The sequence below is a fragment of the Amaranthus tricolor genome, chromosome 13 (assembly GCF_026212465.1).
Source record: "Amaranthus tricolor cultivar Red isolate AtriRed21 chromosome 13, ASM2621246v1, whole genome shotgun sequence".
Classification (NCBI taxonomy): domain Eukaryota; kingdom Viridiplantae; phylum Streptophyta; class Magnoliopsida; order Caryophyllales; family Amaranthaceae; genus Amaranthus; species Amaranthus tricolor.
In genome coordinates this window covers 4,790,450-5,026,216 of record NC_080059.1, presented here as the reverse complement: position 1 = coordinate 5,026,216, position 235,767 = coordinate 4,790,450, and the positions used below count along the sequence as shown (strand labels likewise).

The window sequence follows — 235,767 nt, the reverse complement described above, 5'->3', positions numbered from 1 at the left end:
AGATTGCTATTGATAGTGGTACGTATATACATTGCGTAAAGAAATATCACTTTTACTAACAATCTTAATAGAATGGAAGAGTATCTCTCTAGTTTCTACTCAACTCTTTCCCCCTCTCCATATTTTCTCCTTCCATCACCAAGAAATTATCCCAGATGTATATCGTGACAGATTTAGTGTGATGTCACTAAAGTCACTTGACATCATTTAAATTCAAAATTAAATGAAATATTTTATATATATATATATATGAGTTGATTAGTATGTTGCCTCCTACATATGTACAACAAGGGATGAAAAAAGTTGATATCACTTTTTTTTCTAGATTTGCCACTAATTGTAAATTGTATAAAGATTAAAAAATGATGAGATTATTTGAATTATGTTGATGATATTAGGTGGGAGTTGAAATGTATAGATGAGAATAAAATAAAAGAATGATAATATTTCCATAAAAGGAAATTATAGTAAAGTAAAAGAGGTGACCTAAAAAGAAAATATGACAATTTCTTAGGAATATAATGAGTAAGGGGTTTTTGGTTTTTAGGTTTAAAGGACCAGTTTTAGCTTTTATAACCATATTTAGTTTTTGATAAATAGCTTTTGGATAAATCTTGGAATCAATTTTTTAGAAACTACATAATACCAGCATTTCCAAGAATTAGTTTTTCATATTTTAATATGGATTTACCCTTATCAAAATATAAATATGACTTCAATTATCAACCTTAATCCTTATAAAAAACATTTGAAATTTTATTATATATATTTATACTTCAACAACTAATTTCATTAGTTGATTCCTTCAAACACCTTTAGCAAGAAACTAATTTATAAATTAGTCAATACTCAATAGTTAATTTTGAAGCTTATTTCTTAAGGTAAAAGTTATAAGCCAATTAACTAAGTTAAAAACTAAAATTATACGCTAATTATTAAGCATGGTCTATCTTCAGTTTCTTTTTAATAGTTACAATTTTTGTTTTCATGCTATTCGATATGATATTTTAACATTAAATATTTTTATGTACATAATAAGAATTATTAAAAGATAATATAATGAAAAATATACATTAAGACAAACTAAAAATGTTAATTATATCACCTAATATAACATAAAGTTGAAACTTATTATGCATCAAAATATATTATTATGTTGTTTGATTTTTTAATATCTTTTAATTTACCATATTAAATATATTATTATTTTAATTAATAACGAAAGCCTTTGGAGCATTTGTTTGCTAGCTTTTGTCTTCTTATATTTCATTTAAAATAATTAAAATAATTGATTTTCTTTCCTAGAAAGGAAATAGAAACATACACTATAATTTCAAAATGAAACAAAAATGAGACTAAAAAGCATATCCCATATAGTTGGGAAACCCAACTGCTTTTTATATGCTTGTGTTTTTGCTTTGTCTTGGTGCTAAGGAAGCTCATCACTGTTAACAATTTCCAACTGCATTTATTGCACACAAAAGAAAATTAAATTACATTTTCATTTGCATTAATTTCTGCAATAACAACATATTTTTTTATTTTTACAAAATAGTACTTACTCTTTTTTGGTTAAAGATTTATAATTTCGATTAGAATTATATCGAAACGATTTATTATATCATGTTTATTTTTTATTTTATACGAAGTGTACATAATATTTATTATCAAGCATCAATCGAAAATAACATTTTTGTTTGTGTTATCATAAATAAAATTAATTTTGCATACATCTGACCCTTACAAATTTTATTTTAGATGGAAGTCACTTAATGACATAAAAATCATAAAACGTTTGGTCTTAATTTTGTAAGCATTTTATATATATGACCATTGTTGAGTAATTTGGTCACAATGTAAAGGATATGATCCATTTATTTAGTTCCCTCTAAAATATTACTGTCACTTTTTTGACATTTTTAGGAAGGCTAAAATTTATAATTGTGATTTTATATTATATAATGAATTGTATGGAGTATTGAAATAGCTCACTAAGTACTAATAATATGCACTTCTTATTAATGTGAAATTATAATAATATCAACTTATTTATTATCATCTTCAAAGGAACGATTGTGTATTTATCGGACCCATCCGAACCCCGTTTAGCCAGCGAAAACGATTTAATAACATAAGATACATTTGTAATTTTCTTGTTAATATATGTCAAAAATGGTATATTGGTCCAACTTTGATAAAAATTATTTTAGACCATCAAGAAAATTGTAATGATAAGATATAATTTAAAACTTATCTAACCTTGTCATGCACCGATGAATCAACTATAAAATGACCCGACTTGAAAATAGTCTAATACTACTATAAATTAAACCTGACATAAAAATAATCAAATTGAAAATAAACTCATTTGAAACTCAATCAACCAGCAACTATTTCGATTTGTCTTAAGGTATTAGGTAACTATTTGATGTTTAAAGTGTTTGATGAATGGTTGTTGATATTTTAGCTGTTTATAAATATGTTTGGTAAAATTATATATTGTGGCTATGAATTGTTTTATATTAAAAAAAAGTGATTAAAAAAAAACTAAAGTAGCTTATTAAATGATATAATTGTATAATTAATTTAATTGATATTTTTTTTTAGACTAGTTATTAGTTAATGTTTAGTTTGATTGAGGAATACCAAAATTGACAAGGACTATTAATCAAGCACACAATCGTAGCACAAATTGCGCCTTAAGGTCTTCCCTTTAAGCTCTTTATACTCAACTTGTTAATTTGTTCTAGCTTTCCTACCCAAGAGGGGCACGAACAACTTACCTGTTTATTGATCAAAATATAATATTTAAAGCCTATGTATAAGGAGTTAGATATGCAAATATAAATGAGAAATGATATTTATTGTTTATACGGAACACGTGTTTGAAGCAGATTTAACTATTCGATATTCATCTGATTTTACAATCGAACCCGATTTAACCCAATTTTAAAAATAGATTTATTGTCACGTAAAAAACCAACATAGAAGCAAGACCCGATTTTGAACCGACCAGAAATACATTACTCGAAATCTACCTGACGACCCAAATGAACACTTCACTCTTGCTTAAAGGGTTGTTTAGGTTTTTATGATTAGGTGTGGCTAAACTGATTTGGAAGAGGATGATTAGGTAAGATTCAATCACGGAACCTTATCTGAAAAAGACGATACTTGTTTCAACTAGAACATAACTCGATTTTCCTTGAAATAGTTAAATTAAAAAAGCTACAAGCTAATTAAGCTGTCTAAGTATTGTAAATTAAGATGCTAATTATTAATAAAATGAAAGCATAAAGTATAAACTAAGATATGCATGTTATTGTTAGCTCATTGTCAGTGTAAAACTTGTGATGCATCCTTGTCCGCCGAACATACCCCATTCCCAACCTATTGTCTATTCATCTTTAACTCACTTCTCTGGGCCACTCTCACTGCCTTTGTGAAACGTAACTGACCTGCTTGTTGGCTTAATTATCGATCACATTGTTGAAAATACTTCAACGCTCTTGACCCGTGGGTTTGTAGGCCCAAGCCCATGGGTGTTCCGTGTCCACACGAATGGATCACGATGAGATTATGTGACGAATTGTCATGGCATAGTACACATCATTTTAGCAACAATAAATAATATCATCATTAGGTTGGATTATAGTAGCGTTTGAGGGTTGAATGTACGCAACATTATTCTTGTTATACGCATCATTAGGTTCTGATTGATTTTTTGTAGTAAACATTATCTGCAACTTCTCGAAAATGAGAAGTATACAGATTTAATGAGTCATTTTAGTATAATCCATTCTAATCTAAAATCAAAGAAATAAATTTTTATATGGATTGTGTGATGCATTATTCTTTAAATTAGTATAGTTGATAATGTGAATTTGGTTGCATTTTAGCTTGATGATTTGGATTTGGTATTTGTTCGAGGTCAATAAGTCAAAAACTAATAAAAAAAAAGTTATGTGAGCAATATTTTCTTAACAAAAATCAATTTTTAAACTAACATTCAAATCATTTACAAATAACTTTTTATTGGTTAAATACCAAACGGATTGCTAAGTTTAAAAAGCACCACTTAAAATTTCAGATACTTCTTTTCAGTATCTCTTACTTTAATTTATTGCACTTAACTTATACAAATTAGTCTTATATAAGCTTACTTTTCTTTGATTAAATAAAAGTGAAATTGTGAGGTGGATTTGTCTAAATTAGGCATGTTGTCTAACAATATCTAACTTTGTTCAAAATAACTTCACTTTCAATCCCCTTTACTCTTAAATATATATATATATATATATATATATATATATATATATATATATATATATATATATATATATATATATATATTAATAATCTTTTATCTAAACTTTTATATTTTTAAATTAAAATTAAATAGAAAATTTAAAAAAAGATTAAATGAGAATCAAATCTATAATATTTATTTAAGAATACGATATAATTTACTTCAACTAAAACAAAACCAAATTCCTAATTTTTTATGTAAACTTATCTCCCAGTCCTAACAAACAAAACCATTAAATTGTCTTTCGTAAGTAATAGTCATCACTTAAGGAAACATACATCAAAAGAAATAACTAAAAAGTCCACCGGCTGGCATAGTTGTAGATAACTAAGATGAAAAGGAACATGAAGCTCTACAAGGAAACATAACATTAATGAAACGATTGACACATTTTTCTTTTTAATTTGTTTTTTTTATTTTGTTATAACTTTCTTTTATGAAAATGTTGTTAGTAATTTTTTTATTTAAATCCATGTATTTTGGCTCTTATTTATACATAAATTAAATGCTTTTATTATTTTTTAATTTTTATTTATTAATATAATAATGTGACAATTTTTAGGAATGGAAAGAGTAGTATTAAAAAAAAATTAAGAAAATAAAATGAAATAAAAGTTGATTAAAGGCCAACATGTAATTAAACTACATGTGCAATTGTGCATTTATGTCTAAGCTAAGCTTCAAGCCGGTGAATAACCGTCCATTATCCAAACTTGAAGTTACATTTAAATTGGATTATATTTCTATCTATGATTACACGATATAATATTATTAACAATAACACGATTTAACGATAGTATTAACAATTTGTCTTATTAGATTTTTTTTTATTTTCCTATTCATATTAAGACAAATAAAATAAAATTTTATAATCTTTAAAATAAACTTATTAATTAATAATAAAATATAAAAAAAATAAGACAACTAATTAAGTTGAAAAGGGTATCTTTTTTTACTAAATTTCTATATTTGGGAGTTATTTCACATTTTTTTTATAATCTTATACATACTAGCATTTTCTTTCTTTGTCTCATTGTAATTTTTTTTCAAACATTAATATTTTTTCAAACATTAAAATTATTAAAGTAGCTTATAACACCTTATTAGCATGTAATATATTTTTGTGAAAGTCCCATATTATTTTTTTTCTTTTGGATCTATATATGAATACTGTCACTGCTTACTGTCACTGCTGATCACTGCTTAGTAACATGGTAAAGTTACTAGATTGGGCAGTGTAGCAGAAATAGATACTTCACTTCTCAGTAAAGGTTTGTTGTAGGTCGTTACGTCGTAACCGCAAAATGTGCACTAATAATTTAAGAGTGTGGAGTAAAGATTAGGCTAGATATCAACATTCAGATCATCAGATTGATATCGGGTTATGTGTTTTTTGTTAGGTTAAAATTATGTCTTATGGTAATATTGATTTTTACATTATAGTATATCTGATTCAATTTTGAACTGGGTCAAAGTCAAATTGATTATGTATGACCGGATGAATATCGATTGGGTCTATTTAATTTTGAGTACCTTTAGATTTGACCAACAATTTTGTTTACAACATTGAAGTTTTTTATGTGAGCTTTTTGAAAGATATGTAGCAAATTTAATGAGATATAAGAAATATAAATTAATGAGTGAATATATAAAAGTGTCTTCAATAATTAGTGTGGATTAAGTTCATATTAAACTTATTGTTGTTTTAATGGTTGGATAATTGGTGACAACAGAAGCTAGTACAAATAGATTTATGATAATAATAGATTGCTATGTCTATTAGATAACAATAGACCAATAGTAAGTAATCAAATGAAATTGATTAGTATTATAGAGAAATTGTGGAGGATATTGGATTAATGACTCTGACTCTGACAGAGAATTAATAATTAACTTCAAATGTGAAAAGCAAATGATTGTAAATTGTGTTAATGAATTAGCTTAATCAAAATTTTAAGTTGATGATTGTACTTCTAAAATATATATGTTATACTCCTTTTGTCCGTTTGAGTTTACACTATAAAACTCAAATATATAAGAGTTTTTTGACTCTCATTTCACGATGCAAATTCAAAGGAACACATGGAGTGTCTTCAACTAATATTTCATGTGATTCACTTATTTTTGATATATTGTGATTAATGAGAATGTACTTTTTCAGTTCGTTTGGTAGGTCGTATTAAACGGTGGTAATGGGAATGAAAATTAGTGTAATTTTGGTTGAAAGACCTTTTGCTACCTTGATGGCCATGCTTGTCCAACTTCAATCATCTCATTTTCTTCATAAATATCATTCCAATGCATTATATATCATTGGGAGATGTGATATTAGGTGGCAATGGAAATTTGTGAACAAAAAAAATTTTATGATCAAAGTTTAATTACCATGTGAAAGACAAAAAACTTTTGATGAAATTTTATACTATAAATCATTTTTATTACCATCATTTAATACCACTAATCAAACGGACTATTCGATATAATTATAGCAAAATATGTGAAACTAAGGATTAAAATATAATATTTCCTCATTTCATTATATATGCCATATTTGACTTTTCTTGCAATTATATGCATTATCTTGATCATTTGTATATTGAGTTACACATAACTAAAAAAAATTTAAAAACTAATATTATAAAAGTACGTGATTAGCCGATTCAAATAAGATCTCATATATGACTATATTTATTTTTTTTTTGTTAATTTTAAACCTGATTATTGGTTGGTTAGGTTTGAGGAAGCAAGTAACAAGGATTAAAGTCAAATGATTAATTAGTGATCTGCATTAATAATTAAGATTTAAGCATACTCCAGCACGATGGACTTGGATATTTTAGCTAGCTATCTGTGCTGGTTGGACTACATCTTTTTATTGATATTTTTTGATACTAAAAGTTCGTAAAGTAGTGGTGTTTATTTTTTTTATTAGATGATAATATTACAACTGTGTGAACCAAGCCTGTATACTACCTAAAATATGATTTAGATTCAAAATTCGGCTTACCAAACCTGATCATTAACCGTCCGAGATTGATCCGAACCCAACTCGATTGTATGTTGGTCGACCCACGTATAAACTAAACCCTAGCTCTAGATTTTGATCATATCACAATATACGTTAGAAATTGTAACATGCATGTGTTAAATAACCTTGTAAATTATTTCATAATTATTCAATAATTCTGTTAAAAAATACGACACTCAATGTTAATTTACTATATTTTTAACAAAATATTTATTTAAGTTATAAAAACAAGTTAACATATTGTAACATGTTAAATAACCTTGTAAATAAATTCATAATTATTGATTAATTTGTTAAATTATAAGATTTATTATACCACACTATAAATAGTCGGTAAATCTCTTCTGCTTAGTTGAGGTCCACTAGGTGGAAAACATACAAAATTTACCCGTAATCCCTTGAAAGAGAAGGCATGAGAAAAGTAGTAAAAAAACACTCAATGTGAATTTAATATATTTCATTTAAAAGTTTTTATTTAAGTATTAAAATAAGTTAAAATATTATGAAATACTCATATGTTATATATAATTTTGAAAAAAATAAAAGGATTTAAGAAGAAAGAAAATAGATGAATAAAATAGATAAATAGCGAGAAAAGAAAATCATACCAGAAAAAAAGAAGAGAAAGAAACGAGCCGCAGCTAGGACGCCTGAATTTGATTCCCGACTTGGGCCCTTGCTTTGACTCTCGCGGTGCAATCTTTGGAAGCCCAAACAACCCCAAGTGCCTGATCCAAACCTCCATTAATGTCCACACGGAACAACATTCTCTTTACACAACTTTTCAAATGTTTCATAGTGAGATCATCTTCACTAAATCGACTCAATGTATACTAATAATTTTAAGATGGTTAATTTTAATCTTAAAATGATCACTTATAATTTTAAAGAGATTATTTTTAATAATTTTAAAATGACCACTTACTATATTAAAGATTAGTAATTTTAATGAGAGACGACTCTCAGGAGGCCCAACTCATAAAAAATAATTGATTAAAAATTGCTAATTATTTATTGTTTAAATATTATTATGGTAGGTATTTAAGGTACGCCAAGTAGAGATTTAGGGTATACCAAGTAGGAATTATATATATATATATATATATATATATATATATATATATATATATATATATATATATATATATATATATATGGTATTTGAGGTATATCAGTAGGAATTGGGGGTCTACTAGTAGGTATTTGGGGTTGAGGTATATCAAGTAAGGGTTTGGGATATACCAAACAGGTATTTGGGTTGTCAAATAGGTGTATAAGGTATACCAAATAGATATTTGGGAAATACCAATTAGGTATTTAGGGTATACTCAATAGCCGTTTGAGGAATGCCAGGTAAGAATTTGAGATATACCAAGTAGGTATTTAGAGTAACCAAACAGGTATTTGGTTGTCAAGTATGTGTTTAAATTAAGTATAGGTTTGAGTATGAAAATTAAGTATTTGAGGTATATCAAGTAGTTGTATGAATTATGTTAGATAGATTTTTTAAGGTATATTAAGTAGGTGTTTGAGGTTTACAAGAATTAGATGATTAAAATCACCTAGTTGACAACTTCAACACGCTTAAAACACCTATTTGATATAATGTGAACCCTTACTTGACGTATTCTAAATGCCTACTTGAGGTTTCCTAAAATCCAGCCGAGTAAGCATGCAATTAGTGAAAAGAGATTAGCTCATCTAGTATGAGACTATCTCATCATGAAAATTTGTTGATTATAGACACATGATTTCTACATGGGCTAATAGCCCCAACAAAAACAAGTTATGTGAATATAAACTATTTGTTTTGATATTATCTCACTGAAAGACATCTTTTTCGCCTTATATGAGCCTAGTCTGTATCTATATTATATATGTACCTAATGTTATTGTCATTCCTTATACTTTTATTTTATTTTGAATTTTATATGAACCCTAAATGCTAATAAGACAAAAATAAAAATTTTGGTAAACAACTCAAATCACATTATTCATCTATAAACTAATATTTTAATTTTACATTTTAGAAATTTTTTCCTATAGCTAATACCTTTATCTAAGCTATTTTAGACAATTCATTATATGTATACTTTAGTTAATTTAATAATAAATAATATTTAAAATTATTGTAAAATAATATATTGTGAATATAAGATTAACAAATATGGAGGCAGTGCAGAGCGAGTAGTATATATAAGACGATCGACAGGTAAGACCTCTTCCTTACCACCTACCTCCAATTCATGGTGGCCAAGAATTTTATACCCATATTCATTCATTTAGTCATTAGTCATTGCCAACAAGTTTGAGCCATGATTTTCTCTATTACTCCTTCTGATCCTGTTTGTTTGTCCACTTTACTTTTTGCACGCATTTTTAAGTAAATTTTAAGCCTTAATATCTCTAAGTATGCATCATAAAAAATTATAAAAATAATATATTAAAAACTTTACATCAAGACAAATCTAACAAGATCTCAAATGAATATATTTTATCTTTAATACATACTTCAAAAATCTAATTTAAATTTCTCAGTTAAAGTGAACAAACTTAAATTGGAAAAAAAAAGGAGTAACTTAAAAATGGAGAGTTAATTCTAAAGTGTAGCATAATAATTACCTAATTTAATGTTTGAAATTACCTAGTGGGAAAAAAATCGGAGAAATTTTTTTAATTCTAAAATTTGATATTAATAATCCAACATTTTACATATTTAATGTAAATAATCCAAATTTTAAATTATTTTTTAATAAATTAACTTTAGACTTTAATTTGCTGTCAACATAAACTAAGGCTAAAGATTAAATCATTATAAAATAAAAGTCAAGCTAATAGTAAATTAGGAGTAAAAGTTAAATTATTTAAAATTAATTCAATAATGGGATCATTTATAACAAATTGGTACAAAATTAAATTGTTTAATATTAATTTTTCCCCTAAAATACGTTTCATAATCTTAACATAGGTGATATGGAGAAAGAAATGGATAGAATCCTACTACCTAATTAAAAAGTCAACAGGGGAGAAGCAAAAGGGGGTGTTTCTTAATCTTTCACAAAAGCACAATTGAGGTTCACCTTGAAGAAGAAACCCTAATTTGTTCTTCAGATTGAAAAAATGTATGAGACCCGTGAACAAACTCCACAAAATCAGATTTCTGATGCATCATACCCATATTTGCCTTCTACATTCCCAAATTATTATGCTCCTCCTCCACCTCCTCCTCATCACCATCCTCATCCTCATTTCTTCGATTCAAATCCTAACTATGGGGTTTACCCATCTAATTGTACAGTCATTGCTGCTCAACCCATCAATTATTCGGACTCTAATGTTGATTCATCCAATTGGGTAGTAAAGGAATCTGAACCTGTTAAGTATACTCCTGTAAGTTTTCTCTGTTTTTCTTTGATTAATTGGGGAAGTTTCAAATTTTCTTATTTTTTTTCTTCGGGGGAATTTTTTTTATGTATCATTGTAGCAATATATCGCTAGAAAATTAAGTTTGATTTTTTTTTTTTGTTGAGTTTTTAGTTTTTGATTGATGATTATGTATGATTGATGTTGTAAGTTGAGTTATAACTTGCTTTTGAGGTGAACTTATTGATATGTTCTTAATGAACGCTCAAGATATTACTTTCAGTTGTATCTAATGTCTTGTATTAAGGAAAACTTTGAAGAGATTACAATTCTTTGACAACCTACTACAAATAACTAGGAAATTAAACTTACTAATGAAATAAAGAACATGCAATAAATTACTTTAAGCGAAGATCTTTTAGATAATATTGTCTTCGGAAATCTAGTTTTCCTAACTACATTGTGCTTAGGCTTTAACCTGAAATACACTTTTGAGATACAACGGTTTGCATCTAACTATAAGCATTATATGTTTAGACAATGTGAAGAACAAGAGATTATAGTGATTAATCTAAGAAATAAAGTGAGAAGAATTAGCCCAGTTTTTTCACTTCTTTAAACTTGTAGAGAAAATATGTGGAGCAAAATGATCAGAAATTTCACTAAGAAAGAATGGAATTGTGTACGAAACCCTAATCCCTTGATCTCTTTATATAGGAGTTAGACCATAACTCCTATGATTCCCATGATTCCATGCATTCCACCACTCTCCCATGTCAAGTAGTGACATGTTAGTGTTGTAATTATGGTTAATTAAACCCTAACGCTAAATATTCAAAGAAAAACGCGCAAACAGAAACCAAGAGCACAGGCTACGAGTCGCTGCTCTGAAGTGACAACTCGTCGCTTTTAAGCTGACTTGGCTTTTCTAAAAACACTGGCTCAGCATTTTCTTGTGTTCCAATTTGTATCTTTCCAGAAAGTAAGCGGCGAGTCTGTGCTAAAAGCGACTACTCATTGCTTACATTCTGACTTACGCAATTTGATTGTGTCTGTTTTTCTTTCTTGGACATAAGTTTTTACACTTTTTGTCACCGCTATTTTCATAGTCTTTTGGCCCACTATTTTCATAGTACTTTGCCATGGGCATAAAATGTTATTACACTTATTATATTCTGAATGCCCAACACTTTCCCTATTGATGTTGATCATTTCTAAGTTTAGGATTTATAAGTTTGATTTGGCACTTATTGCATGTTTTAGTAGATAATCTAATTATTTGTGAATTTTACAAAATTTTGTGGTTATCAATTGTCTCCCACACACGAGGGGTTTAGGGGTTCAAATGTACGCAATTTGTCACTTATGTTAGAAAAAAAGTTCTTTTGATTGACCCTTGATACTAAACATCATATGGTACTTCACACAAAACATGATTTATTGTTTCATTTTGCCATAGTGCTTATAATCGGAAACCAAAGAACTATAAATCTTTGGCAATGTTGAGAATGGACATATCTTTGCCAATGTCAAACTTTTGATGAGTGTTCATGCACTTATATCTAGAAAGCAAAGTAATAATGCTACAAGATTTGTATTCCTGTTATTACAATGGGTGTGATTATTGGAAAATTTACTTTTGGTTACTATTAAGTTGCAGGCTATCCAACCATTGAAGAAGGAAGCAAATGCGTCAACAAGCTATGAAGTCCCACAGTGGTATAACTCGACAAATAGAAAAATGGTTAATAAAATATGCAAGAAGAAAGGTAAAAGTCTTAAAGTGAACCCAAACAAGCTATCTGTGAACCAAAACATACGGTGTGAGCTTTGTAAAATTGAGTGCTGCGATGTCCAGATGTATGCGAAGCACTTATCTGGGAAGAAGCATGCAAAATCTCTGCAACAACACTATGGTTCAACAATACCGTCGACTCCTACGGTTAGTGTTGGTGGACAAGGAATACCAGGAGCATCACATAATCCCACTGATTTGGAGGTCAAGAAAAAGAAGCTATTGGAAAGTGGCGTCGCAATTCAATCTATGAAGACATGCGCAATATGCAATGTTGCATGTAATGGGGAAGTTGTTTTTGCTAAACATGTAGCTGGGAAGAAGCATCTTGCTAAGGTGATTTTCTTTAAAGTTGTTTCTTTTCCACCTGCTTGTTTAGGGTTTTATAGTAATTAGCTGACTTATCATGTGCTTGTTTGCCTCTGTTAAGTTTATTCTTGAGTAAGGCATTTTTATCTTCTATGTGATGCTTAAATTGACTTCACTTTTTAATCGAATATTTACCGTATGTTTGTGTTGGATTTTGGATTCTAGTGGTTTTCTTTTATACTGTTATTATGTGAGGCAATGCTGGTCTGTTCTGGCCAAGCTGCTAGAAGACGAGTGCAGCATATTTGGGGAGTTATATCCTCAGAGATGATTTTATCTCGAGTTTTGGCGATGGATGAACGAGAAGCTATGAGAATAATCAGATTCGAAATGTACAATAGCATAAAGAAATTTTCAGAGAACTACATCGAGTTTCTAAAATTAATTAGGTAGTTTTTTAGACTTCACAACTTTAGGATTATTTCTTTTTAGGATTCAGTAAATGTCGTGATTATTTCTTTTTAGGATTCAGTAAGTGTAAGAGTTTCTTGAAGTTTAGAAGCTGGGTCAGAGTGTACCCTTTCACAAGACCAGTCTCATATTGTCTTCTCTCGAGCATTCCCTTTTGGCTTGTACTTATCTCTTTTAAGCTGTTGATTTCCTTCCTAATTCTAATTGGAACTGAATATTATGTTATATATTTTTTGGAATTCGAGTTTCTGTCTTCGGTTGGTTAGTCAAATTGGTCCATAGTGCTCAATCATACCGTAAACAACTCTACTACCATGTGTAACTCGTGGGATCATCAGTATTGCATACCATGTCTGTGTATGCATATGGTTTGCTAACCTGTAATTTCAGATTTGGTTTCTTGCTTCTACTATCCTCTTTATGTTCTCCTTTCTACTTGCTTCTGCTGTCTTTGTTCCTTGCTATCTGTGTCATCGACTGTTCCCAATACCCGTAAACGTCAAATGAAATATTGTTCTTCGATGACTTTTTTAAAATTCTTTGTTAATGTGTTCTTTCTTTTCATTTTGATCAAATTTTGGGTGCTAATTTATGTACTTCCTCCGATCTCTGTTTCAGGAACGTGCTATAAGCACTGCTGGGAATCCAATCTCTGTTTCGATAAAAAGTACCCAAGATACCACCAATGCACAGGTAAACCAAACCAAGAAAAGGAAAAACGAGGAACCCGAAATGCAATGGTGTGATGTTTGCAAAATCAGCTGCACAAGCATTGATGGTCTAAATGCTCATTTAGTGGGAAAGAAACACCAAAAGAACTTTCAGAAGCTTCAATCTTCGAACTCCCAAACCGTTAACCCTCCTTCAAACATCAACGCTGCTACCCCTGCCCCAACCGCTACTCCTTTACCCTCGACTGATCTGTCGATAAAAGTTGAAGGAAACACAATTGCTGCAGAAACATCTCAACCCGAAACACAACAGACGAAAAAGAAATCTAAGGTGGCCAAGGATGTGGAAACCAAGAAACAAAACATTCTACAATGTGGGGCGGCTGCAAATGCTTTGAGGACGTGTACTACATGCAACGTGGTTTGTAACAGCGATGTCGTCTTCAAAACTCATCTTGCTGGTCAAAAACATGCTGCTATGATGAAAAAAACCAAAGCTGAAGAGGAAGCTGCAAGCAAAGGTCTCCAAGTTGTCTACCCTGACACATGAATGTATGTAGGAAAGTGTTTCTTTGTTTTGTTTGGGTGGGTATCTATGGAAGGAAGTGTTTCTATATTTTTCCTTATTCCGTTCTCGGAATCCTCTAATCTAACAAGAGTAGAAAGCTTGTTTTGGATTTGTATCGTAATAATTACAAAGGGACCCATCAGTAGCAATCAGAACGGCACAAACATTCTCCAAACAAATAGTCATCTCTATGACTGTTAGTTTTTAAAAGTGACTTTTGACATTGTGGTAGTGGTGGTGGACTGGTGGTAGCTTGAATCCAAAAGATAACTATTGTAGTTTATTATGAATCAAAATTATTACTTTGGAATTATTTAATACTAGAAATTGTTTTCTTCTGTATTTTACATTAGAAAAATCGTTTTTCATGCAAAATTATTTTTTTAAGAAAAATGCAACAATTCATGAATAGTTGGATTTTTAGTTGATTCCATGGAAGTCATGACTCAGACAGTCAGCATCCAGGCATTTTTTACTTACTTACTTGTCAGTGTATTAGACCACCAGTGGTCTTGAGGTGCTCCATTGCTCATCGTGTCTTACATATACGATATACCTGTAGAAGATAATTCTTCTATTCTGAAATACTTGCATCACATAGTATGTATCACTATTTTTAAAAAAATATAATTTAATTTTTTATTATGCCTTTTCTATCCTCGGTGTGGTCCATATAAAAAAAGCTATATAAATACTACTGATTAGTATCTGTAAATTTGCATCATTTGCAAATAAAAAGTCTAAAAAATTCTTTTAATTCAAGCGAGAATTTGATAACATATGAAAATGATACAAAATTGTGTGAATGATAGAAGGATTGAATGAGAATTAAAATGAATGAATAGATTTAAAAGAATATTATATATTGTTAGGATTATTGGTGACTTGATTCACCAAGTAATCAAAACATCCACTTAAACTTCATATTTTGATCCTTGAGTGAGGTCTTTGCCTTCCCTTTCATATATGATCTATTTCCAAATAAATAAATGATGAATATGATTGTGTTTCTAAACAAAAAAATAATGTGTAATGATTGCTTATAATTAGAGGTGTTTAAAAAAATTTGACGATTTAACTTTTATTCAATAATGTAACCCAATTTAATTTAATGACTTTAAAAATATATTTACAATCATTAAAAAGATTAACATTAATCCAAAATTTGATTTTAAACTAATTTGAAATCGACCTCATGACCCAATTTAAACATGGGGTTAAAACAATGTAGCAATTCGACAAGACTAGGTGATTGCCCGTGCTAAGCACGGGTTATTAATACTTAATTATATTTAACATATACTTTTATAAATAAATGAAGAAATTATCAAAAAAAGAATAAAATAAAAAAATAATTATTGGTATTTGCCTAATTTTGACCCTATATATATATATATATATATATATATATATATATATATTATATACATACATACATACATACATACATACATACATACATACATACATATATATATATATATATATATATATATATATATATATATATATATATATATATATATGTACATATATAATACATATATATATATATATATATATATATATATATTAGTGAAAATGGACATATTAATTTATATATATCAACTATAAATATTTAACCACCTTTTTAATTTGTATACAACATTGTATGTTGAAGTATAAATATTATTATCATCATCACATATTAAAATCTTTAGTATTTGTCTAATTTTAACCAATAAAATCACTACATATGATTGATCATGACTTAATTAGTAAAATTTTAAAATTTATATTAGGTAATAATCAAATGATTGAATTCTAATTTTTATATCTTTTTCTTTATTTACTTATCGATCAGGACATTCTTAATGTCAAGTCTTTAGTTGTTGATCACTAAATAAAGGAAAATAAAATTTTAGATTTTAGTATTAGGAAACAATATCATGATTGTTATTGTCAATTGTTCTTAAGTTTTTATTACTACTCCATAAATATCGTCTATATCTAAACGCCATTTACATCGCCTCAATTTAAATAGAAAGTCAATTTTTAACTACTAAACAAAGAAACCAACTAAATAAACCATCAGTAAAAAAATATATACATCAATCAATACTCCAATAAATTAACTCCAAACAATTCAATCCAAATCTAAATCTAATTATCTAATTAACAATTAATAAAATTCAAACTTTAATATAAAAATCAAACAAAAATATCAATTTAATATATTTAGTGTTGTTACTTGAAATTTAGTGTCTAAAATATCCTTACTTCATTGTTATTTTACTTGCATTAGAAAAAATTTCACTTTTTAAGAAAATGTATAAAATTTAGATTTTTATTAGAAATGATAAAAATTCAATATTTACAAAGAATGTAACTTATGGTATATTTTATATTCCTTATACGCATATATTATTAATCAATGCAAATAAGATAAAAATATATTTATCATATAATGCCTGTATAAATCAATAAAATAATGGTAACATAGTAACAATCAAATTCCCAAAAATAAATTAAGAAAATTATGATGAACAAAGAAACTCAATTTAAATATAGAAAATCATGATAAACAAAGGAACTCATTTTATATCATAATAATTGCATCACTTAGCATTTTAGTCGATTCAAATATAATAGTAGCCTTCTTTCAAAAAAAAAAATATAATAGTAGTAGTTTCATTTATTTACTTTCACAAAACTTTTGCTAAAAACACAAAAACTTGTATTGTAAGAAAAAAAAAGTTGTTCGAAATATATTTTCTTTTTGTAACTAATGTATGAGATATGGCCCATTCATCTCGATTGATTACATGCTTTACTTCTCTTTTTGATTCGAATCAACTAACTCAAAAAATCTATAGAGATAATTAAAAAACAAAAAACCCAATTTTTAGATATGAGAACAAAAAAAATAGGGATTTTTTTATGAGAATAAGATAGAATTAATCTTCCTTCACAAGCTGCAAACATGTGAAACTTAGATTAATGAGATAGAAAGGATAAGTCACTAATTCGATGAATGAAAACAAAAAAAGGGTGAAAAGAGAAAATATGAAGAAAACAACGAAATTTGTAAAAGATATATACTTTCTCCGTTTTAAATCACTTGCAACATTAGCAATATTTGCATTATTCACTTATCATCCTTAATTTATAATTAATTTTTAATCTATAAGTTAAACATATTTAAGTGAGATCTTGTTTGATTTGTCTCAATGCAAAGATTATTAATATCAAATTTTTATAATTTTTTATTATATATAATTAGAGATATTAAAGATTGAATTAGTGCATACTTGAAAAGGTATATATTACAAGTAATTTAAAACCAAATATAATTAATATTATTTTATTGCCAATAACCCACTATTATTCTATTGCAATTACTATAAAGTGTCTCATCCCCTTTATTAAGACAAGAATAAGAATTTGGTATATTAAAAGTATTTTGAATTATGAAAATGACTATATGATATATAAAATATAGAATTTAGAATAATGTTAATACATATAGTAATAAAAATATGCAATAGTCGATTATATTGTATTGTTATATGTAATTTAGAATAATTGATACAAAAATATACAATAGTTGATTATAATTAAGAATAAAACGATTGTATAACACATAATTATTTCTTTGAGCTTTAATTAAAAGGGGTTATTAAAGACAATAGAATACCACTAATAATTAGGCTAATGAATTAATTATTATATCTTTGCAAATTCTACTTTTTTGGTCAAATTTGTTTCTAAAAAATATTCGTAGAGTAGTAATTAATAATTAATTAAGGAAAGAATTGTTTCCAAAAGAATTGTATAACACTTGTTATTAGATGGTGTCCGTTTTAATATTAGATATACAAGGATTGTATAATACATAATTATTTCTTCGACCATTAATTAAAAGGGGTTATTAATGACAATAGAAAATCACTAATAATTAGGCTAATTAATTAATTATTATATCTTTGCAAATTCTATTTTTTGTCAAATTTGTTTCTAAAACATGTTCGTTAGAGTAGTAATTAATAATTAATTAAGAAAAAAATTGTTTTCAAAAGAAGATGCACTTAGAATAATATTTAGGCCCAAAAAAAAAAAAGTTTTAAGAGCTTGACACTTCTGGCTAGATAGTGTATCTTTTAGTATTAGATATAGATAAGTGATAGAGCAAACCAGATCTTCATATATTTTCACTGACATTTGTAGTAAATTTAGAAGGTCTAAGAATTGTGATTAAACTTCACACAAGAGCGGAATCCCAGATATGGGAACATCAATCTCTCCTACAAAATCAATCTTATCCCCATTATTAACGACCTCAAAGAAATCATTAATCACGCCTCCATTGAAATGGAACCCAACTCCAAATCACCCTCACAAATTTTCTGCTCCCAAGATGGTTTTTGGAGGTGGAATTTTTGATAGAGGAAGCAACTTCATACCCAATTTATCCTCTCCTTTTCAAAGTGTTGATAAGAAAAATGGGAAAATTATGGTGGATACTTGCTTAGTGATTCCTCCTCCGAATTTCAGGAAGCCCCGTGCCATTATTAAGTTTCTTGGAGGTGCTTTTATCGGGAAGGTTTCTCATGTCACTTACAGGTTTGTCTTTTCTAGTAAGCTCCTTTCCTTTTAGTTTCTGCTGAAGGGTTTCATTATTTTTCAATCTATTGAGATTTGGGTTTAATAATTTGTAAAAAATCTTTTAAGCCTTAATGGGTTTGTCAATGAATCCAATTTAAACAAATGGGTACATAAGTGTTATTGCAATCAGAAAATTCAAATTATGGTAAAATCTTTGGTTATTTTTGAGACATTTCAAATGAATCTCAATCTCAAAGAGCGAATTTATTTTCGAATCATGTTACATTGGCTTAAACTTATGGTCGAAAACCTAAATTTATAATCTATACAAGAGCCTGTGGATGTGGATTAGATATGTGTATATAACATAAGACCTTTTCATAGTGTGTATTTGATTCAAATTTGTGATCTTTTGTCCCGCTAATTGCTTGTCAAAAAGACTAATTCAACTAAAAGTTTAAGCTGATTAGAGTGTCCAAGATATGTTATACACACTAGGTTCCTTAATTGATGATGTTCTATTGTGATTTTTGATTGGGATTTGTTTTGTGTGTGTGTTTACAAAAGTGTCCAAGATATGTTATACACACTAGCGATTTGAGATGGAGTGGATTTGTAGTTTGATTGTGTTAATAACTTACTATGTTGGTTTATCAAAGATTATGAAACTTTGATTCATTGATACATGTGTGTAAAGTTTTGCACATAGAAATTGAGTCATAGACTAATGTTAAATTTGAGCAATATGGTCTTTTATTCTTATATGGGAAAATTGCTGCTGATTTGGATCAACAAAATTGATACTGATGATCGATGTTCTTTGTGATTTTTTGTTTATTTCAGTTATCTAATTGAGCAATTGGCAAAGGAAGGATATCTCGTGGTGTTGGTTCCTTATAATGTGACATTCAATCATGAAGATACTGCTAGGCAGGTTTATGAGAGGTTTAACACTTGCTTGGATACCCTTCTCACTACTGGATTGTCTGAGGCAAAACTTGATGCCTCCGAGCTTGTTGACCTTCCCGTTTTCTCTGTTGGTCATAGGTAATTTAGCGTTGTCCTTGCTTCAATTGTGTTCATATCGTGGTCATATTTTGCTGTTTGGAAAGGTATGTATCTGTCTTAGCATGATTGAAACATGTCACTGGTCTTGTGCCAAATTGAATTGCTTTAGTCATTGGCTTTGATAGAGATTATGCTTGTGTAGGATAAATAGATTTATAAAATGTTTGTCATGCTATGTTCTCACAACATCGTTGAAGATGTCTAGTAGAGGTGTTCAAAACTGATCCGATTATCCGAAATTTACCCGACCTTGTAACCAAATCTTACAAGTATGCAAAAAACGTGGACACAAAACCCGATTTCAAACTGAGCCGAAACATTTAATCCGAAATTTACCCGATGACCCGAATGAACACCTCTAATGTTTAGTATATATTGTTAAATTTGTTGTTTTCTTGTGATTAATAGCGAAGTCCGTTTTAAACCTCTTATTAGTTGCTTTCTTTGACTTGTATGCAGTAATGGAGCCCTATTGCAGGTGCTGACAGCGAGCTACTTCTTTGACAGATTGCCGAAGGTATGTTTCCCCTTTTTTCTTTACTCTTTACTACAAAAGTTGGCAATTTTACGTAGGAATATGCCATCACAGACTTGTAGCATATGATAGAATGAAGTTTATAAAGTATTAGCTATATTAACTTCAGCAATTTGCTCAATGTGACAAAGACTATATCTCTTGTGGAAGGCTAATGCAGTAGTTTCATTCAACAACCGGCCAGCAACAGAGGCAGTGCCATACTTTGAACAGGTAATAAAATTGCTTAATTCATTGTTTGGTGTCAGTCATCTGAGTCATAAGATTCTCGAAACAATAGACTATTATTAGATTCATTTTGCTGTGTTAAATGGAGTTATTACTTTCTGAGTAAAGATGATAGTGTCTAGTCTGAGTTGTAATACAAAAAAAAACTAATTTGAAGGAATTATTAGCTGCTTCGAAAGGCTCTTATGGATGTATATGTCACATCTTCAGTTCATATACGGATATAGCTACGTGCTGTTCTCTGGTTTGGTGCCTGATTAATCTATTTATTATTAGTCCTTACTGCGTTTTTCCGGATTGTGGACCTTTGTGGGCTCATTCATTTATGTATCTATGTAACTGGTTAATTTTCCAATGAGATCTAGTGGGTTAAAGTGTTCAGCTAATGTATGGTTTTTTTTTTTAGTGTAACCTAATTCCCTAATCCTGTAAATTGTGAATCAAAAGATGTGGATTAGTAACCAGTAAGTGCACGTGGAACAATTTCGGGCTAGAAGCTAGGCAGCAACATGCGAATTCATACTATTGTTTGATGTGTTGAAGCATGAAGGTCTTTGCTGCCAATAGCCCCTCACCTTTAGTTTCGCTGGACATCGTATTAGTGGAAAAAACGAGAGGTAGGTTTAATACCAAGTTAGAGATGTGGAGACAAGCATTATAATCAAAAGGGTTTAAACTAAGTCAAAATAATGCAAAGTGTATGGAATGTCGTTTATGCACGAACTACAAAGAATCATAATAGAGGTATTTTAAATCTAGATACGAGGAAGCTCATTCTAAGTGAGTGTTTCAAGTACCTGGCTTAATTTTTCACAAGGAGATGGTGATCAAGATGTTAAGCATATGATTCAATGTGGGTGCCTCAAATAAAGAGCTACAATTGGAATGTTATGCAATCAAGGTGTGCCTCTAAGATTGAAGAGAACATTCTTCTCTAGTGCCATTAGACCAACACTACCTTATGGGAAAAATGTTGGTCTTGAGAGGAGATCAATGTATGAAGTTAATGGGAAAAATGTTGGTCTTGAGAGGAGATCAATGTATGAAGTTAGGGATAACAAGTTGTGCACGTTAAGGTGGATTAATGGACATACCCTCAAAGATATTATTTAGAATGAAGCCTTAAAAATAGTCTTAGATGGACATGTTCTCGTTAGATGGACGTGTTGATTCCTGGCATCTGATTGCACTTTATGCTTGGTTTATTCTTTCTTGCATGGATTACATGGGGAAAATTTGTAATAACCCCATGCAAAACGCGCTTTCCATATTCTGTATATGACAATTTCAAATATTCCGTAGATGGTAACTATGCCCTGGTTTTTGCAGTTGGGCCCTTTACTTAGTCAGGTTATGCCAATGGTGGAAACAACACCAGTGTATTCAATGGCTACCAGTGCAACAGGTAGTGTTCTAGTATTTTTTGGTTTCACTGTAATACTTCTATCGTAGATTCCCTGTTCAGTATCAAGTTAGGTTTCTGTTTCAAAGCCTTGAAGGTTTATAAACATGTTAGTTCAACTTTTTTGTTCTTTTATACTCACGATTTCTCGCTTAGGCTCTGGCCATCTATGGCAGCAAATGAAAAGTATGTTATAGAAATTATGGAGGGTTCTACTTACTACAGCGTATTTGGATTCCTTGGCATGTAATCTTTTATTTGTTCAATGTTATATCTTCTCATTATTGTGATGGCCTAGGTTCCATGTTAGTGTATCTGTACTGAAAAATATCATCCACATCACACCACAAAACCATCACAAACCGTTATGCAACTGTTACCGCGGGCGTGACCGAAATCGTTTTTTTTGTTCTATGGTTGCATCTTGTATCTCCTGGTATATGTGACTACTCCCAGGTCTTGCAGAGTTGCAACACATATTAGCAGTAGCTTAGAACTTGTGAATGAATGAGCCCTCTTGCTCTGTGAACCCTTGTCTCTCACGTGACTTACGCAGTTGTACGTTTGTGATTTACTCTGTGAATCCTTGTGATAGGGCCAAATTTACTTTTTTTGTTCAAATTTTGGTGCTAGACGTGTTTATATATTTTGTCGCCCCCTTGTATTAATCCTCACAAATCTTCACTCCAAAGTTTTTTCTTCTCTGGTGATTAGTTCTTACCCTTTGGAATTGTTCTGTTTCTCTAGGTTTGTTGAACATACGACTGCATAATATCATAATTTTGACTGTACATCTTGAAATTACTGGAGGGCTTTACTTACTACAGCATATATGAATTTCTTAGGATATGATCTTTTATTGTTCAATGTTACTGCTATTTGATGGGCTTAGGGGTGGAGCAAAGATTTTGGAGGCCTATTTAATTTTAGGGTGTCTTTCAATATAGGGCCCATATCAAAAGATAAAATTTTTCCACTTCAAAGAAATATAATTCAAGAACAAAATGTATTGTAACAATATATTTTAAAATTACTTCAAATATAAAAAAAATTCACAAATGAATCACTTAAAAAGTGTCAGAACTGAGCCTGAATAGCACCATTTAAAATTTGAGGCCCCTTATTTTTGGGGGCCTAGGCGGTCGGCTACCCGGAATGGGCTAAGAACCAGCCATGGTAATGGGCTAGGTTCTTTATAGTGCCTGAGCCACTCCGCTTGCTTGTGATAAAAAGTTTCTTGAATCTTCTGAATGCCCTTTTTGTCGATACTGCATAATATAGGAGATGCATGGAAGGCGCTAGTAGATGGAGCTGAAGCTGTGATGTCACAAAATGACCCCGAGTTGTATTCGTCTGTTACTCAATTTGTTGATCAATTGCCTTCGGTGCTGAATGAGGTATTATAATCTACGTATGCTAAATTTTAATCTTTTTGTATGTATACAAAAGACGTTTCCACAACGATTAGGTTTCATATTTTAGTAATCTTAACCTTAAAATATGATACGTGAATACTAAGTAAAAGTTTCTCATCAGGTTAGACAAGGAGTGTCTGAGTTCAGGCCAACGCCTGCAGAAAATCGTGAACGCTGCAAATGCTCATACAATGTTCCTCACACACTTCTGGTAAAATTCAGCTTTGATGCAATTGATGAAACAGATCTCCTTGATGAGACGCTGAGACCCCGTATTAGCTCCATCGGTGGAACACTTGAAAAGGTCCAATTAAGTGGTAACCACCTTACACCATGCATACAGGTAATTTCCGCGGCCAAAGTATTTCATTTCACATTTTAAGTGACATTAGGAATGTCCTTATTTCAAAGGGGCTAAAGATTTGTAGTTCTTTGATTTCTAATTATAATGGACTATATTAAAAGACTCGTTAAATCATGTGCACGTCAAAGATCAATCTGGAACGACGTCTTTATTTTCACTAACCTGGTAAGGTTGCGTACACCCAACCTCTCAAACCCCACTTAGGTGGCAGCCATTTTATGAAATTGGGGTAATTGAATGTTGATCTTGAGTGAAATTATGAAGATAAGGTTGCTTACACCCGACTCCCCAAACCCAACTTAGGTGGAAGCCATTTTAAGGCATTGGGGTAATGGAATGTTGATTTTAAGTGACATTAGAAAGATTGGACGCACAATTTCTTGTATTTATTGGAAGTATTTTTATCTTGAGCTTCTTTAACTTTCAACTTTGAAGTAAGCACAAGAAAAACAGTAAAATTAAACAGACAATAAAAACAAATTTTCTTTCTCTGTAACTTATGCTGATGTTACATCAGAGTGCCTACTGAGTATTATGAACATCTATCTATTGGGATCAATTGAACCAAATCACTTCCGAGTAGCCATTGTAGTCTGAAAACATGTTTTATTGCGTAATTCATGCTCAGGATCCAAAATGGCAAGTGGGTGAGCTTTACACGCCGGTGGATGCTATTGCTCAAGGCCTGAAAACTGCTTCATTGAATGACACCAAAGTTCTCGCTCAGACCATCAGCAATTGGTTCAGACGTTTCGAAGAATAAGTTGTTTTTTCCAGGCTTGAAGTGGTTGATACCATGCATTGTTTAACTGTCACTTATATGAAGGTAAAACATGTCTTTTAGCAGTATGATATCGACTTAAATGGCTGAGTGTCATTGATGGACTTTGTTGCATTTGATATACTAATGCTGTATATATTGGAAGAATAGAGAACCTTGCTTGTAATCTAGTATGCTTAATTATAATGGTAAATATGTAAGTGCAAGTGCTTACCGAGCAGCCTTTCTCGACTAGTTCGAGTGTTGTTCTCGATTAAGTTGATCGCATGTCTTTGTTTTGTAATATTGGAAAAAGATGTAGCTACATGCTTGACTTGGTCAAGCGGGCTATAGGGCTAACTATTGGTTGCTACGGGATCGATCAAGTAGGCTTACATACGTTATTTTCGTGCTTAAATGCTTTTGTTTGATGAAATGAGATGTAGAACACAAAAATACATATGAAATGGGAAGAGACACCGAAAGTACGAATTAAATTAGGAGGAAAAATACATACTTTTCAATTTAGTCATTTCTACTAATTTTGTATTTTTTGACATTGGCCCCACTCTCTTTTTTTATTCTCATCTACAAACTTAAATTTATTCTTTCATCTTAACCGCTCATTAGTTATTTTTATCATTCACTTACGTTTTATCTTATTTTTCAACTTAATTCTTCTTTTATTTAATTTTCAGCCAAAATTAAGAATGCGAAAATGATTATATAATAATATAACAAAACCAAAACATAAAAAAAGTTGGTGAATTCAAAGTAGAGGTTGGAAGCAAGTGGCATATGCAAGTGCAAGGTTGAGGATTCATATGTGGTATCATTTCAATTGTCTACTATTGAATTGGTCATTTCAATTACAATTAACTACAAGTATATAAAATAAAATGCTTCATATTTTTATTTTTCTTAGAAATATAATTTTAATAAGATTTGTTTAAACCCAAATAATCATGTTCCATGCTCATTCCATCTTGAAGAGGACGTTTACTTGTATATCCATGGTCACTAATTATTTCAAGGTCACGTATGGATAATGATAGAGTTTTATGATGGAATATGTAATATTAAATTTTTTTAACTAAAAGTTTAAGTTAATAGTTTTTTAAGATAAAATGAAATAAACTAATAATTTACCTCATATTATATTATATACTCTAACAAATAATGATAATAATTTGAGTGAATATATCATAATTATATAATAACAGATAATGTTCATGTATAGAACTAATAAGGGATGGCAAAATGAATGAACAGGTGTGGTATTCCACCCCATACCCATACAGGCGATATCCATTTAAAATTTTCATATATCTAACACCTATTGCTGAGTAAACTTTTATACTCACATATGTCCATGGCTGAATATGTAATCAAATTTATCATCATCCACTATGACAAACTGAATATATTCGTTATGATTATATCCTATTTATACTTGTCTCATATTTGCTCCTCGTCATCTAATAATCGTCATCTCAATTACAAATTAATTTTATTTCTAATTTTGTTTAAACTATCATATTATTTATACGTAAATTTATAGTTAAATTTATATTTTATAAGATTTTACTGTAGCTAAACTTAAAAGTTTTAATCATATGTGGGACTTATAAAAAAATGTAATATCTTTAAAATATTTAATAAAATATATAAAATTGTTATTCATCCTAATAGTTACATGATGATTCTATAATTCATATGTCTAATTATGCATAATAAAAAATTATAAAAAGTTGATATTAATGATTTTTATATTAATACGAATCAAATAAAACCCACTAAACTATGTTATAATTTATGAATTAAGAATAAAATACAAGTTAAGAGTAATTGATGAATAACGTCATTAGCAGTGTATAAATTATTAGTCCCTTCGTTTCTTTTCATTTGTCTAATTTAAGTTTTTCCACTTTAGGAGAGAGATAGGAATTTGATTTTTGAGATATATATTAAAAATAAAATATATTAATAAGGAATCTTATTAAACTTGTCTTGATATAAAGAATTTTAATATATAATTTTTATAATTAAAAGATATTGAAATTCAAAAGTTACTTTAAAATGCGTAGATAAATTAAAGTGGATAAACAACAAAGGAAAAGAGTGGTAGAGTCGTTGTCATTCGTCATCGTCACGCACGCTCCAAATTGAAATGTCAATAAAAAAAAAAAAGAAAAAAGAAAAGGGTTAAGTCCGCCTAAGCCCTCCATCTTAAAAACTTCAAACATTTGATTTGTTCAACAAATTTACTCTCAAAAATCAAAATCAAACCCAATTCTAGAAAGGAGAAGCCGTGTACCTGAATTCGGCAATTTCTTCCTTCTTTCCTCCGTTGATTCTACGCTCCTTTTCTAACTTGTTTCTTAAATCTTAACAAATCCATTATCCTTGTTCTTCATTTTCTCTTTCTCATTTCTTAATTGCTTATCAATTACTTGCAGTTATTATCTTGCCTTATTAATCCTTTCAGTTTCTTGCAAATTTTAGGTAAGTACTACTATGTATTTTTACGTTTTTTTTTTCTTATTTGAGTTCATGGATGGAGTAATTTAAGTATTATAATAAGTATTTTCTTGCTGGGTTATTGCTATTTTGGATTTGAGTAATTTTGACTTTCTGCAGCATAGATATGAGTTTATGACCTAAATTAGTGAAATTGTATGCTTTATTTTGATTTTACTGTTGATTAATGGTACTATTTTGTAGTTCAAATTTAAACCCACTTTTCCGTTTTCCTGTTCACGATTTAATTTTCCATAAAAAATTCCGATTGTATGATTCTTGCTTTAGAAGATCAACATAGTATTGCTGATTGCTTGTAGTTTTTGGAATTAAACTCTAAAGTGAACTCATTTGACACTTTGTAGTTTTTATTTTCAACAAAGATCTTGCCTTGAATCAATTTGAAAGATTCTTGCTGATTCTTCTTTTTCTTTAAATCTTTTGTTAAGTTTTTGATGTTTATTACTCCTTCCATCTCCACCTATGTGTCGCATTGCTTTTTAGTAGTTCATCCATTTTTTGATTGATTCGTCTGAATGCATTGATTATCAATATAAATTTTTATAATTTTTAATTACGTTAAATTAGAAATATTAAAATTTGAATAAGTAATTGACAATTATTGCTACGTTGTTGACTTGTTATGATTTGATCATGTAATTACTTCAAATGCTTGGGTTGTCTCATTTAGCCATCCAAGATTAGTGATTGATGGTATTTCATTGTTGGCCTTTTCCATCTAATGCAGTTTGTTGGTGCTGTTTCATTTCTGTATTGGGTAATTTGCAAAGATATTCTACAATCATTTTACATTGTGAATCTAGAATTTATCCATTCAGTGCTTTTCTGGGTAGCATACAATTTTGACAATGATTGGTATCAAGAACTCACCATTGCATAGGTTTGCTAAGCCTAGTTCTGCTGGTCCAAAGGTTTCTAATAAGGCGAGCAATAACCCATTTGATTCTGATGATGAGTCTGATAAGAAGCCTACTCGAGGATCCCCTGCAAAAGCTTCTTCTGCACCATTGAAGAATTTGCCTACTTCTAGTGTGACTAACCCTTTTGATGATGATTTTGATAATAGAGAGAGAGAAGAGACTTCTAACACCTCTAAGTATACCTTTTCTTATGCTCAAAGGAACAAATACAAAAATGATTTCTATGACTCAGGAGGTGTAGACAATCAAAGTGTGGAGGAATTAGAAAATTATGCGGCGTACAAAGCTGAAGAGACGACAAAGACTGTTGATAACTGTTTGAGGATTGCTGAAGGTATAAGAGAGGATGCTACCAAGACATTAGTCACCCTCCATCAGCAAGGTGAGCAAATTAGAAGAACCCATGAGGAGGCTGTAAATATGGATTACGATTTAAGTCGGGTATGATTCTTTCTTCCTCATTACAATTCAGAATATTTTATGGTGTTGGAAGGTATTGTCATTTTGAAGTACTTGCCATCCTTTTTGAAGCTAAAATCTTTGATTCGTTACAAAGGCTTCTGGTCATGTAGTGTCATATGTTTTCGAAGTTGCGTAAACTATCTTTCAAGAATCAACAGATGTTGTCACATAATTCTTTTGTATCACCCTAATTATGAACCACTAATACATGGATCTTGATCAAGCTTTTGGTTTACCTTTAATGTTCCAAACTATTGTTAGCTATTTTACTGATCTCCCATGAATTGTAATGCTAAACATGTGAATCTGTAAGTGCAAATATTATACATCTAGTTTAATATTGGAAAATAGTGAGCCGTGCTGATCAAGAACCCTAGATGGGAAAAGTTGAGATTAGAAGCCTAGTTGGCTTACATGAAACCCTAGCCTCATACACATCTTACCTTAGATATCTCCCCCTATTAGACTTTTTTTCTTTATGGAGCTCTTCGATTTAAGAACTTCTAGATTCAATTATCAATCAATTAATAAATGGATGCCAAGGAGGACGTAGCTCAAGTTGGGTGAACCTCGTTAAATCTTGCTTTTCTTTTATTGCTGTCATATAGTTACTTGTTCATGCTTCCATATTTTATGTTGAAATGTTTATAATCTCATAAAGTGTTTTACCATCAATCTTGTCTTTATTATTCGTTTCCACATTATTGTTCTTTATTGAGGAAATGACGTTATGGTCATCCACTTCATATAGCACTCATTTGGATCAGAGTTTTTTGCAGAAGTAAATTGATGGGTCATGCAGGAATGCATAACTAATCAATTCATCCACCCTTTTCTTTGGTTTGGTATAAGATTTATCTTAACATATATTGTGTTTCAAAGGTGGCTTCTATGAACTTGTTTAGGTTAAGGGAAAGGGAGGGCTAGGCGAGAATTTGACCTAGGACCTTACTCGGAAAAAGTGGTACTTGCTATTGGTTTATGTACATAGTACATTATATGCTATTGCTTATCGGTCGTTATATATCCCAGTGATTAGTCATTTTAACACATTACGTGCTAGTCCATTTCTCTTTGTTTATTGGAATTGTTCCTTTATTTTCATGCACTTTTCTTTATTTTACCCATATTTTTTTTACTTATTGATTTTTGATCCCACATACTTCTGTGACATTATTTTTCTCCTTTCCCCCACATGCCCTTAAATCATCATTTCAACATCCTCAGTCATAACTGTAGGTATAGTAACATGGGAAAACAAAGAGAAACAGAGCTAGTACTTTACAATGATATCAATTTATCCATGTTGGTTTTTCTCAAAGCATGTGAATGATGCTCATGTACTCATTTTTGAAAAATCTGCACTAATACTGTCATATTTATGCGTTGAGATTCTGGTATCTTTTAATGTCTGATTTCCTGGAAAGTTATATTTCCATAAAGGATCAATGAGTAAATTTATGGTCCATGATTGTAGGGGGAGAAGCTTTTAGGAAGTCTTGGGGGGCTGTTTTCTAAGACGTGGAAGCCAAAGAAGACTGCTCCAGTCAAAGGTCCTATCATGTTAAGAGGTTTGTATCATTATTATCTTGGAACATTATATCTGTAGACATAAATTTGTCATTTACAGATTTTATTCTCAACAGATGATCCTGTTTGGAGCAAGGGTAACCACTTAGAACAGAGGGAGAGGCTAGGATTGTCATCTGTGCCAAATGGGCGTTCAAAGTCTAGGACTCCACCACCTGAACCCACAAATGCTACGCAAAAAGTTCAGGTATACCTTATATCATGTATAAAACTTACTATCGTCTTAAAAAATCATGATCCAGGAGCTTCATGTTATCAGAAAAATTCCATGCTGACAAATAATCTCGTTCATGTGTCATTGTAATTACGTCTATACTGTTAATCATGTATCAAGTTCTTGACTAGCATGTTTGGGTTTTTTTCGAGCTGCATACACGCAAATATGATATATGTTCACGGGTTTGCTTATGATATTGCCATCCTTGGTGTGACAGGTGGAAAAACTGAAGCAAGATGATGCCCTATCCGACTTGAGTGATCTTCTAGGCGAGCTGAAGGTTATGGCTCAGGACATGGGTTCTGAAATCGAACGGTTAGTTTCGCTTTCTTCCAACCTTGAATTTTCTTGTGTTGTTATACATGCACATGTATTTTTCTACTAATCCTGATTCCTCGCCCTTTAGTAGGCCGGGGAAGCGAGGTTTAGCACCATTTGTTGCTACGTCTTCAAACTAATACTATTTGTCAAGCATTCTAATATGAGCTTTACTCTTCCCTTTCAGGCAAAACAAATCACTGAACCATTTAGATGATGATGTGGTAGTCTTGAATGATAGAGTTAAATATGCCAACCAACGCGGCCGGAAGTTAATCGGGAAATGATGATTTAGAGCGGCTAACTGCGGTATGGTAATCACTAACCTATATCCAAGAATGCCCTTTTGTTTCAATGGCGTTGCTGGATATATGTTACTTTTGTGATTGTTGTTCGGGTAATTGTATTGTAAAAATATTGCGAAACGGGGAGGAGAACGAAGAGGATTTGATAGACATTTTTGTATTTGCGTCTGTCTGTATTTCATGTTATAGTAGGCTGCAAATAATTGTATTACATACAAGTACTTGAACAATGATTCTCTTGTGGAAATGTGGTAGACCTATTACAGTTTTTACATCTCTTGGTACAATTTTCATGTATAAATTTACTGTACATATAAGATTTCCATGTAGTAGATTTAGCGATATGATGATCAGTATCCACAACTCACAAGTATTGTTCACATAAATAATTGCTCATATCTTGGGCTCTTATCCTTCATTTTTACATTTCTTTTTTTCAGCGCCATAAAATGACTCATGTACATGGGTTTAAAGGGATTAGATGTATACAATTGTACCCTTAGAGTTTGGGCCTTGTTAGTTGAATGATCCTTGGTAGCAAATTAAAGTATGATATTTAATATTATGATTTAATGAGTTATTTTATAGCTAGAAGTATTTTTAGTGTTATTTTGTTATGTGAGAACTGGAAACTAATAGAAACAAGGTTGTAAGTGAAACACTTTGAAAGCAAAAAGCAGAAGAATTAATCTTTTATGATGTTTAGCTATATATAATTTATGATATAAAGAATTTAAAATATGTATTGAATTGCGTGAAAAATAAAACATAGTCAGTAGAGAAAGAAGTAAGCAAGGCATTGAGGGGCCTCGCCCACATTTACTCACTCACTAGTAACTCCTACTAAATTATTGAGTCCCTAACTAACCCTTCCACATATAAACAAATCAAAAATCATTTTATAGTCGAGTGAGTTTTTTTTCGATTTATATTAGTATGTACATTTATTATATAAATTTCTTAGAAATGAAAATTTTTCATTGATAATATGATATCTTAAAAATTAAGTTATATTTGGATAAAAATGAAATTCATACACCATATAAAATAGATTTTCAACCATGGAATAGATTTGACATGATTTTTTATTTAGGACATAATTATAGTAGGATCACAAGATACATAATTTTTTATTTAACCTAGAAGTAGTAGTAGGACAATAGTAGTAATAGGTTTATGTGAATAATAGACTGACATATTATTATTATTGATATTATTATTATTACTTCTTGGCGTTCTTATGAGCTTCTTGGAAATAGGCTTGTGGATTCTTCTCAAATTCATCCCTAGAAATAGTAGATGCACCACCACTTCCTGGCGCCACCATCATGCCCGGTGTGTTGCCGCCTTTCGAGCCTTTGTCGTGCTTATTAACATTTGCGGTTGTTCCGGCGGTACCAGCATTGCCACCTTTGCCGTTGTCCATATTAGCTACTAAAAAAGTGAATTAGAATTGAAATTGTATTAGAAAGAAGTAATTGGGACGTAGTTCGTTTTATGAGAAAATGTAGGCAATGAGAGTCATGTATTTATAGATGGAAAGTTCATGCATTTTCAAAAGTAGGTAGGAATAATTAAATGAGTAAGATAAATTTTTTAAAATATTTTTTTTAATATTTTTTTGATATTTTATTTAATTTATCTTTTTTTTAAAAAAAACTTGCTATAGCAAGTTATCCGGTTACTGGATTTACTCTCCGAAAATACTCCTCAAAGCTAGAATTATTCATGGTTAATCAATAGATAAGTTTATTATAAGAAAATCATAAATAAGTGGATTATTAAAAATACTTTTTCCAATACAAAATTGGGTGCCCAAAATATGGAATTCTAATGTTTGGAAAAACACATTCCACTTAAGTCTATTTATTATTACAATTTACAAGAGTATAGTTTTGCCATGCATGCATATAGCTAGGTTTGAATTGTTGATACATGCAACTTCAATTTTACTCCTTGGAATTTGGAATCACCGTATTATGATTTAATAGAAAACAAATTCCTAAGAGGTTAATTAACTTTGAATCAGCTCTTTCAAAATAAATAAATAAACTTTGGATCATCATTTTGTTAGGAACCACTAGATTTAATCTTTTTTTACTGTTTTCCCAAAATACCAATTCAGTCAAATATTAATAAATATCTCGATTTTCATATGTTCTTACTTCTTATAATCGAATAAAGTATTCGAAATTAGATGTCAAACTTACTTAATACTAAAAAATATAAATGTATGTATATCATTCTCTATGTCTCATAGCATTTGTAAAAACATAAAATTTGAGCAAACGAAAAAAATAAAGAAAAGTGGATTTTAAATATGTATATGAAAATTAAAGAAAAAGTGTAAGTCATGATAAAAAAATATAGTAGTAAATTTTGTAGAACAGACCAAAATGAAAATAATGAATTTTCAAAAATAATGAAAAGTTGAGTTTTAAAAAATATGGGTAATGATATTAATAGTTCTAAATACAAATCAACAAATTCTCTTCATTATTAATTTCGGAGAGTAAATCCAATAACCGAATAACTTGGTATAGCAGGTTTTTTAAAGAAAAGATAAATTAAAATAAAATATCGAAAAAAATATTAAAAAAAATATTTTAAAAAATTTATCTTACTCATTTAATTATTCCTACCTACTTTTGTAAATGCATGGACCCTTCCATCTATAAATACATGACTCTCATTGCCTACATTTTCTCATAAAACGAACTACGTCCCAATTACTTCTTTCTAATACAATTTCAATTCTAATTCACTTTTTTAGTAGCTAATATGGACAACGGCAAAGGTGGCAATGCTGGTACCGCCGGAACAACCGCAAATGTTAATAAGCACGACAAAGGCTCGAAAGGCGGCAACACACCGGGCATGATGGTGGCGCCAGGAAGTGGTGGTGCATCTACTATTTCTAGGGATGAATTTGAGAAGAATCCACAAGCCTATTTCCAAGAAGCTCATAAGAACGCCAAGAAGTAATAATAATAATAATAATAATAATAATAATATTATTATTATTATTATTATTATTATTATTATTATTATTATTGTTATGTCACTCTATTATTCACATAAACCTACTACTACTTGATCTTCTTAGATTGTGAACTACTATTATGTATGTATGTACTATTTTATGTCCTAAATAAAAAATCATGTCAAACTTATTTCATGGTTAAAAAATCTATTTTATTTGGCGTACGAATTTCTTTTTTATCCAAAGATAACATAATTTTTAAGATATTATATTATCAATGAAAAATTTTCATTTCTATGAAATTTATATAATAAATGTACATACTAATATAAATCGAATAAAAACTCACTAAATAATTTTCGAAGTTACTATTGAGTGAGTGAATGTGGGCGAGTCCCCTCAATGCCTTGCTTACTACTTCCTCTATACCATTGCATATATATATATATATATATATATATATATATATATATATATATATATATATATATTATAAGTTGGCATTAATACCAAATTTTCATGATATAATTCCAATTTTGAACAACTTAATCCCAATTTATCATTATATATTCAATTTACATTATCATAAATGTCATTTACATTGGTCTTGATATCTACTTACAGTAACAAAACGTCAACTTAGAGCAGAATAAATATCAATTTAGAATATATGTCCAACTTAATCCCAACTTATCATTATATATCCAATTTGCATTATTATAAATGTCATTTATATTGGTCCAAATATCTAATTATAATAACAAAATTGTCAACTTATAACAGCTTATATATCCATATAGAATAATTATTTGTTCAACTTGCCTTCATATAACAGCTATTTCATTATAAACAACTTTTTTTTTTTTTTTTTTTTTTTTTTTTTTTCCAATTTTACTACTTTCTTCTCCTCCGTGACAAATACTTCGATTCTATCTCCTCCGTGATTACTAGTCCTCTGAGTCTGCGATTCTCTCATACTGCACAACTATTTCAATTCGCTCTCCACTATTTAATCTGTAAGTGCTTTGCATTTTACAGTTGAGTTTTTATCATTTCTGGTTATTATTTTTGATTAATTTAACTATTTTTCATTTCATTTTTTTCGCGGTTCAATGTTGTTTTTTTGCTTAATTAATAAGAATTCATGAATTATTAATGATGTGTAATTTATAAGCATGATCAATGAATCGCTTAGAAGCTCAATTCTTCATAAATTTGATTATAATTCGATTCTGTTCATTGTGAATTGTTTCTGGCTCATCTTCATTTTGCTGTGTACTTTGAATTTTGCATTTTGCTGTTTTATAGATGAATTAGGGGACGAAAGGAGTATTGATAATCATACTAGATAGAGTGGCTAAAAGTAAAAACTACTGGAAAGGCCGAATAACTAGTTTAGAGTAATAATAGTGCCTGGTAAACATCGATTTCACTTAAGGCCTCGTTCGGTACTCAGATTATAAAATGGTGGTAATAAGAGCTAATTTTGTCTTAATTTTCATGAAATCTGATGTTATTGCTATGGTATTGAAGTTCGTAATTACATCATATTTTTATTTTCATTTCCCACAATTTAATAACAATTGCCAAACAAAACTCTAAATCTAATAAAATTCTTGGAGGGGAGGGGGGCAAGGCTACCCTTGATCCCCTCTTAGCATTGCCCATGGATAAATTACAAAGATAGGGGTATTGGACTTTACAAGGTTGTCTTTTGTCTATTGACAACAAAATAAGCTGTATTGATGTAATATGGCATGCCCTGTTGTTCTTTGCAATTAGAAATAGATATGTAATGTCAGACAGATTTTGATCTACTTTAGTAATGCTTATAAAATAAGACAACCAACCTTAAATGCTTCACAAATCCAAGTCATTCCATTACCGTAATGCCTAATGCCATTAATTGACTTCTGCTTTGGCAAAATTTGGAGGATCGGATGTACCAACATATTGCTTGTAATCTTAATGACAAAGATGTTTCCGATCGACCCTTAATAGAAAATATCATCTACAATTTCACATAAATAAGTGCACATGATTTGATCATCGATTTTACCATAGATTCATGTCAAAATTTCTTGCAACAAAATTATGAAATACTCTCAATTGAACTACTATTGAAAATCTTATTTTCACTGCAACTATGGCTCCAATATTCCAATATGAGACTATATTCAAGTCACAAAATTGTTGGAATTCAACTAATAATCATGGGTGTGAAAGATGATAGAGACTGTGACAGTGGAGAAAATCATAAGGGGATAAAGATGAAAGGTAGAAATGAAGAGGATCAGTAGCTTTTGCTTTTAATTAAGCCCATGAAATTAGATTAAGGAAGGAACTTTTGTGGGCAGGATAATTGTAATACGACGGGTTTAATATCCTGTTGCCGATTCCCTTACATTCACGACAGGTTTGTTGACCCGTCTTTAATGTCATAGTTTCTACTCCGTTGTGAAAGTTTTCAATCTTTTTATCCAAACATGTTCAATGTTGCAAGTATATAAATGGAGTAAGAAGATAAGCTTTATAACATATTAATATTTGTGTAACATACTGTTTCCTCTAATTTAGTATTTTGCTCTTTTATTCCAGTTAAAGTAGTTAGTCATCTATGGAAGATCAAATCAATGGGGTAGCAACTTCAATACGGAACAAGATGGGGTATATACCCTCTTATCGTACCCATAACCATAATCACTGCATTTATAAGGTACCTCAATATATCCGCAAGGAAAATGAAGAATCTTATCGACCTTCCCTTATTGCAATTGGCCCTATTTACCACGGAGATCCAACCTTGCAAGCTATGGAAGAGCTAAAATTGCAGCATCTTCATTGGTTCCTGCAAGAAGGTAACAATGCAGATAACATGGAGCATTACATTAATGTTGTATGCGAATGGGAGGAGGAAGCGCGTTCCTATTATGCACACAAGATAAGTGTTTCAAGCAATGACTTTGTTGAGATGTTACTCATTGATGCTGTGTTCATGATTGTCTTGTTTATGTGGTCGAATTCTCAGTTGTTACTTGAATCCCATCCTATGGAAAATAAAGCACAATTTTTGCTTATCCTTGAATCCGACTTATTTTGTGAAGAAAATCAACTCCCTTTCTTCGTTCTAGAGCGTCTGTATGACATAGCATTCGGTAGAACTATTTTCCCTAATTCGACATTCTCTCTTGTCACTGCAGTTTTCTTAAGCAAAAGTTGGTATCGTGAGAGTGGCCCATCAGAAACTGAAATCGAACAGCAATTATCATTATCTCGGGCATCAAAAATCAATCATTTACTTGATTTTGTAAGGATCGCCTATTTACCTACAAAGCTTCGAGAACAATTTCCCTGCAATAGAAGCAAAGTAGACCCACAGTTTCCTTTGACTGCCACAGAGTTAAAAGCAGCTGGAATCAAATTCATGGAAGGGAAAGGTAGAATGCTTGATATCAGCTTCGACAATGGAGTCCTAAAGATACCGAAACTAATATTTCGTGATAGCACTGAATCCGTCTTACGGAACATGGCTTTCTATGAGCAATGCCATCATTTTCATGATACATACTTTGTTGATTATTTTCGATTTCTTGGTAAGTTGGTAAAAACTGCAGGAGATGTTCAAATTCTTGTTCAGAGTGGAGTACTCCTCAATTGGCTTGGAAGTGATGAAGAGGTGGCTAATGTCCTCCATAAAAGTTCCAAGAATATAATTTTGAATCATCAAAACTTCTATTATTTTGATGTTTCAAGAGAATTGAATGCTCATGCTAATACCTCATGGAATCGATGGAAGACGATATTGCGAAGGGACTATTTTAGTCATCCATGAGCATTTATATCTGTTTTCTATGCTGTCATACTTCTTATTCTTACATTTTTGCAGACGATATACAAGTAGTTGCAGTTTTAGATCAAAAACCTGTATTCATTAAAGTTTTCATTGGTGTATTCTATGTTACTATAATGCCAATGTCTTGAATAGATTTTTGATTATGGTATCCATTCTAGTAATTTATTATGATCTTTTAATTTCGTCCAAGCAATTTTTATATGCACCTTATGCATGCTACTTGCTCCATTGCTCGGACGAGCTCTTCACTTGCTCACCAAGTAATCAAAATAAGATTAAGATAATTAATCTAGCTTGTTAGTGTAAACAAGAAGAGGACAAAGTATAATTTTTGTGATTGGTTGATTGGGTATCAAGTACCATTAGTACATTGTACTAATAGGTAGTGGAGGCTTGGAGTAGCAAAAACCTGGCTTTGTAAAGCAAGCATTTAGAGAAGGACAAAGTGTAAGAGCTTTCGGGACCAAGGGATAAGTGGCAACACAAGAAACAGAGGCTGCTTTGGCCCACTGTAGGCCACTTAACCTGCACCTGGTCGAGCCAAGCTTCTGCTGCATCTGTGAGGGGCTTGCTGGCTGCTGTCCTGTTGTTTACCTGCTTCCCCATTTGTTGCCTTATATTTTTCCCTATATATACTCCCTTATGCCATGTTATTCGTGTGCTCCGAGTCTCATTGTTTAGAGATATTCTACCTTGCTTAGTTTCTTGCTAATTAGCTCCTCTCTTACACTAATCCTCCACTTATAATTTCTATCAAGTTTGTTATTTGTCCTTTAAACACATAATATAATCATGGGTTAGATGGTGGATGTAAACCATTGATTGGTGAACCACCTTAAATTCTTGTCTTGATTATTTACTTGATTTTTTCCATTCTTCACAAACTTGTATTATTTGTTTTCAACACTTAAAAGACACATCATAAACATCAACTTAACTTCATATTTTTGATCTTTGAGTGAGGTATTTGCCTCCCCTTTCATTAGGCATATACATCACATTTTAAAGCTTCCTCTTGACACGATCATGTCATTTCCACTACCTCTCCAATGCCTTTAATTCATAGTGCAAAAACAAGTCCGCATTGCATTGGCCGTATTATAATAATTGTCGAAAAAGCGAACTAATATTTCTCGCCTTATAAAAATACATAATAAAAAACATATTTTTAGAATTTTAAGGTTACAAATAATATTTTTCGGCTAAAATACAATATTATAATAATCAAATTACTCTCATTACTACATCAGCATCATGAGTTATTACATGTTTGCTCTATGCCTCAACCTTTACCAATACAATTCTCTGACTACCTCTTTTAAGTCAAGTCAATTCAAACTCATATTGACGAGACGGTGAGCTCATTAAGTTAATTTGACTTAATTAGTGCATGAACCAACTCAAAACTACGAAGGACCATAATTCATGCATGCTTAATTTATATTGTAAATTGTACGTAATATAGTATAAATTAGTCTCCTACAATTAAGAACTCTATTCCAAATCCCAATAATAAAAATTTATTTACCCCTTAACCACTTTTAATTATCAATACAACAACTAAACATACCAATTATCTCACAAATTATATTATAATTAGTTTTAAGTATAATTAATCAGAACAAAAAAATCATCAACCTCAACTTAAGATTACAAGCAATATGTTGGTACTAGAAAAGTTAACATTAAAACAAATTAAATAAGATTTAGCTATATTATATTTTAACTTATAGATTATAGATTAAAAATAAAATAAATATTACATCGATTGAAAAATAATGTAAACAAAAAAGAAATTTAGTTTTGTGAAATAAATAAATGGAAAATATTTTAAATTATGCATAAAAAAAATTTATAAAAAGTTAAGAATTGCTATTTATAATGTAAACCCTAGATTTGAAATGTGAGGCAATAACTTTTAGAATAAATTTTTTCCCAACTGAATCCAGCTATGTCTTATCTTTACATGTTGAATTTTAGTTAAATTGTATGGAGTAACCTAATATTGGCTATGTTGATGATATTGAATGCAAACAAAAAGGATTATTTATTAATGATACTATCCTTAAATTTAATAATGATTATAGAACCGCAACATTACACTTATTAGTGTTTGAGGTAAAAAATACAATATAAAAAGCCAACAAAATCACAACATATAAGGTTTTTCCAATTAGTATTCAATGAATTTACAACGCTATAAATGATACACATATTAAGAAATTGATAGAGATTAAAATTATACAGACTATATTACAAGTGAGAATTTTTTCATAAAAGGAAATATTACAAAGTTAACTTTTTTAAAAAAAAAAAATGGAGTAATATTATTTTTTAAAAAAGACGAAAAAAATTAACATAATTGTAATCCAATCGATAAGCTCCACGTAGACAACCCCAGTATTTTTAAGGTGGAATTCAGCACAGCGTATCATTTGGGTCTTCAGCTATTATCTATCCCTTAAAACTGCTGAGCCAAAGGTTGAAGCTAGTCTTCCCCCCTTCCCTTATCCAAATTTGATTTACTCTTCAGCTCTCTTCTACACTACCCCAAAAACGTGGTAAATCCCATCTTATTTCTCAGATGTTCTTTCATAATTTGATTTCTTGTTGCTATTTCTTCAATTGTTACATTAATTAATCGTCAAATGATGATTATTGGTACAAAGAATTATCCCCATTTTGAATATTTATTGCAATTCTCTAAAATATTTTTTCATGCTTGTTATCTGTTTGAAGAAATGCGTTATATGAATTTTGCTCTTTGTTATCTGTTTGAATAAATGGTTTAAAGTTTTTGTCTTTTGGTGGGTTTATAGTCTTCTTGTGTTGCATTACTGTACTTTGTGTTTCTTTTTGGAATTCCTTTTTTTTTTCTTGCAAATTACGTGTGAATATTTTCTGTGATTTTTTTTTAATTTGGGTCAAGCATTTTATGGAATTTCTGATGATAATTGATATCAGCTGTTAGTTTTCCTCTTAGTTTTGAAGTATATTTTTGTGGAATTTGGGATTAATTTTTACTTTTAGTATTATTATTTTCATGTGCTAATTCATGTAATTTTTGTGTTTTTTAGTTTAACTTCAAAAGTGTAGGTAGATGGCTTGTTCATCTTCAACAGCATGGAGCATGGCAACTCTAAAATCAGCCCTGCCTTTAGTTCCTTCTGTTCCTGTGTTGAACAAGTTGCCCATTTCGGCTACCTGTAGTAATTCTTCTTCCAAGACGCGTAGAATGAGACTATCATTGCGCAATTCTAAGCCTCTCCTACCACAATACAGTGGCCTCAGTGCTCTTTGCCCTCTTGTCTCACCAGTTCCTTCTGGTTTAGGTATATCTCTATTCCTGAATTGGAATGTAATTTAGTGATGTTCCCTGGTGGGAAATTTACAATGTTGTTCTCTGATATTTTAGTATATTTCATACAATACAACTGGTTGCGACTATGATACATAATGTGAGCTTCTTTGTATTGATGTTGAGGTAGGCAATATAGAAACTTAAAGGCTTTCAATGGTTGGTTCCCCCTATGATGTAAGGTTCTTTTGTGATGTTGTGTTCTTATTCCTTATTTGTGAATAATTTATGGTGAAATGAAGCGAAATGGGTGTAATTTACAGGGTTCTTTCCTCCTGGTTGATTAACCTGCATTTGGGGCTAAAAAGATAGTGTTTTATGACTACTGTGCATCCTTTGATGACCTATCCTTGTTAAAACCCATCGTAACTATCTGTTTAAGTGGTGATTGAATGTAATATCAAGTCAGTTGATGAACGATTTAGATTGCTCGTGACAGGGACTTTAGGGAAGTGGCATAGTAATGGTAATTGGAATTTCCTTTTAAGAAATCTATTTGAAGTTTTCTTCTTGTTACCTTTATATGACAACCTGCTTTTAGAAGAAGACTAGGATTGGACTGTATGCTAGGATCTCACTCTTTTAGCCAGAGCTTTTGTGGTAACAGTTATGTGAATTCTGTCTAAAAGTTTCTAGAAGTATCCCTTTTCAACTTGTTTTTAACAACAGTCCAGGAACATTTTTGACCTTTTGGCCAATCCACACTCAAAGCTATGTCCTGATGTTTCTTATGATTTTATTTATAATATTATCATGTTTTTGAAGTTAGGATTTGTCGGCACTAACATTATGTTTGGATAGGGAGAAATGGAGAGAAAAGAAGGGGAGGGAATTGGAGGGGTTATATTTCCCTCATTTGACGAATAAAGGAAGGGAATTGGAAAGAAGAACTCCTTCACATTTTAAACATAACAAATCCTTCTAACATTGGATTAATTTGGAAAGCATAAACACTTCATTTTTCTCTCCCCTCTCTTTACTTTCTCTCCCTTCCTCTCCCTTTCTCTTCCTTTCCTTCCAAAAATGTTATCCAATTTCAAACGTAGAGTAAACATTAGCGGCTAGGTTGACCTTGCTGTCTGGTCCTATGTCATTTCTAAATTCTTCGCTGTCAAATGGCTACTCATACAATTACACATAGTGTTTGAAACGGCACGTCATGATTTAGACTTTTTTTGTTAGTTCTTACATAAACGCCCCATTAATGGGATCTTAGACTCCCCCTCCCTTGCAAAGATTCTGCAGGAAGCTGAATATAATTTCAACTTTCAAAAGTAGAATGAGATTGGTCTTCATGAGGTGAAAATGCCTATAAACATGAGCAATTGATTATGAGAGATAAAGCGATACTTGTTTCCGGTTTTATCTCAATAGGAAGCGACCATTACTCGTACTTGATAGGAGTCATATGTTCTGTTTTTCGGTTCTACCTTTAGGTGCTGCTTGTGCACTTACTTCAGCTTTCCCCTTTACAGAAAATTCTGGCTTCGATAGTCTTCTAAGAATTGTTGATAATGGGGGTCGAATCTATGCTATGAGGCACGGAAGGCGAGTGCCTAAACTCAGCAGACCCCCAGATCAGCGACGTGCACTTCTCCGTGCACTGACAACTCAGCTTCTTAAGCATGGACGTATTAAGACTACAAGAGCCAGAGCAAGTGCTGTGAGAAAGTATGTCGACAAAATGATTACCTTGGCTAAGGACGGCTCACTTCACAAAAGAAGGCAAGCACTTGGATTTATATACGAGAAGCAGATCGTACATGCCTTATTTGCCGAGGTGCCAGATAGGTATGGTGATAGAAATGGAGGATACACTAGAATCATCAGGACTCTACCAAGGCGAGGGGACAATGCCCCCATGGCGTACATTGAGCTTGTTTAGGTACTCATATATAGTTTGTTATCCTCTTAGTTGCGGTTTTGATGTTGAAGAATGCTTTTAGTCATAATCATTGTCCTTTAGGTGGGGTTGGTGTTATGGGTTATACTTATTCCGTGATTTCAGTCAAATGATTGGTCACTTGATTTTTCCGTTTATTACCTTTAAGTTTGTAGCATGAGACATCTTTGATTTTAATGTATGTTAAAATTTAATACAATTGCATATGTTCGGTTTTCGGGATTTCAGCATACATCTCTTTTGTTAATCATATTGTGATGTCAACTGTCCCGTTCCTTAGATTTTAATCATCAAATTTATATTTGGAGAACGTATGTAACTTTTCTAGGAGATTCTAGCTTTGTGGTTCATCAGGACTCATAGTGTTGATTTTCTATGTCTGTCCTTTTTGTCATTTACTGTAGATTCTAGCTTTTGGTTGTCATTTACAAAGTTGCTTCATTACTCATTAGAGCTTTGTCCATTAATCGTCCAATGTTTGCATATATATATATATATATATATATATATATATATATATATATATATATATATATATATATACACTCGTTTCTCATATTTTCAGTATTGTCCGTTATCATACAAGTTCATGAAAAATGGCTCTCAATACGACAATGCTAAAACATTATGCTTTGAAATTATACGTAACCAGTTGTAGTCATACATATAAGTGAGAAATCTTTTGCTCGGTTTGCATAGAAAGTTCTACATATCGCCTGCTGGTGTACACATTGACTGATATCTGGTGCAGTGGATACCTTTCTGTGTGCCCAATATATGGTTTCTGTGATTGAACAGCTTCCGTTAAGTTATTTAAAAACGTGTTTTCGTGTTGCTCAGGTGGGAGGAATAGAATCTCGCTATTGACGAGGGTCAAATCGGATCAAACATTCTGTGATTACATGTTTCAGATGAGAAACTTTAGTGTCCATTGCAGTGGTTGATTGTCACAATAGGAAACTTTTATTTTAAGTTGACATGGGAATTGTGAAATGTTGTATGTTTTGTTCATGATATGAAAAAGATAGTTTACTTGGAGCTACCAAACTCATGGTTTCTTTAGACCATATCTTTGTTTATTGGTTTTCATGGTTTTGTAGTCCATGAGTTTGCAACGTTGCGGGTCCGTCCGCCACTCACCATGCGCCGCGTGTTAAGTTGCTCGGTAAATTAAAAACTATTCAAAGTCAAATAATTATTAACTTTTGGTCGTTTATAACAAGCTAAAATCAATTCGAAATGTCCAAATTATTTTTTTGATTTAACCGATTAAGAAACCAAAATCCAAAGAGCCAACCAACAAAATGACTACGTAAGCTAAATTATAACAAAGTAAAATCTTGATTTTTATAATTTTTTATTATGCATAGTTAAAAATATTAAATACTAAATTAGTACATTGACAAATATACGAAATTAAATGAAAAATTTAATTAGAATAAGAGAAAGTATTAATTTTATAAACATATTTAATACATTTTTTCATGTCATTTATATATTCATATTTTATCAAATTTTTTATTAGACCAAACAACAATTTATTTTCATTAGACCAAAACAACAAATTTAAAAGCAATATATTGATTTAGTTATAGCCGTATTTTGATTCGTTATGAACTAAAGGTTCATAGTCGTGTTTATGTCGATATCAAATGGTGTTTTTAAAAGAGTTTGGATTTGGATATAATAATGTTTTAGGGAGTTACCAATTAAGGAAAGAATTTGATTGGAGATTTTGTTAATGACTTGTATATAAATGTGATAGTTTGCCGGATTACTCAACAATTCGATTGTTGACAGTCTTTGATGGGGCATATCCCTTATGGGGGATAGATCCATTTTCAGGTTAGCTCTGATGTGGAGACGATGCCTACTTGTATTGTGTGTTACGTGCGAGGCAAGGACTTCTTCTTGAAATACAAATGTAAATTAGATATTTGTAAATTAAATTGTAATAATTTTATAATGTTTTGTAAATAATATTCACTTAATTATGTAAAAAGTTTTAAATACTTTGATATTGGTTTGCTGCGGCTATCGAGCCACAAGTTGGATTCAACCCATATTTCTATTAGTCTTCTGCTATGCTTTGTAGACAATATTATTATATTGTTTACGCGGGTTTGGGCTGTTTCAGTAAGCATTAGGAAAATCACAATTATTGTGAGAGGGGGTCTCTTTGATGTAAGTAGGCATTAAGAATGAGTAAATAGACATTTAAGATATTGAAGTAAACATTGAGGATACGGTAAGTAAGCATTAAGGATAATGTAAGTACGCATTAAGAATACGGTAAGTAGACATTAATCTTTAATGGGCTGGGCTTAAGATACGTCTCTTAAAGAGACGGTCTCTCAAGAGACTACCTGTAGTAAAATACTTCTATTAAACTAAGAACAAACAAAATTAATTTTGTCCAAAATTTGTGATATAAATAAAAAGATTCTTAATAGAAACAATAAATAAAACAACCCAAAGTAACAAATAAAAACAACTTAAAAAAACGGAGAAAATATATTCTAACATATACTTTCTTCTTTTTTTTACTTGTATCATTTACTTTTCACACTTTTAAAGAATTCAATCATTAATATCTCTAATTATATATATAAAAAAATTATGTAAACTAAGAAGTAAAAAGCTTTAAAACGAAATGATTCAAATAAAATTTAATACGACTATACTTCGTTTATAGATTATCGATAGTATAAGAATCAATGCAGTGCCGAAGTCAATTATAATACACGTAAAAACGGAAAAAAATAAAAGAAAAAAAATTTTTGTAATTTATAGTGGCTTGGTGCAAACAATTTTAGTTTGCTCAAAGTTCATGCAAGATCTGCTGCACGAAGGGTATGGTAAGCACCATCTCCGGCTCTGGTAAGCCTTTGCCTCTAATTCCCTATTTCCAGTACTTTGTTGTTTGTTCTTCTAACTCTTGTAAATTCTCCACAATTAGGATTTACTTTCTGTTTCTCTCTAATTAAATCTATTCTTTTCAAAAATATTGTACATGATATGATATACTTCGTGTTTCCTTTTATGAAATTTAATCTTTTGCGTTCATTTCTAGGGTTTCACTGAATTTCTTATTCAGATTGTTATTCTGTTATGTTTCTTGCTTGTTATTGTTCCCTCTCAATTTAGAATCGAGATATGGAAAAATATTAAATATTGAAATGCAATTAAGTACTTAGATTCTGTGATCGAAGTCTATCGTTTGAAAATAAATGTATGTTATCGAACATAAGTTGAGGTCTTTTGTTGACTTCTTTTTTTGGAGAGTGAAATTTTTTTGGCTTGAAATGTTGTAAATTAGTGTAATTGTATATTCACATCGATATAATTGATTAGTACCATATATTGGATAATGCTTACGCAACAACACCTACACAACAATGTCAAAAACTTAAAACCAACACTGTTGGGTATTGCTTACCATGTATGAAATGGAAAATAAAAATTGATGGTACTATTTTTTTTTTTTTTTTTTTTTTTTTTGTAATGGTGAACAATACCCAATATGTTGTACTCTATTGTTGATGTTTAAATGTGTGCTCACAAGCTAACTGCGTATTGTTCAAGTATATTGTGATTTTTAGGGGAATTTTTAATTTATTTTGGTTTGTCTGCAGCAGGAAGGATGTATTGTTGCATAGTAGAAATGAGTTTAAAATTCTTAAAATGTTGGTATTAAGGATAAAGTAAAGAAGAAATCTTCTAAGTACAGGAATAAAGAGGATGAGGAGTCTTCCTTTTTGGAAGGCAGGGAGGGTTCTTTGGCGAAGGAAGTTAATGCTGTACCTACAAGAAGAGAAAGAAGTAGGAATATTGTGTAGGTAAAACTGATGTTAATTGAGGAAGAAATGGATGTGCACAAGTTTGGGAGCTTCTTGTTCGGCTCTTTGCATTCTCCGGTGAATTTGGAAAGGATTATGATGACAAAGGGAAAGGTGATGTGGATGTGGGTATGGATGACTCTCCATTGTTTATAATGGGCTGCTCCGGTAATGATGTTGTGTCAGTTTTTGAAAATGATAAAGGATATTGAGTAGGTATTGTTGATATAAGAAAGGGAACTCTGCTTGGTGGATAACAAGGAAGAAGAGACATCTGTTAATATTTTAACGGTTAATAGGTTGAGGAAGCTAAGGAAGGGTGATGATGAGACTGTTATATCAGGGTTTGCTTATGTGTCGAGGTTTAGGGTTCACCATGAGAAGCTGGACTGCAGTACAGATGTCTTGACTCGAATTTCAACAATTATATTCTGAGGTAGAAAACGAGTTAATTGACTGGTTCTTGCCTTTGGGGTATAAAAATGTTGTTGATATTCTAGAAAAGAAATCAAAAGCTTGTTGTCAAGAGAAGAGTGAGGCTTTTACTTGGAATTATTGAGTACTCAAGATTAGTAGATGCAAATGGTGAAGATCAGATTCTTCTAATAGTCCAATAACTCTGTCTAGTTTTACAGAAATCATCAGTTGATCCATACTGTTGGATTAACCGAAAGATGAGGGTTTTACTGATTGATGGCAAGTTGAATAAAATGAGGGATGCCATCGTCATTAAAGATTGCCCTATTAAAAACGCTTCTTTCTTACCTTATGGGTCGCAAGTTATTGTTGCTGGGAGAAGAAAGTTTTTTTTAATAGTGTTAACATATCTAAGGGAAATGTTGATAAAATTGAGCCACTGACTGGACAAGAGGAATAAAATTTAGAAGTTTTTGGGGTTTCCCTGATTCTAGTACTGTAGCCTTTTACGGAAACTTATTGTTCTTAATTTAAGTATAATTTGGTTGAAGCTTAAAGCAGAGAACAGAATTATTGCTTTGGTTATGAGAATATGAAATTATATACTGCCATCTCCCTTTTTTTTATTGTTAGAGTAGCAATTTAATTTTTCAGATTACTGTAAAATGCTTTTAGACAGAACAGAAGCATACACTTAGGTATCCAGTTTCCGCAGAACGTGTGTTGCATCAACCTTATGGAAATTTTTTCTACTACTTGGTCCATACATTCTTGAATGTGGTATGTGTTTATCAGCATATATTCTTCTAATAGCACATGGTCACGTTATGCAAGGTAGAACAGAAAGCTGAGGGTTGAGCCTGGCCAACAGCATGAAGAGATACTGAGAAGTCAGAAAGGCAGAAATCTTGCATTTTGTTTTCAGTTCTCTTTTTTCACTGTGGTTATATTTATATACGCAATGTAACGCTTAATTGTGCTAACATGGATTTGATTTTATTTTTCCATGAATTAGGTGCTTGTTTTCCTTTGCCAAATAGCACGAGGTGCAACATCAAACATTGTTATTGGATATTTCAGCTTCAACTCGGCTGACACAATACAATATAGCCTTGATTTTGCACTATTATGTCATGGTCAGGTCTGGTAGATGTCAGACATACACTATCCACAAGGTGCAAGTAAGATTTTTATCACTATTCTAATCCTAAAACGATCAAATTTGTTTGCTGCTTTCTTATTGCTGAAATTCGTTTCCTTTCATTCCATCTCTGGTGGGATTTTAGTCTCTTCTTCTTCTATTAGTTTCTCAATATCCTTACTTTTTCATCACACCCTTGAAAATTCAAAACCATAAATTCTGTTTTCAGAAATTTGAAAAAAATACAAATTGATAAGATTTTCTGAAGATTCACTTTATTCACTGAATATAACTATTTATGAAATTTATTGTTACCTAGCTATTGAGTTTCTTCGTTATACTTTGTCCTTTTAAGGTGTTTGGGTAAATCCATGGGTATGGTTTTTAGAAATTAGGCGTTCAGATCTGAACTTTTCTATAGAATCTGTAAATGAATTCTCTCATCACTCGCTTATAGTTCTCTAACGAATCATGTTCTACTAGTTAAAACTTCCAGAAAGATCATACTTCACGGCTCTGTGAAATTATTACTCTAGTCTTTTTATTAGCTATATGAGCTAACAAGCAGTAATGCTTTGCCTCTTTGGTGTATGCAGAGGAAAAAGCTCGATATGAATTTATAGGAAGTATATGATGTACCCAATGGGTAGTCAATCTGTGTCTTCTCCAGCGGTTCTCACTTTGTGCTTTGTTTGATCATTTGATGTGTTAGTATGTTTGCACTAGACCTGGTTATTGGACTGGGCTCCCAGTGGGCAATGGGTTAAGCTTCTATTATATGGATTTATTGGTTTAGATTTGCTGTATAGGTGAAGCTCTATCCAATAAGATAAATAATATCAACCAGTGACTGAACACGGTAGTTTACAAACCAAACTTCTTGGTCTATCCATCGTCCTTAGCACTTTATGCTGTGTACTTTAGCTCAACCAGAAAACACAAATGAACAATAAAGGAAAAGGAAGAGCAATTACTCTAAAAAAATAAACGTCTAGATATAATAAAATTGGAAGGGTGAATTTTTAATAGAAAATGAAAATTTAAGGTTGCTAAGTGCAAAGAAGGGTAGACATGACAGAGTAAACTTCATTAATGGGTTACCAATAAAAAAAAGGAGGTGATCCATTTTTACCCGCCCAAGTCCTTCCCTATCCATTAATGAATTTAGCAAACCCACTATTGACCCGCCAATTTAATGACTCAAACATATCCATCCCAACTCTCCTAATAACTAGGTCAACATGCAACTTGCAAGTTAACACTCTTGTTTTTTTCATGATTGGATACCTCCAGACTCCAGTCATGATCATAGACTTTTCTAATGCTTTGCATCAAGCCATGAACTATTCTTCTCGTTTTGCTTTACTTGTTCTCCTCTAGAAGCATGTTTGTCAGTTTTTTTCTTTCATCTGTACTGATTTTTTTGTGATAATACATATTCATATGGACTACTTCCCAACCTTTCTTTGTGCTTCGTTTTAACGTGTTAGTATGGTTACAATTTGCAAGTCAATATCCATTTCATAATTAATACCTTAAGGAGAATAATTATACCATTTCTCATCCTCCTATGATTCTTCTTCTATCTTTTCTTCCAGTTCTATGTTTCCCTTTTACCACTGAAATTTCCTTGGAAAATACATGTGGTTTTTCCTTTGATAGAAACAATATATGGTTCAACCTCATTCCCAATTGAATGCTCGAGAAGCAACGGGGAGTTTTCTAGTCGCTCAGCTCCATATCTACTTTTTTTTACCATTACTCTTATCTTTCCATATATACTTTTTAAGTGTATTTGTTGTTAGACAAGTTCTCAAACTGCTTCTCCTCGTCCAAAGTTAGGGAGAAAATATAGAGAGAAAATGGGCGTAATATTAGAAAACGGAGTGGGAGGACTTATTGGAAATGCAGCTTTTGCAGTAGTTACCCTGGTGCTCTCACGCATCAAACACGAAATTGAACTTGCTAGGCATCATAAGCAAGATTTGGAGGAGCTTGGAAAACAGCTCAATGAGCTAAATGAGCTGTTGAAAGGTTCTGCTAAATCCTTACAACCAAAAAACAAGCTGCTGATTGCTTGGCTCAACAAGGTGAATAATGCAGCCTATGATGCGGACAATTTACTAGATGATTGTTCATATGAATCTTTCAAGCATGGAAGTAGAACAAGAAAGAGGGATAAAAGCAAAAGTGTTTTTTCTAAGCCTTTCCACTCCCATGTTAACTCTCATAGAGTAAAGAACTTAACAAATATAATTAAAACCATCTATGCGGATGCTAAGAACCTAGGCGTTGTACTCATCGATGTAGCTGCTGGCCACAGTTATGATAGTGGATCAAGTTCCGAGATTCAAGGTAAGACGTTGCAGGATCGCCGAGAATGGGTGGATAACCAAGGCCTTGTTGGGCGGAATCAAGACATTACTCGGCTTGCTGAGTTGTTATGTGATTCGAACAACAATTGTAAAGATCCAACTGTTATTGGAATTGTTGGCTTGCCAGGTACTCAAACTATAAACCTTTTAGTAGACAGAACTCATGAAAGTACAACAATCTTTGGTAAATGTGAAATACTCCTTCAATTTACTTAATACAAATTTATTTTTCATCCCTCCCGTTAAAAATTTTATACATTTTTTGCTCTTTCAGATGACTCTATGTTCTTTTACTAATTCTCATTCACATATCTAATTTTTCTTTTAATCTCATCCACACGTTTTTATTTCTTTTTAAATCTTATTTATATTTTTCAAACATATTTTGCTGTTCTACATAACTCAAACAACAAACTTAATAAAGTATAATTTTGAACTTGTAGCAAGTTCTATGGGACATATGATATGATCAATGAACTTGTGTAATTTTTATCAAATGATATTTTATACTTCTTTAATTTCTTGAGATTTCTATTTATGTTATTTTGAATTGTTTCCTTAATTTCTCTACACTTTTTCTTCCTCCTAATCTCATTTATATATTTATTTATTCTCTTTTACCTCATTCATATATTTTTTTTTATCTAGTTATTTTTGTCTTATTTTTATCATTGTTAATTATGTACCAAAGATTAAAACTAAATTACACCTTTTGCAGCATTTGCAAGTAATAATATATATATATATATATATATATATATATATATATATATATATATATATATATATATATATATATATATATATATATATATGTGGGTAGGATCAAGTGAAAACGCTTTTAAGTGGTGAAAACTAAAAACCAGACAGTGGTATACATATTGTAGCAAAAGGGTACATATTATCTTATAGGGTGTACATATTTTTTGTGAAGAAAAAAGTTCAGATTATTTACAAAAATGCCATCTGAATATGTACCCCTTTTAAGCATATATGTACACTATTTAGCAAATGTCTAATTATTTACAAAAATATCATCTGAATATGTATCCCTTTTAAGCATATATGTACCCTTGTTTTCAGTTTTCACCATATTAATTGGTTTTCACATGATCCAAATCATATATATATATATATATATATATATATATATATAGTCAAGTTTCAGTGAGAACCAAGTTTATATGAGAACCGTGAGAACCAATCTCTCCGATAAAAATGTGTTATTTTTTTACAGAAAAGGTCTTACTTTTGTCCAAAAAAAAATGTTACTTTTGTTTGAAAAAAAAGCTTGTACTTTTTAGCAAAAATGTATTACTTTAAAAAAAATATATATTTTTTTCAAAAAACAATAACACGTTTTTCCGAAAAATAACACCTTTTTTTTGTAAAAAGTAACACCTTTTATGAATTTTTTCCAGAATTTTTTTCTTAAAGTAACACTTTTTTTGTGAAAGCAGTACCTTTTTAGTAAAAAGTAACACTTTTATTTAAGGCAGATTGGTTCTCACGGTTTTCATATAAGGATGGTTCTCACTGGAACTTCTTCCTATAAATGTATATATATTTATATAATCAAGTTCCTGTGTGAACTAAGCTTATATGAGAACCGTAAGAACAAATCTATCCAACAAAAAAGTGTTACTTTTTAATTAAAAAGGTGTTACTTTTGGGCAAAATAGTGTTATTTTTATTTTAAAAAAATAGTATTTTTTAGCAAAAAAGTGTTACTTTCAGGAAATATATACATTTTTTTCAAAAAAAAGAAATATAAAGTAATATTTTGTGTAAAAGTAACACATTTTTAATTAATCTTTAAAAGTAGCACATTATATTCGAAAAGTAACAGGTTTTAATGTAAAAAATACCTGTTTTCAGGTTTTAATGTAAAAAAAATACCAAATATAACAACAAGACCAAACTACCCTTACCCAATAGCCCTTTTGTCCTTTTAGTCCTGTTATTATGGGTATAACTCATATCATATAACTGCATACACATGTGTGCAGTGTGCTACTAATCTATCACCATACTATCTAAAATAACACTTATACTCCCTTCATCCCTTTGAGATTGTTAGACAAGATCTTCCAATTTGAACTTTTGAGCAATAAGGAGTAGCTTCGTAATCTTAGTGGGACGTAGGGAGTATGTACCATGGTCGTTATGTACAACGCCAAGTTTGGAACTAGAAGTGATCGAATGAAAAAATCGAATCAATGTTTGTATTAGTTGAATTGAAGTTATATTCTATGTTTTCATCTAGGTCTTGGGAAGACAGCGTTGGGAAAACGAGTTGTTAAAGCAAAAGAAGTGAAAAGCCACTTCAAGTCTATATTTTGGCTTGTAGCCTCACATAGCTATGATTTAACGGATATTCTGAGAAAAATGGCTGAACAGCTTGATGAAAATGTCTCAAACATGTCAAGTCATGCAATTGTAAAAAAGCTTGGCGACAAGCTGAAAGGAAAGAGGTACTTAATTGTGCTAGATGATGTATGGGCTACATTTGACTGGGAAACCTTTAAATGCACATTAGAAGACATTGGTGGATCCAAGGGTACTACCGTTTTGATGACTTCGCGAGACAAAAATGTGTTGGCGAATATGGACATAAAGTGTCATGCAAGTAACGACCAGTACGTTCACAAGGCCATTATGCATCAATTAAAGGAGCTGAATGAAGATGACAGCTGGTGTCTCTTCGAGAAAAGACTCGGTAGTGACAATCTTGCTTCGAACAGTGAAAAACTACATCTTGGAAAGAGGATGGTAAACAAATGTGGTGGCATTCCTCTTGCCATAAGAGAACTAGGAGACAAGCTGTGTAACAAAAATGTAGAGGAATGGAGAGACATCGTGAAGAATGAAGAATGGAACAAAGAAGAGTATGGAATTCTACCATCCTTAAAATTAAGTTACATTTACTTGCCAAACATGGCTTTGAAAAAATGCTTTTCATACTGTGCCGTATTTGGAGAAGACGAGGAGATCCAGAAGGAGAAATTGATTCAGTTGTGGATGGGGCAGGGGTTCTTGCAACCATATGACAACATGGAGCGTGTTGGGGATGAGTATGTTAATATTCTGTTAAATACCTCCCTTTTCCAGGAGCCAAAATTGGATCTTCTTGGGAATGTGATAAGCTTTAAGATACATGATCTTGTATTATCTCTTGTGCGTGTTGTTTCAGGAGAGTGCTGCAATTTGAAAGAGAAGACGGAGGTCAATGTGTCTTCATCGACTGATTTTCGACACCTTTCATGTTCTTTCTCATTGACTACAAAGCTCTCCACTGCCAAGTTTTGTGAGAATTTGCGAACTTATTACAACTACTGCCCTCATTTCCTTAAGCAGGAGTTTGCAAGTTTAAAGTTATTTCTGAAGCATTCTAAATGTTTAAGGGTGTTGTCTTTGCAACGTCTTGGCCTCGAAGACTTACCCAAATCTGTTGGTGATTTGAAACATTTGAGATACCTTGACATCTCTCAGAATTGCTTCCAGTCACTTCCAGTTGTGATCACTAAACTGTACCATTTGCAGGTATTGAGGATTGATTACAATGCTAATTGTCAATTATACTGTTCTCTTCGTCAGTTTGAAGTTCGATTCTTAAAAAATCTTAGGCACATTAGTGCTAAAGCTGTTGACATTGGTATATTAGAAGGCATGAGGCATTTGACTGCACTACAAACTTTATCTACTATTAATCTGCAATTGGGGTGGGGGGGGAAGGTGATCGAGCTACGTGAGTTGAAGAACTTGAGAGGCACATTGGGAATAAAAGGACTCGAGAGTATGATCACTGAAGAAGAAGCCATAAGCCTAAATTTGGGAAATAAGTTAAATGTTGATAGATTATTCTTAGAATGGTCTGACAAATTGAACGCAAATAGCCACCACAATCAAATCTTACAACACTTGAAACCCCATGAGAATTTGTCAATGCTTGATGTAGCTCATTATAATGGCACAAAATTTCCCGAATGGCTCATGAAAATGACAATCGCTGGAGGTTCTCATCGACTTTCCAAACTAGTCTCCCTCACATTACGACACTGTCTCCATGCTGAGGGAGAACTCAACCTGGAAAACCTCAGTTCTGTTCGTTTCTTGTCGTTAAACTCCTGTTCCCGCCTGACTATTTCATTGCCAAGTAATGGGTTCCGTTGCTGCAGTTTACTTGAATCTCTGAAGCTGACCTCTTGTTGTAAAATTGGAGAACTTGGGGATATGTCGCCATTAATTCGGCTTCAATACCTGGAAATTAGAGACTGTGACAGGGCTTCATATGAACTAAAGGGATTAGCCAGTCTTCCTTGTTTAAAGGAAGTTATTACTGACAGATTGTTACCTCAAGGCTTGGGAAGACGCAGTCCACTTTGCAAGGCACTTCAGACATTATACTTGTCGACACAGGCAGCAGGAAACCGTCTTCCCATTCAGCTTCAATATTTAGTGGCACTGAAAGAACTGCATATCAATGATTTTCAAAGTCTGGAGATATTACCTGATTGGCTTGGGAAGTTGACATCTCTTTCTTCACTCACCCTTGTTTGCTTGCCAAAGTTGAAGCAAATGCCTTCGCCACGTGCAATCCAATGTCTCTCCAATTTGCAAGTTTTACGTTTCTGGAAATGCCCTCTTTTAGAGGAACAAATTAACCTAAAACATGGAGAATGGTTCAAAATTAAGCATATCCCTTTATCCTCTTTTGAGTCCAACTAACAATAAAAGGTATGTTTTTTCCCCATCTTCCCTTTACTTCTTGCAATGGTGCTTGCAATAAATTTGTGACAGAAAATTTGTTCTTGAAGTCAACTTACAGTTACTTTTCAATTCACTTTTAGATATTTTTAAAGATCATTATGTTCCCCATCAATTTGAGGGGGTTTACTGCAACATTTAACATTCCGTTCCCTCACCGACAATGCCATTAAGTGGCTCTCTGTCACCTTGGGTGGGGTTTTAAAGAGGTTGCTTCCGATTGACCCTTGATAGTAAACTTTATGTGCAACTTCACATAAATAAGAAGTGCACAGATTTAATGAGTCATTTGGTTTAGTCCATTATAATCAAACCAAAGAACAATAACAAGGGTATGAGTATAATATGGAAATACTTCTCTTTAATTGTTTTATTTCTATGTGGTTTTATTTCTAAGATAAATTCATGAGAAAGGTCTGAGTATAATATGGAAATACTTCTTGTTTAATTGCTACAAGTTTGTGAAAAATGACATGCACAAACATTTTACACCATCCTAATTGAGTTTTGCGTTGCACATTATGCAAGTTTTACATGGTGAAATACAAAGCGCACTAGGGTCAAACTTTATCCCTAAGAATCACCCAAGACCAATGGTAAGGGTGTTCAATGCAATGAAATAAACACTTTAATAATTAGCAATAAGAAACAAAGCAAAAACAAAGACACAAGATTTACGAGGTTCACGCCAATGTGGGCTACATCCTCGGTGGTGGTTAGCTTGTATTATGTGAAGAAACAATGGAGTTCTCAAGAACTCTTATAAAGAGGTATTACACTTTGAGAAGAGAAAAAGAAAGATAAAGGATTTGTGTTTGACTAGGGTTGAGAATCATCTCACAAGTGAGTGTTGGGACTTCTATTTATACTTATATGTATATGGGAGTAAAGGAGGAAAGGGTCCAGCCCTAAAGATTGGCCGCGGCCTTTTATCGCGAAACAGAATAGTCCCATGCTGCTCTTCGCTCAACTGGTCGAGCCATATGAAGGCTGGTTGAGCGGCAGATCAGGAGGCTACTGGACTGGTCGAGCTGGTTCACTCGATCGAGCAACATCGTATTCCATTCGAGCAGCCCTATAAACACCTCTCTATCATCATCATACACACACATACTTTTCCACACACCATCAACCTCATCATAAACCATTGGTGCACTCAAAGTCACACCAAAAACTCCAACACATGGTTTTAGGTTTTTAGTTGATGTATGTATTCTATTTGGTTTCAACATATTCGTCTTGAATGTTTGCTAGGGTCCATGTTTCCATGCACGGCCTTAAACATGGACCCTGTTGAACTATAAAAAAATTCCACTATCCTATATTTTCTATATCTAATTTTTTAATTTTAGTAATGGTTGGAAAAATAATTTTACTTTTTTGAATACTCTAGTACTATTATTGTTTTTCATTTTTTGTAACAAGGAGATTTCAATATAAAAAATATTCCAAAAATAAGGCTGGCTCATTAAAATTGGGGGTTCAAGCGGTTTGTTGTGTTTTGTTAGTTTCTTTGAAGTTTGAACTACATTAGTGTTGAAGTGTGCTTTAAGTCTTCCCAAGGTGGTGATATTTGAGGCAAACTTTGTCTCCATTGGCTTGGAGTTTATTTCATGTGATTGTGTGGCTTGGATAGATTAGACTTGGTGGGAAGAGCGTGGTGAGAAGTTATCATTTTGTGCTAGCTTATGGGAAGTTGGCATGGCTTGATAGAATGTGCAAGCGATTCAAACTCTAGAAAATTGTTGCTCTATATATATAGAGATCATGTTAAGCCTTAGTTAAATCATTCTAACCCTTCAGACCAAACACATTAGCGTCTAATTGTAATTCTTCACGAGTTCATAGTTTAAACTCCAGGAACTCTCCCTATAATCAATCAAAGTAATTCATCGTCAAAGTGGACGTAGTTACATTGGTTGAACCTCGTAAATCTTGTGTCTTTTTTTTGTATTGTTTTACTTTAATTTCTCAATTAGTTGTTAGTTTTCAACATTCTTCAAGAAGACTCCTACCATTGTTCTCGGGTTTATTTCTTGCTTCCTAAGTTAGGGAGAACCTAGTTCATTTCAACTAGGGTGTCATAGCTTTCACAAAATTTAAAATATATTGTAGATGTCATGCTTGTTTCTTTATTGTATCACCTTTTAAAAATATCGCTTTCTATTACCATTACGCCCTTATGGTGGGACCCTTCCCTTAACCGTGCCTTGTGAGGACGCTTTGTTCATTGGGCTGCCCTCTTTTACTCTTCATTATTCTCCCAAATGATTTATTTACACTGTTTTGGTTGCAGATGGGCTCAATTATGCGAATCAGAAAAGGGTCAACGAAATATATGGTATTAGCTGCGAACTAAAGGAATCTATTTCATCTTTTTCCATGCATATTTATCGAGTGCATTGTTGTGTTGTATTTATCGAGTGCATCTTGTCGTCTGCACTGAAAATCGAACCAGCCAAGCAAAGGTAGTTGAAAAGAAAGCAAGATCGACTTCATATTGTTTGAAGACTGCATCTTGATGTCACTTAGTCTTATTTTACGACAGCATTTCTTTGTCTTCATATGTTAAGTGGCTCTCACCTAGGATGAATTTTATGGGTTCAGATGTACGTAATATTACCCTTGTTATATATTTGTTTGTGATAATAAAGAGATTGTTTTCGATTGACTTTTGGTATTAAACATTATCTGCAACTAGATGCTGGTAATTACAATGGTTTGTAATCTAAATTTCAATAAATTTATTATCTCATTTTCATAATAATGAAATTTTGATCATGAAAAAGATTTTCGTACACAAATTTTCATTACCATTTGATACTAGCATTTTAAATGGTAATATATTAGAATGAATTTTGTGAAGAAAATATGATAATTGAATCTATACCCATAAACTCCAAAAAAAGTTCTAACACGGAATATTTCAAAAAAATTAGAAACATATACATGTCATAAGAATTCTCAAATAACTTTAATCAAAATTTTCGTACATAATAGTTCTCACTTTACTCTTAGGTAAGAATTGATTCCATAAATTTTAGTAACATATGCTCTCATAATATGCTACAGAAAATGGCATTTACCTTAATAACATGCAACTTAGTGAGCTTTATTTAAAAATGCATGGTTTTACTTGTATGCTTCTTCTGAAATAATTGTTATATTTGTTTATTGATTTGTTCAAGCTATTTTATATATTATGGCTAATATGTAAGTAAAAGTATAGTTAAATGGGGTCTTATTTGAATCTTCTAATTGCATATTTTCATAACATTAAGTTTTTGTAATTTTTAAATGTGTATAATTCAATATATAAATAAACAAAATAACACATTGAATTGCGTAAAAAGTCAAATAAAATAAGTATAATAAAACGGAGGAATTAGATCATTAGATGTTTTTGTAACGTGGTTTTCTTGAGTTTGAGAAATATCTTCAATTAGCAAAGGATGATGATTGTTATTACCTTATCTAAAAGGAGCTACGTTGACATGAGTTTTAATTTTCTGCCCTAGTAAATATTCTCTTAGAAAATGTTCCATTTGACATTAATACAAATATTAAGGCAAAATGAATATAATAATAAAAAGATGTCTATATCTACAATTCAGAAGGAACCACAATAAAACAAATTAGAAGGGGACCACAATAAAATAAGTGTCCACAGGTTCAAATTAAGAAGAGAACTACCACAAGAGGTATCCACATGTACAAATTAAGTAGACGCTAATTATGTGTCCACATATGTCAAAAATCATTACTTAAAATAGAAAAAGGACAACCGAGCAAAACTGTAAAAAGACAATTGGACATTTGCTCTAAATTAAAAGGAGTATTATTAGATTTCATTTCAATATTACAATCAAAAATGATACATTCCTTCAATGATTAGTTGAGTTGATTACAAATGATCACTGATTTCTAAAACTAAAAACTATTACAACACAACTATTACACCCAAATTTCCTCCTTTCTTCTACGGTTTTAGTTTCGTATAAGGGGTTGCTAAATTTCCGACCCCCCTATAAGTTTCCCACAATAACTCATTCTAAGTTGCTGTTCTGGAAACCTCAACTATGTTCATATTCAATTCCCCAAAATTAATTTGCTTTCTGTAAAATACTCGGTAGTCAGTAGTAATACTCACAAACTCAAAAGATGGCTATGGAGTTCAGAAAAATATACTCTTTAAGATTCAGAATTGTAGTTCAGTTGTCAATTCTCAGAGGAGCTTTTGGGATGTTTGATTCTTGTATCATCTTCCTACTGTTCAACTGTTTCAGAATACTTGCTGCCAGGTACATGTATCAGTAACTCGCCGTCATCATCTTCGTTTTCTGCAATCCTAGAAGTTTGATTCTGTACAAAGGTTTAATGCACTATTGTTATAAATAGAATGTATGGATGTTGCAGTTTGAAAGCACAGCTAACAATATTTCATCTATAAGTAGTTGGCTATAATAGAGAACAAGAAAATAATAGTTGCCAATTGCAAAACTCAAGTTTCAACTAGAGGTGTTCAAATCAGACCCGATGACCTGATATTCAGCCGACCTTATAATCAAACCCGATTGACGCGACTTAAAAACCAATGTGGACAGAAGACTTGATTTTGACCGATCCGAAACACCTGACCCGAAATCGACCCGATAACCCAAATGAACACCACTAGTTTCAAAAGTTATTGACAAATAAGTCTCTTTCGGATTTCACCCTCTTGTAACCCCAATGTCATTAAGTGGCTCCTACTTATGCTGGGTTTGGAAGGATCAGACATACAGAACTTTATCTTTGTTAGTGATATCAAACCATGTACGCGGGGTTAGTATCTTTCTATTTCAGATTGTAGCACTACTAATGACACCCTTTTATCTGTTGAAATTCCATAGTTGCAATACAGATTAAATTTCAATCCAGCTCTTAGCATGTCTACATTCCTGACCCAATCCTTGAACTAAAGAATTATAGGTAGAAAATAAACTACCTGTTTAGCGTTTCTTCTTAAGCTGGTTAAGGCCTTTCTAAGTAGCTTTCTGGCCATACAACGTTCAGTGCGTTGTGCGGCAGTAACATCAGCATGACAGGCAACACATAGTGTCCTCATGTTTTCTAGAGTGCACTCACCTGCAAAGTTGTGAATAAACCTTGTGTAAAGTAGCTTGTACATGCAAATAGATGATCTGACCCTTGATTCTTTTAACTTATTACAAATTTACAATTAACAAATTAGAGAAAGAGGTGGTTAATATTGAAAAAAGGAGGAAGATCATTCCTCCATTCCAAAATAATAGGTCAACTTTTTGGAAATAAACAAGGATTAACATTTTTAACAATGGGGAAAATCAAAATACTTTTAAATATCTAATAATGAGCTCCATTTCAGAAGAGGGCAGATTGAACATTTTGAAAAGGTGATACTAAAACTATACTTTACCCATATAAAGTAAGCATTGATAGTTGATGTAGATCATTAAGAACATGAATTCTCTCAGGCAAGAAAACATGTATACTAAAAGAAATGTGATGTACCTCCTCCCAGGTACACGGCAATTTTGTGGTCTGCATGCCAGGCGTTGCCATCACTTGGATCACGAACAAGGTTCTCCAGCCTGAGAAGGTAATATTTCAAATTATTGTGATTCGGAAAAGGCAAAAAAGTGAAAAGGTTGCAGCAGCAACACCCAGATTGAATTTGATATTTTTCTGACGATGTATTTGGATATTCAGGACTCAGGAGTCACAACAGTACAGAGCAACAATATGATGTATGGAAACCTACAGTTTTTTGTGCTTTGTCAATTGTGGTGCCTCTCTTTGAATATACTTCTCACGATCTTCGGTCGTCAATGGCTTCATGTCCTGGACAAGCTTGTGGCAGTCCAGTTGACAGTTCGTACATATACCACGTTCGACTTGAAAAAGTTCCTGAATAACAATGTGTAGTGCTCAAAGGCAAAGAAAAATTGAAAGGCACTCAAATAGCATCGGTATTTGAGTTTAAGTTGCAAACCTGACGAAGGAATCTGCCACTAGTTCTTGAGCGATAGACTTCATAACAAGGAATCGAACAGAAAAGATCTAAAAAATCCTTCGGATTCTTGGCATTGATACCCCTGAAAACAAAAGGTTAATGTCTATAACTTGACATTTAGTAGAAGACTAAAGATGCTTTAAAAAGCATACTCACTGGCAAGGATTTTGGCAGAGCTTGCATAGGGGTTCATCCATAAGTGTCCACCACTGTAAATACTGTTTCTTCTTCCTGATACTATCACGAAGACAAACTTCCTTCAACACTGCATTAGATTGTAAAGGGTAACTTATTTGAGACAGTGATGTATGCCTTCTCTTGCTCCCTCCTTTGAGAAGTCCCTGTTAAGCACTCATAATATTAGAGAAGGGAACGATTCTTAAAACTAGAATGATATGTGAATAAATTTATGGCCACTGAGCGTACATTACTATCATGGCTGTCACTTCCACAGAGACGCAATAGTTCAATGGCTAGTGGAAGCTGCAAAGGCTTGTTTGACAACTTTTTCTTTTCAATGGGTTTCAGGTTCTTCCATTCGTTTATGAATCTCAGAATAGCAGTCTGGCAAGCTGGATTCCTCTTGATGAAGACAGGTGCCCATGCAGTAGAATCAGTAGATATATCCTCTAACCGAAAATTTTCCAATAAAGATATTGGTGTTGAATCTTCTCCAGGGGGATAAGTGCACAAGTGAACTCTTCCAGTATATTGGCTCACCTAAAACTCAGATAAATTATTCTCGTTTTTTTCGAAGAAATTAAAATTGCAAATAGCAAAGGTCACAACAGAACTAATGAACCAGTTATGAGAAAAAAGAGCAGGAAGTAACAAGAGTTTCATCTAGCATGATCAAAGTAAAACTATTAAAGTACTATAAGAAATTAAGAACTATACAGAATAAAAGCACCTATGACGTCATTGTTTATAGAGTATAAACACAGAAGAGCAATTGATAGATCATTACACAATCACTTACAGCATTGGCAGCTAATTGATAGAGCTATACAGTATTATTATGTGAGCTAACCAGAGGCCCAGAGTACAACGAAACCCAAGGAAAAAATAATACAGGAAAAGGATAACGATTTGCCAGCAGTCCATTCACCCAATAAGCCGCATCAGACTAGAGTTTCACCAAAGGGACCATGATAGGACACTTCAAATGTGTTAAATCACTGAAGTTTAGCATTTAACTATCATGTGCTAGCCATCCCAGCCCATTAATTTTCTTCCTAGAAGAACTAGAATACAATTCTAAAAATTTACTGCAAAAAGGAAAAAAGGCCAAATACACCAACATCCATACATTAGCAAATGCCAGATTATTTAGTTTGACTCAATTTCAGATCAACAAGCATATTAGACGGAAACACCAATTACTTCTTCAATACAAACTTTGAATTTCTTGCTTATATAGATAACTTAGGGTCTCTTCAACTTCAATTGCTGAAATTCTTGCTTGAATCAAATTAAAAAGAAAAGAATAGGGGCATATTGGTCATTTAGCTGGTTGAATGCACCTAGGCCATAGTGCAAAACATCGCCCATTTTGTAGTGAAAAATCTCGTATAAATTATGATCCTGTTGATAAAGAATAACAGCAGGCTTAAGCTTGTACATCTTCATGTACAGAATCTAATGGTATACATGAAAGATAGTGAGATAAGATAATTAGTTAGGAAAGAACTAATGAGTGGATTTGCTCAAGGAGCATAATGCATAAACAAAGCACGCTATAAGGGTAAATGTTTACCACAAATCGTAATGAATCCACATTCACTTTGACAGAGCTCTGAGGAAGAGTCAAACAATCAGGGTTATCCTTAGTTAAATCATCCATCTTATCACTGTTTTCATCAGCCTGCATAGCACACCAAAGTTGAGACTTGTCACGTATAAATGGACAGGAATAATCAAAAAAAGGAATCCCATTTGTAAATTGCAACATGAATAATGAAGATTTTAGGATATTTTTATTTGATCATGATTATACATTGTAAATTACGAACAATCTTATTTTCTAACATAATAATATGTTGATTGCTTGCATGTTAAGATCTAGTTTTAAAAAGCGCACCACGAGTGGAAGCTCTAGAAAAATCGCATTTCTTGGTTGGGTTCAACAATATATAGAAGGTGTGTGCTCTTGTGCGCACTTTGCTCTTTTTTGCACCTTGCGCTTTTGGTTATTTATTAGAAGAGGCTTTTTTAGATACTTTGTAATATAACAATTAGACAACAAAATTGTCTTCTTTTAGATTCTTGATCTTTTTTCTTCTTTTCCTATGGCTTCTTCAAAATATGTCTTCTTTTGTCATCTAGTTTTTTTTTTTTTTTTTTTTTTTTTGTGAGATTAACCATAGCTTCATCAAAGTAAAATCAAGAGAAGTCAAGGTGATAAGACCTTGAGGGAGAGGATCCCTACAAACGTTTTCATGAGCACCCCATGTATACCATCTTGAAACCATATGGGTAAAAATATTTCCAGCCCTACTAACATTATTACAAGGCAATTTCCATAGTTCTCTTATCTCTCATATTGGGAAGTTGCTTAGCATGACATAGACCTTCGATTAATATATGTCATGATCAAATTCACATAGGTGACGATAGGTGATCGGTATTTAAAATTTTTAAGGGTAATAAAGAACTCAAAAAAGTGGTAGATATATGCCAAAAATGGAAGTGAATGAATATCAGTTCGAAGGGTTGACGTACATGATTTAGAAATAGGTTTTGGTCAGTACAAGAAATTTTTTCGAAGTTGTCATCTTGATATTTGTTAGTTTGACTTCCTTTCAGTTCAGTTTCTAGAAACAAATGAAAGAAAATTTCAAAAAATGGATGGGATGTGGTCTACTATTCTTGCTTTTGGGATTTCCTATTGAGCAATACGGTATCAATTCAGAATAATGAACAATGTTGCTCCTGTCTAGGTGGGGTAAGCCGTAGGAGTGGTACACTGGTACCTTAATTTAAGTTAAATCAAGAAGAAAAAATAAAATCAAGACAAATATAACCATATTCAGAGCTTGTTGTCTATGTACAAAGTCAAAATAGTAATTCAGTTCTAAGCACATATAATTATTCAAGAAACGGATTTAATGCTGTAAAACATGCTTAGACAAGTTGCAAGTATTGATCACCATTGCAAATCTAGTTCACTAACCTTAACATCAACAGCATAATGAGCTTCACTATGCTGTACACTATCATCAGTTTGATGCTCTCCAAGTGAGGAAGCCACATAGTTTGACTCATCACGTTGGTACAAATTCTTGTGTCCAATGTTGGATACATTTTCGACCTGTCATTTAGTTGTTAGAAATGTATTTCAATTCAGAAGTCTATGTAGAATATGGACACTATACATTGATGGAACCCATTAACTTTCCGGAAAAAAGTGCAGAACACCAAGGAAGCTCAAGCCTGGTTTCAGCAAAGTTTCCACTAAACTTCCCATTGAAAATCATGTTCTGGACACTGAAAGATCTTTTTCAATGCTTTAATATCATTTCCCCTCTTTGTACACTATCCACAAAGTTCCGTTATATTCAGTCTACGTTTTAGCCCTATATTTCAGAGCTCACCGGTCCAAATCTCTCTTGCTAGGCACATACAGCAGTGTAGCAATGATTCTTAATTTAATTGAAAAGTGACAAATCCGTGTTCTATTTTCCTTCTTCAAATTCTTGATGAACAATGTCATCATCCTTTTTTGTTAGTGGTGCGCTTTACTTTCTGACTTTACAATAAAGGTTTAGAAGTTCGAGAGGAAGAAAGAACGAATACCAAAATCTCTCTTTTTGCATCGTACTTCCCATCAATTGTAGATGAAACGCATTGCATGCTTCTATTCAGCCTTCGCCAGCGAGATTCATCTGATGTATCCTAGAATATCATATAGCCTCAACAAAGTTAAACATGAAGGTCAAGCAATCTCATACAAGGGTGAGACAAGTGACAACCAAAACAAAAGACAAAAGCAGACCTTTGCACAGAATATATAAATGTTAACTGCATTGGTCTGCCCTCGTCTATGTGCTCTGTCCTCAGCCTAAACATGCAAACCCAAGTGTTAGAAAATTTAGGCTTGAAAAAAACTTCACTATGATTTAGCCATGCAGTTATACATATAGCAACTATGCGTGGTAAGTGGTATGGAATACTAATTTCAGCCAAGTGCCAACATATTTCAAATGCTATTAGAAAAAACTATTTTCTCTTTTCTTGATTGCAATCTTTTCTCCAACACAGAACCAAACAGCCATTGAATCTCAAACCCTATAATGTTCCCTAGAAAACGGCATTCAGCCCTCTATTGATTACCATTACCAGGGCAGCCATACCTCTACTGCAAGGAAGTTTTCACAGTAAATTACAAGAGGGTACTCTATTCTCAAGAGTGAATACTAACGCGTCGAGAGAAATGAAAAGTGTAAGCAAGAACCTGCTGCAAGGACGTTGGGTCCTTGGGGAGCTCCAAGAAGACCACATTCTGAGCCACTGAAAGATCAAGTCCGGCATAGCCAACCTGAATTCCGATAATTGCAATTTTGACCTACATGACATTATAGTTGAGCATGAATACAAGCCAACCAATGATAATGCCTGTAAAAAAATTTTGTTAAATTCCAAGATCTATAGTAAACCCTTTCAATGTCAAGCATTATCCAAATTAGACAAGAACAATTAGACAACTTAGAAGTACAAGTGTACAACTGCTATGAATTACAAAGAATGTAGCGTGTCGAGGGAACACTAGCCTCCATTAATTTTATTCTGCAAGGGGAAATCACCCAAAAGGCAATAGGATGACTACATTGGAATATGAAAGGGGATTGATAAGATATCTACAAGCAAACTCATATAGATGGAAAGTTAATTTTCAACACTGACTGACAGGGTAAAGAAAAAAAGGACCTCTTTTGATGACTGGAATGATTTGACAGCTGTTTGTCTGACACCATCTTGTACATTACCATCAATGCGTACAAAGGCAATGCCTCTGTTAATAAAAAAGGCCTGAAAATAGAAAGACCATCATAAGAGAAATAATAGAGATACATATGTATAGCATTTCCCGAAACCAAATCACAATCTAATATTTTCAAATTCTTTTCCATGCTTACCTGTGATGTCTAATATCTAACTGTTAAGTATTTAACACCATTTCAACTTTGAAAATCATTTTGGATTGTTTGCTTAGTTGCAGGAGTATATGTGACGATCAATTCCATGAAAATGATCAAGTTTTAATGGCTATTTGATCAATTCCCAAGGAAATGGAAGTCACCAATGTGTCTAACATACAAAGAAGTTTCTTAGCTTGGACTAAATAAGTGGGCCCCCATGTTCTCACCTAACATTGGCAATTGTCCACAAAGAGTTGGCACTATCACGAAAGAATAAATCTTATTTTGGGATTTCACAATTACTTGTTTGCTGTAAATTTCATCCACCAATTAACATAACCACCACATGTTACCAAAATTCCAAAGTGCAACTGTACTTTTCGTGCCCTTTTTCAAGTGATCTCATTGAATCAAACAGAGCCTAAATTGACAACATCTGAGCAAGAAGAAAATAAGAGCTCACCTGCAATCCATCTAGGACCTTGAGATGGTGTGCAAATATTATCATTTTATGAGAACTTTCATTTCCATCAGCATTATTCAAGTCATCTGCTTCAGCCACAATAGGGTGAAGGGAAAGCCACTCAATAAATCCAGAGACCTTAGAAAGACCAACTACTTGATCAGAGAGTGGTCGAGCATGCCCTCCATTGTCTGCGGTCAAAAGGAAAAGACATCAGCTAGAAGTGAGAAACATTTTTATCCTATTTCTTTTTGAAACCTGAACCACCTTCTAGCACATTATCTTATTTCTTTTGCTGCTTTATCACATTTACCATATCAACATATACTAGTCGAAGCATGCAGGAATCATTCTAACATTATTTGCCAAAACAATCATGATAGGCTAATGGCATTCATTTAAGTGATGAAAAGTATCAAGCCTAATCAAGAGCCTAAATTTGACACTTAAACCATCTATAGAATCCAAAACAAGGTATATACAAGAAAACACAAAGCAGACTTTACTGCAATTAGAAGAACATGCAGAAATGACGGTAAACTGTAACAAAACAGTCACGCTAACAAGTTACAACTAAATCCAACATTTTCATTTAAAAAAAAGAAACAATGTACAAGAAAGAACAATGGTCTTGCTATTATGTAATATAATTTAAAATCCTGTGCATCTCAAAATCGGAGCTTTTCATGTGCGAATACAAATTTTGTATATAAAAGAAACAATGAACAGGAAAAGGAAACCAACCAAACCCCAAATCAGAAAGAATTTACAAAGACTACAAGACAGCATTAAACACCTATGTCTATTAATTTGGAAATCCAGAAGCCTAGCAGAACCAAGATTAATGAATATAAGAAAATTAAAAGCCACAAGAGGACTCATTAGATGCAGATACTCATAAAAACTCTACACAGAATCCAAGGGAGTCTCTAAGACTCCGGACAGTATTTGCATCTACGAAAAATCACGTATGAACCTCAACTTGGGTCTTGGAAGCAAAGACAACAAATAAACATGTCATTAGAGCTTGCATTGATGCCAGCATGAAGAAATGTCTAAAACTGCTTGCTTGCTTGCTCTAGTTGAATCATGCAAATAATTAAGAATAACATAAAGCCGTACTCAATTGAAACATTCTCTTCTATATAGTGAGGTCATATTCACAAGAACAGAGAGCTCAATTTCAAAAGAAAAAAAAAACTCCAAAATAGATGCAAGGACAATATGTAGAGAAAACATGACAGATTCATATGGCTAGTTTAGCAGTATCCGAGTCTGAACCAGCTGCTTTAGCAGTAACATTTGTACATTCATGAACTAATACAAATTTATAACAATCAGATCATGTGTCTAAAGGCAAATTAACTACATAGTACATACAAAAAGGACTTAATTTAGACATACATGTTTAGAAGCATACTAATGGATGGAACATTACATCTAAAAGTTCAAAAGTAGTTCATAAGGGTTTCTGTAATGATTTCAAAATTTATTAAGGCAAAGCTGAACACGAAAATGAACACACAAAAACAAATACCAATAGCAAACAAGAAAAAGGAAGACAATAGGACGAAAAAATTGGTATTGCAAAGAAACTTAAATCTCATATCACACAGTTCATCATTTTTACCAGCATCAATGGTATTTCGTGACTCTTCCAGTTCTCCAACAGCATTTTTAGCAAAAGCAATGTCTGACTTTTTCAGAGATAACCTTATTATCTGTCGACGTTTAGGAGGTAACTGCACCAGCAAATGCTCCTTCAAGCGACGTATCTAGAAAAATTTCAGCACACACAAGTAAATCGGAAATTCCACTGATACAATTACTAAGCTGTCATATCACATATGAAAGAAGTTACCACATTGGCAAGGCACCAGGCGGATACTAGTTGAATTTCCAGAATCTATTCCTAAAATTTAGGAATGTCAGCAAGAGTTAACTTTAAAACCCTACGAAACCCTCCAATAGCCTTCTTCAGGAAGACATGATCACATAACCCCAATTTCTGACAACAATCCTCTCCTAGCAAAAAAATGAGCTGAAATCTTAATTTACTACCTTGACCAACCTTTATACTCCCTCTGTTCCTTTTGTTTGTCTTTACTAGAAAACTTCCCCTAATTGGTATATACTTTTCTCTATCATACCCCTATTGTTCCATCTTTAGGTCCCACTAACTCTGACTAATTACCTCACCAACCTTTCTTTATTATATTTCTCTCTTTATCCTTAAGGCCTTAACCCACCAAATGAAAATTATACACCACAAATACCCCATCCTCCTTTATATATGAGGCTGAAGGAACAGGAAATAGAAAAAAGGAAGGTAGTAAAGTCTACTAGACAAGTTTCATATGGACATGATTAAATAGTCTTATCAAAACACCAACAGCCAACCCTACCCTAGCCCAAATTTACTTTTATTGATATGACAAGGAGACGGGTTAGAACATGAGTATAGATCATGCACTATGCAATGTAAGAAACCGCATCCCAAATAACCAGGGCAAAGGAAACCCTCCTCTAAGAAAATTTGAAAGATGGTTGAAGCCCTTGAATATCAATTGCTTGGCTAGAAGTTTCCAAGGACCCTGATGTCAATGAGTGATGACTAATTTACAAAGATATTACAATGTACTGAGTCAGTTATTGCCCTTTTTGAGATTATTAGTGCTCTACCAATGCCCCATGGATTTCACAAAAGGATAAGAAAAAAAAGAAAAAAAATAAAAGCCTTCCTCTGTTGTCAAATGAGCTTTCCATATTATTTTAAATCATGTTCTCTGCCTTATTCCCCTACCACTTCACAGCTATGCTTCCTCTATTGTCTTTCTTATTGGTATAATAAATATCTCTATAAATCTTGTAACAACTTGGTTTAACATATTTTCCTAATTGCTTGTGATTCGAGACTAATTACTTTATAGGAATCAATGTAGTAAGTTTCACTATCAATGTAAGATACATCCCAATCCATGTGACTGATACTTCCCAATGAAGTCGTATTTTGTATTTCCCAATTTACCTAATTGTTTTTCATCGAACAAAGATTGAAAAAACTCTCCTTAGAAGATATAACTTCCAGAGGATAGTAGTTTGAACCCGACAAGCACCAAGAAAAGGAACGCAGAGCTAGAACAATGTAAAATTGTTTGCAGATTCATGACCCTGGCAAAGATGTTGACATGTTGTCAATCACCATGGGGAGAGGAAGGGTTACATAAAGAAATGGTAAGAAAGTGATAAATTCTCCATGGATATTTAGAGTAAGATCATCAATATTTAAAATCTAAAACTAAAGCATGAAAAATAATTCAAACTTTAAAGCAATTGAAGTTGCTGAGCAATTCCAAAAGACTTCAGTCATATCATAACTATTTTCTCTCTCCCTACTATCCTTTATTTGTTGGGTCGCTAATTTCTATTTTCAACTAATTTATGCATGCTCACATAAGCCCACTAACCGAATTATATTTCTTTCTGCGTCACCCCCTAATCCTGTAACTGAATGCCTGGATCAACACAGCAGTGTTCAACATTAACTACAAAAATACAAGCATCTACATGAAACAATCGTCAAAAGACTTAAAAGTTCCTCACAACCTAAAACCACGGTCAAATATATATATGAAATGGGTATTGATCCCAGAAAGAAATCTCCAAAATTAGCCACTGAAGAATTTAGAACACTAGAAAGCTCCAAAATGCAGGTAAAAAGGTACATGACAACAGATCTCAAAATGCAGGTAAAATGAAAACAGCTATAATAAAAACCATCATCAAATTGAGAAAAGAGATAGACCATGACAGTTTGTTTGAGTAAAACATTCAGCTCCTCCAAGCGAGTACCCTTCGACACATCCTACATCATTTGGAAGAAGATTGGGTTATATAAGAAAATCAAATACCATACATCAGAGGATCTTGCTAAATTTCAATTACATACTCAAAACAAAAGGACATGAAGTGATGGCGAAATTAACTAAAGCTTAATAGCATTAAAAACATAAGTGAAAAAAGAATGGATCACTGGTTCTCTATAGCGAGACAAGGCAACCAATACACTAGTTAGATAGATTGAAGCCCCATGGCAGCAATAAGGCTCTATGCATGCGAGCTTCGTCATGGAATATCAAGATCAGATATTTTCTTAAGAAGGATTTTGTTTTCAAATCTTCATGGGTCAAGCCCAACTTAACTTTTAAAATGGTGTGAGGTCAGAGACATAATAATAACTCTTGGAAAGAGCTCAATGCCTCAGAGACATAATAATAACTCTTGGAAAGAGCTCAATGCCTCAATCTACTATAGGTGTCATTCAATAACCGGGGAAGTAGGAAACACACCATTCCCAAAAGAAAGGATTACTTGCACTGGGATCCTAGAAACCTCTACTAATTACGTAAAGTTAGACGTGGCAATTATTTGGGTTTGACTACATAAAGACACTTCTGCCATACGACCCAAAGAAGTCCTTAGAATTAAATGAGATTTTGTAGATAATACAAGCTCTTTGATCATTAGGTGAAACTAGCACGATAGGAATCAGGTCATATCATGGAAAAAGATCGCGGTCGCGGATGTGTTTGCTGAAACGGTTGCGGTGTTGCGGAAAACGCTATAACGGAGAAATAACGCGAATCGCAGCCGATGCGGTGTGATTTTCGGAAAAAAAAATCACATAAGGACTTTTGCACTTATAATTGCATTTTAGTTGTTGAACTACTATTATTATGCAATAATATGCAACTTGCTATTATAATTGCAATATTTGATTCTTTTAGTGTATAATTAATTAACTTATTAGTTATTAGTTAATTATTTTGTTTATCAACTAAAATTATGAGTAACTATAAATTAATTAATCGTAATAATTAAAGTTAATGGGTATTAATAAAAATTTAACGGGAAGACAAATAACGTTGTAATGGTGAAATATTGTTATAACGGTAAAATAACGAGCATTACACGTTATATAACGGTCAACGCGGCGTTTTGACTATGAAATTTTGTGAACCGTTAATATAACGGGATTTAACGTCGTGGAAACTTTCAAACAGGTTCTATAACGGGCGTTTCATAACGTAAGGGGATAGTTTTCAAACCATGGGTCATATCTCTCTATATATTGTATACAAGGAAAACTAAGGGCAAAAGCTAATCATCAATATCACACTATGGAGAATAGTTTGACCATTTGCATCCTAATTTGATAATTTAAAATAGCATGCGTTTCCAGAACAATTGACATAAATCCTACATTTGAGAGGTAACAAGATAGTCAAAATTCAACGAAAGGACATTAACTTTACCATGAATGTATGCCCTTGAAAATCTTTGACAAACTTTGCAGAGCAATAAGTTTTTGCAAACTCAAACTTGTCCTTACCTAGCAGACCAGGCCTAAATGAAAACAAAATCACCATTATCAACTGACATGACCTATAACAGCAGGTTTGTTCTCCAAGAGATAATTTTATCGAAGGCTCACCATAACATATTTACTTGATGATAGATATCAAACGGTCTATGATCACCTAGCAAGAATTTGATTGTTAATATATTTATTGCAATTGAAAAAGTTAAGTACACATAAAACAACATGATCAGATATGGATGTAACCTTGACAAAGATGGAGTTCCAGACAGAAGAATTAAGCGTTCAGCTAGCGATGCCACACCAATAACAGCTCTTATCTGCTCACAAGAAAATTATTAGCCCAAGTTGTATCATTAAACAAACGGCAATAGAAGAAATAACATGATAAATGATGTACATGTAGATCATTAATAAATAGTCAATCGCCTATAGCCTATAGCCAAGTTTCTAATCAATAAAAGGTTAGCAAAATTGAAATGAAAATCTTGTCTTAACATGCCTTGCTCTCTCTACAGACTAGCTATGTATTCTACTCTTATCCTATTCTTTGTTGCCACTCTACCATTCTCTAACAGAATTTCACCCTTTAACTCCTCTTTAGGTACTAACTTGGGCTTTCTTGTTCCTCCTTGTCTAGGTGACTGCAAGTGTCTAGGGGTGGACAGGTGCTGCTGAATGACGCAAGTCTGTCCGTTGGGTCAAGGAATAAGCATAAGTTATATTAATTGGATTATTAGTGGGGCGGGCTATTAACGGAGCAGGTCATAATTGGACCTTTTTAAAGTGCCAATAACGGATTGTATTATGTATAGGTCAACAATTGGTTTGTAAAAAATAGAGGGTCAAAGTACATTTTGAATTATTCTCTTGCTTCTCTTTTCAAAATCTCCATTTGTAGTATGTTTTCCCTCTTCCGTTTAACCTTTGGGCTTTGGGTACCAATACATTTGAGAGACAGCTTCATGTTTTGAGGTTGTCAAAGCTACTTCTTTCAATGAGAATAACGATAATGGTGATATTGATCATCCTCGCCCTTATGATCTCAATCGTGCCTTTTTCTTCTCTACCGACTACCGAGATTTTCGTTTGATCTAGTCTAAATTTTTGGTCTTCTGTTTTTGTGCTTCTCATTCCATATAGTATAAATTCATTTAACAGCATAATGTACAGTTCATTCATTCTTCCACAATAGTCATCCAAGCTCACCAGCTAAAGCTTTAAGGTATTCTAATCCTACCAGATATATTACTAGAATCAAGTACAATTCAAGAGTACTTGATCATGCTATCATAGCAAGATCAGAATCATAACTTCACTGATAAAAAAAATTCAAATATGCAATCTACAAATACTACAATCCTAAATCTGGCCAGCCAAAGACCCCTTTAAAAATACTTGGCCCACAACCCGCCCCACACCTGACAGCACATTTTGTTGTCATGCTTTCGACAAGGCCCAACACTCCCACATCCTACCATTAAACGGCCACATTCACACACTAATAGCATGACAAAATAACAACCATTGGATGATTGAGATTTTATTAAATCTCTAAACCTACAACATATTTAATATTGGATTTCCAGAAAGCAATTGTCTATACAATGGCTTTGACTTGAACAAAAACCTAATTCTTTGAAAAGAAAGTGAAAAAAACATTGCGAGTGAACCGTGTAGTTGTTACTTGTTTGTAGAAGTGAATTGGAAAGATATGTACGAAACACATTACCATTTACCATTGACATGCTTTTAATCTAAAAAAGATAAAGGGCTCTTGATCAATATCATAAATTCTAAAGAACTTCAATTCTACTTCTACTATACCAATTCTTTTCCTATTATGTACTTAAAACAATGGCATTGAATTCCTATTTAATTTAGATACAAAACAGCACCATCTTTATAGTAAGGTTATCAACACACTTAATGCCCCTCTGATAACAAAGGCAACAAAACCAAGATAATTGAGAAGCCTAAGTGAGTGATAATTGATTTGAAAGAGTAAATCCAGAGGAGCTTACTATTCAGATAAACATAGGAGCTGAAATCAACTCAACAGTTTTTTAAATTCAACTTGTTCAGATAACGCATCCTTCTTCACAAAAGTTGAGGGCTTAATGACTTATAAAATTATCACGTTGATAATTAAACAATGAAAATACAAAACTCTTTACAAAAAAATAAGGGATATTGAAACACCCAAACAGAATCACAATCAATTTTTTTAAATAGGGTTAATTCCAAATAAAAATCGGAGAAATGGTTCACCTCTCTAGGCTCTAATTTCTTCTTAGAACACCGTATATGATGTGATTCATCAATTATGACAATTTCCCATCGCAACTGCATTATACTTTCTTTCAAGCGACTCAGCATTGTATATGAAATGACCACAATTTTCGGACGTCTCTTCAAATGCACAGGATTGTCTTTACGACCAAACACTGAAGGGAAATGTTCAAGTGTGAAATTAAAGATGATTAGATAAATATGCTTGTTAATTGTCTTTATAGTGCAAATTGTTAACAAAATCTTCCCTAAAATTCATACGAAAACGGCTACAACAAAAATTGATGAAAATAATTCACGGAAAAAATTTACAGCAAGGGTAAAAGGGAAGGTCGAACAAAGTTAAAGTCCATAATTTTCCAAAAGAATCCTGATAATTCTCACCATCAACACTATATAAAATCAACAGAAGACATTTTATAAGTTATTCTAAGCTTCTCTCCTTCTCTCCAAATATATTGATCAAAGCTTTTCCAAAATAAGTTAACTCTTTTCTAATCTTAAATAAACAAAAATATCAATACCTATATAGAGAAAAAAAATAAATAGTTATTAGTAACCCTTGTGTTCCCTAGTGATGTTTATATAGTTTCTATTCCTTTTATTCTATAATATTATTTAAACTTAAGACTTTGTGTCTTCCTAATTTGTGTCTTCCTACAAAATGTTTTTACACCTCTCCTTGTGCAAATACCCAACATTGCTACATTAGCTATAAATATTATAAGGGGGTCAAAGGGAATAACTAAGAGATAAAAAATGGTATCATATCGACACATGTTCTGCTTGAAAAACGTGTTTGCTAGTTGCTACACAAGTTCTGCAAACATTTTTTGTTGTGTGAACCTAACATTGTACCTAAGGGAAGTGATAAGAAAGAAATTTGCTACAAAATTAAATCGGACTACGATAAATCTTGGTTCTACGAAGAACATATTTGCTTTTGGGAAACTCCTAGCGGAAACTTATAGAATGTCTTTTTAAAAAGAACAGTTAGTTTGTCCACCTAGATCTATGACTATAAAAATAAATACATGAAAAAAAAAAACAATCTTTTCAATAACTCAAAAGTAATTGTGGGCCTTTTTAATTAATTTATATTTATATATTAATGTATTTATAAATATATATATATATATATATATATATATATATATGAAGATGTAGGATTAAATAAGAAGGCTACTTATAATAAGGACAATGATTTTTTTGTCACTATGTATGAAAAAAGGTTATTATGCTATAAAATAGGAACATTTCTCAAAATTACCCCTTTATATAATTAATTGTGAATTACAACCTTCAAGTTTAGAGCTTTTGCAAATTACAACCTTGATGTTTTCTTTTTACGAATTACAGCCTCGAAAGTATCAAAGTGTACATCATTCAAGCCAAGTGACCGTTGACCAACCCACATGATCTTTGACCAGCCTAAATGACCGTTGACCGTTACTAATCACCTTTGACTTTTGTTGACCACCCCTAATCACCTTTGACTTTCTTAATTACCAATTGTACCCATCTGTTTTAGCACTTTAACGTCGTTTTTACCGATCATAAAGATATTTTTTTCAAAAAACGGACATCCCGATCATTCTTATGGGATAATTTTTTTGAAAAACAAGTCAAAACAAGTATTTATTCGCCTATTTCCTTACACGTAAACCGAAAAAGATATTAAACGTCATTTTTACCCATCATAACGATATTTTTTCAAAAAAAGAACGTCACGATTACCCTTATGGGTTCACTCTTTCGAAAATCCGTTCGAAACAAGTACTTATTCACATATTTCTCAATACATAAACTGAAAAAGATAGTTAACGTCATTGTTACCATCATAACAATTTTTTTTCAAGAAACGGCCGTCGCGATTACCTTTATTGGGTAACTCTTTCGAAAATAAGTACTTGTTTCAACCGCATTTTGACATAGTTACCCCAAAAGAATAATTGCAACGTCCGTTTTTTTTTTAAAATAGCGTTATGATGGGTAAAAATGACGTTAACTATCTTTTTCGGTTTACGTGTCGGGAAATAGGCGAATAAGTACTTGTTTGACCGGATTTTCAAAAAAGTTACCCCATAAGGATAATCAGGACATCTATTTTTTGAAAAAAATATTGTTATGACAGGTAAAAACGGCGTCTAAGTGCTAAAACACAAAGGTGCAATTGGTAATTAGGAAAGTCAAAGGTGATTAGGGGTGGTCAACAAAAGTCAAAAGTGATTAGTAATGGTCAACGATCATTTACGCTGGTCAACGGTCATGAGGGTTGGTTAACGGTCACTTGGCTTGAATGGTGTACACTTTGATGCTTTTAAGGTTGTAATTCGCAAAAAAACATCACGGCAATTAATTTGCAAAGGCCCTAAACTTGAAGGTTGTAATTTGCAAAAAAAAAAACAGGTCACTTGGCTTGAACGGTGTACACTTATGTGCAAGAAAAAACATTTCTCTAAGCATTGTACGGACACCAAAGGCACAAAATTCAATAAAATCAAAAAACCGAATACATAACATATTAGCATTTGTTTTTCACAAAAGCACACCAAAGCATGTAAAGCCCCGTGTGACTTAGTGCACCTCGTGATTTTTATTGCAAAGAGACAAAAAGGCAACAGCATAGTGCAGAAATGCTATTTTGATTGCAATTGTAGTAACGTGTATGATGCGATAATCATACTACAAAATATTGACCAAAACCATGACTTTTTGCACCTAGAATTAAAAACCTTTACGACTCGACCAATACGATACGGCCTGGTTTTCCTCTACAAACAAGATTGCACAAACACATGCTTGCAATACAGCATAATCAAGCCAATGCAAAACATTAACCATAGCACACCTTATAAGCTTGCCACCCAAAAAAAAAGGGTAAATGAGATGGTTTAAAAAAAGTAATAAGACAAAGATAGGTAGCATTTAATGCTCAAGAAACTAAAGTATGGATCTTCCGAAAAAAATTACCAAGGTGAATATCTTGTGGCAAATAACATGGAAGCCAATGTTCCAATTCTTCCGCCCAAGAATATCGCAAGATAGCAGGGCAAACCACTAGTATTGAGCCTTCATCGGCAAAGCAGCTTGCAATAGCAATTGCCTAAAATCCATGTCAAATTGTGAGAATAATGTCGATTAAATTCCAAAAAAACAACAAACAATAGGATACATCTTTGCACTAGCATTGAACTTAATAAGTAAAATATTTCAAAAATAAATCACACTTGCACTAAATAGTTCTTATACATTACAACTATCGCAAATCCTATAAAAAAGCAACTGGAAAAGGAAAAGAAGCAAGCCTTTAATTGTGATATACTCAAGAATGTTAAAGACAAAAGCCCTCAAGTCTCACATTATTCTGTCATTGTTGTTCTTTATAAGCTTTGAAAGTAGGTTTGCATATTACTAAATACATTAGCCTCTTCTGCACTAATCATGATGCACGTCGGCAAAAGTTCCAATAGCAATTTTGCAAAGGTACACCTTAAGAATACAAAAGAAGCACTCCCCCTGCCCTTCCAATTGTCTTGAACCTTTCACAAAAAAGCATTCATTAAATGTAAACAAACGGACAAAGACGACACTAATGGGAATGGATATTGTATAAGTCAATATAACACAACTGGGCATACTTCCGCCATATTAAAAAAATTTAGATGAATTGTATTTTAACTTTTTTAAGTAGTGATAGTTCTAATGATGAAAAAGTCCCTCTTGATTTAAAAAGAAGGTACTAAAAGTTGTCAATTTCAAAACTATGTCGGCAAATAATACTCAACAGTATATACAAGTAATGTGTTGTTACGATTCTTTGTGCCACCATTAATGTTTAAATATTCATTCAATCAACTCGGCATAGATAACTCCAAACTAGGCAAGTATAGGAAGTGAAAAATCAAAGTTAGAGCTACCTGAAGGGTCTTTCCAAGCCCCATCTCATCAGCAATAAGACACCGACCCCCCCTTTGCAATCCAAATTTAAGTCCGTCAATCTGAAAAGGTAAAAGAGTATCTAACAATTTTCTTGGTAGTTTCTTTATCAGTTCCTCAACCTTCTCATCGGACAAATGCTCGGGCCAACATGGTATCCATTGTCCTGAAACATAGGGATGAGAAAGATTTTGCATCACATTATAAGTTGTCCATGGTATTTCTTCAACTACAATGTCCTTGTAGTTCTTTAAGCATTTAACAACTGCATCATAATCTCTAAGTTTATAAACAGATGCCTCCCCACCACCATGAATTTGCGTATAATGCTCCAACATAACCTGGTGAAAAGGATATCATTAAATGACATAAGTTAGTGAAATCTTTCAAAGTCAGTCAATTACACTACTGAATGCTCATAGGAATCTCAACCACTAGTTATGAACATAATTTGAGGTAAGAACAGAACTAGACTCATAGCTTTGCATTGTTGGTCATCACACAACTACCAAAGGGCATCAAGCACCAAATAATAGATGAACTCTCAAAGAAAACATAACACAGTTAATAATAATTATTGCATTTCTAATAAAATTGTTCAAGTTCTTTTTAATCTCAGACTCCACAAAAACTATATTTATAAAGCAAAACAGGATAAATTATCAAAATGTATGCCACAGAATACATCAAATTTTACCATAAACTCAACCAGGATAAAGTACCCCTATGTCAATATTCAATGGGGCTAAAGTTTTGTAATTCATAGGTTTCAAATCAGGATAGACTATAGTAAAATGATTACTAAACCATGTACAATTCTTACTTTACATGAGTTGCATTGCATATGATATTGCTAGGAGAGTCAATCCTAAACAATCTCTTAGTTATCACTAAAGAAGGTAATAAGGTAAGGTTGCATGCATTTCAACCCAACTCTCACTTTAGTAAGGCATTGGTCGGGGTAATGGAATTAAATTGAATTGATGCCACAGAATACATCAATTTTGCCATGAACTTCTAATTTACACCACCACCACCACCACCACCTACCCTCGATTTCTTATAAAATGAAATCCACCAATCACTCAAACAAAAAGCAAAACCCAATTAAATTAAAACCCAACAAATAAATAAACTTCCAAGAAACCCCAAGTCCTTACATTTGAAAGGCAACCCTCTAAAACATTGAAACACTTAGCTTGACCCGGAAAAGGAAACCCTTGAAGAGAATCAGGAGTAATGGAGAATGAATCAGAAGAGCATATTTCAAGTCGAGCCAGAAACCTTAAAGGAGAAGAATGGGGTTCTAATTTGGGGAAAACAGGCGTAATCGTAGATGGGTTACTTAGTTTTCGAGATTTGAATAATTTCCAGCAATCATTTGATGCTTTTGGGTTTAGAGGATTTGAAGAAGAATAATTTTGTTGGGACAAAAAGTTTTTGCGTTTGGCTAATGCACGCAAACGATTAGCTTCGATCCTTTGTTTATCTTTTTCTGTAAGTTCTGGTGATGGAGGAGATGTGTTTTCTTCTTCCATGCCCGTCGCAGGAAAAAGAGCAAAAGGCTTCCTACTGGTATGTTCTAAGGCGGGCAGTGTCGTTTGAACTTTTTAATTTCAACTTTGAAGACAGTAAACTTGCAATTCGAGTTCATCAAATGGTTTATAATGAAGAGTATAGTGATCTGAACACACGTGTCAAAACGGTCTGGCCCGCAAATTTTCGGCCGGGTCATTTTGATCTCGTTAATTATGAATGAAAATTTGAAATAGATACGTAAAATTATCAAAAAAAAAAAAAAAAGAAAAAACACATTGAGCTATGTTTCAACTTATTTCTAAATATAAATGCCTAATTCTTAAACATGAGGTATGAATTCTGTTCGTATTTACTAACCGCAAACAAAGAGTTTTATTCAAAAAAAAAGCCAAATGAGGAACAGAGTTGTTGGCTTTTTTTTGACCAAATATCCTGAACTGCGAATAGCTTGGTTGATTTTTTTTATCAGTTTGCTTCTATTTGCAGTTATTACCGAACCTGAGCTCTAAGCTGGAGGCACTTACATTTGAAAATAAGTTCAAATATATCTTAATGTATGCTTTTTTTGATAATTTTACTTATCTATTTCAATAATTCATTATGAATCATATTGATTTTGGATCGGGTTAAATACGAATTGGATCAATCCAATGGACTGCTAACTTTTAGTTTCTTTCCTTATCATTACTTTTAAAATATTTATGCTTATAATATTTGTTTTAAAGTAGTCACAACTAAAAGATATTGACATGAAATAAAAAATATAGGCGTAGAATTGAAAATGTTGATGTGGAATTGAAAATGTGTCAAAATGATGGGGTTTCGGGTTCGGGTTTTTGATCAAGTATGACCCAATTGTTTAGATTATTTTTTGGTTTGGTAATTTTTTGACATGAAAATTTCGAGTTGTAACCTGCTAATTTTTATCGAATTTCAGGTCATATTTGGATGATGAATGGTAAATTAAACATTGTTTATCCTTGGAATTTGGATATTCTATTCGATCATATTTGGATTATGAATAGTAAAAAACACAATTTGATTTCGATATAAATAAACTGAATATCCAGTTTAAAAATTGGATATTTTATTCAAAATATTTGATTTTCCATAATCAATTTAATATCACGTTTTTATACACACCCCTTGTAATGCTACTAGTTGTTACTGGTGAACCAACAAAGATTAATAGTCAATTGTTCAATAAAAAGATATAGTACGTGTTCGACATAACGGTTTAAATAGTTGTTAGAAATAGTAATTATTTCATAAAGTAATTTGTTCCACATTTTAGTTTTTAAACTTTTCACAATATTAATTAAGTTGTAAAATCACATCTTAATTAGAGGAAGCATAATTTTCATTAGATAAAGTCTTAAGTTTAATTTTCACCAAATTCCTCTCATTCTCAACCTACCTATAATTAAAAAAGTTGGATATTTCAAAACAAAAGAATACTTTGCTAAAAAAACTATAACCTTAATGTTTCATATTTGCAAACTACAATCTTCATGATTAGATCAATTGTTATTTCGTTGTAGATGTCGTATAATATTTTTATCGATGAATTTTTAGGTTCCTTTCAAAAAAAAATATTCATGATTTGAAAAGTGACAATGATACAACCATTTCACTACAATTAGGAAGAAATAAAATCTTGATTCAATTGGTTGTTGCTATGAAAAGACAGGTCGAAGAAGAATATAGAGCGAGAAAAATGAAGAAGGGGAAAGGGAGTTATGGTGAAGACTGAAGAGTAAGGGTGGGGTGATGGTGGTAGTATAGATAGAGGCGGAAAGGTTGTGAAGAGGTATGATTAAGGATATAAGTTAGTTGTAATTGAATTGGATCAAGGGCAAAGGTGGTAAAATAAGGTAAAAGGGTATTTAAACATAAGTTGTCGGATTCTGATGACTTGATGTATCATTGTCTCTTTTCGACATATTGAGATTGTAATTTGCAAAATATAGCATTAAGGATGTAATTTTTAAATCATGAAATCATAAATTGTTCGTACAATATTCAAAACAAAATCAAGTAGTCATTTTATTATTATTACTATTACGGGTGTGTTTGGTATATATATTAATAGCGGTTGGTAACGGAATCAATTAAGGTTTCATATTCTATTTGTTTGGTTAACTTATAATTAATCTGTTTCCATTACCTAAGGGTATTTGATTTAGCTGATTTGTTATAGTACTCCTATCACTAGTAACAAAATCCTTTCGAGAGCAGAAATAAAAATGCTCACATTTGTTCCTTTTCAAACCGTATCAACTCCATCTCCCAGTATGAATCCCTAAATTCCATCTTTCCTTTCAAATTTTTTTGAATTCATTCGGCTTTGCAATTCTCTTTTGAAAATATCTTCAGTTTATCTTTCAAATTTTCTACAAAATTTAAAGTTTATAAACACTATCTTCATGAATAACTTCCATAATAAAGAAAAAGACTTGGTTTAGAATCTATCCACAACCTCTTTGATGCCATCAAAATTATTATCGTTATTTTACACCATCATTCACCGAGTAGTCACATATGATAGAGATATTAACCACATCAAATGTACCATTACCATAAATTATACGAAAATAAGCGGGAAAATCATTTAGAAAATTAAAATATAGAATTTTGTAGTTGGATTCAAGAGAAAGAAATTGTGAATTTCAATAGAAAATGGAAAAATCAAGAAAGAACATAGAATAAAGGAAAGAAAAAAAAGTTAGTTATAAAAGTTAAGACAAAACCGAGAAAATGATAAAGGTGAAATGATCAATCATTTCACACTTGCATTTTTTAATTTCATTAAGAATAAATAATTTTGGGCCAACCTGTACAAACGATTTTACAATGAGATCGTCTTTAACAAATTTTTATATTCATTTAAAATCTAATTTTTATTCCGACCTTATATGTTTTATTTTTTTTGTTGAATCATACCATGATACCAAACACACCCTAAATGACTAAATGATGGTTGGGTGGAGTCTTTGGTTGTAGACTTGTAGTTGTAGGCTTGTGTAGCAAACACTTTAATTATACAAGTTGGCCATCTCAAAAACCCTGCAATTTCACATATTCGAAATCAACAAAGACGAACCCTACTCTCTCTCTCTGCCATAACCATGCGAATCCACCACCACCTCCGTCGTCTCCTCCTTCTCCACCGCACTTTCTCTACACTTCCTCCACCATCTCTCACAAAACCCCATTTCTCAGACCCCTCTAAAACCCTCTACAATCCCCCTTTTTTCTCTTCCCCATCTTTTCTTCGATCGTTTTCTTCGCAAACCCAACAACAAAACGAACAAATTGCTCTCTCTCTTTCCTCTGAACTCCTCAAACCACTCTCTGAACACCCTGATGACAATCCCATTTCCGTCCATCAACGCCTTGACCTTTCTTTCTCTCACATCACTCTTTCCCCTTCACTGATTCTTCACACTCTCAACATTTCTCCTGATGCAGGACGTTCTGCTTTCGATTTCTTCAATTGGGTATCTTCCAAATCTCCCGAATTTCAGCTTAATGATGAGGTACTTTCGTTTTTTGTTGATTTTTTCGGTCGTAGGAAGGATTTTAAGATCATTCATGATGTTCTTGTTGCTGGAAAAGGTGTTATTGGGTTTAAAACTATCTCTGCATTCATTGATCGCCTTATTCGTGCTGGCCGCACCACGCAGGCGGTGCAACTTTTTGATAGGATGGAGAGTGATTATGGGATTGTAAGGAATAGGGAGATATTGAATTGTATTGTTAGTAAGCTTTGTGAACATGGTTATGCTAATTATGCCGAGAAAATGGTTAAGAATCTTGCTAATGAATTTTTCCCTGATGAGTATGTATGTGATATGTTGATTAAGGGGTGGTGTGTTGATGAGAAGCTTGACGAGGCAAGGAGGTTAGCTAGGGAGATGTATCGAGGTGGTTTCGAGATTAGTACTGTTGCTTATAATGCTATTCTTGATTGTGTTTGTAAGCTTTGTAGGAAGAAGGATGTTTCCAGGCTTCAATTTGAGGCTGAGAGAATTTTGGTTGATATGGATGCGGCTGGTGTGCCGCGTAATAGTGAGACTTTTAATGTGCTGATATCGAATTTGTGTAAGATTCGTAAGGTGGAGGATTCTATGAAGTTGTTTTATAGGATGGGTGAATGGGGATGTTCTCCCGATGCAAGGACGTTTCTTGTCCTAACGAGGGGTTTGTATCAGGCTGCGAGGGCTGGGGAGGGAGACGAGATGATTGATAGAATGAGATCCGCTGGGTTTGGTGATGCACTTGATAAGAAGGCTTACTATGGTTTTTTGAAGATCCTTTGTGGGATTGAGAGGATTGATCATGCTTTGAGTGTCTTTGCTAAAATGAAGGCAGATGGCTGTAAGCCAGGGATTAAAACTTATGATTTGTTGATGAGGAAGTTGTATGCTCATGGTCGCGTTGAGAAAGCAAATGTTCTTTTCAATGAAGCTGTTCGAAATGGAGTACCGGTTGAGCGCAAGGATTACAAGTTGGATCCTAGATTAGTGAAGCAGCCAAAGGTTGTTAAGAAAGGGAAAAAGAGGCTCACATTGCCTGAAAAGACAGCCTTAAAAAGGAAAAGGCTCAGAAAGATCAATTTGAGTTTTGTAAAAAAGCCAAAAAAAATGATGCAGAGGATGTATTGATTGAGTTCTCATGCAATGGCTCTGTTCCTGAACTACATCTGGTTTATTTCTTCCCTTGGTTTACTCATTTCATTTTGCTTATAGTTGTGACACTTCAAAAATGAGGAAAATACATATGTTAGAGCTTAGTGCTGAAATATGCACATGGTGCATTTTACTTTTTCTGCTTGTTAGTCCGACTTGTGCTCTTTCATTTAGTAGCTCATTAGATTAATTGATTTGACCAACTGATTTTGAATTCGCTGCTACGAACAACTTGTTTAAAAATAACTTATTCATAAAAATTAATAAAAATTAATAAGTTGTTTCAACAAGCTAATTTACAAAACACAACAATTAGATGGTTTGGAAACATAACCATCTATTTCATCAAACCTCTCCTTTAATTTGTTCATTTTACTAATTAATGACTTACTTTTTCTCTTTAAGTTTGCATAATAAGACTCAATTATGTGAAATCTTTTTAAGTTCTATGGTGCAAATTCAAAAAGTCGGATGCTGTATTAAATATTATTATTCGTACGTATGTTTGAAAATGCATGAACACATCCATCTATAAATACATGTCATTGCGTACATTTTCTAATAAAATAACTTTTTAGAATTTTTAAAAACTCACAATTAATATTATTTGACTTTTAAGCTTGCATTGGGATCTATGTCGTATATCATAGTATCAAACTATCAATGCATATATAAGCAAAAATGGCAAGAGGATAGAAGTCATTGGCCTTTTACTCTCTTTTGTTGTCTTGTGTTTGGCCTATTTGTTAAATCTCCCAAATTTTGCAGCTCTATGTATCATCAACATCTTTTTTGTCATTGATTTTTTAAAAATATTTTCAGGATCTCAGTTATAGTTGTTCACCTCTTAAGCTTTGTTTGGTGTGGCTTACTTGTACTTATCTGAAATTTTCTGAACTTATTTGTTCATGTTAATCCTTGTATAACTTATCTGTGCATATCTTTTCTTATTGGCCCTTTACAAAACTTACTGCTTTGAATTGAGCTTGGGCATTCCTTACGTGTACTTATCTGAATTATTTTGCACTTGTTGGTCTTTACTACTCCCTGGAACCGATTGTAGTTGTGAATTGAACTTGGGAAACCCTTGTGTGTCCTTATCTGAACTTGACCTACATTTGTATCCCTCATTAACCATTAAATGAACTTAGTGGAGTTGAAATAATACATGTAGAATAAGGGTTTAGTCTTGTTTAGTTGTATGTGTATTCTTCTTTGTGCCACTTTGAAATCTTCATATCTTCATTTAGGGTTTACTCAGAATGAATTATGATTTAAGCGAGTGAAATTGGCAATAGGAAACCAGATTGATTAGACTAAATGCCCCATTTCTGAAAATAGGAAAATGTAGCATTTTAAAGAACTGTTTAAAGAGTTTGACGAGCTTGTTAAATTTATCCTGTCACCTAGGCCAATGATCCATATGTTTCCTTCTTTTGCCACAGGCTTTGATGTATTTTTCTGTTAGTAAATTATGCGATTTTAGATATTTTATTGAACTATAGGCTAGGTATATTGACTTGATCAGTGTAACCGATTTGATGATGAAAATACTGGGATTGAATGAAGGGATCAACCATTTATGAATAAAAAATGTATGTTTGTTCATTGAAGCTACTACAAGTTTTATTCTTCTACAGCCCGTTTAATTCCATATTATTCTGTTTGTGTCATTGAACAGTTTTTCCTGTAGTTCTAGGAAATATTATCTTTCTGCACTAATGTTTCTGGAAATGCATTTGGCGTATCTTATGTGCAGGAGTTCTTGCTATGGTACCACCATATATCTAGGCCATAATTTTTTCCCAGTTGAAAGCATGATGTTTCATTTCATCTCTAAGATATTTCACGTACGTCCTTTCACATATCTCTTGCTCATGCCTTGTGAACTCCCTTAAGTGTTCAGATGGTCAAACTTATGCATTGACTAAATTCATCAAAGATCTCCGTAATTGTGGATGATTCTGTATGTTATGTAAACCTATGACTACTTATGTTGTGTATTGTATCAACGCCTTTGGCTCTAGTGAATAGATGGACTAACTTTAGTCTCTGATATCGTTGATTTTCTGTTTATTGATTGTTCTTTACCCTTTTGAACGATGTGCAGGTTCGTTGTATTCGTTGGCTTTTGTCTTCCAGCATTATATTCTTTGATGGAGTAGTCACTTAAGAGACAGCTTAATAAGGATTCTGTAAACTTGCTGATGTTTTCATTTATTTCTTCGTCAATGACTACACTACTGACCCATACAGCAAGTAGGAGAGGTGATCAGTCGTCAATGCCATCGACATTTCTTTGAAAAGGTATCCGATCAATGTTAAAGATTGATAAAGCATGTTTAGTTTTCTTAGAGCATCTTTGTTTAGATGATATGAATTAATTCCTCGTTTTTATGAGGTAAAAATTTTGCTGGGTTAGTTACGATGTGTCAAATGCTTTTACATAATGAAAAATGTTTAGGCTCTCATGAAATAAAATGGATTGTTTTGTTTGATGAAGTTAGTACCCTCTTACATATTGGGCAGGCGAATCTGTTCATATAAATTATGTAGTATGATCTTGTGCAGGGTAAGAGAAACTACTGCTCTATTTCCTTTTATTTGTTACTGCATTTATAGTTTATAGATGCCTAGATGGGTATAGATTAGAGAACAAGCTAGACTTCTCTGCTAGAGCTATTCATAAGATGCATTTCAATTAAAGGTGTCCATTCGGGTCATCGGGTCGGTTTTGGAGGGGTGTCATTCGGTTGGATCAGATTTCAAATCGGTTAAATTTTTGGTTGTATGCCGCAGTGTGTCATGCTCGGGTTAGATTAGTTAGTTACTGGTCGGTTTAACACTAGGTATTTGCGTTATCGAGTTCATTACCAGTTGAAATTTGAGTCACTTGTCAATCGAGAATATTTATAGCGGTGTGACTTTGAGCTCGTACCAAGAATTATTGGATTTGGAGTGATCTATATACTCGTGAGCCGAGACAACGACTAGGGTGGTATTTGTTTTGCATATAAGTTTACTTTATCTCATGTCACGTATTTTGCTGCATATCCATATAGTGCAACCTTATGCTGTATAACACAGTGTGCAGTTAGTATGTCGCAAGTTACCCTATATCAATTGATAGGCTGAACTCGACTTGAGCTTATATAAGTCGTGAGTGCTCGCCAATGAATGGCACACCACTCTGATCTTTATCACGAGCTATGCTAACCAGGAAAGAATGCGGCTCTGCATTGCTGCATAACACAAGAATTCATGTCAAGACTGACGAAAATCCTTCAATAATCTCTTTGCCATTTAAAATTATCTGAAACGGAGCAGAGTAATACTCGAACTTCAATGCTCCTAATCTCCTACACTATGACAGCTTACACGGAGCTTATCGACCAAGTTGATCATGATTCATGAACGTACCTAACTACCTATGTATGAGTGGTTAAGGTATCATAAGTTTATCAAGATTTAAATTCTCTTGATTGAACTAACCAATTCATACCTAAAGGTTGCAACGCTTTATATTTTCTTATGGATATCAATAAGCTAAAACATATTATGTGTAATTTTGTTAGATTTCTCTCGATTTATAGAATTTTAATATTTATTTTTTGATAAATTTTCATAAAGTGTACTTGAAAATGTGTAAAAAAAAGTCAAATATAACCAAACATTGCAAAATGGTGAGACTATCAAATCAAGTAAGCGATCAGATTATCTCCTTTTCGACATAGGCCAATCAAATTAGTTACGACCAATATTAAGGATGTAAAATGACCTTTCAAATTTTTTCCAATCCAAAATAGATCCAAAATTCGATTGGAAATTAGCGGGTCTCATAACCCAAAATTTTGACTCGTGACCCGAAATGATTAAAAAAAACTAGATCAAACCCAATTAAAGTCCAAACCCGATTATTTTGACACGTTTTTAGTTCTATGTCATTATTTTGGTCAGGATTCACAACATTTGAATTCAATTCTTAATTTTTTTATTCATTTTTTAAATGTACTCCTAAAATCTGTATACTAGTCCTTTTTAACGAAAAATTATTTTCAATAAAAGCAAAAATAAATTAATAATTTTTTTTTAAAAATATAAAAATAGTCGACTCGATTAAAAATGACATGACCTATAACACGTTTGATCAATCGTTTTGATAGGTCCAATGTAGATGCATAATCAAACATAAGAGTATATTATTATAGCCTTTAATGTTCTTCATTGTTTTGTGTATGTATGTGGTGTTACTTAGGTCTTAGGGAGAGATGCTTTACTTGTTAAGATGTTATCCCAATCCATCACTCAAAGATATTATACTTCATACTAAGGATTGTATAACAAACCAAGTTGTAGTCTGCAAAGCATATTTATTACACGTTACTAATTGCTTGCCCCCACGGCCATACTCATTCTCATCAATCCCTTTCTGATTAATAAATAGTATGTACTATTGACTATTGTTGCATCCTCTAACGATGAACAACCCGACTTGACTCAATTCAATTCAATTCAATTCAAACTAGTCAACTTGATAGATTATTAGTTTAGGTAATATATATCGTCTACGTCTGTCGTCTAAGCTAGATTGCTCTAAGGTACGTGCACCAAAGAACAATGGACCAACACAAGAAGAACCCACGACGAAGGTACCTCATCATTTAATTAATTTTCATGCATTTTATTTGACCTTAGCTTGTTTTCTATTTTCAACTTATGGCATTGTATGGGTGATTTCCTTGGTATTATCAATATCTTAGAAATTTTATGTCATAAATTATCGTTTATCAAAACGTGTTTAAAATTGTTGTTGTCACCAATAATTTAAACTTATCATTTTTTTCATAATACGTTTGATTGTTGATACTAAAAGGTAATAATAGAAATGACTAGTGTAAATTTTCAAGAAATATATCAAATCATTCCTATGATACTAGAACTTTGATCATAAAAAAAATTTTATTCACAATTTTCAATTATCACCTAATATTACCTATAAACATAACTTAAAATTGTCCAAAAAATTTCAAATTAAAATTACTCTTACTTTTCAATATCATTTCCACGAACACCATCTAATATCCACTATTATATATATATATATATATATATATATATAATAATTGATTATAATAGGTTTCCCCAAATGCTCATGTGACAAAAAGTTAATTTTATTGTAGTTAAGGAACAAAAAATTAAGAATAAATAGTAGATACAATAAATTAGCATATTGGGTGTGTGTTTCAAATAAATTTTTTGTTTAGTTTTTGATTTTTTTTTTGGTTAAACAATTCAGAAAAAATTTGAAAAATAATTTTTAAGTTAAAAGTAAAAAGCAACTATTTTATTAGGTTTTTTTTTTTTTAATCTTTTGATTCTTTTTTTTTAAAAAAAAGCAAACAAACAATAACTAATTTTAAGTAAATATTTTCATAACTACCGACTTAAATAGCTAGAAATCCAACCAATAATTCTGGCAAATCAAATCAATAAACAGGTCTGACAAATTATTATTTGTCAAATTCATCTTTATGTTGAGCAAACAATAACATAGCATATATATTTTCAGATCTGTGAGTTTTTCTGATGTGAAGCTCGATAGATCAGAAAAGTTATTTCCAAAAAGAAGAGACAACATAAAATCTCAATCCTTCAGAAGAGGTATTTTTACTGGTTTTCTTAACAATCACCATCCTTTTAGTAGATGGTACTATTAGTGGTAATAAAACTTGAATCCCAACAAATATTTTTATTAACAATTTTTCAATATTACTTTATACCACGTGTTTAAATGACAATGTATTATAATGAATTTTATAAAGAAAATAAAATAGTTAAAGTAGAGAGTTTTTTACTAAATTAACACAAATTTTTTCAAACCATTCCCGTCATTTAATACCTATAACGACCAAATGGACATCAAGGTACTAGCATACGTGTGTTAGAGTATAGAATATATTTTGAGGCTTCAACCAAAAGTTTAAGCTAATGGAGAAGTCATCGTGATAAGAGGTTACGGGTTTGAATCTCAACTATCCGTATTACGTCCACACTTCTACCCAAAATATCCTCATATGAGAGGGTATATAGCTTATTCTTTTGATTGAGCTGATTTCTTGACAATATGAACTAAAAATGGTGATGTATGATCAAATGAAGAGATTGAAATAATGGAGAACAAGAGCAAGGAAAGTGAATTTGCAGCAAGTATAGCAGCTGCAGCATATGCAATATACTCACTTGAAGAAACAAGAGCTGAATTTGAGAGAAGAATGGTGGAAAGTTTTAGAGAAGATCCTGCAGCTCTTACAATCAAGACCAGGAAAGATAGTCAAGATACTAATACTTTTGAATTTCCTGATTTAGAAACTTTAATGAAGAGAACTTCACTTTTGGAAAGAAGAGATAATAATGAAGGTAATATTTAAATATAAATTTATTCTTTTAAGATTATAATTGAATTATTCTAAAATGATTGTATGTTCCGAACGAAGAGAGTAATAAGTAATCATAAAGAAACTGTTACCAATTTATTGTTATTAATTGCTAACATCATCTTAATTTTATAAATTACAAATTCATTTATAAGACGGTGTCACCGTGATATATGACTCATACTTAGATTAAAATAGGCAAATAATATAAATTTTTAGCTTTGCTTGTTTTGAGGTCATCTCACCGTGATACCGTTTCATACAAGATGAGGTATTTATAAATAAATAAGAAATACAAAGTATGTAAATGATTTATTTTGTTTTTTTAGTATAGGCAATCATAATATGAAACCAAAAATGTTAATTTTTTGAAAATTATGAAAAATAAAATGTGGTAGGTAATCAAAGTTCAATAATGAAGACTTCAACCAGAGGTATTGAGATATCAGGGGTAGAACAAGAACAGAGGAGCAGAAGGAAGGAAATGACAAAAGCAGAAGCATGGGAGCAAGCAAGATTAGCCAAGATTCATAAATGGTTTCTGTCATTGACTCTCCGTCCGTTTGAAATCGCTACATTTTTCGTTCGTCTTTTTTATATAGGAAATATCTTTGTTTCTATCAGAATTTTTATCCACGCATTTTCTTTTTCTTTTAATATCATCCATATAATTTAAATGATCCTAGTTATTATAAACATTATGGCGAACCCTATTGTCACAATCTCCTGGAGACAAATGATCATTTAGCTATTACCAGGTATGAAAAGATTAAAGATAAGATCACAGAGTGGGAGACTGAAAAGAAGAAGAAAGCTGCTATTGACATGGAAAAAAGAAAGGTATTTCTAATTCCTAAAGTTGGTTAAAATTTTCCCAGCACAAACATGAAAAAACAGAGGCCTTGTATACTTTTTGTGGCCCGTTTGATAGGTGGTACTAAACGATGATAATGCGAATGAAAAATTAGTGTAATTTTAATTGAAAAACTCTTGGCTATCTTGATGGACATGCTTGTCCAACTTCAATCATGTCATTTTCTTCATAAAATTCATTCCAATGCATTACCATTGGGAGAGTTGGTATTAAGTGGTAATGGAAATTTGTAAACAAAAAAACTTTTTTATGATTAAAGTTTCGTTACTTTGGAAATGATATAAACTTTTGATGAAATTTACAATATAAATCATTTCCATTACCACAATTTAGTATCACAAATCAAATAGACTGTTAGAAGTTTTGGCTTTGGCAAATGACTATTAAATGATTTAACTGGCTGAAAATATTAATCGATTTGCTAAATGTAAAACCATGCCTTATAAAGATATTTGATAAACAAAATTTGTTGGTTGTCGGCTTTCATTAAAGAAACAATATGTCACAAAGCAAAAAGTCTATGAAAACCTTACTTGTAGTAAATTCTTTTGTTCTCTCTTGAAAGACCGTCTCTCTGAGAGATGTCTTTTAAGCCCAACCCATTAAAATTTAATGCTTACTTTTACTTTACATTTTCCTTTATGGATTGATCCAATTAGAAGCGATCTTTCAAAGAAACCGTCTTTCATCAGAATTTGTGTTTTTTGTTTTAGCTTAAAAGACAATTTCAGTGCTGACTTAAAAGTCATATACCAAACGTTTATTTTGGTCGTTTAACCAAAAAGCTAAAAAACAAGCAAAATATCAACTAAAAATTCATTTGTCAAACAAGCTTTTTATATAATATGGGACATAAATAACTCCTAATATACAAACATTGTAGAACACATGCTAAGTCACTTGTTCACCAATCATTTTTTTTAAAGAAAAAAAGACTAATTTATAACTAAAGAAAACTTTTTTCGTATTATCTTCATATATCGTACTTCATCTATCATACTTCTAACTAGTCCTCAAAATCGACCCAAAAAAAAAGCAAATGAATTCTTTAAAATATATATTTTTATGATTATGTATGGTATGTGTAAAATAGTTGTTACAAAAATTAATAGGAGGAGTTAGAAAGGTTAAAGAGATTGAATTATCACCATTACGGGAACAAAATGGACAAGATTGAAAATGTAGCAAGGGGAGCCATGAAGCAATTAGAGGATAAAAAGACAAGTGAAGAGGCTTATGCAAAACAACAGGCAAACAAGATCAGGTCAACTGGAAGACTTCCTGTTCAATGTTTTTGTTTTGAATATTAGCATTATTTCCATATCACATTTTCAATTCTCATCATTTGTAAAGAAAACTAGTCTTATGCCCGTGGGACCCACATGGTTTCAAATATCAAATTCATCATTATTCAATTAGACTTTCAACTTTTAACCAAATAATTTAATATTAACTTTTAGTTTCAGTCAGTCTTTTGAGAGACTATTTATTTGAGAGACACATCTCAAATCCAATCCATGAAAGATTAATGTTTACTTATCGTATTCTTAATACCTAATTATATTATCCTTAATGTTTACTTATCGATCATATCTTTAATGCCTACTATCAATATCTTAAAAGTCTACTTACATCATTCTTAATGCCTACTACAATATTTTAAAAAATATATAATGGGCCGACTCAATTAGAAATGATTTCTAAAAAACCGTCTCTCACAAGAATTTGTGTTTTAGGTTTGGTAACTTACAATTCACATGACATACTTCACTGGACTAGACGGGAAAAGAAACCAAGGTGGAGGGCCTTACATGATAAGAACAGAGGATTGAAAAGAATGGTGATCTCTATATATAAGGTTCAAGCTCTCACCAGGGTTCAACATGAACCGAGAAAACTGCTGAAGAAGTGGAGGGGGCACGACATTGAGTTGGCCTCACTAATTACGCTAGCGAACAAACACATGAAGCCATTTTAACCACGCCCCACTCTCTACTAACTCAACATACATGGCCCTAGAATAGAATGAATTGGCTTCTGCTTTGCTCTCAATATAGTTCAGTTGGTTTGGAAAGAGGCGAAGTCGAGTGTGCCAGTAGAACAGTAGTGTTCCTAACCCTAGGCAAGGTAGACATTAACCTAGGGTCTAGAGCAGTGCCGTTCCTAGCATTATATAGCCCCAAGCAAACTGAAAGAAATGGGTCTTCCCTATGGAGGGTTGATACTGACCTAAACGAGTATTTGAAAAAATAACAAAGACAGACCCTATATATAATTAGCATTAAAAATGTAAATGTGTCATATAATTCTTAAATAATAAAACAATTACTCATAAATTACAAATTTTTAAGTCTCTATTTTCATTAACTAGCATTTTCTAATTTTAAGGCCTTTTCTAATTCTGGGTCCCAGGCAAATGTCTACTTTACCTATGGTCAGGAACGGCCCTGACCTAGAGCTAGAAAGGGCCCAATATCTAAAATTTTGGTTGATGAATTAAGTAGACACGTAAAAAAATTTGAAATTTATGATTAGTTTTTTTATCGATTAAGAAGTATATGACACGCCACACACGTTCATAGACAGAGATAAAGGGAGGCGGTGGTTGGTTAACCATCACTACTCGACATCCATATCCTCAACACGAATGGTCCTAGGGACGATGAAAGGGTTGGCCACAATCCTGGTCAATGAGATAATCTGGTAGGCTGCAATCCTATTGAATCTTTTTCGCTCATCCTCGCTGGCCAAGGTGATACCCATCTTCTGCCTTTTTTTAGTGTCATTTCCAAAGGATTAATGCAAGTTTTAAACAATTAAGCAGAAAAAACCCTAATCAAACTTCACGTAAGCCTACTAATTAACACCAACAACCAAAGGGATCCTCAAAGTTGGTGGTGACAACACCAAAATTCAACGAATTAAAAGCAAGAGGACAAAATCAACACAAAATGATGAAAATGTTCAACCATTACACACAAACTTCACATTAAACATACCCAAACACGAATTTTAACGAGAAAACGCAAGAATTTTTTAGGGTTTGAGAGGTCATAACCAAACATGCAAGATTTCGCCTCTTTCTTGATCCTTTTGAGCTTTTTGCTGCAAATGTTGTAGATGAATTGAACAATGTCGACCATCTTGAATTTTTTTTGGTGTAGTTGGGAGTAAACCCTTGAATTGCAAGTATGAGAATTTGGGAGAAGTGCATGTTAAAGTTAAGACGTAGGGCTAAAGTAATGTTATAATTTTATAAATAATGATTTATGATTCAACAATTCTTACTTGAGACCGTCTTTTCTAAAGACGATTCTCAAAAGCCCAGCCCATTATGTTAATTTTAAAAAAAAATTGACGCGCGCGTGTAAGTGTAATGTGAAAAGTCACATAATGTATTTGAGGTTATAACATAACATATTTGGTATTATACCAGCATATATTTGAGGTTTATAACATTATTTATTTTGGATTATAACATAATATATTTGAAGTTATAATAATATATATATTTGAGGTTATAACATACTATATTTAGGATTATAACAATGTATATTTGAAGTAATAATATAATATATATGGAGTTATAACAACATACATTTGGGGTTATAACATAATATATTTGGTGTTATAAAATACAATACCCTCAAACACAGACCATTAAAAACCGAACTATATATTATGTTATAACCCCAAATATAATATGTTATAATCACAAATATATGTTGTTATAACCTCATATATATTATGTTATAACCTAATATATATATATATATATATATATATATATATATATATATATATATATATATATATATATATATATATATATATATATATATATATATATATATATATATATATATATACATATATATATATATGTGTGTGTATATATATATATATATATATATATATATATATATATATATATATATATATATATATATATATATATATATGTATATATATATATATATATATATATGTATATATATATATATGTATATATATATATATAAATATATATATATATATATATATATATATATATATATATATATATATATATATATATATATATATATGTATATATATATGTATATATATATGTATATATATATATATGTATATATATATGTATATATATATATGTATATATATATATATATATATATATATATATATATATATATATATGTATATATATATGTATATATATATATATGTATATATATATGTATATATATATATATGTATATATATATATGTATATATATATATATATATATATATATATATATATATATATATATATATATATATATATATATATATATATATATATATATATATATTTTGTTATTGCTTTTAATATATTATGTTATAACCCCAAATAAATGTTGTTATAACTCTAAATATATTATGTCACTTTTTATATTACACTTACACACACGCGTCAGTTTTTTTTTTTAATTAACATAATAGGTTGAGCTTTTAAGAATCGTCTTTAGAAAAGACGAGCTCTCAAGAGAGAGGCCGTTTATGATTTTATGTGATAATAATTGAAATATTAAACCTTTTTAGTAATTAATGGGTTGGACTTGAGAGACGTCACTTAAAGAGATGATCTCACAAAAAATCGACTGATATATCAAACTAAATAGGACATTTAAAAGGATTAGGACGGAGTACATAGATTGGGTATTGTTGAGATTAAAATGAAAGTACAAAAGGGGAGCACTTAGCGGTTAACGCGCTGCAACCGAAGAAAAATGGGAGCACCAGGAGCCCAGGACCCATTTTGCAATCTTATTTTCAATCGCACTAACTGTCAATGAAATAAATAGGAGTACTTATTTTCTTCCCCTCAAAATGCACCAGTAGTTTAGATAAAATTTAGTGAAAACTGAAAATTTTTGAAAATAAATAAATACATAATGAAAATAAATGATAAAGATAAAAAATAAATAATAAGTTTGTGAATCATATTAAAAGAAAAAAATAAAACCATTATAAAAAAATTGAAGCAAAATCGATAGTTAGAATAAACTAAAATAAAAGGTAATATTCTTTCCAATTTTACACCTAATTTCCCATATTTGTTTCATGCAAATTTTAAGAAAAAGTAGGAGGTAAAGACCACTCTAAATAAGTAGGTGACATGTAATTTTAAGGGTAAATTGATAAAAAATTAAAACTTATAAAAATTAAAGTGGAATATTAAGATTAAACAGTAAAAAAATAGGTACTATAAATAAAAATAAGATATTTAAGATAAATTTATGAAAAAGAAAATAACGTAAAATTTAAAATAAATAGCAATTGAGAATAAACTATTATCCATGGACCAAATTTGTATAGTTAGAATTTATAAGAAATATAAGATAGAATGCATATTATGTATGTATGAGCATTCATAAGTTCATAATGAAATTTACAACTTACAAGTCATTCTCAACTCTTGTCAAATTGTTATTTCATTTAAAACTCTAAGTAATGTAGTCCACCCTAGCTTGCTTGATATTTATAGTCTCATTTATTGTTAATGTTACTCCGACTATCTCTACGGCCACTGGCCGACATGCTCCACTGTTTTTTTATAGATATATTTTATAGATATATTAAGTATTAAAATGACTACATCACCATTTAATTACTAGACTTGGAGTGCGAGCTAGTGACTTATATTGTAACTCGTGCATACAAAAGTGTGTAGATCAATACTACATACCACGTCTATACAAGAATTTTAGTCTCGCTGAAACAAGATTTAATTTTTAAATATGTTTACTTTAGTATCTATTATTTAATTTAATAGCCTTTTTAGTTTTAGAATGAAGTAGATAATCAAAAGACACTTTGATAAATATTGGATGGGAAATATATGAGCCAATAATTTATTGGAAAAATTATCATCAATAATATAATCCTTCGTTAATTTTCCTACAATAATACAAGTTTTTGATTAACCATGAATGACATACACTTTAGGAGGTTTTTTTCCTAAAATAATACCAACTTTAGTTTATTAACTAAATTACCGATTTTTTTGTGATATAATCTCATATAATTTGATTTTTAACGTGTTAGGGTTATACTAGGGAAACACTGCCATAAGTTGGTATTCTTCATGACTAATCAAAAATTAATATTATTATAAGAAAATAAGAAAAAAAATTATATTATTCCTAATAATTTTTACTAATTCATTAATCTAAGAATAAAGAACTTCTTTGACAATTTACTTGTGTTCGAATACCGTAATTAAAAAGTGTGTTTGAAAGAAGAAACATAATTACATAGTTAGATCTACCTATCCATTTCACATTGAGATATGCTCGTCAAGTTGTTACCCACACTTTTAAGTACGAGTATGATTGAAAATCTAGATAAGACACCAAATGATATATGGATTAAAAAGGTTTCTAGATTATCTCATATGAGAGTGTTGGTAATTTAAGCTTTTTCTAAAAAGCTCATGTCCCATAATAAGCTTAAATTTTTCATGAACAACAATAATATTTTATTATATTAATATAATATTATTAAGTGGTTTCCGGTCTCCACCTAACATATATTAGTTTTAGGGGATCACTTACTCTTTGTTAGCTTAACCTTTTGATAATTTTATTAATATTAACTTTTTATATTTTTTAATTATGCTTATTAGAGATATTAACGTTAAAATAGTGCATTAACATGTGTGAAAATCGTGACGAATTTTGAGCAATTTTTGTAGGGTGACTATAATTGAAAAATTAAAGAGATCAAATATGAATTTTAAATAATATTTTCTCTGTTTCATTATACTTGCTATTGATAGTGACATTTCTCCACTGAATATGTCACCATCAGGGGTCCCTTGGATCGAAGGCAAATATCTAAAGCAAACTAAGAAAATAAAGTTATTGTGATTAAAGAAATTTGATTGTTAGAAAGGTCAAACAATTAATTAGAAGGTAATGAAAAATGGAAAAAATAGCAATAAGTTCTCTTATTTTGGGGGTATAAATTTATCCTAAGGGGAGGCGGGCTCCAAATGAGGGGAATCAACCTCTTTTTTCATTCATCCTTTTTAATTTACTAATATTCTACCTCTATCACAATTATTTCAATAACTATATTTACATCTCTCATTACCTTTGTTACATTAGTTTGACTTTTTTTAACCCTTTAAATATTTACTTTCAATCCAAGCAACTATTCAATAGCAAATATTTGAGAAGAAAAAACTAAAAAGTTATTTAACGTCCTTAAACCACTAACATGTGATATATGTCGCACATGCTTTTCATAAGACTAGGGGTTAAATTAATTTAGAGGTAAAATCTAGCTAATAATCATGAAAGGCATGCATAAAGGAGGAAAAATGGATAAAATTGTAGCCACATAAGAAGTTGATCAGAATCTCAATCTTGCATACTACTGGTTCAAAATGATTGGTACCCAATTTTGGTGGACCAATGTCTCTGTACAAAATACTCCAAGTCAAAACATTACATGTGGTTTATAGAGACACGTTACTCGCCCTCATTCCATTATCATTTTTTATAATTATAACAATCCGTCTTATATGAGACCGTCGTACCATAAAACAAGTCCGTACAAGTTGCCCGTTTTTCTAAGTAATCACTTTGAAATTGTAAGTGATCACTTTAAGGTTATAAGTGATAACTTTAAAACTATAAAAAGTTATCACTTTTAAAAAAAATATACATTAAGCCAATCCAATTAAAATGATCTCACCATGAAATTGTCTCATATGAAAATTTGTATAATTATTACTATATGATATGAGAGATCAAGAGAAAATAGATCTTGGTGAGAATTGAACCAATAACTTTGTTGAGAAAAATGGTACTGACTCTAATTGTGACAAAATTTACTTTTCTAAAATTATTATATATTTATTTGGTACTTCTCAAGATAAAACTTTAGGATAAAAAGAAAAGTTTTAGGCAAAATCTTACAGTGAATTTTTATTTTTTAAGGCTTTAATTATGAGTCGAATTTATTTCTTAACAAATCTTGCATTGCTACATGTCCAATTTTTTTAAAATTTTATAGATTTTAGTTGATTTGAGTATGTGAGTAAAATTTAAAATTAAAATAAATTTTGTATGAATCTAAATAATTAAAAAGTGGATAAGAATTTATGAAAATCTAATAATTTACTTTCACGTTCAAGAATATAAGGATACTGATAGAAAATTCCACGTTAGCATAATTGTTAAGTAATTGAAGTTGTTGGGAGGCCTTTGATTGAAATTTCCGCATTAATTACAATAATTATTGACTTGACAATGTGTTTTAATATATGGGTTGACACTTCCCTAAAATTCATTTTAGGAGACAAGTATATCTAATTTTAAGAGAAATTTGAGTTTTGTGAGTTTGATTCTTTTTTTTTTTTTTTTCCACATTCCCCATAGATCATATTAGTATTAATGTAACTAATTTTTTTAAAATATTATATTAAGTGTGGTTATGATTGAAAATAATATTAATAATTAAAGACTTTCTCTTTCATCCTTGTAATGAGTTCAAATAGATATTAATGTTAGGCAACGTTATGAATATTTTCTTGTACGTTTTATTTCTCATGTGCTGTTATATTTTTGGTTGGCATCGTCACAAAGAACTACAACTCCTTCAAAGAAGTATTCTCACTGTTTTTTAAATTTGCAATATGATTAAACACAATCTGTTTTGTATGAGGCAGTCTCACAGTGAGATGACCTTAAATAAAGAAACTTTAAAAACTAAAACGTTTTATTATTGGGTTACTTATCCAAATATGAGACATGTCTTACGTTGAAACCATCTCATACAAAAATTTGTAAATTTAAATGTTAAAGTTTAAATCTTATGGTATAAATTCAAATGGACCGGAAAAGTAGTCCACAATATTGACATATAGAGATGACTCAAAGACATGCTAGGCAAATTGAATGCCATGATTTACAATTTGACCAATGTGCAACTTAATGTTAGTACTTCCTCAATTTAATTCTGAAAATTTATTTAATCTTTACATAATTTTTAAAATATATATTTCAAGTCTTAATGTTTATAAAATATATATCATAAGAAATAATATGAAATACTATTAAAAATTCTTTACATTAAGACAAATATAGTAAGATTCATATAGATGTATTTTAATTCATATACATTTATGAAAAAACATATATGAATTTATCTCTATTTAAATAGAATATTTCATAATAGACAAACTTTTCGAAACAACAAGAGTGCTTTTTAATTGTTTTTCCACTTACATTAATATATCTTTAGCTAACAACAAAAATAAGTTAGATTCATTCATTTATATATGATAAGAAGGAAATTACTAGATTTGCTCCAAATATTTTGATTATAAAAGTAGACATGGCTTCTTTGTTGGGCCCTTCGTCTCAACCAACCAAATCTATATATATATATATATATATATATATATATATATATATATATATATATATATATATATATATATATATATATATATATATATATATATATATATATATATATATATATATGATGAAGCAAATCAAGGGCAACAAAATTTTGTATTTAAGAATCAGATTTTATCTCAGTTAAAATAAGTATTACATTTTTCATATAAGGTCATAAAATCGATTTTTATTTAGATCTCTCCTTCCTTCAACCTACCTTGTAATGAAAAATTGTACTTCTGTAATATTGCAATTTGAACCCTTTTTAGATAAGAATTCCTTCACATTGTAATTAGAAAGCATTAAACTATACCTAGTTAGTACCAAAATTATTGCATATGTAATAGCAAAAATGACTACTTTCTCTGTTGTACGAATTTTGCTAAATTTTTTATTTTAGTCCGTTCTAAATAATTTACTAGACGTATATTTTATTTTAGGCCATTCGCACATTTAATTTATCTTTTTATCTCATTTGAACATTTATTTCACTTCCTCATAAATCACACTTTTTTACTCATTTTAATAATTTTTTCAAAATTTGCTCACTTTTGTTGTTGTAACAAATGCTACAGGATAAAAGGAGTATAAATTATGAATATGATAGATTTCTTATGTGTCATGTAACAAATAATTTTAAAAACAAAATTGTAGATTAGTTTCAACTTGTAAAAACTTTATTGGAGATGAGATTCATGCGGTTATTTGCTCTTCAATTCTACCATGTATATCAACGTGAAAAAAGGCCATATAGTTAGAACCACTCCCTTAAAATCTGAATGCCATAAATTCCACTCTTCACATTAACAATACCTACAAAAAACCATTTAATTGACCATTATCTACAAAGAATTCAACTAAGTGAATTCAATAAAAATTAGTTTAGTTGTAAAAGATAAGTTTTTAAGTGTATAAGGTAGGTTTAGAAAAGGAAAGAGGATAACTATAATTAAATTTAGTTTTGCCATAGAAAATTGTACATTTTCTAAGAAAATTTCCAATTTTCAAAATATAACTTGATTAATATTAAAGATGGAAAATCATAACATGAATGATAGTCATAGTCATCAACTCAATATTTTCATACAAACTCATAATTTAGAGAAAAGATAGTGGATAATACCCGTATAATCGTACCCTCCAAAATACCTCCAAAATGAAAAATGGGACATGATATCATGACATGACATTAAAAGTGATGTTTAGTGTATGATTAATGCATATTCTTTGGAGTTTATGACACTAATAATCTACTTAGGCCAAAACATCATTTTTTTTAAAAGAAAATGCATGGGAAGGACAAACAAAAATGAGTTTAGACATTCTGAAAGGCGGAACAAAATTGACAAATTATTTAAAGGTTCCGTATAGTTTCAAAAATTATGATATTTTTCTTACAACTTTGTATCTTTAAACACTTAACATAATATACTACGTAATTATTATGAGCCGTCTAATTTTTTTAAAGCGCTGTGCAATTGAACACATTAAACATGCTCAGAACTTCATCAGGACCTTCTAATCAAATTAAGGGTAAAGAAGATCTTAGAAGGAGGGGGGGGGGGGGGGGACAAGATTGGTCCATACAACCATAAACTTTGATGTTGATAAGCAAGAATACTAACAAGGGACCTTAGCCTATCAATAATTGTTATTTGTTATAGCCCACCTTCACCCTTGCCGAGTAATGTTTGTACAAGCATAATTCACACCTGTCCACAAACACCCCCCAAAAAATACACAATTTAGGTGTTATAAATGATGCATAGATTGTTATTATTAATTTTAACATGACTTATTTTTGATTCATTTATGGTAATAATAATTCAGGATTGTTTGGTTTGATGGAATCTTTTTAAATAAAATTGATTTTCATGAAAATTATTTTATGAATTTAAAACTGAAAATATATAGTTAATTTTTTTGTTTGGTTTGATGGAAAACTCTTTATTTGGCAATAAGGTATAAATGGACAATGGTATGACTATAGGAATTTCTATTATAAGTTTGTATGAAGAGTGTTATATCATTTCCATGGAATAAATCTCGATCTTCATACACATGTTTTCTTCAAAAAATTTTAATTACTATTTAGTATTAGTTTTTCAAGTGGTAATGAATAACACAACGTAGTAAAGAAAAAGATATTGAAGTTGAATATGCATGTGCATGAACCATCAAGCAGTAATAAATCTTGATCTCAATTTCCTCCTGGTTGAGGAAAATGTTTGCAAATGACTGAGGTGCACTTTTCTATCCGACTAATCATTTTAAATCTCTTACGAAACCACACTAATGAAAAAGAGAAAAAATAATTTCATCCAAATCAAACACACCTAAGTGTGGATTCCGTCATATTATAATATTCACATGACCCTAATAATTCATTCTATCCAATTCGTTTTAGTCTAGTTCAATTCAGGTCAATTTCATTTTTTACTTATACATTCACAATTCTTTTAGTTCAATTCAATACAGTTTAACACTTTTTAGCTCTGATCTAATAAAATCTATATAGACTCGTTATGTTTAATAAAATTTTTGATCAATGGAAAAAATCTTACTTTTATAATGAAAAAATAATTTTATGAGGAGGGAAAAAACATAGAACTTATTAAGTGGTTTGCATAAAAATAGGAAAAACGTAACTTCACCTATAACTATTCCCTAGACCCCTCCTAAGTTCTCTTGCAACACAGTCATAGTCTCAATAACTAGTGGTAATATTCCCTCATTTCGTTACCACATATTGATTGTGAACTCTTTTTTCAACAAAATCAGAAAAAAATAGTCAAAATCAACAAGAAAATGACATTCATGTGAGCTGCCAAAATAAAATTTCCAGCTCTCATTCATTCATATAAACCTCCCTTTAAATGGGTTATAGATAATAAGAAAAAATAGAGAAAATTAAAAAAAAAAAAAGGAAAAAAGAAAGGAGAAGAGAACATCATGAGTCAGTGTATAGTACCCAATTGGAATCTAAGTCACCCAAGACAAGACCTTAAACAAGGAGAAGAAGGAAACAGATCTTCTCACGTGGACTTACACACTAATCACAATCTCCATTTTCAGCAACAACAGAGTTTCTCTCAACTTGTTCCTATGTATGGCTATTATTCTCCCTTCTTTGCTCTTCGTTTCTCCGTTGTCGGTTAGGATAAAGTTGCATACATCTAACTCGAGATGATGTAAGAAAATTGAGATGATGTAAGAAAATCTTGGGTTGTGTTGGTTTTTTGAATTCATGACTTTTTTTAATTGGGGTAAGGTTGGGAATCCTTTCTCCATTGTCTATTAGGATAAAGTTGTGTATATCTGACTCGAGATAAGTTACTCATGCTTAGAGCAAGAGATTCTTGGTTGTGTTAGTTTTTTTAATTCATGCATTTTATTTTAATCGGGTAAGGTTAGTGAATACTTACCGGGAAAGAAGCGAGAAAATTAATTCTTGTTGTAGGTGATGACCGATGAGAATTAAAGTTAAATCCTGTCGTAAGGATGAAGGAGAGAGTCTTTACGAATTCTCGAATTAATGCATTCAAACACACTTATTCTTGCTGGTTTTTGATTATATACAAGGAGATTTGGTCACGATGAACTAAGCAAGTTTTGATGGAAAATTTATGGTTCATCTTTTTTTTTTTTTTTTTTTTTTTTTTTTTTTTTTTCCTATAGAGTTAGTTATTATGCGTTGTTTTTTTGATGTTTCTTTCCATTAATATCTTTTTTTTTTCTATAGAGTTAGTTATGCTTTGTTTTTTTGATATGGTTTTACAGAAGCAACTCATGTTTCTTTCCATTAATATTTATTGAGTCTAAACTAAAGGTGAATCTAGGGTAATAGTATAAGGTGGACAGAAAATTCATCTCATTAATTTTAATGTTACACGATTTATTATTAATAGAATTTTTAATTAAATGATTCGCAGTAATTGGAAATATTCTGCAAAGCTTACTTTCACATGAAAGGAATTTCTTGATTTTTTTAAAAAAGATGAGATGTGCAATAAATTTAATAAATTCACGTGGAACATAGTTTTTAATCATCTATGTTTGTTGGGCAATAATTTTTCAGGTCCAATTTTGAGGTTACAGAGCTGACATGGGAAAATGGACAACTAGCCATGCACGAACTCGGAGGGATTTTCCCTGGTCCCGCAAGCACAACCACCACCTGCCCTCCAAAGCCGACATGGGGTGGTGGCGTAGGTAGTGCCTCGGACACACTAGAGTCCATAGTCCATCAAGCCACTTACTGCAACAACCAACAAAGCCCGAATCTAATGCCTTGTTCTGTGGCTCATCAGCAATCGGGTCATCAGAAAAGGGAAAACATTGGCTCATCAGTTGTGGGATCTTCTGGTGGAAAATGGGCTGAAAACTCTGGACACATACAAACAACTGGTGGTCCCCCACCCACTCCCCCGGGACTAATGAAGAAACGAACACGCTCTGAGTCTGAAAACTGTGCGGTCAGGAACACAACTGATCATGAGATGAGCGCGTGTGCAAGTGCTAATGCTACATTTTGTAAGGAAAACAACAATACGAACGACACAACTATGATGACATGGGCGTCTTACGAGTCTCCAAGGAGTTGTACGAGGACTAAGATTACGACTGATGAGGACTCTGCTTGCCATGGTGGCTCGGTACTTAAATCTTCTAAACTCCGAATCCCTCGTATTTTTCTTTATGCAATGAAAATGATGGGAATTGGGAATACACCCTGCAGGATAACCAAGATGAACACTACACTAAAGGAGAAACAGGTCGATCCTACACAACAAGAAAAGGAAGAGCAGCCGCTGTTCATAATCAGTCTGAGAGGGTAATCTCGAATCATTGAATCTTTATAGCATATTTTAAGTTTTGAAACTATGATTGAATACAAAAAATGTTTTATATTATGCACAATAGTAACATAACTGTATATTATAGCGAAGAAGAGACCGCATAAATCAAAAGATGAAAGCTCTGCAGAAGCTTGTTCCGAATGCTAGTAAGGTAAGAACGTAAACAAAATCATAATCCATAAAACGAATTAAATGTTTTAATACTAGCCATATACTAATTTCCACTTCCGGAATGTAACAGACAGATAAAGCCTCGATGTTGGATGAGGTAATAGAGTACTTAAAACAGCTTCAAGCACAAGTTCAGATGATGACAAATGCAAGATTTATGCCTCAGCTTATGATGCCTTTAGGAATGCAGCAACACTTACAACAGATGTCTTTACTAGCGAGGATGGGAATGGGGGCCGGTCTAGGGATGGGAATCGGTATGAATGATGCAGCGAATCAGACGATAACCCAAATAATGCATCCTACTCAAGTTGCTAATGCTGCCTCCGCATTTGTGCCACCTGCTTTTGTCGTCCCTCAGATGATGCCTGCGGCTAACCAGCAACCAAATCCAGCTGATCCTGGAGCCAGCACTTCTGCTGCTCTACAAGATCCCTACAGCACACTTTTGGCACAGGTAACTATGCCCTTGTGGACTAAACTAAAATATAAGAATCTAAGCACATGTCAAAGGTAGCTAAATAGCTGTAGATGTAGAACTGTACTTGTTAAATATTTAGATGTGTAAATTAATATTGTTTGGTAAAAGTTACGGTTACACTAGGTCAAAGTCAAAATCAAAGACAACAACTCAGTATCCCGCATAAGGCAGGGTTCAGGGGAAGAAGGGTAGCGGGCAAATCATACCTGTGCCCCCTCCAAGGAGTGGGCAAGGAGAGATGCGCGGATTCGGATATCCCCCAAAGGTTACGCTAGGTGTTGGACCATAATTTGACGAGAAAAATGTAGAGAATATCTTAAATCACTACTTCTGAAAACAACTACATCATCAAACACAACTTAAACCGCTACTTTACCGACCAATGTCATTTTTCTAGAGTAGTGTTAATCCTTATTAAACTGCTAACAGCTATTTAGGTACTAAACCGAACACGCCCTAAGAGATCTATCTTCCCCTTATTCTTTCTATGCAGTACAGCAATTAATCCCATTACATGTATATGTATGCAGTCTATGAACATAGAACTCTACAACAGGATGGCAGCTTTACAGAGGCAACAACAGACATCAACACAATCAGCAAGCAATCATTTGCAGTCAAACCCTCATGTTCAACAAAGTTGATTCGAACGTTCGTGATCTTGAGGTTAATTAGATCGCTTTGAAGCAGTTTTGACAAATGTAAATGGTCTAGAATTTTAGTTGATAATAATCAGATATATTCCTTTTCTCTTTTCTGCCTCTATTTGTTACATTAAAACCCATTTTGTTACATGTACTTGTTCCATCATTACAATTATACTCCAATATAACAGAATAGAATAGCTGTGGATCATTGTTCAAACAAATTTCTCATTTCCCTTTGTCTGTATAAATTTCAACTTATCCATCTTAAACAAATCATGGCAATTCAAGAATAGCTAGCATGAGAACCAAACATACCCTTTCACGGCCGTTTGGTTATCGGTACTAATTGGTGTTAATGAAAATGATTTGTACTGTAAATTTTTATGATATATATCATGTCATTCTGATAAAAGTATGATCATATAAAAAAGTATTTTGTTCACATTATTCTATCACCACCTAATACCACATTTTCAAATAGTTGGAATGAATTTTATAAAGAAAATGAGATTTTGAAAGAGAATAAGCATGACCATTAAATTTGTCAAGAGATATTCCTACCAAAATCACACTAACTTTCCATTACCATTCGCACAATTTAGTATCGATTACCAAACGGGTTGTCAATGTCATAGACGTTGTCTCATCTAAATTGTTGATAGAAAGAGATCAAAGCAAAACAACATCATATCACCTCAATACCATCAAGTGACTCTCATCTGAACGAAATTTGAGATCAGATATATGCAACCTTAAAGAAGTTATTTTCAATCAATCCTTAGTAACAAACCTCACTACAACTTACAAAAATAAGTACACATCACTTAATTTATTTTTAGTTTAACATACAAGTATATCATATTAGAAAATTTACTCTTATTGCCTTTTCCACTGATTTATGGACAGACTAGAATTACAAAAGTGAGTCTCCTATATATACTTCACACTACCGCAACATATCATCTTTTTTTCTTTGTATCTTGCTTTTCCTTATGTCTATCCTCAATGGAGCCAAAAATTAGGTTTTTAGTTTCAAAATATAATGGATTGTAGTAGAATGATTCGTCAAGTCATTTGCATTTCTTATTAATTGTAGATGATATTTATAATTAAAGATCAATGGAAAATAAACTCTACGTTATTTAAAAGGTAAGATTGCATCCAACCCTCAAACCTTACCTTGGTATTCATTTGTTATTGTTGTGTTTCCTTCTTTTCATCATTTTCCATTCATAAAGTGGGTTAAATTTAGAGGGGAGGGGCCATAGGAAGGATCAGAGAGAGAACACGGATTTGATGGTTTGGAGTCACCAACAATATCTAATTGTATCAAGGATTCTGCAGTTCAGAACCACAAATTGAGTTGCCATGATCTATCCTAATTATTCTTGATATTAGAGGAGGTTATGGGCATGTACAATGTTCCAATCGTACAGAGCACTCTAAATTAAAGGGTCTTAATAAAAGTAATTTATATTTAGTTTTATTACCTGTTTTTAGGCCCTAAAATTTTGAAAATTTTCTTAAAAGAATAGTGTATATTTCCTCCGCCTTGATACTTTCTCCGTTCTGAAATACTCGCATCTAATTGTGACACGTGTGAGAAAATATCACTATAATAGCAAATGTAATGCAACGGAGGAAGTATAAGATACAAATCTAGAAACTAATAAATTGCACTATAGAAAAGCATAGCCACTTTCTTTGTATTTCCTTTTTGCCAATTCATTGTGTGGCTTGAAATGCATGGCAAGTGCTTTAAGTTCAGTCTAAATGACTCCATTTGGAATATAGATGAGGTGGTTTGTGCATTACCAATAAGGAAAGTGGACGGCTAGCTTAACCAGAAACATTACTTTTAAGGAAAGAGAAGCAGGAAAAAAAAAAAAGAATTAAAAAAAACTTATCCTGCAGATTCCATTTTAAGAACATTGCAGACAGGACCAATTACATCTAGGCTATACAGATACATACCACAATTTTGATATGCTCATCATAGATGTGGGACCTACAAGAACAAAATCAACAATCTGATCTCAAAAAAATGGGGTCGGCTGCATGAACTAATAGATTACTTTCAATAGTCATCCACATGAGTGATCTTCTACATTCATTTCATGTGGGACCATGAGTTGCAGTGTGAAATAAAAGGGGTAGATTGGAAGGCAACTTCACTTAAAGAAAATATATCAACAACAATTGCAACAACTACAACCTGATCTCAAAAGATAGGGGTCGGCTATATGAACCAATAGATCACTTTCAGTAGTCGTCCACACGAGTTCTTCTTCTCCATTCGTCTCATGTGGGACCACAAGTCTGCAGTGTGAAATAAAAGGGGTAGATTGGAAGGCAACTTCACTTAGAGGAATATAGTAATGGTATGAATATCGGATGTGATTAATCAGAACAAGCAATTCCATGTAAGGAATCAAAGAGATCATGTCCTGTTCCAAGAAAAATAAAGGATCAGTTAAACTGTAACACAAGGGCCAGTGATAGCTACTTAATATGATGAAAATGGAAAGTCATTTGACACTTAAAGCAACCTACCAAAAGCTCTAATTTGTGGCCTTTCATTTCGACTAATCGCCTTATATAAGATGATAACCTTTCATATAGATTTAGGTCATACTTAACATATCCGAATTCCTGCGCAAATCTCTTCTTGGTTCATGGAAGATATGCCAGATGTACATCATATGAATCAGGATCCAACCAAGATCTTAAATATCCAAACAACCTTTGACATTTATCATAGTAGAGCTATCAAAAAAACAACAATAATGCCGAAGCCTGAATCTCAAAAGCTTATGGTCGGTTATTCATGATTATGGGATTCGAGTAAGTTTTACCGAGCTGGTTGTTACAAACATACCGATCAGTGCTCACATCTCCTTTAGTGGGGCTTAGGACTAACATTGAATGACGAGCACTCACAGGCGAAGTTCATCTGAAGAACCTAGAGTTACAAAACAACTCAATTTGTCCAAGCGAGTATAATAGACCACAATATTTTAGGTCCATATGACAAAGCAAACAAATGGCCTTAGACATAAATCTAAACCGTATGTGGACTAACAGATTTATGTTCTACACAGTTGGAGGTCGCTATTGATTATCATCAAAGCTAAAACCTACCCTTTTCAAATTTCAACTCCAATTCTTTTCCTATCAACTTCAGCCTTCCTGTTCTTGTAGATGGTTGTTTTAAGAGTTTACTTCCAACCTTATATCCCAATTTGACTACACACTTGACAGTTCATTTTCTGATAATTCCTTTTGTTTTCCTCACAAGTGGAGAGTTATAAGAAAGAATGATTCAGACTTAGCTCGAATTTCGATTGAAGTTCACTACTTGAAACTTAAATTCAATACCTGCGTTTATCTGTAACAAGTTGGCCACAATTGGCCATTTTCGCCTTGAGATCAAAAAATAAATACTCCATGACCCATGTTCTTGTAGATTTCGAGATAATAATAATCAACTGACTATCAAAGAACCAACTCAACTAAAAGCTTATGCTAATGGTTATAGTTTAGAATATGTTAGACGAGATCCCTTTGGGTTAGAAGTGTGGAATCTACACGTGTGCTCCTCATTTATGGTACCATATACTCCATTTGAAATGTGGGTTGAATGAGATTCGAACCCATGACCCTTTGATCACAATGATTGCTGATACTATGTCAAGGAACCAACTTAATCAAAAAATTAAGTTGATGGTTGACACCCCATGATATGTTATGTACTCTTTTGTTGTACTATGTATAAAATATCGTAAGCAACCACCATATTGTGACCACAATGTAAAGATTTTTGAGCTTATCGGAACTGAAACATAGATCGAGACAACTCCAAAACCATCTACATTGATTGCAAAAGCCATTTCACGGCCATTAGCGCGACTATTATCGTAATTGTATTTCGTGTTCTATGGTATGAATATAGCCCTTGCGCTGGAACCATTCTCTGATATCTGAGTAATGTGACAGACTGGAAAGTTAATAACATCTTTGTTTTTTTGGTAAGGTTGGTGAATTCGGCTTCAATAAATCATAGTGACAACCACATTTACAAACATAGTTCATGGGGCTTCCAATTTTTTGTGTCAGATCAAAGATGTGTATGACTACCTACAGACTAGTTATTGGCCTTTTATTGTTTGTTTACTGTTATTCCCTGTCAGAGGGAGCAGATATTAAAATTGCATCATCTGATCAGATAGATTTTGCTCCTTGTTTATGTCACATCTCAAAAATGAGATCAAAATTTTCACGATAGAAAGATTTTAGTATGTACTGATTTTCTTTTTTCTTTCCCCCATTAATGATATCTTGGCACTGCATACTCTGGACTTGAGCTACTAATCAAATTTTTGACATAATTAGTTAAAGTTATAACTAATGACTTTTTTATTCGTCTATTCATCTTGTGCCTCTCACATTTCCAATCCAAACTTTAAATTCCAAAACTCATTCCATGTATATAGTTTTCCATAAGTTTTCATTTCAATAAAATATCTTGTTTTCACTCATGGAAATTAAATTGAAGTTGTAGTTCATATAGAATTAAATCTAATTTCAAGCTCAATAATGCCACCATTACTTTTATGAGCGTTGATTAGTAGTGTTAAAAGTTATCATCCTTACTCGTGTTTATCTTCCGAAGAAACCATTTCTACACAAAACCACATTTCTAGATAGTAGTCGTCGTCGTCGTCATCATCTTACCCAGTGTATTCCACTCATTAAAAATTATGGACAGGATCTGAGGAGGGAAGGACGGCGGCAACTTATATCCATAAAAGAGAGTTCGGCCAAAAGAGTTTCCCAACTCGAAAAAGATTAAGAGAAGCTTCTGCAGCGGAAAAGATAAATAATATGCATATAGATAAAAGAAATAAGTAAAAACAATTAAAAAAATAAAAATGAAAACAATAATACTACTAATAATAATAGAAACGAGAAAAAGCAAGAGAGCAAGAACACCAATAAGTAATCTAAGTGGAAAACAATAATATTGATTTCCACATTTCTAAATAGTGATGGATGAAAATGAATGTTGTGAAGAAATATTAACGAGTAAGAAAAGAATGGCTAATAAGCTTGCTAAGTAGCTTTTCTAAGTAAATTACATTAAATTTTACGGAACAATCCCACTATTTAACACCAATAGCTAAAAAGAGCTTTAGTTCATTATCCCTATAAAAATAACACTCCACAAAAGTTTGTTACAATCTAACAATATGTTACTAAAAGTATTTAGTTCGAAAAGATAGAGCAAATTTTAGGCGCTTCTGGGGCAATAATGCACAGTTGTAGCCGTAGAACGGTTGCCAGCTTGAATAGCTTAGTAAGGGAGTTAGACCATAACCCACACTAAATTTGTATGGCATCAAAGTACACGCATAAATCATGATGCATCTCAAAACCAATACAGTTAATGAAAATAAACAAGTACTTCTTCTGCCCCTTTAAATTTTGACTTTAGAATTTAAAAAGTTCTCACATATTTAAGCTTAAAAATGCAAACTCAAAGAGACAGAAAAAGTAATAATATTCAGGCAAACAAGAAGGCCGGAAAAAAAAAATCATGTTAGCAAATTATGGAAACCCCGAATATAAATGCCAGTGTTTTATTACAACAGCCCTAGGAAGTAGGAAGCAATAAAAACATTACACTTCTAGCAGCAAAGATCTCTGCAACTGGTAGCTAATGTACTTATAACTTGCGGGCTGTTGTAAAAGAGTGAATGAGTGACCAAACATGAGAGATCGAAGAAATGTCACGATTTACATTTCATGACACGTTATGCCAACTAAGATAATATGGTTGAAGGGATGCCAATGAGTAGAATATGTTGCAAACTTGCAGTTGCTTGCAGAGTAGGAACTAACAAATGAGTAAGTCCCATAAGTCCAAAAGTGTAGGATTCCAAAGGTTCTACATATGCCAGCACTGAGTTTGAAGGTATTAACCTAGCTCCAATAGCAGTACAACATTCGATAAGGTATAATTCTGTGCACAGAACATTTCAGCATTCTGCAGCAAGAAGCCAGGTAAAATTCAAGGATGTTTGAAGCAAGGGATTATCGACAAATTGATTACTCGTAGAAAGGGAAAATGCTTTTGTTCACTAATATAGAAAGGCAGGAGAGAGAGAAAGGTCTTTACTTTCAAGTGAGGATTTCTCTAATCAACCAATCTAAACTGGGGTATGCAAAGTAGAGCACAAGGAAAGAGGGGAAGGCAAATAGACCAGTAATAAGAAGATACAAGGCTATGATGGCAGCACTTGCTGGCACTGCATAAAGAGTCACAAGAAGAAATATTACCACAAGGGGAAGTTTAGCAGTTAAGTGAACTACAAATGCCAATGACTTGCGGAATGACATGTTGAATCTCTCTCCACTGAAGTACTAGCGTATAAGGCTTATTTGGTTGTGATGAAGCTCTGCCCCCTCTGGTGATTCACGATGGTTTCTGGCGTGGAATTGAGTATTTATACCAGTGTTAGCAGAGGAGCCAGGTTGGCAGACTTCCCCATTAGCAGATGCAGAGGACCACTTCCTATCCCCGTTCATGCTCTCAACCATCCATAGAATGAAGTAATTTTTACGAGGGAATCTAAGAGCACTTTTGTAAATCATCCTAGGAGAGAGTAAATTGCACCATGGACAAGAGATGAAGAATGGAAGCTGCATGGGTAGGGTACGGAATTTCATAGCAGCCCATGGGAGTTCAAGGACGCAATGCTTACATAGTGTGTGACCACACCATAGCACATATGGAACATTCTCAACAAGATTAAAAGACTCCCAGCATATTGTACATTCCAAGCCTTCCTCTCTGTTGGTATCAAAAGACGCATCATCATCTGAGCACTCTGAGTTTGGATTTAAAGGATCATGCTTCGACTTCACACAGTCTGCAATGGGGCTTGAAGCACACGTCCACATCGTAATTAACAAGCCAACAGAGTCAAAGTTGACCTATTTTCATAATTGACCATTAGATGTTCTCATGGACTGCTCTTTTTAAACTTGATCACCAAGTAATGGTAAGGGGCTACTTTGGAAAGGAACACACAAAAAAAGATCATAACATAAATAGTGGAAAGAAAACCCTAATGAAGTATGTCAACAGAATTAATTCATGTTGCCAAAGTATGAGCAGTTGTAATCAGTTGAAGTACAAGAGACATTGAAAAATATGCACCATCATTCAAGGATGGCATGCAGCACAAAAAAACCATGAAACCCAGACTGTTCTAAAAACAGGTCCGTGTCTTTCACTTTGACATGTCCTACAAAACAGCTAACATTTGTGTCTAGCAGTTTTCTATCTAATTTCTCTAATACCGATAACCGTGGACTCTTTTCTCTCTCTCTTTCTCTCTCCACCTTCATACGAAACATAAATGTCAACTTCTTTAAGGGACACCAATCAATTCAGAGGATGACTAGTTAAATAGTACACAATTCAAGCTCTTCATTTCCATTCTTTTCTTCAAGAAACTAACAAAGCAAAGTGGAAGCCAACTGCACTATGCAATAGGAACAACGTAACATAACTCGCACCAAATTTCGCTTTTAAAATCCCTACTATAATTTGTGATTAAGGGATGATTAAAGGCCAAATATGATCACAGGAATCCATAATTTCAGCAGTAAGTGAACCTCAGTTACTCGGACTCCTCTTGGAGTGTCAAACACGAGTATGGAATGTGGATTAAGGATCTGACACACCATCCAAAAACTATTTTCTCAGTTTATTTTATTGTCCCAACTCCCCATGCTCTTTTATTGGACCATCAGACATCACCCCTTAATTTCCCAATTGCGTTTCTCAGTGGACATTTTGATATTGAAAAATATTCTTATTTCTTCACCACTGGCTATCAAGTAATTTTCTTGAATAGATAATGAAGTAATGTCGGAAACTTTCAACACACATGCCCTGTGGGGTGAGTAAGAGTATCAAAGTAACACAATAGTAACCCATTCAAAAACTAACAGATCAGGATTATCCTTGGATGCTACCTTTTTAAAAGACTATCCTAATAGATGGGTCATTGTACAGTCGAAACTATCATGGATCAGTAATGGAAACCAGTGCCAGTGGATTTGCAAATTTCCAGGATACCACAGTTTGAGTGAAGATATATGGACTTGGTAAATAAATAAAATACACCAGGAGGGACTTACAAAAAACCAAGAATAAAAGAATAAATAGACAGGGAGAGACTTTCAAAACACCAGAAGCAAACCAATGATCAGTCAAGAAACAAATTACTCTTGCATGAACCAAGATGTTCATTTTAGTTAAAAACCCTAAGTTTTACGAATTCTCAGAACCGAGTGTCATGAGTTACAACTCATCGTTTCTTGACACATGTGCTAACTCCTCCATCACTAAGAAACTAAAAAAAAATCTTGCTCTACAGTCAGAATACAAAATAGGGTTCTCCCATTCTAGACCACCTTAATTCCTTGTCACATGCAGTGGCTTCAACCACGGCATCAAGCCATCAACTGCAAAGCAAATCTGCAAAGAGGGTATGTAAATTTATTGGAGAAGGTCAGGTTGAGCACTAAGTAAAGTAAAACCCAGATCTGAATATCTCCATAATTTCTTCATGATGTAGTGGTCTCATGAAGATGTTGGGAAGCCAGGAGGCCGGTTGTATTGTCCTAACGATTATTAGGTATGTATTCTCGCTTTTACACTGTAATGGTTCATTTGAGACCCCCATTATGCCCCACGGAAGATGAGTTGGTACCAAAATAAACGATATAAAATCCAGTCCAAGTGATGCATCCAGATAAATACAAACCAAAAGCCAGCAGAGGGATGCATGCTATCCAGAAAAGTATATACTAAGGGATGAAGTAAAGAAACACAGCTAATAGGAATGAGACAAGAATAACTCCTAAAATTAGACACCAAAATAATTCACTTTTTCAAAACATATGGCATATTAAAATTTTGACACAAACGATCCTCAAATGTTCTAATTTCATTTAGACATAAGGATCAATTAGTTGTTTTACAAGAAATTTCACTTGGTTAGTCTCAATTTCAACCATATCTACTGTCCATTGAGACTAAACTCACACAATATATACAATGGCAATTAAGCAAAAAGAAGTTTGAGATGATTCAAAGATGCTAAGGTGAACTAGATGCTCCCACTCGATAAAAATATTTTGCTATATTACAGAACAAAAGTGAACTTAAAGAAAATCACTAGACTTTGTTTATCCAATGTTTAAGCTTACAAAATGGTCACAACAAAGCTCAACTGAAATACAAATATATTCTCGAGATTTTAGTTTATGGAAATAGCCCCCTTATGTGAGATAAGAGTTTCAATTAGGCTATCATGTTTTCAGTCCAAATTGAAGTGTTTGAGGTACCTTTACATACATGGAACTAGGTAAGTGTCAACTGTCAAGGTCCTCAAGGATCCTATACAACTACTTGAGGTGATATAAATAGTCTTGAGTATTACAGGTCTAAGCTTTTAGTTGGTTTGTATATATATGCTCAATGACGAAATCCAGTTTGGCATTCAGGCCATACAAATACAATTAAACCTGAAAAGTTGAGTATATAAGTTCCGTAGATTAGTACATGAACTAAAAGGTTTGCTGATTGAAGAGTGCGAATTTGAAACTCTAAGAGTCATACACTATGTTTGGATAATATTTGTGGGAAAAAAGGAAAGGTAGGGAGGGAAGGGGGAAGGGAAGAAGGGAAAGGGAGCGAGGGGAGATTGATATGTATTCTTTCCAAATCTTTCCAATGTTTGAAGGATTCATTTGCTTAAAATTTGCAGAAGTTCTACTACAACTCCCTCCATTCCCCTTTTGGTATCCAAATGAAGGAAAACAATCCTCAATTTTCCTCCTATCCAAACATAGTTTTAGGCAGTGTTGTGGTTGAAATAAAGAAAAGTTCCAGGACATAACCAATCCCAATAATAAGTGTATAAGAGAAATGTGTATAATACACAATAAAAGCCAAAAAAGTTATTTAAAGATCATTCAAGAGTTCAATTTTCTTTGCTTATTAAAGCAAGCAGTAACTTGGTCATAGTACTTCAAATCTGTATCAGGTACAAAGCAATAAAGAAATCCAACAGATTTGACCAGTAACATGAAATCTGAATAGAAGTATAAACAATTCCGCAATCGCAGCAGTCCCAATTGAAATAAAATTAAAAAAAACCCTAATTATTGAAACTCAACAAGACAGCGCAGAGGATATGAAAATCCGAAGCAATGATTAAAGGGGAGAAAAGCTCGCAAAATATCATACTTGCCATAGAAATGGCAGAAAATAGGATCCGTAATTTGATAAGATCTTGAAATGGTGAAGAGAAAAACATAAAATGGAGAAAAAGAAATACCTGAGAAGAGATGCCAAAGCTTCTCAGTTTCTCGACGGAGGTTCAAGTGTAAGGAACAGCGATGCAATTGATCACATGACCCCTTTGCCTTTTTGTTTTTTTCCCCCCAAAAGTATAAATATCTGGATTTTTTTCCAAAATAATTCTTCAACTTCTTTTGCATAATAAAACAGATGGTCTCACGGTGGGACTAATTAATTGGTTTGGTCCAATGTACATTTATTTTTAAAGTGATGATTTTTTAAAGTCTTAAAGTTACACTTATAGTTTCAAAGAGATCACTTATAATTTCAAAGTTACACTTAGAGAAATGGGCTTACTTGTATGGACTCGTCTCATGGTGAGACGGTCTCATATAAGAAAGGTTGTAAAGATTTTTATTATGTTTTCTCGAGAAGAAAAAAAAAATTATGTACTTTATATTACTCTAAGATAGTAGCAATGAAAATAATAATATTTTTTTTAAAAAAATAGATATTTCATATTTGATAATAAATGAAAAAATTGATTGGATTGTATGGAACTGTGGATAAAATTAAAAGAATTAAATAGTAATAAAGATAAAAAAAAATAATAAGTCATAAAAATGATTCAAAATGAATAAGACAACATAAAATGGAAAATAAAAATTCTCAAATGAAACTATCTCATTTGGTAATTTTGATTCCATTGGGAAAAATTTTCAATATCAGTACTGTTAAATGATAATACATTAAAATTGATTTATGAAAAAATTAAGATAATCATATAAAAATAAGCGCAACCGTTAAACTTTTCAAAAGGTTTTCAACTAAATTTATGGTAAATTTTTTTTTTTTTTTTAATCATTTCCACCAAAACTATACCAATTATCCAAGGAGACACATGAGTACTAATTTTCTTTTTTGATGTCCTAGACTGAATGGTGGACGGTGACGAATCATATTTTAATGCCAAAAAGGTATTGAGTGTATTGATTAAAAGTAAAAAGGTTAGAGTGGCTATATTACATAGTAGCCATTTAGGATTTAGCCATTGTTAAACAACTAGCAAATCTTAGATTAACTTGACTTGGACTATAAGTAAATGTACTTATTATCCAAAGTGCAATTAAAATCTACGTTTGTAGGCTGTCATCTACAAAGAAGTGAGTATTGCCTAACTAGAGATATTCAATTTAATTATCAATTTGTTTAAAATATATTATTCATCACGTTATTTCAATAATAAATTTTAAATTAAATATGATACTCTTTATTTTAACTATTGAAGGTGTTTAAAAGTCACTCCCTCCTCTTCTTAAGTTTGCCGTCTTTGCACCATATATATAAAAAATTCCACATATTTAAATTATACATATAATGTATACTTAGAGGGATAGAGTAAAAAAAACAATTTTTACGATTATTGATACATAGTACCTTACAACACAATTAGTGTTGAAATCATTTCTAATCCCAATTCAAATTTATTCATAAACCTTCGTTTTCTAAAGGATTGTCACAAATTTATATGGTCCCTTTAAATTTTTAAAATTACAACTTAAAAGTATTTATTTAGTTTGAATAATGTAACAAATTTAAAGGAACAAAAAAAGTATATTTAATATTATATTACACAAGAAAAATAGCAGTACTAGTTAGGATTATACTTTTTCTGTCACACTAAATTTGCCCCATAAATATTTAACAGAAAACCAAAAATAATTGATAAAATCGATATTTAATTAATAACTGATCGATAGAATTATATGAAAGATATAAATAGAAGTTAATTGTGTAAATGATTTTATGAGACAGGCTTTAAAAAGTGGGTCAAATATATATGAGAAGCGAGTGTTCCCCATGAAGCAAGCCATCACATAAAAAGTTATAATAGCCAGCAAACATAACTTTAAATTTACACAACAGTAAACAAACTAAGATGAAATAAGAAGCAACCCTATACATATATACACTCCCAAAACTTACTTCTCCAACTACATTTTTTACCAACTTTCCTAATTAAGCCTTTGGGATCAAACCAAAACCAACAATAATTAATCTAAGTCAATAATTAACCAAAAATGGTGTCATCAAAAAATGAGCATTCCAAATCATCCAAGTATGTATGTGTGATTGGTGCCGGGCCGTCGGGTCTTGTAGCGGCTAGGGAGCTTAAAAAAGAAGGGCACATAGTAGTTGTCCTAGAACAAAACCATGACATTGGTGGGCAATGGCTATATGACCCTAAAATAGAGGGAGAAGATCCCTTAGGAAGGGCAACCAAATTTCTTAAGGTTCATAGTAGTATGTATGAATCTTTAAGGTTAGCATCTCCTAGGGAGATCATGGGATATACCGATTTCCCGTTTATCGAGAAGAAAGGAAGGGATTTGAGGAGATTTCCGAGTCATAGGGAGGTTTTTTGTTACTTAAATGATTTTTGTGAACATTTTGGGTTGAGAGGTATGGTGAGGTTTAATACTAGGGTTGAGTATGTGGGGATGGTGGAATTTGGTGAGGAATTGAGATGGGTTGTGAAAAGTAAAGAGAAAAAGAGTGATAGATTGGTGGAAGAAGTATTTGATGCCATTGTTGTTGCTAGTGGTCATTATTCTCAACCTAGATTGCCCAATATTAAAGGTACATTTTGATCATACTTCATCATTTGTTTGCTATGATATGATCACACATTGCTTGCTCTAAAAATTATAGAGTATGAAGTGTTTCTTAGACTCTAATGCAAGATTTAGATGTTTTTCCTTGATTTTGCAACTATGTTCATAGTTTTAACCCATAATATAATCATAATACGTTCATACTTGAGAATTTTATAGATTAGAAATTTGATTGTAACATATACTCTTTATATTGATATTTAATAGTCTGGTTGAAAGAAAGATAGAAAAAGTTCGAATCTATAACCTAATTAAATATCTAATATCATATTTCAAAATCAGCTCAACCAAAACTTTAAGTCTATAATTTTTATAGTATCATTATGTATTATATATTCTACCAATTGTAGCAGAACTAAAGTGAAAAAATATTTAGTATACATTAAATCAATGTTGATATTAATTTTTGTTTCAAACAGAAAGAGATCCCGTTTAAAAGGGTGAAAAAGTTAATTATTTCTAAGTTGCGGTTACTTTTTAGTTATTGTCAACTATTCTATCTTATTTTTTATTCATGCCCTTTAATTATTTCAATCATACATAGTCTTGTTATAAAATTTGATCTTTTGTTTCATAAAAAAAAAAAAACGTACTTATAACTTGTAATGCACTCTTCAACTAACTTACATTTTGCCCTATTGTTCTGCATGCATAATACAAGGTATTGAGTCTTGGAAAAGAAGACAAATACATAGTCATATTTATCGAATACCTGAACCATTTCGTGATGAGGTAAACTCTATACTTGTTAGTTATTGTATACATACAATCAAAATATATGTCTTACACGATAAGTTTTGATAAAACGAAAAATAATTTTGACATTTGTAAATAAAATTTTAAGTAAAACTATAAATTTATTTTTGAAAAATCCAAAAAATGTTAGCAAGTATAATTATGAAATACTCCAAGATAGTTTGGTATGTGTTGCAGGTAGTGGTGACTGTAGGAAGTTCAATGAGTGGACAAGATATATCAATGGAATTGATAGGAGTGGCAAAGGAAATTTACGTGAGTGCAAGATCTCCAATTTCTCTTGGTTTCGACAAAATAATTGCTAAGCACACAAATCTGCATCTTTGTCCACAGGTAACCTACAAAAGCCCATCTCAATTGCCAACCCATTATTATGACTTTAGACTCTATGTCATTAATTTTACCTTATATATTTTAATGAAAAAAAAACGATTAAAATAAATATTATAAGATAATGGGATAAATATGTAAATGAAATTAAATGTCTAGATAAGAATTAATAATAAAATGTTAATCATAACTAAAAATAAAAATAAAACAAGTTAAATAGCTAAGAGTAAGACAAACTAAAAAAAAGTCATAAATTTGATGGAGTTGATGAAGTATTTCCGCTTGTATTCTTTTTCTTTAAGAATCAAACTTTTATCATTCCTTTCTCAACAAAATTTAAGCCTGTGAATTGTAATTGAGGCTCTAGATATGTTATGTATACTCTAACACGTCTCCTCGTACAAAAGCTATTTGAATTAAAAATGTGGATGCAATACAAGTCTTCCTCATACCTAATATGAATTGTTTCGCTTAAAATAAGGTGTGTGATGAATCGATGATTTCTTGTCGCGTTGGCTTTTAATATCATTTCAAAGAAACTAACTCAATCAAAAGTTTAAACTTATGATTGAGGTTCTATGATATATTATATATACTATAACAATTTTAATTAGTAAAACTATATCATAATGTTAAATTTTTTATTGCTATGAAGATCAAGTAAATATAGTTATGCGTGTTGTTTGATTTGAATTGTATAATAATTATTAAAGAACGAGTCAGGTTTAAAACCTCATCCTAAAAATTAGATTTTGTTTAAGTTGAAAAAATAAATATTATTTTTAAAAAAAAATTAATTAGATTTTAATTTAATTTTTCTTTTCACTCAGTTTAAAAGCTTTTTTTTCAAAGGTCAGTCTAAGAGCCTAATATTTTAGCCATATTTAATAGAGTTGATTGATCTAGTTAGTTTTTGATGTATGATCAATTAATGGTGAACCTAATTTTGTAGATTGACTCTCTAAAAGAAGATGGAAATGTTTTGTTTGCGGATGGCTCTTTGGTCAATGCGGACACTATCATATACTGCACCGGGTAATTAATTTTCCTTATTAATCCATTCGTAGTCTCCTCATCTTTACAATTTCATTAATTCCATCCTTGTTTTCACATAGTATGTTGTTTTAAAACATCAATATAGGAATTTTTTAACCGTATTATCTTTTATAGTTATAATTTTTTTTTAGACTTTAATCATTATTCTATAAGCAGAATACACTAAGTATTATGATAATGTTATTTCAAAATGCTAACAGATATATAAGTGAATGATGATAGGAATTTATATAATTAATATATTCAGTTACATCATCTATAATAATTATGTTTATTTTTATAAGAGTACAATTTGGATGATTACCCTCCAACTTATTGGTTGAGGAAGTCATATATATTAGACACTTTATGTAAGCATGCATCTTGTGCTGCAAGTCATTTCCAACAATACTATGATAGATCATGATAAAAGGAGATGCCATGGAATCACCCTTCAAAAAATAATGTATATGGACCATATGGTCATGACTCATGAGACTCATGCCATGCAAAGGTTCTATATACGGTTAACATAATAACATTACAAGTTCTTGATGAAAACCAATTACTCTTTGTTCCTTGAGTTGTCTATCAAGTATTTTGCATAAATATTATACCAAAATAATTATTTTTTAAACTATACACATTATATTTGAAACAAAAAGAAATTTGTATATGAGAATTATTAAAAATTAAATATTATTTTTATAAAGAAAAATGTAGCAAATTAATTAAAACGAATAAAATAAAAAATTGTAGCAAATTTAAGGATGAAGGTCTGTCTACTCCATTTTATTTTACATAATTGAATTTTTCTTTTTGATAAATCAAACAAAAGTTACAAACTATGAAGATGAAAAATGATCCAACTTTTTTTTTCCCAAATTGGATATGTTGATCTGTTATTATTCATGATAATTGTTAAGTAATTAACATTCTGAGTTTAACTAAAACATGATAATTATTTAAATAATCTAAATATCTAAATACCTTTAACAACACATGACAAATTCAATCTTAAACGATTGTAGGTATACATATACATTTCCGTTTCTTGACACCAAAGGAATTGTTGGGGTGGATGATGATCGAGTAGGACCTCTATATGAGCATACTTTCCCTCCTTCCCTTGCTCCTTCTCTTTCTTTTATCGGAATCCCTAGGAAGGTAATTCTCTAATATTTTCATTGGGAAATTGCTTATAATAATAATAATTTTTTGCATGGTGGAAAAAGTTTTTAAAATCCGCATGGTAACGTGTTAGTTACAAGCATGAATACACCGCAACCATAATAACAAATAATATTAGAGTTAACGTCCTTTTTTTCTAATCATGTTTTATTTTTGGATTATCTAATTTAGTTTTGTATTGTTGTATAGATGTCAAGGTTTTTTAATCGTGTTTTATTTTTGGCTTTCTAATGTAGTTTTGCATTGTTATATTAGTTAATGTCAATTAAGGAGTCGTTTCACTTGATAAGGAGGGTTTAGGGGTTTTTAAGAGTGCTGGTAATTGACAAATTTAAAAATTTAACTGTGTTAAAACGTTTTAGGCCATATAAAATCACATTTTATCCTAAATTTAAAAGTTGAGAATTACTATGAAAAATTTAAAATTTTTTTCGCAATTGAATGCAATTATTTTGTTTTTGTATAGGTTACACATATTCTAATAAAACATACTTTCTCTTATACTAATTAAATACATCACTTGTATTTCTTACTCTATCTATCGATTTATCTCGTTATAAGTTTCTCTTCAATTTGTAAAAAATATATAGTCAAGTAGAATCTTGTTAAATTCATTACAAAATGTCATTTTAAATATATTAACTTTTTAAATTTTTACATATACGTAATTTAAAATATTAATAATATAATTATTGCATTGAATTGCGAAAAAATCACGATTTTGCATATAAATAGTTTTAGAGTAAGTATATATTACATAAAGTGTTTTTTTAAAATAAAGCGAGTTGATTTAAATATAAACCGATTCAACTCATATTTAATATTTCAGAAACCAACCCAATCAACTATTTTGATAAATTTTGTAGTGAGAAATCAAAAATATAATGTTTTGATTTTATGACAAAACAGATCATAGGATTTCCTTTCTTCGAGTCACAAGCAAAATGGATAGCACAGCTACTATCAGGGAAAAAGTCATTGCCAACTTGGGAAGAAATGATGAAATCAATCAAGGCATTCTATCAGTCCAAGGATGCTGCTGGCATTCCAAAGCATAACACCCATGACATTGCTGATTTTGAAGTAAATACCTTATATACCCCCTCTGTCGCACTCAATTGGCCTCATTATATTTTATATTGCTTCGCCCAATTTGCCTCTTTCTCGAGCCGAGGAATTCTTTATTCTTTATGAGCATGGGTTGCTGCCTTCCTTCCCTCCTTAGACCTGATCATAGTTTCCTATGAGCGGGATACACTGGATACAATGATGATATTTTGAATTGCCTCGCTCAGTTTGCGTCATTTCCTTATTTGGATATTGACCCACCACTTGCTTGTAATCCCATCCATATACTTTAACTTTGTTTACTCCTTACAGTTTTAGTTACTACAAAACCGGTCTAACAATCATTCTATGCTTTCATCTGCATTCTGCAGTACTGTGACAGGTATTCAGACATAGTAGGATTTCCGCGCTTAGAAGATTGGAGGAAGGAGCTATGTGTATCAGCACTGATTAATGCAGAGACAAACCTGGAGACATATCGCGATGTTTATGATGATTTTGAACTGCTTCAAGTCGCTCTTCAAAGCTCTCATTTCACTCAATTTGAAACAAAGTCATTTGAACCATAAAACTGTAACCGAGTCCTGATTCAGCAAGCTCTACGATTACGAATCAATACTGTATACTTACTGATTACTCGTAACAAGTAACAACATACCATTTTTCGAGTGTGGAGGATGAGGGTAACATATTCTTTTCCGTTTGTATTGTTTGAAGTGGGTGCACTCAAAGATTTTCCCTGTATGCAAAATTTTGAATGATTGTGAGCAAGAGAACTGGCAGGAATATGCCATGTAGGGAATGCTGTATCAGCAAGCAATTTCCATTTTGATGAATGATCTTGTAAGCTAAACTTATAAGTTATAATGATCAATAAATAGCTTAGATTCAGCATATGCTTCCCCAAAACAAGTCCTCATCATGAACTTTCAATCATTCCAATTACAAAGAAAGACAAAATCCTGTGTGTTGCTGCAAAGGGTTTTCAGTTTGGTTGTGAACCTATCTTATGCATTGCAATTCGAATTCCGACTAAAATAGTCTTATACTTTGTTTGGATAATATAGGAGGGAAAGGAAAAGAAGGGGTGGGGAAGGGAGAAGCAAAAAGAAGGGAAGGGAATAATACAAAAAACTTTTTCTTGTTTATTTAGGAGGGAGTAGAAGTCTTATATGGATCTGGTCCTCACTATTTTTATTGTGCACTATTCCTTAATCTTAAATTCATAAGCTCATACTCTTCATTTTCTATTCCACAAAGTCATATTCGTCAACTCAATCAAATTTATTTAGGTACACACTATTTTTACGAACCAAATTCATACAAGACATACTCTAGGTGGGAAATGAATGAAGAAAGAAGAGAAAAATCAAATTCCTTTTGAAGAGATTTGGTTCTTAACAAAACGACGGGACTTAATGCTTTCAAATCCATATCCTTCAAATTAGTATACAAACAAAGGCAATTATGTCCTTCCTAATCATACCCCTTCCTTTTCCTCCAATCCCTTTAATACAAACAAGGTCCTAACTCCAAATGGCTTGAATTTTGAAAGGGGCCTAGGGAAGAGGGGACGCCATTCAAAATAAACTACTTACTTATCTTATTTATTAAAAAAGGCCTACAATAAGGAGTATTTTATTATTTTAACCCAAAAGATAAGCAAGTCAATTTTGTCTCAATTTTGGGCATAACTGGATCCTCCAAATATGAGGAATTTGTCACAGCATATGAGCTTAGACATGAGAATAACTGGGAATATATGAATATATACATCAAAGTGGACAGTTCTACCAGAAGAAAATAATCCCATTAACATATACTAAAGCAAAAGCATCTAGGGATATAACATACCAATAACTTTGCTTAATAAGCTGATAAGCTGGTAGAATGGACACTCATACAATCAATTGAAGCATGTGCTGAATTAGAATCCAGATTCTTGCTTTCATCCAGCACTATTTTTGTCAATCAAATAGTCCAATAAGCACCAAGGCCAGAGCCTTAATCAGAAGATATGAAGTTGGCTAGATGAACCAAACCAAATTAACCGAGATTTCTGACATCAAGTTTCACAAATCCGAATATGGAAGCAATTTTCCACCTTCCACTTAAGATACAAGTGAACTTCATTAAATTTCTCACTTTTTGTCGTATAAAGTCCTTATGACCTTCATCATCATCCTATCCATAATCCAATATATACTGCTCATAGAAGTTATGATCACGATCTGGTGAGGAATGGAGAACACTCAATGAGTCATTCATCAAATGATTGAAACACCCACAACATCTATTTCTGTTACAATGAGATCATACTACAATATTTCTGTATCAGTAACACAACTTGACAATTCCTTAGACATAAATTCCAAAAGTTCATATTCTTCCGTGTATCCAAGTTTAGTGTCATATGAAGCAACAAATTCATAAATTTCATTGTTAATTACAATCGAACTGTAGCCAGGAATCTTCTGGATACCTCTATCCTTCATCATTTGCCTCACTACCTCAACTTCATTCCATTTCTGCTGTTGAATATATAGGTTCGACAACACAATAAAGTTATCTCCGTTATTTGGTTCGAGTTCAATAAGTTTCAAAATCACACGCTCGGCCATGTAGACATTTCCATGAACTTGAAAGGCACGAAGTAATGCCCTCCAAATAGTCGGGTCTGGTTGCAAGGGCATAGCCTCGATTAGATCCTTAGCTTCATCAGTCAAGCCAGTTCGACTGAGCAAATCAATTAAACAACCATAATGCTCAATCTTTGGTTCCACTCCAAACTCCTCTTTCATACTCTTAAAATGTGACAGCCCTTCACCAACAAGACCTTCATGATAACAAGCAGATAAAACAGCCAAAAAGGTCACTTCATCAGGTTTGTAATCGTCAAAAATCATCCAAGAAAATGCCATCAAAGCATCCTCCGCGTATCCATTCATCAAGTACGCCGAAATCAAAACATTCCAAGTACACACATTTTTAATCTTCATTTCCCTAAAAACCTTAATACCCTCCTCAAGATTACCACACTTTGCATACATATCAGTAAGAGCAGTTCCAACATACACATTCAACATTAAACCATTTTGTCTAATATGGTCATGAACCCACTTCCCTTGTTCCAAAGCACCCAAATTAGCACACATAGACAAAAGCTCCACCATAGTCACCTCACTCAACTCTACCCCATCCTTCATCATGTCCCTAAACACATCAAATGCTTCTGAATACCGCCTTCCATGTACATAACCACTAACCAACGCGTTCCAACAAACAGAATTTCTGTCAAACATTTCATCGAACACCCTACGAGCGTCATCAATAAACAAACAAAAAGAATACATATGAACAAGTGCAGTATTTGCAAACAAGTCTGAGCTAAAACCCATCTTAATTACACAACAATGCAGCGATTTTCCAAATTTACGACGACATAAATGAGAAGTTGATTTCATTACAGCAGGAACAGTTAAAGGATCCAGGGATATACCCAGTCTATGCATTTGTACAAAAACAAAAATTGAATGCCAATGCTTCTTTAAGTGTGTGTAAGTTCTAACAACTGAATTACAAACATATGAGTCAATGCAATCATGGAAAGGAGAAAATAGAAGAGCAGAAAATGTGAACTCATTTGAGGAAATACAATTGTCTATAAGTTTCATGAAAAAGAAACTGTCAAAAGGTTGGTTCTTGATGATTATTTGGGCAAGAATTTGTTTGATGAAGGAAGAATTTGAGGGTGATTTTAGAAGATGGGTTGTTGATTTTAACAATGTAGTTGAATCTATGGAATTTGAACGTGTGAAAAGAAGCAGCCATTTCAAAGTTGGTTTTTGGAGTTGCAAACTGTGAAAAAGTTTCATGTTCTTGGGCATTTCTTCTGTATTCCATGACTAGACATTGGCAAACGGCAATTCAGTTTAGAAATAACATTAGAAAAATAGTACTTTTTGATTTTTTTTTTTTTTGCAACTCCTCAAAACCTTAATACATATTTTTAAGGGCTAATATATTTGACTCTTTGTCATGTATGTGCAAAAAATTACTAAATTTATTTTATTGAAATTATACATTAAAACAAATATAACGATGTTTCGTGTGATTATATTTATTTGTTAAAGCTAATCAACTAATGAAGGTCAAAGCAATGAATAGTGCAAAAGTATAAAAAAATGAAGTGAATTTCTCTTAAATCAAAGTCAAAATTTTTATTGTGAAAGAAATTTTGTTTATTCTAATTCAAAAAAGTTGGTGTTTCAAATAGTAATTTTGTTTGAAGTAAGATTATTGTTCAGATTACTGAGTTTGTTTTAATTGAAATGAAAGATAACATTTCGAATGAAAATCATTGCCAACACATCGCTATCCAGGACATTCTGCAATATTTTTTGGATTATAGAAAAGGCTTTGTCTAACTGAGCTTTAATTTCATAATCTTGCTTAAAAAAATTTATACTTGTTTCAATGGAGACAAAACCCAATTCTCATAAGATTTTCAGTTGGTAGGGAAAAAAGAGGAGTTTTATTGCGTGTTCTTTGTTAGACTATTGTCCTTATCGACAGAATTACCTTCCGATCAAAAGTTGTAAGCAATACTTCCTTTGTTCCTTTGATATTATAGCACCCATTAATAGCTCAAACATTAAAAATAAAATATAAAGACCATTAAATTACGTAAAAATACATTAAAAAGGAGAGAACACGAACAATCAGTGTGAATAAGAATTAAATAAAAAAAAATGAAAAGGACACTCTCACACACCCTACTAATATTGTAAAATTAAAAAGACGTACAAATACATAATTTTGTGACAATTTCATTGTAGAGAGGGAATACTTGTAAAATGTAATCTTTTCCAGCATTGAAATTACAGTTTTGGATATACAAAATTTGATCTATTCATCCAAATCCAAACTATACACAAAACATCCTATCTTCACCAGTTTTCACAAAATCATATTAGGATTAATCAGATAGTCAGCATCAGATGGTGACAAAAGACATCATACCAAGCTCTATACATTCTTCCCTTCCCTACATGATCTTCCTAAGTTAACAGTCATTCAACAAGCATACCAATAGACGATTTCGTTGACAAAATCGCATATTTTGGTGTAAAAAATATCTCAACAACCATACTCGAGCCATTTTAATAGAGCCATAGGACTAGCATGGCTTCTTCGCCCTCTAGATCGCCTGTTAACCTTACCCCAACTGACAAGACTCATCAACTCCGACAAATCTGGCACTTCATCGACAAAAGTCGGCTGCTTGGCAACCCGATGTTTTCTTCCCATTCTACAGGTTCTCCTAGTCCTACTTGGTTGCCATGGATTCCCTGCAGCTTCCATTAGCCCTTCTATCATCAAAATATCCTCGGTTACCTCGTATCTTGAGAGGGAAACAAGCGAAGGTAGAACTTCTCTTTGAAAATCCTTCCGCTTTGTCTTTGATCGCCTTGTTCTTCCTCGTCTTGTTTGGCATGGCAACAAGATTGAACAAGTCTCGTTTGAGATATGGACGTTATCTTTGCACCAATACTCTTCCTCTTTCGTTTCAGTCAGCTCCAGAGTCATGGCCTCAAAATCATCGATCTTGCACGTATTCTTGCATTTAATCGTCTCCGAATCATTATCGAGATCAATGGAATGGGAATCTACTAGCCCAGCAAACCATTCTAGATCCCCACCTTCAGAAGCTTTACATTTTTGCAAATCTATGCTTCTTGGGCGAGACGCGTATTGAGAGGAAATGAAAACAATGGCCTCAGCTGCAATGTTTGCAAGTTTCACAAGGGGATCTTTGCCCTCTTCTGGATGATTCTCTTCCGAGTCTCCTCTAGGTGGCGGACACTCCTCAACTTCTGGGCTAATGGGTGCCTGAAAATCAATGTCTAATTTTGGGGCCAATCCGTCTTCATTCGTACAAAAATTCAAGTCTAGCTGACCTGAGTTTACATCTTGAACAAGTGGTTCTTCATCTGCCGTGGGAGCACATGGCAAGTTGATATCGATCATTCTGTATTTCTTACCCTTATTCAAATCTTCAACTTCAGTCACAACAGAATTTGGTACTTCAACAGAGTTCAAGTCAATCGAATTCAAATCAGGAGCATTATCCGACATGTAAACCTGTGATTCTTTCAGCTTCGACTCAAAACAGCTGCTTGTTAAGGGCTTTGCTACCTTCAAATACGGGCTACACCATCGATTAGCATTGACCTTATTACTAAAACCCCCCTTTAGTCTGCCAGAGATTCTCGCACATATACTCGAGGACAAATTACTGTTGAGAGAGGGAAGTGCTTGAACTACAGAGGGATTCTGCCCCACACTTGACGGCTTCCGGTCAGATGAAGCAGCACCCACATCCGATTTCACCTTCTCGGATAGAGCAGAAGCGGTCATTGATGGCTTAACACGTGCATCTTCTGGCACGGCCATTGCCAATGGTTCATTCAAGTCAGCCAGATTAGAGTGGCCTCCTGTGAAGGAACAAGGATTAGGGAGTTCCGCTTGCAAAACAGGATTCAACGATCTGATTGCAGTAGACGGCAATGCATTAATCTCAACCACAGCTTTAGGGTGTTTAATCGACAGTTGAGTGGCGGGTGTAGAGGGGTGTAAAAATTCGTCTTCATCACTGTCAGCATAAACTTCAGCTGGAAGCTCCAGATCTAATATTTTTCCTCTAATTTTCTTGCACTTGGACTCCGCAAAATCTAGATCATTCGAAGTGCCACAATTTCGTGAAATAACAGGGCTGATAGGTTCTTTTAGTTCTCTAATTGAGTGAAGGGATGTCGGTGTACCGTGAGAATTAATGAATGGAGCACTATAGACATTTTGACCAAATATGGCTGGGATTTTCGCTGATGATGAATTTGAGCTTTGGACCTCTAGTAATGGATCCACATACAGCTTTTTGCTTTTGATTTCACCCATCAGTTCCTTCTGTTTCCTATAAAGACGATGCAATTCTTGAACCTAGAAGTGGAACAACATTTAGCTTGAGGCGAATGCTCATTGTTAAGTGAGGTATATCTAAAGCAACATTTGCAAATAGTTCGACTTGGGTGTATTTGAATTATAATCATGAAAAGGTCGATTGAAATACATGTCATTTGTGATCTTGAACACACACTCAAAACCTTGCTTAATAGTCCTAGAATGCCATCAAGATTGACTCCGATAATTGTAAAGGCACGACCAGGTCTTTTTTATTACTTAGTGATGAGGATGAAGGACGATTTAGAGACAGATAACAAAAGCCATAACAAGGTTTGAATGTAATTTAAGCTTATCTGTCCATGGTTAATGCAATTTTGTGTTTAAACAACTATTCGGAGTTCCTAGAGCTCCTTGTAAGGCTTGTTGGAAAACCATTGTCGGACTTGATTAATTGCTTTTTGTTGTTCAAACTGAATGGTCTCATTTTTGTAATTTTCTAATTGTGCTAAAGTTTTATGAATTAATCAAATTTCTTTTTCGCATTCTATTTCAAATATCCATTCACTCGCAACTGATCCGCTTCCATTTCTACTTCTTTTAAGCGAGCCCTGGCTTTTTCAAGCTGTTCAATGGCTTTTCCACGTAGTTCTTCATGTTATTTACTATTTCAATTCAGCACAAGAATCAAAGGCTTAAAATGGAAAGTAATCACACAACACAAAGTTGCAAAGTTTCGTTGTACCTGATCCCTAAACGTATCTTCGTGCATGAGCATGGTCTGACGCAACGATTCCCGGTAAGCATAGGCCAGCTGCCGCGGAAGTGGTGAAGATCCCATATAATCGTTGTAATGCCCACTCCGAAAGGTTGAATTTCCATTATACAAGGGCGCGGCACCACCATTAGCATCAACATTCAAGTCATAATGTGAATGACATACAGGAAAATAGCTATGGCACTGCATATTTCACCTAGTGAAAACAATGTGCAACAGAATTTAGTGTCCAACATCAGCAACGCCAAAGCCTTAACCCCAGAAGATCAGGTTCAACTACATGAACCAATAAGCACTATTTAGTGTATGTACATCAAAAATATCTAGAAGAGTTTGAGAAAGGAATACTCCAAGGACAGCAAATCAACCTCTATAATTGATACACATTATGACAAAATTTATTCCCTTCAACAACTCCCACAAGTTCTAAATGAATAAGTACAAGGAAACTGTCATACAAAAGTACTTATGGTTCAAAGTTGTTATGTCTTATGAGTCTTCATTTTACCATAACAACCCAAGTTTTACCACAACACAAGTTCAGAAATGGTGTTATTTTGACCCAAAAAGCTCTCACTTCGATTTACCTAACATACCAAAATATTCTATTTGCTAAGGTAACAAATTCAAAGGTACAAACAAGTATTTCACAAACTACTCTATTCAGGATAAGTAGGGCGTTCATTCGGGTTATCGAGTCGATTTTGGATTAGGTACTTTGAGTTAATTTAAAATGGGGTCGGATTTGATTATAAAGTCGGTAATTATCGAATTTTATCGAATTATTGGGTCTGTTTTGAAACCTTAGATACGATAATGGCTCCTTAAACTACTAAAAAACAATCATATGGTTTAATAATAGTATTAGATTGACAAGCAAGAAGCAACATCTCTATAATTTCAATAAGAGGCCCAAAATTAAGCACTACAAAAACATATACTTCATGTGCTAGGGCATAAAAGAAAATTCAGTAACATTTTCCCATCTAACAAAAGAAAAAAAAGTAAATATTTTTTTAAAAATCTGAAAAAGGGATGAGAAAGGATACATAAAAAAGGTAAAAGTGCAAACTTTTCTGTATTGAAAGACATCAATGGCACTATGACAGACATAAGACACCAGAAAGAATCAAAGAATTTAAGTACCAAAAATTACCAGATGAGGTTAAAGGAAAAGGGAAACTTATTACAATTATATATTCGATATAATTTTTACAACAAAAATAAAATTTGAAGAAGTCTATTTATAATTTGAAATGGGTAAAAATAAAATTTTAAAAAGACAAAAAAAAGATGAAAATCTTAGTATTTTCTGTAAAACACAATCAAACAGAACAAACCAGTACAGAAAAAAAAAAAACCCATCAATAAAACACAATCAAACAGAATTTAATACTGTCTAACTGTCATTTAGATTTATATTTGAAAATATCCAAGAACCAGAAACATGAAAAAAAAAATTAAAACAGAAAATTTTGAAACTTTACCTTAAACTAGTTGAACAATCTTCTTGTTCTTCAATGAAAACTTGAAAAAAGAGTCAAAATTTGAAGTGGGTAATTCTTAAAACAGAAGAAAATGGAAGATTTCATTGGATTGAGAGGGTGAAAAAGGAGAAAACTTGTAGCATTGGATCTGCTGGGCCACCTACTTCCACAGAGATAGAAGAGGAGAGAGAAAGTAGAGAGGGAGAAATAGAAGTAATAAATCTAAAGAAACCAACAAACTAGGAATGGAGCAAAGGACATACTACGAAAATGCCTCTTCCTTTACATTTTTTTGTGGGTTGCTTTTGGATTTTCCAAGAATTTTCAACTTGAAGTAGAAAACCATGATAAAAGAAAATAAATTGATGTAATGAAAAGTGAGAGAGGAGAGAAAAAGTCTAGATTCTCTATTTTATCATCATCAACATCATTCATTAATAGTCATGAATGTATAATACTCCCTTCTATTCACCTATTCACCTCAGCTTATATGTCTCATTTTTTGTTATGGTCAAATCATCTTAATTGTTTCATTTTTATTTTTGATATGAGTTTTTGACTTTTATGTCCTTAGTAGCTTTATCCTATTTTCAATTATACCCGTACTAATTTTCCTCCCCTACATTAAAAAACTCATAATATCATTCTCTTTCCTACCCTTAGAGTCCCATTTTTTACTCTTCTTAAAATCCGTAAAAACTGAAAAGTCAAATGGAACTCCTAAAGTGAATAGGAGGGAGTATATATTTTTTTTTCTTTTCAAACGTTTTATTTGCTTTTTACACCTTTATCAATATATTAATTTAATTTTTAATATCTTTAATTATATATAATTAAAAATTATAAAAAATAAATTACATATTAAGGTGATTGATAAATAGTACTCAAAAAGCAGTAAATTATAATCATAATTTAATTTAAAAATATTAAAAGGGTGAATCATAGTTTAGAGGAAGATAAAAATTGTAGTCTTAATATAAGAAGCATTAATCCGATTATTTTGTCAATATTTTTTTGACATGGAGACTCAAGGATAGAGTACAATCAGTTAGAGTTTTGAGATATTTAAAAATAAATAAAGAAGTATAAAAACTAAAAATAATAAGATGATATTCAAAAGGAAAAATTACGGTGAATAATATAATCGTTTGTTAATTTTCCTACAATAATATAACTATTGATTAACCATGAATAATACCAACTTAAGGGTTATTTTCTTAGAATAATACCAACTCTAGTTTATTAACTAATTTACCAATATTTTTTATCTTATAATCACCTATAATTTGACTTTTAAGAGGTTAAGTATTTCTAGGAAAAAATCCTTGAAGTTGGTATTATTCGTGGCTAATCAAAAATTCGTATTATTGGTGGAAAATAAGTAAAAGATTATATTATTCCTGCTAATTTTTCCTATTTAAAATTCATAAAAGTGACTAAAATAAAAAATATTTCTTATGCAAATTAAGTGGGATAAAAGGATAAACATTTACTTTTATTAGTCCTATTTTATTTCTCTCACTTCTTTTGTCTTTATTTGCTCATGAAATTCAATAGAAGAGTGCAATTTTTAAAAATAAATATATTGGAATATTTGGTAATTGATTTTTTATTAGTTTTTTTTTGCTTAGCTTTTGATTTGTTGTTTGTTTAAAAAATGAAAATAAGATGTTTGATAAGTAATTTCCTAGCGTTTAAAGCAAAATAAAATGTTTGATTTACTAGTTATTAAATTTATTTTAGTTTGTTAGCCCATATTTTTTCTAATAATAAACTGTGAACAATTGATAATTAATTTCAACAAATGGTATCTAAATAGCTAATTTGTTCACCTAGCTTAAATACTAAAAAAAGATAGTCAAAAAGATAATTAATTTTTTATTTTTTGCTTTGTCACAAAAGTTTCATTTATTGTTTATTTTTAATTTATACGTTAAAAAGTAGTTAAAAAAATAACTATTTGTACATTTTATTAATATTTATTTTTATAGAAGAATAATTTCTAATTATGGACAATCAAATATATTAGAAATAAATAAAAAAAAATACTATATTAGAATAAAATTAATACATTAAATGTACTTAACTAAATGAGAGAGTACATATCTGCTTTTGTTGAATTTGCTACAGTTCAAAATATTAACTTTTTCTTTAACAAAAGAATCTAAATTGTGTGGGAATGAAAATGTACAAATTGTAAGAATATTTCCATTATAAAAATTTAACAAAATTATTGAAAATGGTTAAATAATCTAGTAAAATGAGAAATATTGGTGTTTGCTAAATTATTTTTAGGTTAAGTTTGACTTTAAGTTTTTTTTAATCAAAAAATTAAATAATGTGTTTAGTTTATTTTTGACTTGTTAACCTACTATTTTTTTGATAAATAACTAACAGTCTATACATAATTTTACATAACATTTCTTAAAATACTAACTTATTCAATTAGATTAAAAACTAAAAAAAATTAATATTTTCAATTAACCAAACAAACCAATTAAAAAATCAAATATTATAACTAATTATTTGCCACAGAACTCAAACTTGTAAACTTCGTGAGGATTTTTTTAAATAGAAAATAATGTGATTGGGACAACTCATAACCAATGGTGGAATATATACTAATATTTCGCATTTCGCTAACATATGAGGCAAATCTTCCACCCTATCTGCCTAGAATTTCACTATTTAGATTGGGAAATCTCATACCCTTTATTTTATTATTGTGGTTTTTTTTAAAATGTTAAAGAAGGAAGTTGAAGCGTTTAAGGTCTACTCCACAGTCTCCACCCTTGTTTTGAATTTACAACACTTTATTTGTTCGTTACACTTAATTTGTATAATTTCTATTTTGAGATAATGATTTATTACTTTCTTTTAATCTTATCTATATATTTTAACTCTATTTTAATTTCATCTTCACAGTTCATTCTTTCTCTTTATTTTTACTACTTTTTAGAAACTTACTCACTTTTTCTTTGATGCAATTCAAAGAAGACAGATGAGTACATTTTATATTATATTGTAATGGACTTTTCGAATCAAAATAAAAAATATACTTTTGTTTGTAGATTTACTTTTTCTCTAATAATTATCTCACTATTAATATCTAATTTAACATCTTCTAAAACAACAGACTTATACAACTAACTTAAAAACTAACAAATTTAGTTAAAACCTTCAGCTGATTAAACAAGTCAACTTAAAAGGCCAACAATTAATAATTATTTGCCAAACACCCCAAATGTCTTATTCATTTTATTTCACAATACTATAACATTGATGGCTACTAGGTAGAGTTGTTAAAGGGGGACAACGCGCCAAACACGACTCATCCAACTAGAAAAACAAGGCGAGATTTTAGCTTTAAAACACTAAAATTAAAGGCTAAAAATTCTTAAGAATTACTTAATAGTTGTATTTTACATTTTACACAATGTGTTGTATTATCTTCTTTTTATTAAGTCTTAATAATTTAGACTTTCTATTGTGATTAAATTTGTTGTGTAAAATAAAATGAGTTAGAAGTAAGTTGAATAAAATAAGAGCAGTAATCAACAATCATGTATGGATAATGCACTTTATTAATGCTTTCGATCTTAAACAAAGATCTGGCCCTTCTTACTTTAAAAAGACAATGGCTTTGAAACTATCCCATCCATTTATGTCCAATGAAAAAACAATTCAAACCTTTTTTTTTTTTTTTTTTGTCATTTTTTGTTGTTTACATTGTAAATATTTGCTACATAACGATTATTAATATTATTTATTATTTAAATATATTTTATATATTGACTATTAAGGCTAATAGCGTAAGAAAAATATACTCCCTCCGTTCTTTTTTGATCTTCCACATTACTATAACGGGTAGTTTCAAAAGTTCTTCCACTTTAGAATATTTTCTATTTTTAGAAAGTGTTTATCCCAATTTTACCCCTTAAAACCTTATTTTTTCTTTTAATGTACCCCTTTTCTTTTATTTATAATTATTTTCTCTCTCATACTTTCAATACAATTATTACTTCACACTACTATTTAATTAAAATAATACCACTACAAGCTCATACTTCCAATACAATCATTACTTCACACTACTATTTAGTTAAAATAATACCCACTACAACCCAAAGATTCTACCTTTTTAAATATATGTGAAAAATCCAAAGTGAAAGATCAAAAAAGAACGGAGAGGGTAGTAAATAAGTTTTTTTTGAATTGTCTAATATCATATTTTTAAGATATTAATTTTTATAATTTTTAGTTAAGTACAATTCAATATAAAAATGAACAAAATAATACATTTGATTGCTTAAAATTTTAGATCAGTATCTCTAGGTATATAATTGTACACAAAAATTGAATGTTATTAGTTAACATCATAAATCTTTATCTTATAAATATATTTTACATGATAAACCAGTTGCATTATTATATTTAAAATTTCTAAGTCTGTCCATGTATGATATCCTCCATGATATATGAATACTTATTTGTTCTTTTTTGATTTGCATCAAAGAGAAAGATGATAAATTTTAAGAAAGTGTTTAATAAATAAAGAGTGAAAATAAATTTTGTGGATAAAATTAAAGAGATTTAAAATGTATGGATGAGATTAAAAGAAAGTTGTAGATCATTATCCAAAATTAAAAATGATGAAAATTATGTGGGAGTTGGAACGGATCGATTATATGATATATAATTTCTAAACTAAGTCACCTATCTTTCACTAGTATTTAATTGAAAGAGTTTAATGCGTTTTTTATCAACTTAATTATTTATTGCATACACCATGGAACGAAGGCATCACAAAAACATGTAGATTTTTCATTCATAATGTAACAAACACATTGTTAGAAGGCATAACTCATTAAAACTTCAGAATAAGAGAGGGAGAAAATCGAGTACGTTTTGTCTTGATTGGAGAATAAATACCATTTTTCAGAACTAATATGATTTTCATTTTAACTATTTTCTTATTTTAGCCTACATTAATTCTAATTAAAAAAACAAAAGAAGTACAAGTGAAGCAAATTGGATTTGAAAATTAAAGATAAAAAATTAATATAAAGAGCTCCAATCCAATTTAATTTATAGGTAGTGAATAAAAGTGAATTATTAATATTTGTTTATTGAAAATTGATGGGGTATTTTTTGGCATTCTTGATAATCTTGGTTAAAGCAGCTTTTCCTAAATCAAGACCACAAACATCAGCAAGTTGGATTAAATAGAGCAAAACATCTGAAAGTTCATCCTCCAAATGTTCCTTATCAGCTGCACTCCAATTGGGTAATCCCCTTCCTACTTCTCCCTTCCATTGGAATATTTCTGATAGCTCTCCCACTTCTCCAACCTACACAAACCCAAAATCATTTTATACATAAAACATATTTTATGGCAAGCCAAGTTTGAAAATAAAAGTTAAAGAGGACAGAAAATATATGAGGGCTGAGCTAGGCAAAAAACTATACAATATCATAACTTCCTTTGCAATTGAACCACTAAATTTTTATTACTCCAACTGTCTGTTTGGTAATTAGAACCAAATTAATTATGAAAATTATAATGGAAAATTAGCGTAATTTTGGTAAGAATATATCTTAAACAAGTTTAATGGTTATAATAATACTTCTTTAACAATTTGCATTTCTTCACAAAATTCATTTTGATACATTACTATTTGAACATGTGGTATTACGTGGTAATGAAAATTTGTGAAGAAAAAACTTTGTTTATGATCAAACCTTATCATCATGGGAATGATATGATATATATTATGAAAATTTACACTACAAATTATTCTTATTCTCACCATTTAGTAACGATTATCAAATAGACCAATATAGTCATACTATATTAAAAAAAAAAAGGAAAAGTATATAATTAAAAAATTAGAGAAATTTCATGTGATAACCTTGAACTTTTGACTTTTCCATGTGGTAGACAAACATTTTTTAACTCACGTGGTGACTTTAAACTTCCAATTTTTCACGTGGTAAACAAAAAAAAGTTTTTTTTGTTAATTTTACGCTATTTTTACCTAATGTAGTGATATTTTTTTTTAAATCAAATGTTGTGATCACTCTAATAAATCACATATTTCTAAATTTAATCGAAAAAAATACTTAATTTAACCAAAATCTTAATATTTTATCCACCAAAAACAATCTCAGAATAACCACATGAAATTTCAAAAAAAACTAGAAAGGCCTGACTTAAAAAAAAATAAAAAAAAAAATAGAAAAAAAAAACATTGAAGATGAGTCGTTGGTGTCGGGTCCCTGCCCAGCCCCTTATGCCTTTGGCCATATTATATTTAAATTAAAAAATATAAGTGAAATCAAGTTATGAAGAACATAACTTGAGGGTGAAGTTGAGTTTAACACTATCTCCTATTCATTTAAATTGGGATATTTTTTTTGGAACACTATTTATCTATCACTTTTAAATTGCATTTTATTATTAATCTATAAGTTTAAACATAGTCATGTGAGATCCTATTTAATTCGTTTTGATGTAAAGATCGTTAATATCAACTTTTTATAATTTTTAATTATACATAAATCGATATATTGAAGATCGAATAAGTGCATTGGATAGAGTGCATAAAGTAAATGTCCCATTTTAGATGAATAGGAGGTAGTAATATACTACTTGTACATGTTTAAGTAGTTATATGCTAATTTTGAGCTTAAAAGTAACGCCTAAAAATACTTGATAATTTTAAATTCGTTTTCTTAATACGACATAACTTAATTTAAAGTTTGTCAATATTTTCCAATCAATTGCGTGGCCTTCCAAAATAAGATACACAGACTCTTAAATGTGGATGGTAAGAGCATATTTATTGAGCTAGTTCTATATACATTTATTGTTTAAATTGATCACATATAACCTTAAATAAATATTTGTAATTTTAAAGTGATCACTTCTAATAACATTAGTGTCATCATGACTTATAACCTTAAAGTGATCATTTATAATTTAAAAATGATCAATTTAAAAAATTAACTAATTATATGGACTCTCATACAAGACTTGCTGTGAAAGAAAATGGAAACATATATACTTACAACCCATTATTTAGACAAACATTCTAAAGAAGAGATAATACATAATGAATGGACAAATTAATTGAAATAAATCAAAGCGTAGTCCATAGTAACCTATTTCTTTCTCTACTTAATGATCAGACTTTTTTAATTAATATATCCAGTCATTTTCTATTCTCTTTTTTAAATTATGTGTTATGAAAGTGAGTTACAAATAAAAAGAATGTAATAAGTATAAAATAAACGAAATAGTCCAACAATAATTAATTAATTAAGGGGACTTACAAGAGCCAATAATAGATTCCTTGGACTATGGTATTGTTCCCAACCTCTAACCCTAGCAAACTCTTTCAATCTTTGTTTAAGTTCTTGTAGAGAAACATCCTTACTTGTTAAAGAACACTCTTTTAAACTCTCCATCTTTCTTATAGTTTTTTTTTTTTTTTTAGTTCATATAATGCATACCGTCCCTTATGCATCGTCTCCTCCAAATTTATAGAATTTTTTTTGAGTAGTATTTTTAGCCTTTTGTTTAATAAAAAGCCATATTGAAATTTTTTGGCACCTTCTTAATTCTATGGTTGATAAGAAAGGGAGAAATTTTAGTTGCAAGATCCAATATGTTTCAAAGTGGTCGGGCACTTTGAAGGGCTTAACCCATAACAATAAACTCCCTCTGTCCCATGAAATTTATCCTAAATTTTTTGTTCGTTTTATCTAAAGATGTTTAAAATAAACTCGACGGCTTAACATATACCCGATCATGTAATTGAATTTGATTTTGACTCAAAGTCAAAATGAACTTTAGATGATGCAATAAAAACCAATTTTGACACAAGACACGATTTTAAAGTTATCCGAAACATCTGATTTGAAATCGACTCAATGACTTGAATGACACTTTTAGTCCCACCAAATTCACCCTTGTTTATTTTTGGTTATAACTCATATTATTTCTTTAATTTTCATTCACATATTTAATTTACCTCTTCATCTCATCTATACAATTCTCGCACTATTCCACAATGTTTATTTTAGTCATATTTTTCTTAGTTTCTCCACCAAATATATATGGGACAAATTCGATAGGACAGAGAGTATAATTTCTAGTATTATTTGCTAGCTAGGCACATGTGAAAGTATGGCAATAGATGTCTCATTGTCCAATGAAATATATGACTTGATATCACTACACTTGCTATCACCTACAAAACATTTTGGCATATATATATATATATAAGAGCAACTAACAGTATAAGTCGATAAAATATAGCATCATAAAAATTGTGTCATGCTGAATCGCCTATATAACATGACTGTTAGTGCAAAAATCTATAAGAAACAACAAGATTGATCTATAGCTTGTTGATAATTGATATAATCTAGCCCTAGAAGAATCTAATTAAACATTTCATTACATTAATGGTGTAGGTAGGAAGTAGCTTGGATGGAAGTCTCAATAATTACAAATTTACCTAAAAGATAATGCCTTGATTTGAAGATTTGTAAGTTGAGTGGCTACTAAGAGATTTAGTGAAAGATTCTCTATCAATAAAAAGGTACAAGTATTTGTTTCTTTAGATGTTTGAATGTGAGAAGGAGAAGCCAAAACATGCATGATTGGTAGTATTTTGCAACATTTCCTTTTCTTCTTTCATTATCACTAAAGTGATTTTGCGCTCTTATCTAACCAAAATATAGGGCGTGATTGTGGGCAACATAATCACATGATTGATTATAGCCTAATGCCTTCATGTCTTACTAATTTCTCTTTCTAATAGGGTAGGATTAAGGTCGGAGAAAGAATATCTATAGGTGAGAATCGAAACTCTAACCTTTATGTAGAAAAGTTGTTTTTACTTTCTAATTGAGACAAAATTTAAATCCCTTTTTAATAAATGCTTTTTACTTTTTCATATGGGAGTATTATTATGGGATACTGTTTCTTTTTAAGGAAATTATTTTTACAAAAAATTATTTATTCTATTTTATGTACGTTATTTGGTATCAAGAAAATATTTACTTTCAACATATCACCATGAATATATGAATAAATATAAGGTATAAGAATTAAGAAAGTGGACTATTAACACATAGGTTCAAAGAGAATACTATTAAAAAGTATAAAATAACTATTAAAATTGGAGCATAAAGATCTCAAATGTCTTTGTGCACATGTCTGATCGTGTACTAATGCACATGTCTGTGTCCAAGTTGGTGCTATATAAACACGATATAAGTAAACATCTTCATCAATCGTATCCAGTGTATTCTCCTCATTAATCAGAGTTTAAAAAGAAAAAGAAGACGACAATCGTACCCATATAGCCATATCTATAAAAGAAAATGCAGCCAAATATACTAGTGTATATCATGAATTTTGTTGTTGTTTTAGTTCGTTGCATATATGAGTATATGACGATGATAGACATTAATCTTAGTCCAGGGATTTAGGTGTCATACAGGTATTCTACACCGTTAGAGCCATGGTATTAGAGCGAGATCAATATTATTCCAAAAATGAAAATTATATTTCAAAATGGTATTAACAACTAATCACTAATAACTACTTTTCCGAGGGATGATCAATGAGCGGATGAGTTTGATATGTCTTCTTACATATTTATATCTTTTAAAATTTCATATTCATCATCTATCTATTATATTATTTATATTCATGAATCATGACCAATGTTGTTCCCTTTATTATTGGGCTATAGAGCAAAAGACGAAAATGACCTCTAAAAACGCATAACGAACAATAGAATAGTCATTTTGTTCATTTTGTTGATATTTGAACTATTTAAAAAAAAACGAATAACTCATTGTATTACTTAGAAAAAAAATATTAAATCATATCTAAATTTATTGCAAAGGTAATATCAACCTTATACCTAAAAATAATTTCTTTTACCCTAAAAAATTTGTAGCCCGGCCTAGAAACTAGCATGCTTTGTCTTTGCTAATCGAAGGCCATGTCATGCCTATGACGAGTAATATATTTTAATGCCAACGCTTGCCTAGCTAGGTATGCATGCAAACTCATTCCTACCCACAATATATAGACAATTGGTTGTACCCATCCTTAGTATATGTCTCACCTTATACCCGCCTCATATGCACTTCAAATTCGTGTTATTTGCTCCATAAATTACGATTCTTTACAAATTTTATTGTGTATTATATTTCATTAAACCATATAAATATACAATGTATAAAATTAAATTAATATCCTTAAAAAAAATTTTGTGAATAGTTTTTGATAAAATTATACAAAATTTATAAAAAGTAGTACATCTTAAATTTGGAGCAAAGGGTATGGAGCGAGTTGAGTAGGTTTGGGCCGGGCGGGGTGGGTAAGACGTCTTACTCACTACCTATCTAGTACCTGCTAATACTCATAATGGTTAGTATTTTTACATATTCATATCCATTCACTTTTCATCAAATTTATCAGTTATCCTCCTGTGAGACGGTCTGGGCCAGTTGCCAGAGACAGCCTTAGCCGAGCAACTGGCCCAAGCCCAATATTTTTTAAAAAGTTATTCTGACATACTAATTTAAGACTTAAAATGTCAATTTCAAAATTTTTAATATTAACTTTAATGTTTGAGTCGTCCTATGTTAAAGTTGAAATGAGAATTTAATGTCCTGTAATTGGTCTTTCAAGTCTTAAAAATGGTTTTTTAAGTATTGAAATTGTCCTTTTAAATCTTAAAACTGTCAAATTTCATGACTTAAAATGTCAATTTCAAATCTTTGAAATTGGTCTTTTAAGTCTTTAAATTTGTCTTTTAACTCTTGAAATTGACATTTTTATTTTTGAATTTGGTAACAAATTATATACAATTGAACCAGCCCAATAACACGCGTCTCACAAGTGAGACGGTCTCATCCAAATTTTTGTGCAAATTTATACCCATATGTACTCCAACTGGGGCAAAAAAGTGAAAACCCCTATAATTTTGTTTAGGGTGATAATGTATTTGAAAAATTACTTAGAATAATTCTATATTTTTATAATTTTCATATAATTATCTCACTTATTGATTAATTATGAATAATCTCACTTTAGGGGGTATTTGCCTAGAGTAAACTTGGGTAAATCGATGACTTGCTATAGTAGGTAATTAACCAAAAAGGCAAACTAAACATTAATGTAAAATTAAAGAAAAATTTTAAAAATTTAAATACAAAATTTTGAATGTAAAAAAAATCCGAATTTTTTTTCAACATTTTTTCGACATTTTATTTGATTTTTCTCAAAAAATAAAACTTGCTATAGCAAGTCATTCAGTTGTCGGGTTTACTCCGGTAAAATACCTTTTAAAATTTAGATTGTTCATGGTCAATCAATAAGTGAGATTATTTTAGAAAAATCATGAAAAAAAATAAAATTATTTTAGACAATTTTTTATAATTTATTTCTAAAAGATGACAATAATTATATTAGCATCGCCAGAAGGGTCAACATAAATAATAATTTCCTCCAAAGACCGATCATCAATCATATAGAACATATCATTTAATGCAAATTGTTGAGTTAGTCGTGTGTTGATCAAATACATTTTTGAGATAAATGAAGAAAATTTAAATTGATAGCGTTGAAGTGTTAGGTTCTGTCGTTTTAACAATGCAAAAATATTTTGAGAAAAAGAATTTTTGATGAAAATGAATTATAGAAGAATAACAAATTATCTCTTGTATCATATCATCTCACGGTGAGATAGCTTTAAATTGACTCTTTTAAACAATTAAAGTAAGTGTTGAAATATTCAAAGTGTTAATTTTATTATTTAAAATGATATGTTAAACATTAAACAAATATCAATTTTAATTTAGTTAAAGAAAAATCACCTAGAATAATCCAACCTATTCATAATTTCCCTACAATAATCCCACCTATTGATTAATAATCAATAATTCCAACTTTAAGGGGTATTTGCCTAGAATAAACTTAGGTAACCCGGGAACCTACTATAGTAGGTAATTCACCAAAAAAGCAAAGTGAAAATTAATTTAAAATTAGAGAAAAATTTTGAAAATTTACATAAAAAATTCTAAATAATAAAAAAAAAATCGTAAATTTTTTGAATATTTTTTTAATTTTTTTTTCGACATTTTATTTTAATTAATTTTTTTTAGAAAAATCAAACTTGCTATAACAAGTCATCCGGTCACCGGGTTTATTTCTAGGAAAATATCCTTCAAAGTTGGGATTATTTATGGTTAATCAATATCCGAAATTATTGTAGGATAATCATGAATAGGTTGGATTATTCTAGATAATTTTTTCTTAAGTTAATTATATTATTTAGCTTTGTTTAAAACTATCTCCCAATAAAACCGTCTTAAATAAACATTTGTGTAAATTTTATTAATGTTTTCATAGTTTATTTCTTGCATAAAATATTTGGGAGAAACAACAAGAGTAGGGTTATGAATGGGATTGGGACGAGAGAACGAAGTAAAGGAAAAGAAGGAAAAATTTGAAAAAATTTTCTATTTTATGAACATTATTTTCCACTAATAAAGAAAAACAGTTTATGCCCTTAATAAAAAAAACATTTTTCATTTTAAACAAGCCTCTCATAGGTACATTCCTTGATACCCTTAGAGACTAGACACTATAGTCTAAGTGGGTTGACACAAAAACCATTAAATTTAGTCGGCTATAATTTGAGGTTCTCGATTTAATATAACTTGCTTAAATTTGTTTGTATAAAATTATTTTAAATAATATTTTGATAAGTGTAAACATTAGAGAAGACTGACGAAAATTTAAAATTTTTAAGTTAAGTATCGTTATCATAATTTTTTGAAAATTCTAAAAATATTCATAGTGAATCAATAATTTAATATACTCATTCAAAAAAATTTTATCTTCATTCTAAATTTAATGAAACAGAAAACATAAAATTTATAAGATTAAAGCGATTGTACAAGTTATTTTTTAAAAAGAAAATTATCAACAATAAATCAATATTTGTGCAATGCGATGAAAATAAAATCACATATTATTTATATAATAAATTCACATATTGGATATTATTGAAAATAAATTTACAAAGAAGGTTATAAATGATAGGTGAGTTTATTTCAGCAATTATAACCAATAGATTTATTTATTTAATATAAATAATAAGTAAATTAATTTTCAACAAACCAACATGAATTGATTTGTTATTCACAACTTGAGTTTTTCTTTTATCATCATCATCATAATTATCATATCAGTGTATTCCACTCGTAGAAAAACTATGATTAGGGTTTGGGGAGCAAGAAAGACGACAACTCATACCCATAAAGAAGAATGCGTCAAAGAGTCCCTCGACTAAAGAAATATCCTCAGAGAGAGTGAAACCTGCAACTACTTGGAAGCCTGCCCCCTCCCCCACACACATAAGTAAGACTAAAAGTATAAATAAGAAGGTTGTAAGATTAAAAGAGCGATATGTAAAAGGTAAGGAACAATAACAACAGGTAAGTGAGACATAATCAGTAATCTAAGACGTGGATAAAACGTCTCCAACAATTCCTATCTTTGCAAAAAAATAATTCTACCTTAAATTGTCTACCTTCACATGACATTTAATTTGTAATTGGGTAAATTCTGCGTTGTTCAACTACTATTTTTTTTAAATTCATTTACAAACTTATTCAAACATCATCATTTTAATTTCTCATTTTTCCTATTCACTTGTAAATTGCTTTTTTCTTTAACTACAAATTAATATTTACATTAAAAAATAATTATGATCATCTATCAAGTGTCACGCATAAAATTAAAATTCCGTCGAAAAGAGGTAGTAAACAGATCATATTCGTACCTTCTCAGAAATAGGCATATAAAACACAAACTATCAATTTAAACTCATAGATAAAAAGAGGTATAGGAAATAACTCATTAGTGGATCTAATCATGTCAACAAACAAGAAGGAATGATAAACTCTTGTGTTTTACACTTGGCCAATTTGGTGCAATATAATTTAGAATGAAGTGGAAGCTGACATATCTAAGATATCTTACAAACTTGTGTTTTGCAAAGTCTATCCAAAGTTTTCAAGCATATAATTATAATCAATTTGAAGGCGACCACCCAATGTCATAACTCATAACCTTTCATCTTCTAAAACAACTTAATGTTTGGTATGATTTCTCATCAACTCATCATATAACTTTCTCCAATATGATCATCAACAATTGATTATCAATAATGGATTACTCACAAATTCTTTATGATTGCAAAAAATAGATATTTCAAATGATTGGGTTGTGCTGTAATTAGAAGGGTCGATTCTCTTTATTAAACAATAAATCGGATCAACTCTATTTAACTCAATTAAATATATTATTTTTACTAACATATTGTTTTAATTTATATATTATTTAATTAAATTTGTTTTAATTATTATTAATAGTCTTAAAAAACATACTCTAAAAACCGAAAACTTTATTATTAATAGCCAAGTAAGTTACGATTATTTATATTTCATTCAATTCACATTTAAATATAAAGTAATAAACATCAATAATTCAATTCCTCTCGTTATACTATTTTTTATATAATTAATTAATTAATTAATTTTTAATATGAATTTTCTCTAAACATACACTCCATTTTAGTAACGTGTTATAACAAGTAACTTTGTTTTTTTAAAAGGAAAAATAGATTAGTAGGAGTAATATAGAAATAGAAATAAAATGTTAAAAGAAACAGGAAAATAAAAATCATCCTTTTCCTGACCAATACACCCACCTCAAACACCTAAACCCACAGCTAGCCCCCCACTCCGTAGACTCTCTTTTCCCGATCATCACAATAATGGTTATTAAAATCACGAATCTGATCTATAATTTTACGATCCAAAAATAAGCGAGCGATTTGAATCATAGGTAGTATTGTAAGTTGGTAGAATCTTATGATTCTAATTAAAATAAAATTTGTAGACGTAGAATCATAACACGATTCTACAATTTAAGATTTGATTCTACAAAGTTATTCTTAATTTTTTTTTTCTTATGTACCATCATCTTTCATTAATTTTTCTTACAATTTAACGATCCATCATCATAATTTTTCAAAAATATATTTCATTTCATCAGTGTGAAGATTTAAACTAATTATTAAATATTTTTCTATTTCATTCTTAAAAATGAAGTGAATAAAACTTTAATTAATAAACTTACGATTCTACGATTCGATTCTACCGATTCAATTTTACATGTATAAACGATTCCAAGTAGAATTCCAAATTTAACAACTTTAATCATAATCAACTCATATGTTAATAATAATTATATTAGTCCATGTATAGAGAATGAATGTTGTAATGTTGGTTGTTGTTCATGTATGGTTTTTGCAGAGCAATTAATTAAGAATTTAATCCCCTGATTTATAATTAAACAGAAATTAAGTGCTGGTGGAAGTCTGTCTTTCCTATCTTGCCTAGCTATGCAATAAGATCTTTTGAGAAGATGGTTGTTCCTGTAAAATGCAATAAAGGGTTAGCAGGGTCCGAAATGTTTTTCTGAGGACCACTCCGACGCCCAAGTCAGTATCAGTTTGAGACAAATTGCCTAATAGGTCCTTCCGGGAGCACTGTGGCTGCAAGGTGGATTACTACTTGGGACTTATTTTGACGTGAGGTCTTTTGTGATTAATATCTGATAAATGTTCTTTTGAAGATTACTTATGACAATAGTAATTACTCTCTTAGATTTATGATTGTGCAATTTAAAGTTCTTCCGAAGATCAATGTGGGTCATTGAAAATCAGATGTAATAACTTCTTTGCAATAAATTACTAAGAGTCTTTTGTATCTCTCTTAATAGTAGAAATTAGTTCGAAATTAATTACCTCATTTATATGCTCCTTCATGTGTATTTATGGTCTATCATTGTACATGTAGAACATTCTTTTGTTATTTCATCAATCCCCAAAATTCTCATGCAAGCCATTGTAGTTGTTTTGGACGTATTAAGTTCCATTTTATTTTGGTGATTTTTCCTTTATTTTTCATGGCGCTCTTTGCTTCTTCTATTAACATGTGTCCCACTAGCTTATAATGACATTCTATAATTGACAAGTGTCTTCTAATTGTACGTGACCTTCCCATGTACTAAAATTACTAATGTACGTTCAATGCTTTTTCAATCCTCCCAAATAAATGTTGACAGATTACCCTCTAAACTTATTAACTTCTCTCCACTTAGTACTAATTTAATCTTTCGTGATGGTTTTTTGCCATAATTACTTATGACTAATATTTTACGGTTGTACTTGAGAGAGGAGTTGTGCTTGAGTGTCTCACAGGAATAGGAATAGGAATAGGTAGAGGTGTTCATTCGGTTGATCGGGTCGGTTTCGGACGGGTGTTATTCGGTTCGGTTGCATTTCGGATCGGTTATTTTTCGGCTGTGTGTTACAATGGGTCACACTCGGGTCGAGTCGGTTAGTCACGGTTCGGTTAGAGATCGGTTATTCAACCTATCGGGTTAGCATCAGTTCGGTGTCGGTTGAAGTTCGTATCGAGTGTCAATCGGTCTCGGGTTGTCATCGATTACTAATTGGTACGGTTTTTTCGGGTACAGATCGGGTTCGAGCTTTATTTTTCGAGAAGTTATCGGTTACGGATAACTATTGATTGGGTCAATATCAAAATAAGTTAATAGTCAGGTTTTTAATTGATGTATGCTCATTTACTTACAAAAAATAATTACCGATTGTTTTATCAGATATAGCAGATAGGGGCGTCAAATAGGTCAGGTTGGGTCATTTTCAGGTTCGGATCATATATAAATGGGTCAATAAACCCTTAACCTGAACCTGACCCATTTAATTAATGGGTCAAAAATTGAAACCCCGACCTGATCTGTAGCAGATCGGATCAACCTGCTAATGACCCATTTAACCTACTTTTTTTTTAGGTCATTAAATTCATATATTTCAGGTCATTTGACACATTTAACCTTAATTAAAGGCTTCCTCCAAAAATAAACGTATGCCACTTAATGCAGCGAGTACACAGTATTCTTTAGTAAAAGGCGAAAGAATAGTTCGCTTTGTGCTCACGGCGTGGCTGCGTAAGTTGGTATGAGATTTGTGGAAGTGATTTAAATGATTTTTCTTTTATTAGTATCTTTCATTGCCGATGTGGGACAACTTCCTTTGTTATTGAAAGTCATCTTCAGCTAACAAATCCCTTAGCCGATGTGGGACAACTTCCTTTCTTATTGAAAGTCATCTTCAGCTGACAAATCCCTCAATACATGGTAATTGGTATTATCTTAGTTTTATGAAGTATTTGGCAAATGTTGATCCGTCTTAAATTTAATAAATGGGTTAAACAGGTTTTTTTCGGGTTTAAATATTCAACATGAACCTAACCCATTTAATAAACATATCAGGTCGGGTTGACCCATTTAATTAATTGGGTCAAAAATCTAAACCCAAACCCGCTAATTTCGAGTCGATTTCAGATCAGGTTAGCAGGTCGGGTCAGCTTTTGCCAGCCCTAATAGGCAGATCAATTTATTTCAATTAGTTTATATATATATATATATATATATATATATATATATATATATATATATATATATATATATATATATATATATATATATATATATATATATATATATATATATATATATATATATATATATATATATATATATATATATATATATATATATATATATATATATATATATATATATATATATATATATATATATATATATATACATATATATATATATATATATATATATATATATATATACATATATATATATATATATATATATATATATATATATATATATATACATATATATATATATATATATATATATATATTTATATATATATATATATATATATATATATATATATATTTATTTATTTATTTTCTGTATGCAATCTCTTCTGTATAGAATTTGTGTTCTTCCTTTTTCCGTATTATTAGAAAACTGAAATTGGAGTTAATTTGCTAAAATTAGGTGAAAATTTGATTCGGATTTATAACAGTTCGATTTACAATCGGTTCGGGTTTGTATCAGTTCGGGTTAAAAACAGTTCGATCTTAATCGGTTTTAGTCAGGTTACATTCGGTTACGTGCATAATTCGGGTCGGATTTGACTCGGGTCGATCACTGTTCAGTTCGGGTAACATCGGTTAAGGTTTATATGTCGGTTATAAAATTCGGTTGCAGTTCGAGTTCGATTTTGCCCTTTTCGGTTATCAAACGGTTTGAGTGAAGTATCGGTTCGGGTAATTGCGGTTCGGTAAACCTAAAAAACTTACATTTTTCGGGTCAGATAATTTTCGATTCCGGGTCGGATTTTTGGGTCGGGTTTGTTTTGAACAGCTCTAGGAATAGGAATAGGATAATAGGATCATTTGTCCTACTCGTAGTCGTATTTGTCAATTGGCCACTTCATTGCCAGTCGCAGTACATTATACATGAATATATGTGAGTCTAACAAATCACAGCCTTCTGCACTTCCATCTCTTCATTCATCAACTAAACATTCACATCTAATTAATCAATACAATTTATTATTACCCTTTCTGAACTTTAGATTTCATGCTTCCTTTCAGGAAATTTGTAGTTTTCTAATCCATCATCTATGTATACACCATATACCTTAGATTATATAATATATTATAAGGTCTTAACCATAAATTTAAATTTTTAGTTGAGTTGGTTTCTTACATATTATAGTATATAACATATTTTAGAACTTCAACTATAAGCTAAACTTTTAGTTGAGTTGGTTTTTTGACATTGTATCAAAGCTAGCATGACAAGAGGTCACAAGTTCGAATCTTAACTACCTTCATTAAAAGTTGAATATTCAGCGTCTGTGTGCATCCACACTTCTAGACTTCTAGCCCGATGGGCTCTCATATGAGGGGTCGTGTTAGAGTATATAATATATCATGAGGCCTTAACCATAAATTTTAAAGTTTTAGTTAAGTTGGTTCCTTGACAGAGTATACTCTATATATTTATCGTGTTTTGAGTTTGTTATTTAGGACATTGACGCAAATATAAATGAATAGTATAGTTGTATAATAGAATACGATAACAAAATAAAAGTGGTGGGTACTATTTGGATATAATAAAATAGATATAATAAAATATAAATAAAAGTCGTGGGTACTATTTGGATATAATAAAATAGATATAATAAAATATAGTAAATTAAGTAAAACAGACTCTTCGAGCAATTATGCATATTGAAATTGATTAAAAAACCAAAGTTGCACAGGAAAGAAATCAAATGCAAATAGAGAATGAACACAACGATTTGGGAGGTAGGAAAAATCCCAAGATCGATTTGATCTAGGACTATAAAACCCCACCTAAACAATTGAAAAAATATTTTATTGAAAATTAGAGTTCATGAAAACTTTAAACAATCCAACTCTAATAACGGAAATTCTACATGATAAATTGATAACCATCAGTTTTAGAGAAATACAAGTGGTATTATTTTTTAAAGTTTTTTCTAAATGATAACAACAAAAATACATATTTATTAAATAAATTTCTCTATTCACATGCCAAAAATGTTGTAGTGTTGAGAATCTTATAAATTATTATACTTTTAAACTGAAGCCTCTCAACCAAATTCAATACAATTTATACTATAACGCACTACCCCTTCACACAAAGCTCTTTTTAGATTAGAAAGAATAGATGATGTATTATAGTTGATATACATGCTTTTGGTATCATATTAATAAATCAACTAAACTAAAAATTTAAGCTGATGGTTAAAATCCAAAGATATATTACATGACCCAATAATTATACTGTGCTTGTTAGTTATGGAGGAAGTTTCAAGTCCTAATCTTGGCTCAATACTTGTGCTTGTTAGTTACAAGTTCTTACTGAGTACTTCAATAAAACTTCTTACAGGTCCCTCAAATCCTGACATTATTCTACTGTCACACAAATAACGAACAAAAGTAGTTGATTGAGCCCATGGCCGTAAAGTCAACACGTATTAGTGTTTGCCTTATTTGAGAATGAGCACTTTAACAAATTGTTCACAAAACATTCACGGAAACCATATTCCAAACTGGCATGTGGCGCAATTTATATTTCATCGATTATATGTTTGCATTGATAATAAGTCCAGTTTAACTTATGTTATTCCGACTCTTCATTTTGCTTTACATTTGGACATCGATATGGCACATAGACACTTCATTTTAGGCAAAAACAAATGAATATTTAGAAGTATCTGACATTTGGACACGTATCAGTATCCGATATCAATATCCAAGTACAAATAACATTGAGTTCAACTTAACATGATACCTAAGTTGATGGTTTGATCAAAAATTAAAATGGTAAGTTTGAAAGGAATGGTGCTCCTACCCTAATTGATCTATCGGGTTCGCATGTGAAGAGGTGTTGATATGGTTTATCCTACATTGTGTATTAAAGATGGTGACCAACACTTTACAAGTCACTGAAGCCTTTTCTCCCATTGACATATGATTTTGGGATGATATCTCCTTGGATTATGGAGTTTGTGCATTTCGTGTTTCTTCGATTATATGCTGGCATTGACAATAAGTCCAGCTCAACTTAACATTCGTCCCTTTATACGACTTAAACAGGTGAGAACTTTTTGATTCATATGGTGATTTTTCATAAAGACAGACGGCCTAACTACTAAGTGGTTGTCAACATTCTCAAACAGAAAAGCAGACAAATATGAAATATGCCCACTAACTCATCAAACTATATTTGTCAGTGAAACTTACTGGATTCAACCTTCTGTTTACTGATGCAACATCAGGCCATTGGAATTGATAATGCAATCCTTGTTTGATCTATTAAGATAAGGATCAAGTGGTTGAATTCTGGTTCAGTAGTAAGTACCAGTTTAACACACGAGAATGCGATGGAAGAAACTCTTGTCTCATCACACGAGTCATGATTAGCTTAAGCTTTTTGTTGATGTACTCCTAAGACACTCGATGTTATATAATCTATCAAGTTTAATCTCAAAACTAACAAAGTATTATTAAAAAACCGAAAGATGTATTAACTCATTGACCAACAAACCTAAGATCTTCATATGAACACTAATAGCTAAAAATCTCGATTTTGCATAAACTTCGCTATCCTTTTCATTCATTGTTTCGAGCAACATGAAGTTTATGAATGTGATTCTTTCCAACGACATGCTGCTTCCACGAAAACTGATTCACGCACCAAACTTCACACAACTTACAGTAAAGTCTTGTATCATCAGAATCACTTACGACTTTCTTGTCTTTCTTCACTTGAGCTTGGTGTTTATGACCCCCAAAGTGCATCTTGAGATGAAGAGAAGAAGGGCATTGCACCTTACAGTCATCACAATATAGCTTCATCGCCTTACCCTTAGTTGTAGCCTCGAATTGTTGTGTAGATGCTTCCTTTCGCTTGTGGCTCGGGCCTATAGTTGACACTGACATCGGACTAGCAGAAGAGCCAACATTTGATGAATTGGCCCTTGAAGTTGAACCCGGGTTTTGAGGTGTGTTTGGCCTTGGGCTTGCCCTCAGTGAACAGAAAAAGGACCTTGTTTTAGACCTTGAGGATTGGCCGGTCTTGGTACTGAAAACTGATCAGGCCTCTTATTTGAATCCAAACATGGATGGTTGCTGATGAACTTAGGCCTTGGGTTTGGAATATGGTTGAGACTTATCTGAGAAGTCAATCTTGAAGTTGTCAATGATGTTTGCTGCAAGGATTACATAATTTGCTTGTAAATAAAATCATGCGTGTCTAATGTTTTGATGGGGCCAAAAATATACAGTTCTTTGGTTCCGTATTATAATGACTCATTAAATCACGTGCAATTCTTATTTACGTGAAGTTGCAGATAATGTTTGCTACCAAGTGTTAATTAGAAACAACATCTTTATCATCACTATTCATTAAAATAAGGTTGCCTACATCTTACCATCCCATACCCCACATACGCGGGATCATAATAAGGCATAGAATATAAGAAACTTATTAACTTACATTTGGAGATGCAGGGAGTTCTCCAGATTTACAGTCTTCAATCAACTGCACTAATTCCAAATGTCGATGATACGCCATCTCCCTTTTCATTGCAAGCTCCACAGACATTAATGACTTACCTCTTTCGCTACCCATTTTTCTCCTAGTACTAATAACTGATGGAAGGAGAGAGTGTCAGAAAACACAAAATAAGGGTTATACTTATAAACTTTTAGGATCAGTAAGATAGCACATATATGGAGGAAGGTGGAATGTGGAGGTTGTTTTTGTTCTTGTCCTTTCCTCACAGTACACTCCATTCAGGATCTTGATATACTAGTGCTGAAAAATGCCCAAATGTTTTCATCTTAATATACTGACATACTGTATTAATGCTTCCTTTTCTGAATCAAATTATATGAGATGGACTAAAAAAATTTACTGCAAATTTATGGGACACGGGAAGTATAAGGTACACCATTAAGTAGTTATCGTCTAATTGACAAGCAATAAACATTCGATTAAAACTTTCGGGTGGTGTGTGAGTGTCTGTTACTGAACTCGGTTCATGTCGCCAACCTCTCCCAAACATAAAATGTGTCAGCTTGAGTAAGATTTATCAGCCTTAGCCAACGACTATTATCTGAGATAGGAACCGAGCTACTGTATGCCTGATCCTCTGTATGCTACCGAGTTACTAATTAAAGGTATGACATCCGAGCGATAGTACTTACACACAAGTTATACCCCAAAACTATGACATGAAGAGATTATTCAATTACAATGCAAATATTTCATCTTCAAGAGTAACAAAGGTTTGTTTGAAGATATTAATAAGAAATGAAAAATACACATTCAGATATTATTTTTCAGGAATACACCCTTGTTTTGATAAGATTGTCATACTGTTTGAGAATATGGTTGGTGCAGTTGAAGTGCAGACGGAAAGTGTACTCATCAGCGCACCAGATCCCACACACGTCGCAGTAGGGCCTCCTTTCGCTATCGTTTACTTTTGGTACTGGACTTACAGCTACACTCGCAACTTCTTTCCCCTTCAACCCTCGCAATTTGGCCTTGTGTTTTTGACCCTGGTAGTGATTCAACAGATTGAACCCAGTTTTGCAGTCGATTTGACAAACTTTACATGTAAAAACTCCATCTGGAAGAGGTACTGGGGCTTTCCTCCTCTGTACAGCCGAACAAGATGGGCCAGCACTTGGAGTTTGACTTGGCGTTGTGCTTGGAGGCGGATATGGATAAGGTGAAGGTCTTGCGTGTACTGATCTAGGATGCTGCAGCCCACGAATCGGCCCATGATTTGGGTGTAACGGGCTCGGAGGAGGTTGAGGCGGTGTAGTTCTTGGAATTTCGTTTGCAGCTGATCCTGAAACCTGCACATGAAAACAGAAAGTAAAGTAACACACATTTCTTGAATATTTCTCAAGCAATCTTCATTCTCAACACAGCGACAATGCTAAAGGTAAAATCTTGATCCCAAAATATGGGGTCAAATACATGGACAAAACAGTTCTATGCAAGGGATGTCAACCTTTCTGCTTTTCAAACCATATTCCATTCAACACAATTACCGCTTAGAAAGTTGGTATTAGATGATAATAAAAAACTGTGAAAATACAATAAAAGTTTCATGGAAGAATAATGTCAAAGAACCAACTCAACCAAAAACGTAAGCTTATGGTTGAGGTCCAGTATATGTTATATACTCTAATACGCCCCTCACATGAGAGCCCATTGGACTAGAATTGTGGATGCACATATTCCACTTTAAATGAGGAATGGTTGAGATTCAAACCCGTGACCTCTTATCAAGTTGGATTCTGATACCATGTTAAGGAACCAATTCAACCAAAAGCTTAAGCTTATGATTGAGACCCCAAGATAGTTTATATACACAAACAAATAATTTGCAAATTACAACTTTAAAGTTTTAAATTTTTCGAATTACAGCTTAATGTTTTTTCGAATTACAAACATCAAAGTATCAAAGTCTACAACATTCAGGCCAAATCACGTAATTTCGATCACTTAACTTAAAATTCAGACCACTAAACCAAAATTTGATTGCCATAGTTGAATGAAACAACATCTAAGTGAAATGAAGGAAAAAAATGAAGAGCAAAAAAAGTGTTACCTGTGCAAACTGGCATGGCTTAAGAGCTTGATTTTCAAGCTTCTGCCTGTAATCAAACTCTCTTTGCAAAGCAAACTCTACTGACATCACATACTTCTTCCTGTCAGCTCGGATCCCCATTAATTATTTGTTTTGTACTACCCTTCTATGATCTTCCCCTAATTATTCACAGTCATACACACATTTCTTCAATTCTTTTTCATTCTATCTGCAATTTCAATTAACCTTATGATTCTATACAAAAAGAAACATGAATCAAATTGTAGTGAAGTAAATTGCATTAAAAATCAACACAACGCATTTCATTAGTACTCTTCTATGCCCCTCTCAATTGGCTACATTATGCAAATCAAAGTAGGAGTTTTAATTGTACTAAAGTAAATTCAAGGGAGGGAGAGGGGATTAGATAATAGATAACAAGAACAACAAAAAATTTAGATTCAAAAAAGTAATTTAATAAAGATTAGAGGGCCTTGAAAGTAAAGTTTACCTCCTCAGTGGATGGAGCACTTTCTGAATTTTGATGAAGCAGAAAATATGGTCTTTTCAGTTTCATACACAGTTCATCGTTTTTTGTGAATTTTGAAGGCAGTCAACTGTTTAGGAGATCGGAGTATATGTAACTCTCTATTATAGAAGTAGTTTACCTTCTTATGACTTAATAAACTCTTCTATTTTTTTTGAGTTATATGATCCGAATTTAAAGAGAAAAAAAAAACTCTGTGTATTTTATTAAATATTCTTATTTTTTAATTTTAAATAATAATCAAAAAATTACTATGCTTAAAAGTATAATTACTATTTTTTTCTAAAAAAAAAGTATAATTATTATTTTATTTTTAAATATTGTTTTCCTTTTTACATGTTACTAATGACGAACAAATTATGGTAAATTTTTTTGACTTTTAGCGCATTTCTCTTGTTTGCTACTATACAAAGACGCTTATTTTGGAAATTACTTTAGAGCCAAATTTATTTTATAAATTATTATTAAAAAATCTTATTTGTTTGAAATATTCACTAGACTCAAGGGAAGACTTCATCCATATACGATGCCTTTTATCCATTCAGAACACATACAACTTAAGCATGATCAGATTCAGAACCTGATGGCACTCAGGGTCCAAACCACATTTTCTAAAAACAATATCAAAGTATCCATAATATTTCTAGATTAAGGAAATGTTAATAATCAAACCAAACCACACCAAACCATTTTTTTATACAAGTAAATAAAATACTCAAATCCTAATTTCAATAGAGTTCATAATCAAGTATTTCAAAATAATAGGAGTATGCGAAAAATATAATAGACATACGATTTCAATTCATAAGTGTATTCATAGTTATCAAAATTCCGATTTTGATCCAGATCGTAGGTAGGATCTTAATGTGGTAGAATCGTGCGATACTACTTAGCTCAAGAATTTAGGTGGTAGTTACATAACATGATTCTATGATCCTACGATCCAAAGATTTGATTCTACAAGGGTAGTTTCAATCGTAAAATATTTTCATATAATACAAGTTTCACTTACATATAAATATATATTTAAAATAATTATATCAATATCTTTATAAAATTCAAGTTTTTCTTGATTTACAGTTTAAAAATGATTATTAAAAGTATTTTATTTCAAAAATTAATAGATAAAGTCAAATAAGTTTTTACTTACACCTTAAAACTTTTAAAAGTGAACAAATATAATTAATAATCAGTAATCCAAAGAACATTAATGCATATTTGTAGGATCACACGATTCTACGATCCGATTTTATCGATTTCGATCCTACCCCTTCAACGATCCTAGGTAGAATCCCGATCTAATCACCTTGAGTGTAACACTCCGGTCGTATCAGACCACTGGTGACTACATATGGATCATGGATGGTGTAGAAGGACATTCATCTTAAGATTGCTCATGCTTAAGTGTAAAGTTCTTAACAAATAATCTCTCTTAAAAAGAAGATGCACCTTGTTGATATGAATAGTCTATTAATCCCTTTTATAACTCAATTCGGGGTATCATAATAAGTTAATAATCTGAATAAATAATACAGTTGGAGGCATCATCATGATCTTCACTATCTTTTCTTTGCACAATGTGTCATTTCGAACTAACGTTTGACAATGTACTAATTTGATCAAGTCATACTTAATTTCGATTAAGTGGGTCAATTTGGACCGCACTGTTAAAAGTATCAACACAATGAAACAAAAACATGTATCATAAACTCACAACACCAAATACTGGAAATTCAGAGATAAATCCTTTTGGTATTATTTATCATAGCAAATCTGCAATTTTTTCTGAAAAACAATGAGTGGGATGTGTACAAGAAGAATGCTATCCTGTGTATGCCTAATTACCTGTGCTGTTATCTTCTGTGTCTGACTATAACAACAAACTATAAACTCTATGAACACTTCTTCAAACTAAAAACTATAGTCCTATACATCACAAACTATGGACACATAATCCTTACAGATTTCTTCATACCCTATAATTTTAATCAACATCGACAAAACCTCCTTCATATTAGGCCGCGCCTGAGGTGTTTCTGCTGTGCATTTCATTCCTATGCATAACATTCGGCCCATTTCTGATGCGCCTTCGTTTTTCCCTTGTTCCCTTACCAGTTCCTGAAGCACTGATTGATCAAGTTCTTGCTGTTCATTTTCTCCAACAACTCGTCTAGCCCACTCTAACAAACACTCTTCACCACCGTCTACTGCCCTCCTACCAGTCGCAAGCTCCATGGCTAACACTCCGAAGCTATAAACATCACCTTTTGTAGTCGCTTGCCATGTTTGACTATACTCGGGTGCAACATACCCTACTGTCCCGGCCACTGTGGTGGTGACATGTGTGTGTCCTGCATCTACTACTCTTGCTAGACCGAAATCTGTCACTCGAGCTTTTCCATTTCTGTCTAGTAACACATTGCTTGCTTTTACGTCTCTATGGACTATCGAAGGGTAGCACTCGTGGTGTAGGAAGACTAAAGCACGTGCAATATCGATTGCAATTTCAACCCGGGTTTTCCATCTTAGTCTTGTTCTGTCTGAGATTAGATCCTCTAAGGTCCCTCCTTCCATGTACTCGTACACGAGCAATTTGTCAGCACCATCAAGGCACCATCCGTAGAGGTTGACTAGGTTCGGGTGGGGCCAGTTAACTCCATTTTGGCTAAGAACATCCATTTCTGCTTGGAATTCTCGTTCTCCTTCGATCCCACTGCTTTGTAGCTTCTTCACTGCAACTACTCTACCATCCGGGAATACGCCTTTATAAACTGTCGCGTATCCTCCTCTACCGATCACTCGATCTTCAGAGAAATTTCCTGTCGCTTTTAGTATGTCCGAGTGTGTGAACGCTGTTTTGTCAAGTCGAATGATTTTGATTGCATCTGAAATCCATGGTGACGAGGAGGAATTACTCGAGCAAGAAGATAAATCATGCCTCCATTTCGTGTCTTTTAAGAGACATATGGTTGTGTTTCCTGACGAAGTTTTCGCAAAATTGTAGCATAGGATTGACAGTACACCACTGATTAAAAAAACAAGCACCAAAATTATGACGACTAAAAAACTCGCAAGTTTTGTACCTCGAACTGTCTTGTGCGACTCTTCCTTATTCAAATGTGATTTCGAGGATCCATTGATAAAAGGCGGAAGGACTAATAAAGGATTACCAAGGTAACACTCTTTATCAAATGTCGATAGTTGCCCAGTTGACGGAATAACACCAGATATGAACGGATTGAAAGAAACATTGAACTTGCTCAATTCACCCAACATATTCAAGCTTGTAGGAAAAACACCCGAGAAGTTATTCATTGACAAATCAAGATCTTGCAGACACCAAAGATTTCCTATTTGCATCGGAATTGTACCAGAAAATCTGTTCCTCGACACATTTAAGAACGCGAGCGACATTTTATCGATAGTCGAGGGCAACGAACCATTGAAGTGATTATCAGCAAAATGCAGCATACTAAAATTCTTCATGTTACCAATTTCAGAAGGTATTTCACCAGAAAATAGATTCCCAGTTAGCTGAAGATAACCCGAAATCTGAAGTGTCTGAACTTTCGAACCAGGAGAACAAATCGGGAATAGACCATACCCTTTTAGTATCCTATCCCAAATACTTCTGCAACTCTTCCTAGTAAGCAAACTATATACAAAACTAAAAGGAGGGTAATCTGCAGGTATCCATCTCTTCATTGCCAAACATTCCCCGGATCCAGGAACAATTTTCCCATGTCTGTTCGACAAAAACGTAGGCATGGGATTACTCCCAATCTTTGTCAGTTCAACAGGGAGTCTTCCATACAGATTGTTATTTGCTAAATTTAGCCATAACAAGCTACTACAGTTACCCAAATTAGAAGGAATTTCACCCGTTAAGGAATTATTCGCAAGCATAAGCCAAAGAAGCGAGGTTAATTTCCCTAAACTCGGTGGGATAGAACCCGTTAATCTATTATGAGAAAGATCAAGGGCTAAAAGTTGATTAAGATTTCCATATTCAGAAGGAATTTCCCCTGAAAAGTTGTTATAAGCAAAGTCTAGGAATTGTAAGTTAACCATTGAGGAAATTTCAGCCGGAAGATGACCCGAAAATTTGTTAAAACTGAGGTCTAATCTTCGAAGATTCGATGACTGAAAAATCCCAGATGAATTCAACCCTCCATTGAATGAATTGTTGTGCAGAACAAGAACTTGCAGCTGAGTGAATCTGCCTAAGATAGGTGGTATTTCATTACCAAGATCATTACTACTTAAGTCCAAGAACAGCAAATTCTTGCAATTCAGTAGTGATTCTGGGATCCTATTTGAGAACTTATTTCCTCCAAGGATTAATACTTTAAGACCCGAGATCGACCCGAGAGTTTCAGGAACACTCCCAGTGAAATTATTACCACCCAAAATCAAATCAGACAGATTTTTGCAATTGGAAATTTCATCAGGAAATTCCCCATTAAAATTGTTTTCTGACAAGTCTAGAATCTCCAAGCTACAATTTTGGTTGAAATACCAAGAAGGAAATGACCCAGAAAACTGATTTTCCCCAATATCAAAACCCTTAAGTTTTGAGAAACCAGACCAGATTTTCCCAGTAAAATTATTTGCACTAAGATCAATATACTCCAAATTAGGGCACCCATCAAAGCACCCATCAATTGACCCAGTAAAGTTATTAGTAGAGATGTTTAACACCCTCAATTTGCTGCAAATTGCTGGGAAACTGACCTGAATTTCGCCCCCGATTTTGTTCATTGATAAATCCAATACCTCTAAGCTGCTAAACCCAGTAAAATTCAGCTCCCCACTAATCATATTATGTGACACATTAAGAATTTTAAGATTTTTACACCCACCCAAATCATCAGGAATCATACTTAAAGTATTCCCTGATAAATCAAGAAATTTAAGCTCTGATAATCCTGAGAAATTGCCTGATATCTCCCCATTTAGGCTGCTCGACGAGAGGTCGATTCCGGTGACCTGACCGGAAACAGGATCACAAGAAACACCAGACCAATCACAATGATCTGAGGTGAACTGATTCCATTTAGTGTAATTCCCTCTATTTACCTTGTTTTTTACTTCCAAAAATGACTTCAAATTCATCAGGATTTCTCGTTCCCTCCCCTGTTCTTGTGTTAAAGCATCTGCCTTGATAATTGCACCTAATCATTGTCAATCATTACCCACAATCATTTCATTATTAATGTTGTCAGCAAAATCTTTCTTGTAAAACCCACCAATTTTTAAAAGTCATAAAAATAAATGTATTATATACTATAAATTCAAAAATAGAATTAAAAGTTTAGTGGGTACCTGAAAATATAATCAACAGAATAAATGATAGTGGAATTTTGTAAATTTGAAGAGCTAATCTATCAGAATCTTCTTCTACCATGATCAATCACATAAAAACACCTTTAATTTTCTTTTTATTCCTCTTCTTAGTATTGAGATATTCTTGTTGGTCAAGTTTATGAACAATTTCTACATAAAAATTTTCATAGAAGACAGGATGAAAGAATAAAATTATGTCCTTCCATAAAAAATTATATTTGCAGGGAAATATATCAGTAACATACCAAACATGGAACTAAAATTTTGATGGTCAACAAAAGAAAAAAAATAAGGCGCCGGATGGTTGGTTTCTTATTGTAATTTCCTAATAAAGTGATGGAATAAAGTTTCTTTTTGAATATTTTTTTTTTAAAAAAATTGTGGAGTTAGTAACAATATTTTTAATGTACAAACTATTTTGTTAAATAACCCTTCCCCTCAAAAATAAAAAAATAATCCTTCTGTCATTTTGAGTCCGTTTTGTTAACGACATTAATTGGTGATAATTATTAGAGTATATAACATATTCTGAAACCTCAACTAAAAGTTTAAATTGATAGTTGAGGCCCCAGGATAAATTATATACTCTAACAATAATGAAAATGATTTATAGCATAATTTTTTATGATATATATCATGTTAATTCCATGGTAATTAATATAATATTTGATCATAATAGTGTTTTTTTATTAACAATTTTCCATTACCATCTTACAAAGTTGGAGGAGAAAAGCATGGTCATTAAATTTTTCAAGAGATATTTCTACCAAAATTACAATAATTTTTCAGTATCATTCCCTTCTTTTAGTATTCATTACCAAACGGACCATCTGATTTTCAAATATATGAGAGTATTTTAGTTTTATGGTACAAATTCAAAAAGACGCAAAACAAATACACATTGAGGTGAGAAGATAGAAGCCATGTGCATATTAAGAGACGAATCCAGAACACCAATACTAATACTAATACTAATTTATTTGATTAGGCATGCGTTCTAAACCAACTTAAAGCTATTTTTGTGTCATATATATTTATAAATCTTTCAGAAGATGTAAAGTTTATCCAATGTTGCATCACCACATTGATTCTAATAGTAGTTGTTTAGATGTCATTACCAAATGCAATTTAATTATGTATAGTTGTTTCAGAATTTTCTTTCTTAAAATTTTTAATGTTTATTAATAAATCTATATCTATCCATATAAAATAAAAATATGATGTTAAACAATATTAATATTAAAAAAATTGTACATTCCCAATTATAAATTCATTCGCTCGAAATAATCCTCACCATGGAGTAACTCAAAATCATGCATACTATCAGGGCAAACTTCTCATACCGAAATATTATTTATTTTCTCAAAATATACTCAATTATATTGGTAAAAAACATGATTTTGTTTATTTTGAGAAGGATATCCAAAATATGAATTATTTTGAGTTAACCTATAATGTTTACTTTGAGCAGAGGAGTCATTGTTGAGATTATTTTTAATAGTTTTCCTATAATTTTAATAGTTAAGATTATTTTTAACAGTTTACCTATAATTTTAACAAGTTGAGATTTTTTTTAACATTTTTCCTATAATTTAATCAGAAGTATTATACAATTTAATGTCAATATAATATTTAACACAAAGTCTTGCGTGAGACGCTCTCTATACATGGGCTAAATAGACCAGCTAATAATTATTAACATATAGGCTCTTTGTTTTGACATCATATTATCAAGAGACGATCTCTCACAAAAATAAGTCAATATTTAGTATGATCCGAATCATGACTAATGCAGATTCAGACTTACATTTCTTATGTAAAAGGTTTGATGAGCCATCGGCCTGCCAATTTTGACTAGACCGGTTTGAAAATGAGCCGGTTTATATTGATTAGTTGAAATCCATGACTGAAGAAAGTGGAAATATCAAATACTAAGAAAATCTAGAACGTGGTTTAAGTGGTGAGTAATTTGGTTTTGCTACTTCCTCTCATTTTCAGTATGAACATTTGGATTTGCATCACAAATTTCTTCGCCAATGGTTGGTGATCTTTATTTTTGTTATATTTTATTAAGGTATTATGAGATAATCCTACATAAAACAACTATGGTACGTACATTTTGGATAATTTTGTACGAAAATATTTTTGTAAGGAAATTACAAGGGCAAACTCAAATTCCCAAAATTTTAAATCAAGCGCAAAGCGGACTACTATTTAGGGTCTCGAATTTTGTAGGGCTCAAAAAATTTATATTTATGTGTATAAATGATATTAATTTGAATTAAATTTAAATATAACTCATAATTTTTATTAAGTAATATGAGTTCTTACTACCATTTTTATAAAGTAGTTTAAATATCAACAATAAAAAATAAAAGTTGTATTATATTATTCTTTACGCCTTAAGTTTTTAGGGACATTTTTTATCTTTTGCACTGGAGCTCAAAAATCAACGAAACAACCCTGATGGTAGGCTAAGAGTAGAGGTTCACACCAGTCCAAACCCGAATCAAACCGGACTAGAAAACTGAATTTTGAAATATTCAAAATCAGAGACTGAATTTGTTATATTCCGTTCGATTCGGTCTAACCCTGAAAAAATATGTATTATAAATGGCTGTTAAAAATTATGAATTATGAAATCAGTCCCTCCATTTTGATAGACCATTAGCATTAGATCGTCAATTTAAATAGTGTTTAATGTAAAATAATAGGATTAGCGTCTTATATTGACTGTCGAGAATTACTTAATAATTTCAAAGTTGCCAATTTTCAAGTTTGAGCAACAATTTTTTATAAGTGGAACTTCGCCAAACTTTTTTTTATTTAATTTGTATTTTGGGAACAATAGCTTTATATACTAATTAAATTTTGTGTACAAGGAAATTCATGCCTACGACATGATCTTATTGGTTCATGCACTCAATTTTGATTTTTTGAAATTAGGGTTTTGATGTTATTTTTGTTAAGTTACCTATATATATAATATATTAATTAGGTTAAAATAGAAGAGAAATTAATTATGTTTTTATATTTTAGAATAGGAGAAGATAGATAGGGTTCGATAATTTACAATGTGCACTAAAATACAAGTAATCATACAATATATAACAAAAGAATTGGATAGATTCAAATGTCAACTTATTAGCATTTTGACAAATAAAATAATATTATTGGTGACTTTATGACTATTTAATACTCCTACATATTCACTATATTCTTATATATTTCTATAACTTATGACCGCTTTCCTCTAGTATTCCCTCTCAAGGAAATACGGGTATGGATTGTCCGTCACATTTCCTTATCCAGACCCTGTTTTCAAGCGGGATATTGGGTTGATGATGATGATGACTTCTATAACTTTTCATAACTTTTCATGATTATGGTCATATTCAATACTCAATACTCTCGCCTATTTACTATTATTGTCTCATTGCTTTTAGAACATTATGTACCGATCACTCTTAATTTGCGTTTTATTTTTAATCTATAAATTATAATATAGCCAAGTGGAATCTTATTCATTTTGTCTTAATTGAAGTTTAATTAATATCAACTAACTATAATTTTATTCAAGCACAATTAAAAATATATATAATATAAATAGTGTATTGATAAATATGTCAAAATCAAATAAGATAATAATAGTAAATGAAATAAAGTATTACTCACTCCGTTCTTTTTTGATCTTCCACATTACTATAACGGGTAGTTTCAAAAGTTCTTCCACTTTAGAATACTTTCTATTTTTAGAAAGTTTTTATCACACTCTTACCCCTTAAAACCCCCTTTTCTTTTAATGTACCCATTTTCTTTTATTTATAATTATTTTCTCTCTCATACTTTCGATACAATCATTACTTTACACTACTATTTAAATAAATTAATATCCACTACAATCTCATACTTCCAATACAATCATTAATTCACACTACTATTTAATTAAAATAATACCCACTACAACTTAAAAATTATATCTTCCTTAATATGTGTGAAAAACCCAAAGTGAAAGATCAAAAAAGGACGAAGAGAATATATTGTAGTAATTAATAAGGATGTACGCGTAACAAGTGACAAAGGACAAATCGTAGTATCTCATGACAAGGAAAATAGAGGACAAAGAGTTAAGATTGCGACAAAACATGGTGGTAGCTTTCTAAGTTGGACTCTCAATTTCGAATTATTACTCCCTCTCTGATTTTTTTTACAAATATCTTATTTATTTTTGTGTTATATTCACTGATCATTTTTAATTTGTATATTATTTTTAATTAATGCATTAAAATATAGTTAAAAGAAATTATGTTTAATTCGTCTTAATGTAAGATTTTTTTAGATAAGATGAACATAAGATTTATTAATATCTAATTTTTATAATTTTTAATTATACACAATTGTCGTATTAGGTACTAAATGAACGCATTGATAAATATGCAAAACGCAAATATAACATTTAAAATGAAATAGATGGAGTATTGAATTAATGCATTAACAATTATTCAAAAATCAAATGAAACATTTAAAATCGTCCTACCTTTTTAAACTATTTTGTAACTACTAATTATGACAATTTGTTAGAGTGGAAGGAAATATATATTCATATTCATTACATAAACAACGTGGATGATGACCAAAGAAAATGAGCAAATTGTCATTTCTAACGAAAATTCTTAAATATAAGTTGGAATAAGTTGAACGTACGCTATTCAATCTTCGCTTTCATTAGACCACTATCTATATCCCCAACAAATGTTTGACTTGACCATTTTGTTTGAGCTTTGAGTGCTCTAACTATGCAATTTTACCCAATTTTCAATAAAATATTTTATTCTAAACATAATTTATATTATAACATATATTGCAGATCTAGAACAAAATTAAATAATTTATATATTATTAAAAAATTTATATTCATCAATGTTTTCAAATTGCAAAAAGTTTTAAAATGAAAACCCTAACTAATATCTCCGAACCTTTAAAGACTAACTTTTTAATTCAGTCCTTTTCATGTTAATTAAGTGATCACTTTCAAAGAATGCTTTTGAAATAGTTGTTTTCTCACTTCTTTGAACATTAAAAAAGTTGATTAAAATGCAAATTGATAATTATTCTTTTTGGATTTTAAAAAAATGTATCTGGTGAGATTTGAATCCTGAGTCTTACCAACTTAACTAGCACTCATATAAACATATTTAATTATATGATTTTATAAATAATAATTTAAATGTTGTTAATAAACATCGTCAATTAGCCTTGAATCCACGCCTGTTAACAAGTCTTGAATTTGAGAACACAAATTCTTTTGAGAAACGGTTTTTTTTTGAGAGATCATCTCTAATTCGCCCTATCTATTAAATTTTTTTGAAATATTGTAAGTGGGCATTAAAAATAATGTAAGTAGGATTTAAGATATTGTGAGTAGCTATTAAGAATACGGTAAATAGACATTAAAAATAACGTAAATAGATATTAAATTTTAATGAGTTGGGTTTGAGACGGTCTCTCAAAAGACTAGCTGATTTGAGAACCGTCAACCCGCGTTATCTAATAAGCTTTTTATTGCGTTATCTTAGAAAACTTGATATTTAATATCCATGCAAAGTTAGAACCAAAAGCCCATATTTAAACATAGATTTCTACCAGGGAATAATTACTTGAGGAATAATTTATATAAAAGAGAGGAGGGATAGAAGACGATAAATCATATTCATAAATTAAGGAAAATACTATTAATGAGTTTTTCAACTTGAAAAAAACCTGTAAGGTAAAGCAAAACAAGACAAAACATACAACAAATACGACATGACAATACAAGATAAACATTAGATATTCAATTAATAGTATGTATTTATCGATTAGTTATACTCCCTTCTATTCAGGATAGGTGTCCCATTTGACTTTTCACGGATTTTAAGAAAAGTCAAAATGGGACCCTAAGGGTAGGAGAGAGAGAGTAGTATTATGGGTTTGAAATTAAAAGGAAGGGAAAATTAGTATGGGTAATGGAGGGTATAATTGAAAATAGGATAAACTACTAAGGGTATAATAGTCAAAAATGCATACAAAAAATAAAAATGGGACAATTAAGATGACTTGACCATAAAAGGAAATGGGACACCTAAGGTGAATAGGAGGGAGTATTATTTTACTATAAAAATTTGCCAATTTAAGTATGTATTATATGTTTATAATACATACTTAAATTATTTAAAATGAGTGATATTAAAGGTAGTAGGACTAGTTAATTTTTAGGATTCTTAATAAGTTCTAATCCATTAGTTTAGTTTATTTCATTTCTGTTTAGTTAAATTTAACTTTAACCATAATCAATTCAACTCAATTTTATTTATTTCAGTATAGCACAACTTTATTCAGATTATTTCCAATTTATTTAGTTTAAGTTTATTTTAATTTTTACTAGTTAATACTTAAGAGAAGATAACCTATACTCCTATATATGTCCATTTGTAACATATCTTGTAGACTTTTATGAAATCTTATTACTGATTGACCATATTGATAATTTTATGGGGTGTTCTTTTTTTTTTTTTTTTTATAATTTTAGAGTTGTTAATTAACAATTTTTTTCTCATCATATGCTATTTTAAACTTGTGACATATCTTAGAGCTTGACATGAATGTGCTTTAAGTGAAATTAAGATAAATCATTTGCGAAAATGGTGAGAATCGAATATATGTTCTAAACACATTAAGTCAATGTAGATCAACTCTTTTAAACATCTCCAAGGCTTTTTCAAATGGTTAATATCAATCTAAACTTTTCATTGCCCACAAAATATCTCAAGCATAAACAACACTAATTATATATTTTTGAAAATTTCCATCTCATACTTTGTTAAAAATCGAACAAATAAATAAGTATTATGACTGATTTCAATTAAAGTAAATATTACTTATTTCACATAAGATTTTAATTATTTTTGTGAGAGGCAATATCTTGGTGAAACACCTTAAAAAAGAAACTCATATTTTATATTACATATAAAATAAATTATTTAATCCATATATAAAACACATATCATATAACAATTTATGATAGAGTATGAGAGTACGGGCTAGTGGCTACTACTAAAAAAACCAAATAAATAAATATATAAAGTTATGTTCAACAAAATCATCACCACTAAACATGAACAAGTCAAAGTTGAATGATAATTTAGGGCCAATAAGGTATGACCGTGGGCAATAGGGAAGTTCAACTATATATTCATATACACGTGAGGGGACTTGCTGCCACACGTATTATGTAAATTAATTAATAATTATTTAGTAAACAACCCAATGGTTGAATATTGAATAAATATGGATCACTTTCTACCTTTATTTAATTAATTTTCTCCTAGATATCACTATATATATATCAATATCATTATCTATGTCATTATCTTACTTTTTAATTTCTGTTGACTTCTTGTAGAAAATAGCCACATAAATCCTTTTCTAGAACCCATATCAGATTATCAGTACTTGACCAAACAGAATTGGTCTTAGCTCATGTGGAGTTATTAGTATCCTTTCTTGTAAGATTTAGGTTCGATTCTAACATAATTTTCTGCTTCATTCAACTTCTTATGTAACTAAAATAAATACTTAATTAAATAATATAATGGTTATAAAGTCCGAAATGTAATTATTTTTTGTGCTTATTTCGATTATATTTTGATCAGGTCGGCGAGTAATGACAGGAAAAAAAAACCTCTTCATAGGATCAGTTTTGAGTCGGAGGACTCTTTGACCGCATCCTCTTTAATGGGTATGGACTGCTGTCTTCCTTCTCTTTTCATACCCTGCTCATAGATCCCTATAAGCAGGATACATTAGGTATGATGATGATTATTATTTTTGATTATTTTTAAAGTATTGGAAGAAATAAAACTTCAAAAAAATTTTGAGACGACTCATATACGCGAAAGGGAGATCAAGTATTCCAATTTTACATATATATTTCATGTTTTGTTTATCACTATTAGTGATTGCATTTATATCAAATTATCAACAAAGTTTGTTTATTCGTTATTATAACCCAACAGTGTATGATCCAATAATCTAAATATTGCATCGCGATTCGCGAACAACCACCATGTATACGACTTATTTAATCAACTAAATGAGATATCTTAATGAAAATGAACAAATTGTAAATGAACATACTAATGATCGAGTTGTTCATAAATTAAATATATGGTGGATAAATAGTCATGTTAAAACTCATTTATTAGATGAGTGAGATAATCTCATACCTGCTATGCAAGTCTCGTATGAGACTGTCGTATTATGAGATGAATTCATATAATTGATTTCTCTAATTGATTATTTTGAGATTGTAAGTGATCATTTTAAGGTTATAAATAATCACTTAAAGACTATAAAAAGCTATCATTTAAAATTTATAAATGATTTCTTTAAGGTAATAAGTGATCAATTTAAGACAATAAATGTATATTAGATTAGCCTGATAAAAATAATCTCACCATAAAACCGTCTCATATGTTAATTTGGGTACCTTTTATTATATGTATAGTCACATGAATATTCAATACCACTTTATTTATAATGCTCGAAAATAATTGAAACATGAGTTACTTTTGTGAGACTCTCTCTTTTAATGATACAACCTTAAACAAGAAGTTTATATTCTCATAATATGTATGAAATTGGTTATTAATTTATATATAAGAAATGTTTTTCAATGAGACTGTTTCTTACAACAATTTGCGTTGAAACATAAGCCTTATGTTGTTATTCAGCAAGATGTAAGTTGAGACTTGGGCTTAGTGCAGCCCATTGAAACTTCTCATTCATGGGCTGCTTACTGCTATATTCATCCTATTTTTGGGTCTGTGAGGTAAATCCGATATGGACCCAAGAGCGAAAGGTTTGCGACAGATTCTATTAAGACACAATGATACATAATTGATATTTACTCATTTTTTAAATCTGATTTCAATCACTTTGTTTCTTTGGAAACTTTTGGAATTTAATTTTTTAGAAGAAAAATACTTCAATCGTTAATAGTTAAAGTTTATCAAAAGTTATAATGTAGCAGGAGCAGCAGTCTGAAAATGTCGATCTGCTAAAAACCTTTAAAATTAAAAAAAAATTATTTATAAAAAAAAGATAAATATTACATAAAAGTAGGAAAATAAAAATACATATCGTTCGTTCCAAAAATACACAATAATTAATATTAAATATGTCAAAATCATCAAATATGAAGTATATAAAAAAATTTGCAGCTAAGTCCTCGATAGCATAAATAAATCATAACTGCGGCCTGGATCAGAACCTAAAACTCTTATCTAGCTCAAAATACGGAAATAATACACCACATTTACAAAATAATAATAATAATAATTATAGTATATTGACACTACTGTATTCTTTTACCATATTCTTTTAATGTTTCATATTTTTAAGTCATTAAGATACCATTCTCAACCCTGGCAAACGTACGTTTTTGCCACTTATACTCACAACCGTACCATGCATCATAGCATCAACAGAAATCAAGTTTATCACTGATCTGAAGCACAACAATATGATACCTAACATATGTAAGGGTCTAGCTAGATTAGTGCCGAAGCCCTACATCTAACCTTGGTGGGAGTCGTCACCCCTCAAATACAGTTATGCTCGAGCTTCTACAAGATAGGTAGCTAACCCCCTGTCTTACACCGCATTTTAAGTGCCGGTTAACACGGGCGCCAGGATTTTACATGCCAGTCCATGGTTCGACATTACCTTATTATCAGGGTCATTCAATCAATACCAGATAATTTTACACAAGCACATCATATTTTTATTACTACAAGCTGACTTTGACTCTGACCAACTTAGGAAGTAACTTCTTTATTTATTAAGAATAATAAGATTCTTAATTATAACATTAAATTTACCTTTATACTCTTATAAGTTCATTACTAAATTTTTACACATTAAGCTTCAATTATATCTTTATTTTTAATAGTTCGCTTGTTAAATAATTCATACTAATAACTTAATATTCTTTTAATAACCTCCTAGTCCATATTTTTCACAATTAACTACTATAATTTATTTCTCCGAAATAAGTTCCATTAATCAACGTTTAAATTATAAAACAAATAAAACTTATAATTTTTCAAAAATTATTATTTCTTGTTATGAAACAAGTAAAACTTTATTTGTTCACCAAAATCAAATGTCTAGTTATAAAACAAGTTAACTTATAATTTCACAAAGATCAATATTTCTTTTTATAAAACAAGTAAAATTTTATTTGTTTACCAAAATCAATATTTTTTAGTTATAAAATAAATAAAACTTATAATTTCATAAAGATCAATATTTCTTGTTATAAAAAAGTAAAAGCTAAAATTTCACAAACATCAAAATTTCTTGTTATAAAACAAGCAAACTTTATTCTTTTAGTATTTTTATAAAAAAGCAATATTTGACACATAATTTAAGGGACAAGTTTAATAAAATTACTTTTACATCTTTTCACATAAATTTTAGTCAAATAGTCAACTAAGAAAGAGAAAAAAAATTTTGGTACTAAATAGTGATTAATATCACAAAAGTTACTTATTATTATAAAATCTCATATATTCAAGAAAAACACTTTAATAGTTAATAACTTATAAAAAATTTCTCAAAATTATCTTTTTAGATTCTTATTTTATTGTTATCACAAAAATAGCTTGTAATAATTTAAAATAGTAAATCAAACTCTTTTTATTAATATGATAGTGTTCGAATGGCTTATGAGTATTCTGGGGTCTTTTCACTTAAAGGAACAAGTTAATTTAATTTATTATAGTAAATCCTAGATTAAAATAATTAACATAATCACTAAAATAATAGAAACTTTACGCAATAACTTAGAAATTTATTATAACTTTAAGGATGAACTTTAATATTAAAATAATGTATAATAACAACATTCTTAGTATAACCATAAAAAAATGTTCATGCAATAACACCCAACTATATAAACTAGCTTAAATGCTAACATAAACACATTAACAATAATGCACACATAAACCTTCTTAAATATATTAACATTCCTAATATAACAAAAAAAAAATAGTACTTGATATCACTGGAATATAATTTTTCACACAATTCCCTAAACATGTTCAATAATTACTAATTAACATGAAAAAATAAATATTTTTAGCATAAATACATTAATATAAACTTAATCACAATTTCATTAAACTACCTTCTTACTTAAATATACTCAACCTATTTCATACTTAGCATATTAAAAGGTAAATATAATGTAAAATTCCACATAAAGAGTAGGATAAGAAATTATACCAGACTAACACTAAGGATTAGTACTAAGTACTAATTAGAAATATAATAAGAATAAGATCCTCCAAAGTAACGTTCCAAAATCATGTACTCCAAGCTCCAAGTAAGACTCTAAAATAAATATCCAATTCTAAAATGATGATATTTTAAATACCAATAACGCTCTAAAATTATGATGATTTAAGCTAGTAAAAGAGTGTTCTAAGTTCCAACATCTTGAACTTTTTCGACTAATAAAAATTATAAATTTTACAAGTAATGATTATTAAGTGAAATTAGGATGAAATTGAAGAAAAGTAAATGGCCTAAAGGGCCTTGAAACTCACGGCTAAGATGGGTTTTGCAACATGATTTTTAACTCTATTTGTCCTTCCTTAGATACTAGGATGTAAGCTAGTATATAAAGATGAATTTGAGGGACAAACAAGTAAGGAGTAGGATAAAAAAAATTGCATCAATTTGAGGGTGTTTGATTTGTTTTTGTCAAATTGCATAACTTGTGTAAGTAGGCGAACATAAAATATTTTGGTAGGTTTGACTAAGGTTAACTTAGATAATTAGGATTAATTTAGTTGCAAAAACTAGCTTAAAAACTTAATTTAAATTAATGATAAATATAAAAAAATATTAGTGTAGTAAATAAAAGTGTTAAAGTCGTTAAAATAATCGTTAATGAAATTAATTAAGTAATAAGCATTTTTTAAACGTAAAGTTTTAGTAAACTGTAATTTTATTAAATGATTTTGAAATTTTCATAGTATATAAATTAGTTACTAAAACTTTTGGGCTCAAAAATAATATTTTGAAATAATAATAATTAAAGTTTCATATTCGAATTAATTTAAGAAGTTGGACATGTAAAACGAAATAAATTGAAGTAATAAAGAATTCGAAAATTGAATCGGAAATTAAATCAATTAGAGTCTAATAATAAAATAAAATTTTGAAATTAATTTAGAAAGGAAAAATTAGCTGAAATAAGATTTTAGGAATTTAGTATAGTTGAACGAGTTTAATAATCAAGGATCAAAATTTAAATTAAACGAATTAAGAATTAGTCGGAAATGATTATTCGAACGATTAAGATTAGAAATTTTGAGTCTGTTACATATAATTACAAGTTTGGACCTCTCGGGTTGAATTCAATCATTTTCTTGAAGTACTGATAAATGAATCTTTGTTAAAGGGTAAAAGAAAATGCATTAACCATTAATCAAGCTCATAATTCAATCATTTTACTGCATTGTGCGCAATTAGGCCTGCTTTGTTGTATGAGATAAAATATTAGCCCGTAAATAAGGTTTTCGAACATAGGACGAAGTCACAGAAATACATATGATGAGGTGGATGTGTGATCAAACAATAATGGATAGAATTAGGAACTGAGAGTTTAGAGAGAAGTTAGGAGTTGCACCTGTCTCTGCAAAGATGCGTGAAAACAAATTGAGATGATTTGTGTATGTGCAAAGAAAGACTTATGACGCCCAGTGGGAAGGATCGAGAGTATCACAGTGGAGAAAAACAGAAGTCGAAGAAGACTTAGGAGAACGTAGGAGAAACAGATAATAAGTGACTTGCGTGAGCTACACCTCTAAGGACCTGACCAATGATATAGGTAGTTGGAGGCGCCTTATATTCACGTCTTAGATTCCCCTTACCTATTGTTGTTATTGTTCCTTACCTTTTATATATCGCTCTTTTACTCTTTTATTTATTTATTTATTTATTTTTACCTTCTTATTTTTTTACTTTTATTTATTTATATGTATTTAATTTATTTTTTAAAATTATAGCTAATGGTCAACGTGTGATGTAAGTTGCAGACTTGAGGTTAGTTGCGAGATTCACTCTCTCTGAGGATCTTTCTTGAGCCGAGAGATTCTGATCATAGTTTTTCTATGCGTAGGATACACTGAGAATGATGATAATGATGATGAAGTTAGAGTAATGATAATAATTATGTATTTAATTTGGTGGAACCCTTGGTTACCCTAGCCAGTTTATTATCAGTTTGATAGTTCATAGTTCATAGTTTTCTATTAGAGGTGTTCATGGACGAATTGACTCTGTAATGAACCGAACAAGTCTATAAAAATTTGTCCACGGACTTGATTTTTCAAAAGTCTGCCCGTCATTTGCAAACCTTATTATTTTGACTCTACTCGCCCTCTTTTTTAATTAACGGGCGAGACCCACAGACAAATAAGCACGACTAATATTTTAAAATACAATATTAAAAATAATACAGCATTACCGACTAAAATACTCCAAATAATCTATATCATAAGCACGTACATGTGCAATCATCAACATTCATATATATAAATCTATAGGAAAAATTATCATTGTGTTCGACCCAATTTAATCTAAACTAAGTAGTTCTTAAAATAGCCTATAAATAATAATTGATGAATGTTGTACCATTGCCCATCATCAATATGCTAGATTATTAGTGTAAAACGTTTATGTTATACAAAATAATTAAACTCTACAATATGTTATATATACTCCATCACGTTCATTTACATGAGAATTTTTTGGGTTAGTTGTGTGGATGCAACTAGGCCCTTTTATACCAATTTTTATTATTCCAATTGAAGTAAGATTTAAGAGAATTAAATTCGTGAGCTTATATCAATTTTCACATTAATTTCTAATATATGTCAATAAATTAACTTAATCAGAAGTTTAAACTTATAATTAAAGCCTGCCTTTTCAATTATAGGGGTAGTATATAGCTGTCAATTAGGAGTATCTAGTTTTAGTGTCAATTTGTTGCATCATTTTTGCTTGAAATTCCAGCTTAACGCCATGATAGAACCCACTTAATTGGCTAACAATCATAATTATAATTAGACAGAGAAGAATATATGAATCTTCATGAATACTACTAATCACTTCCCATCTATAATTATTCTTGATAATATATATAAGAAAGTGTATTTATTTAATTATCACAACAAAGAAAAATTGTAAGAAAATGGAGAAAGCAATTACCAAAGTTGGGAGTATTTTGATATCTAAGAAGGCCAAGCAAGAACTATCCACCATTACTGATGAGCTTTCTGTATGTATTAATTACTTTTTTTCATGTCTACCATTATTTGTTATTTACATGTTTTTTTCTTTTTAATTGTCCAACTAAGCTAAAGGTTAGATCTACTACGTACTATAATATTTTGCAAATTGAATATTATTTCTTAACAATTTATTTTGTATTTTGTATATGGATTATTTTGAGTTGCACTAGGTCATATTTGATTTCAGTTAATGGGGTCAACTTTGTACGACTCTAATAATTTTAATGTTTCAATTAATGAGTTAGTCTAGTGATTGAAGATTTCCTTTCGCCGTTTTGACAGTGGTTAGATTTTCAACAAAAAGAATTTTTCTTTCCCCTTCCCTTAAGATTTCTCTTACCTACCTCAAATTGAAAATATAATCCCTTCGTCCCAAAGAATAAGCTCAATTTCACTTTTAAATGGTATCGTTCTATTTTTAGCCATATTCCTCTCCTTTTAATTACATTCAAACATTTATCTCATTGTCTTGCAAAATATGTCTTTTATTATTTTTAATTATTTTTTTTATTTTCACCGTACTTGTATTTGGACTACTTCTTTGGGATGGAAGGAGTATATCTTTGATATATGTAGAGGTTCAGAGGTGTTCAAAATAGACATAATAAACTAATATTTAATCAATCTTATAACTGAATCTAATTTGACCCATTTAACAACTTAATTCTATAAAAAATCAATACAAATAAATTCAATTTTAAATCGACATGAAATACATGATTCAAAATCGACATAAGCTCAATTCCAAAGATAAAGCTTGGAATTTCATTTGTTACTGGGTGGTGTGACAAAGCTTGATTTATATATAAACTTTTCCAGAATGGAATTTTGTAGAGAGACTACAGCCGTCCAAAGAGCGGATAAGAGACAAGACCTTGCGTGCAAGGAAAGCATGATTTACGTGGTGGGGTGAATACCACCTATGCACTTATTAAACTTCTCATTCTCTCAATTAGAAATGATTAGGAATTTATGCGTCCAGAATTTAGTTAAATATATTTTGTGTTTTAAAACATAATCAAAAACGTATTATTTTTAATTTGTTTATGATAACTAAATGTGGATTAAGGTTGAATTCGAGTTAAATACTATATTGAAAGTAATTGAACTTGGGTTTGAATTCTCGGTTCATCAAATTATATTTAATTTATGAATCTTGAAAGTTAAAAGTAATTACGTTTTTTTTGAAATAAAAATTTTATTATTCTCATCACATTTTCTTAATAAACTTAAATCTACGAATTCACATAATAAAGTAAGAATAATAAGAATAAAATTTAGATGTTGAACTTGTTTTGAGTAAGTTTTTTAGATCCTAAAGATTAAGTTTATGTACTAGCTAGTTTACTAAATTTAATAAAGTTTGGGGATGAATCTAAATCTAAATAAATTAAGTTGAAACTCAAACATCTTATAAATCTTCAAAATACTGGCATTAATTTTAAAAATTCACATCATATGCACTTTCTTGTTCATGAGAATGACTTAATAGCTAATACTTTGTTGATCATTGGTGAATCTAGCGTGATGTCATTGAAGTCAATTGACATCACTTAAATTCAATTAGTTAGTATATCACCTTTTACCTATATGATCAAGGATCAAAACCCAGTAGATTCTTTTACTTAAATTAGCATTATTTTTTTATGCATTCGCCACTGATCATCATCCATGATGTTTAGTCAATTTCAAGCACAATAGAAGGCAAAGCAAAGTGGGTATACAACAAGTTAAAGGGCAAGACACAAAAACCTTTACCGGATCTTCTCCGAGACTTCAATCTTCCGGCCGGCCTCTTCCCACAAAACATTACATGCTACGAATTCGACGAGCCGAGATCAAAGTTGATTGTTTATATGTCATCTCCATGTGAAGTATGTTTTAAGGACTCGAGCATTGTAAGGTATGCTAATCGTGTTAAGGCCACATTATCCAAAGGAAAGCTTGCACATATTGAAGGTATGAAAACCAAAGTGTTGGTGTGGGTTAAAGTCACAAGCATCAATGTTGAAAGCTATACGTCTGATAAGGTTTGGTTCATAGCTGGTGTTAAGAAATGTAGACCTAAACATGCTTATCAAATTCTTCGTGATGCTGTTAAAGTTGACGAATTTTGATTTAATTTCATCATATCATCGTATTCAGTTTATTTCCTCATAGGAAAATTTTTAATTTAATTTGTTGTAATTTTTTGTGAATTAATTATTTTTAATGTTACATGTTTTATTTTTTAATGTTAGAGAGTTATTGTACAAAATATGAATGAAATTTAATTCTTGAATTTTAATAATATTATACAAAATCTTATTGGATTGTTTTTGCATGAGAATAAGGCCGGAAAATCTCTTATAGGTAAGGAAGATAAAAAGGGAATTAATCCTTTTGTAAGTCAACTCATAACTTTGTGGATGTACTATGACTTTTATCTTAAATAAGTAATTAAGATTTGTTTATAGTCTGAGCCCTTTGCGAGCAAGTACTTCATTAAATACAAGTAGAAGTGAAAAAATGCAATTCACTTCAATAATCAAACATAAGGCACCTCTCAATGATGAAGATCGGAGTGAAAATAGCAGTTGAGTTAAACAATTAAACATAAGGCAAACAATTATTCTTCACTTTTTTCTTTGGCTAAGATATTAAATTCAAGCTTTATTGTCGTGTCTATTTTATGTTAGAATTAATCTTGGACATTAAAAACAAAGGGTGGGTGTCTTTTTCTCAAAATGATGATGCAAGTCACTTTATTCGTTAAAATAACTTATATGTCCTTTCTCTAGAGTGTGCATTACATTGTAGCTTAGTTGCTCACTCATGTGAGCTCATCCAAGTTATTTGCTCTATGAGATTTGAAGAGATCTTCTTTGTGTGATGGCTAAGGTTATAAGTAATCACTTAAAAATCGTAAGTATATATTTGGTCAATATAATAGAGATTGGTTTACCGTGAGATTATCTCATATTAAAATATGTGTTTTTATAGTGGAAATGATGCCTATCATCTGTATAATTTTCACACATATGTCATCTATTTCTTAATATCATTTACATGCTTTGATTTTTTATTATTCTACAAACAATTAACCTAGCATGTAATATTTCATATGTAAGAGATTGTAGCAAGTATAAAAAAGCACAATTTTTTTTAAATTGCTACAACTATAGATTTTGTGTTTAGATTTTGTGTGGTTAATGTAAATTAGAGAAAAAGTGTAAATTGTGACTAAAAATAAATTATTTTTATTCTCGTATGATGGATTTTAAAAAATTTAAGTTACATATTAATCAAATGAATTATTCTATCTCTCCTAAAAAAAGTAATTTTTTTAGTTCATTCCATTAAATTTACACCTTTTTAATTTTGATCATGACTTATATTTCTTTAATTTTTATGTACGCCTTTGAAGTACAAGAAATATTTTATTTCATCAACACATAATTCAAATTATCATCAACTACATCAAATTCAATTCTATCTCAAGACTACAACAAATTGGAAGACCCCCTCGTAAAAAACTGTATCAAACAGCTATGTAGAAAAGGAAATTTAGAATTATCAGATCTCATACACAACGATCGTAGTTTTGTCAATTTTGAATTATATTTGGTTAAAGATATTGTGTACTTGCTAATTTTTATCTTTAACATAGATGTTGTATGACTATTTATTAATAAATCAGATATTATTAAAAAAAAAAAACTCAAACATATAAACTTTTCTACTCGTGTTTTACAAATTTAAAAAGATAAATAAAATATTTTAATTTATTTTTCTAAATTTTCACCTCTTTTGTATTACAACAGTTCTGAAAAAAAAGTACACTACGGAATTGGAGCACCCGTGTAGGTGTAAAAATATAAAGACTATAAAAGGCCCAAAATAAAGGAGTCGCCACAAGCCTCCTTAAGCTCATCCCTAGTAATCAACAATTTCCACCAAAACCTCTAAATCTCAATACAGAGAAAACCCTAAAACCTTCAACAACATGTCGGATGAGGAACACCATTTTGAGTCTAAGGCTGATGCCGGTGCCTCTAAGACCTACCCTCAGCAGGCTGGTACCATCCGTAAGAACGGCCACATCGTCATCAAGGGTCGTCCTTGCAAGGTTTAATTGCTTCCTTCCTTTCGATTTTCCTTTTTTTATTTCCACTTTTTCTACTTTTTTTGGGTTTTAATTTCTTTTGATGATAATTTGTTCTGTGTTTTATTTCCTTATTGTTGGAGTTTATCCAGATCGGAGTGAGATCTGTTTTGGTGGGATTCGTTAATTGTTAAATCTTCTCACTTTTTATTGTTGGTAATTGGTATGCAGTATAATTACACATCTGGGTTTTTGTTTGACTTTCTAGATGGTGTAAAACCTTGAATCAATTTTTTTCTTTTTGATTTAGGGTTTTGGATTTGGGTATTTTTTAAGAACATGAGGTTTGTTTTGTTTTAGATTTAAAATATTTATGGTTTGTAGATTAAAGGAATTTTTTTTATCAGTTATTATATATTTATTGCCAATTCATTCATAATTTTTTAAAAAGTTAATATCTTGAGTGGTGGTGATTTACTTTTTCAATTCATCGTTTCTTTTTTAGTTGCTAAGTGAGACAATTTTGTGTCAGAACTTTATTGATCTTTGGTCAAACACATGAACTGAAGAGGAATGACATAACTACTTTAAGAAAGCTTATGACTATGGATTTAAGCCATCTGAATAGTTTATGTTTATTATTGTATCGTAAAAACTGCGTGTATATATGAACACAAGAATTTGAAATCTCTGTTTTAGATCCTTCCATGATAAAGGACTTATATGTAGAGTTTGCTGGTCTTGATTTTGTGCAATGGGAATAAGGATGTAAATTCTCGCTTACCGCAGCCTCCTCATCTCCATTTATAAGGGTATGGTTTGTTGTCTTATAACCCTCCCAACCCTGATCATAGCCTCTATGAGCGAGGGAGGATGATGATGATGATGAATACACTGATTAATACAGTTACTTTCAGTTTCACCGATTTCTGTCAAGTACCCGATTTCTTTTTGGTTTTTGCGAGGCTGAAAACATATCTTTGAAAGGTCTCACTGAGTAATTTTTTCTACAGGTTGTTGAGGTTTCAACTTCCAAGACCGGAAAGCATGGACATGCTAAATGTCACTTTGTTGCGATCGACATCTTCAATGGAAAGAAGCTGGAAGATATTGTCCCATCTTCTCACAATTGTGATGTATGAAAGCTGTTTTGATACATCTTTCGGTCTATAACTGAAGATAGTTTTTTTAGTCTGAGGCTGACGAATGTTTTATATCTGCAGGTCCCTCATGTTTCTCGTACTGACTACCAGCTGATAGACATTTCCGAGGATGGATTTGTAAGATATACAGCTTACTAATGTTACATTACTTGTACTTTCTCCAAGAGGTGTTCAAAATAGACCCGATGACCTGACCTTATAAGTAAACCTGATATGACCCGGCTTAAAAATGATTTACAATTATGTAAAGAACAATATGAAAACAAACCCCAATTTTAAATTGAATCGAAACACCTAACCCAAAATCAACCCGAATGAACACCTCTACCTCTATATTATCATCTATAACGACAGTTGATTTTCTTGCTCTCAGCTTTATGGTTATTTCCAATAAGTGTGTCAATCAGCTTTACTTGTGATTGCAGGTGAGTTTGCTGACTGAAAGCGGTGGCACCAAGGATGACCTGAGGCTTCCAACCGACGAAAACCTGATGAAGCTGGTTGGTCTTGCTCTCAGGCTTCAGCTTTTCACATTTATATACATGTAATTTGCACTTATTTTGCTTGTTATATGCCCTAATATGGTGATTATCTTGATGATCAGATCAAGGACGGTTTTTCGGAAGGAAAGGACTTGATTTTGAGTGTGATGTGTGCCATGGGAGAGGAGCAGATCTGTGGTGTTAAGGATATTGGCAAAGCTTAGAAATATAGAGTATTTATTTCAAAATGATGGGCCTAAGAACACCTCTGATATTGTTGTATCATGCCCAAGTCCACATTATTGAATGGTGGGTATGGTTTTTGTTGGTGGTTTTAAGTTGTTTGAAAGTTTAATGTTTTCTCATGAGATTTACAGTGTTGCTCTTTTTATTAATTACAATTGGGAATTTTGTGTTGCTCTTTTTAACTCACTTATGTTGTGTTGCTTATTACTTATTACTCATCATTGCATATGATTTGTCTACAAATCTGAACCTGTTTCATTCCTATTGCTTGACATTTATAAATGGATTAGAAATCTGAACCTGTTTCATTCTTGTTGCTTATTAGTTATTACTCGGAGAAGGGATGAAAGGGAAAGGGAAAGGGAAAGGGAGTAGGGTGCTATAATTATCACCCTCATTATCATCATACTCAGATGTATTCCTCCCATAGAAAACTATGATCAGGGTTTGAATAGGGAAGAGGGCGATAATTTTTACCATAAAGAAGAGCGTGTCTAGAGTATAATGGTACAAAACACATCATTAAGAAATTATATGAATAATTAAAATTATGTAGTTAAGATTAAATCATTAAAAAATTATATGGAGTTGAGATTAAATGAGAAAAAATTTATGGATAAAAATTTAAGAAAGTAATGAAACTATTACCTAAAATATAAATATGTTGCATAGGAAGTTAAGAGACCGAAATAGAAATGTTGAAGGGGTACTTAAGTACATTTACATTGAGTAGGGATAGTTAGCTACTCCAAAATTGTTGATTACATTTAAATATTTAATTTATTTTTTATTTTATTCACACATTCCTCTTAATTTTATACTTCTAGTAATTTTCATTTGTTGTATTTTTTATTTTATTTCATCTTAATAAATTTCTTTATTTTTATTTTTGGACATTACCTGACAACTTTAATATTTTATATTTTTTAATTTTTAAAACAATACACAATGACTTTTAATCTCCATATATGTAGCATAGGAATAGGAATCCAAAGCATGAATGGTCGGCTATGAGTGTTTTGAGCGTGTGGCTAAGAAATAGTGTTGAGAAAAATGCGATTTCTATGGCTATGCGTGGGGCTTTTCACCCACTATCTTTCCCAAATTTGGATTCCATCTTGCAATTTCAATTTCGTTACAAAACATTGTCAAAAGTAATAACGTGTCATCATTTAATTACTAAAACATTATCGGTCATAGTGTAACTTTTGTCTTTTTTGTTTTTCTTGACTTTTAAAAACTGTTTTAAACCTTTTAATGTTACCTTCGTTGGAAATTAGTTAAAAAAATTAAGTTAAAAATATATTAGATTGTTCTAAATTGTGTAACTTTTGAAATAGTGATACTTAAATAGCCAAAATTCAGAATATTAGTTATGCTTTTATGGTTATAATTATTCACTTTTAACATTGTAAATGATCACTAAGGTTATAACTTACTATTTTGAAAATAAAAATATAATCAATTTAAAATTGTAAGTGATCATTTTAAGACTATAAAGTGATCAATTTAAAATTGTAAGTATATATTAAGCTAATCTAATAGAAATGGTCTCACTATAAGATAATTCTCATATGAAAATTGCCAAGGCTTCAGGGTAGTTGCAAGTTTCACTCTCTTTGAAGATCTTTCTTGAGGCGAGGGACTCTTTGACCGTATTCTCTTTTATAGGTATGAGTTTTCATTTTTCTTCCCAAATTAGACTCTAATTATAGTTTTTTATGAGCGAGATACATTGGATATAATGATAAAATTTATCAAGGTTTTGGGCTTTATCATAAAAAGTATTGTTCTCCATTCCCATGTGGTTGGACCCAACTAGAAAAGTTCCAGGCTTTTGGGCTTTTGTTTCGGGCTTAAAGTTTTAGAAATGGAAGGAAGGTGATATCTTTTGGGCTTATGGTTTGAGAAATGAATAATGGAAGCAGAAGTATATCATTCGTAAATATTTGTATAAGACGGTCTCTTTGTGAGATACGCCCATACATGAGTTGAATAGCTCAACTAATACAAATTATATCATATAGACTTCTTATTGATTGTCTCACCGAGATACGATCCCACAATAGTAGCTTAATTACTTAAATTAATTAAGATTCACCATTGCTCTAATTCTAACGATCTATTCGTTAGTTAATTGTATAAGCCTTGTATGAATTTTATTTGTGCTAAAATATTGTGCACATTTGCATTTAAAGAGCAAAAATAAGAAAATTAAGTAGAAAATGAGTTATGATGATATATATTTAGCTGATTATTATTGCAATTCGGTGCTTTTGAGTGCTCGTGCTTGACTCCTAATGATCCCTGTTAGCAAATGGGAAGCAGCAATTATTTAGTCAAAATACTTTCATTAAAAGTGTCATCTACTCGTGCCACAACCCACATACATATACATTTTAATCTTTCCAGGACTACTATAAATCTCTAAGGTGGTAGAGTACTAGGCTTGGTACCTCAAATATATTCTCATCTATTATCTTTTATGTTTTCATTTGCTTTTTGTACAGTCTTAAAACATGCATTTAAGGTTAACTGTCTAAAAATAACTTTTGTAAAATAAATTCATAAAGTGCATAATAAAAGTATAGATATCGAGACGAATCCAACAAAATCTCATATAATTAAATATATCTTAACTTGTAGATATAAGTTTTTGTCTTTTAAAATAGTTTTTTTCTTATGGGGTGATTGAAGACACAAATGTACAATTATGAAGGGAGATATTTTCCATTCATACTTTTATAGGGTATAAGAATACTAGCTAGTCTCAAGGCAAATCATAATTAGTACTTTCAAGTATCATCTACTCTTTTTTCCTCAAAGTTTGATTTTAAAAAGGTCTCTATCTTTCAAGTATCTTTTATGCTAGTAAATTGAAGTAATAAGTTTGTTTTGAGTTGTTACTTGTTACTATATCAAGGGAAAGAACCATAATCATAACATTCTTTGATTTTCTAAAGCTTTTTATTAAAGAGTTACGTAATCTCTAGCCCAACAATATGCAAATTACCGAGGTATTTCTTTTATATAGTTAAGGCTTCGATATATGTCATTAACTGATGCCATCAACTAATGTCCGATGGACACTTTTCGTCATATATACACCCCTTGACTAAATTTTTAAGGAACCGACTAATTAAATTTTAGAACCCATCTCTCCAAGTTTTCTTTAATATTCATACTTCACATGGCATCTTAAATCTTAATTGATCGTGGGAGAGGCTTTAATGCAGGGCCATTCCTGAGAATAGTTTTGAGGTGCAACGCCTAGGGCCTAACTCATGAAGGGCCCCATATTGATTTAATCCTTATAATTAGTAATTAGTATTTGCATAAGTAGCTTCTAGCACAATCAAACTTGCAGCACTAGGTTTCTCAGTTAAGCGCATGACTATTGAACTACATAGTTGTAGAAGAAATAATCGAAACTTTACTTATATAAAGGCCCTTATATATTTTTCGCCTAGGGCTTAAAAATTTTCAGGAACGACACTGCTTTATGGGGTAACCCCTCTTACCTCTTGGGTTCGTTTATTACTCACATATCAATTCAATTATTATCGAACATTTAAACCTTTTTTTATACATGCTGCTCATCCCACTCATGAATCATTGACGAAAGTAGTAATTATCTCACTCCTAATTCAATCATTTTCTTCAAAACAATATTTCAACCGCTCAACAGGATCGGCCCTATGAGGAAATAATAGATGCTTGCACTCGATACCATTTCAAAAACTAGAACAAGCCTGACCCAAATTCATATTTATTTAAATCATAAAACTTCTACTCTCATACTTCTATATAATAATTAATGACCTATAGTTTTTATCTTGCGTTGCAGCTCAATAACCCAAATCCTTAATTCCAATTGGTGGGACAATTCAGTGAATCCAACACATTCTTTGTTGGAGGTGGTACATGGGTGGGTAAAAAATAGTGACCAACCCCAAAGAATGAAGCCTTCTTTTATCATTAAAATATTCATCAAATCAATGAATTGATGACCAAATCAAATCTTATAAAAGTAATTTATTCTTAATTAATGTATGCTTACGCCTTCATTAAATGGTGTAAACTTTAATCTACACTAACACTATTTTTGTCAATCCTAACATTTACTGTTTACGTCTCATTCTCAAATCTTCTCCAACACATATGAGTGGTGGTAGACTCATACTTCTATGCAACAATTAGCATGCATGAGACTAATGAGACTGAGTTTACACTTCCTAATCAAATCCTAACTAATGCTTAATTTCATATTATAATATATTATTAAAAATATATATATTAATATTTTCTCCACTTAGGATCGTATTTAATGTGAAAATTAAATAATATTATCATCATCTATTTAATATATTTCCGCTTTGAGGAGAGTAGCAAGTTGACAACCATAACCTTATTAAGAAGGTTGCAGTCAGTGCGACCCCTCAACTTAAGAAAAACTTACAAATAAAAATAAAGGTTGAGAATACGCCATAGGCAAGATCAATCATGTTAAAGCAATACAAGATAAAAGACAAAATAACAAGTAATTAACAATAACATAAGCCAAAGTCATGTAAAACAAACATGAATTTAAATAATTTTATGTAAAGCATTAAATAGATTAATTGAAGTGTATTATTGACATAATCTATATAATAGTGGGAATGTTAATAAAAAGTTAGTTTAATTTTTATGAAATTTTTTTTCTAATTTTATTGGTTATGTTATATATATGCTTGTTTTCTTTCAATAATATTAATTAATTTCTTTTTCTTCACAAAATTAATTTTAATGCATGATCATTTCAAAAGGTATTAAGTGGTAATGATTTATTATGAAAAAATAAATAAAACATAGTACAATTAATGAAATACATTATAAATCATTCTGATTAACTACTTTTTAATACCAACAAATCAATTAACGAGTCATTAGAGTTCGAAATATATTATATATATAACCCTTAAATTGATGGTAAATTTTTATCTTAACTTTATATTGTAAGGGTATCCGATCTATCTAGTTGATTGCATAAAAATTGTTTGAGATTGGTTATTGCTTAAAACAAATTAGTCATCAGCTACTTGCCATCCAACACGTGAGATTACTTGAACAGTTGAACTTCCATCTAGTATTTACTTCACTATCTTTTACGACTTAACTTTAACTACTCGAGGAAGGTGTCAAACGAAGCAGAGAGGAATTTACATAAATCACATTGAAAATTTTTAATTTGTAAATAATAAATTTAAGCCAATTTTAAATTTTTAAATGAAATTATTGTTTTCAAACATGCAATTAAGTAATATGAGTAATTAGTGCTTTTTATATAAAATAGTTCAAATATGAACAGTAAAAAACAAAAGATTCATTATGCCTAAAGTTTTTAAGGGTCATTTTTATCTTTTATTTTTAAACCTAAAAATAAACAGGACAGTCCAATTCTATCTAAACTAAAATGTGGACAATCCACATAATATTCTTCCGTCTATCTCAAAATATAGGGGTTGTATTAATTTGGGCGGAAAAAGGAAATGAGTTGGTCAACAAAAGCAAGTGAATGATAAAAATAAGTGATTATAATCGTGACAAAATAAGTTTGTGTATAAAATTATAAGAAAGAAAGTTGGATGGAAAGGAGTAAAAATATTCAGACGGACTAAAATAAAAAGTGACATAAATTGAGAGAAACAGACAGAAAAATAAGACTTGTAAAGTTCAGTAATACTTAATGGTAAAGAAAGTTTTGGTATTGGATTGTGTAGAGCTTCATATTTTCTTATTAGTCATAATTTTCTTTCGTTTTTATTTTCTATACATAGTTGTCAATGTAAATAAGCTCAAAACTCAAGCATGTAAACTTCACAATATTAAATATTTAGAAGAGGCGGAGAAATTTATATACTTTGTAAAGGAAAACAATTTAGAAGAGGTTAAATCTCCGTACAAACAATGTGATCAATAGTCAAACTGATTTGTAACACTTGATTCGAAATCAACTCAATGAGCCGAATAGATTGGGCAGTAAAATCAGTGGAAGTACAAAGGCTGAAGAGTAGACCTGAGCAAAAAAATACCAAGAAAGTATATAATAAGCAAAATTAGGGAAACTAATGTAAGCATTATCTTTAATTTGTCAAAATGTTAGCTGATCAGTTTACAGAAGAATAGTACAAGTAAATAAAGTAGACAAGAATTATCTGCTTCATCTTCCAGAAGACCATATTACAAGATCACTCCATTTTATTAATTATATAGAGAATAAATCACATTAATATCCAAACTTGCTGCTCCTTAATTTCATAGCTTTATTTAAGGGGTATTCTCTTTATTACCTTCATTTTTCCCTTCCATTTTTTAATTTTATTTCCTTGATTAATTTACATCCGAAATTGCAGTATAAATATATATATTTATACATATAATATATGTTACATTATATATAATTAAGGGTTGGCAGGAAGTATAGAAAATAAATCAATGGAGGAAAATCTTCCTCCTGGGTTTAGGTTTCATCCAAGTGATGAAGAGTTAATTACATATTATCTATCAAATAAAATCTCTGATTTCAGTTTTAATTCTAAGGCTATTGCTGATGTTGATCTTAACAAGTGTGAACCTTGGGACCTTCCAGGTATATTTTTCTACATTTATTAACCCTAATTTAAGTGTCTCCATTTTGGTAAAATTTTGAATAGTGGTTGAATTTTAAAATCACCTATTATAATGAATTTAACAAAATGTATTTTTATCAAAGATTTTAATTTAGTTTTTAATTTATGCCTTAAATAATTTTTTTGTATTCAATTATTTAATTTTTCTTACTCAGAAAAATCAATGACTCAAATTTCATAATAGGAAAATCAATGCTTGAGATTGGTATTGAATTGACCATCTCATTGATAAAATTTCTCCTCGATTCTCCTTTAAACCAAATATATATTTAAAAAAATAAAACAATATCTTAGAATGTACTATTAGAGTACATAACACATTTTAGGGTCTTAACCATCAGCTTAAACTTTTAATTGAATTGGTTTATTAACATGGTATCAGAGTATCCTAGGGCCTCAACCAAAAGCTTAATCTGATGATTCAGACCCTAAGATGTGTTATATACTCTAATATGTAGATGTATGTTGAGTTAATCAATAATAACCGCGTCTTTTTTAGTCAATGAAAAATAGTTATGATAAATTTGTACATGATTGATATGATACTATAAAACCTATCACATTTTAGTATTTTGAGTGGATAATGAAAAAACTATTATAGTGTATATGGGTGTGACATGATATAAAAAACCAACGTGATAAAAACTCACATGTTTGAATTAAGTCATCAAATATGTAAAAAGTTATGATGACTTTACGTACGAACGTGCAGCAAAAGCTTCAATGGGGGAAAAAGAATGGTATTTTTTCAGCTTAAGAGATCGTAAATATCCAACAGGGTTAAGAACAAACAGAGCAACAGAAGCAGGTTATTGGAAAACAACCGGGAAGGACAAAGAAATCTTTCGAGGTGGTTCATCGTCTTTGCTGATTGGCATGAAGAAGACTCTTGTGTTTTACCGTGGAAGAGCTCCCAAGGGTGAGAAAACTAATTGGGTTATGCATGAATATCGCCTTCATAATAACCTTTCTTTCAAACCCACCAAGGTACCTACATTTTAAAGTTTCCATTAATTCCTATTTTATTTTATTTTATTTTATTTTTTAACTATGAAAAAGTTCATATTGTTTAATCATATACTAACACAAATAAATAAGTAACAGTTACCAAACTTGCTTAAGTTGATAAAAACACAAATAAATAAATAACAGTTATCAAACTTGCTTAAGTTGGTAAATTTACAAATAAATAAGTAACAGTTATCAAACTTGCTTAAGTTGGTAAAAACTGAAAATAGGATACATATTCAGCTTTCATGATACATATTTTAATGACATTTTTAGTTCACTTTTTAGGAATACGTATTGCTAGTAGCATTTTCATAAATATCTTAAAAAGTTGGAACTAGAAAAACATGTGTATTCATTTATATAACATATAAAGTATCTCATTATCGAGATATGTATATCCCTTTAACCTAATTTTACGATTTTTACCTACTTTATCATTTTAATATGACCCTGCCATTATCATTTACATACATTAACTATACACTTTTTTTGTTAGATTTTCTTAAATAAAGACACTTTTTATGTATACTCATCCAATAGCTAATATAACTTCTTGTTTGTCTTTATAGGAGGAATGGGTGGTATGTAGGGTTTTCCAAAAGAGTGTTGCACCAAAAAGGCCACAACCAACTTCATCATCTCATGTCTCACCAGATTCACCAGATGATAATACCAACATAAACAATAATGATTTTGGTGACATTGAACTACCAAATTTGAACACTTTTTCAAGCTCACCAATTTCTAATTTTAGCTACCCATCCCTACAAACTTACCCTAATTGTAATTATAATAATCTCAATTTGAGTGATCTCACAAACTTAAACCTAAATTGGGCACGAGATCAAATGCCTAATTTTCCTTCATTATCATGGTCGTCAACCTTGCTAAGTCCCAATTTAAGTAGTACCGTAAATTCCTTATTACTTAAGGCGCTACAATTTAGAAATAGTACTAGTAATAGTACTTATAATCAACCAAGAGATGCAACGATGATGGACTACTCTTTCCTGAGCAGCAACCAACAAGGGTTGCCGCCTTTAGGAAGTAGTACTCCATGTTCGTATTTTCAATCAGCATCGACTGTTGATGGGGTGTTTGAATCGTCTATAGCACCGCAAGCAAATGAAGTAAACCAACAACTCCAGGAGCAACCATTCAACTTGGACTCTTGGATATATGAGAAAAACTAACAATTTGAGACTTGTAGTTGTATACTTGTATGCATGTATCCCTCCTAGCTCCCTTTTATAGTTGAGTTTAATGGACAATTAACAGAAATAAGTTTACTAAATATTGTTATCTAGAAAATTTAGATTGTTCAAGTGTAATTATATAATTATACTCCTAGCTCTTAATGTGTACTTTTATCCAATCCTTTTAGCTTGTTTTTAGGGTTTTTCTTTCCATGCAAGAGGAAAATAATAATATCAATTTTCAGTGCATAATTGTTCGCCCTAAAATGATATTTTTTTGTTATGTTAAGGAGTGTCATGGCTTCTATTGAATAATTATGATAAGTCGAAAAAATATTATTCTAAAATCATATGACGGTTGAAGAAAGGACTCTAATAATTTATAAAATGTGTGTATCATCTATGTATGACAAACAATCTCAACATAGGGGGTCTCCCCCTCTTAAATTTGAAAATAATTATTTTTGATTATAGCTATAAGAACTTTTATGAATTTTGGCGACTCCAACAACTATAATTCAGTTTTTAGCCCATTTCCAGCTAAAGTTCTGACTTCACTACTGAAATAAATAATTGAATATACTTCCTTCATTTTCATATGTTATTCTCAAATAGTGTCAAACTTTGACAATGATTTCTTATCAATTTATATTAAAAAACATATTCATATGGGATCTTGATAGATTCGATTTAATATATATTTTTTAAATATTAACTTTTAAGAATTTTTAAAAACTCACAATCAAACTATTTGACTTTTAAATTTACATTGACATCTGCGCAAAAAGTGATAGGCTAAACTAATGAAAACAGATGGAGTACTACGTAGATAAGATATGAACCTGTGATTTTTTCACATTGGCTACAACTGATACCATTGAAGTGACTATCGTATTAAAAATTTAAATAAATGGTTGAAACTCAAAATATGTTATTATATAATTTGGAGCTCCCATGTTTGATCCCCCCGTTGCCACTCTAGAGCATCATCAATTCTTAGCTTGAGCAAGAAAAGTGATCTTATATAAATGCGTCATAATCTTGTAAAAATGACAATTCAATGAAAAGAGTTTATGATATTCTACAAAAATGATCTCTTATGGTATTATATTATAATTATTATGAAGAAGCTGAGATCATAATTCATACTTTTATGCTACTACTCATGAGGAGAAATGAGGAACCTTTCTTATTAATTACTGCCTTGTTTAAATTCCGAAGTAATCAAATGGTGGTGAATCATGATGCTACTTATTTAAACATGGCATAATCCAAGAAAGAAAGTTGTATCAATTCTCTACAATAATTGAGGATAATTATATTTGACGAAATGATATGTTAAATCATTTCAAGAAACCAAATCAACTAGAGGTTTTAGGATGTATTATATACTTTAACACATCCTCTGATCATATAAGAACTATTTAGGTTAAAAGTGGGTCTATAGCACATGCCCTCCTCATGCCGGCAACTTGGTGCGAAATATCCCACTTGAATTAGAGGGGTGGCTGAGATTCAAATTCATGAGTGTTTTATCACGTTGGCTTCTGATATCATGTTAAAAAACCAATTTAACCAAAAGCTTAAACTAATGATTGAGGTTCGTAGGTAATAGTCTCCGGGAGTTTAGGCCATTCAACCATTAGTCATAGTGATCATGAAATCAAGTAAGCATCAACACATTAGCCAAGATGGACTATGGATTGATGTCGAGAGTTGTTAGGCATATTTTTACACTATGTTTGGATAAAGAGAAATGAAAAAAAGGAAATGGAGGAATTTAGAACGATGGCCGAAGAAAGAGAGAATCTCTTATTTGGATAACAAAAAAAAAAGGAAGAGATTTGGAGGGGTAGGAGTTTCGAGGAAAAATAAGGACAAATTTTGTTAAGAGTACAATATCTCCAAAAGTTGAAAGATAATTTAGAGGAAAAACACTCATATTCCTTCGCTTTCTCATCCCTTCCCTTCTGAAATTCATGATCAAGGAGTTTGGCGAGGGAAAAACAAGGTGCACTCTCTTCCTACCCATCCCTTTTCTTTTCCTTCCTTCTCTTTATTTGTTTTCTCTCCTATTTTGCTATTCAAACATAGTGTTAGGGCTAGCCTTGTCTCATTCATAAAAGAAGCTTCTAAATTCAAGATCATAGAGTCTTAACAATCTAAACAAATTAAAAGCATTAAATTCAAGAATTTAAATGGGTGAAAGATAAACTTCACCAAAGTTTAAATGTTATGAACAAGAATTGAAGAAATGTTAATGGAAATATCCAAAGTGATCCTCAAGTCAAAACAAATTAAATGAAAGGTTGTATTGATGAAGAAATGGTCCCAAATATCAATATATAACAACCAAAGTATCCCTACATGTCAATGACTACAACTACTCCTACCAATAGTGTATAGCTTGTCCACTAATGGAGTAAAATAATGGTGCATTACTGTTTTATGTTTCCTTTGTGGCAAAACAAGACTTCTTATATCACCATAATCTTTTGAAGAGGTTTAAGTAACATGAGTAATTATCATTTGGATAAATAACACCACAACAAGTCTGAGACACGCCTATACAAGCAGCCTAAAGTTAAACTTACATAGCAGTTAACTAAATAAAAACAGTTTTTTCATTAAAATTTAAAACATTTGAAATTGGGTCAGCCCATATTAAGCCGTCTCACGCGGAGACGGTCTTAATAAAGAATTTGTCATAACACCATGGAAATATCTATTACTCCCTCCATTCTTTTTAAGTTTCTCTTATTTATTAGTTTGAATCATTTTATTTGTTGTTTTTATAAAATATCTTTCTATTATCACAAATTTTAGACATAATTAACTTTATTGATTGTCATTTTAATATTCTAATGATGCGTATGGTCCCTACATATTTCTCACTCACTTCTTTTTACCATCATTTTTATATTGCTTATGGTCCTCATATGTTTTCTACTAACTTTATTAAATTATTTTTATAAATAGTTGTATCCCTTATATTTTTTCCATTAACTTTATTTTAATATTTTTAATGTTTATGGTTCCCACTTTTCTTCCATTAAATTTATATTCAATAATATAATATATCCATCATTTAAAAGATTCTATTTTTTTAATTCCCGTGAACCTTCTTTATGAGAACAACTTTAAAGAAACAGAGAGTAATAGATATCCCCATGTCTCGGTCAATGCGTCCCTTTTTTACATTATTTATCAATTACTATTAATTTATATCTTATTCACAATTTATAAATTAAATCATAGTAAAGAGATATTTTTGATTAATCCGTCTCAATATAAAGATTATTAATATATACTTTTCATAATTTTTAATTATATCAAATTAAAAATACTAAAACTAAGCGTATTGACTTATATATCAAACTAAATAAAACAGAGTGTGTCTTGACAAAATATTTGATTAGAGAGATCAAATGGCTAAACATAGAGATGCAACCTTTTTTATGAGTCCATAATGGGGTTAGTGCAACCATGTTAATATGCCATTTGATGGGACCCACAGACATTTCGATGAAGTGAAAACTGCAAAATATATCCATAGACCATAGTCTTAGTGTGAAAGAAGAACGACAACAAAAGTTCTTTATTAGTGATTTTTCTTTTTTAAAATAATAACATTTTCTTTACCTTTTTGAAAGCAAAAAATTTAATTTATACTAATGACTTATTCAAAATCATTTTTTTCTTTTTATTATTATCTTTTCCTCTTATGTTAATTAACTTTTTTTAAATCTTGAGTACACAAGGTGCATGAATGATATTATAAAATTAGATTCATTTTCTTATGAGTTTATTGGGTCAAACCAATAAATAAGAAAATGGAGTATTAATAATAGAATCATTTATTTTCCTAAAAATTGCTTGATTGACATTAAATTATCATAAATCATATTTTTCTCAATAAAATAATTTAAAAATTATTTTTTAGTTGTTGACAAACACATCACACTAGCTAATATTACAATTTAACATGAGCCCAACCACTTAACATCATTGAAGCATTTACATCCCACTTGAGCCAGCTAGATGGTGGTGCGATCTAACGTCCACCAATATCATCAGGATCTCTCTTCCACTTTCATTGCTGATATCTTACACCAAGAGTCCAAGGTTCAACCCACAACCCAAATTGAAACAAAATAATTTTTTATTAGGAATATGTTAGAAAATCTCTACAGATAAGAGAAAAAAGAATTAAAATTTGTGTAAGTGATAAAAGTCAAAATCTTATAAGGATAAAAGGGAAAACTCTTCAATCAGACAATAAATCAATAATTCTCAAAATCCCTAATTCCCTAATTTATTAAATCTATTTATTTTATATTTTAAATAAACCAACTAATTAAAGTAATAGAAAGATTATATAAAATATTGTAAACTCATATTTGATAGCCTATAATTTATAGGACTATAGGTGATTGGATACCATGTACAAGTCTATAAATATCTCTGCTTACTAGTATACGAACTAATTTTAATTCATAGATAAGTGTAAGGGTTTATATATGAAGATGTTATGTTTATTAGTAGTTTTGGCCTATGTACAAATACAATCAACCCACTTATTTAATTTGTATAAAGTCAATGTGACATATTGAAAAGGCACAAACAAAATATTTCAACATGGTAGTCGAGTTGGTGATGTATAATGTTAGATTCAAAAAGAGTGATATTGTCATTCAATCTTGAGAAGCGATACTGAAATATTTTGTATCTTTTTTCATTATGCCACTAGACACTATATAACTTAATTAGTTCATTTGTTGGTACATGAGCTCAAAGCTACTATTTCTAGTGTATATATGTACATATATAATTTCTAACATCTTTTATATAAGAAAGATTTAGATTGATTCTATAATGAAAATAATTTCAAATTAGTCTGAACTAGTTTATTAGTTGAGAATTTTTCTTTCAATTTTACGACATATTGTTGATTTTCATTGCTAAACCTATGCAATAAGGGTGGGTTTGGACTCAAAAAAAATAGAGTTGGATCGCGGCTCAAATGGGTCAAGACTAATAGTTCTACTCCGGTCTGGCTCGTTTATAATTAGTTGTTATGAATTTCTATTGAAAATAAACATAAAATGCCTTATAACTTAATCACTTATTTTGTCAATTATAGTTAGACCATTGGCGATTATAAATATTTAGTAAAGTATCAAAATTCAAGCAAAAATAGTAATAATAAAGACTCGTGTAAGGCCTGTATAGAGCCCGCTTTTAGGTTGTTTTATTTTTGTAAATAAAAGGCCTATTAAAACTGGACAATCAAAAGCCCACATATTTAAAGGTTAGATCCGAATCCTAAAATAAACATTCGGCTCATTACACTAGTCTACTCACGATCTATATAAATAATTAATTTTATCTACCATCAAGTATTTATATTTAACTAGAGTAGTTTACTAGTAAAACTTCTATTAAGTATGAATAGAAGTAATTTTTTAAAATGTAAAACCGAATACAATTGAAAGTTACTGTTACTAAAAAGTTTACCCAACAAAACAACCCACTATCACAATAAAAAATAGGAGTAATTACTAGTAGCAAAGTTTGATCCATACAGTTAGTATAAATTAGGCCAAACTTTATCTCTATTAGAGTAAATTAAAATAACAATAATAATAATAATAATAATAATAATAATAAATAAATAAATAAATAAACACTCAGAAAATGGTAATGGGGAATATTTTTTTCTTAGACTTTGACTTTGCTTTGGGTTCTTTGCCTACTTTTTTGGTTGTATTTCCAGTTTGCACACATGAGCACTTTGTCAATCTGACATCTCTGAACTCATAAAACGTAAAAACTGGTACATGCCTACAGCCTACTATTAATGCTTTAATTCCCCATTTGGGCTTTCTCTTTTTTTCCTTAATCAGGATTACTTCATTAATAATTTATTTATGAATTATACTTCTAACTAAAGCCCAAAGCAGAATATTTAAGAATTATACCCATCATAAGTTTAAAAGTTTAACAATTGTAATTATGAGCATTTAGTTTGAACAAGCAGTATATAAAACAAAAATAAAAGAGCAATAAATTAATTAGTAAATAAGAACAGAAACATCTTCAATTTTCAATTTTATGCGGAAATTTATTTGAGAAAAAAAATATTAGGTTTTCATTTGGAAGAGAAGAAAACTGAGAAAGAAATTAATTAAGTTGACAAATATAAAAAACTAAATGAGACTAATAAGCTGAATATGAGAGAGCAAAATAATTATTTACTCTATCCCTTATTTATAGGTCTAAACTAATTATATGAAGTATGTCCTAATGATATTGTACCCTTTGCACTTTATTGGACCATCAAATATATTTCATACATTCCTAATTCCTTCAATAAGTTTTACTTAGCCGTTTTATGGTGTAGTATTTGTTAGTTTCATAAAAAAAAAATTATTTATGTCAAAAAATTTGGATATAAATTACCTTGTTTATTCTCATTTTAATAATATTTATGAGAGTGATTTGTCTAATTGGAATTGAAAAATAAAAAAATTCCAACTTTAGTGTTACCTAAAACTTAATTCCCAAAATGGTGTTAATATAGTTAAATAGTTTTACTAAGCTACTTGTTTTTGGTTTGGTAATTCTAGATAATGCTATTTTGTCAAGCAAATATATGCGTTAAACAAATTCAAAAAAATTCCACAAGTCTTACAGAAAGAGCCGAATGTACAAAATGTACAAAAAAATTACTTCTACATACAACCAAAAATCTCAATCAAATCCAAAAATCAAAATCAATAAAGATGTTTGTCGAAACTACTGTCCTTGGTTTGCAAATTGGTTGAGGCTTCCATAGAACTTGTGTGATGTTACCATGACTAAAGTCAAAAAGACCTGTCAAATCAAGCAAAAATCCACATTTACCATTACCAAATTCAACAAACATTCTTTAAAAAAATATAACAGCTTATAAATATGCAATGTGCAAGGCTATCTCTAAATGAAGATAGTATTATCCTTGTAATCTTTTGTTTTAAAAAAATGCAAACTTTGATTAAAAAAAATGAAGTAGCAATTTGATGTGAATAATAAGCTTTGATAAAGTGTACTAGCAATTTGATGTAAATGCTACCATCTTCTTCGTTTATTGTTAATCACAATAAAATGCAAGTGCATTAGCAATGGATAATAAAGTGTAGTCCGTTTTTCTGACAATTGATGAATTGCTTAACAAAGTCAATTGATAACTTGACTAACAGAGTAAACATCAACATAACATAGTTATATTCTTATTGACAGATTGACTAACAAAATATACATCAACATAGCATGTTTTGATATTCTTATTGAAATAGCATAGTAACATCAACCGTTTACCGTAGAGTCGATTTGGCAGATTTGTGACTATATAAGTCACTCAATAACATTCTTATTCATAGAGATCCAAAAATATAAGACAATAAATATAAGATAAATAACAACATGACTACAATTTATTAAGTTAATTGTTAGGATAGGATTTCCAAATCAAATATTTTAGCTTAATAAAAACTCCTTACTTAAAAAAAGAACACTATTTTGGGAATTAAGTTTTAGAGAACTCTAAAGTTGAAAATTTTTTATTTTCCAACACCCCTTATGGTTCTCATACATTTTCCACAAACTTTATTTTTATATTTTTATATTTCTTATGGTCTCTATATGTTTTTACTAATTTTATAAAAATATTTTTTTTATTTTAACATTTTATATTCCTATAGGGACTATATTTTTTCCACTAACTTTCTTTTAATATTTTTTTAATGTTGATGGTCCTTACTTTTTTTTCCGTCAAATTTATCATTCAATAAAAATAATATATCCACTATCTAAAAATTATATTTTTCTTAATTCACGTGAACATATCTTGTCGGAACTTCATTGAGAAACGAAAGGAGTATTTATTTACCAACCGTTGACGGTATGGTAATAATTTAGCTACATAGAATTTTTTTTATTTTGGTTATATGGTAGACTAAGAGAATGAGAAAATTATGCGAGACTTTAACCCAAAATCTTATTTAGAGAAAATAATCTTATAATTTAACTGAGATAAAATTAATATTTTCGCCTATTTATAAAATTAAAGTAGTGCATTTATTTGATATAAATTGAGTCCTCCTTTTAGATATATGAGTTTTAAATTTGTGAATTTATCTTCACTTTTCAAAAAATTTAAAAAAACTTTACCTTGTTTATTCTAAAGAGAAAGAGGGACAGCGTCTTCTACAAGTTGTTTCATGTTAAGTGTGTTTAAACAATTGTTAGACTAAATTTGTACAATTTCTTTTGCCAATGTGAAAATTCTAAAACAACTTGCAACTTATAATCAATGTGGTTCGGTATTTAGTTGGAGGTTTATGTAAGGAAAATAAAATCGCTAACACAAACAATAATTTTAAAACCTTAATTACAAAAGTTTCAACAATTACAAAATTAAAATAATCACTAAGAAAATTTTAAAGGCACTTAATTTAACAAGTCATAAATCAACAAAATACTAACAAAATATGCTATTTTTAACAGAAATTGTTATAAAGTAGACAAAAACATAACCTTATTACTACCATGTGAAGACATTTTTCTTGCTACCATTGGTTATAGTCAAAATTTTGTTGCATTCCTTATTATTTTATATGCAATATTAATATTAATATATAAATGAATTTTAAAACCATTAAAATGTCAAGCCAAGTAACTATAGCAGAAGGGCATACTTATTCGAGTACGACCTGACTCAACTGGAAAATGGCGAGTATGACCCGACTCAACTGGAAAATGACATAAACATTTAAGTATAGCCAAGTTAACTTACTAATTAAATGTGTATAAAATATAAAGATAATCAAAATTCGAATCAATAATATTCTTAGCCAATAATAACAAATTCATACGACAAGACTCAATTCTCGAGTCATCCAACCTAAAACATAAACAAGTAACAAAAAATAAAACCCAGCTTAACTAAAAAATTTAGATCCAATTTCATAAATGACATGATATATACCAACTAAAATTGTATCAAATGTTTGATCAAAAATGAAATGATTTGTAATCTACTCAGACCCAAATTAATGTACATATATGACAAAATGCACACCCGAATACTTTGATTAAGATCCGATATGCAAGCTGTGATATCTCAAATTGAGCTTTTAAGATAGGTGACCTCTTAAAAAGTTTTCCCGGGTGTACAAGAATAAGGTTAACGTGCACTGAAAAAACTTTTATTGGTCTGTGAGGCTAGTCTATAATCTTCATGGGTATTTATCGATGGTCTGACGGGTCAGGGTGTTACACACCCTACCTAAGAATCTGGTGCTATCATAATTAAATAAGTTAAGTGTAACAAACGAGCCCTCGAAACTTAAACAATTCGAACCTTGTTTTAATTAGAAAGGTGTAACAAACGAGCTCTTAAAACTTAAAGAGAATCAAACCTTATTTTAACGGAAAATTTACCTAGAATAATCTAATTTTTTTTTTTTGTTTTTTCTACAATAATTTCAACTTTTAATTAACCATGAATAATTCGAATTTTAGGGTCACTTACCTAAGAATATTGTTGTCCAAATGGTGATTGGATTTGCTGGTTAATTGCCACACTAAAAAAAGAAAATAAATTAAAAAATCAAAAGTATTGTGAATAATCCCTACTCTTGATTATTTTTAAATAATCCAACCTTTGTATATTATTTGCCGACAACACCCATTTCTACATTTCAACCGGCTATTATAATTATCTATCACTAAAGAGGAGTAGGGTAAGACCAACGAAAAAGCATAAGGGCGAAGAAGAAGTGAGTGTAACGGCTACAGACCTACAGTAGACGGTAAAAATATAGAAAGGGGTGCTGTCAGCAAATAATATACAAAGGTTGAATTATTTAGAAATAATCAATAGGGATTATTCACAGCAGATTGGCAATAGATGAGATTATTCTGGACAATTTTTCCAAATATTAAAAATTAAAAGTTAAAATCAAAAAATAAACTTACTCTATTCATCTTTTTAATTTTTAAAATTTTTCTATTTTTTTATGATTTAATTTTACATTTACTTTTTTATTTTTTTTATTCAAAATGACTTATTGTATAGGTAAGAGGTTATCTTGATGCATTTTTAGTAAGCACCGCTTATAATTGAGAGTATTTATGGTTAATCAAAAATTGAGATTATTATTGAAAAATATAAAAAAAATTAGATTATTCTAGAAAATTTTTACTATTTTAATTAGAGTATATACTAATACTTTTTTGAAGTAAAATCATACATTGAATTCTTAATTCTTGTCGTGTTCACACTTCAATCAATCTATCCTCAATTCCTCATTAAGAAAAACAAAAAACTAGACTTCATTAAATGAAAAATTAGAGCAAAGAGTCAAAGTCGGTAGTCATTAAGTTTACAAAAGTAAACAGAAATGAGAAAGCAAAGAAAAAAAAAAAAAAAGTATTTCGGTCGCTTAATTTTAAATTCAATTGATCTGTGCATAAAATTCCTGATTCAATTCCCCTAACTGTACTCTTTCGCCTTCCGGCTTCCGGCTTCCGCCTTCCGCAATCCCCGCATTACCCATTTTTAAGCGTATACAAAAATCTAAACTTTTCTCCATTGTTAAATAAAATAAATACTCTAATTTTAATTTCTCCTATACTAATTAGTAATTATGCTACTACTGTAAAGTTAACCAACAAAGCCACATCACCAAAATCACTATCATTGATTCTCCATATATAATTCTCTCACTCTTCCTCATTTCCACATTCCCTTTACTAATTTCACCTAAACCCCTTTTTTTTTTTTTTTAATCTCATTTTCACAATCTGGGTTTTCTTCAATGATCCTAAGAATATCTTGGGTTTTTCTTATTTTTTGATTTCATTTTATAGATTTTAATTTTTTTGAAAATTGGGGATCAAATATTTTTTTATTTGAATTTTTTGAATAATGGGTTGTGTGAGTTCTAAAGGAGGAGTTCCAGTGACGCCGGCGTTGGATTATTCTGGTGTTTTTAGGGACAATGTGGTTGTGGGTGGTTCTGGCCGTAGTAGAGTGGGACCCACTGAGTTAGATAGTAAGAAAAAGTTTAACTCCGGTGGTGGTGGTGATGGTGAGTTAGGACGAGTCAGCTCAACGTGTGGGAGTGAGTCAGTGAGTTTCAGGTTAGGGAATTTGCAGAAGTATGTTGAAGGTGAACAAGTGGCTGCTGGTTGGCCTGCTTGGTTAAGTGCTGTTGCTAGTGAAGCCATTCATGGTTGGTTGCCCCTCAAAGTTGATTCTTTTGAGAAATTAGAAAAGGTGGGTTTGCCTAAATTATGAAAATATATTTTGGGTTTATTGTATTAGTGAATTTTGATTTTCTTTTTAAAATTTTGTGATTTGTGGTGTGGATTTTGTTTCTTCCTATAAAGTTTTATAATTTTTCAAAAAAAAATTGAATTTTCAAAATCTTGAGATGTGGAATGAGTATCTAATTCTTTGATTGTGGAAAATTGATTAGGTTTTCTGCCAAGAAAAGAAAGTAGGAATTAAAGTTTGTATTTTTCTATTATTCTGTTTAAAAATTCTGTGACAGTGAGATGAATATTTGTTCTGTAGTATGATAGTATGTTTTATCTAATAAAAGAATATGCAAAAACTAAAATCACTGATTTGGGTATGGTTTACTTTGTTTATGTAATTTGTCTATTTCATGTATTTTCTGTCTTTTATTGGGTGGTTGAAGATGAATTTGGATGCTTGTTCTGGTACTAAGTTTTACCTGGGGCCAAATTCTGGTATTGGTTGTTTTAGAATGTGATTGTGCTTGTTTCTTGTTTCCTACTTTTCTGTGATCTGAAGTATTAATTTCAAATCTAACTGATTTTGTTGTTGGAAATCATGTGGCTAGTTTTTACTGAGATTTTACTGTTAGTGTTTCCTATTTTGAGGGTTTTATTGGCCGCAACCTCCTTTCTCTTTTGATAAGGGTATGGTTTGTCGTCATCCACATACAACCTCCCATATCTCGGTCATAGCTCTTATGAGTTAGATATACCGGGTATGATGATGAATTGATGATGATGATGATTGTTTCTCTAACATACAGTTGTATGAAGTATAGTAGTATACATGAAACTAGTTTTGACATAGGCTAAATCTTAATCATTTCCTCATTTTCCTATCAAGTTTTTATGTTTGAGCAAGAGTTTTGGACTTTAGAATAAATAAAGTGTCGGATACGTCTAAATATTCAATTTACGCCTAAAATGAAGTTTCTAAGTGTCATACCAATGTTGGAGCATCAAGGATCGGACATGGGTACGTGAAGCAAAATAAAGAATCCGAGTAACATAGATTTTACATAGCACTCTTGTAATATATGCAGAACATGAGTATGTATAGTTTTATAGTCTTATTGGTGCTTGTTTTCCATTTCCTTTTCCTTAGATTGGCCAAGGAACATATAGTAGCGTTTTTCGGGCACGTGACCTTGAAACCGGGAAGATAGTTGCTTTGAAGAAGGTGCGGTTCGACAATTTTGAGCCGGAGAGTGTTAGGTTTATGGCCCGAGAAATTTTGATCCTCCGCAGGCTTGATCATCCTAACGTTATTAAGCTGGAAGGAATAGTCACTTCCAAATTATCTTGCAGCATATACCTTGTCTTTGAGTATATGGAACATGATCTTGCCGGACTTGTTTCTTGTCCTGATATTAACTTTACTGAGGCACAGGTTTGTTCAGCTTTATTTCTCATTTGTTGCTTGTACTTTTTAAGGCTCTATTTAGTTCATACACAATTCTATTGTAACTAAGGGGTCTTTTTGTATGAATGGTGAAATGGAATCAAATGGAAACACTTGATAAATAATATTAACGATAAGGATAGTTGATATAGTTTAGAAATACTTGAGAAATGGAAATTGTAATACTTGAGAGTAGAGATGAAGGCGAGGGGTTAGGTAACAAATGAAATATATCGTTTTCCTTGTAATTGAATTGGTTATTGATGTTAGAAAACAAACAAACGGTAATAGATTGAATTTCTTGATTCCGTTTCCGAACTTTATTTTTGGCAATTCAAACCTTCTCTAAGTTTCCATCTATGTTACTTGGACTCGAGTACTGATGTCACATGTTCCAAGCGTCCGATATGTCTAAATATTATCAGGTTTCAATGAATGTAGATAAGTTACAATGCGGCACCCCAAATTTGTAATCCACTAATGAAGTTCTTAAAAAAAATTTTAGTTCATAAATTTAGGTGGAAAGAATGAAGCTTTAATTTGGCATATGTGTTGTTATCACAATATTGGAGTAAAATGCTGCCCTTTTTTGTTTCCTTTCTGTGCTTACTGTTCTTTTCAAGCTAGTTTGTTTAATTTTAATGGAATATGCAGGTTAAATGCTATATGAAGCAACTATTATCCGGGATTGAGCATTGCCATCAACGAGGTATAATGCATCGGGATATTAAAGGATCAAATCTTCTGGTAAATAATGAAGGAATTTTGAAGGTGGCTGATTTTGGTTTGGCCAACTTCTGCAGTACGTCACGCAGACAGCCATTAACCAGCCGTGTTGTAACTTTGTGGTACCGACCTCCCGAACTCCTTCTCGGGGCTACAGATTATGGACCTTCTGTTGACCTCTGGAGTGTCGGTTGTGTATTTGCTGAAGTTCTCCTGGGAAAGCCTATTCTTCAAGGGAGAACCGAGGTGATTACTTTTTGTGAAAGTGATAGTTTTCCATTATGTGATGAATGTAACATGATTCGCCAATTAATTATTATTTGGATTCGCGATTCGCTCAAAATGACCCTAAAATAGCCCAAAATCAACCATAATTCGCCTTCTTTAATTCGCGATCCGCAAGGAGATTAGTGAATCATGTGACAGTGTGATGAACCAATTACTTAAATCAAATTGCATTGAGCTTTGTGATTTGCTTGTTTTTACTCCAAGCTTGAGAAATTTGTTTTTACTTGATGAACAGGTTGAACAACTCCATAAAATCTTTAAACTTTGTGGGTCTCCACCTGACGAGTATTGGAAGAAATCAAAACTTCCGCATGCCACTCTTTTTAAGCCGCAGCAGCGCTATGAGAGTTCTCTTTTGTTAACTTGTAAAGATATGCCCGCAACTGCAGTGGACCTTATTGAAACTTTACTTTCTGTGGAGCCGTACAAGCGTGGAAGTGCCACGTCTGCTCTATGTTTTGAGGTACCGTACTTAATTTAGTTTAAATCTGTTTTCCCGTAATCTTGCATTTTGTTTCTTGAAGCATTGTCTTAGGTATATGGCATCTCGTATCCCTTCTAAACTCGGAATTCTTTTGATCAATTTTCAGTATTTCAGCTCTAAACCTTATGCGTGTGACCCATCAACTTTGCCAAAATATCCTCCTAACAAAGAAATCGATGCCAAAGGTCGTGAAGACACAAGAAGGTAATATTTCTTTTTCTTTTTGATGTTTTGATTTGGAGCAAGACCAATATTTCGGAAGCTGTTTCTACTAAAATAATGTCAGCAATTGTTTACACAAACCTTTTGTGCTAATTTGGCAATGTAATATTGGCTTTACGATATGATATTTGTGATGTCGGATTTAAGATATGCTAATTGCGACGTTGGTTTTAGGATATGATAGTTTTAGCTCAGTTAACTTATCTTCGATTACGACCTCTTTGTGATGACGGTATTGGTTTGCCTTCTTTCCCACCCTCCCCAGACCCTGCCTCTGAGCAGGACTCATTGGGATAATGATGATGAGGAGGAGGAGGAGGAGGAGGAGTTCAGTTAACTTCTCCTGTGAGGTGGTGAAGCTTTGTTTTCTTGTTAGACTTTGCATGACGGTTTTGCCATTTGTTTTACAGGAAAAAAGTCAATGGAAGAGTTCGTGGGCTTGAAACAGGAAGAAAGACAAGTAAGAAACCAAACGGCATACGCAAACCTGCCCCAGCTGAGGTTTGTCTTAATATCTTGCCGTCTCAGTATTAGGCACAAGAATAAACTTGTTCCTAACTGCTTTACTTTCCCTTGCAGGAGCTGCCGTTGCCACCCCAACCTCAAGAAACACAGAGAGTCAAAATCAACGGAAGTTTAGCACTCTTCCATCCAGAAGAAGACATAAAAGGGAGGGAACCACCGAAACCATCAATTGATCGACGAGAAGAAATTTCCCATTCGAAGAATGCTTCTCAAGGAGACGTACCATATTCAGGTCCCTTGCAAGTTTCAGCCTCAAGCGGCTTTGCATGGGCTAAAAACCGAAGGGATGATGTATTTGTTAGATCACACCGACGGTCCAGTTCGAAGCTTAGTTTCAATGGTCTAGAAACCTATTTAACATCAAATGAAAGAAGTGATTCTGAGGTAAAGAAGCACGAAAATGGCGATAAATCTCTGGGAACCCGTGCTTTTTCTAGAGGGCATGATTACTATGAAGCTCTTAAGCATACAGTAAGAAGACAATGGAGCCAGTTTGAGCGGCCCGACTCTTTTGATGCCTCGGATGAATACCATTCACAGGAATTATCCTTAGCACTTTATCAAAAGGAGATGGGAACAAGGAGAAACCACATGGTTAGTTCATATAATTAGTGCTAATCATGTATTTTATACAACATAATTAAAGGATAATTAGATCAAATCTTTTCACTTTGTGCATTACAATGATTTACAGTTATGTAATACGCAAAGTTAATGCCTAAATGAATGGAAGCAAGCTCATTTTTGTCGAGATTTTTTTTCTTTAATGGTTGGCTTATCTTATTCATGGTTTTATGTCGAGGTCTTAGTTCGAAATTTAAAACATCGGCAACTCACTGGTGTCTTGGCTTTGGTTTTCAGGATAGAGAGGGCTTGGTTGAATTTTCAGGACCTTTGTTATGTCAATCAAACCGACTTGATGAACTTCTAGAGAAACATGAACGTCACATTCGCCAGGCAGTTCGAAGATCGTGGTTTCAAAGAGGTAACAAACATTTTCTTCAATCAAGCCCGAAACTCCCCAATTCTCAACAACCCCCTTTAAAAGCTACTGTTCTTATCCCTTTTGCTTTTGCCTTTGCCTTTTTCGGCTAGTTGAAGGATGATGAACTCGTAGGCCCACGTACATGATTTTCTAGTAAACATGATGATTAATGTTTGCTGACATTTGGAAAGTCCCTGGGAATAAATACAATCACTTCAGCAATTGATTGACTAAATGGGTTCTACAATTGCAAAAATCTTTATAATGTCAATGCCATAATGATTCTTGTTATCTAGTTATAGTATGAATGTGAACATTAAATGAACCTTTGATTTTTCATAGCTAGAACTAATAATTCATCATTTGGAAAAAGATTTGCAGATGAGTAATAATTAGTTCGTAACCATTCTTCCAACATCCATATCATACAATGATGCCCTAAAGCATCACTAACCAAGTCTCTATCATGAATTTCCCTTGAAGCTTGTCATCTGATCAGTGGCGGATCCAGCGTGATATCACCGAGATCAGTTGACATCACTTAAATCCAAAATAAAATCAAATATTATATGTAAATATGCTTTAGATGAATTGATCAGTGTATTGCCTTTTACATATGTGACTAGAACTCAAAACTCAATAGGTGGCTAGGTGCGTTTTACTTAAATTGATATCAATCGTTTTTTTCCTGGATACGCCATCTTATCTGATTCAATGTCACATGATATATTATTCTCCTCCCAAATCCTGAATCATACAAACAAATTATTGTTAGTTTTGGACTGTTTTTGAACCATTTTGAGCGTGCATCACGAAATCAAAAATTGATTTTCTGGTGAATTATGTTACACTGATCTGATTTGATTAATTTCAGTGAGATTCATACTTGTTGCTTGATTCTGTACTGCAGGGAAAAAACAAGGCAAATGAGTAGAAGAAACTTTATGATGCCAAATTATTCAATTTTCTAAGTGTTGAGCTAACATACCTACCAATGTTAAAACTGTGAGAAACCGACTCCCCGATTCCACCACTCAAGTCTGCTGCTGTAGATTGTTGCAGTAAACCCCATTGAAGATTTTGAGTCCCAAATCACAATGCTGATACCAAAATACAGAATACAGATGACTGTTTTTCGGACGATGTACATATGGATGAACTATGATGTAAATAAAAATGACTCTATGATGTTAGTAAACTCTTGCCATATTTTTTGTCCAATTTTGAAAAAGAAAAAAAATCTATAATGATTTTATTTTCCCTCTAAATTTTGGTAAAACAAAAAGATAAATAAATAGCTGTAAATGGGTCAAAAGTGTTGGGCTTTGCCCCTACAAAAGGAAAAGGAGAAAGGTGAAAACAAAAGAAAAGGTAAAGGGAGGAAGAAAAGATTGATAATTGCCCTTTTAGTAACGATGGTAGGAAGAGTAATACAAACACAAGTCCTATTGGTTGCTTTCATATGCAATCATGCTACTCCACTACACCCTCTGGAATTATCTAAAATTTTCATGATTTTTCTATAATAATTTCACCGACAGATTAATCATGAATAATCTTAACTTTAAAGGGTATTTACTTAAAGTAAACTTGGATAACCCGATGATCTGCTGTAATAGATAAGTCACTAAAAAAGTAATCTGAAAATTAATTGAAAATTAGAGAAAATTTTAAAAATTTACATGAAGAATTCTGAATATAAAAAAAATCTTAATTTTTTAAATATTTTTGTAGATTTTTTTTCGACATTTTTATTTGAATTTTATCTTTCTTTTTTAAAAAAAACTTGTTATAGAAAATCATTCGATTACCGGGTTAACTCTAAGAAATACTCTTCAAAATTGAGATTATTCATGATTTATCAATAAATGAAGTTATTGTAGAAAAATCATGAAAATATTGAATTATTCTAGATAATTTTTCTAATTAATTATGATGTGAAGTAAGGTCTTGTGTAAATATTCATCATTATGTTATGCTTTGTTTTGGTAGGTTTATTGTGTGTTAATTTGTGGTCCTTCCTATTCCATTTGTCGTTTTTTTAGTATGTATTGTGGACATTGTTGTATTTCTTTAATCATGGTTCATATTTTTTTAATTTTCATTTATATATTAAATTTATAATTTATATATATATATATATATATATATATATATATATATATATATATATATATATATATATATATATATATATATATATATATATATATATATATATATATATATATATATATATATATAAACATTTATTTTCCACCCTTGCCTTAAAATACATATAAATTGTACTTATAGTAAAATTATGGGATAAAACACAGACCCCTTATATTGAAATTCTTAGTTTTATGTAGGGATGTCAAACAGATCGGGTTGGGTCATTTCAGGTTCGAGTTATATATAAATGGGTCAATAGACCTTTAACTTGAACCTGAACTTGAACATGGGTAAGAAATTGAAACCCCGACCTGATCTATAGCAGGTCGGGTCAACTTGCTAAATACCCATTTAACCTGCTTTTTTTTGTTTGATTTTATTCGATTTTTTCAGATCATTGAACCTATATATTTCAGGTTATTTGACCTATATACTTCAGGTCATGTGACCCATTTTTTCAAAATATAAAAATTAAACACATAAACATTCACATTTCATAATAAACATGCTTCAGAGTTTAACTATCATCAGTCATCATATTCATAACAAGATAATAATATCTTGCTAGATGGCTGCATACTTCCTAGTTAAAAGTCTTCAAAAGTCAACAAACAAGCAAATAAAATATCACAACAAATTGTTAAATTCACAAGCCAAAACCAAAAGCATCATAATTAGTTTCTACAAATTATCATAATTTAAAATATGGTGGTTGAGGAAGATGCTTTTAAGCTGAATTCATGTTGATCGAAACTTGGACTTGGACTTGGACTAGGGCAAGATATGTGTTCTTCTTCTTCTTCAACTTTAATCTTCATTACCATCCCACAAAGCTCATCCAATTGTAATTCCATTTTTGCTTCATTAACAAAAAATATATAAGTTATCAAACAAACAAAAATATTAACACCAATAAAAGCAACTAACCAAAACCAATATTAACTTATACATATTAGTATATAGAAAATTACCTCCTTCAAATATTCAATCCTTTAACCAAAAAATAGCTTGGACAATATTTGGCTTCAAGGCACTTTGATAGCAATCAAGTACCCCACCACCAATGCTAAAGGCAGATTCGGAAGCCACGGTAGATATAGGAATGGCAAGAATATCTCTAGCCATTAAAGAAAGTACTGGATAACGAGATGCATTTGCCTTTCAATGCGCAAGAATATCAAGATTAACTGAACGAGGCACTAGTTGCTCCTCAAAATACATCTCCAAATCAGATTTCATACTCACTGTACTATGCTCATTAGAGACACTATCAAAGTCTTATAAAACAAGCATTTACATCAAAATCTTTAAAAGGTAAAGAAACAAACAAAAACTTATATAATTATCGAAAAAAATCAGAAACTTACGGTCATAAACTCATCAGTAGCATCTTAAACATTTCCAACATGTAAACTTTCATATTTTTGTCTTTGAGAAGTTGCAGATAGTTTAAGAGCATAGATATTATAAATTTCTTGTGTTTTCTCCCTCACCTTAGCCACTTTTTTCTCATATTCAATACTATCTCCATAAACTTTTTTGAAGCTCCATTGAACAAATTGAAGCTTAAACCAAGGATCTAACACAACAACAACTGCCATAATAATGCTAAAATCACTCCAATATTTCCCAAAATTTTCATACATCTTACAAGCCATTTTCTTCATAAAACCATCCGTACTCTCCATCTCACTTTTAAAAGCAATCTCACCCTCAACACATTAGGAAAGTGTAAGTTAGCAGGAAGAAATTTAGTCCCAGAAAAAGCAAGAGTAGCTCCATAAAAAACTTTTAAGAACTTGAAATTTTTTTCAATTTTAGCCCATTCTTCCACAGTAGCACAATCAATATAGTTAGCATCAACTTTCTGAAAATGAATTAAAGCTTTCATGTAATACAATGCACTTTCAAGCATTAAATATGTGAAATTCCATCGTATTATGACATCTTGTTTTAAAACTTTAGAGCTTTGAAGGCCTACATGCTCAATATAACTTAAGAAATGTTGTTTTCTAGCTTGTGATCCCTTACAATATTTCACATTTTCTCTCACCTTAATCACAACATCATCAATTTCTTTTCATCCATCTTGAACTACTAAGTTTATGATATGTGCACAACACCTCACGTGAAAAAATTCTCCTGCACATAACAATTTAAGTTTAAGACATTCTGCAAACACATCATTTGAAGCCGCATTATCAAGAGTAATGCTAAAAATCTTTTGCAAGATAACCCATTCTTTCAACAAGGAATACACAAATTCAACAACTTCTTTTTTAAGACCCAATTATCATCAACATAATGTGCAGTTAAAGTGATATATCCATCTAAGGTTATTGAACTCCAACAATCAAAAGTAAGGCAAATTCTACTACTAATTGAACCTAACAAAAATTTCAAATTCTCCTTCTCCCTTTCATACATCTTAACAACATTAGACTTAGATGTACTACGTGAAATTGTTTTAGTCGTAGGATTTAAATAACTAAATAATCTCCTAATCCCTTCATATTCAAAAAATTGGAAAGGGAGATCATGTCTTACTATTGCAAGATCTAATAGTTCACGAAAAACAGCAACATCAAATGTAGGCAATCTATTTTCTAAACCAGCAGTGTAATTCTCCAATATCATTTGACTAACATCACGAAATGTCCTCATTTTGCAATTTCTTACAAGACGAATTAAATTTTCTGTCCCCATTTTACTATCTGCCCTAAACGTTTTTTCACATTTTTTACATTTACATAACATATTTCCTTCTTCATCAGTCTCATCCACAAATTCAAAGTTCACCCAAACACCAAATGTAAGTCTACGTTGTCGTTTAAAATTCTTACCTAAGATCCTTGTTTTGTTACCTTTATTTTTAAGATCCTTCTTATTCATTGTGTCACTACTCTTAACCTCCACCAGATCTTCTTCTGAGTAAACTTGAACATGTTCAGATTCAGTGGTATCCATTACCTAAGAAGAAATACAAAAAATAGTTTAAACTTCTAAACAACACAAGATAAAACAGTGTATAAAAAATTCAAAACAAAATCAGTTGACAAGTAAAAACACAGTATAAAACGGTATATGAAAAATTAAAAACAAAACCGAACACAAACAAAATCATTATGAATATGGAAACAAAATTCAAATGGAAGACGACAAACAATTAGAAAACAAAATGGAACAAAAACAAAATCATTAAAAACAAAATGGAAGACGACTATGCTAAAGGACCAAAAATCGTTGTGAAAATGGAACACAAACAAAATCGAAAAAATCGAACACAAAAAAGACAAACATAAACCAAAAATCATAATGAAGAATTAAAGATGGCAGTAAGAATAATGAAAATAGCAGTAAGAGCAATTAACAGTAAAATATATTAAATGAATCTGGTTAGGGTTTTTTATTTTGAGGCTTGGGCCTTTACGTGTTGGTGATTGGCGGCCTATTTAGCCTTTTTTTTATATATATTTTTTATGTCAATGTTATATGAAGTTTTAGGTTGAATATTAATAGGTTAATATTAGATAATATGGGTCGACCTGACCTGACTAACCCATAAATGGGTTAAACAGGTTTTATCGGGTTTAAATATTTAACCTGAACATAACCCATTTAATAAATAGATCAGATCGGATTTACCCATTTAATTAATTTGATCAAAAATCTAAACCCAAACCCACTAATTTCGGGTTGGATTCAAATCAAGTTAGTAGGTTGGGTCAGCTTTTATCAGCCTTAGTTTTGTGCCATTATAAATATAATAGAGGATTTGTCATTAAGTGATTTCTCTCGTTATCTCTCAATTTGCCTAATAATTTATCTTGGGTTTTTGTCCTAGCCATTTATTAGATGCCAGTTTTACCTATCTAGGTTGTATTCGGGCTTTCAACCATGTGGGTTTTTCTCTAAAAATTTCAATATTTTTACACATATATCCCATTTTCAACAAAAACCATGTACAAACTAAGCTAATAAATAATAATTAAAAAGAATGAAAATAAGTTGAGTTTATATTAGAAAAGACATACATAAACCAAAGCAAGCATTGACTCCCCTCATGCTTTTGGGGAGCATTGTTCTCAATGTTTAACATCATAGCTAAAAAGACTAAAATAATACTCTTATATCTCTTCGAGTTTGCTATAACACGTTGTAAGAAAAAAATATTGCTTTATGAAACAAACTCAAAAAGGATAGAGAAGCATAAAAGTTTCCCTATTGTAAGCTATAGAATTTTCAATAACCCTCTATATATAATCTTGCTTAAAAAATAAAGGTCTTTAGCAACCTTAGATGAAATCAACTTAAGCTCAAACAAACAAAGAAATTTGGCATAGTCCTTATCTATCTATGAACAACAACATTGAAGTGGGATAGCACAATCACTTATTTTATGGTCTCTTTACGACATTTAAAAAGAAAAAGACTTCCTATCTTAAGCACCTATCCTTTCATACATGATATTTCCATGAAATCCCTTAAAACCTACCCTCTTATTGACTTCACACCCAATCCTACAATTTTACTACACTATAGTCAACCGACACCAACACAATCAATAATCAAATAACCTAAAGAGAATCCATTCTTTGCCATGGTTTCAAAGAGTCTAAAGAGATCACCTAGAAGCCTAGAATGCATTTATCCACCAAATGCTGCGTTAATAGAGAAGTTGTAACATACTAGCGTATAATGACTAGACTAAGATACATTATTATCTATATATATCATTTTAGTATGTGATCATATACATTATATTTTCTACTATACGTTCATTGTATCACTCAAACTAATCCTCCTTGTCTTCCACAATTTCATGCAAACAATCATATTTCATTATTGACATCTTTATTATTTTCTTTGCTAAATTCACGTAAAATGGAAGAAAAAACTTTGACAATATCATCGATTCACTATTAAAAATACTCGATATAACACCCTACATAATTCCTACGTGATTATACTAAGATATCACTTAATGTATACTTTTATAACAAAAACTCAATGATAAATACCACATAATGTCAATTCAAAAAAATATTAAAAACTTTGATAAAGGATAACTTCATTTTCATCAATATAAATATATATATCAATGTGTAGTACAACCCATAAGTACTGAGATGGTATAATGAGTGACCATATACAAAGACAAAACATGTAACAATTAATAAATAATAGGTATTTGTTCAAGATGAAATATGTACACATTTTGGGATTATGTATTATTTATTATTGGGTTTATGTTAATTATTTATAGAAGCGTTTTAGTTTAATTAGATTAGAATTAGATAGATTAGATTAGATAAAATTAGGTGCGATTGTTACACGAACAATGTTAAACAATTTTAAGGAAAAAGTGTAGATGTTATCATTTATACAAAGCTCTACTTTCATTCAAGTTAAATACAAAAGCATTTATTTAACAAATATATGTAGAATTTTTAAGAAAAAAGCTTAAAAGACCAACAAGAAGGTTTACGATGAATATAATAATATATTTTAAAGAATAAATTAAGAAACAAAATAAAAAAACTCCAAATTAAAATCTATGTGTAAAGAATTTCAAACAAAAATATGAAATACAAATTATGTTAATTGATGCGAATAATAATTTTAACTTTCAAATTTCAAGATGTTTTAAGCAATATCATAATAGTTTATACTCTTTCTATTTCAAATTTTCAATACAGATGTGTAGCAGTACTTAAAAAAAAAAAACACAAATGTATGAGGCCGTATTTTCTTTTTGTTACTATTCATCAATTACCATTAATTTTTTATTTTATTATTAATTTATATGTCAAAATATAGTTAAATGAAATTTTATTTGATTTTTCTCAATGTAACTTTTATTAATGTAATCTTTCATAGTTTTTAAATATGCACAAAATCATATCATATACATATTAATAAAAATAATGGAAAATAACAAATGTCATCTTTCAAGAGTTTGACAAATGAAATTATTTTAGTGGATGATAATTAATTACATGGTAATATTATCTGATTTAGAATTTGATTTTTGTAAAAAAATTAGAGCTAAATTAGATAAAGTTAAAATTTGATATGTTTAATTGATTGAAAAAGTAACGTATTCCACAAATAATTTTAAAAAACTATTAGTAATTAATTTTTAGTTAAAAAAAGTCATATATATTTGATAAAGTTAATCACGATAATATAATATTTCATATTAATAAACTTGTATATTGCACGAATTCCTATACTAGTTAGATGTATAAAAGATTGAAGTAGTATGTATAATAGTTGTAGAATTAAATGCTACACTTCTAAGAATACTTCTTTGTCTCCCTGAGTTTGTTATTCCTCCAAATTATTTTACTCCCATTTTGTTATCTAAACAAGGGAATACAAATATGTTATTCCGTCAAATCTTTTTTTTCTCAATGTCTTTCTATCCAAACCCTTTTAAAAACTTGGTCAATGAGTTATTTGCTTTTGCTTTTGTAAGTTAATGGGAGAAATAAGAGATATCAAATAAAAAGTATAGATGTATTTAAATAGTGGAAACTAGAAACATGTCAAAAATGTAATATAGTTGATAAATTCTACGAGATGAACTAAAATAAAAGGTGAAACAATACAGGGGACGAAGGGAGTATTGGAAAGAAAAGAATATAATATCAAAATAAAAATATTTTATTATTTGTTATTTGTGTAATGTGTATAATTTGTGCATATAAGAAGTTAAAAAAGAAATATTGATGAAATGTAAGTAATAATCATATTGTCTTCTTTGTAATTTGTATTGAAATCATAATATATGGTAAAAATTAAAAAATCACCATTAAATACATTATCATTTGTATAATTTACATTGATTCTATTTTATATAATTTATCACCCTTTGTTAGCAAAATCATACTTAATATTATCATACTATATTAAAATGCAACTTAATTGACATATTGAAAAACAACATATGAGCATGAGGTAATCAATGGCAAAGTATGAATGCAAGAATGGCTCCAACATTAATCCTCCTACTCCTACCATAAATAAATAAAATAAATAAAATAAAATAAAATAAAATAAAATAAAATAAAATAAAATAAAATAAAATATAAAAATAATAAAAAAAATTACCAAAAAAAAAAAAAAAAATTGAAAAAGTGGCTTGTATTTTTTTGACATGATCCCAAAAATTTCTTTTTCTTGCTTTGTTCGTAACTCAATGTCTATGGACTATGATCATCCCCTATCTTTTTTCAGTCTTCTTTCTCCATTGAAAGCTCACATTCTCCATTTTCATTATCTCTCTTCCCTGTAATTTTAGGTTTTTTCTTCCCTGTATTTCCACGTGTTAATTACCATCTTTTACCAGTTTTTATTTTTTTTCCGATCAGAAGAGAGAGAAAATTGAGAGAGAGAGAGAAAGGAAGAAAGAGGGAGAAACACAGAGAAAGAAAGAGAGAGAGAGTCTAAGTGATTTCTCCTTTTCAGTCCACACTATTACAAACAATTAAACCCCTTTTCTTTTCTTTCTTTCTTTCTTTCTCCCCCATGTGATCCATCATCTTACAATTTTATCATTCATTATTGTTCCATTTTGTTTGATCCACCATTATTGTTTTTTTTAATTAATTGATTAACTCATCATCATACACATTTTGGCTTGAATTCTTCCATTTTGTTGAATTCTTTTGATTTCATAATTCTGGGTTTATATTCGCTTTTCTCAATTGTAAGATCATAGTTATCGATTAGATCTGGACAATTATTCGGGTTTAATTTGAATTATCCGTTTTGGATCCGACTTTAGGGAAAACAGCGCCAGCCCATGGCGCTGTTTCGCCGCTTCTTCTACCGCAAGCCACCTGATCGGCTTCTAGAGATTGCCGAGCGTGTCTATGGTAATTTTACTTTGTTGGTTTTTGTTAATTTTTTTGATATTTATGGGTATGTTTTGTCATTTGTTTTGTGGGTTTGATTAATTATACGTTTTCTCTATTGGGTCGGTTTTGAATTTCTGTTATAATGTCGGAAGGTGTAAGAATTTGATTATCGTTGAGCTGAAAACTTCCTATTTTATTGAATTTGACGCAATTTGATGGGATTAGATTTGTTTACATTTTTGGGGTTTTTGTCATTGTCAATTTTGGGTTGTTGGCATTTAGTAGGTTCTTGTAACTTGCCTAATTCAGCTGGTTTTTCTACTTGTTGAATTTCTTGCTGCAGATTTGATGTTATAGCTATGGCAGGAATTGAGTGTTTTGATGAATGGCATATACTTAGTTCAAAATTTGGGCAGAACAACTCTAAAATATTGAGGGGTTTTCTCTGGTTTCGTTTTAGTTGGGTTTCATTGTTGGTTGAGCTTGTTTAGTCGATCTTTTCTTGGTTCCTTGCATATTATTTCGTTTGCAATGGTGCATTTACTCGTAGTGGTTTTGCAGTGTTTGATTGCACCTTGCTTATGTGCTTATTTGCTATAATGCGTTTACTCTTATACCTTTGTAGTGTTTGATTGTTGCTTCTCCACGGATGTATTGGATGAAGATGAATACAAAGAATATCTTGGTGGTATTGTAGCCCAATTACAAGATTATTACCCTGATGCTTCATTCATGGTGTTTAACTTTAGAGAGGGGGATCGAAGGAGCCATATTGCTGATATATTGTCCGATTATGATATGACAGTAATGGAATATCCTCGGCAATATGAAAAATGTCCTTTGCTGCCCCTTGAAATGGTTTACCACTTCTTGCGCTCCAGTGAGAGTTGGTTATCTTTGGAGGGGCAGCAAAATGTATTGCTTATGCACTGTGAAAGAGGAGGTTGGCCTGTGCTTGCTTTTATGCTTGCTGGTCTCCTTTTGTATAGAAGGAATTATAATGGTGAGCAAAAAACACTTGAAATGGTATACAAGCAGGCGTCAAAGGAGCTTCTTCAGCTTCTGTCCCCTTTGAACCCACAGCCTTCACAGCTGAGATATCTTCAGTATATATCCCGAAGAAATTTGGGCTCTGATTGGCCTCCTTCGGACACACCTCTCGTTCTAGATGGTTTAATACTGAGAGTCCTCCCTTCATTTGATGGGGGCAAAGGTTGCAGACCTGTGGTTCGTGTTTATGGGCAGGACCCTTTAACAAAATCTAGTAGGAGTACTAAGCAGTTATTTTCGTCCTTGAAGACCAAAAAACAAGTTCCATACTATTTAGAGGTAAATAAAAGCTTGAGCTCTGTCTCGTGATTTACAATGATGATTTAATAACTATGAAGAGCTAATCTTTGGCACGTATCTGCAGGCTGATTGTGTCGTGGTTAAATTGGATATTCGTTGCCGTGTTCAAGGGGATGTTGTTTTGGAATGTATCCATCTATGTGATGATTTTATACGGGAAGAAATTATGTTCAGAATTATGTTTAACACGTCCTTTGTGCGTTTGAATATTTTGTCTCTTACTCGCGAAGAAGTTGATGTTTCATGGGATGCAAAAGATCAGTTCTCCAAGGACTTTAAAGCAGAGGTAAGTGGTTGTCGTTCTTTGATGCGCCTTCCTTCCCGTTTTCATGGGGGGTTTAATGCATACTTATATCCTTATCAGGTACTCTTTTCGGATGTCAGTGCTATTCCAGCTATAACTACAGAAGTAGAAAGTTATGATGACAATGAGACTGACGGTGCTTCACCTGAGGAATTTTTTGAAGCTGAAGAGATCTTCAGTAATGCTGTTGATGCACAAGATGGGAAAACCGACTTTGATGTCCTTTTGATTCATAATGGTTCTGTCAATGAGGGAGATAGTGATGTGGTACAGAAGGAGGATAGAGGGCCACCTTCATTTGTGGATTTTGCACTTGAAACAGGAGATCATAAACGAGACTCAAAAGCTATGATGGAGCTTGAATCTGTGAAGGATATAGGCCTGGATGATTCGAGCAGAAAATCGCATCAAGATGTTGAATCTGATCTTAATGCAGTTAAAGACATTCTTATGGATGATTCAAATTTGAGAGAGGACGTAAAATTGGCTGTAGATGATATCGTTCTGGATGACGGGGAGGAGAAATATGATGAGGTACCCTATGATCTGCATAAAGTGAAGGATATTGCTCTAGATGATCAGGATAAACAGGCAGACTCAGTAAATATGGTATCTGATACGCTCTTAAAACAGGAGATCTTTGTTGAACATCAAGATAGCAATGTAGTGGAAGAACTGGAGAGGAAACAAGTTTTTGAAGACGGGGACATTGAAAAGAGGACAGATTGCAGAAGTCCACAGCGAAAGAGTGGTGATATTGCTAAGCAAAAACATGAGAGAGTCTTGCAGCCTTCTCCGAGAAGACCCCCCACATTTAACCAAAAGTCAGCTTCTGATTCAGCTTTGACAAAGCACAGAGGTAAACAGCAAGAGGCTACAGGGGATAAGTCTGTTAAACCAAAACCTACTGAACATCGATGGATACCTTCCAATAAAGGCTCTTACACCAACTCCATGCATGTAGCTTATCCACCTACTCGAGTCAACAGTGCTCCACCTTTTTTAGGAAGTACAAAAAATCAAGTGAAAGACTCTGGTGCTGTTAGCAAACTGAAGGATCGTGTTGGCAGCGCTGATCTTGGGTTTACTGCTTTTAGTAATGATAGACGTCTGCATAAATTTCAGGATGTAAAGCCTGTGAAGTCTGTAGAATCTTCCAAAGTTTCTCGTCTTGAAAATCCTGATGATGAGCTTGAAGAAGTTTTAAGTCCTAAATCCTCTTCTCTCCCAGGTCAATCATCTCATGAGCTTGAAGAAGCAAGGGCACCTCCATCATTAACGATTACAACTCCTGTTCAATCTTCATCTATCCAAACTATAGAGGTGTTGCCACAACAACAACCTCACAGACATTCATCTCCTCCTCCTCCTCCCCCTCCCCCTCCCCCTCCCCCTCCCCCTCCACCCCCTACTAGAAAGCAAAGCATATTGATAGATGTCTCTGAACCTCCAGCTTTTCCACCACCATCATCGCTTGATCGTATGTCCGATAGACAAAGTGGCATTTCAGCCGTGCCCTTGGTGCAACCACCACCTCCTCCTCCACCTCCTCCTCCACCTCCATCTCTAATCAAGCTCTCTTATGTGATAGGAAGTCAATGCCCATCTCCATCTCTGCTGCCACCGCCACCACCTCCACCACCCCCACCAAGATTTGCTACCTCATACTCTCCTATATCACATCAGTCTCTATTGCCTCCATCATGTGAAAAGGTAATAACTTCAACTCCACCACCACCACCACCTCCTCCACCGCCGCCGCCACTTCCTAGTTCAAGTGGAATGGTAATTGTGACACCTCTTTTCAAACAAGTTCTCCCATCAACTTCACCACCCCCTCCACCTCCACCTCCACCTCCTCAACCTCCACCTCTGCCTCCTTCACCTTTGAGTCATAGCCCTTCACTTCCAGTGCCATTTTCAAGTGCTCCACCACCTCCACCACCTCCACCAATGCAAAGTTTTCCATCACCTCCCCCGCCTCCACCTTTGAGGGTTCCATGCCCTCCACCACCGCCTCCACCTTTGAGGATTCCACCCCCTCCACCACCCCCTCCAGCAAGGGTTCATTGTCCTCCACCACCTCCTTCCAAAGTTTCATGGTCTCCACCACCACCTCCACCACCCCCTCCACCTCCTAGGGTATCAGGGCCTCCTCCACCCCCTCCACCTCTTCGGGTATCGGGACCTCCTCCACCCCCTCCACCTCCTAGGGTTCCTGGACCTCCTCCACCCCCTCCACCTCCTAAGGTTCCAGGCCCTCCTCCACCCCCTCCACCTCCTAGGGCTTCAGGCCCTCCGCCACCCCCCTCCACCTCCTAGGGCTCTAGGTGCCCCTCCACCCCCTCCACCTCCTAGGGCTCCAGGTCCTCCGCCACCCCCCTCCAACTCCTGGTGTTCGAGGCCCTCCACCACCCCCTCCACCTCTCAAGAATGTAGGCCCTCCCCCACCTCCACCTATGATGCGCACAGGTCCACCAGCACCACCAGGTCCAGGTGGTCCACCCCCACCTCCGCCTTTTAACAATAAAGGTGCTCCGAGTGGACCACCAGCTCCTCCATCAGCGAATATGGGTAGGGGTGCTCGTTTGCCAGCACGAGTGTCTTTGGCACAGAAAAAACCACCATTAAAAGCTTTACATTGGAACAAAGTTACAAGAGCAATGAAAGGGAGCATATGGGAAGATTTGCAACAACAGACAAGAAAGTAATGTATCTTCTTTCTTATCGTATGAGCAGATGCATAGAATGTTTCATTCTGCTTTCCTTGTCTTTGTCAATTTATCATTTGCATATTTACTGGCTTTGCCATTCTTTTGAGCTTCTTATGTAATTTTTGTTGGGCTCAAGTCTCTCAGATGGTTGCATAATTATTGTTGCATGAGTTACTGCTTGGAATCTATAGGAGTCTAGAATCTAGATCTTGAATTGCATTTTTGCATAAAGTGGTATATTTGCCACTGAAGCACTGATATCTTCCCTTTAAATTTAGTGCTCCAACACAATTTGATGTGTCCGAGCTTGAGAAGCTTTTCTCCAATCAAGTTTCAAAGCCAGCTGCAAAATCCAGTGAAAAGAAGAAGACTCCATCCAAATCTGAAGTCATTCATCTGGTACTATTCCCTTTATCTCATATGTACTAAAGACCTTTTTATTGAGCATAATAGGGCATGAATATGCAGAGTTGGTTATTTGCATCCTTATAAATTGCCAATGCGTTCTTCACTTCTCCTTAATCTCGATGGAGAATCCCCAATTGTAGTTTTGTTCCTTGTGCACACATGCAAGATTATAGCTTTATTAACTGTGCAAAGTAGATCTTTGGGTTCCTATGCTTGTAGCCTTGTAGGTGCTTCATTACGCCATTTTGTGCTTTGAAGATTAAATTTTGCAGAAATATTCATGCAATGTGTTTTTTCTATCTTGTTACTTATTTATATTTGGCAACTATTATCTCTCACTCTTAAAAAATAACGAATGGTGGGTGGTCTTCAATATCCACTCTTCTTTATATTGATTTTAACGAGTGGTGGTCTTCAATGATTCACCTATTGGATTAGTGATTCCTTTAAAATGGCCAAAATATAGTCCAAAACCGACCATAACTTGCATTTTTGGATTCACTATCATAGCCCAAAACCGACAATAATTTGCATTTTTGGATTTATCATATGCAAAGATTTTAACGAATCATGTGACATTGATCATGATGCTTACCGCTTACCTGAGATTTGCATGTGCATCATTGGCTATTTGATTATGGAAATAACTTGCGTTTTTGGATTTGTAATCATAGCCCAAAATCGACAATAATTTGCGTTTTTGGATTTGTTATTTGCAGTTGCTTTTCTTGTGCTGATAAGACACTAATTTCTCTTTTTCATTTTCTGATTTATTATAAAAGGATAATGTTTTCGTCTAATGGCAATTATTTAATCATAAATCATGAGTAAATGGTCCTATCTCATTGTAACACCTTACAATCATGCAACTATTATATGAGAAACTACTTGCTCAAATTGGCTTATTGTTGAGGAACTTATTACTTGTTTAGTGGGTTGGTCCCTAGTCTGTATAACATATTGAAGAATTAAAATTTGAAAAAGTGGTTCTATCTCATGGGTCATGGAACTATATGAGAAAATACACGCTTAAGTTGGCTTATTGTTGAGGAACTTTTGTTGGTCGTGCTCATCTGTCTGTATCTATATTAGACTAAAACCGTAAACTATAATCAGATTGCTGCTTTATCTTGTTCTTAAATCTGTTTAGATGTTAAATCATATGATTTTTAAAATATAATTGGATGGTGTTTCGTCAAGCTTTAGGAGCCGTTTTTTAGTTATGAAATTCAAAGTAGGTCAATCAGAGGGTTGGCCGGGAAAGCTTTAATTCAGAGCTTTAAAATTTCCTTCTCATGCCACAAAACCATTGGTAAAAGGAAGAAAGGAATAGCTTCTTTAATGATGTTCTGTTGTCTCTTCCACTCTGGTGGAACTTTAAAAACTTTCCCTTCTCCATTCACTTCAACACTGCTCATGAGTGCTTTCACCCAATATATTGTTGGCGAATGCTAGGCCTCTGTTTTGCATGTCCTTGACCTCCTTGTCCACTTGTAAGGTAGATTATATTGGGCTTTTGGTGTGGAGGTGATGTTTTAAAGTTCTCTTTGATGTGGTCATAGCTTATTAGTTTAAGGCTAGCTAGAATTCGTTCATTTATACAAAGTATCCATCTAAAAAAAAGAAATGGTTTTTCTAAGAAATGGACTTTCATTTTACATTGCAAAGCCAGGCTTTTTGGTTGAATTTTGAGCTTCTCCTGTCTTTGTTTCCTTTTTCTTTTATGCTTTTCCTAGCTTTGAGATAAAACATCACATTTATCCCATACCATTTTACGTGGAGATCAATATTGTCTCCTTAAGATTCATAAATATAATAATAAGGATGAAATGTCCATTTTCTTTTTAAGTCTACACTTGATATGGCTTCTAAATATCTTGTTTCTTTGGAATTGGTATGATGAGGAGATCGCTTAAAGCTTGGATTATCTGATTTAGCACCTTTTAGAATTGATTTGCAGTGCTATATATTTCAACTGGAAAAATTATGTGCCATCTTAGGACAGGAGTTGAAATAGGTGAACAACGGCCAAAAGTGTTGAGGTAGTAAACAAATTTATAGGCAACTAGTTTTAAGGCCAAAGTGTTGCAGACTTTTGTTTAATACATACAACTTTTTTCTGATAAAAATTAAGCAAATCGTTGATTTTAAGATTTATATGATGATCCTAAACACACGTTAAGTTTACACTTGCCAAAATTCATATAAAAAAAAAGTTTTGAATAAGCTTTCAAGTGTTCCAGAATCCTATCTTCAAATGTATTAGGGGGCATACAAATTTAGATGATTCAAATTTTCTTAGACTGCATCTCCTATTTAATAGGCTGTATAAGTATATGACATATAGATTTTATTTCAAAGCATCTTTCAAACTGATTTTAATGATATACAGTTTTTCTGAACAAGTATTCTATATCTTATGTTATGCTGAACTTACTTATAATATTTCTCTTTGTTCTTTTTTTGCAATTAGAACTTTGTTTATATTTTATCTTAACACATGTATCAAACATAAAACTGCATTTGTTTATCTTATTTTCTATATCCAGTAAATATTATTAGAGTGAAACTTTCTTTTGTGATTGGATTTTAAATTGAATCTCACACATGCAACATTACATACGCTTTTGAAAAACCTTTTTTTATGTATGTATTGATTTGCAAGCAAAGGGTAAGGTTTTCCGTCTTTGATAACATGAATTGCTGCTGTGTAAATAATTATGAGGTTGTATCCTCAAGGTCAAGGATGATACTTCTACATTAAATTACACGTTTGCTTTTGTCGAAATGTTTAAAGAGTTACTTTCTGGTTGTTTGAATTAGTTTGTGGAGTTAATGAGCCTTTTATCATTAGTGAAAAAGTGCATTAGATGGGTATGTATTTCTGGTTGATTGAATTAGTTTGTGGAGTGTGCCATGGAAGATTTTTGGCTCAAGATGTTATTTTCTACAAATATGGTATCACATTCCCAAATTAGAAGTGGCTAGCATGATGTGGAGTGTGTCCATGGGAGATTGGTGAGTGGAGATGTTAGTTTCAGTAAATATGATTTCTCAAGAGTCATGTACGGAAATAAAAAAGTAATGATGTAAGTGCGACAAGCTGACAACTCATGACGGAATGTGAGTGGTTTACTGTTGGGCAGAGGCAGTCTAATCAGATCTATTGTGTACCTTGCGGATGGTGTTGCCCCTGAAAGCCTTAAGTATATGTCTGTGTTTAGTGTAAATAATAATCTCCTGTTTTGGTAGTATAAGGAAAGCAGTTGAGATACGTATGAGAATTTCGCATATAAAGACCCCAAATTGTGCACACAGAATATGCAACAGATTATGTTGCTGGAGTACTTTTGATGATTTTTACACCAGTTGGATTAATTTACTGTGTTTTTCCCCATAGTAATGCTCTTGCTTTCATAATGCTAATATGTCATGATTTTTTTCCTGACTCCCACTTTTACTTTTTTGCTTGCTGTAGGTTGATCTTAGAAGGGCTAACAACACAGAAATAATGCTCACAAAGGTTAAGATGCCACTCCCCGATATGATGGTATGCTAGAATTATTCATTTCTTTTTTTGTGTCATTAAATTAGTGTATAGTGATGATATTTGTCACACGTTTTTTGGTTAACAAGTTTGTTTTTACCTGTATTTATATGGATTGATTTATGGAAACTTTCCAAGATAGATCTTATAAAAGGCTAGTTTTATGTGAAATCGCCTTTAATTATTTTTTTGAAACACATTATAAGAGAATCGTTTAATGTGGTTTGGTTATGTGCAATGGTGGAGTGTTGGTGAGCCAGTAAGGAATGTAGCAAATTGAAACATAAGAGATGTATAAAGAGGGAGAGGAAGACTAAAGATACTTGGATTCATTCTTGTGCGAGCTTGATCACATTCAAACATCGAGGATTAGGAATTTGTGTTGGGTGATTACGGGGAAGAATCATGTCTTCTAGGCAAGAAGTAATCAATTTGTGTGTAGCATTTGATCCACTTCTATAAGTCACCACATGATTTTCTCGGTTTCGATACCACATATTTAGTACTAACCAATCATATGATTGTGTTGATCTAAAATACTCTCTTCATTTCTCATACCATATCCAAAGCCTCCATGAATGCTCCCCAACAAAACCATTCATATCACCTCAAGTATGCAACTTATGGGGATACTTTGCATGCACCATCTAACTTCTCCGAAATCTTGTTTTGCATCACAATAATTCAAAACTGGATCATGTATAAAAACAAATTCAATGCTTATTTAATGAGTCATTTTGCTAATGCCCATCTAAGACTAAAGGACTTTAAATATTTGGCTGAGGCTCCATCATTAATGGACATATAAAGAATAGACAATTTAAAATTAAATCTAGGAAGTAACGTAGGTTATGGCGCAGTAGGTCATAAAAGAAGAGGAGAGGGTAATGGCTGAAATGTCTGCAGAAAATGATGTGGTGACGTTTTGAGGGAAGCAATTGGTCGATGCCAAATTGTGGTTAATTGATCGGAATTCAGTAATGTGTTTTGACATAACAATTTTTTTTTTCGTATAAGGTGATTCGTCCTACAAAAAGATTTTGTAAGGTATTTCCCCACAAAACATGTCTTATATAATCTTGGAAGAATTTCCCTGAAATAATTTGATTTAATTCATTTTTTTGAGTAAAATCTCCTTAGATTTTTTTAGTTATTCATTTTTTTTGGAGTAAAATCTCCTTAGATATTTTTTATAAAATTGATTGTATGTGGGTGGGTTTTGGGTTGGGTCCTTTTATAAGTTCAAATTATTTTCAAAAAAAATATATAATATGTTTTTGTTTTTATAGAAAATATTTTTATATTAAAAGGTTTATTATACCGATTTTAGGGCTCAATACAGAAATGCTAAATCAAAATTCTAAAACTAATAGACGCGACTAAAATGATGAGGTGAAAGTGAAAATGGTTCAAAACGGTTGGATTCGAGTTTCGGTAGAGTTTAACCCTTTTTTTTCCTGATTTTTTCAGTTCTGGTTGTCGAAATTTTTGGGTTATGGACCCACTAATTTTCATTCGGGTCACAGGTCAGTTTCGGGTTGGATTAAAATTTGACTTGTCCATCATAGAGGTGTACTGGAATGATTGAATTGAGCAAGTTTTGGTGTACGTTGATATTCAAGCTCAAATGGTTCAAAGTAGTATATTTTCTTGAGGCATGCCAGGAAGTGTGAAATACATTAAAAGCACGCATGCTTGCGCACATATGTCATACACATGGAACCACAAAAGCTCTCTTCAAATTTGCTACATTTTCCACTTTCTGTTGTCCCAATGTTGTATTTTTGTTCATGGATATGGACTCATTCTCTCTCCTAATCTCATACTCTGACTACCTTCATCTACTTATTTTTTCTTATTCTCCCGCCAACAACAAACCAAATTAACATTTTCAAAAAACTCAATTTTAGTAAATTTAGAAGTACAGATGATTATTTTTTCTTCACTTAAGGAGTCACTTTGGATCAAAGCCTCACATTATTTGATAAAAACTCAATTTTAGTAAACTGATAAGTACAGATCAATTAGAACTTTGCCTTTTGCATTAGTAGAAATGTGAATCATCAATTAGAATCTCATAATGAGTAAGAGAGGAACGTGATGACAGTTTTCTTTCAATATTTTTTTACTTTCACTTCTAAGTTCTAATGTTGATTCAAATGGGAGAAAATTCTTGAACTTCATAGAGGATTTTATTTCTCTGCATATGGTGATGAAACCAATACACAACTGTTATCCTAAATTTTTTAGGACTTGTTTTGGCAGTTAACATTTCCTGCAAATTCGAATACAGAGAGCCAAATTGGTGTCAAAGGGACAATCGATGTTAAACTGTGTGCATTTGGAAGTATATTCGAATAGAGAGGATTTTTTTGGTACTTTTTTTTTTTTTTTTTTACTTTAAGCTATATTAATTTTGGTGGTGCCTGGAATGTTTTTTGCAGGCTGCAGCACTTGCTTTGGATGAGTCAGTTTTGGATGCGGATCAGGTGGAAAACTTGATAAAGTTTTGTCCTACTAAAGAAGAGATGGATCTTCTGAAGGTTATTTTTTAAATTGGAAAGTTTCCGGTTGTGTTTCAATTTCTTAGTGTAATCTTCTTGCATCACTATTAAAGGATATGGGACTCACTTGCTTGATTGACCATTCTAATATCTTAGAGTTCGAATATTGCTGTCCTAATATTTGACTTTGTTTGCTATTGCGTTGTAGAATTACACCGGTGATAAAGAGAAGCTGGGGAAATGTGAGCAGGTCTGCATAATTTTGTTCGTCTGATTGTCAAGTTCTCGTAGACTGATGACATTTTAGTTCTGATCTGAAAAACGCAACGTCTGACATTAAAACATTGATTACGGAAAAATAGAAGATGACGATGTCATTTCATTAGACTTTTTAGCTCTCTTTAATCTTTTGTTTTGTATCTTTGATACTTAGGATATATCTCCTGTGACTCTTGGTTTCACATATGTGCAAATATTTAATTTCAGTTTTTTTTGGAGCTCATGAAAGTGCCGCGGGTGGAGTCAAAGTTACGAGTGTTTTTATTCAAGATTCAGTTTAATACTCAGGTTGCCGTTTGGTGATTTGCATCATCACTGCCTCATTTGTTGCTCTTATTCATGGCCTGTTGTGGTGCACTACATGAAATCACTGAACTCTTTTTTACTTTTTGCAGGTTACAGATTTCAAAAAGAGTTTGAATACTGTAAATTCTGCATGTGAGGAAGTACGTCATGCTTACACTGATGCTAATATATCCCATTCTCATATTATTTTGATCTCCTCTCATACTTTCTTTTGGTTTACTAGGTTCGGTTTTCTGAGAAGTTAAAAGAGATCATGAAGTTAATTCTTGATCTAGGAAATTTGTTAAATTCTGGAACTGCAAGAGGTATAATTATCTGCAAAGTGCTTTTTATCAAGTTTTATTATCCTGAGTATTTGGACCTTGAATTTAAGCGTGATATTGCATTAACAAAGTCATTAACATAGGAGTCGAAAAACTTAAAAATTTCTTAGGTTTTTGAAACTGGGATGAAAAGTCACATAATTAAACACTTCAAAAACCTGAATTTTCGAGAACTTAATCTAAGTTACTGAATATCTCACAACTTCTATTAAAAAGGCGCTTAAATATTAGAAGATTCTTTCTTAAAATCTGTCAACGCTCTTTTCTAATTCAAAGCACTAAAAACGTATGATCGTACGTCGTTCGGGTAGCTGAAAATTTCTCTTCACTTAAACTGAATATAATGTAATACATAAAGTGATGAAGACTTATTCATAAGTTAACTTAACATACTTTGGTCAGAGAAATTCTTTAATTCAACTCCTACTCTTTAATAGGAAAACAATACATAAATTAGGTAATAATGAAGCTGTAAAATTCTGAACATATTCTTACATCTTTTAGGATTTAAAGTAAAATTATTTTCTTTGCTAGATTGGATAGTTCTAAGTAAAGTATAAACTTTGGTTTGGAAAACCTTCTCCTGGATGATACTATGAGTACTACAACTAATAGGATTAGCCTAACAAACAACACTACCTTGGACGGCACGTATAGAAATCAGTTAGGTAATCTAATTTGTCCACCCCCATGACCCCACCTCAAATATCTCCATTCCCTTGTATGATTGAGCTTGGGAGCATTAAGATAGAACCTTGGATGCTTGCAGATGGATTCATTTTAAGCTAGTATAATGTTGTAGTCTGTTTAAGGTTTTGTACCATCCTTCCTGATCTGTGTCCTTTTCCTTCTTCCTTTGGCCTGTATAGATCACCCTTGCTTTGGGAAGCTGGTTGAAGTAGGAGTGCAAAATCTACTTGATTATTTTGTCTAGAGTCTAGGCTCTAGACTGTAGAGTTAGACTTTAGGAAGCGCTCTTTGCCCATTCATGCTTATGCTGGCTCTTGATGTGCTATGTGTATTCTTTATGCTGAACTAATGTTCATCTTAATTCTAATGGTTACTATTTTTAACTATTATGTCTCTTATAGAGGGCTTACTCCTAGCTTTGGGTTATAAAGTGAATCGCAATTGTATTTCTCTATCAAATTCATCAAAATAGCACCCACTTTTTTTTTTATTGAATCTACATTTTACATTCAAAAACACTATTGTTCTAGTTTATCAAATAAAATGTGAGAACTTGATATGCTAGTTACAAAATTATGTTTTGTTTCATTGCATGTTCGTATTCTGTGAATCAAGTAGTTTTGCTCACTTTATAATTAACAACATTGTAATTTGAATTCCAATCTTTTAATCTCTATATTATAAAAGCAATAATTCTGAATATGCTAACTGTCTCTCTTCACTATATTTAAATCATTTACTGGTAAAATTTACCATTATTTAATTCACAAATTCTCTTGCTTATAATTTTGGTTGATGCCTATACTTGACCATAAATGTTATCATGTCTAACATTAATATGAAGCCTTTTTTAGAAGGCATATCCATCCTCGATAAGTCCAAATTTGATTCGTTCTTAGGTTTTGGATTATATTAAAAATGACTTATTAAATTATGTGCGCTTCTTATTTATGTGAAGATGTAGATAATGTTTGCCATTAAGAGTCATTTGAAAAAAGTCTCTTGTTATCAATGGCAAAGGTAAAGTTGTGTACATCTGATCCCTCAAAACGTGCTTAGGTGGGTCCACTTAATGGAATTGTAATGAATGTTGGGCTAAAATCTAACAAAGTGGTTGATTTCTTTTTTACACATGCTGAATCTTCTCTTAATAGTCTGCCAAACTATGATAACTAAGCTCTAGCAAATTGGTTGATACATTTTTTTTTACTTGTGTTGTGAAGGATCTGCCGTTGGTTTCAAGTTAGATAGTCTGCTAAAACTGACAGATACCCGTGCATCAACGAACAGCAGGATGACTCTTATGCATTATCTTTGTAAGGTATGTTTTTGTTCTTTTCTAGTTTTTGGATTCTTTTTTTGGCTGTTAAATTATTGATTAGCGGGAAATTATTGATTTGGGGGGGGGGGGGGGGAGGCTATGGCACCATTTTATTCACTGAACAGGGCTTTTCATGCATAGCAAACATTGTCTTTCTTGACATACAAGCTCTATATGGCTAGGCTACAAGGGGATTTGTTGATGCAGTTCTGCACTAGGTGCTTGTTTCTGTTGGATTTTGACCAGTTTTTTAAAAATAAGTCTTGGTGTAAACTGTTCGAAAAACATTAGTTATCAATGACATCCAAGTCCAGATAGTTGACATTGACTTCCAAGACTGCATTTTATCATTTAATGTTATTTTTTCCTTTTGCTTAGCTTGAGGTGGCCATCAGTTAAAGTCCTTGTTCTTTTCTTCCCCACATTAGATATTAAAACTAGACTAGATAAGCTATTTCAATGTGTTAGACGGACGGGGAACCTCTGTTTCCCAACACCCGATCCTACAAGGAGTCAATGCATTTTTTTTATTCTAATTCCACTATCATTTATAATCTTAGGCCAATATATTTGCTCAAATAGCTTGCTTATGAAGCAGTTGCTTCTATATTAAAAAGTTCGATACGGAAAGTTTTTAAATATTTTTATACAATTCCAGCTTGGAATCTATTTTGAGAAATCGAGTTTTCTTGTGATATTGAGCATCATGTTATCATATCATTTATGCGCTATATGGTTGATTGGTTTGCATTATATCTCATGAAGTCATTAATTTGTTTAGCTGCGGTGTTTGTTTTATCATTTATCTAAAGTTATATATATGATATGAAGCTTTGGATTCGCATTGCATGTTTTCTGCGGTTACCATGTAACTTGTTTTTCATCAAATTATAGCAGTTTTACTGGCGTTGGATTGAATTTTCTGGCTGAAATTACTAGCTTCTGCACCTTCCTATGTGATCTTTTCTTGTTACTGAAACTTTGAGATTTTTTTGTTTTCAGTTTCTTATGGACAAGTTACCTACGCTTTTGGACTTCCATGAAGACTTAGTGAGCCTTGAAACAGCAACAAAGGTGCTAGTATATTTCACTATAGCTTTTCTAAAATGAATAATTGATTACAGTGTAAGTTACAGCTTGGTTTATTACAGATACAATTGAAGTCTTTGGCAGAAGAAATGCAGGCTATAAATAAAGGATTGGAAAAGGTTAAGCAGGAACTGGCTTCTTCTGAAAATGATGGTCCTGTTTCTGAGAATTTCCGCCAGGTGTGGTTTCCCTATATGTAATGTTGACTGTTTATTACCCTTGTGATATTTCTGCTGTTGCATTTTTCTAGTTAACTTTCTATCTCCATTGTCCTTGTCTCTGTTAGTTCCTTTCTTGGGGTATTTCTTCTCCATTCTCTTCTCTCTTCAGTTGGTAACTCTGCAAGTGTCGGACCTTTTTCTTTGGGCTTTTGCAATGTGAAGCTAAACTATATTGGTTTTGATTCCTTGTCTTAGTAATTAATGCAAGAATGGCGCAGAATTTTATCCTTCTATGTTAATAAAGCCTTTTTTTTGACAGTTGAAAGAGGTAAACCAAAAACTAACAAATGATTATCCTAGCAGAAAAAGGGGGCTAATTTTGTGATCATGGATTCATCTATGTGAATAGTTATGCTTCAATATTACATGAACTTGACCCCAAAGTCTTTTAAGGAGCTACTGTTGAGGGAAAAGAAAGTGGAGCG

General features: G+C 31.4%; 20 protein-coding genes, 1 non-coding gene and 3 pseudogenes across 32 annotated transcripts; 16 read left to right on the top strand and 8 right to left on the bottom strand.

Moving 5' to 3' along the window:
• Positions 1-10,323: 10,323 nt before the first annotated feature.
• LOC130798301 (uncharacterized) lies at positions 10,324-15,052 on the top strand. Of its 2 annotated transcripts, none has more exons than XM_057661232.1 (3): positions 10,324-10,727; positions 12,355-12,831; positions 13,894-15,052. In XM_057661232.1, exons 1-3 carry the CDS (start codon positions 10,458-10,460, stop codon positions 14,494-14,496), a joined length of 1,350 nt encoding a protein of 449 aa, XP_057517215.1. In that variant the 5' UTR covers positions 10,324-10,457; the 3' UTR covers positions 14,497-15,052. The 2 variants fall into 2 exon arrangements, with proteins under 2 accessions (XP_057517215.1, XP_057517216.1); XM_057661233.1 differs by having other exon boundaries at positions 12,361-12,831; positions 13,894-15,049.
• A 3,583-nt stretch (positions 15,053-18,635) lies between these two features.
• Positions 18,636-25,125, top strand: LOC130797980 (uncharacterized). Its single transcript, XM_057660793.1, has 8 exons — positions 18,636-19,116; positions 19,942-20,145; positions 20,626-20,683; positions 20,852-20,914; positions 22,259-22,334; positions 23,613-23,728; positions 23,868-24,089; positions 24,739-25,125. Exons 1-8 carry the CDS (start codon positions 18,779-18,781, stop codon positions 24,871-24,873), a joined length of 1,212 nt encoding a protein of 403 aa, XP_057516776.1. The 5' UTR covers positions 18,636-18,778; the 3' UTR covers positions 24,874-25,125.
• A 1,950-nt stretch (positions 25,126-27,075) lies between these two features.
• On the top strand, positions 27,076-31,865 carry LOC130797979 (SNAP25 homologous protein SNAP33-like). The gene is made up of 6 exons (XM_057660792.1): positions 27,076-27,375; positions 28,139-28,772; positions 30,271-30,364; positions 30,440-30,570; positions 30,818-30,915; positions 31,106-31,865. The coding sequence occupies exons 2-6, from the start codon at positions 28,260-28,262 to the stop codon at positions 31,203-31,205; spliced, it is 936 nt and encodes a 311-aa protein (XP_057516775.1). The 5' UTR covers positions 27,076-27,375; positions 28,139-28,259; the 3' UTR covers positions 31,206-31,865.
• A 3,219-nt stretch (positions 31,866-35,084) lies between these two features.
• LOC130797978 (UPF0481 protein At3g47200-like) lies at positions 35,085-38,211 on the top strand. The gene is made up of 2 exons (XM_057660791.1): positions 35,085-35,222; positions 36,805-38,211. The coding sequence occupies exon 2, from the start codon at positions 36,824-36,826 to the stop codon at positions 38,036-38,038; it is 1,215 nt and encodes a 404-aa protein (XP_057516774.1). The 5' UTR covers positions 35,085-35,222; positions 36,805-36,823; the 3' UTR covers positions 38,039-38,211.
• A 2,282-nt stretch (positions 38,212-40,493) lies between these two features.
• Positions 40,494-44,397, top strand: LOC130797976 (50S ribosomal protein L17, chloroplastic). 3 transcript variants are annotated; one of them, XM_057660789.1, is made up of 4 exons: positions 40,503-40,617; positions 41,137-41,391; positions 42,893-43,302; positions 44,161-44,397. In XM_057660789.1, exons 2-3 carry the CDS (start codon positions 41,160-41,162, stop codon positions 43,300-43,302), a joined length of 642 nt encoding a protein of 213 aa, XP_057516772.1. In that variant the 5' UTR covers positions 40,503-40,617; positions 41,137-41,159; the 3' UTR covers positions 44,161-44,397. The 3 variants fall into 3 exon arrangements, with proteins under 3 accessions (XP_057516771.1, XP_057516772.1, XP_057516773.1); XM_057660790.1 differs by having other exon boundaries at positions 40,512-40,620; XM_057660788.1 differs by lacking the exon at positions 44,161-44,397 and having other exon boundaries at positions 40,494-40,620; positions 42,893-43,552.
• Positions 44,398-46,193: 1,796 nt separating this feature from the next.
• LOC130797974 (putative disease resistance protein RGA3) lies at positions 46,194-58,616 on the top strand. 2 transcript variants are annotated; one of them, XM_057660787.1, is made up of 3 exons: positions 46,194-48,757; positions 53,359-55,829; positions 58,156-58,616. In XM_057660787.1, exons 1-2 carry the CDS (start codon positions 48,727-48,729, stop codon positions 55,818-55,820), a joined length of 2,493 nt encoding a protein of 830 aa, XP_057516770.1. In that variant the 5' UTR covers positions 46,194-48,726; the 3' UTR covers positions 55,821-55,829; positions 58,156-58,616. The 2 variants fall into 2 exon arrangements, with proteins under 2 accessions (XP_057516770.1, XP_057516769.1); XM_057660786.1 differs by having other exon boundaries at positions 46,194-51,219; positions 58,156-58,615.
• Positions 47,169-48,110, top strand: LOC130797975 (U3 small nucleolar RNA-associated protein 18 homolog; annotated as a pseudogene).
• Positions 58,617-59,654: 1,038 nt separating the features above from the next.
• On the bottom strand, positions 59,655-80,738 carry LOC130798224 (uncharacterized). The gene is made up of 23 exons (XM_057661125.1): positions 80,266-80,738; positions 79,087-79,446; positions 78,140-78,272; positions 75,146-75,321; positions 73,121-73,194; positions 72,989-73,024; positions 72,810-72,900; positions 71,300-71,359; positions 69,125-69,269; positions 67,495-67,685; positions 66,820-66,921; positions 66,347-66,457; positions 65,888-65,953; positions 65,689-65,787; positions 65,066-65,203; positions 63,650-63,757; positions 62,320-62,613; positions 62,050-62,234; positions 61,873-61,975; positions 61,642-61,787; positions 61,392-61,471; positions 60,847-60,986; positions 59,655-60,221 (listed from the first exon to the last, which is right to left on the bottom strand). The coding sequence occupies exons 1-23, from the start codon at positions 80,641-80,643 to the stop codon at positions 60,126-60,128; spliced, it is 3,312 nt and encodes a 1,103-aa protein (XP_057517108.1). The 5' UTR covers positions 80,644-80,738; the 3' UTR covers positions 59,655-60,125.
• Positions 80,739-83,650: 2,912 nt separating this feature from the next.
• On the top strand, positions 83,651-87,835 carry LOC130797607 (pentatricopeptide repeat-containing protein PNM1, mitochondrial). 2 transcript variants are annotated; one of them, XR_009038899.1, is made up of 3 exons: positions 83,651-85,352; positions 87,095-87,185; positions 87,446-87,835. XR_009038899.1 is itself a non-coding variant. In XM_057660262.1 (2 exons), exon 1 carries the CDS (start codon positions 83,773-83,775, stop codon positions 85,309-85,311), a length of 1,539 nt encoding a protein of 512 aa, XP_057516245.1. In that variant the 5' UTR covers positions 83,682-83,772; the 3' UTR covers positions 85,312-85,352; positions 87,446-87,835. The 2 variants fall into 2 exon arrangements, 1 of the variants encoding a protein (XP_057516245.1); XM_057660262.1 differs by lacking the exon at positions 87,095-87,185 and having other exon boundaries at positions 83,682-85,352.
• A 1,878-nt stretch (positions 87,836-89,713) lies between these two features.
• LOC130797608 (remorin) lies at positions 89,714-95,657 on the top strand. Of its 3 annotated transcripts, XM_057660264.1 has the most exons (7): positions 89,714-89,984; positions 90,905-90,996; positions 91,495-91,752; positions 92,168-92,306; positions 92,528-92,609; positions 93,756-93,907; positions 94,380-95,657. In XM_057660264.1, exons 1-7 carry the CDS (start codon positions 89,953-89,955, stop codon positions 94,402-94,404), a joined length of 780 nt encoding a protein of 259 aa, XP_057516247.1. In that variant the 5' UTR covers positions 89,714-89,952; the 3' UTR covers positions 94,405-95,657. The 3 variants fall into 3 exon arrangements, with proteins under 3 accessions (XP_057516247.1, XP_057516248.1, XP_057516246.1); XM_057660263.1 differs by lacking the exon at positions 94,380-95,657 and having other exon boundaries at positions 89,719-89,984; positions 93,756-94,063; XM_057660265.1 differs by lacking the exons at positions 90,905-90,996; positions 94,380-95,657 and having other exon boundaries at positions 89,717-89,984; positions 93,756-94,063.
• A 9,148-nt stretch (positions 95,658-104,805) lies between these two features.
• Positions 104,806-108,434, top strand: LOC130797465 (transcription factor PIF7-like). The gene is made up of 6 exons (XM_057660052.1): positions 104,806-105,211; positions 106,183-106,759; positions 106,843-106,938; positions 107,049-107,114; positions 107,205-107,591; positions 108,146-108,434. Exons 1-6 carry the CDS (start codon positions 105,057-105,059, stop codon positions 108,257-108,259), a joined length of 1,395 nt encoding a protein of 464 aa, XP_057516035.1. The 5' UTR covers positions 104,806-105,056; the 3' UTR covers positions 108,260-108,434.
• Positions 108,435-113,847: 5,413 nt separating this feature from the next.
• On the bottom strand, positions 113,848-118,774 carry LOC130797464 (uncharacterized; annotated as a pseudogene).
• Positions 118,775-120,490: 1,716 nt separating this feature from the next.
• LOC130798342 (flavin-containing monooxygenase FMO GS-OX-like 9) lies at positions 120,491-126,267 on the top strand. The gene is made up of 7 exons (XM_057661279.1): positions 120,491-121,283; positions 121,980-122,050; positions 122,252-122,407; positions 123,357-123,439; positions 124,471-124,606; positions 125,540-125,713; positions 126,070-126,267. Exons 1-7 carry the CDS (start codon positions 120,725-120,727, stop codon positions 126,265-126,267), a joined length of 1,377 nt encoding a protein of 458 aa, XP_057517262.1. The 5' UTR covers positions 120,491-120,724.
• Positions 126,163-129,665, bottom strand: LOC130798341 (pentatricopeptide repeat-containing protein At2g02980, chloroplastic-like). The gene is made up of 3 exons (XM_057661278.1): positions 127,553-129,665; positions 126,357-126,437; positions 126,163-126,282 (listed from the first exon to the last, which is right to left on the bottom strand). Exon 1 carries the CDS (start codon positions 129,583-129,585, stop codon positions 128,017-128,019), a length of 1,569 nt encoding a protein of 522 aa, XP_057517261.1. The 5' UTR covers positions 129,586-129,665; the 3' UTR covers positions 126,163-126,282; positions 126,357-126,437; positions 127,553-128,016.
• Positions 129,666-130,507: 842 nt separating this feature from the next.
• LOC130797981 (uncharacterized) lies at positions 130,508-135,344 on the bottom strand. 3 transcript variants are annotated; one of them, XM_057660797.1, is made up of 4 exons: positions 134,924-135,312; positions 133,404-133,712; positions 132,523-132,697; positions 130,508-132,432 (listed from the first exon to the last, which is right to left on the bottom strand). In XM_057660797.1, exons 2-4 carry the CDS (start codon positions 133,623-133,625, stop codon positions 130,838-130,840), a joined length of 1,992 nt encoding a protein of 663 aa, XP_057516780.1. In that variant the 5' UTR covers positions 133,626-133,712; positions 134,924-135,312; the 3' UTR covers positions 130,508-130,837. The 3 variants fall into 3 exon arrangements, with proteins under 3 accessions (XP_057516780.1, XP_057516779.1, XP_057516778.1); XM_057660796.1 differs by having other exon boundaries at positions 130,508-132,697; positions 133,404-133,632; positions 134,924-135,344; XM_057660795.1 differs by having other exon boundaries at positions 130,508-132,697; positions 134,924-135,325.
• A 4,466-nt stretch (positions 135,345-139,810) lies between these two features.
• On the bottom strand, positions 139,811-142,428 carry LOC130798244 (uncharacterized). The gene is made up of 2 exons (XM_057661156.1): positions 142,259-142,428; positions 139,811-140,274 (listed from the first exon to the last, which is right to left on the bottom strand). Exons 1-2 carry the CDS (start codon positions 142,391-142,393, stop codon positions 140,050-140,052), a joined length of 360 nt encoding a protein of 119 aa, XP_057517139.1. The 5' UTR covers positions 142,394-142,428; the 3' UTR covers positions 139,811-140,049.
• Positions 142,429-151,942: 9,514 nt separating this feature from the next.
• Positions 151,943-152,058, bottom strand: LOC130799042 (U5 spliceosomal RNA). Its single transcript, XR_009039189.1, has one exon. It is a non-coding gene; the product is annotated as a U5 spliceosomal RNA (small nuclear RNA).
• Positions 152,059-157,742: 5,684 nt separating this feature from the next.
• On the bottom strand, positions 157,743-159,817 carry LOC130798623 (uncharacterized). 3 transcript variants are annotated; one of them, XM_057661685.1, is made up of 3 exons: positions 159,647-159,817; positions 159,157-159,390; positions 157,743-158,395 (listed from the first exon to the last, which is right to left on the bottom strand). In XM_057661685.1, exons 2-3 carry the CDS (start codon positions 159,274-159,276, stop codon positions 157,871-157,873), a joined length of 645 nt encoding a protein of 214 aa, XP_057517668.1. In that variant the 5' UTR covers positions 159,277-159,390; positions 159,647-159,817; the 3' UTR covers positions 157,743-157,870. The 3 variants fall into 3 exon arrangements, with proteins under 3 accessions (XP_057517668.1, XP_057517667.1, XP_057517669.1); XM_057661684.1 differs by having other exon boundaries at positions 159,157-159,364; XM_057661686.1 differs by having other exon boundaries at positions 159,157-159,314.
• A 1,591-nt stretch (positions 159,818-161,408) lies between these two features.
• LOC130798210 (probable LRR receptor-like serine/threonine-protein kinase At1g74360) lies at positions 161,409-165,380 on the bottom strand. Its single transcript, XM_057661100.1, has 2 exons — positions 165,008-165,380; positions 161,409-164,856 (listed from the first exon to the last, which is right to left on the bottom strand). The coding sequence occupies exons 1-2, from the start codon at positions 165,087-165,089 to the stop codon at positions 161,609-161,611; spliced, it is 3,330 nt and encodes a 1,109-aa protein (XP_057517083.1). The 5' UTR covers positions 165,090-165,380; the 3' UTR covers positions 161,409-161,608.
• Positions 165,381-179,207: 13,827 nt separating this feature from the next.
• On the top strand, positions 179,208-181,696 carry LOC130797955 (uncharacterized protein At5g01610-like). The gene is made up of 2 exons (XM_057660760.1): positions 179,208-179,420; positions 181,116-181,696. The coding sequence occupies exons 1-2, from the start codon at positions 179,334-179,336 to the stop codon at positions 181,548-181,550; spliced, it is 522 nt and encodes a 173-aa protein (XP_057516743.1). The 5' UTR covers positions 179,208-179,333; the 3' UTR covers positions 181,551-181,696.
• A 1,521-nt stretch (positions 181,697-183,217) lies between these two features.
• LOC130798243 (eukaryotic translation initiation factor 5A-1) lies at positions 183,218-185,594 on the top strand. The gene is made up of 5 exons (XM_057661155.1): positions 183,218-183,541; positions 184,531-184,653; positions 184,741-184,797; positions 185,106-185,180; positions 185,285-185,594. Exons 1-5 carry the CDS (start codon positions 183,419-183,421, stop codon positions 185,384-185,386), a joined length of 480 nt encoding a protein of 159 aa, XP_057517138.1. The 5' UTR covers positions 183,218-183,418; the 3' UTR covers positions 185,387-185,594.
• A 6,291-nt stretch (positions 185,595-191,885) lies between these two features.
• Positions 191,886-194,323, top strand: LOC130798242 (NAC domain-containing protein 79). Its single transcript, XM_057661154.1, has 3 exons — positions 191,886-192,039; positions 192,792-193,066; positions 193,660-194,323. The coding sequence occupies exons 1-3, from the start codon at positions 191,886-191,888 to the stop codon at positions 194,281-194,283; spliced, it is 1,053 nt and encodes a 350-aa protein (XP_057517137.1). The 3' UTR covers positions 194,284-194,323.
• Positions 194,324-204,734: 10,411 nt separating this feature from the next.
• LOC130798273 (protein IMPAIRED IN BABA-INDUCED STERILITY 1-like) lies at positions 204,735-211,819 on the top strand. Its single transcript, XM_057661197.1, has 9 exons — positions 204,735-205,609; positions 206,741-207,025; positions 207,692-208,009; positions 208,287-208,514; positions 208,642-208,739; positions 209,168-209,258; positions 209,337-209,876; positions 210,144-210,267; positions 211,178-211,819. Exons 1-9 carry the CDS (start codon positions 205,259-205,261, stop codon positions 211,195-211,197), a joined length of 2,055 nt encoding a protein of 684 aa, XP_057517180.1. The 5' UTR covers positions 204,735-205,258; the 3' UTR covers positions 211,198-211,819.
• Positions 211,820-219,602: 7,783 nt separating this feature from the next.
• The window catches only part of LOC130798633 (formin-like protein 20), an 18,847-nt pseudogene continuing 2,682 nt past the window's right edge, over positions 219,603-235,767 (top strand).

Coding starts and splice junctions, on each gene's coding strand:
- LOC130798301 (XM_057661232.1), top strand. CDS start 10,458: ATGTATGAGACCCGTGAACAAACTCCACAAAATCAGATTTCTGATGCA. Junction 10,728..12,354: donor AACCTGTTAAGTATACTCCT/GTAAGTTTTCTC, acceptor GTTACTATTAAG/TTGCAGGCTATCCAACCATT. Junction 12,832..13,893: donor GGAAGAAGCATCTTGCTAAG/GTGATTTTCTTT, acceptor TCTCTGTTTCAG/GAACGTGCTATAAGCACTGC.
- LOC130797980 (XM_057660793.1), top strand. CDS start 18,779: ATGGGAACATCAATCTCTCCTACAAAATCAATCTTATCCCCATTATTA. Junction 23,729..23,867: donor TGCCTTCGGTGCTGAATGAG/GTATTATAATCT, acceptor GTTTCTCATCAG/GTTAGACAAGGAGTGTCTGA. Junction 24,090..24,738: donor ACCTTACACCATGCATACAG/GTAATTTCCGCG, acceptor ATTCATGCTCAG/GATCCAAAATGGCAAGTGGG.
- LOC130797979 (XM_057660792.1), top strand. CDS start 28,260: ATGATTGGTATCAAGAACTCACCATTGCATAGGTTTGCTAAGCCTAGT. Junction 28,773..30,270: donor TGGATTACGATTTAAGTCGG/GTATGATTCTTT, acceptor CCATGATTGTAG/GGGGAGAAGCTTTTAGGAAG. Junction 30,365..30,439: donor AGGTCCTATCATGTTAAGAG/GTTTGTATCATT, acceptor TATTCTCAACAG/ATGATCCTGTTTGGAGCAAG.
- LOC130797978 (XM_057660791.1), top strand. CDS start 36,824: ATGGAAGATCAAATCAATGGGGTAGCAACTTCAATACGGAACAAGATG.
- LOC130797976 (XM_057660789.1), top strand. CDS start 41,160: ATGGCTTGTTCATCTTCAACAGCATGGAGCATGGCAACTCTAAAATCA. Junction 41,392..42,892: donor ACCAGTTCCTTCTGGTTTAG/GTATATCTCTAT, acceptor TCCCCTTTACAG/AAAATTCTGGCTTCGATAGT.
- LOC130797974 (XM_057660786.1), top strand. CDS start 50,580: ATGGGCGTAATATTAGAAAACGGAGTGGGAGGACTTATTGGAAATGCA. Junction 51,220..53,358: donor TGGAATTGTTGGCTTGCCAG/GTACTCAAACTA, acceptor GTTTTCATCTAG/GTCTTGGGAAGACAGCGTTG.
- LOC130798224 (XM_057661125.1), bottom strand. CDS start 80,643: ATGGAAGAAGAAAACACATCTCCTCCATCACCAGAACTTACAGAAAAA. Junction 73,195..75,145: donor AGAAATTAGAGCCTAGAGAG/GTGAACCATTTC, acceptor TCTTGTGAGCAG/ATAAGAGCTGTTATTGGTGT. Junction 71,360..72,809: donor TTCAAGGGCATACATTCATG/GTAAAGTTAATG, acceptor CAAATGATGTAG/GATGTGTCGAAGGGTACTCG.
- LOC130797607 (XM_057660262.1), top strand. CDS start 83,773: ATGCGAATCCACCACCACCTCCGTCGTCTCCTCCTTCTCCACCGCACT.
- LOC130797608 (XM_057660263.1), top strand. CDS start 89,953: ATGGACCAACACAAGAAGAACCCACGACGAAG. Junction 89,985..90,904: donor AAGAAGAACCCACGACGAAG/GTACCTCATCAT, acceptor ATATATTTTCAG/ATCTGTGAGTTTTTCTGATG. Junction 90,997..91,494: donor ATCTCAATCCTTCAGAAGAG/GTATTTTTACTG, acceptor GATCAAATGAAG/AGATTGAAATAATGGAGAAC.
- LOC130797465 (XM_057660052.1), top strand. CDS start 105,057: ATGAGTCAGTGTATAGTACCCAATTGGAATCTAAGTCACCCAAGACAA. Junction 106,760..106,842: donor CTGCTTGCCATGGTGGCTCG/GTACTTAAATCT, acceptor TACACCCTGCAG/GATAACCAAGATGAACACTA. Junction 107,592..108,145: donor ACAGCACACTTTTGGCACAG/GTAACTATGCCC, acceptor ATATGTATGCAG/TCTATGAACATAGAACTCTA.
- LOC130798342 (XM_057661279.1), top strand. CDS start 120,725: ATGGTGTCATCAAAAAATGAGCATTCCAAATCATCCAAGTATGTATGT. Junction 122,051..122,251: donor CTGAACCATTTCGTGATGAG/GTAAACTCTATA, acceptor TATGTGTTGCAG/GTAGTGGTGACTGTAGGAAG. Junction 124,607..125,539: donor TTATCGGAATCCCTAGGAAG/GTAATTCTCTAA, acceptor ATGACAAAACAG/ATCATAGGATTTCCTTTCTT.
- LOC130798341 (XM_057661278.1), bottom strand. CDS start 129,585: ATGCCCAAGAACATGAAACTTTTTCACAGTTTGCAACTCCAAAAACCA.
- LOC130797981 (XM_057660796.1), bottom strand. CDS start 133,625: ATGCAGTGCCATAGCTATTTTCCTGTATGTCATTCACATTATGACTTG. Junction 132,698..133,403: donor AAGATACGTTTAGGGATCAG/GTACAACGAAAC, acceptor TTCCACTTCTAG/GTTCAAGAATTGCATCGTCT.
- LOC130798244 (XM_057661156.1), bottom strand. CDS start 142,393: ATGGAGAGTTTAAAAGAGTGTTCTTTAACAAGTAAGGATGTTTCTCTA. Junction 140,275..142,258: donor GGAATCTATTATTGGCTCTT/GTAAGTCCCCTT, acceptor GGGTTTGTGTAG/GTTGGAGAAGTGGGAGAGCT.
- LOC130798623 (XM_057661685.1), bottom strand. CDS start 159,276: ATGGGGATCCGAGCTGACAGGAAGAAGTATGTGATGTCAGTAGAGTTT. Junction 158,396..159,156: donor AGCCATGCCAGTTTGCACAG/GTAACACTTTTT, acceptor TTTCATGTGCAG/GTTTCAGGATCAGCTGCAAA.
- LOC130798210 (XM_057661100.1), bottom strand. CDS start 165,089: ATGGTAGAAGAAGATTCTGATAGATTAGCTCTTCAAATTTACAAAATT. Junction 164,857..165,007: donor TCTGTTGATTATATTTTCAG/GTACCCACTAAA, acceptor GACAATGATTAG/GTGCAATTATCAAGGCAGAT.
- LOC130797955 (XM_057660760.1), top strand. CDS start 179,334: ATGGAGAAAGCAATTACCAAAGTTGGGAGTATTTTGATATCTAAGAAG. Junction 179,421..181,115: donor CCATTACTGATGAGCTTTCT/GTATGTATTAAT, acceptor CATGATGTTTAG/TCAATTTCAAGCACAATAGA.
- LOC130798243 (XM_057661155.1), top strand. CDS start 183,419: ATGTCGGATGAGGAACACCATTTTGAGTCTAAGGCTGATGCCGGTGCC. Junction 184,654..184,740: donor CATCTTCTCACAATTGTGAT/GTATGAAAGCTG, acceptor TTATATCTGCAG/GTCCCTCATGTTTCTCGTAC. Junction 184,798..185,105: donor ACATTTCCGAGGATGGATTT/GTAAGATATACA, acceptor TTGTGATTGCAG/GTGAGTTTGCTGACTGAAAG.
- LOC130798242 (XM_057661154.1), top strand. CDS start 191,886: ATGGAGGAAAATCTTCCTCCTGGGTTTAGGTTTCATCCAAGTGATGAA. Junction 192,040..192,791: donor TGAACCTTGGGACCTTCCAG/GTATATTTTTCT, acceptor ACGAACGTGCAG/CAAAAGCTTCAATGGGGGAA. Junction 193,067..193,659: donor TTTCTTTCAAACCCACCAAG/GTACCTACATTT, acceptor TTGTCTTTATAG/GAGGAATGGGTGGTATGTAG.
- LOC130798273 (XM_057661197.1), top strand. CDS start 205,259: ATGGGTTGTGTGAGTTCTAAAGGAGGAGTTCCAGTGACGCCGGCGTTG. Junction 208,010..208,286: donor TTCTTCAAGGGAGAACCGAG/GTGATTACTTTT, acceptor CTTGATGAACAG/GTTGAACAACTCCATAAAAT. Junction 208,740..209,167: donor GGTCGTGAAGACACAAGAAG/GTAATATTTCTT, acceptor TTTGTTTTACAG/GAAAAAAGTCAATGGAAGAG.